Genomic DNA, 247331 nt, shown 5'->3' on the forward strand with positions numbered 1-247331 from the left:
TTGTACCACAGACAGTATGTAAGTAGTAAATAGCCAAGAAGTATTTGTAGGAAGGAAGGAAGAGTGTGGGACAGAGGGAGGGGAGGAAGGAAAGAAGAAAAAAAAACAAGGAAGGAAGGGAGGAGGGACAGAATGAGGAGAAAGAAGGAAACCATCGAGGCGAGATAAACACTTACGCCAGTATTCACAATTGACAGCAAAGGCTGTATAGTGTGAAAAGTGCGGGGAGCGCAGAGGAGTGACTTTCTGTCTATTGCCTCTCAGTTCCCTTCTTTCCTCTCTTATTGCTTCCTGAAAGTTGGATTCCCTTGCCAGCCTCCTAATCCGGTTTTTCTGCCTGCAGCTCCTCTCTCTCCCATCCTTATAGCAAACTGCCACCAAATGAATGTTCTGAAATCACTCTCCTGCACAGTAACCTTCAACAGATCCTCATTGCCTGGAAGATATGGCTTGGAATTCAAAGCTAAAGAATTTGTACTTCACCCGATCTTTATCAGATGTACCTTTTCAACATCCTCCTTCCATTACTGCCTTGTATTACCCCTTACACTCAGCCAAACTGGTGTACTGTGTCTCCCAATATATCTTGTCCATTCCCACCTCTGATCCTGCCTCCTTTGCCATTCTTTTGCTTGGCATTCCTTTCCCTCCCAACAGACTCCAGCCTGCATTTTGAGGGCTGTATAAAAATCCCACATCTCCTTTAGGCCTTCCTTGTCCATTTCTGCCACAATAATTTTTCTCTTGCTTGAGTTTTTCTAACTCCTGCAACCCCCACACCCAATACACACACCAGGTTAAGTGAATTTAATCATGCTCCTGCATCTGATTTGCTGAGCACTGCAAGAGAAAAATCCCACAGTTATTCAGTTTTACAACAAATTATTGGTCTCCAACTCCTGCTAAGCTCTTTTCACTGTTCCACTTTCTTTTACTTGCCAGTCCTAACAGCTGCCTTCTCTTCATTTTTTCATAGCACTATTCCAAATCGCCCACCATTCTTCTCAGGGTCTCTGTTGATACCCTCTTTCTCTGATGATGACCTTGTCAAAGAAATTCCAAATGTACTTGACGTAAGGTATAATTACTTTGACTTTTGTTATATGTACCTAAGACTAATCCTAACTGATATGCTTTTAATGACGGAAAAGGTAAATCTCATGTCTGTGTTCTTGATATTATTCCATGTGGAATCTGATTCCATGACTCAGCTCTCGTCTTGCTTTTCTTGGTAAATGCCTTCCTCAAAGCCTATAGTCAAGCTGAAGTCTCTTAAGCATTAAAAAGAAGATAAAAAGAAAAGAAAGGAAAAGGATAATAAAAGAAGAAAAATATTAAATCCTTTATCCTACTGTAGGTATCACCCTGTCTCTCTCCTTTCTTCAGCCACATTTCTCAGAGAAATAGTGAATGTCTCCTTTTTCCCATTTTTCTCTTCCTTTTCCACTGATAGACTACAGTCTGACCTTGTCTAATGCCACGTCACTGAAGTTGGCCCACTTGATGTCACCAATACTTTACCATTTGCCAAATCAAATCACTTCTTTTCTATATTCATTACACTTGACCATTCTTCACTCTCTGACAAAGATAGTTGTCTAAACCTCCCACAGTGCTGTCCTCTTGATGTTCTCCTTTATCTGACAACCCCTCTCACCACCTTGCAGGTTGATCTTCCTCTATCTATCCCTCAGAGTTGATGTTAACTGGGAATCTTGGTGGAACCCTTGGCTGGGTTCTTTTCTTCCTCTATACACGCTAGTGGGTGGTCATGCCCTCTGCATCTATGTCTTTAACTGCTGATAACTCTCAAACCTCCACCTCCACCCTAGACTGATCTGCTGAGATCCCAACCTATATAGTTAAAGCCTGTGTACAATGTCCCACAGGCACCTTAATCTAAATGCAACAGATACAAAATAACATTCATTATGATTCTCTCAAAAATACAGTTCCATGTATTTTTTGCCTCAGTCAAAATCATGTCAAATTAGAACCTTAACAAGCACCCTAAACCCCTCTCTTTTCCTTACTGCCTATAGCTGATCAGTGAACAAATCCGATGAATTCAAGCTGTTTAATATCTGCTTCCTCTCCACCCTGATGTTGCCTTAACTCAAAACATCTTTGGCTCTTTCCGACTCTTTAACAATCTCCAATCTTCCTTTCACCAGTTCCCTTCTCCCCCAGTCACCCTCCTCTGTAGGCAGAGATCTTACTAGAGGATAAACCTGCTAATACTGCACTCTTAAAAGTGCTTTAATGAAAAGAAGAATGAAGTGGGAGTGATCAGTCTACCTGACAGCCAACACATTACACAGCCGCAGTAATCAAGACTATGTGGTATCATCAGAGAAAAAGACACATAGATCAATAGAAAAGAACAGAGAACCCAGAAAAAGACCTACACAAATATGCCCAAATGATTCTGCACAAAGGTGGAAAAGCAATTTAATTGAGGAAAGAAAGCCTTTTCAACAAATGGTGCTGGAGCGATTGGACAGCCACAAACAGAAAATGAAACTTGACCTAAGTCTCATACCTTATACAAAAATTAATTCACAAGGAATGATCGACTTGAACGTAAAATGCACAACTATAAAACTTTTAGGAAAAAAACGTAAGAGAAAATCTTCAGGATCTAAAGCTAAACAAAGAGTTCTTAGACTTAATACCCAAAGCACCATCCATAAAAGGAAAATTCATAAACTGGACTTTATCAAAATTAAAAATTTTGCTCTGCAAAAGACCCTGTTAAGAGGATGAAAATATAAGCTACATACTGGGAGAAAATATATAAAGTATTTGCAAATCACATATCTGACAAAGGACTAATATATAGAACATCAAAGAACTCTTCAAAGTCAACAGTAATAAAACAAAATATCCAGTTTGAAAATGGCCAAAATATATGAATAGACATTTCACTAAAGAAGATATACAGATGGAAAAATAAGCACAAGAAAAGATGTTCCACATCATTAGCCATCAAGAAAGGCAAAGTAAAACTCTAATGAGATATTACTACACACCTATCAGAATGGCTAAAATAAAAAATAATACAACACCAAATGAGGATGGTAAGGATATGGAGAAACCAGACCACTTATACATTGTTAACGGGAATGTAAAATGGCACCGTCTCTCTGCATAACAATTTGGCAGTTTCTTATGAAAGTAAACCTGAGACTACCATACAAAGCATTTATCCCTGAGAAATGAAAACTTATATTCACACAAACTTATACACAATTGTTTACAGCAACTTTATTCATAGTAGTTCAAAATGGAAACAACCAGATGTCCTTCAAAGGGTGAATGGTTAAACAAACTGTGGTACATACATATCATGGAATACTATTCATCAATTAAATGCACAAACTAATGATATACACAACAATCTGGATAATCTCCAGGAAATCACGTTCATTTAAAAAAGCTGATCCCAATAGATTACTTATTCTATGATTCCATTTACGTAACAACATAACACATCTCGAAATGACAAAATTATAGAAATGGAGATTCCATTAGTGGTTGCCAGAGATTAAGGCAGAAGGAGAGGAGGTGAGAAGGAAGTGGCTGTGACTATAAAAGGACAACATGAGGAATTCCTGTGATGATGGAAATGTTCTGTGTCTAGGCTGTATCTGTGTCAATATCTTGGTTGTATTATACTGTAGTTTTGCAAGATGTCATTATTGAGGGAGGCAGGGTAAACGGTCCATGAGATCTCTCTGTATTATTTCTATCAAATACAAATCTACAATTTTCTCAGAATTAAAAGCTTAATTTTAAAAAATTACCATTCAATGGCTATCATTGCCTTGAGATAAAGGCCATATTTAAGATGGCATGCAATGCCCTTCATCATCTCACTCCTACCTAATTCCAGTCTATTCCACTCTATACCAGTCAGAGTTCTTGCGCAAACTAAGAAACCAACTTTGGCTAACTTTAGCTGAAAAAGAATATATTAAAATAATTCAAGTGGTTCTCAGAATCAACAGGAGAACTAAAGGACAAAACCAGGAAAGCCAGCAAGAATAAAGGGAAGTTGGGTGGCCAGAACCATGAACAGAGTCTTGCCACAAGGACAACAGACTAGTGAGGGACTACCACCATCAAGGGACATTGGGCACTGCCACCGGCTCCACCACTGGCTCTATCACCAGCTCCACCACCACTGGATTCTAGACGACACTGTCCCCTCCCCAGGGTCTCATCCCAACTACAGCTGCCAGGGTTCAGAGAGAGCTTTTGTAATGGAAGATGGGACTCTGCCTCCCCAGTTCACACAGTTGCAGATTCCCCACACACAGAAAAGAAACACCCTAGGAAGCCCTCTGAAATAAAAATAAAAATCTCAACCACATCTAGTTTTCCTCCAAACTCTTGCTCTGGACCCATATAAGTCTTAAGGTCCCCCAATGTGCCTAGCTTCTTCACACATGTTGGCCTTTGATCAAGCCTCTCCTTTTGCCTGGTATGGCTTCCCCCATTTCCTCTCTCTTTTCCTTCCCCTTAGTGTCCTCCAACTTATTTGGCAGTTAAATATAGGGATTCATCTTTTAAGAGTCAGAAAAAGTGTCTCCCTCTTTATTAATTCTTGCCTGACCACTTTACTAAATAGAATTGATGACTTATTCATTCATACCCCCCACCATACCTTACTCCCATTTGTAGCCTTTATCTCATATCTCTCTCACCCAATTGATTTTAACCTCTTTAAACACTTATTGCAGCCTTCTTTTGTTTCCAATACGGACACAAGGCCTAACGTCTAATAAATTCTCAAGAAATACATGTTGAGAGAAAACAAATGGACATGATTCATCTAAGACATGGTTTGTAATATCTTAAATAATTTAATGTGTTTATGCATAATTGTGTTGTTTTCCTCCAGCACATTGCTCTGTCCTTGAAGCTAAGTCTATGTCTCATATTTCTTTGTATCTGAAGGAGAATCTAGAGTGCCGTCCTGTGCATAGGAGATCTCCCTGCTTTCACTCTTGCTCCACCACGATCTATTCTCCAAATGGCAGCCAAAATAACCTTTAAAAATATAAACCGGATCTGTGTTTTTCACTAGCTTCCCACTCACTTAAAATAAATTCCAAACTCCTTATCTTTAGGTACAAAGCTCTGCCAGCCTGTCTCCAGCCTCCCCATTCCCCTTCATCTCACATTTCTCCCCATCTGGCTCTCCATGGTCCAGCCACACTGGCCACATTTCTGTTCACTGAGACAACAGCCAAGGCCTTTTTCTGACCAGTGACTTTTTACTTACCCGTCTTCCAGCCAAGAACATTCTTGTTCAGACCCTTCATGCAGATGGATCCTTCTGTTCTCAGCCTAGATAACATACCCTTAAAGAGGTTATCCCTAACCACTCTGTCAGAGAAACTACGCAAACAAGCTTCTCTCTTTGCATGTGTTGTGGGTTGAACTGTGCCCCCCCGAAAAAAGATTTACCCTAGAATATGACCTTATTTGGAAATAGGATCTTCTTGACAAAATTCAGAGTCTTCCTTTGGCTCTAGTATAGCCTGGTACCTTGGGATCCTTTATCCGTTTCATCCTAGCCTTCATCAATCCCTCATTTAGTTATCTCCAGTGGAACCAAACACTGGCCTGACATTAGAAGAAATGACAAGAATCTGTTAGGTGAACTAAAGGATATGAAATATATTATGGAGAGTTTAAATTATATACAGGGGAAAATGATGATGATAATGGTGATGGTGATGATAGTGAAGTGATAGCCTTAATATTGAAGCAGATGGTAACAACTTAATTCTACATTTGTTCCATTTTTCTTAGCCAGAGAGTATAATGTTTGGAATAGAAAAGAAGACCAGACATATCTGATTGAAACTCAAAATTTAAGGAAAAGCTATGATTATTAGAAGCCAACATGGACTCGAAAAGAAAAAAAACCAAGATGTCAAATTAACCTCAATTTCTCTTTTCACATAGAATTGCTACAATTTTATGGGAAATTAAGGGAAATTTTTTCACTTACAGCAGCACTTAGGAGATATCAAAGCAAATGCTGAGTTTCACCACAACTCACTGTGACTAGCTAAAACTTTGACAGACATGAACTTTGAGAAGCCCTCGCATGCCAGATCCTGGCTGTCCATAACTGAAGCATCTTTCCTGACCAATGACAATGGACTACTTTAAACAGTCAACACTGAACACTGGACTCATTCTGTCCTATCCAGAAGGTGTATTTTCAATACTTAAAGGGAAGAACCAGGAAACGCTATTTGTCACACTTCAGAAACCATGACTTTTCCCTTCCATGAATACTCAGTGAATTTCTTTACTGATACGAGTTCCTTTGTTTGCAAGTAAATCAATTCAGTTTTGGAAAAGAAAACACTCTTTAAAGCTCTTTGTTTCATTGTTTGGCATTATCAAAGACATGAAATAGGCATAATATATCTAGATTTCAGCAAGATACTGAAAAATTATTCTAGAGATATCTGCAAAGGAGATTAGATTAAAAAAATTGCTTTCCAAAAGGGAAATAGGGATCCATGGTTCACCCAGGTGGTTTTTCCTTGCCTGTTAAACAGATACTTTACTAATCAAGGTTTTCATCTATCTAGCAGCAAAATTATTTTAGTTATCCTGAGGAGCTTCTCTAGTCTGTCAGAGACCATCACAATTCCCCAAAATAATAGAAAACCAAAGCATCTAGACATCTCTGTTTGTTTTGGGGTTTTTTTTCTTAAGCCCTCCTTTTTTGATATTTTGACAAGCTTGAGACAGAAAATTTGTGGCTGGGTAGAATGAGCATGAGCATGTATATTATTAAAGTATGCTTCTTACTGTTAATCTTGTAAGTATTTTGACTAATTCCAAACTCCATGTGCAAAGTAAGATTAGCAGAGCCACGACCCTGTTGGGATTTAACTCCTGTCAAAAGAGTAATTCTTACTCAATATTGCCATGGCAAAGATTTTTCAAGTGTACTTTAGATAACAGTAAAGTTAGGTGGCATCACAACTAGCTGAAGAAATGGACCTGAATAGCATTGCTTGTTCATTGGCGTCCTCTGGATAGGGGTCTCTCGTGTATTGCCACAGAAAGGCAACATGGCTTGTGGGTGAGAATTCCTGTTCCACTGGCACTCTTTGGGTCTGTGATCTTGGATAAATTATTGACTGCTTAGCCTCAGCTTCTTTGTCTGTAAAATGCTGACAATTCCTTGATAGTAACATGTACCTCATAAAGATGTTATGAGAATTAAATGAAAAAATGCATTAAAAGATCTATCTCACTGTCCAGGATATAGTAGATGGCCAATAAATATTAGTCGTTATTGTGAAAAGATCTAACTGAGCCACACTGGGTTACCCATGCCTTCTCCGTATACCACTGAGAACAGCTGTAGGAAATTATAACATTCTCAGCTCACTTCCCTCCTCCAAACAAAAGCAAAATGCACACCACATATCCAACTCTAGAAGCATTGCCACACATATGGCTAAAACTATGGTTCTGTGAGCATGTGAAGGAGACAGTTACATTGCACTCTGCACAGGGAAATATCCTTAAAAATCTCTTTTAAACATTCTTGCTTTTCCCTAGAATCTTCCTCCCCATGTGATTACTATCCCATCCATCATTTCTTAGTCCTTAGTTTCCCCAGCTGTAACTCTCTCCCCATCTCTCCTCATTCCTTTATTTGCATATTCCTTTTAGGAAATATCAATTTATTAGTTTGTATGAACTAAAATAGAAATTATACCTGCACTGCCCCCAGTAGATCAATTAAGTATTTTTCAATCCCATATTTTTTTTTTATTAAGATTTCGTGTCAAGGGGCTGACCCAGTGGCATAGTGGTTAAGTTCACGTGCTCCACTTCAGTGGCCCAGGATTTGCAGGTTCAGATCCTGGGTGTGGACATAGCACCTCTCATCAAGCCACACTGTGGCAGCACCTCACAGAAAAAAAGAGGAAGACTGGCATACATGTTAGCTCAGCGGCAATCTTCCTCAAGCAAAAAGAGGAAGATCGGCAACAGATATTAGTTCAGGGACAATCTTCCTCACACACACACACACAAAAAAGATTTGGTGTCAAAAGATTCCAAAATACCAAAATGCATTATATAATTTTAAAGGATAAAATAATTTTATAGAACACTAGAATGCTTTTGTTCATATCTACTAGAATGCCAAAGTATTCAGATGCTGTCTCTGCCTTTTAAGAGTATTACAAGCTCTGGCAGCTCAGGCATTATGCAACTTTCCCTTTTCCTGGAACCCTTTTGGTTCCAAAGCAGTAGATGTGCCCTAGCCCCATGGGGTGGGTGGAGAAGTCTCTTTCTTGTTCTTGCTTTCAATATGGAAGGGCCTCTGAAACATCTGAGAATAGGTCTGTATGAGCCATGTGGGTTGACAGCATCATTAGCAAACAGACTGTGGGTGGGATTCACAACATCTCAGTTAATGAGAGAGGTTAGAACATATAGAACAGAAACCTTCTTCCCCAGACAGGCATGTAGGAAAAGGGGGTAGTTAGAACAAAGAAGTGACATACAAATTGAGTCTTGAAGAAATAATGTTACGCAAGTGAAAAAGGGAGTGAAAGATAGAAAGTGTCCCAGGTAGAAGGAAGGTGAGTGTAAAGACTCAAAGGCAACTGAAATGCTGATATGTTTTAAGAATGAAAGGCCAACCTCATTTGGTATTCCAAGAAGGTCTTATCCAGGTACAAAGCAGGCTCAACTCTGCTTAATTTCTCACACCAAACAAGAAAAGATTCAGGCTGGGAGACCTGCAGATGGTCAGGGAAACTCACTAGGGCTTTGGGCTACTTTCTGCCCCTCTCACCTTTAACGCAAAGCATAGCTGAGTGGCATCGATATCCACAAACCCGATCTAGCCCAGTTGCTTCTCAAACTTTAATGTGCATATTGTTAAAAAACAAAATTCAACCAAATGAATTTGAAGATCTAATTGGCTCCGTTAAATGATTCATGAATTGGGCAACACGCCATGTAGTAACTAACAGGGCACTGGAAAGGTTTTTATAGGCAGAAGGAGGGTGGGAAAAAAGGTATTAGCACAAGAAAAGAAATGATTGTTTCAAGCCAGAACATCATCTTTTGGGGAGAAGAGGTTTTATTATGCAAATTACCTCACTAGTACTAGTCAGGAAATTTCAGACTAACTGTTTGAAGGTCATATACCAAGGAGTGGCTGAAACTGTAATCAAGTCTTTGTTTTGCTCTCCTGGGGGCAAAATGACTCCATTTGGTGCCTATTATTTCCTTTTCCCTTTTTTTTTTTTTTTGGAAGATTAGCCCTAAGCTAACATCTGTAGCCAATTCTCCCCTTTTTGCTGAGGAAGACTGGCCCTGAGTTAACATCCGTGCCCATCTTCCTCTACTTTATAGGTGGGATACCTGCCACAGGATGGCTTGACAAGCAGCGCGTACATCCATACCCAGGATCCACACCAGCAAACCCTAGGCCACCAAAGCAGAACATGCAAACTTAACTGCTGTGCCACTGGCTGGCCCCTCTCTTTTCCTTTTTTTTTTTTTTTTAACAATTATCCCTTCTGATCAAATTCTCAGCCTAACTGAGAGATGTGATGAAAAATCAAGGCCTTAGTGCCACTCAGCACTATAGCTTTGTAGTTCTCCCAGCTTTCATTGCTCTTCTGTGTGGTATTCACAACCCAGGACTTCAAGTTCAGAAATTTTTAGTTGGTTTTTCTCTTCATTCCTTTTCTGATGTTCCAGTCTTAGGGAGATCATTTGCTGGGCAATTTAGTGGCTGCAAACATGCATTTAAAGCTTTTGAGAGAATACAAGGTAACAAGGGGATTTTTATTATAACTATAAGCAGAATAATTCCTAATGTTTGGAGTGCGCTTCAGAGCCATGGTCCCCAAGACCCAAACCCATGAAAATCAAATAAGTCAAAGAAAGACCCCATTAAAGGAGTCACCCCCTTAAGCCAAATGGCTTGCTCTGTGATCTTACAAAACTGAGTTTCAACCTACCCAGAAGTGTTAATCCAGGTGCAGGAGCTGGTATTGGCCACAGCACAGATACCTCCTGGTCAGCTAAACGATAATCAAGTGATATCCTATAATCAAGAACAACCTTGACCAAAATGTCTAAAGATTTTTGCTGGGTGGCTAATGTCTTAGCAACAGAATCTGCAATATCTTCAAGAGATAAGGAGAGGTTTCTTGATTATAGCCTTATTTACATTTACTCCTAACCAGGGAAGTAAGGCCCTGCCAAAGGAAGAAAACCCTGAATCATGAAAATCCTCTGGTACGTCCTTTCTAGAACAGTTAGGAGCGCAGTTAGAAAACCTAAGAGGCATTGCTCAGCTGTGAACCAGCCATCTAGGCATTCATAGACCCAAGAAGAACAATAACCTCCACAGATAAAGATAAATCCTTTGGGACACAAACGATTTCCACAAAGGTGGCACTATTAAAGGATTCATTCACAAGAATTGTTGCATTTACCCCTTCAAGCCAAGGGTCAGTTACATTTTCTCCTAACCTGAAATAAAAGGTTGCCCTAAATTCCAGAGGTTACCTCCCTTAGCAATGGCCTAGGAGATTTGGATGATGGTATTATCTTTGCAGGTCAATGCCAGAGAAAAGGAAAGAAAGAGGGGATAAAAAAGGGTTTCTTGTTTAGTTAAAGCATGAAGTCATGATCCATCATCCTGAGCAGAAACAGTCTATTTGATTCGGAGGTCTCCAGTCTTTGTACAGGACCAGATGTCAGTTGGGGCCTCCTTCAGTCGTGAGATATATATCCAAGGTTCAAGTCCATGAAGCTTGACTGCCATCTGGGTAGTGAGGAGGACGTGACATAGTCCCTTCCAAGAAACTTAGAGATTCCAAGGCAGAATCTAGTTTTTACATTAGTTCTCTCAACCTTGCCTGATGATTGAGAGTATTAGGGACAGTGGTAATTCCAAGAAGTTTGCAAGATTTTCATTAAGGCTTGTATGAACTGCCCAGTGAAATGGGTGCCTGAGAACCAGGAAGAACCAAGTAGCCATCTTGGATTTCCCATAGCCCCAATTGTTTGTTTAATTTACAGTAGTATGAAGAGGTATATTAACACTCCAGACCAGAAGGAAAATGACAAGCATCTAGAAATCAATCCTGAAGGCACAGAAATTCACAATCTTAATAACAAAGAATTCAAAATAGTTATCATAAAAAAATTCAATGAGTTATAAGAAAACTCAGGAAGACAGTTCAATGAAATCAGAAATAAAATTAATGAACAGGGGGACTTCCTCACAAAAGAGATTGAAACTATAAAGAAAAATCAATCAGAAATGTTGGAGATGAAAAACAAGTGAATGAGATAAAGAAAAGCTTAGAGTCCTTAAATAACAGAGCTAATTTATGGAGGACAGAATTAGCAATTTAGAGGACAAAAATATAGAAATGCTTTGGATGGAGGAGGAGAGAGAACTAAGGCTAAAAAGAAATGAAGAAATTCTCTAAGAAATAACTGACTCAATTACAAAATGCAACATAAGGATTATAGGTATTCCAGAGGGAGAAGAGAAGGAGAATGGAGCAGAGCACTTGTTCAAAGAAATAACAGCTGAGAACTTCCCATACTTGGGAAAAGAGCTGGAATTACATGCAAAAGAAGCTACTATAACTCCTAACTACATCAATATAAAAAGACCTTCTCCAAACCATATATTAGTAAAACCAGCAAAAGTCAACAACAAAGAAAAAATATTAAGGGAAGCAAGGCAGAAGAAAATAACCTACAAAGGAACCACTATCAGGCTGTCAGCAGATTTCTCAGCAGAACCTTACAGGTTGAGAGAGAGTGGAATCATATGTTAAAAATTCTGAAAGACAAAAAGTTTCAGCCAAGAATACTCTATCCAGCAAAACTACCCTTCAGATATAATGGAGAAATAAAGACCTTCCCAGATAAACAAAAGCTGAGGGAGCTCATCACCACAAGATCCCCCTACAAGAAATTATCAAGAAGTCCCTCATACCTGAGAGAAAAAAGGGGCTACAAAAACTGGAGCAAGGAGACAAATAGACAAAATTAGAAAATTTCAGCTCTCTATCAGAACAGGCTAGCAAACATTTAATTATAACATTAAAGATAAAGGGAAGGAAAACATCAAAAATAACTATAATCACTTCATTTTAATCACAAATTCACAACACAAAATGGAATAAGTTGTGACAACAATAAATTAGATGGAGAAGAGGAAAGAGATGGAAACCGCTTAGACTAAGGAAATAAGAGGCTATCAGAAAACGGACTATCTCATCCATGCGGTCTTTTATACAAACCTCACAATAACCACTAAATGAAAAATCAGAACAGAGACACGAATGATAAACAAAGAGAAAACCATCACAGAGAACCACCAAACTGAATTGGCAGCCAGAAATACATGGGACGAGAAACAAGGGAAATACCAAACAACTGGAAAATAAGTGATCAAATGGCAATATTTAATGCTTATATATCAATAATCACTCTAAATGTAAATGGATTGAATTCTCCATTCAAAAGACACAGAGTGGCTGGGTGGATTAAAAATCAAGACCCAACAATATGCTGCCTCCAGGAAACACATCTCAGCTCTAAAGACAAACATAGGCTCAAAGAGAATGGATGGAGGATGATACTCCAAGATAATGGTAAACAAAAGAAAGCAGGTGTTTCCAAACTTACATCAAACAAAGTAGACTTCAAGATAAAAAGGCCACGAGAGGCAAAGAGGGGCAGTATATAATGATAAAAGGGACACTCCACAAAAAGGACATAACACATAAATATATATGCACCCTACACAGGAACAGCAAAGTACATAAAGCAACTATTAACAGATCTAAAAGGAGAAATTAACAGTGACTCAATAATAGTAGGGGACCTTAATACCCCACTTACATCAATGAATAGATTATCCAAACAGAAAGCCAACAAGGAAACAATGGAATTGAATGAAAAACTAGAAAAGATGCACTTAATAAATATATATATAACACTCTACCCAAAAATAGCAGAATATCCATTCCTCTCAAGTGCACATGGGAAATTCTCAAAGATAGACCATACGTGGGGAAACAAAGCAAGCCTCAATAAATTTAAGAAGATTGAATCATATCAAGCATCTTTTCTGACCATAATGCTATGAAACTAGAAATCAACTACAAGAAAAAAGCTAAGAAAGTGACAAATATGCGGAGACTAAACAACATGCTACTGAACAACCAATGGATCAATCATGAAATTAAAGGAGAAATCAACAGATATCTTGAGACAAATGAAAATGAAAATACACCATATCAACTCATATGAGATGCAGAAAAGTGGTCATAAAAGGGAAATTCACAGCAATACAAGCCCACCTTGACAAACAAGAAAAATCTCAAGTAAGCAATCTTAAACTACACCTTAAAGAAGTAGAAAAAGTGGAACAAACAAAGCCCAAATTCAGCAGAGGAGGGAAATAATAAAAATTAGAGCAGAAATAAATAGAAACAAAAGAAACAGTAGAAAGGATCAGTGAGACTCAGAGCTGGTTCGTTGAGAAGATAAACATGATTGACAAACCCTTAACCAGACTCACTAAGAAAAAAAAGAGAGAAGCCTCTAATAAGTAAAATTAGAAATGAAAGAAGAGAAATTACAATGGATAGCATGGAAATACAAATGATTATAAGATAATACTATGAAAAACTATATGCCAACAAATTGGACAATCTAGAAGAAATGGATAAATTCTTAGACTCATACAACCTCCCAAAACTGAATCAAGAAGAAATACAGAATCTGAATATACCAATCTCAAGTAAAGAGATTGAAATAGTAATCAAAAACCTCCCAAAAAATAAAAGTCCAGGACCAGATGGCTTCTCTGGAGAATTCTACCAAACATTTAAAGATTTAATACTATCCTTCTCAAACTATTCCAAAAAGTTGGAGAAGACAGAACACTTCCTAACACATCCTAGGAGGCCAGCATCACTGTGATCACAAAGCCAGACAAGGACAACAGAAAGGAAAATTACAGACCAATATCGCTGATGAACATAGATGCAAAACTCCTCAACAAAATAATGGTAAAGAGCATACAGCAATACTTTAAAAGAATCATACACCATGATCAAATGGGATTTAACCAGGGATGTGGTTCAACATCCACAAATTAATCAATGTGATACACCACATTAACAAAACGAGGAATAAAAATCCATATGATCATCTCAATAGATGCAGAGAAAGCATTTGACAAGATCCAACAGCCATTTATGATAAAAACTCTTAAAAAATGGAGTATAGAAGGAAAGAACCTCAACATAATAAAGGCCATATATGACAAATCCACAGCCAACATCATACTCAACAAGGAAAACCTGAGAGCCATCCCTTTGAGAACAGGAACAAGATAAGGGTGCCCACTCTCACCACTCTTATTCAACATAGTACTGAAGATTTTGGCCAGAGCAATCAGGCAAGAAGAAGAAATAAAAAAAATCCAAATAGGCAATGAAGAAGTGAAACTCTCACTGTTTGCAGATGACATGATTTTTATATATAGAAAACACTAAAGAATCCATTGGAAAACTATTAGAAATAATCAACAACTACAGCCAAGTTGCAGGGTACAAAATCAACTTCCAAAAATTAGTTGCATTTCTATTCTATAATATACTATAATTCTATACTATAATTAACAGAAAGAGAACTCAAGAATACAATCCCATTTACAATCGCAACAAAAAGAATAAAATAGCTAGGAATAAATTTAACCAAGGAGGTGAAAGACCTATACAATGAAACTATAAGACATTATTGACAGAAATTAATGATGACATAAAGAAATGCAATGATATTCCATGCACATGGATTGGAAGAATAAACATATTTAAAATGTCCATACTCCCTAAAGCAATCTATAGACTCAGTGCAATCCCAATCAGAATCCCAATGACATTCTTCAAGGAAATGGAACAAACAATCCTAAAATTCATTTGGGGCAACAAAAGATCCCAAATAGCTAAAGTAATCCTGAGAAAAAAGACCAAAGCTGGAGGAATCACAATACCTGACTTCAAAAGATACTACAAAGCTATAGTAATCAAAACAGCATGGTGCCAGTACAAAAACAAACACACATCACTGTAACAGAATTCAAAGCCCAGAAATAAAACCACACATCTATGGACAGCTAGTCTTTGACAAAGGAGCTAAGAACACAAAATGGAGAAAGGAAAGTCTCCTCAATAAATGGTGTTGGGAGAACTGGACAGCCACATACAAAAGAACAAAAGTAGACCATTATCTTTCACCATACACAAAAACTAACCTAAAATGGATTAAAGACCTGAAGGTAAGATGTGAAGCCATAAAACTCCTAAAAGAAATACAGACAGTACACTCTCTGACATTAGTCTTAGAAGGATCTTTTCAAATACCATGTCTACTCAAGCAGCAGAAACAAAAGAAAACATTTAAAAATGGAACTTCATCCGACTAAAGAGCTTCCCCAAGGCAAAGGAAACCAGGAACATAACAAAAAGACAACCCAACAACTGAGAGAAAAAATTTGCAAATCATACATCTGACAAGGGGTTAAACTCCAAAATGTATAAAAAACTCACACAACTCAAAAACAGAAAAACTAACAATCTGATCAAAAAACGGGGAGAGGACATGCACAGACATTTTCCCAAAGAAGATACACAGATGGCCAATAGGCACATGAAAAGATGTTCAACATCACTAATTATCAGGGAATTGCAAATCAATACTACAATGAGACATCACCTTACACCTGTTAGAATGGCTATAGTTACCAAGACAAAAAACAACAAATTTGGGGGAGGATGTAGTGAAAAGGGAACCCTCATACACTCCTACTGGGAATGCAAACTGGTGCAGCCACTATGGAATAATACTATGGAGATTTCTCAAAAAATTAAAAATAGAAACACCATACGACCCAGCTATCCCAATAGTGGGTATTTACCCAAAGAACTTGAACAACAATTCAAAGGGACTTATGCACCCTGTGTTCATTGCAGCATTAGTCACAATAGACAAAATGTAAAAGGAACCCCAGTGCCCAAGAACGGATGAATGGATAAAGAAGATGAGGTATATATACACAATGGGATACTACTCAGTCATAAAAAAAGACAGTATCATCCCATTTGTAACAATATAGATGGACCTTGAGGCTATTAAGCAAAATAAGTCAGACAGAGAAAGACAAATACCATATCATTTCACTCATATGTGGAAGATAAAAAAACACATGGACAAAGAGAGCAGATTAGTGGTTACCAGAGGGCAAGGGAGTTGGGCGGTGGGCGTAAGGGGCAAAGGGGCACACATATATGGTGACTGACAAATTATAATGTACAATTGAAAGCTCACAATGTTATAAGCTATTATGATCTCCAAAAAAATTTTAAAAATTATTAGTCTAATTTTCCTTAACAAAAACACATCATCATTCTTCATATCTCTTCTTACCAAATACAGATTCTACTTTCCTTGCATACAGAGTTGTTTCCTCCCTTATTTCTATAGTAGTCTGAATGACATATATTAATTAGAATTCTTAACTCTTAGAAGCCTTAATTTCCAGGGAAAGTAATAAGTATGTAACTCTGAGCTGTCTTTTACATTAGCACTCTGTGGACTGACAGACTTATAAATTCTTTCTATAATTTCTAGAAACGTGCTTTTTTACAGAAAATTTTTCAGTGTGGCATATAACATGTTTACTACATAGACCTAAATATCTTTAAGTTTCTCTGCAATAGGAAGCCAAAAGTGGATAAACTTATGTTCAGTAATTACTGTTTCACTATTTTATCTTCTTTGGAAATGATCTAGATATTTAATACATTTTTATTATTTAATTTAACTTAACAAAACTCTAAAGTTTTAGGTTAACAACAGTTTTGGCGAAACCATTTAAGAAGTTCACCCAAAAACTTTTATCTCACTTATACGTGTCTAAATCATTTGCTCGCAACAATTATGTTCAGATTACCCATGAAAACTTCATGAGACATTAGAGAAAATCAACCGTCATTCTAGGTTATTTGTTGCTGATAAATTTTCTAATAGAGATAATGTGAATTTCAGTAGTAAACCCAGGTAAAGAAAAAGTTGTTTATCTCCATTCTATTCAATGTTGATAAATTTAAAGACATCTGTTTTAATTAATCCAATGAACTTAAACTAGCCAGATTTACCAAAGACTATCCCAGATCATAAGAATTTTAAAATAATTTGAGTTATTTTCTGTATTTCTGAGAACTTTAGAATGCCCAATCCGTACAAGTGCTTGAACTTTAACCCAAATAAATAGAGCTCTTTTCCAAATTAATTTTAGTAATACTATCCTGAGGTTAAAAAAATTACATATCCACAACATACTCATACAGAGAGACACAAACAGAAACCTTATAGTTACTAATATTCGTGAAGAAGACACTTCAGATTTTTCATTAACTCCATTTCCAAATACCTTCTCTATTTTTCCTTCTGATGAAAACCTTCTTCCTGAAGTTTTCATTTTAAAGAATGGCTCTTAGTTTCTTGAGAAGATGGGGGCAGAAAATCCACAAAAGGCACAGAGAAAGAATCCAAGTTTTCTCCAAGATGGAGTTTTGGGAGCATACTTGTCTATTATCAAAAGTGTTGGGTAATTTAAATTTTAAGTGCAAGACAATTCTGTTTTCCTTGTTCCAAACTGTCCAATATCTACAAATATTTGGAGATGAATAGGGGTAGTTTTGTGATTGGCAAAAAGGACAGGTCAGCTTCAAACCACTTTCTGGAACCACACCTTCAGCCCCATAAAGATTTGATTTGTAAAAAACGACAGCTAGGGTTTTTTGGAATGTTTTCCTTTCTCTCTGAGTACATTTAGCTTAGAGGAGAAGACAAAAATAAAATTACTACAAGGTTCTGAATAATTTTAGTTTCCCCTAGCTGTTTTAGGGAATAACATAGCAATTTGCAAAAAAATCCTTCAGAGTTTAGTGAACTCTGGAAGGGGCCCATACAGGGGTATTTGAGTTGACATTGAAGAATCTGCATAGAGCCTTTGAGGGCAATCTCTTTTCCAGTGTCCCAGCTGATTACAATTAACACATTGAATTCTGGACCAGTGTTTTGGTAATGGACCCCTAGAAGGGTGTAATTTGGGAAGCCCAGTTCAGGTGTTATTTTAAATATCTTTTGTGTCTCTAATTTTTTGTCTTTTGCAACAAATATTTCAATGAAGCTATTTTACAATTTTGAAATTTTTTTGAGTCTTCTGTACACTAATTAAACTAGGCATCCCAAGGCTGGTCCAGTGGTGTAGCGCTTGGGTTCGCATGCTCTGCTTCAGCAACCCAGGGTTCATGGGTTCAGATTGGGAGCGGACCTAGGCACCACTCATCAAGCCACACTGTAGCAGCATCCCACATACAAAATAGAGGAAGACTGCCACAGATCTTAGCTCAGTGACAATCTTCCTCAAGCAAAAAGAGGAAGATTGGCAACAGATGTTAGCTTAGGGCCAGTCTTCCTCACTGAAAAAAAAAAAAGGTATCCCATTTTGTTTGTTGGATTTGGCAGTCCTTCCTTTTAAGTGCACTTTTTAAATGATCTTATCTATTTGGAACATTCCCCATAATGGCCATTTTTGTAAATATCTACAGCTTCTGGGACCACAGTTCGTAGAGAGAAAACAAGCAGGTGTGCCAGACGGTGGTGCACTCAACTCTTTGAATATTAAGAATCCCACTTCTTTTAGCTAGGCATTTGGGTTTCTGAAGCCACACTAATAATCTGGAGAGTGTTAAAATGACTGAACCAGAAGGCCCTGAGGAATGCGAACTGCAGACTGATTACAAACAAATTGAGAATCGCAGCTGACACCAACAGTTCCCAACATGGAATCTGGCAATCTGGAAACAAAACCAAAGGGCTAGGGTTTCTTTTATGCTTTTGAGTCACCCACTTAGCAATGGCCTTTATTTATTCAAAACAAGACAAACAAACATGTGTACCTCAATATATCAGCAGTAACCAAGAGATGTTATTGCATCCTGGCCACAAGAAGGCCCTGTGCACACCATCAATGATTCCAGTGGAACATTGGATTAGAGAAAAGGATTGGACCAGCAAACCCCAAGGAGTGGGCACTGTGGACTGATTCCAAACAAACTGAAGAACTATAGCTGCCACCAGCAGTTCCCAGTGTGAAATCTGGAGAACGATTCCAAACAAACAGGAAGCTGCAGAATCGGTTCCCAATGCAGAATCCAGAGACAGAGCTAAGGGCCAGGGTTTTCTACCAGGGGAATTGAGGTTTGAAAGGCTAGGAATCTGGCTCTGGATAGGGCCATCTGCCAGCTCAATTGGGCTCTAGGCAGAATCCTCTACCAGCTCAAACTGACCTGCCCTGTAAAGGAAAGCCAACTAGATTGGGAGCTCTAATGCAAACAGAGAGGGGAGCTCAAACTGAGAGGAACTCATGAATGGCCCTTTGAAATGGTGAGAAAGACTGAACTCAAAAGTGTTCACAGGGCACCACAGCTGTGTTTCCCCTTGTCCACGAATGCCATCAGAAGTTCACTTTGGATCCTGACACTGCCACCAAATCTGTTAAAAAAACAAAATTCAACCAAGTAAATTTGAAGATCTAATTGGCTTTATTAAACAATTCAGGGGCCTGCCCCGTGGTGCAGCAGTTAAGTTCACATGTTCTACTTCAGCGGCCCGGGGTTCGCCGGTTCGGATCCCAGTGAACCACTTGGCAAGCCATGCTGTGGTAGGTGTCCCACATATAAAGTGGAGGAAGATGGGCACGGAGAGGCTGAAACTGCAATTAAGTCTTGGTTTTGCTGTCATGGAAACAAAATGACTCCATTTTGAGCCTGGTCTGTCTCCCTCCCTCCTTCCCTTCCTTCTTTCCTTCCTTCCTCCCTCCTTCCCTCCCTTTCTTCCTTCCTTTCGTTCTTCCTTTTTTCCTTCCTTCCTTTCTCCCTTCCTTCCTCCCTCCCTCTCTCTCTTTCTTTTTTTCTTTTCTTCCTTCCTCCTTCCTTCCCTCCCTCCCTCCCTTTCTTTCTGCCTGCCTTCCTTTCTTTCTTTCAACAATATGAACATCCGGAGAGCATGTAAAAATCTAGACTGATTCAGTAGATCTAGGATGAGGCCTGGAAGTCTGCATTTCTAACAAGGTTCCAGATGATGCCCATGCTGCTGATTTGAGGACCACAGTTTATGAAAAGTGTGGAATAAAACGAAATCCAAAGACTGCTGAGAATCAGATGGACTGTGTGTGGCTAACCAGGACCTAAAAACAAAATGAAGTCAAGCGGCATGATGGGACAGGGATGCAGCCACATACTCTGTTCCTGGAAAAACCACAGAATGCACTCTTAAGCTTTCACTCTGCCAAAGTTCCTGATTTTACAAAACAAAACTAACAGCCACCTGGACCTAATTAATAAAACTATGACCTGTGCCAAGCAATCAGGACTAACCTGTGTTACATCCTTCATTTACTTAAGTGGACCTGAGTGGGAAGCTGGTCAGGAACATTTTCGATAAAAGCAGTCCCCTTTCTTTGTTCTACTGGAGTATACACTCCGTTCGCCGCCAAAAGCCACATTGCCCCATTTTGCAAACTTTATGAGCAATAAGGCTCTCCTGATTAAATTCTTGTGTTCCAGAGATTTTTGCTGATGGTAGTAAGAGTTTAGTGACTCAAATCAAAGCTTGTTTCTCTGAGTGGAATATCAGCAAATCCTCAACTAACAATCACTTATCTTTGAAGGTAATGTTATTGTCTAGTTTCTTAGACTTTTTTACCCTGGAAGAGATTTTAAAGATCATCTCATCCAATTACCTCATTTTAGAATGAAGGAATCAGCCCAGATATGAGAAGTAACTTGCTTCAGATCACAGAGGTATTGTTGATGATAAAGTCAGGAGTCTCCAGCACTACTGCCGAGGAGGGTCCTTCCTTTCCAACACACAGCTGCTCCTCTTCAAGAAGTCCAGTCAAAAGAAGATGCTGTACAATCCTCAGTTGGCATAGTTGGGAGAAAAGGACTCAGGGAGTGAAAGAAGAAAAAGATGTGGCCAAGGATCCTTTTGATGTGACCCTATCCAAGATCCCAGAAACAGGTTAAGTTGGAATTAGGGTAGGACTCGGCTCTTGATTCTCAGTCTAGGCAATTTATTTTGTATCCTTCTAATTATCACGTCTGAAAGTCATATAAACTGAACCACAGGCTTCCTTCCTTATAATGCTGTTTTCATGATAAAATAAATCTCACAGTATTTTTGTAGCATTTTCAGTATTTGCAAAATTCCAATAGTACTAACAAAATTGTGACCCAAGGGGAAAAAAGAATAGTGCCATATGTCTAATCAGTATTCTCTAATTATAAAAGAGATATATAATATGTGTATTTCTGTTACCCAAGATATAAAAATTGTAGTCATTAGCAACAACAATAAGTGTACTGGTTCTTACTTATATATGCATGATTTTATATAGAAACAAAGAAAAAAATTCTTATACTGAACTCCCCAGATTTAGAATTTTCCAATGTCCATGCCAAATAATTGGGCAGAGCTTCAAGAATTTCTTGTCCAGCGAGGCCTTTTTTTGTCTCTTGATAAATAAGTAGTACACTTGGCATTCTTTATTTTGACATTGGACTATCTCTAAGTAACCACATTCAGATTTCTGCTGTTCACATTAATGGTTATTGTTTAACTGTTCTCATGTTTTTAAGCATTTCTTTTCATTTGTTTCTTGATTTAAAAGAAAAAAAAATCCTAATATTCTCATAAATTTCTACTTTTTGAAGTCAAGGTTAAAGAAATATTTTGGTTAACTTGAAATAAATACCTCTAATAAACTTCCCAAAATAATGAAGATTCTAGTAAAAGAGTACATACGAATTGAGTTACAAATCCATTCTACAAACCTAGCCCCAAATGTATGACAAACCTCCCTCTTATCATTCTTCACTTTGGCCTCCAGCAGAGAGTCTGTCCCTAGCCACTGGAGGTCATCTGCTAAAACTCCATTGCCCAGTTAGTGTCAGATGCACTCAGAATTTAATCCAATTACAAAAACACTCATCTGCTAGTCTATCAGAGGCAATTGTATGTAACACTCATATTTAGAAGATTAAACCATGCTATTAATGGACCAGTTGGAGGAAGCATACTCTAGTGACGGTTATACAACAGTGGCCTGTCTATTGACAATTTTTTTATTTTAGTGGCCCTTGGGGCTTACCTCCTTTGCTTTACTGAGTCAACAAATATTTACTGTGCTCTTACCATGTGTCAGGCACTGAGCTAGTGCTTAGGGATATAAAATTACATAAAACAAGCATAGTCTCTCTTGTCTAAGGACATTACTGCAAACCAAAAATGTGACCAGACAAATACTGTCAGTGGAAAGGGAGATACAGATCTAAATAAGTTATAAATTTGTCTGGAAGTAATGTCTCCCTTTTTGACTTCCACAGTAGTTTTCTTCTTTTATAATTTATTCAACACATAATCATTGAACATCACCTACTAGGTATAAAGCATGAGATTTGCTCTTGAGAATATAGATGTGAAAAGAGATACAGCCTGTATCCTACATAGAATTTATAAACTAGTAGAGGAGACAGCATTACATAAATAGTTACAGAAATAACTGATAACCATTTGCTAAGAGCTGTGAAGCAGAAATACCAAGGGCTATAAGAGAACTATTGTACTCTGTTACACACACGAGTCTTTAGATCTATACTTGTTTCACCTTTGTATCATCCACAGAGCTTGGAAAACTACATTGACAAAATTGACACTTAAATGAATATTTGTTGAATAATTGAGCCCTGAATTTGAGAACTGGGTCACTTTTAAGGTCACTCCTTAAAAATGAAAATATTAATCAAAATGACTAGATATGGTACTTATTATTGCTGTTCAGGATATTTCCAGTTCTCTTCTTCTAAGAATGAGGTAGAGTTGTACTTTCCTATCCCTTTGAAGATAAATATGACCATATGACTTGCTTTGACCAAGGAAATGTTATTAGAACTGATGTGTATCACTTCTAAGTAAAAGCTTTTAGAGGAAGTGTGCAATTAAATGCATTTCCTCCCCCTACCCTGACAACAATATTCCAGATGAGGGGTGATCTACCAGCCTGCTTCCCTGGCTAAGCAAAACATGGAGCAGAGCCTCACTGACCAGACGGGTACATATAACCTAATTGAGAAAGAACCTTGGTTGTTTTAAGCCTCAGAGATTTTAAAGGTTGTTTCTTGTGGTGCTTAACCCAGCCCTAACTGACTGATAACCTTCATAAAGTTAGACATCTGTGGAAAGCGTAACGGGAGTCAGGGAGATTATGTAGGAGAACATAAAATACGTAAACTTCTGATAAAAATAGAGTGCTTCCTAAATTTCAGCAAAAAACTTAAGGTGCTTTCTGAAAAGGGAAGTATCCCTTTGAAATGGATCCTAGAAAAATGTAATACATTTGTTATGAGGAAGTTAGTCATAAGGAAGTTTGTATGGATTTTGTGTGTATGTGACTGATAAATAGTAGTGAAAGAGAAGAGTGGACAAAAAGAATGTATCAATGTGTCTCTACTCTACTGTGATTTTTTTTTTATTTTGAGGAAGATTAGCCCTGAGCTAACATCTGCCACCAATTCTCCTCTTTTTTGCTGAGGAAGATTGGCTCTAAGCTAATATCCATGCCCATTGTCCTCTACTTTATATGTGGGACGCCTGCCACAGCATGGCCTGACAAACTGTGCGTAGGTCCACACCTGGGATCTGCAACCCTGGGCTACCGAAGCAGAGAGCGTGAACTTAACCGCTATGCCACCAGGCTGGACCCTGTACTCTGATTTTTAATTGCCAGCTATTATTACAGAATTTTGGTAAGAATGAGAAAGGCTCCCACTCCAGGACATATTAGAGTGAAGTGTTCGTCTGTTTGGAAATAGTCAATTTCCTTTACTAGATTCTGGATTCACTAAGCAACTTTCTCCATTTTGGATTCCTGAGTGTATTTTACTGGCTTTGCCAAGTATACCTTTTATTAGGAATTCATAATTTGACAAATCATTCTTCTGTGAATTTGATTACCTAGAATGTATTTTATAAATTTGATCTTTTTGGGGTAATTTGATTTTTTAAAAAGTTATGCATTATTGAGAAACAGGCCCTGCGTGAGTGTTGATTCTCCTAAGGTACTGACGCCCCAAGACACTCAGTCTGAAATGGCTGTCAGCCTCATGTGACACATTTGGTGATGGAAGACAACATGGTCAGTGTCCTGACTAAAATAGCAACCATGGCTGGAAAGAGTTATATAGGTTGAAGTTATGAGATATAAGAGAAATATTTACAGTAATAATCTTGAACTTAAAGTTAGACACAATACAGAAGTTAAACTGTTAAATCTTGAATTGTTAAAATGACTTCTACCTTCCTGCTATCACAACATATGAGGCAGAATTTTTAAAAAATAATCTTTCTGAACGGACTTTTAACATTTAATGTCTTTATTTTTTGCCATTTGTAAAACATTATCACTATGAATATTTTGAGAATTGTTACTAATACATTATGTATTTTATGAGAAAGGTGTTATTTCTCCATTTTATGATTCATAAACTTAACCAAATATTTATGTATAATTTTATTATGCTCAAAATCCCATTTTGTTCCAGTTAAATACACTTTTCATTTTATACATAAGAATGTAAGAATAGGGCAAGAATTTATGTAACAGAAATTTGACGTGCAACGAACTTGACTAGAGAAATGACTATTCTCTTAAGTAATGTTTCAATAATTATTCTTTTTTTCTTTAAAGTTTTTGTGTTGTTTGCTTTTCTTTTTTTTTAAAGATTGGCACCTAAGCTAACATTGGTTGCCAATCTTCCTTTTTTTTCTTTTTCTTCTTCTTCTCCCCAAAGCCCCCCAGTACCTAGTTGTATATTCTAGTTGTAGGTCCTCTGGTTGTGCTATGTGGGACGCTGCCTCAGCATGGCTTGATGAGTGGTGCCATGTCCGTGCCCAGGATCCAAACCAGTGAAAACCTGGGCAGCCGAAGTGGAGTGAGCAAACTTAACCACTGTGCCTTGGGGCCAGCCCCCTATAATTATTCTTAAGGAATGACAAGTGTCCCTAGTATACTGGACAAATTTCAACACGGGAAAATCACAATCAACGGTTTATAAATTCTTAACTGGAAACAAAGAGATGTATAGATTAACAGGAAGCAAAATGCATCAATACAATAACAATAAATAAATGATTTTTTATCAGAAATCATGTTGAAAACATTAAATAACAAAAACACTAAACTTATTAAAGATGAAAGGGGAAGTGGCAGATAATCGATCATTACTTTTAAACTGTTCCAAGAGGACACTGCAGTCCATAGCTTATTTTCCTTTGTGCATAATATTATGTAGGAAACAATTTTTCAATTCATGTAATAATATTTATACTGCACTTTTCCATTTAAATGTGTTCATAAATATTAATCAATTCCCACAACAACACTGTGAGAAAGCTAAGAATTATCCAGAGTTGACAGACTGAGAGCTTAAAATGATGTTTGGCTATGATGCCAAGGACTGCTGAGAGAATTTATAAGAGAGCTGACAACGGAGTCCAAAATCCTGGCTCCTGGCTGCTGCTAGGCTGAAGGAAGCTGTCAGAGAGCTTTCTCGTCCTGTCCTGATTCCTGTCCTCCACAGTGACACAGGAGTCAAAAGCATTTGCTCCTCCATGACCCCTGCATGGTCAGCTATTGAAGATGCTTCTTCTAGCCTAGTTCTTGGTGTTTCACTGTTAGGTATCTCACTTCTGCTAGAAAGCATTAAGAAAATTTTCAAATCTATAATTCAAAGATCTGCTTCAAGAAGTCCTCCACGAGTACGAATGACAGAAGTTCACTTAGAGCTTAGGAAGGAATACTGCATTCTGCAAAGCTAAAACCAGTCATACTGGGACTGACTTGTCTGAATTCTTCGTGACTAACACCTTTGTTTGCATGCTTTTAATGTTAGGGAACTTGTGGTTTGTATGTAGCTGCTGGTGACCAACTATCCCGGTTGACCAGGGACCGAAGATCTCCTGGTACAAAGGGCTTTCTTTGTTAAAAATGGGGAAGTCCCAGGAAAATCCAAATGGTTAGCCACCTTACCTCTGGGTAATAAACTATGCCAGTGCTTCTTTGTTTATTTTACGTGACTGATGAAATGAACTTAACCAGTTGACTTACTTTGGCAGGTAATTAGATACATATGGGGCAAAACTAAATTCAAGTAAAAATTTTTTAAATAGTTATTTTTTACAAAACATACCTTGTATCGAGTGATCGCTAAATTTTCTTACATAGTAAAACTTCCTATACCTTATTCAAATTGCCATGTGCAAGGACCATCGGTACACATAAAAATCCATACTGAAAACTTCTCTTGAGATTCTTTCCTCCCATAGGAGTCAGTCTGGAGAGTTCTCACTCCTCTTGTCCCATTCCAAGGCCTCTTTTCATCTGGGGCCCTCAGCCATCCTAGCTTAGAGCCCTACTCAGGGACATAGCAAACTTCCTTATGTTCTCCAGGACCCAGAATCTGAGCAGCTGCCCTGTCTTATCTGCCATGGCTCCTCCCCGTGTCATGCTATGCTAGAAGTGGTCTGCTGTTTGAGATTAGTCTTGCTCTTTACAACTTAGGAAGCAAGGAACACTCCTTGCTCTGGGGTCTCCCTTTTTTCCCCTCCCTCGTGAGTGCTCAGCCCGAGGGAGAGGAGCAGAGATCAGGCTCATTTCAATAACTTGGGGTGGTCTTAGATCTCATAAGGCCCCTCTGATTCTCTTCCTCCCACTCGCTTATTGAACTCTTCTTCCCGTTTGGGAGAGAAACTGGGTCTTACATCGTAACCCATCATTTCTCCACTGTGGATGGAAGAGACCCCAGGTCCCCCAGGTTTTAGTTCTTCTACGGCTACTTACATGAGTAAGCTATTTTTTTTTTTAATCTTGTTATGCCCGTAACAGGACAGAAGAGTGACTGATGAAATGAATTTAACCAGTTGTCTTATTTCTGCAAATAATCAAAATTAAGTCTGAGCAAAAATTTTTAAATTTGTCATGATAAAGTAATGGCATGTGCAAAATTGTGACAAGTAAGGAACTTCACACTTTCTAGATGCTTAAAGAAGGCCATTCTGGCTGGATTGAGCAAAAGGAGGACGGTGGCAAGAGGTGAAAATGCAAAATAAAGGGATGAGATCTGCAGGGCCCTGTAGACTCTAGAATGTGAAAATACAATGAGATAATAAATATAAAATATTGGCCTATAACAACTCTTTACTTAACAGTGATTCCTTAACATTCCTTAACATTGATTCCTTCCTGCAAATTCCTTCTGCAGGGTAGAGCTTCTTACCTTCATTATTGTTTTCTCAGTGCTCTTAATTTTTCAGTATTTTAAATTTAGTTGAGTCACTTCATTTACATATTCCCATTTCCTAAATATCTTGTATAGCTGTTTTGGCTATGAATACCCTCATCAAAAGTTTATATGTCTACTGCCAAATAGGCAAAATTTTTCTGAAATATTAATTTTTTCCTCACAAGATGTTATGATGGATGTCTATATATCTGCATACATGCAGATTTATTTGTGTCCCATTTACATACTCAAATTTATAAATATTAAACAGCAAAGGTAAAAATTTTTAATTATCTTTAAATTATTCTAAAACATTCTGTTCTAGTCTGTTCCAAAGCAATTTGTACTTCATATATTTTAGTTTCAACTGCTGTGTCTTTTTCTGGATTTTAAAAATGATTTCACTACTAGACTTTTGCTATCATCTTTTTTAACAGATGAGAATGTGTTTTTGTTTTTTACCCATTTTAGTCTTTGTACAACTACACAATGATAAAGAAGCAAAGAGTATGAAATAACTCATAAACACCATCCCGAATTGCCTCTGGTTGGCCACTGACATATCTAAAGCCTTCGTTGCATTTATTTTGAGGATGAAAACTAGCATGTGAATTTAACAGCTCAAAGGTCACACATGGCAGGTCAACTCTCATGTGTGTTTTTCTCTGACTAATGTGCGCAGTGAGCTGGCTGCACAAATGGCCTTGCCAACCCAGGCAGTATTTATACTTCTGTTCTTATATAAGTGTCCTGTGCACTGATTCTCTAAATTAAAATAACAATAATAACATTAAATATCTTTCATTTTGCCAGTAATTTGAATCTGAACTTGTCAGAGAAAGAAGGGTGTTGATCAGAGCAAGGAAAGTAGGAAGACAATATTACAAATTATCTTGATTATATTGCATCTGCATTCTCTTAAAAAATTCATCTCCCAATTAATAAACATATTTTCAGATACCCAAGGATAATTTCAAATTTTCCATATATCAGATTTGCTATTTAAAAAATAAAAGGAATGAAAATTCAAAGGTTTAAGTAGTTAACACATTTAGATTAATAAAGCAATTCATGTAGAATAAAGGCGTATTACACATTCTACTTTTTATGCTTTTCCTGTGACATAGACGTTGCATTTACCTTTATCACAAAATAGAAATCTGAGGCTCAGAGGCTTTAAGTAACTCACCTGAGGTCACACAGTATGGGCCAAGCAGGAATTAGTTCCCAAGGCTTCTGATGCCAAATTCCCAGTTCTTTAAATGGCAGTGGGAGGAGCATTTCCCACAGGACTCATCTTTGACTCAGAAAACAAAGTCCTAGGACTCCAGTCCTTTCCCACCTTGGAGTGGCCAGGGCTGCCTGCCTTTCCTTTCACAAAGATTCCTGTTGAGTTCAGCCTGCTCTTCAGGCAAAGTGGTCTTTAAATCTCAGGGCTTCCTCACACACCTCATTCAAATTTGTAATTTGATTCTTATAGGTAGGTTCACAGTGCTGATTCAATTTGATCTCTCTCTAAATTATGGCCTCTCCCCTGATTTAAACTATAATGACTATAATTAACAAGACAAGAAATAACCAGTGTTGGAGAGGGCGTGGAGAAAAGAGAAGTCTCATACACTGTTGGTGGGGATGTACACGGTGCAGCCACTTTAGAAAACAGTATGGAAGTTTCTCACAAAATTAAGAATAGAACTACTGTATGATCCAGCTAGTTCCACTTCTGGGTATTTATCCAAAGAACACAAAAACATGAATGCATAAAGATATATGCACCCCTATGTTCATCACAGTATTATTCACAATAGCCAAGACTTGGAAACAGCCTAAGTGCCCATCAATGGATGAATGGATAAAGAAGATGTGGTATATATATACAATAGAATACTATTCAGCCATAAAAAAAGATGAAATCTTGCCATTTGTGACAACATGGGTGGACTTTGAGGGTATTATGACAAACGAAATAAGTCAGATGGAAAAAGTCAAATACCATATGATTTCATTCATAAATAGAATATAAAAACAACAAAACAAACACATAGAGACAGAGATTAGGTTGGTGGAAACCAGAGGGAAGAAGGGAGGGAGGAGAGTAAAAGACGTGATAGGGCACATGTGTACGGTAATGGATGGTAAGTAGTCTTTGGGTGGTGAACATGATGTAGTCCATACAGAAAGAGAAATAGAATGATGTGCATGCAAAATTTATATAATGTTATAAGCCAATGTTACCTCAATTAAAAAAAAAACACAGGGCCCACCCAGTGGCATAGCAGTTAAGTTCGCACACTCCACTTCAGCTGCCTGCGCTTCACCAGTTTGGATTCCTGGTGTGGACCTACACACTACTTATCAAACCATGCTGTGGCAGGCATCTCACATATAAAGTAGAGGAAGATAGGCACAGATGTTAGCTCAGGGCCAATCTTCCTCAGCAACAAGAGGAGGATCGGCGGTGGATGTTAGCTCAGGGCTAATGTTCCTCAAAAAAAAAAGAGTAAAGTTAAAAAAAAAAACTATAATTACCTTTTAACTTCCTTCCTGATCATTGTATTCATTTAGTCATTCCCTTACTCACTGAACAAACATTTTTGATTACTTCCTATATGCCAGGGACTATACAGGCACTGGAGAAAAAGCCTGTTCTTTCTTTCAGAGAAGATGGAGAATCACTTTTGCTTGGTCATAGATCTTGATGCAAACACTGCCTATGACTAGATGCCTTCATTTTTTCTGACCCTGCCAGACCAACTCATACACAAAGCTGGAGACTGACGTGTCTTACAAGACAGTGTACATTGGAGAATGAAAACTGGAGGAAAATGGCTTTTTGGTCCAAGCCGAAAAACTGTCACATCTTCTGGATACCTTCCATCTCTTCCAGCAATTATGAACATGGCATCCCAGAATTTGTTAGACAGAGGTACTTAACTTGTTGGATAACATTATTGTTTATTCCCAGGGTCAAAGACAATAGAACACTCCCATGGGAACTGTCCTGTTCTACTCCCAAGGCCCCTTGACCGTCTGGAAAAATGAGTGTAACCAGCCTGGAGTCCAGTTATTGGATATAAGAGGACTCCAAAGAGTTTGGGATGGATACACAGACTAGTAATAACTAATGTTAACTGAGGGGTTTTTATGGTGCCCTGCTTGGTATTAGGTGTTTTAATGCTTACAACACCCCATGTGAAATAAATATCTTATTTTGTTAAACTTTCAGAATTGTGAAATAAAGCAAACATACAGAAAAGTGCATAATACTTAAGTTTACAGCTTAACAAATTGTTGTAATGAACACTCATGTAACCTCTACTCAGATAAAGAAACAGATTACCAGCACACTGACTGAATCTCTGCAGGACCCTTCCAGATCATAGCCTCATCCACCCCCCAGAGCCAAACATGTTCCTGACTTTTATGGAATTCAACTTCCTTCCATTTCTTTATAGTCTCACGACCTAATTAACCATCCCCAAAAGCATCATTTAATTTTGCCTATTTTGGGGGTCACACAGTAACTGTTCTGTTGTGCCTGGCCTCTTTTGCTTAACATTATGTCATTAAGAGTCACTGATTTTACAACATATATCAGAAGTCCACTCATTTTCATTGCTGCCTGGTGTAACTGTGTGGATATACTGCAACTGTGTATACTACTGGGATGAAACTTTCGGGTTGTTCCCAGTTTGGGACCATTTTTAACAGTACTATGAACCTATATGTATGTGTTCCCTGGTACACAAATGTACATATTTCTCTCTCTAGCAGTGAAATTCCTGGATTATAGGTTATGGGTATCTTCACCTTCCCTAGATACAACCAAAGAAGTTGCACCAATCTACACTTCCACCAGCAATTCATCAGAGTTATTGCTCTGTATCCTCACCTGGCTTGTATTATCATACTTTTAATTTGTGCCAATCTGATGAAACGTAGCATCTTGCTGAGGTTTTAACCTTCATTTTTTTGGTTTCAAATTTTATTGAGCATCTTTATTTATATTCCATTTATATGCCTTCTTTTATGAAGTGTCTACTCAGGTCTTTCACTCAATGAAGAAGGAATAAATGTTCCCATAAGCCAAGTAATGAAAGTGTTTACCTGAGGAGGGAGTGATCAACTGTGTCAAATGATGCTCCTGGGTAAAATAAAATGAGGACTGAAGATTGACCATTGGATTTAGCAAATGGATATCACTGGTGAATTTAAGTAGTATGGGGTGTTGGAGGAAAAATTTGTTTCTCTGTGCTTAAGAGAGAATGAGAGAAGAAAGGTTGTAGACAGTGAGAAAGACAACTATTTCAATTGGTTTTCATTAAAGGGGAGTAGAGAAACAAATTGGTGGCTAGAAAAAGAAGATTTTTGTTTTAAGATGAGAAAAATAACAGCATGTTTATATGATGATGAAAATGATTTAGTAGGAATGAAAAATGTTACAGGAAAGGAGAGAAAGCACTGTTTTGAGAGGATGATAAATAACGCACAAGTGGAGGGTTGGCCTTACATGCAAGAGCACATAATCAACAGCAGTGATTCTCAAACTTTAGTGTGCATCAGAATCACCTAGACGTTTGGTTAAAATACAGATTGCTAGGCCTTATCCCCAGAGTTTCTGATTCAGTAGTTCTCAAGTAGGGTCCAAAAGTTTTGTTTCTAACAAGTTCCCACGTGCTGCTGCTAATCTGGGGACCACAATATAAGAATAACTGCTCTACAGTAACAGGAGGCGAGGTAGAGTACCTAAGTGTGTATGCTAGTCTGTAGTGGGGATTTTTCCAGAAAAATAGAGGCTTGGTCAACACTTGAGAGTGAAGATGGGGGTGGAGGTGGTAGCAGTCTGACCAGAGGAAAAACACAAAATAATCATCTAGGACAGCGGTAGAGTGAATGCACCAGGACAATAAAGTATGCTTGCCCAGAAGCATTGAATAGTCATTAAAATACACACACAAAGGTTGTGTGTATTTTCTTCAGCCAGGGTCAGCTGCTAAGGAGTAAATACAGAGAACAAAAAGAGTTGAATTTAACCTCTGATTCCATTAGCTATTGCTACCTAACAAGTAACCCCAAAACTCGGTAGCTTAAAACAATATTTATTATTGTTCAGTAATCTATGGTCAGCTAGGTAGTCTTATTGATTTCAACCAGGCTTGGCTGATCATGGCTGGGCTCATACATGGTTTAAGGTCAGCTCATAGGTCACTAAGGACTGACTGGTTTTGGATGCCCTTGCTCACATGTCTGGTAGTTCACTGACTCTACAGGCTGAGATGACTGGACTGACTGAGACAATGTCTCATCATCCAGCAGTGTAGCTCAGCTTTATTCATGGTAGCAGGGTTCCTACAGAGCATGGAATTTTTCAAGGCCTCTTGTGACTCAAGCTCAGAACTGGCAAAACATCTTCTACTACATGTTGTCGGCCAAAGCAATTCACAAGGCTACACCAAATTCAAGGAATACAGAAACAGACTTTCCTTGTGGGAGGATTTTCAGAGTCATATTGCAAGGGGCAAGCATACAGAGAAAGGAATAATTATGGTTGTTTTTGAAATCTACCACTACTAGGGTTGTGATTTTTCATAAGAGTTTGAAGAGGTGAAAAAGAAATATAGGAATTAAGGATGTGTCTATTAAGTCATTATAATGATTCTCCATGTACACTCAGCTGGGGAAAAAGATGTGAGAATATAATGGCAGTGAAGGACAGTGGAAAGGAGGTGGGAGTGACTGGCTTGTAAATATCAGTGGACTCAAAGGATTGTTGGAGTTGGAAACTTGAGGATATGCGCTAGAAAAATAGAAGGGAGTAGTAACAGAGCAGAATGCTTGCTTTTTTGAGATTATGCGGAAGGTGGATGTGGATGGCTGAAGTAGTGTGGGTGACAAGATCATCGTAGAAGAGAAGTTAAAGAAATTGAGAGGCTAGGGTTGAAATCATTAAAAATTAAGAAAGAAGAGGAGATGGAAAACTCACAATGAGCTACAAGCTAAAATCTTCAAGGAAGGGGAAATGTGGAGAGGGGACTACGGTCGATAAATACATATAAAGATGTAAAGATAAATATATATGTGTAAATATAAAATATATCACATATATACATTTTGTATGCTAGGATAGGTCTATAAAAATATTCATTCAACTTACAGCAGTTACTTCTGGGAAGAGAAACGATGATGTGTTGAGTAAGGGAATAAGGAAATTTTCACTTTCATTCTATTTGCTTTTTTTTTTGTTTCACAGCACACATGTATTATGCATATATAACTTCAGTCTAAAAGATATTCAAATAGAAAAGTGAAATAGAGCTTTAAAAAAAAGCAGAAGTGGCTGATTTCTTGTCATATGGATCCAGATTTGAATTTCATCTGTAAAGTGAGTCTGCTCTTACTTACCTCTGTGTTGTGATGATTAAATGAGTTCATTATTTAATATTCTTAACACAATGCCTGGAACATGGAGGAAGCTCAATCATGTTTGCTCTTTCTCTACTCACTGACAAGTCCCCCCACGCACATGCAAATGCATTGTGTGAATGTGTACACACATGTAAGCTACAAAGAGAGACAGGACAGAGAAGGACACATGTGGACCCAGAGATTTTGTAGCATTTGTGTACTCTCCTTGGAGTACTCTCATATTTGGGAGTGAAAAGGAAGAAAGAGAAAAGAAGAAAATGGACATGTTGTTGTTTATATTGCTTACCTGGCTAATTTCCAGAAGAGTCTAATAATAATAAATTACGAATACATTTATACTTCCACTGTAAGCCACAAGCAGCACTTATTCAACCATTCTCATTGAGAACTATTTGCAAGTTCAAATGACATTTTAAAAATATAGCTTTAAGAACAAGGATAAATTGCAGCAGATAAAAAGTACTACTTTCCAAGGGTCAATATTCATAATGAAGAGAGTTTGATAGGCAGTGTTATCTCAATATAGGCAGAATCTATTAACAGAAACTAGGAGAATTCTGTGAAACTCACGATAAAATATATAAACCAAAGTTTCTAAATTAAGTATTTTTCTACATGATGTACTAAGAAAAAGTAAGTATCACTGGGTAAATTAATTCTTTGGTTCCCAAAATATTGGCTTACGCCATTTTTACCCTGTGATTATTTATTCAGGCTGCATGAGGGCTCTCGGTGTGGCTAGCGAAGAGTCTGCTGAAGGTCAAATGAAACATTAGTGCCTGATACACTTATATTAGTATTTAACAGAACTGAAAATTAATGGTTGTCACATGGCCTGAAATTGTGGCTCCAAGTGATTAAAATCTTTATTATAAACCTGTGAAATGTGAATCCAGATGTTCTAGCTAACGAAAAGCAGTTGTATGGATGCCATTAACCAAGGACAAGAAGTCTCTTCCCAGACTCCTTGACAATATGTTAGCCCTTCTGCAATTCAGAAGTCCCAGAGGGACAGCCAAGGCAAAGGGAAGTATTGTGAAGTGACAGTCAATTGAAGAGAAATTGAGTTTAAACTGGAACTAGGGGCCGGCCCGGTGGCACAGAGGTTAAATGTGCATGCTTCAGAGGCTCAGTGTTTGCCGGTTCGGATCCCGGGTGCGGACTTGGCAAGCCATGCTGTGGTAGCGTCCCACATAGAAAGTAGAGGAAGATGGGCATGGATGTTAGCTCAGGGCCAATCTTCCTCAGCAAAAAGAGGAGGATTGGCAGCAGATGTTAGCTCAGGGCTAATCTTCCTCAAAAAAACAAAACAAATAAACTGGAACTAGCTGAGTTCACCTTGAGTTTACCCATATTCTATTTCCAACTTAACTGCTAGTAAATCAAGATTCCCCATAATATAGTGTTAAAGTTGATTACTGGAACGTAACCCCCAAACTTAACATTTGTCCTAATTAAATTTCAATCCATTGCTACATCATTTGAGATTTTTAAAATCACAATTCTGTCATTTAGTATTTTAGCTCTCTCTCCAAGAAGAACTCATTTCGTATTTTAAACATTTGGTTCTTTATTCAGACACAACCTTAATAAGAAGTTTTCTACCAAAGGACTTCGTCCAACCACATTCTCCCTCTCCACCATCAATAATAAATACACTCACTCACAAAAAAAACACAGTAAAATTTCTAGATTGGCTTCTCTTCTTGTGGCAAGAGCAGAAATGAAGAATAGAAAATGACATATTTTTTTAATTAAGAAATTTAAGGGTTTTAAGATTACAAGAGAAAATAAATGAAAAATATTCCTAATGCAGAACTACCGCCATCTTAAGGCCACAGCCCAGTATTACAAATTAACTTTTGGTTTTATTTAGCTAAATGGCTAATATTTAAGTGCTATAGGGATTAATTTCTAGAAAGCATTTGTATATTTTATCACTTATTTCCCAATTACTAAATAAACTTTATTGTTTCCCCTTAAATAAATTATAAGATCCAGAGAAGACGTGTAGATTGGCTTAGATTATACAAAAGGTTGAACATTACAAAGTTTACTTTGGGGTATTTAGAAAAGCACGTTCTATTTGTTTTGTGTGTGTGTGTGAGGAAGATTGGCCCTGAGCTAACACCTGTTGCCAATCTTCCTCTTTTTCTTTGCTGGAGCAAAGTTGTCACCAAGCTAACATCTGTGCCAATCTTCCTCTATTTTGTGTGGGATGCTGCTACAGTGTGTCTAGGTCCGTGCCCAAGATCTGAACCTGTAAACCCCGGGCTGCCGAAATGGAGCATGCAAGTTTTTTAACCACTACACCACTGGGCCGGCCCCCAGAAAAGCACATTTTAAACTAATAAAAGAATAAACAAATAGGCCATTTCCTCCTTCCCCCAAATAATAGTTTGGTAAATAACATTTACAACGTAGACGTTATAAAGACAGTATTATAAATCCACAAAAGATCCTTTTCAGAGTTATTTTAGAGTCTAAAACTTAAGGGAGCTGATCATAAAGTTAATATTTAGGTAAATAAAAACAAATTAAGTAAAAGGTAAATCTAAGGTTAGAGATGCTAAATTATAGTATTACCTTCATTAAAATTTAGGTCAGTTGTAATGATGAAATTCAATTATAGAAAATCAGCAATAAATATTATAACTTTGTATTTCTGAGCATTTCTAAATTATTTCATGAGTTCTTAGTTATAAGAAAAAAACTCAGTACATGGAATACTAAAGAAACACTAAAACTTCACTGCATGGTACTGAAGCCAGGTACCTGAGGGTTACTGTAAATATTCAATAAGAACATGATTACCTTTTGACCTTGTTCCCAACACAGACATAGATGAAAAGAAGATAATCTTGTCAATTTGCTGTTTTCTTGTTTAACCTGAGGGGTGATTCAAGGGTCATAAGGATCTGTGAGCTTGTTTTACAGAAGAAAAAGAATGCCTTCAAGGAAGTTATGATCACCAGATAACCAGCATCCAGCTGCCATTGATGCCCGGAGGTCAGGTTGCCCAAGGACTTATCTGGAGTGAAAGAAATGCGGATTAGCCTTTTGTTTCTCTTAAACTCCTTCTGCCAAGCCCCCTAGCTCTATAAAAGCCCCTGTTTTCTTCTCTTGTTGAGATGGATTTGAGAGAACTTATCTTCCTGCCTTCTTGTTTTGGCCAATTTGAATAAACCTTTCTCCATCTCCAAGCACAGTGTCTCAGTGATTGGTGGACTGTGCATTGGACACACGAATTTGAGATTAACAAGTTCAGTATCAGTATTAACATTACACACAAATAAAAGTGCCAAACTTTTAAAAAGCAACAAATAACTTAAGCAAAATTTAGGGATCTTTGAAATGAAAAATATTATTTGCTACATTTGATACAACATCAATTAGAGTCAACTCCTACTGACTGTAGTAGTCTGCTCAAACTACCATAACAGAATACCACTGACTGAGTGACTTAAAGAACAGAAAATTATTTTCTTACAGTGCTGGAGGCTGGAAGTCCAAGATCAAGGTGCCAGTAGGGCTGGTTTCTGGTGAAGCCATTCTTCTTGACTTGTAGACTGCACCTTCTCTCTGTGTCCTCACATGGCCTTCCCTCTGTGCAGGTGCATCTCTGGTGTCTCTTTCTCTTCTCATAATGACACCAGTCATATTGAATTAGGACCCCACTCATATGACCTCATTTAACTGTAGTGCTTATCTTCTTAAAGTCCCTATCTCCAAATACAGTCACATTGGAGCTTAAGGGTTCAACATATTAATTTTAGGGGGGCATATTTCAGTCCACAACACTGACATATTTAACATGTCACTCAAAGAAACAGAAATTAATTAGTATCTGAGTAGAACATTGACCTTTTCGTTGATAATAGAAGTGCTGTGGTATTTTATCAGTACATGTAATAGAAGTCTAATGTATAGGAGAAAAGTAAATATCTTTATTTGAAAATAAGCCTTAAGAAACAAAGTGAAGGTTTGTAGCTCAGTTCAGTGTCATGTAGGGAGTTGGGGAAGGGACGGGAACCATATCACTTGTTCTTAGAGGCATTAGACTGAGGTGTGAGGAATTGGCCAGGAAAAGTGAGTGGAGCTCAAGGAGGGGTAAGATCCTCCAAGATGACAGGATTGGATTATTTGCTAAATTCTCCCAAAAGTGTGAAATAAAGTGTGAAATTCTAGACTCTAGTACAAGGGCACTTTGAGTGGACATGAGGAATATAAGAAATATAACAGTTGTTATTCAGTAAGTAGATACAACTGTTGACGAACATGTTCAGGTCTAATGGCCAACTCCAGTCTTAGGGCCATTTGAAAGCAATCTTTTGTACTCTTCCCTCTAGCAATGAATGCACTTGTACATTTACATTACTAAGGTAAGTCCCTAAAGTGCCTATTCCCACAAAAAAAAAACACAAGATATCCTCCAAAAAGACTTGTGGCCTTCTATGTGGAGTCTCCCTGGAAGCTTGACCTCAGCAAGCATTCTACTGCAAGAGGCAAAGAGCAACGTGAAGGTTAATGCACCATGGCCAACAGACTCATGCAAGGGAAATAGCGACAAGCTATGAAACAACCCAGCTTTTTCTCTTTTGATTCACAGACATTAAAGACATGGTTGGGCTCTTATAGGTGAACAGCTCAATCTTCTTGAGGATTCTTTCCTGTGCCTATTCCAGAGAGATTTGTTTGGGGCTTTTAAGAGTTATAATGGAACAAGTTATCAATTTATTCAAATGGGTCCACTAGGTATAATAAGTGTCCTACCAGCTTGAACTGTTTATTGCACTAAATTAATCCCTTGGTCTGTTTATTAGCCTCATAAGGGTTAAATGTAATTCTCAATTGTATTTTCATTGTGCCATGACTATTGATTTTTTTCCTTTGGACATAGTGTTCCTTTCAATTTAAAACGGAAGCAGTACAATGATAATAGAATTATATTTTCTCTTTTTAATGAGATTTGTTTCTTCTCTTTTAAATGATTTTAAAGATCTCAAAGTCCTAGCCCTTCATATCCAGGAGTTCTCAGTGAGACTTTAAAGCCAATGTACGCAATGAATTAACTTTTCTCCTATGCATCTAAAATGATAGTAGCTGTGCACAGTCCTTAGAGAACTGAGGAAATTTCCACTCCAATCATTTTGTGTTCTACAAACCTTAAAACCCTCTGTGTGCATAAAGTTCTCTCTTCTGTAGTATGTTCTGTGAAGTTTCTTCTTTTCACAGAAAACTTCATTACAGTAAAAAATAAGATAATCAAATTACAAAACAACGAACACTGTTTTCCTTAATCAGTGTCACTTTCCAAGATGGTCCTTAACGATTTCTAATACATTTTTTTCTAACGCACTTCAGGGAGTGAAATGGTGAAAGGTCTCCTATTTTACCACCTAGGAAACAACGAAATATAAAGTTTTTGATTCAACTTATGGTCAGAGATCACGTGGGAGAAAAGATCTTCCAAATTCTAGGCTAACTGGGTCAGAGAGATATTAGCGGATAAAATTTTCTCCAAACTTACATTATTCGGCACACAAGACTAAAAAGTCAGGTCTAACTTTACATTCTCCTGGGTTCCCTGGCGCCCGGGTTAATTTTGTGGCATGGGCCACGTGCCAACAGGGGCTTGGCTGCGCCCCGCAATTTCCGCAACTGCAGCACCTCTCCCGTCACATCTGGCCCTCGAGACTATGGGCAGAGGCGCGCTCAGCAGCGGTGGGGACGGTGCCGCGCCGGCGGGAGCCTGCGTGCGGGTGTCGGCGGGACGCAGCGCGGCGAGCGGGCGAGGCGGGGCGACGGAAGGCCGGCAGCGAGAGGGGCGGGGAGAAGCGAGGCCAGGGGCGGGGCTCGCCGGCGCGGGAAGCGCGAGAGGCCGGTGCTCCGGGGCCTGGGAGCGGCCGCAGCCCCGCCCCGTCCCGCCCCGTGGCGTCCGGCCGCGTCCCGTCCGGTCCCGTCCCGCAGCGTCCTGCCCGCGCGCTCGCAGCCCGCTCCCGGGGCCGAGGCGTTCGCCGGTGCTCCCTGCACAGCCATGGCTCAGCACTTCTGCCTGGCCAGCTGCGACGTGGTCGGCTTCGACCTGGACCACACTCTCTGTCGCTACAACCTGCCCGAGAGCGCCCTGGTGAGTGGCGCGGGCCTCCCGGGGCGCACGGCGTGCAGCCTCCATGGCCGCTGCGGCTGGAGTTTCCTACCGGCTTCGGCGGCGGCGAGCGCTGCCGGGGCCCTGCTGCCGCCGCGCCTTTGCGCAGAACTCGGCCTCCCGCCGCAAGGCTGGGCGGAAGCCTGCACCCCCGGGCCCCGCCCGTGCCGCGAGCACCGGCTTGTATCCCCCAGCCATTAGCCAAGTTTAAGTAAGAGGAGGGTAGGGAAGAAAAGGGGCGAAGGAGGGGCAAATGTGCAAGATCGGGCTGGGAAAACGGTTCCTAGGGCAGGACAGGGCGGGGCCCGGGGACCTGGAGGTGTCCTCTGCAGATCTCGGGCTTTGGAACTTCTCTGCCAGTCGTTCTGGGCACCAGCAGTGCGCCGGTACAGCCATCTGGTTAGGGGCTTGTATTTTCCTTGGCTGCAGTTTTTCCTTTTGCACGTCCATGCGACAACATGTCAGTTCGTAAATACTGCAGTCCGGGAGAGATAGTGTGTTGTATTGGAAGGAACACTAGCTAAGAAGTCATTAAACTCTTAGTCCTAGTGTTGCCTTCTACCCAGGGAAGGAAATATTTATTGCGCAACTACTGCGTGCTGCATGCACTTTGAGGAAGTTCTGGTTGTAATAGCAGCCTGCGAAGTTTGGGGCCTCGCTGCACTTTGGAAGGGGAGAGTGGAGTTTGTATGATTCCACACTTGTATCCTCAAATGAATTGTTGGTCCTCCCCTATTCCATTAGTTTCACAAGGGAACTAATTGTGAAAAATTAACAGAAATTTTTAGTCAAAGATCTAAACATCCAAGCAGTAAAAGCTGGTTATGAGCATAGTGGTGGAAGTGAGGACTCCACAGATAGACTGCATAGCTTAGGGCACCAGCTCCTCCTTACTAGCTCTGTGACTTTGGTTAAGTTACTTAACCTGTGTCTGTTTTTAGTTTCCCTATCTGTAAAATGGGGCTGCTAATTGCATTAACCTCAAAAGGTGGTTGCTAGGATTAACTGCGTAAGAGATGTATAATGCTTAGAGCAGTGTCTGACACATACATTGTTTGCTCTTGTGGTTCCCACCCAAACCATTTCGAAGCCTCACCATTTATGGGTAGAGCTCTATGCCGCTGGTGCAGACATCAGCCAGGGCAGCTGCTCCTTACAGTGAAGGTAGTGCCCAATCGGCAATCCAGGTACCCTGTCAAAGATCAAAACGGTGTCTGAATTACTCCTCGGCTATGCACGGACACTTGAAAAAAAAGTGTAGCATATACTGTTCCTATTATCCTTCTCTGCTTTCCTGTTAGGCAGGTGTTTCCTTAGTCCTTTTGAGAGTTAAGGCTTTTTCCTTCTTGATCCTTTGGCACCACTTCCTCTAGTCTTTGATTCATACTTTCCTTCCCTCTGTGCCTTTCAAATCCTCTCCTGGTTCACGTTTCCTTGCATCTCCTCTCTGGTCACCTGCATTTGGAGAAATATTATTGAACCACTGTTAAGTTAGAGCCAATTTTGTGCGTGTGAGCATAAAATTTCATAATACAAGATCCTCGAACACAAGGATTCTTTACTACGAGCCTGGAATATAAGTGACGTTTAAAGGTCGAAAGCAGTAATGTAGTGTGTTTCGCATCTTGTTTGGTTCAAAAGTCTTTTATTAGCTATCAGCAGTGTGCTGAGCAGCATCATTGATTGAGTTGGGGATACAGACAGCATCTAGGGGCACAGATGCTGAAAAGTTCGGTCAGCCCCCTGTAGTGAAGGCAGTATTGCCTGGACCTTGCTGCAGGCTGTTCCTTACCTGGCCCGGGGCCCTCCTGCTTTTATCACGCTATCTTCTCATCTGTCAGGTCTCGTGTCTCATCTTAAATAGCATTCCTTTTGGGGAGACTTTCCCAGCCCTCTAGAGTTTATCCTTCCACCCCCATCCCACCTCCAGTTTTCCGTAAAATCCTTAATATCTTATAGCACTTACACACGGTATTAAATTTTCCCGTTTACTTGGCATCTTCTCCTGGAGCCTAGTTCCATGACTCCTTGACATTAGTATCTCTGACAGTTTATTGTGTGTTCTGTGTGCCGAGCTGAGTGTTCGGCATGGATGGGGTTCAATAAATAATCGTGGAATGATTGAATAAATAATAGGTATTTTAATAACTGAATATGGCACTTACAGCCACTATTCTAATAAGCATTCTGCTTTATGAATTAGTCCGATCCTTAGAACCACCCCATGAGGATGTTATCATTATCACAATTGCTATTTAGAGATGAGGACAATGAGGCTCAATAAGGGTAAGTAGCTTATCCAGGGTCACCAGCAAGGTGGTTGGGCTGGTTGGTTTCTGGCCCCCACCACCATGCTTTGTGTGCTGCAAAGCTCAGAGGAGAGGCCTGGAGTGAGTGAGGCTTGAGCTGGGTCCCCCGACAGGAGTTAGAGTTGGCAGGTGAGGAGACAGAGAGGAGCACTTCAGGCAGAGGAAATACAGCCACAGCAAGGACCTGGAGGTGAGAAACAGCACCTCTCCAGCAGAAGGTGGAGAGTTGCAGGAGAATATGCTGGAAAATTCAGTGGCAGCTGTGTCTTGGAAGGCTGTCAGTGCCTCTCACTCAAGTCTCATAGGCATTTAGTAAGTGCAATGTTGTGCAGACATGGAACTGGGCGTCTCACTTCACCTGGGGGCTCGGGAAAGGCAACCTAGAAATGATGACCCTGTGCTCTCCTGGGGTTGCAGGCTGAGAAGTGTACGGGGCTAGGTAGTTGACCTACATGTGTGAGTGGGAGAGTGGGGCCTGTGGCAGCCAGGAGAGGGTGTGCCCTTCCTGAAGGCTCAGCCATGCTCGACTCCTATGAGCATTTGCCATGAAGAGTAGAGGCACAGTCTTGCCAGACCTAATTCTTATAAGACAATTTACAAATCTAAACTTGTATGACAAGTCTCTCAATATTTAAACATTAGCTCATTTTCAAACACAGGATTATAGGGTTGCCAGACTTTTGCAAAGAAAAATACAGGACACCCAATTAAATTTGAATTTCAAATAACGAAAACATTTTTAGTATAGGTATGTTCCAAATATTGCATGTGATATGCTTATACTAAAAAAATTATTTGTTGTTTATCAGAAAAGCAAATTTAGCTAGATATTTCAGATTTTATCTGGCAACCTTAAGTGAGAACCAAATGCAGTCTGTGGTCTGTAGTCTATACCCCCACAGGGCACCAATTTACAGCTGCTGTGGAGTGTGCATTATTATTAGTCATACGAGACAGAGAGTAAGTGTCAGCTACAGCTGCGAGAGGAACGGGCTGGTCATGGAGCCCCTGGCCGTGAAGGCTTCTGGGGTCGCTCAACATTATCTAACGAAAAGCAGCAAGAACCGAGGCCTTGGGACTAGAACAGGGGTTTCAAAGGCACAGACTCCCCTGCTTTTCTCAGCACCGAAGTTCTCTGCCTCTCCTTGCACACTGACCCTGTTCTCTCCTATTACAGAAACGTCTCCCTCACGAGGTCAGAACACAGCTGTGGACGCCCCTGTTGGCAGCCCTAATGGAAAGGGCTCCTTTCTCTCAGGAAAGAATCTGACCTCACTGGAATCACATGCCCATATCTTAATCAGTATTGCCAAGGGGTGAGACATGCCAGTTGCCCAAGGCTGAATAAAGTACCTTGACCAGAGGCAAGTCTAATGGTGTGTAGTAATTACTGGCAGCTTGAAACTGGCCACGGTGGGAGTATTTATACCATGGAAATGTGCAAATGCTACAAATCAGAGCCTGTTTCTTTTTAACCTGCATGTGACTGATAATAATAGCAAATACTTAAATTTACTTGTATGCCAGGCACTGCTCGAAGCACTATACATCTGTTAACCCCACAGCACTGGTTCCTTTCAAGTAGGGTCATGATGTGTATTTCTTATAGTCTGTAGTACTTTCTACCTCAGAGTGAGTCAGCACATTTTTGATTGTTTTTTTTTTATGATTGAATGAAAATCCACATAACATATAAGTCAATGGTTTTGAGCCATCTCTGGGCTTCAGGAATTCTGTAGGGGCCCCACCTGGGCACCACCCTCTTTGGCATTTCTGGGTGGTTTTAAGAACCATTACCTGTGGCTCTGAATCACCACCAGGGTTGCAAACTCGTGATATATAGTGTTGACATAATATGGGTCTGTTAACAATTGACCTTGGTCAAGCATCACATTGCGTTGCATGGGAGTAGACGTACGTAGAGTGACGTTATTTAACTTTATGATAGAGAACAGCTTTATTTGATAAGAAACCTTTGCTTTCTCCACATCCTGACACTCGCACTCGAACCTGCACACAGTCTCTAGAGCTGGGTTCCCCCTGCCTCTGGACTCACCCAGCTACATGCTGCATCTTCCAGGTATCAGTGTAAACATCTCCACTTTAAGGAGGCCTTCTCACACTCCTCTGGCTGTGTCTGTACCTGCTTCCCCCCTGTGCCATCCCGTGCTGTCACAGCCTGTCCTGGAGGAACATCTGGAGAAGGGTCAGGTTGCTCACTATGTCTTCTTGGACACTGCTCAGTCTGACCCCAGACCACCGTACTCCCTCAGTTTCAGGTGCGTCTGATGCTGTCCTAATGAACACTCTTCAGAAGGCGTATGGGGTGCGGCCAGTGTGGACTTTCACTCACCTGTTGCCTACTTTTGGTTTGGAATGCACAGTTCTCTAAAAATTGACCCAGCTCTTAAGAAAAAAGATATTTTACTCAAAAAGCTGGGATTTTGTTGTTGTTGAGAAATCGGAAGATTTGCCAGCAATTAGCAGAGCATTTATTCTGGTGCTTGCTTCCAGAAGCTTCCTTTGTTCTTTTTCCTCAGTTGTTTTTCTTATGGGGAACAGATAAGAGATATTTCCTGTATTGGATGGTGGCTCTGTGATTCCTCCTTTAGGCACTTGCTGGTGCACATGTCTGTTTTCCTTTGAGACTCCCCTGAGATGGGGCCTTTCAAGCAAGAATGGACTGAGGATGGGTGTAATGATAGAGTGGTCAATATGTTTATCATCTTGGTGATATGTTAAATAAGGTTACAAAGCTTTGTCAAGTCTAAATGATCTGCAACCCGTTAGAATTTAGGAGTAAGATTAGTCATTGTCCTTGTTGTGTAATTGTATACCGATGGTGTTACCGAACCAAAGTGGGTTCCCTCCTGGCAACTTAAATCAGACTCTCCACCGGAAGTAGTTGTCTCACAAAGTAAGGTATATTTGTGGCAAACAGGAGACCATGCAGAATCCTTTCCAGAGACATAGTGTCCCTGAACAAAGGAAAGCAGGACATTTATTTTGGATGGGGAGTGAATATTCAAAAGTGAGAGGTGGGTATTCGCTTGTGCAGGCTCAGATGGAAAATGTGCTTCCACATACACTGCAGGTTATGGTAATAAGGCATAAGCTCCTCCTGGAGAGATCTTAGCATTAAAAATAAGGCCAAGGTCATAGGCGTAGCTCTCTGGTGAGGCTTGGTCTGGTTCAGAGTGGTTGGTGATTGCATCTCCTTCACACAATAAAAGGGAAACAAACAATTTGGAAAAACAGTGAAAATATCCAAACCCACCCTTCAGTTCCTTGGGGTAACTAGTGGGTGACAATGGTATAATTTTGGATTATAAGAAAGGCCCAGCAGCTACTTGGGCTCCCAGGGGTGGATAAATGGTTTGTGAAGGGGGATTAAACTGCAGAATTTCCCAATTACAGATATTTCCCTCCAACCTCCCCCATGAGTGATTCCATTAGGTTTTCACAAATGTGAAATTAAAAATGAATGGTGACTTTTATATTTAATCTCTCATTTTTCCTTCGCCTTATTTTCAGCTCATTTATAATAGCTTTGCTCAGTTTCTGGTCAAAGAGAAAGGATATGACAAGGAATTGCTCACTGTGACTCCAGAGGATTGGGATTTCTGGTAAGTTCTTTTTTTATGGTCTGCCCATTCCTTCTGGTGCTTAATTATTTCTGATAAAATTTTAATGTTTCCTCTTCTATGGAGGCAGAAAGTGAAATGTGAAATTGAGTCAAAGGACAAAATGCCTTCTATGCTAAAAGTTTAATGTTTAATGAATTAAAGTCCTTTCTACTTTAAGTTTAGACTTGCTTAATTAAATATGAAAATAAGCTAAGAGCTTATGTGACTGATTTGGGTATTTTTTGTATGGTTGAAGTTTGTCATTATTGAGTTGCAGACGTTATTAAAAACTGTCTCAAAAATTTATATCTTAAAAAAAAGTTTGACGGGCCGGCCCTGTGGCTGACTGGTTAAGTTCTCATGCTCCGCTGAGGTGACCCAGGGTTCTGCTGCTTCTGATCCTGGATGCGGACATGGCACCGCTTATTGAGCCACTCTGGGGTGGCGTCCCACATGTCACAACAAGAAGGACCCACAACTAAAAAAAAAATACACAGCTATGTACCGGAGGGCTTTGGGGAGAAAAAGGAAAAATAAAATCTTAAACAAAAAAAAACGTTTTATTGCTCTTCGAATAAAGAAATATAGAAGAGGGGGAATCATCATGTTTTGAATACGTGTCTAAATTAAGACATTTGGCTTTCCATAATTTGGATAAAAATTCCTATGTCTAAGTCTCTTACTGTTCACTCCCTTCCTGGGTTAGCATTCTCAACTTCCTAAGGCTTCTTTTGTCTGTCTTCCTCATTTAAACAACAAAACAAACAAAACTGCTGTTAAAGCTCTTTAAATTGTTCAGTTGGAAATTAATAATAGTCCTAAAACACATGAAAAATACATGCAGAAGTAATTCTAGAGCAGCGATGGATGTTCCTGTCTTTTACATTCCTCCAATGTTTGGTTAGGCCTCTTTGATTTATGCCTTTTGTAAAAGGAAGAGACAAACATTTCGCTATATGAAACCTCTGACTCTGGAAATTTTACTGTGGACCGAAGTGAATAATGCTTCTAAAGTACCCTGTCATTTTTTCTTTAATTCTCTTGGTATTTGGTGGCCATTATACGTCCTTGCTTTTATTATTCATAATAATGAATCTGTACCCACTTTTCTCCCCAAACCCCACAAGTCTTTTGCAGTGAGAAACCTAGAACTTGGTATTTGACTTTCTTATAATGGTTTTCAATAATATACCTTGCCCAGAGGGCAAGTTCTTAAAGCCTAACGTAAATTGAGGCGAATTCTAAAGAGTACAGAAAAGTCTCTGGCCAAGATCTTAATTTGCAGAATGTGAATGTGTGCATGTGCGTGCACACGTGTGCATGTGTTTTATTTAATGGAAAACATTTACACATTTTAAAGAGACATGCAATGATGTTCATTTTTTGTTCTCGTTGAGTTTTGGATTCCTCTGTTTAAAACCTTAAGGATTTTACAGACTAAACGTGTTGTCCTTCATTTGTCCGCACAACAGTTTTCCTTATATACTTGCTCTGTGGATGATATTTAATTTTAGAATTCTTGGATAGTCTTATTCATTTGATTAACATATCATTCACCTGGGTGGGAGAATCCCTTTGTAGCATTATGATTTTAGAAATATACATCGTTATTTCTTGGGTTAGCTAACTATGTGGATTGATTGGAAATCACACGTTTCTGTTTTAGTTCCAAGGGCTTGGCATTGGATCTGGAAGATGGGCACTTCATTAAACTTGCAGATAATGGCACTGTGCTCAGGTAATGAAATTTGGTCGTGTGTTTAAAACTTAACTCTTTGCAGGACATTTTATTGCTATAGAGCATTTGATCATTAAGGTATGGGTTAAAGAAGATTATTATTTTAGTCAGTCACATGACAGGTTATCTGTGTGCCTGCATGTCTTTGTATGAATCGTTGGAGCTATTTAAATACAAATCTAGGAGCGTTAGGCTTAAAGTTTTAGTTTCTTTAAATTTAGTTCGTCAGAAATATTTGCAGGAAATAAAGTAGAATGTTAATAGTAGACTGCTTCGTCTCAGTGACCACCCCTACTGCAAGAGAGCCTGGGGATTATATTGTGTTAGGTGGCTATCTAGGTTGCTGGAATAAAATTGGAGTTCTTTTTATTAAGGAAGAAGGAGAGAGACTGGATGTTGGGTTGGGGTTGGTGGTCTGTACATGACTTTCTTTCTCCATTTATCCAAACTTGCTCCCATCATGCAGGACTCAAGTCTGTGTGCCACCTCCTTCTGGAAGTTTTTCTAGACTGTTCCAACCTTTATCAGTCTCTTTCCCTCTCCCCTACTCCGTGTTGACTCCCTTTCCTTCTCCTCTCAGGGTGAACCCAACACCGTGAGTGTTGGTAAGAGTAGGGCCAGCAATTGAGAAGCAACTGCTGTCACTGCTTTGAGTCTTACAGAGGGCACCACGGAGTGAGCATTCATTTTTTCCCCCCCAGTCCTGATAGTACAGGCAGGTCAGCATGGCCATGCACTGTGCAATTTATTATTTGTACTCACGAGATCAGAGTCCAAGGAGAGGCCGCTTAGCATGGTTACCCCGTGTACATTGTCTCCCTTTTGATACATCATTCTTTTTGCTAGGTACAAACTCACACTCTCCCCGTCCCTTGCTCTGAGGTGCAGCTAGCTAGAGCAAGTGTGGCCCCACTTTGATTATTTTGTTATTCATTTGCATGTTTTTTCCTTGGGCAACAAGAGATAAGAGTGTGTATATACATTTGTGTGTATGTGTGTATATACTTACACAATGCAGCTTTGACCGTGACCTTTAACTCTACTGTCAGATTCTTACAATGTCCTTCGCTGTCTTCAATCACAGTTGAAAGAATGGAAAGCATTCCACAGTTTTGCTTCTTTCTTTCCTTGTTCTGTCTGTCCCCGATCTGAACATCCCTCCCCCAGGGTCTGACCCTCTCTGTTTCTGTTCCAGCTGAGCTGCAGTTTCTCCTGACTTTACTAGCTTATCTCCTTGATGCCTGCTTTCATCCATTAGGAGGTTCCTTGTCTAACCACATTTCCCATTCAAGATTCCTCTATCTCTACGTATAACATTCTAAAATATTAACTTTATAAAAAAGAGCCTGTTTGTGATTTTTCCTCCATTTGCCCTTCTTTCTTTTTTCTTCATTTTGCTTTGCTACCATGATATAACACCAAGAGAAGAATAATGATACTTCCTAGCATTATAATTTCTCATAATATACTACATAAAATAGCAATTGCTTCTTGACGGGGTAAGAGTTTCCTAACCAGGCCCTAACTGATGTGAAAGCAATATTTTGAGCATAGAAAATAGCTACTTTCTTGTCTTGCTGTTTCCCATTGTGTTTTTAGCTGCATTGTGTCCTTGTGTGAGCAGCTTCCTCCCCAGTCTTCATAGTCCCCTGAGCTCACAGCTGGGCCCTCACCCGGTGCCCGGCACCTCCCATCCCTCCGGCAGGCCTGAGGCGGCTCACAGACCGTGTCTCCTGCCTGCTGCCAGAGCAGCTTCCCACCCAGTCCACACAGTTGTTTTCTAGTTGTTCCAGTTAGGTTAATGTTATCTTCATGGCTAAATGACGACTTCTTAGGAAAGGATGGTGGGTTGTACTTATGCCAGAGAAATTCCAGTTTATAGTTGATATATTGTAGATTCAGAGCAACTGCTACACTGTGGCCCTCAGAGGGAGCTGCTCCTGATCACGTGCTAGTTGGTGGCTGAGGCGGAGGAAGAACTAGAGCTGTCACGGGGAGTGCCTTCTAGCATCCTAAATGAAAAAGTCATCCAGTTGAAAAAAGAAGAAAAAAAAGAAGGAACCTTTTTAGTTTTAGGGGGGTCAACAAGAGCAAGGCTGGAGGCAGGAATGTTCAGGGGAACCACTGATGAGCAGTGTACCTCATCCCCACAACCAGGGCCAGCCACGGGACCAAGATGATGGCACCCGAGGTGCTGGCAGAGCAGTATGGCAGGAAGGAGTGGAAGCACTTCATATCGGACACCGGAATGGCATCCCGATCAGGTATGACTCTCTCCTCTTGTTTTGGAACCGGAACCTGCAACACGAGGACGTGAAGACGCCCCTCCTGCTGAGCAGATGCATAAGGCAGCAGCTGTGGTTTTATAGGAATAGGATGCATTTTTTTCACATGTGTATGGTTCCTTTTTGACACTTGCTTCTGTTTTATTTACTTGCCCTTGTCCTGGAGTAAAGAAGACTAGCACTTAGGAATAATACATTCCTTAGTCATCTATATTTTTATCAAGTTGTTAAATGTTGCATCCTTAGTTTTATTTCTCCATCCCCAATTTCTCCCCACATTCAGATGCCGCACCTTTCCTGTTTTCAGGAATTCTTTTTTACTGCCAATTCTAATATCTTTTGCCTTTTTTTCTAGAATTCACTTTTTTATTGCCAGTTCTAGTATCTTCTGCCTTTGTCTTTTCCTTGCCTTTATTTTAAATGATTTTATACATTTTATTCTCACTGTCTTTAAAGAGCTTCACCATGGGTAAACATGAAAAGATTTCTCAAAAATTATTTATAGACATAGATGTGCAGAAATTAATAAGGAATGATTAAGACGTTATTGTAAACTGGCCTTATTGAAAGTCATAATTGTGTTTTTCATTTGTTCCGATTTTTTTTTTTTTGCCATTTTCTCCCACACCACAGTTTTGAAATGCGCCTGTTCTCCTTTAGAAAATGTCATAACCTGAAAATAGCTGGAGTTATTCCTTGTTGCTGTTGTGTTGTTGCTTGTTACATTTGCTGTCTTTTGAGAATTTGTTGTTTTGTAGTGAGACGAACATGTCAGGAAGTATGAGTGCTCTTATGAAATAAGTTGATAGGCAAAACTGAGATTTCGCTTTGGGGTTAGATCTAGAATGCTTTCACACGTCTCAAGTCAAAATAGTAGTGGAAGTTAAATGGGTGGGTAGCCTTTGACTCAAGGGATGAAAGGGAACTGCCGTCTCTCCAGATGTAGGCACCTGTACAGAAGCTCTTCCTTCTCGGAAAAGCTAGACACGCAACTAAGTGTTTCACTCTGACATCCGTTCAGAAATCAGAGTATTTTAAGGAAGTAAAGTATTTCGCAGCTGTGAAAGGAGCAATCACCCAATATGACCCATCTGTTTACTCACTTCTCCACCACTAGAGAGCGCTGTCTCCTGGAATCAGCAGCTTCCCTCTGGTGCTTAATTTACCGGGGAGCGCTCTGAGGATGGTCTTGGAGTTTATTGACTGCTCACTGGATTGGTTAGGGAAGTGTTTCCCTTCCAGGTGCCCAGTGGTCAGACTGTGACACATAATAGAGGCCTGTTTCTGCAAAATAGTAAGGGAAAGCTCATGCCTTTAAAATATACTACTACTTATTTTTTTAATATAGAGATGTGTAAAAGAAGAAAAAAATTGGCCTGTGATTCCGGTAAAACTTTGTCCACATTAAAAAAACAGTGTGAGCATATGGCTAGGAAATTTAAGTATTATAGAAAGGAATAAAATGAGGAGTAATTATCTCCAACCCCCGTCCCCCAGAATATCCTTTCCCCAAAGCTTATTTTCTAAGTCTACAAAAGGGATCAGACTTTCTCTGTACTGAGCGCTTTTTACTTTACATCTTAGACATCCTGTCACATTAGCACAGACAGATGTACCTCATTCTTTTGAATGTTGGAGTGCTCTGCCGTCCAGTTCCATATCATGATTTATGTCATGAGTCCCCTCACGGTGGACATTTACATTGTGTCTGGTGTTTGGTTGTTACAAACAGGCCTGCGTTGATGTTCTCATACATGCATATTTTGCGCTTTTGTGCATATATCCAGGGTAAACTCCTAGAAGTACAGTTGTTCTCAGGATATGCAGGTTTAAAATTTTGATCATTATGGCCAAATAAATCCTGTATTTTCAGGAATTCCAGTTGATTCTTTATATGCTGTTTCCTTCTACACTGAATGTATTCATTCTTCAGTTAAGTAGAGAGTTGCAATGGGCATTCCCTACTAGTACATTTAGGGCGTTTAAAGCATTGATGGATATAGACATTTTAATGACAGTTTATTTGATAATCCCTTTTTTCAGGTTATTGACCTGGCACAAGTATGGTTTTCCTTAGCAACAGACTTCCAGAAAGCAAGTCCTTTTGATCTTTTTCTCCCCAAACTGGTAGATCATGCAGAAACAGTTTGGTATAGTGGAAATTACAAGGGGCTTGCAGCCAGACAGTCCTGGATCATATTGACTCTGTTACTTGCTGGATAAAGTGAACTGGTCAGTTACTAAGCCACTCTTAGCATCACTTTCCTCATCTTTAAGTGGAGATAATATCACTCATCTGCAGGAGAAGCAAGAACCTATGCTAACGTAGTTTATTCTCTTCCCCTCAGTCATTCACGTGGTTTGCAAAGGGAGTGGTGTTGACAGTGGGTTCTTGAGGACAGGTTTTTTTTTTTTTTTTTTTGAAGAAGAGTAACCCTGAGCTAACTACCGCTAGTCCTCCTCTTTTTGCTGAGGAAGACTGGCCCTGAGCTAACATCCATGCCCATCTTCCTCCACTTTATACATGGGATGCCTACCACAGCATGGCTATTGCCAAGCGGTGCCACATCCACACCCGGTATCTTAACCGGTGGAACCCCAGCCGCTGAGAAGTGGAACGTGCGCACTTAACCGCTGTGCCACCAGGCCGGCCCCAGAGGACAGGTTTTCTGTGTGCAAAGCTTAATGACTATAGGACTTGATCTTAATTCAGAGGTTTGTTTTATTGAACTGAGCTCACTCGTCACTTCATTCCCAGTGAACTGTCTGCTCTCAATGGAGGTGGAGGGTCGAAGCTTTCATGCGGTCCAGTCTCGGAGTTTTGGTGTTGGGAGAGGCATTGAGAGCAGCCTGGCCCAGTTAACAGATCAAGGCTGAGTAAGCCTCATTGTGTCCACACAGAGGTCATTCAGCCCATGTTTGATGGTCAGGTTACATCAACCGCTCGCCTTGTGGGTGGGAGTCAATGAGCCCTTTTCATTAAACCCCTGAGTTATTTGATTAGACCCCAACCAAGTTTCATAATCAATATTTCAAGTCTTAAACTGAGTTTCATCTGTTAATGCCCCAAAACAGAGAGAAAGAGGAGGGAAAAAGCAGGGGTATATAACTGGCAATGAAGAGAGATCTCCTCCCGCAGCACCCAGGAGGGCTGGTCATCAGGTTCAGGCAGGTCACTGGTGTCACAGACCAAGAGATAAGATAGAGTTCATGTTAATGAACCTTGGGAAGCTGTGCCCCCTGTCCTGGGAGCCCTGGAGCATTGTATGGTCTTAGAGCCCAGCAGAGCGTGGGCAGAAGTGTACGTGGGATGTCCCCTCCCTTTTCCTCCACATCCTTGTTCCTCACAATGACAAGCCATCCTAACCTTTCTAAGGGATGAAAAATAGTCTGATATGTTCCCCCAACAATTTCAGCTGTGAAAAACAGGAAGACTATGCCAACCAAAATATTTTTAACCGAGGAAAAGGACACACAAAGCCATGTAGCATTTTGTGAATTAACAGATGGAGAACTTTGACTTTACTTTTTATACGTTCATAATAGTTTGACATGAAGAAGAGGGACATTAAATGACATTTAAAGGGATGGACATTTGGCCCCTGCAGAGAATTCTCCTAATTTGTCTGTGACACTCCTTCATTCCAAAATAAATCCATTCTGTTACTAGATCACTCATTCATTCAACAAACATTCATTGAGTGCCTATAGTATGCTGGATGTTGTGCTTTGTGGAGGGAACAGACAGCTGTGTTCCATGACCTCATACACAGCTTACAAATGGAAGGCAGGAGAACTCAAAATCAGGCAGGGTAATACTGTGTGCAAGAGGAATTATGACTATTTGAAATGTATTTTTGTATTAAACTAAAGTCTGGCTCAGTATTGGTTCTGTTTGATTCCTCTTTGTACTGAGTTCTCTAGAAGACTCTATGAGGTTGTGTTTCCTCCGGAGCAGAGTGGCTGCTCCTGATCCCAGTAAGCGAGGGTGAGGTGGTAGAGAGAGTGACGTGGAAGGAAGGAACAGTGGGGGCGGGATTCCACTGGGACTTCTGAGGAGAAGAGCAGGGAATACCTCCCAGAGTCATCATTCCAGGGGACAGGAGGCTGGGGCATTCGTTCACTGGCTTCTGATCCTGTTGGTTGAAGTTGCCACGTGGGCCTCATGGGCTCCAGAGGCTTCCAGAGAGAGCGAGTGGCACAGTTGTGCTTGAGGTGGGATGATGCTGTTCAGCACAGCGGTGGCTGGAATGAGATGTGGTTCAAGGAGATGTGACGTGGGCCATCGAAAGTGTCTGCCCAGGCACAGAAGATTCACAGGAGGGCTCTAGTTTAATTCTACCCTAGGGCCATCAGGATAAGTCAAATCCCTTCCCCCCGAGATCCTGGAGTGTACCTGTCCTGTGCTCCTGAGTTTCTCTAAGATAAGCACAGCGTGTCCTCACATAGTGTGGTTTTTTTATTCCTCTCATCTCCCTGGTAGTTCTCACATCGTACTGAAATTTGTCTGAAATTGCATAAAAATTGAATGCAATACTCCTCGTGGACCAACCTGCACGGATAGGAGAAAGCACTATTGTGTGGAATGCTTCATGCTACTCGGTGTTAGGTTGATTGTTTTCAAATTCAGTGACATTAGTAACATAAATTGTGGCTTTTTTGAAATCCATTTTATATTTGGGGTATAAGCCGCTTTTAGTTTCTACATTTAAAAAAAATATTTTTACATAAATGCTTAACTTAGGGGTGTCATGTTTTCACTTTCTTGTAGTACCCTTGTAACTTAAACCTTCTTTAAAAGACAATGGTAGCCTGTAATAGAGCCATTTTGAGTTGAAATAGAGACTTCTTTAAGTAACTAAACCAAAATCTAGCCTCTCTTCAGCCAAGATTCTGTATATATCACATAAATGAGGCATTAATTGTTTTCAGTTTCAAATTTTCTTCTTTTTTAGGAAAATATTATTTTTACGATAACTACTTTGACTTGCCAGGAGCTCTTCTATGTGCCAGAGTGGTGGACTCTTTAACAAAGGTAAGTGGGGACTCATTTTTTAGAAACTAAGATATGTGTTTAATCACAAATCAGAGGATTTCTTTTGAATTGAGATTTTACTCTATTTCTTCTTTGTTGTTTCAGAGGTGACAGGAAGAAAAATGTAGAGAATTGGGTCAAAATATTTTTGGAAAGTTAAATAGCAGTGACCATTTTTTCCCCCAAGCACAGTAAACCTGTTCTCCAACAGGGGGTGCAAAAGTCTAGAAAAAGAAAATATGGAGTTGCATTTGGAAAAAATATTTTTGGCAGGGCCGACCTGGTGGTGTAGTGATTGAGTTTGTGTGCTCTGCTTTGGCGGCCCAGGGTTCACCGATTTGGATCCTGGGCATGGATCTGCACACCAGTTCTCGGGCCATGCTGTGACAGCATCCCACGTAGAAGCACTTAGAACTAGCATATATAACAATGTACTGGGGCTTTGGGGAGGAAAAGAAAAGAGGAAGATTGGCAACAGATCTTAGCTCAGGGCCAATCTTCCTCAAAAAAAACATTTTCTTTGGTTTCATTAGCAGAATAAAAAAAAGTGAAGGTAATTAGGAAAATTCCTGGTGTCTTTAAGCATTCTAAATAATGTAAAAGCAGAAAACTGAGATGAAACTTTTATTCACCATTTTGAGCATAATTTAATACATATAACTTTTTCTTTGTGCTGTGTGTGTATCAAGACTAAAAGGATCTCTGGTTATATCAGTTTATACTGAAAACTTAAGACCTGTGAACATAAACCAGTTTCATTTCAGAATCGCTTTCATTTTTGCATATGTTGTCTTAAAATTACAATGATTGTGTTTACAATGGAACATAGGTAATGGTTTATTTTTGAATCAGAATTAACAGTCATGTGTTTGTGAAAGTTTCTGTTGAGCAATAGTTCTGGTATGTTTATGGAAGTTGTTCTTAACATGCGATGAAGTCAGTTTCTCATTTCATGGTGACTACACGCAAATGTATCAGTCTTTAAATATTTCAGAGTTTGTGTCATTGGATACAGATACCTAGAAGTTGGTGTTTGTTTAGATAGACACTGGTTAATGTTTCCAAGGAAGCAAAGGGTTGTAGGGTTGTGTGTTTTAGTGTAATGTTTATTTGCTTTCTGGTTAAAAAATATATGTCAATAAAAATGATTTACATTTTGGATTTGGAACCTCATTCATCTCTCCTTTAGACACTTGCTGCTCTTTTTTATTGAAATCCAGGTAAACGTGCGGTGAATTCTAAAGTAATCAGCTTTGGGGGCTTTAAGGCTTCAGGCTTCTTAACCCCAATGAGGCCATAGTACAGGAGGTAACACATTCTGACATCGCAGAAGCTCTAACACTGTAAACTTAGTCATGTGTTTAAAATATTCTGTAATGTTTAGACTTTATAATGAGTGGAAATTTTTATTTTGTTTGGGCTATATGAGCTATATTAATATTTAGTCTCATATATACATCTCTGTACCAGTGATTTTCATGGAAGATTTCTCTTTTAAAATCACATTTAGAAGACTGAGAAGTTGATTAGTCTACTGTCTTTTCTAAAACACCAGTCCCTATTTTACAATACAGTAATATCATCATTATTTGCCAGGTATTTTCTGCTGTGCTTAGGAACAGAATTACTGCGTGTGTTACATTTGGAAATTTTTTTTTTTTTAGCAGAACAATGGTCAAAAAACATTTGATTTTTGGAAGGATGTAGTTGCTGCTATACAACACAATTATAAAGTGTCAGCTTTTAAGGGTGAGTAATGTGAACAGAGACTTTCTAAGAGATGTTTGTTAAATGCTGTGTGTCTAGTAAATTACTTAGAAGTTACCTATTTTGCTATGTTTCTTAATTAGGATTTACTTTGATCTTAAATTTTGCTATAAAGTTGGTACTGCTTAATTTTAATAGGTTCTTTTATTCGTGTCTGTTTCGTGGCCATAAATTCCAATATTCTGAGCTGCGTTGTCTTTTACATGCCTGCCAATAGGGTTGTTCTGTTGGTCCCCCACAATTGAAGTTCCAGCTGTGCTGTTTCCTGGCTTGGGAATGAGGGTTGGTGACACCTGTAACCATTAGTGTAGTAGTTATAGATAGGTGGGGAAAGTGAAAATTCCATTGTTCTTGCATAAAAACAGGACTGGCTGACTCAGAATGGGGGCAGAGATCTCGCCAACCTGAGCCTGGCGTTTCATGGTTCCATACATAGGTTTGCTGGGTCACATGGTGGTTAACTGGAAGGAATAAAGAGATGGCTTTATAGTATGTCACCCCAGTGACTTGAACCAGGCTGTCCTCATTCAACCAGTAGGCTGATGGATACTCAGGAGCAGTAGTTTTCAGCTTAGAAAAATGTTGCCTTTTGATTGACATAAAAATTGCTTGCCTTCCTTTTAATGTAATTTAAGCCATCAAAATAATCCTAAATATTATGACTAAAAACGTGTCAAGGCAATAAATAGTAACTGAAGAATATTTGTTGAAATTACATATTTCTCTGCCACCTGCGTCTTTCCTTCCCAGAAGAAAATTACTGCTTTTGGGTGTCTCGCTTTTGTATACTCAGTCACCAACCCTTCACCCTGGCTATTAGCTGGTGTGTGGTTTTTTGGGTGCCTTTTCACGGTCCACACTGAGTGCTGGGGTGTGCAGGAATGCCCATCTCCAATAGAAGGGTGTCTCCATGATAACTGTGAAACCCACCCACCACTTTATTGTTTTACTCTTTATTAACTTGAAAAGCCTTATAAGAAGCCTATAAAATGAAAAGCCTTAAAAGAATGGTTGAGAATAGCAAATTGCTGCCGTGAAATAAATTCAACATAAAAATCTATTGATGTTATTTTATTGCATTGTAAATAAGGAGTAGGTAACACATTTCGTGCATTAATAAATGAGGCACAGCTTATAAGTTTGAAACAGCAACATAAAAATACAGTACAGAGCATAAATAAATAATGTCTTTTCATTTCTAGTCAGATTTTGAAACCCTTGACATTAGTTATGATTCACTGGAATGAGGTGCACAAGGTAAATACCCAAATATTCTGTAAACCCACAAAGTCACATGACATAAGACTCAATAAGGAATTAAATCAAAGTAATCGTACTTGTGTTAAATCAGTAAAATAGGTCAGACGTCTATTTCCAAGTTGTGAAGGGTATATAGAAAACTTTTCTGCAATCACAGGAAAGTTTGAAAAAGTTCACGACTAAAGCACTTTGCATTTCAGATTAATTTTAACATATTTTGTTTTTTTGTAAGAGCTAGAAAAAAGTCAGTCTGCACCTATATATTTGAATAGATCTTGATGAAGGGAGCCATGTAAACCTGTGAGTAATGCACCATCAGAAATATCATAGGGTATACAGTATCTTTTAAATTTCAATATTCAAGTATTTAAGTCCTCTAAAGACATGATTCCTCCTGAATGTTCCCTGGAAGGTCTCCTGTTAATGGTTAAAAACAGGCTTATTTTACAAGGAAATGCTGAGTTTCTGAAATCTAATTTAGTGTCATATTTCAAATTTTTTTCCGATCATTTTATTTTTTAGCCTAACAGGACTTTTATAGTGAAACTTAAATACTGAAGAAGTTCACGGAAAACTTTCAGGGGTCCTAGGATTACTGACTAGAAATCGAGAGGATCTTCATGTATTGTTTAATTAACATTGCTGTTCACTTTTTCAGGGGGAATTGTGTTGGTCTGAAAGCTCACATCTGTATTTTGGAGAATTAAAATGAGTCGCTTTTTTTTCAGCCTACCTCCATATGCGTTTTGTGGGGCGGGGTGGGTTGGGAAGCGCCTTTTCGAGCAGATTTGTATTAGCTCAGTGGGAACGGGCTCACATGGGAGCCACTAAGAATCCTGAGAAAGAGGAGTGGACGTACTCTGAGGAGTACAGGCCATTCGACTCGGCATTGGGCAGCTGGAGCCACACCTGGTCATTTTCTGTGAGATCGAGGACGGCACTCCCTGAAGCCTGATCCAGGTAGCCTTTGATATATTCATCATAGGTGTACATTACTGGGGTGCCGTTCTTATACAGGCCCACCCAAACATGGGTCCCTTTCGCATGCACGTGGTAGGAGAAATAGTATATTCCTGGTATCCTGCAGGTAAAGATTCCAGTTCTTGGGTCGTAATGCTGTTGCCTGTTATACACAATCTTATCAAAGGGGATAGGAGCACCTATTGCTGGGTAAGCTTTGGAGAGAATAACAGTGAAAGCAGACACAGGCATTCCTGTTACACCCTGGTTGGCACTAACAAGAGGCCTTTGGCCTGCCTTTATAAAGCCCTCAGGCACAACTGCTTGGCCTGGGGGGCCTGGGGGGCCTGGGGGACCTGGGAGGCCAGGTTCTCCAGCATGGCCTTTTGGACCTGGAGGCCCTGGTGGCCCAGTGGGTCCATTGAGTCCCTTAGTTGCTATGCCAGCTGGACCAGGAAGACCTGGAGTTCCTCGATCACCTTTAGGTCCAGGGAATCCTGGAATGCCTGGTGGCCCAATGGGACCTCTGGTACCTGGTATTCCAGGGGCACCTCTTGGACCAGCCTCACCATTGTTTCCAGGCACTCCCTTAGCTCCTACTGGGCCCGCAGGGCCTGGGAGACCAGGAGGTCCTCCAATTCCAGGCTCACCTTTTGGGCCTGGCAACCCTGGGTTACCCTTAGGACCATTGAGACCTGGTTCTCCTGGGTACCCTGGTTTTCCATCTAACCCAGAGAAACCCCTTTCTCCCTTAGCCCCAGGCTGTCCTGCAGGCCCCACTGGCCCTGTCTCACCTTTAGGGCCTGGGATCCCATGGTTGCCTGGGATGCCTTTTGGTCCTTGGGGTCCCATATTTCCAGGGGGTCCAGTCAGACCTGGCTCCCCAGGATGACCTGCTGGGCCTTGCTCCCCTTTGGCACCTGGACTTCCTGGAAGGCCAATAGGTCCTCTTTGCCCCTTCAGGCCTGGCAAGCCTGGTTTCCCAAAGCCAGGAGCCCCTGGTGGCCCAGCTATTCCTGGAGCCCCAGGGTGTCCTTTTGTTCCTGGAATCCCTGCCTGGCCTGGAGCTCCAGGGGCGCCTGGCTTTCCAATGCCTTCTGGTCCTTGTTCCCCAGGAGGACCTTGGGGACCTGGTGGGCCAATTGGTCCCCTTTCTCCCGGAATGCCCTGATCACCTTTGGTGCCTGGCTGTCCTGGAAACCCATTTTCACCTCTTTTTCCCACTCCAGGAGAGCCGGGTGGTCCCATGGGACCCTGTGGGCCTGGAAGGCCTCTCTCACCTGGGCGACCAGGAGCACCATATCCCGTTTCCCCTTTCTGTCCGTTCATACCAGGGACACCTGGTGCACCCTTTTCTCCAGGAAGGCCTCTGGGTCCTGGGGCTCCTGTAGGTCCCTGTTGTCCAGGTTTTCCTGGAACAGAAATTCCAGCCGGGCCGGGGATTCCAGGTGGCCCGGGTGGGCCCCGTGGTCCTGGTAAACCAGCTGGTCCAATGTCTCCTTTTGGTCCATATGGTCCTCTCTCCCCTTGTTTTCCTGGGAGTCCTGGCACACCTGGCTTCCCAGTGGCTGATGGTCCTGGTGGTCCTGGCAACCCTGGCTCTCCTTGGGGTCCAGGGCTTCCATAACCTGGTTTTCCTGGTGGTCCAGATGGTCCTGGGTGCCCTCGAGGTCCACTGGGGCCTGGTGGACCAGGAACACCTTGTTCTCCTCTCACTGATACACCTAAAAGACATGCCCAGAGAAGGGGATGGTTAATAATATCAAGGATAATTATTGCTTCTTAAAATATGAATTGGGATGGAACATTGCAGTGTCAATCAATCCATTTTGGCAGACCAGTCTTAAATGGTTTCAGACAATACATTTTATATTGTTTTAAAAAATACTGCTAGAGAAGATGGTTTCACAAGACCATGGGTAACATAGTACTTTCATCACATCTTAATGATCCATGAAAATAAGTTGGGATTGAAGAATTCATCTAGAATAAGAGTGCAGTGGGGGTAAGTTTATCACATTTATTTTGGGAAAATCATCTACCTAGAAAGGAAACTTTAAAAAAAGGCATTTGACAGAAAAGGAAGAAAAAGACAAGTACAGAATAAATGGGAAAATGTTTGAGAACTGTAACAGTTTTCCCTTACAAAAGCTATCCTATAAGGCATAAATGAGAAATACAGTTAATTATAATTTATATCAGCCGTGGCTCTGCTAAACACAGTTTAGATTTAGGTTGATTTTTTTTTTTTAAATCTTAGTGCATACTGTGAGCTCTTACGTTCTCCATAATTGACTTAAAATTGAAACAAAGAATTAGAGAATTAGACCTAATGTGTGAGATAGTATTAAAGTGCTTATCTAAAGTATTCTTTGATTAATGCAAATAAATTGTTGATTTCATAGCTCTCTAGATTCATTTGAGCTAAATACTTCTACTAATATAATAAACTCCAAAACCACTTACTCACTGCCTCTGACCTGAAAAGTGCTGTTGGGCCGCAAGTGTGGGAAAGCATAGGATGCATCCCGTAAGAGCTTCAGTTACAGAGAATAAAACAAGAGTGGACTTTTATTTACCCAGGGATTTTCAGAAAATGACATCAGGAAAAAGACTGTGAGAAAAATTAATTTGTGGAAAAGATTTCTGTATATTAACACATATCTTGTTGGTTGGCTTTAGTGTACGTATATACCTGTATGAATAAATGGGTATTGATACATTACAAATAGAACAGATGGATAAATAAAGGATTTCTTAACGGTTTGGAGTAAACTAGCACATTTTTAAAAATGCAAACTATTAAATTGGGATTCACTTCAGAATCTTATTATAAAGATCATGTCCATACTAAAAATAATTGTCTTAGTCTGGTTGGAAATCTGTTTAACTATTAAAGTAGGGGAAACAGTCTTATTGAAAATAACTGCATCGAGCACCATTTGAGACTAGAACTCCAACAACCGAGTGATCTCTGTCACTTGGAATGTTGCCCTAATGGGTCCTCCACCTCTCAGTGGAAGAAAGAATGTGACTTCTGTTGTATCCTTGGGGGACAGCCCCTGTTTGTAGCTTGATAGGGTGGCACCATCTTCAAGGAAAAAGGATTACCCAGTAGAGAAGTTTCTTTTTTTGTTTGTTTTTGGGGGGAAGATTAGCTCTGAGCTAACATCTGCTGCCAATCCTCCTCTTTTTTGCTGAGGAGCCCTGTCCCTGAGCTAACATCCATGCCCATCTTCCTCTACTTTATACGTGGGATGTCTCCCACAGCATGGCTTAGCAAGTAGTGCGTAGGTCCATACCCTGGATCTGAACCGGCAAACCCCGGGTCACCGAAGCAGAACACGTGAACTTAACCTCTGTGCCACCAGGCCAGGTCCTAGAGAAGTTTCTTAAATGCCCACAAACTGAAATAACGGTTGGTTGTATCAGAATATGGCACTCTCATGCCCACCAGCAGTGGAATGCTTTGCAGGATAATTTAGTGTATTTTGGCTGAGCTCTTTTTTAGCCTGTATTGAACAGATATATGTAGGAATTACATAGGACCTCTTTGTATTTCTATTATCAGCTCAGTGTTTTACTTGTATAAATTGTGGGGTTTTGTCTTCGTTTGACTGCCAGTGGATAATAATGTATTTGAGTTTCCACCTTGTATTATCAACTAGAGACTAAGGTGGATTTGATAGTTAAAATACAGCTTCCAAACTTTTCATTTGTTAACAAGATATATGTTTTTATTTATTTTGTAAAAATAACTGAGATGATGCAGTACATTAAGGTGGGAAGATGGAAAAGTTTTTCACCTTCTAAAAGTGCTGCATTTTCTTTTTAGTTCATAACTGTTCTTATGATCTTGGTAAGCTACAGAAATTCTGAATTCGTGATCATAGAGGGTATAACCCAGTGCTGCTTGTGATAGCATTTCAAATTGCATTTGTTGCTTCAAGTAAAGTAGTCTTTTATTCGTTTTTTCCTAACTTTTCTTTCTCATATTTTATTTCTATTTTGAGACAGTCAAAAATATCTCTTGTGTACCTGTGCGTTTATTTTTAAACATTAAGTTCCCTTTCATGAAATATTTTAGATTTCATCTTCTTAAAAAGACAATCCTATAATCTAATTTGGTCAAAACAGTTGTCTCCAAAAGCATAGTTTTTCAAGTTGATGGCAATTGTCCTTAGCTTTATTTACAGAAAAAAATAAATAATTTGAAAAAATACTGTGGAAAGGAAACTTGAATCCTGCAGTCAGTTCAGATTATTCATTCAGTTTAATTCAGATGTTTAACAGGCAGTTTGTGTCAGATGCTATTAAATGGAATTAGCGAATATGAAACCTGAAAGTTGCCTTTCTTTGAGGCTCTGTTAGTACTTTACAAACATTGTCTCAGTACCCTTCACAGTCGTGGAGAAAGGTGAACAAATGAGGAGCAGATTCAAGAAGAAAGTTAAAAAGTAGTACGTCACCAGTACTGCTACAGTAGGAGGAGGAGGAGGAGAAATGGAGGCAGAAGTGATAGAAGTCGGAGGCGAAGTAGAAGTAGCAGTAGTAATAGCCAGCGCTTAAGCGTTTTACGGATACCAGCTCACGTAAGCTTCCTAGCGCTCCTTTGAGACAGCTGCTCCTTGTTTTACAAATGAGGAAACTAAAACGCAAGAGGATAAATAACTTACATACTACGAGGCAGTAAAGTCTGTATGAAAACTATGAGAATTACTACTTCATTTGCCTATTAAACTTCTTTGGAAGGCATCCAGATTTTATTGATAATTAGGACGATTTTATATATATATATATGTGGGCTAGCTGAATAGTTTGTGAAAGTAAATATACGGAAGTAGTTAGATATCTAAACCTGCTCCTCTCTTTGCACAATTCACAATTATTTTTAGTGAAAACATTTTAAACTTGATTAATTTTGATCGGATTAATATTTCTAGATTATAGAAATGTGTGAAAGCATCATTTGAGGGAAAAAATTTCTACACATCAAAGTTCTTAACATTCAAGTGTATTTTTCTATTATATGTTATATTATATGTGTTGTGTAGAGGATGTTAATGTTCTTGACTAGACCTGCATTTTCCGTAAATCATTTGGTGGTTAAATTTTGGGCTAATTCAGGAATTTTAAAATAATTTAAGACCAAACAGTTAAAAGCATTTCATTAAAGAGATCATTAAGATTGTAGAAAGTGTCAACCAACTAGTTACTAGAGCAGAATAAGCAGTTCAGTTTACCTTTACTCTTTATGGCATAGGGAATGAAGAACCGGGTCTTGATGTTGGGTGGTGGCCCTTTTATGCCTGTAGGTGTTTGATACCTCTCAGCATAAAACTCGCCATGAACCAAGTTCAAGGTCAGTAGCAGCACAAGGGCTGTTTGTGGCAGCATGTTCTCAGATGGATCCTAAAAAACAGAAGAGAATCATTTCATAGAGCTTTGTTATTGACCTGTTTTATTTGTCTGATGTTGCACAGATGAATTCATTATGCATTTATCTACTTTTTTTACCTTATCATTTATATTTTTAATATATTCCAGAAATTAATAACAGCTATAACTTTTTAGTTACATGAATGTATGTCTTAGTTGTTTTTGGAAACCACATTAAAGTAAGCAAGTAAAAATGAAGTAATTTTAAAAAAAGAAACAGAAACCATAATTGGATGTCTCTATTAAATAATTCAAATCTTTGACATGGACTGAAATGTCCAATAGTTTCAAAATACAGTGAAATTCAGATTAGGGCATATTTTCACAAATATAGTTTTTGTTAGGACTATCTTTTATATAGGCTGATACAAATTTAACTTGCTGAGTGCATATTAGTGAAAAGCAACCGTTTTAAATCACAAAAAGCAAATAGTTAATTTATTGAAGCTTGTTTCCAAATAAGCGAACATGGAAGTCCACCAGTGAGCGTCAAGTCATAGACTTACCTGGGGGCTAGGAGTTCCTGGGGATGGTTTCTTCACAGCTTCCTGAGCCTTCCTGCCCAGGTGAGCAGTGCAGAAGATGCCTTCCACAGAGCTGTCCTGCAGTATTTATACTGTGTTCCCCTGACTACATGAGGTTACCCTGAATGTAAGCCCCTCCCTCCAGAGGTGGGAAGCACTAATTATGGTGGAAAGTTCTGTTGGGCAGGCATACAAGATCATGTTGGGCTTTTTCCTTGTTTTCTTATTGAAAAATAAACTCTTTGTCTTAAATATATATTAATAGTCATAACCAGGTACCATCTTTTTCTGTGATTTTATTTATAACTTATTACTCAAATGTTTATGATGGAATGATAATACCCCCTTTGTATTTTTGAAAAGCACATTCTTGTGTTATTTGTTTGAAAATATTTGGTAGTATATAAAATTAGGAGAAGAAATCTTTGGTGGGGAGTGGATTTAAATCATCATCTAAATTCTCCAGTTATTACATAAAGCCGTCAATGTGTTCATTAATGTTCCTAAATTTTTATGAAAATAGCTTACTCTAGTTCTTACTTATTTTTAGGCTTGGGGGAAACAAAATGGTGAAAAAGTAGTTATACTCTCTTGTATTTCAGGATTTTTGTATAAGTCCTAAGAAGTTAAGAGAAATTTTAAATGTTATATAAATATGATATTTTTTATTATTGAAATATAAACATTTCAAATTTTTGCATATCAAATATTTTAAATTTTTTGGAAGCAAGATGTCCATGAATTTGATAGTAGAGTTAGCAATGTAATTACTCAGAAAGATTTAGATTCTTTATTGACAACACTATACCATGTTCAGTAAAAGGCTTCAGGTTTTATTGCTTAATTTTGGATTTTACTTTAGAGTTGCAGTAGAGATTGTAAAAACCCTTAACTTGATGATATCATATCATGTCTATTTCAATAAGGTTGCTTTGTTCATTTCAGAAGAAAAAGAATTCTTCAAACTTTGCTCTCAGCTTTTTAAAAATATCATTGGTTTACCTTGCAATTTCCTTGAAGAATCTTGAATCAGCCCAATTAGAAACATTTTTTTTCCCAAAGATGAAAGTAAACATTATCATTGTCATTTTTAATGGTTAGTGTTCTCTTTGACAATATTAGGAGATTCTTAGAATCGTTTTCAAGATCCCAAAGAATCTAATAAAAACAGGAAGTTGAGAGGCCAAATTTTGTACCTTATTTGGTTGCATCAATTTGGAGCTAAATCAAATCAATTGTTGTACAAGCGAAGTAAGTGAGAAGGAAAAAATTCCCTAACAGGCATAGATATATCATTTTTTTAATCTGCAGAATTAAAGTCGTATGGATTCAGGATTGATCAGTAATTGAAATAATTAAATGTTTGATGAGTAGATGAAATAAAGGTTTGTTCTTTAACTTTTTTCTTCTTCCTCCCCTGCATACAATTTTGTATATGTATTTTAAATTAAGCCTTGTATAGAACCTTGTAGAAAGGTAAATGGGTAACATCTCACTGCCTCTCTTTCTCTTAGCTCTCACTTTTAAAGCTTTTACTTGCCATACTTAAAAATCTGCAATGTCCTATATATCTCTTTATAACACTCATAGATACAGGTGAAATATGGCTTTTGTATCCGTTCAGATTAACATGAGAATTGGGAAGTTTATATTCTTGTCATTCTTTCATCACTGGGAAATTATAGAATAGTTTCTGTAATTATAATATGTGCTCTACTACATCTGTAAGAGGCCACAAAGATAAGTGAGAGAAATGGCTGCCTTCCATCTACTTAATGGTTCATTTGAACAAGACTTTGAAACAGTGGGTCAGGTAACATTATGGATGCTCTTGAATGCTAGGCTGTAGAATTTGTTTTAAAAGGAGATATTAGAAGTACATATTCTAGTATTTTTGTGCATATATATGGTTACACACATTTATTTACAGTTGAGACTGATACCGTTAGATATCATTCATGTGAAAGTTCAGAAGATTAATTCTCATCTCTTCATACTGTACACCTGTGTCGGTAGACCGTTTGTGGCTCCTGTAGACATCTGTGGCTACTCCAGCTATTTTCAGAGCTTTTCACCTTAACCTCTCTAGGCGCATTTTTTTTCATCAACACAATGAAGAGGTTGGACTAGGTCTCTAAGTTCTTCCCAGCTTTAAAATTAGATTATTCTTGTGCTTGAGGTATTTTGCTGTTCCCCGTGGTGAGACGATGGTCTTGGCTCCATTTAATACTTACTAGAAACAAAATCCATACCAGGTGGTCGTATGCCTTCTTTTTGGGATATGTAAATATATGTGGGTATTTGTTATTCTATATTCTTCTTTAACTTTGGAAAATGTGGTGTCTTTATTGAATAAACCTTGGACATTCAACCCCTTTTGCAAATAGAGTACTTATTTCAGCACAGAGAATCTGACTGCTGTTTGCTTTGTTAGTCACATAAGAAGCACTGTGTTGTCCAAAACAGATTGTAGAATCAGAATATTTGCTAGCCACACCCCACCCAATTGTGTATTTAAAACTATTTTTATTCTGGAAGTTTACTTGTAGCTGTTTGAAGTGACTAATCTGTGGCTTTAAGATGAAAACCTATTCCACTTAAGCCAGAAAGCCACAATTTTTAAACTCAGTAATCTGTGATTTTTTAAATATCAAATATGTATGATTTTTTTGCTCATCTAGCGTTTAACTGCTGTTAAGCTCACCTGTTCATTTTCATTTCCTGAGATCATTCATTAATTCACCAAGTATTTGTTGAGTACCTCTTATGTGTCAAGCATGGATATAAAAACTGGGAGAAAAATGTACAGCCCCCACCCTTATGGTGTTTAAACAGTGGTTCTCAGTCTTTTTTCCATGCTCCCACCGTTCTGAGGGATGAGACACAATTGCTTGAATCTTTGATGTTCGTTGAGATATTGGTGATTCAGAGACTGTATTTTGAAACAGCTCCTCAGGTGATCATGGTGAGTGGACCCTTAAGTTGGAATGTCTCCGTCTGGTGTCAGTCTTCTGTTACCAGCTTGTTAATGTTAAGTATGTAATTTTTTGTTGTTTTTGTTCAGAGAGTTTTTAACTTTATTACAGAAAATTTTAGTTTTATCTGTGGAAGTAGGGAGAATAGTTACAATGATTGCCTGGGTGTCTACTACCCAACTTAAACTAATCTCAAGTCACTGCCACTCAATCCTTCTTCCATTTACCACCCCCCAGTATTTTGAACAAATCTCATATATTGTACCAATTCACCTGTAAATATTTCAGTATATTTCTCCAGAAGACAAGGCAGCCTTTTTCTTTAAATCAATATTTTCATCCTACCTAAAAAATTAACCATTTCTTTTAATATTATCAAATGCTTTAGTCCATGTTCAAATTTCCCCAGTTATCTTATTGGGTGTATACACACACACATATTCATATATCTAAGTAGACATATTTACACACAAACATATAGATATACACACACATATATAGTATACATGTATACAAATATGCACATAGTCATATTTATTTTTATTGATTGATTGTTTGTTCCAATTAGGTTCATGAATTGCCCCTAATTGATATGTCCCTGTTCATGTAGGTTTCTTATCCATGTCCCTTTTTTCCCCTTGCAGTTTATTTGTTGGAAAACTGGGTCATTTGTTCTGTACAGTTTTCTGCAGTTTGGATTTTGTTGTCACTTAAAACCTGTACCCCATATTTCCTGTAAATTGGTAGTAGTTAGATCTAGAGGTTTGATCTGATTCATGGTTGAGATACACACACACACACACAAAGAAACACACAAATATTTTTTAGCAATAACAGTATAGACAGTGGTGTGGTGAATTTCAATCAGGAGGCCCTTCGTTGCTGGTTGTCTCTCTTTTTGTCATGTTGCTAAGTAATGATCATTACCTAGATATTCTTTTTTTTTTTTTTTTGAGGAAGATTAGCCCTGAGCTAACTGCTGCCAATCCTCCTCTTTTTGTTGAGGAAGACTGGCCCTCAGCTAACATCTGTGCCTGTCTTCCTCTACTTTATATGTGGGACGCCTACCACAGCATGGCTTGCCAAGCGGTGCCGTGTCTGCACCTGGGATCTGAACCAGCAAACCCTGGGTCGCGGAAGTGGAAGGTGCGAACTTAACCACTGCGCCTCTGGCTTAGCCCCTGCCTAGATATTCTAATTCTATCATTCCTCCTTTGTTTATTAGCTTGAATACTTCTATAAAGAAAAATACTCCTTCATCAGCTATTTGGTTACCCTGAAGTACAGTTTGTATAGAAAAAGCAGGATAAATGCCTTTACCAACGTTTAAAACAGTGAACTTGTTTCCTGGCATCCTCCAGAGGTGATCCCCTGAGGTGTTTGAGGGTCATAAACTCATGGATTTAACCATATTGCGTTTGTTTCAATCCATGACAGTTATTATGCTTCTTATTGCTTACAGTTTTCTCCTGTCTTTGGTCAGCAGGAACCTTTTCATGTTGTCTCTGAGTCCTTTTGACTTGATCCCTGTAGTCTTTCATATCTTCTTTCCTTCCAGTATTTTATACTTTCCCTTACCCAGATCTGTAATCAGGGAGTCTTGGTTCCTTTTGTGGGAAATAGAAGTTAGAGACCACAACCTGGCTGTCTGGGTCCTGGGGGTGTTGGGTCATTGTTTCCAGGTTTTTTCAGTGGACAGCGCCAGGAAATTCATTCAGGTAATGTTAATTAAATAGGAAAGACATCATAACTTCATACTGATACATCCGGTTCACATCCAGGGCCACAGGGTGTTTACTTAATGACCTCAGACTTGTATCTGTAGCTTCTTAGTCCCACACTAATTATGTTGTTACCCATTTGCTGTGTTCCATAATACTCACAGTTTCTCAGGATAACAATACCAACTCTCACACCACAATACTGAAAACAGTTTCGGATTATTTTTGCCAGTCTTTTGTTGTTACCAGTAGATCTATATAGTCAAATTACCGTGCTTTAGAGCCACTTGAAACGGCTCATTGCAATGTAGTAGTGCTACCCACTCAATTCGCTGTTAGGTTTATTTGTTTCATTTTGCTTTCAATTTTTAGGAATGCTGTTTTTAAATTTTATTTTGTTTAATACTTTCCTAAAATATTTACGTTCCCTGTGGTGTGCTGATAAATGTTTAACAACTGGCTGAAGGGTAGAGAAATGTGTTTGCAAATATCTATGATGTAAATACTCCCACCGTAGCCAATTTCAAGCTACCAAGGTAAAGACAATGGACTCGCAAAATTCTGAACATTTACCAAGAGCCAGTACAAGCCAGCTCTAGTACACGTTGCTTATTTCCCAAGTCAAATTTACAAACCAAGGAATATTCAGAGAAGTCTGGTTTCTATTACTCACCTATCCACCCTGTGTTTCCCTTTCCTTCCATAAGTAGCCTTTTTAAAAAAAAATTTTTTTTGGTTTATCCTTCTATTCTTTTTAAAAATAGATATCCATTCGTATCCCCTTCCAATTTCTTTAATCATTGGCATCATAAAAGACATACGTTTTTCCACCTCTTTTTATGTAGCAGTTTATCTTTGAGATCGTTACACAGCATTATGTAAAGATGGTCCACTTCCTTTTTACAGCTGCATGGTACTCTATTGTATAGAATGTACTGTAGTTTTTTCAGCCGTTTCCCTATTGATAGACATTTGTGTTATTTCCTCTCTTTTACTAATACAGATATTTCTACAGTGAATAAGTTTGTGTGTATAAATATTTTTGCCTGAATATTTTTGGGAGAGATTCTTAGAACTGGGATTCATGAGTCAGAAGGAAAATGCATACCTAATTTTGTTATGTATCATTAAATTCCCCTTCATAGGTGTTGTATCATTTTGCATTTCCATCAGCAATGTGTGGGAATGCCTGTTGCCCCACAGCCTCATCAACAGGATATGTTGTTTAGATTTGGTTGAACTTTTAGATTTTTGCTCATTTTGGAGGTGAAAATTGGAATCTTGGTCTAGTTGTAATTTCCATTCTTCTTATTAAGCATGTGGTTAAGCAGCCTTTCATATAGTTAAGACCATATTTCTAGCCCATTTTTCCTAGAAGTGTTCTAATCTTATAAACCTATTTCCTGTGATATTGTTGGCACGTATTCTTCCCACTTTGTCATTTTTCTTTTTAGTTTGCTTATGAGGGTTTTTTTTTTACATGCAAAATTTTCTTTTAAGATACATAAGTTTTTGATTCAGAATATTACTGTCCTTTCATAGACTCAGAGCTGTTTGGGACATTAAAGGTCATCTGGATCAGTCATTTCATTCTTCGGATGAGGAAACTAGCTTCTGTGTTATGAATGTCTTCTTCCCTAATGTTTAATTGAGTTAAATTTCTGAAGTGAAACATTGTTGGCGAGAGAGCCTGTTGAGGGAAAACACCACGACCAAGCTAATGTGTTCATCTCCTTACCCAAGCAGGATACTGACTTTCCTATTTCTCTAATCCTTCATTCTTTTAGCAGTGGACATAGGAAAAGTGCCCAGAAGTTTAGTTAGGGTGCTTGGAGACCCACAGCTTCCACCACCACCCAGCTGTACCTCATTCCTCTTGAAAAAAGTTTTAAAAGAACATTTGTATGTGCTATTACAGAGCCTAGGAGCTAAAATTGACCTATTTGTGTAAATAGTCTAGTGTGGTTTAGTTGTTAGATACCTGCTAAGGGCTTGAAAGGTGAAATTCATGCATAAAAACAGGTGTTTATGAAAACCCCTGAAACTTAAGGTCAGGTCAAGAAAAACTGAGAGTCATTTAAAAAGTTTAAATTAAACAAGGGCTTCATATTCTATTTTCTATTACACATAAATTGCTACATTACTTAAAGAATTCAGTTTTGTGTCTCAGGTGCTTAATGACATCACCGTCTTTCCATAGTAACCTGCTTAGTTAAAAATATAGAGCTTCTTGGGGCTGGCCCGGTGGCCAAGTGGTTAAGTTTGCACGCTCCGCTGCAGGCGGCCCAGTGTTTCGTTGGTTCGAATCCTGGGCGCGGACATGGCACTGCTCATCAAACCATGCTGAGGCAGCGTCCCACATGCCACAACTAGAAGGAGCCACAATGAAGAATATACAACTATGTACTGGGGGGCTTTGGGGAGAAAAAGGAAAAAAAATAAAATCTTTAAAAAAAAATATAGAGCTTCTTGGCTCCTTGACCTCAGATCTTCAAAGATCTTGGCCACCCAACAGGTTGTCAGTCATTCAAAGACGTTCCTACTCTATTTACAAGTTCAGCTTTCACATGCAGACTCTGATAAGTTGGAAGGAGAAATTAGAGAGTTAAAGTGTTAATTGGGGAAGTCACAGGGTGACACTTTTCATTTGAATCTCTTTGCCCCCTCCTTATCACATTTAGAACAATTCCACAGTTGCCACCTACCAAGAGAGTACGAAGGTACCTAGAGGAGGGAGCGACGCGCGGTGTTTGCGGATGGCAACTCAGACCACCAAGAAACCTACCTTGGAGACTGATGCTCATGCACTGTGTAACTTACTCATATTAGCAATTAAAGTATGTCCCAGAGTTTTCAGTTTAAGTAATGCTAGGCCTTAGTCTACATAGCCTTTGATCAGTCAACTTTGTTATCTGGCCAACGGACCTCTACTCCTAACTGTGGACTGATGCTAAAGTTCTACTCTTCCTGCCATCTCCGGCTCCTTCCTCTTGCCCATCAAGTTACCCCAAGCAGGTCACCTGTTCTTCTTGCACTCTGGTTTTCTCACCGGTAAAATCCTTGAAGTCTGCTTACTTGCTTGGAGATTTTAAAGGTAATTGCTATTTAGAGAAAATGTAGAAAATAGAAAATAAAATTTAATAGAGACAGAATGACTATTAATAGTGGTGTTTCCCCCCAATGACCTTTTTAGTGCTAAACTTCTATCAATTATCTTTAATCACTTATGTTAAAATAAATCTTGCTACTTCTGATGTCACTAAGGCTGAAATCTAGACAGGCTATGGTCTTACATTGTTTTCTCTTAGTTTTATTTGTTAGGAACCTTGGAAGGTAGAATAAGATATATGTAAGGTGGTAGAACAGTGCCTGGGAATGCTCAGTAAATGTGAATGATCACGATGACCATGCTGATGTCGGAGTAAATATCTCTGACGTTATACTTGGATGTCTCTATAGTGCCAGACTTCTTGAATGTTTGCTGAACTTTGGATATCTGCTGTGTGCCAGTTGCTAGGTTAGGTGCTGCTAACCTCCTACTTATTACCTTAGTCTGGAGGAGACGGATACCAAACACAGCCTCTTTCGGCCTCTGTTCTGGCTTCTTTAGAATCCAGAATTCATGGATTCTGGCATGAAATTTGTCCTCTAAATCATCAAATGGCATTCTCTCATCACACTTCATACTTGTTCTTGAATGTAACTCAAGGACTGTTGATTATTTATCATTGAAACTCTGCTCTGCACAGGTGGTGCCTGGTACAAAGCATGGTCCTCATGAATATTTGCTGAATGAAGGCACTAAGAGCTTTAGGAGACCAGATTTCAATATTTATTGAGTGTGGGCATTTTGCCGCACACTTGTGGGCACCCAGCAGTGGGGCCTTTGGCACAGTGCTGGCTTGGAGCTGGGTCTTTTCAGCCTGGGTCTTACCTTACCTTAAAATAACTCTGAATTCTTGCAGAGGTCCCAGCATCAACAACTGCTTCCCAAACTAATTTTCACAAAAGATGAGAACTGTGGCTGCTCTTCTACTGACTGGACCTTAAGCTCTGCTACTGGCAAATAAGTTAGAATTTCAGAGTTAGATTTTTCCAAGGACAGTGTTTCTCAAGGTAGCCATGGTAGGGGGTTTAAAGTTAAAGGAGTGGGTACCTAGGGGCTGAGATGGAGGGAGAAAGAAAAAGGAGAGGAGCCCAGACTCTTGGGAATTTAAAGGAATTTCTTTAAACGTCTCAGAAACCTAAACTGTGCAGTTTCAGAGCAATGAATAACTGTTTAGACCTGCCTGTGCTTCATTTTCCAGATTTTCTCAGCCATCCATACCTCATTTACTTGTTCATATGTCAATTCATTCAACTCTTTAGTGTATTAAACAGATATGCTGGGAAATAAAAACGGGCTCGTAGACTGCTGAAAGCATTTATTGATTCTTTCCCTGCTCAAACACTTATTAGGCTGTTCTCTCCTGAATGGAAGTGTATGACCTGTAAAGGAGGGGAAATATTATTTGGAAAGTGAGTCCTGGATAGAAATCTTAGAACATTAGAGTTTGTGAGATGAAAAAGTTGAGATTCACACTCAGTATCACTAAAAAATGAATTTTAGAGCTGGGAGAGATCCTCATCTCTCCTAATCAGTAAGTACCAGAAACTGATATTTAAATTTTGTCCTTGGCAACCATAAACCCATTTTTTAAGACTCCATGTAAGTCTTCTAGATAATAATAACAAAGCTGTGGGTTATCCCTGTTACTTAGCAAACGTGTGTTTGAGCAGACTTAACTTTTTCCCATTGAAATCTTAGGTAATATGCCATTCCATTACTTAATGAACAGTGTAACTTATATTCCTGAAATGTTTTCCACAAGTTATACTGAATATTTACTATGGATTATATTTGAATTCAATTGAAAAATATTTTTTTTAGCTATGCTTTGAGTGCTGCTGTAGCCCGTGGATCAACATATCCATCCCTGGTCATGTTTTTACAAATATTCTTATTTGCTGAACCAAAATACCTTTTATAAAAATGCACATATGTAACACGTACAAATTTGTATGAAAAAATAGGTGTCTTTTTTTTTCCAAGTAATTTTATTGGGATTATAATCGTTTATAACATTGTGTAATTTGGGGTGTACATTATTGTGTATCAATTTCTGAATACACTTCATTGTGCTCACCTCCAGAAGTCTAATTTTTATCCATCACCATACATATGTGCCCCTTTATCCCTTCCGCCTACCCTCCAACCCCACTTCCCCTCTGGTAACCGCTAATCTGTTCTCTTTATCCATGTGTTAGTTATCTTCCACATATGAGAGAAATCACGCAGTGTTTTATGTTTCTCTGTCTGGCTTATTTGGCTTAGCATAATACCCTCAAGGTCCATCTATGTTGTTGCAAATGGGACGATTTTGTCTTTTTTTATGACTGAGTGGTATTCAATTGTATATATATACCACATCTTCTGTGTCCATTCATCTGTAGAAGGCCACTTGGGTTGCTTCCATGTCTTGGCTATTGTGAATAATGCTGCAGTGAACATAGGGGTACGTAAATCTCTTTGGATCATTGATTTCAAGTTCTTTGGATAAATACCCAGTAGTGGGATAGCTGGATTGTATGGTATTTCTATTTTTAATTTTTTGAGAAATGTAGAAATAGATGTCTTTTAAAGCTGTGAAATCTGTTAGAAAAATGTCCAACTGAATAGCAAACATATTTTAAGCTCTTATCATATGCTAGGTACAATCCTAAGAACTTCGCATCTATTATTTCATTTACTCCTTGTAGCAGCCACATGTAGAAATGTTGTCATCTCTATCTTTAGACATGAAGAATTGAGGCCCAGAGATGTTAAGCATACTGGCCAAGATCACACAGTAGGTGGTGGTAAAGTTGCTGCTTTCCATGGATATGTTTCTTGAGATTTACTAGGAACCCAGTATAATTCTGAGTATATTTAATTCAGAACTACTGTGTTGGCAATTCTTTGTTAGGAATTTGTGTGAAAGTGTAATCCCACTACATTTGCTCCAGATCATCATCTCAAATTAGTGGAAACTGTTTTCATTCTTTACCATTGCAAGAGCCATGTTGTTTCAGTTCTAAGTTAATTCAGAATTTGCTAATTAAAAAAGAAGCTAGTTGAAACGCAAATAGTGCTAATATTGGTATGTTTGTTTTTATTCTGAGAAAGTATCTAATATGCTGCTTTTATAGCACATCATGACCTTTTATAATGGTTGAAAGGCAAGGTGGAATAATCAAAAAATTCTCAATGTTTTGGGAAATGTGTGAATTATTACTAATATTTTAATGCTAATAATGGATAAACCATAGTAAAAGTTGAGGGTATTTTTTCTGAAAAACAGAGATCCCTAAATGGAGATGCTTAATGTGGGATTCTCAACTTCAGAGATTTTGATGGTTTTTAAAAAAAGACAGTTTTTTATGAATTGATTTTATAATTCAAGTTCTCTTGCTAATATCTCCTAGGTGACCTTTGACCTTCTTCTTTAAATGCTGATATTTCCTCAGATTTAATGAGATCAGAATAATTCAACTTTGAGCTAATGGTTAATATAATTTCCATCTTTAGTTTACTCCTGCCCTTCAAATGGAAAAAGCATAATCTTTTTTCCTCCAAATTTACAGTAGTTGAGTATTGTGTATGTAGGAAGTTGTGTTCCAACATAAAGCTTGATGTTGAGTTCATAGCAGTTTCATTGTTTGTGTTTAGTATTTAGACATAACTTCTGAGTGGAGCTGATGGAGTAGCATTAGAATCTGTGCTTGATTTTGCAAAGAGCAGCACTAATTTACATATAGAATACATTTAGAATTTCATTTCTGGGTGTTCATATTTTTATAGAAGTTTATGTTTAGTAGGAGTTAAAAATGACAGGCGATTGCCCTTGATTGCAACTATGATGTTAAGAGAATAAGAACAGATATTTGGATGTTTCCCGTTTTGCCTCTGGTACTGCGTTTGGTTTGTTTTCCCCATAAACTTTGACTTCTCACGTTGGTAAATGTTAGTTTATGATTGCTTTTTAATTTTGCAACCAGTAGGATTTGTATAATTACAGCCAAGAAAAGCTTTTAAAGATTAATTTAGTAAAAGGCATTTTGATCATATATGACTGATAAAATAGTACAGTTACAAAAAATAAATGTATGCTCATAATATATAGCACAACTATAAAAAATACAGATATAATGAGAGAAGAGAATTGTTTGGCAAGAAATCTAGTAGGAGAATTTAGGGGGGAAATGTTAAGTTTTGCAGCCTGTGGGAAACAATTGACCTTACCTAGTATGTATTTTTCTGGATTCGAGGGGGGAAGCTCTCAGTCTACTAGGAGCAATTTGTGGATGATTCACTTAAAGGATCAAAATTCTGTGTTATTTGGTACAAATATTGATTAAACTCATGTAGGCTTTGGATAATACAAATATGTTTTGAAATAATACCACTTAAAAGGTGACTCCACGATAATATTGAGAAATAATTGTATTTGAATACTATTTATTCTTCGACTTCGTTTCAGGTTCAGTACTGATACAATAAAATTCTTGTGCATTTTAATGCGTATTGCATGCTACAATGTAACCATACTGAACTGCTCAAATGCACTTGCAGTGTTGATAAATTTGTCAGAATTTTTAAAAACGTTTCGTGTGACAGTAAAGAAGACTTCTGTCTTTTTAGTGTAACTTTATAGCACTTTAGGATCTATTTTTCAATTGAAAAGTGCACATGGACCATGTTTATGAGTTATGGTTCTTTAGATATTTCTTATCATGAGAGAACAGAAGGAAATAGGAATTTAACTTTGTTTAGCTTAAGAAACATTATGAATATTAAGTCATCGTCTTCAAGGTAAGGGCCCTTTGTGTAAAAGTTGTCTGTCTTTGAGACCCTAGTAAGGTGCTTGAGTCTTCTCTTGTTATCCTTTAAATAGCATTCTGTGATTAGCACTCTGATTAGATCTGATTCAGCTTTGTCTTCAGATTGGACTTGTGTATCTCGTGCATCTTCTGTGTGTCTGGTACTTTGCTCTTCTCATTTGACCCACAGAACGTTATGTGATAGGTATTACCACTCATATTTTGTATGTAAGGAAACTGAAACCCAAGAGGTTAAGGAATTACATGGGTTCAGTGAGCCAGTAGGTGGCGGAGGGGAGAGTTTGGACACCAGCTTCAAAGGCCGCATTGGCATTTTCCACAAGAGCATGCTTTCAGGTATTTTTAAATACTCCTCTTTTGTTTAATTTCCTCTGATTATTACTTAAATCAATTAACTTATGCTCAGTTTCCATCCCTTATAAACTGTAGCTGAAACGCTAATGTAGCAGTTCTATATCATGTGACTAGTATACTTTCTCAGAGGAGTAGTGACTCCTTTGCTCTTCTGGCCACCTCGTGCAAATCTCCCTTTTGTGCCTTACATCGTTGTTTCCTACAATTTTCAAGAACAAGGACCGCTTTTTTCAATATTTAAAAGTGGGAAAATTTTGATACATATATAGTATATGTAATTATTTTATACAAAAAGTAAAGAAGAATAGTAGTACAGTGAACATATGTGTATCTGCTGCCCAGCTGAAGAAACCTATAGTCTCACTGCCTTTAAAGCCCCTCTGCAGTCTCCCTGACTTCCTCATTTAGGTGACTGCTGAATTTTGTGTCTATTATTCCTTCTGTCTTCATGGAAAGTATATACTCCCACATCCCACCCCCCCAAAACACACACATACATATCCCACAATGACTTTTTTGTTGTATCTTTTAAAATTCTACTTAAAAAGGATTATGCTGCGTGTATGCTTCCACAACTTGCTTTTTTGATGCGACATTATGTTTTTCAGATTTATCCATCTTGATGTGTTGCTGCTGTTGATTCATTTTTCACTGCTATATCATTTCCCATGGTATGAGTATGTCAGAATTTATTTATTCATCTGCTGATGGATATTTAGCTTAGTTTTATTTGTTTGCTGTTAAAATATACTACTACTTTAAACACGGTTCCTGGCTACCTGCAAAAGAATTTTTCTAAAGAGTATACCTTAGAATGGAATGATGAATATAAGTGTTTTCTTTTTACTGGCTAGTGCCAGATTTTACCAGCAGGACATAAGAGTTACAGCCACTTGATATCATCCAAATTTTGAAGTTTCCCAATCAGTAGTTGTAAAATGCTCTCTGATTACATTTTTATTCGTAAGTCCTGATTTCTGATGAGGGTGAGCATATTTTCATGTGTTTATTGGCCATTTGTGTGTACTCTTCTCTCAAATGCCTGTTTGAATCTCTGCCCATTTTTTACTGGATTGTCTTTTATGGTTGTTGATTTTTTAGCATTCCTTATTGGGTGTTTTGGATATTGGTTTTCCTTAATTATATTTGTTGCAGATATTTGGCGTCTTATGTATTGTCTACAGCTATCATCTAGCCAGGAAAGACTATTTTTAAAAATAACTCATTGAGAAACGATAGGTTATTTATGTTATTCCTTTCCTAACTTTGCAGTGGGACTCCAAACCAGTGTACATTCAAGAAAAAACCTGACTTCTCTCTGAAAGATGGTAGAGAATGTTTCACTAAATTTTTCTTTTGATGACTTTCCTTTCTCTAATAGAGATAAGTGATCATTCTTTTTATAGAATTTGCAATTTCATGGTTTACATACAAAGGTTCTACATAAATCATTAATGGAAGTTTATATTCAACATTTGAGTTTAAGTGAAAGTTATTTTTCTTCTCATACAATAATAACTAGCATCACTTATTGTTTTTGGAGTTTCCGATAGGAGAATGTTTCTGGTTGAGGATTATGATCAGCATTTAATTACTGAAAATCCTCGTGCAGGGTCCTAATTATTTCAGTAAGTGATTTTCTGAGAAAGACACTGTAAATGTAAGATGTTTCTAGTCCAAAAAATATATAAGAATTCCTTTTTCAGGAAAATTTTGAAGTTACTTAGATGAAAATCCAAAACACATCGGGTACTTGTTATTTTCGTTTGGTAGCTGATTTGTAGTACGTGATACAAATGGAATTGATGCTAGGATATCATTCCTTACTGCTTTGATATTTATAAAACTTTTTCGGGGGGCAAAATGGATACCCTTTCTAAATATGAAACTAATATTAGTATAGTTCACAATTGTGCCCTTTTATTTTTCCAAATTTGACCTATTTTAGTAATTTACTTTTAAAAGACAAGAATACCACAAACTCTGTTTTATTAAATACCATTTTTCCTTTTTTTTAAAGCTAAAAAAAGTTGTTACCTGGCATATTCTAAGGAAAAAGTAGTAGAGGCTGCCTTGAGTTGAAAAAAATTTTTTTTAATAATGTAAAAACTCAAACCACATACCTACTTTGGCTGCTAAAAAAGCATCTGCTGCTTACTTTCAAGTTTCACATTTTATATTTAATTGTTTTATATATCATCAATGCCAGTTCTACTCTTAAACTTACTTTTCACCCTTAAAACCTATTAAATAAGCTTGTAACTTGTCTCTAATAAGTTTATTGAAATTTGTTGGAATCTGAAAATAAACATGTAGAGGAAAATGAGATCTTTTGTTTATAGTGTATATTGTTTATAGTGTGTGGTGAAAACACAAGTTTTGTGTTTGTAGTAAGGAATGTCTTTAGCAACCTCAGCTTCTTGGTAGAACAATAACCTGCTGAGCGGTGGCTCAGAGGTAAGCAGGAAGGAATATAATATTCTTCCAAACTTGAAAAATATAGTTTGGCGTTAGTTATCTTGTTTCTTTTCATTTCTTGTTAACTGTCTTCTTCAGGCTGCTGAAGATGTAAACTTTTGCATTTACCAGCTCTAAGAGATACTTTTTTGTTCTAAAGGCCTTTGTTCCATTTGTCCTAGTTTCTTCACACGTGTGTCTGAATATGTGGAAATCAAGCAAATGTCCCCAAATCCCTGCATGAACTATTCTCTTTATGTTTTATGATGGGAAAAGTTGGTGGATAAAAACATGGACGTTACGGTTTATATATTATTTGGAAAAGGCTGTGTTTCTGTCATACATATTTTGCCATTACTATGAAATTTCTAGAGACAGGATTTTGTTATTTTGAGTAATATTTAGAGGCAATATCAAAATGCCTGATACTTTACTTGTGTTAAATTTGCCTCTGGTATAGGTAATAATTGAAAGAATTTCCACCAATATAGATAACATTATAAGGAATGGTGCTACACTTTCCCACCTTTTTATTCTAATTTTTTTTTCTCAGAATGACTTCATGCTACTATTTGTAGATTTTTTTTTCCCTGTGAAAACTGCCAACAAGTCATACTATCCTTGTTAGCCATAGTTAAGGAATGGGAGTGTGCCATTTTTTATTGCCGATTCAGCATTTTGCTGTGCTATGTGTGTGGGTGTTTGTTATATAATTTTTTTAAGACAAGTGATCATTTTATGGATAAGCCTATCAAATAAATCATTTACTCAAAAAATTAACAGTAATTCCTTTTCTTATAATCAAATCAAGAAAGATTATTACTGTGTCATTAATTGCAACATGACTGAACTTGTAGTAGTGTTCAGTTGTGATGTGTTTCTCTGTTAGATTTTAATCTATAACAATTAGTAAGACATTTGTAACCTTTTATAAAAATGCAGATGTGAATGGAATGTCTTAAACCTTTTCACAACTTGAGAAAAAATTTAGAGAGATTAGGAGCTTTTTCGTTATGATTTTTCACACAAATAAATATGATCATTTGATTTTTTTATGAGGATATCCACAGCTCTTTTGTTACTGATATTAGCCATTCTGCATTTGGATATTTGTTCTAGGGCTTTATATAATTAGAATCCTTTTTGTGACAGAAATTATGACAACACACATTTATTCTTGTTACAACGTTAAAATGTAAGCTTAGAGGAGAACACCAGCTTCCACTCACATGCACTGAGCTACTAAATATTGGACTTGTTTCTCTTAGTTTTCTATATTACTTCTTCTTCTGCTCTTAATGTTTCAGAACTTTCTCAAAGGTATTCCCAGTGAGCTAAAAATCGAATTTACATCTTTCATCTAATAAAACATGAAAATGGTTTGTTTCATTTTTTTCTTAACTTATTGTTTATTTTTAGGTTTTAGCGGTTCACCCTGTTAGAATATGATTTCACTGTTAACAGTAGTTGTTGCGTGGCTGAGTTGAAAATTCTGTTTGTAAACTAATAAAATAGAATTTTTAGTACCTTCCCACCTTCTTTTAACATTTATGCAACCGTATTTAAGAACAGTGAACACTTGCCCAGAATTTTGTGTTTGGTAATTATTTTAATTTAGTACACAATGTGGCTTTTTTACAGAGCACTGGACAGGCAAAAGTCTTCCCTTTCTTATTTCTGGAGAGCAGCACAGAAGTGGAGGGAAGTCCTCCTTCTTCTCCGAACTCTCCACAGGTACCAGCCACGTGTCGCACAGCCCAACTTGTTGGTTATGGTTACAGTTGGTACTAGTTAGAAAAAACTTTCATACTTTGTGGTGGACAGAATTTGAGGCAGGCAGAGTCCCTTGAGTATGAGTAAGAAATGTAGATATCTTGAGATTTGAGTTCAGTATATGATTAAGAAGGCATCAAGCAAATAAAAAGTTAGCCAAGCTGCAGAAAAACATTGCCTGTGACCTTTTTGAGTATGTGGCATCACCCTCTGATTCTAGATGGTTCAAATAAAAGGAGGAAGAAAGAATTTCTTAGGAGCTACATGACATAATTAAATAATGGAGTTGCCGCACTCAAGATGAGAGAAAGAAATCCCTTTGAGTTAAAGCTAGGAAAATTCTCAGCTGTCCACTTGAAAATTTTTTCCTTAGAGAAAGTATGTGTGAAGCTCGGAGAGGAGAAGGATAAGTGAATTCATAAGTAAGAGTTAAGATTAGGAAAAATGTTTGTTTTATCCGTATCTTATAGGTTCCTATAGTTATGACGCAGCCTATTTCTTAAGCTCAGTGTATTATATATTCTTTGTAATCTACATCGTATAAGAATTATTAATTAAATAATTCAGTATTAAAACTGAATAAAAATCCAAAAATAGGCCCAAAAGCACTGGGAAATTTAGTATATTGTAAAAGCATTTCAAGTCGGTAGAAGATGGATTACTCAATAAATGGTGTTTGACCCACGGTTAGTCATTTGAAAAAATAAAATTATTCTCTACCTCACACTTAAGTCCAAAATAAATTCCACAGAGATCAATGGTCTGAGCATTAAAAAGAAATTATAAAATTGCCTTTAGAATATGTGAGAAAAATATGTATTTTTTTAATCCTGGAAGCAGAAAACCTTTCCTAATATGACCTCAAACCCAGAAACCATAAAAAAAAAATATATGAATCTGGCAACATTAAAAAATCCTCTGCTTATGAAGAAAAATATGAGCAAAATTAAAGACAAATGACAGAATGAGAGAAAAATTTCCAACTCATGTTATGGACAAGGGGCTAATAGTTAATTTCTTTAAAAAACATATTAAAAATAAAACAGTGACCCAGTTGAATAATGGAAAAGGATATAAACAGTTGACAGAGAAGGAAATATAAATGGGCTTTGTATTTACTCAAAGCTATCTAGTCCCATTCATAAAAAGAAATTGCAAACAGAAACTGCTGCAGAAAGTGTAAATTAATACAAGCAAAGATTTTTAATGCTCATAACTTCTACCCAAGAATTCCATCTCTAAGAATTTATCCTACAGATATAGTTACATGTGTGCAGGTGATGTATAAACAGGGTTACTTATTACACAATTGTTTGTAATAGCAAAAGAAGGAAACGGCTTAAATGTTCATTAAGGACTAGCTGTGTTTTTGTGCAATTATACAGTAGAACATCAAGTAGTCATTAAAAAGATGGAGACACCTTTTTATGGACTGATACAGAATCATGTCCACAATATGTTTAGTAGGAAAAAATGTGTATAGACTAGAGGATATGGCAAACAGCCCTTGTATAAAATACGCATAATTGTTGTATGTGTAACACAGAGTATTTCATACCTTTTATGTAAGATAGGCAAGAAACTGGGTAGAGTGGTTGGTTGCCCTTTGAGAGGGGGATTGAATGAGCGGGGGATGGAGTGAGAGCGAGACTGACTTTTCATTGTATGCCCATCTTTACCTTTTGAATGTTGTTACATGTACAAGTATAATCTATTCCAAAATATATCTTATAAAAAGACAAAAAGCAAAAGAGAAAAAAATGTAGCATTTGTTTTCATTGCAGTTTACCATACTTGCCATCCAAAGATTGCCTGCTTTTCTGAACATTTGAATATAGAGGTAGACAAATATAATCCTAAAGTTTAGTTAATATTTTCTTTTGCCAATACTACTGAATCTTACATTGCCTTAGGACACCAATTTTCATTATAAACCTTGAAATGCAGACATGTTAATTAATGGAAGTATTAATGATAACAGAATTTATTATATGTATTTTTTCAGTACATCCATTTTTTTATTAAGGAGGAAATGGTTAAAAGTCAAATGGTTCATATAATGAAGTCATTATTAACTAAAACTCGAGATTTTTTTGTTTTTCTCTGTGGGAAAGGAGCAAATGAGCAAAAAATATTTAATATTCAGATGTATCTAAGCAAACTGACCTTTTTTTTTTTTTATCCTGTTTCGAATGGTTAACTTTACACGTAGTCATTTCTATAAGTAAATCATGTTGAAAGCAGAACAGGAAAAATAAGGATCTAGCCATAGAAATATCTTCAATAAATATATATCATGACACTTACTTATAAGTTACATCTTATTCAAAGGAGCTAGTCCTTTGTTTTTATCACTAGACCATACTAAAAATTTAAGTGATGGAAATTGACCATTCTTCTCAGACTTCCCTAGACATTTGGATTTTTAGCCTATTTCACGAGTTTCTTAAATTTTTCTTCCTGTATTATCAGACAGGTACATAATCCACAGATAAACACAAGTGGACAGTAAACCAACAAAGTTCTCAAAATACATTTTGCCTGACAGGACATTTTGGGGTAATTAGGCATTTTGTTCAGAATTTGAAGATGTAGATGATATTATTAGCAAATTCAACACAAAGTGACTTCTAATATATTAAATTAAGAACTTTTTCATAATTAATACGTTAAATAGTTGTTTTCATCACTGCAAAATTTCTGAGCATTATAAGCCATTTCTATCTACTAACTTAGGCTTCTTCCCACTGTATGACAGGAAATTGAATGGACAGTGTGTTTCTATACTAGACTAACTTTGCATTTTTAGGATTATAGTCTTCTAGTCCCTTGCCAATATTAATAGAAAGTGACCTAGCCAAAGTCTACTCTAGTAGGGTAAATAAGTTGAGTCTGAGATGGAGCTTTACAAACAGAGTGGTATTTGAATAGTGAAATATGTAGCACTGTTAATTTTAACAAGGGTGAACCAAAGGACAGCTCTCGAAAAGAGTAGCTAGATTTGAAAGTAAAGAAATAGTTATTTTACAAAAGAGCCCCAATGCTTAGTGCAGACACTGAATTAAAAAGGAAGTGGTTGAGCTTAATATTGACGCACTGAATCAGTGTAGAGATTGAGGTGGAACCTTTGAATCTGTAATTTCTCTGTAAAATAAGGGGTGAAAGATTTGTAGAATTAGAGAGCTTGAAGATTCTTAGAGATCTTTTTGACCAAACTCCTTTCTTTACAGACAAGGAAATTGAGAAGAAATTTGATTTACACCAAGAATAAGATTAGGAGTCATGGCGTTTTATCTAGAGTCCAGTATTCCCCCTCGCAGGTAGTACAGTTGAACCTGTTGATAATGTATTTTACCTTTATTCCCTGTGATAGTTTCCTTTGAGGATTGCCCCCAAACTGTTGTTGAGGACCTGAAAGAAGGGTTGTGGGCCATGAACAATGAGACTTAAAGTGCAGGAGCTGTGTCGTGTAGTTTTGTAGGCCCTGTGAAGGAGTCTGGTCTTTGACAAGGGCAATGAGAGGCCAATGCTTGAAAGATTTTTACAGAAGAGTGGCCTAATTAGATGTGTGTTTTAAAAAGATTACTCTGGCTGAAATGTGCAGAACTTTGGGCAGTCAGTGGTCACTGAGAGATCAGTTAAGAACATGGTGCCAGCTGTGATGGACTACACTGGTGCAGTATGGCTGGGATGAAGTAGCTGGATAAGAGTGATATTTAAATACTTTACTAAATTTTAGGGATTGAGGCATTAACCTAGCAATATTTGGAAAGCTTATTTATATTTGATGTTGCTTTCTATTATAACTCTCTCACATATTCTTGTCATTTAATACAATATTTGAATGCAGGGAAACTGGAGAGTCTTGAAATAGTATATATAATAAACATCAAATGTGAGTTTGAGAATATCACTTAAAATTATATGCGATGTATACAAGGTTGATATTTAAATATTACATAGATGGATATAGGTACTATGATTGGGATTTAAATTTTATAAATAGAAATAATTTCAGATTATATATGATTTTTGATAAATGAGTGAATAAGATGACATTTAACAACTTTTTCTGGCATTTAAAAATGTTCTCTTTTGTCGATTGAAATCTTGACATCTCTGGATTGTCTCATTTGCAACAACATGGATGGACCTTGAGAGTATTACGTTTAGAGAAATAAACCAGAGAGAGAAAAACAAACACTGTATGGTTTCTCTCATGTGTAGAAAATAAACAGACACATGGACAAAGAGAACAGATTAGTGGTTAGCAGAGTGGAAGGGGCTTGGGGAGTGGGCATAAGGGGTAAAGGGGCACTTGTATATGGTGATGGACAAATAATAATGTACAACTGAAATTTCACAATGTTGTAAACTATTATGACCTCAATAAAAAAAAAACAGCAACAAAATACTTCAGTATAGCCTGTGAATAGTAACAGCTTTCTTCTTGATTATTGAGACATTTATAAACTGGTAATTTTTTCATCAACTATTCTTTTGTTTCTGAAACACTAAGGTGTTTATTTTGGCTTTTGAAGCTTTATGAAAAGGATATGTTATTTGGGGAGTAATTGATGCCAACTTTATTGAAAACACCTATTTTATTTTACTAAGCTACTTGTTTGATTAAGATGTGGGATTACAGTGACCTCGTTTATTCCACTATTCCTTACAAAGGAGAAGGAGAAATGGAAATTTTGGAGTAGATGGAGTTTGTATTTCACAGTCTACTTTAAAAGGAAGCAGTGTCTTCATTTTGATTATACTTTCAGTACAGTTGACACCTGAAATGCAAATGTTAAACTAGTTTAAAGATTCAGAGTTTGAAATGGGAATACATGATTGAACAATAAAGGAGCTCTTTATTCTTTTCCATCTATTAATGATTAGGGTTTTAACACCTTACAGATGTACACAACAGTTGACTATTCAACTTCTTATGCTACTTAAATTCCATTCCTTTAATCCAGGCCCCTGCTTCTTCACTGTGAGATAGATCCTTTCACCTCTTGTTTTGAGAGTAAGAGAAAACATTAGATAACAACTTTTTCAGCTCTTCTTGCCTGTAAAGTATTATCATTACCATGGCAGAGAATGAGGTGTCTTGCTCTTTCTCCAACACAGTCCAGCTCCTGTATACTGGACTCCATCTCACATTGGGATTTTCATTCTGTTATTTATTCTCCATCCTATCTTCTCCATATCTTTATTTTTTTAATGTTTTTTTGTTTTTTCCTCCATATCTTTATGTAAGCCTCTTAACAGATTCAAGACTTTGAGTGCTATGAAATAAAGAGAAGCCTTCCCGCACTCCTACAGCTCTTTCTCTTCTCTTTCCTTCTCTCCCTTCACAGCCATACTTCTTAGATAGCTGTTCCATTCTTTCCTATTTTCTTTTACAACTCTCATACAGTTCTTAGCACCTTTCTGTTGTTTCTGATAAAGTCAACCAGAAACTTCAACTTGCTAAGTCCAGTGACCTATTTTCAGTAGTCATATTATCATTATCATTCTTGTAAACATCTTTTTCTAAATCACTATTCTCAAAACTCTCTCCTCCTTTTGCTTTCTTATGTCTCTCTCCCTCTCTGGTTTCCCCATCACCTCTGACTATTTTCTTTGTCTTGTTCCTTGACTTCTTTCTTCTGCTTTTCTCATTCCACGAATGTTGTGACTCCTAAAGGTTCTTTGTTTGGTCCTCTTCTTTCTTCTTCAGGAGTACCTGGATGATCACACTCATTGTTGCACTTCACCATTCATTTACGTGCTGATTTCTCCCTTTTCTGGTCTATACCTAATCTCTTGCCTCTTCTCCAAACCCATATTTCCAACACCCTATTGGAAACTTACTAGATACAGGGAGTTAAGAATCAGGAGATTGTTGTAATCATCCTGATAAAAGATGATATGAAACTATACTCAGCCATCTCAGAGGGGATACGGAAGTTAGGTGTTCACAAAATATAGTAAGGAGCTGGAATCGACAGAATCTTATGTTCCATTTGATTGGGGGAGTGGGAGTGAAGGAATGACTTTGAGGTTTTAGGGTTGGTCACTTGAAGATGTGTGGCTCCATTTATTATGATTTGGAATATGAGACAAAGCAGGACTTTCAAAGATGAAGGTAGTATCTTTGTAGAGTTGAAAGTATCTGTGGGACTTCAATTATTTTTTTGACTTGTATGAATGAAGAGTTCCAGAGAGAGATTTGGTCCAGAGATAATGGACTTGGATGGAACCCCTCTATATGTGGGCATTAAAGACAATAGGAGAGGAGACGGAACATAGAAGGTGAAGAGAAGGGCTAATGACACAGCTTGTCATAAACGCTTTACTCACACTTCATACCTCTTCTCCGACTGTCTCCACATCTACACGTGTGAACTTTGTTGTAACCGTGGCACATTACTTGGCGTTCTCTTAATGTGCCATCTGCTTTTTTCTTTGTGTTCATAGACATTGATCAGTGTCTGAAACCCCCCTGCCTGTCTGGTGAATTCCCTTTTTTATCCTTTAAAATTTAGCTCAAATAACATCTCCTCAAAGAAACCATAGTCAGATTTACGCCTTCCCCTGGCTCTGCTCCCACAGGGCGTTATAATAGCACTTACTCCCTCTTTCTGTGACCTACATGATAGCCCATTCTTTTTTTATTTGAGGAAGATTAGCCCTAAGCTGACATCTGCTGCCAATCCTCCTGTTTTTGCTGAAGGAGATTGGCCCTGAGCTAACATTCATGCCCATCTTCCTCTACTTTATATGTGGGATGCCTGCCACAGTGTGGCTTGCTAAGCAGTGCCATGTCCGCACCTGGGATCCGAACTGATGAACCCCAGGCCACCAAAGGGGAACATGCGAACTTAACCACTGAGCCACTGGGCGGCCCCAAGCCCATTCTCACTAGACTGTATCTCCTATGGTCTTAAAACTGTGTTGGGAAGTTTAGTGCCAAATCTACTTATTTGTCAAGGTAATAGAATTTTTGGTGGAATGTTTTATAATTATATGGCTCATTAAAGTACAATGAAAAAGTAACTTAAAAATCAATACTTGGCCATGTTAATATTTAAACATGACTTTTTAAATATCCACAAAGAAAGTGCTTCTGAGTTCTTGATTACGCTTGTGACCTTACTGGAGGAAAGAAACAGCAAATTTAAACAACCTGTAATCCCCCTCCATACTGCTAGTCTTATTTTTATAGCATAATACAGAGAAATGATCGCTTTATACTTTACCACTAGATGGCTGAATGACATTGCTTCTGGAAAAGAAGTAAAATCTTAATCACTTAAAGTAGCCGAATATGTAACATTTAACAAAATGTGTCTGATAAATAAACGTATATATGTGCACTTAAACACGTGCATACATACATATCTACACACAAATAATTTAATCTTTAAATTGTCAACTTAATGGGAATTAAGAATTGTTTCTTAAAAACTTGTAAAAATTATAACCTTGTATTATTTTAGCTTTAATTTGTAAGATATGTTACATTTTGATGAGACATGTGAAAGGTCAGTATATTTTAAAATCATATTCCTGCACAGAATATTCACAAATGTCTACTCTAAAAGTTTCACAAACACTGTGAGGGTGAACTTACCTCCGTTAGAGAAATAGTATCTGTTGTCATATGAGTACATTCACTTTATCTTTAAATACAGTATTTTATAAAATCTTTGTTTAACTAGAGTTCAAAACGAAACAAAAAGGTAATGCTCTATTTCTCATTTAAATTTTAAATTGTGAAACGTGTTGTTCCAATTTTTAAGCCTCCTTGAATCAACTTTTGGTCGGTCTTCAGTATAAAGTTTAGCCACATGAAACTGCCATTTTCATATTAGATGTCAGAAGTTTCATGTAGTTCAACCTAATAACTGTCTTACTGTTTCATTAATTTTCATTTTTTACCTTTCATGCAATGACCTGAATAGTTCCTGTCATTTGGGGCTGTTGAGCCCTGGTAAGGTAAAGGTGTGACCTTAACAGGAGCATCTCTTTACCTTTTCTGTGGGATTTTGTGAAAGATACATGCATAGAAATGCAGTTTGGAAAAATAACCTTCAGGGTAACAGTGGATCTTATGAAATTCCGAGAGAGTTTCCAGTATCATTTCTGGGTAAAGTTACGTATGCTGCACTTACAAAATGCAGGGTGCGTCTTTGGAACTAGGATGTACAATACATCTCTAAAGGGAGTATTTCTAGGCTTATTTTGCTTACATGCTAGGCAAAGTGATCGACCAAAAACATATTAAAATGTGGATCTCAGATCAACATTATTTGTAATGTATTTTTCCCCCTTGGAATAGCATTAATATAATACTCTAGTAATTTATTTTTGGTTACTTAGAGGTAGTGTTAACACTTCAAATATGTGGAATTTTAAAATAGTTGATAAATATATTTAATATTTTAACAAGACAGAAAAATATCTGAAGTGTTGTTTTTGGCTAGATTAAAAGTTGATATCACTGAGACCTTGATCTCTTCCCGTTCCTGTATCCTAACAGCGTCCATAGTAATCCAGTTTCCTGTGTGGGGCAAGGGACATGCTTTTACCTTTTCCCTTCTGAACTCTAACAACAGGTTTACCCAAGCCTGTTGTACTCCTTGCTGCAGATGATCTTAACCGGTGTGTTGGAATTTTTATATCAAGCTTATTTTAAGTCTTCCGGTAAAATGTTGATTAAAAAAATACACAAAACTTTGTATTTGCTTTTTAAAAAAATGCTAGGACAGTAAGGTAGTGTTACAACAGTTTGAAAGTACACTGTTCCTGTTGTTTATTTGGTCAACTTACAGGTTAATTTAATTATGAAAAGGAGGAGTCCTCCCTGAGAAATCTTTGAGTGTTCCTAATGATGGAATTAAAGAATTCCTTATTTGTTCTGTTTTATTTCACCCATCAAACTAAAAATAAAGCACTGCCTGTTTATGCCTCAAGATTATTAATTAGGAGATACTTCTTAACAGAGGCATCTTATTACATTTCTTGACTTGACCATAATGTCCTGTAGATGAGGAAAAAGAATGAATTGTTTTGAGAAGAAAATGTATTTCTTTATGAAATAAAAATAGAAAATATTGTTCCAGATTAAACAAAACAAAACCTTACAACCACATTGTTCTTTATCTGTTTTGTTTTTACTTCCTGTGAAGATTTGAAATGAGGCTCTTAGAATAGAACTTCATTTTGACCAGGAGAATATAGGCTTTCTGTGTGCCCAACTGAATATAATATGGCTTTGAAATATTTCTCCATTTGGATTCGTTAAGGGTACAAATACTTAACATGGCTTTAGTGCTTATAGGCATTGGTAGAAAATGCCTGGTCATGATGGTTATACATTATGCAGTTTCCTAACTTCCCCAGACTGCCCCAAGGATCAAGGATAATCTGAGAAAGATAACAGTCTTTCTTATTATGAATGATCCATTCATTTAGCACTTTATAGTAGTAGTTTTCATTTTCTAGGTCTTGTCACTCTCCAGCACAAGCACCTCTTCTAGAAATCGCTGTCACTTGCTAGGTCACCTAAAGGACCAGTGTTAATCAGCATTTGCCCAAGACCATATTTTGAGATTAAATAATATAAGACATTAAATCCAGTTTAAGAAGTTTGAACATGTCCTTTACAAGGTTGAAGCGAACAATTTAAAATGACTTTGAACCCATCAAAAATCACAAATGTATTTGTCTATCAGTATTCTACACATTGGTGAAAGGAGATGCACATGAGATTATCCGTTATAATGTTGGTCATAACAGCAAAAGATTGGAAGCAAGGCATATATCCCTCTAAAAGGGACTGGTTGAATAAACTGCATTACATGCACACAAAGAAATAATATGCTTCTCCTTGGGAGAGAGACAGAAGGAAGAAAGGAAGGAAGGGAGGGAGGGAGGAAGGAAGGACGCTCTGCATATACTGAAGTGGAAAGATTCCTGGGATATATAAATTTTTAAAAACAGGATGCAGAGCTGTATATGTTTCTGCTATCTTTTGTATAAAGGGGAGTGGAGGTGGATAAGTAAGTATTTATACCAAGAAACGCTGGAAGGATATACAAGAAACTAATATAAGCAGTTACCTAAAGGCATTTGGGATTGGGAATAGGATAGAAAAATTAATGAGCTTTGATTTTAGCATTTTTATTTTAGGTTTCAGGTCTCATTCAACAAGGTGTTTTGTCTGTTTTTACTACTTTAGAATTGAAAAGCTGTATTATGTGATCTCTGTTTTTCAGTCACAAAGTATTAAAATTAGCTTATTATGGTCTGTTAAAGGGTTACCATACTAGGTATAATATGAAGTAGGAAGGAGTGTGTTATAAAGAAGATATGGATAAAGTAAGGGAAGAAAGATTACATTTGCTACTTGGGGATGGAGAGGGGCATAAGGAAGCCTTCCTGGAGGCAGTGATAATTTCACATTGCCTTGAAAGGTGAATTTGATCAAGTAGAGGCAGGGGAGAGAAGTCGGGTGAGATGACACTGAACTTATCACACTTTTATAATATTTGTTTTTAAAATTCAGTATATCTTGAATAAGAATTACATTTGAAAATTTTATCAAAGATATCTATGGATATGAAGATGATAAAGATTGAATGACAATAGCTTTGTGCTTCAAGTCCTCTCCTCACCCCTACCCCATTCTCCCATCACAACACAGCTGGTCACAAGCCTTGTGTCCTCAGGGCTCCAGTTTATGCAACTAGACCCTGGTCTGTGGAGGAGCCATTTACTCCCCAGGAAGAAGGCTTCCTGCCTCTTTCCTCATTACAGTTTGTTCATTCTGTTTTGTTTTCTTTTATTTTTTTCACTTTGTCTAAGAGAAAAAATGAACTCACTGCATAACACCACTTCTCCTCTAACCAAGTAGGACAAAGAACGGAGGACATTAGCTGTGAGCTACAGTTCCCTGGATTATTTGAGGTGGGAATGGGGAAAACAGAATGAAACTGTACTTATATGTATCCCAGTTATTTTGCCCCTTTTCCCTCTGTCTCGTGTTTTCTGGAATAGTTTGGTCTAAGAATGAGAACTCCCCCTGCCCTCTCTTAAATTAATTGCAGTGCTCTAAGTTTCTGTAAAAATGTCAGATTGTGTGGGACCCATCAGTTGTTAGTATAACTTGTTTAGTGGAACCCTAGACATATAACTTCTGTGGGCTTCCACACTCATTTCAGTCCTTTGGCCACTGCTGTCTTGGAACCTCAGACATTGGACTGAACTGTGGGGATGCATTCAAAGACTGGAAGCTGTGTTGAGAAAGCTATCTGCCAAAAACCAGTGTTGAAGTCTTAGAACTGAATAGTTTTTTAATTTGAAAAATATTAAAATGAATTATTGAAGAGATTTGAGTCTAAAGGGAGGTCAAGAGTATGTGAAATGGCATTTTTTTTAAGTTAATCTTTTTTCAGTTGTCCGTAACAAGAAAGCATATGAAGCCACAAGAGGAGGGTATCTCCCTGTCCTCCGCAAATTGGGGCCCATTTTTGACAAAACAGAAGAAAAAGTCAAACTGAATTAGAATGGTGAAATGGTGAAAATGGGTAGAGAGATGAAAGGCAGGCTTCAGTTCAGAGGTTTTAAGAGGGAAATCAGAAACTGATAAAGCCCAGAGGCGGACCTGACCTATCTGTTGAGGCTCCTTCTGAAATCCCTGGGCTCTTGAGCTGTACGTATTTTAGACTACCAGCAGCATTCTGAAAGTACTACAGCAGAATGCCTTCCAAGTGTTACAACAGCATTCAGAATTCAATTAAATCTTTTTGCACTTTTCTTTCTAGTCTTTCCTTCCTGTCTTCTTTTTGACATTTTCCATTTTTAGAGAGAAAAGGCATCATATGTTGACAGCTTGAGCTCAAAAGAAGGCAAATTTCCTCTGAGCTCCCAAGAACTCTCTAGTTTCCATAGCTATAATAAGTGCAAATTGCTCTATTGCAGTTATTATTACATAATAACTCTAATTAACAGTACCGATTGTCTCGTACTTTTGGGAGATGTTTAGTATTACAAAAGTGAGTGCACATCTGGGAGTACTTTCAAAATGATACTTCAGTTGAAGATACATGAAATTTCAAACACTGGCTTTCGTGTTAGTTCTGTACACCTACATGAATGCTTTCCTCCTGTTTAAATTGCCAATTCTAATGGCTCTTCAAATACAGGAAAAAAAAAATACTGACTTTGTAAATGGTTTGAAGACAAAGTTACAAACATAATCTTAAGAGAGACACAAAGAAGTATCATATTTTCTGTAAATACATATTATCTCTTCTGAGAAATTATTTAAATAGTCACAGCCAATGTTCATGCCGTTTTTCATTTACTCACATTATTGGCCATATTAACCTATTGTCATACATTTGCATTTCTCCTACCTGTGTTTGCTGAGAGGGTCCCTAAGTGCTTGTGGTTGGCTGCTCTTTAATAGTCACTGCTTTGTCATCCTGGTGTGTTCTTCAGTTACACAGTCAGAAGTTCATAGATGCGGCCGGTACTGACTGATTCCAGGAAGAGTAAAAACAGTCCACTATGTCCAGAGCCCTTTTGGGGTCATTTTTGAACTTTATACTTTTTATACAAAGCTCTGCTGAATCATGTGCTGGCTACAGAATGATGGTCTGCCTTCTGATTCATTTCCAGGAAAGAATAAATTTCTGTTTTTCAGCAGTCGATGACTTTTTGAGACGAGGATGGGGTTTGGGGAATTTCATGTATTTGATCCCACGTGTTAATGCAAGATGGAATGACATCTTGGCACCAATGCTTGCATTGGGATGGCTCAAAAAATAAATCCTTCAGGAGTTTTAATTATTAAATTTAAATGATGTGTGCACTTTAGAAGCAAAATTACTTTGTATCTACCAACTAACCAGTAATGTTAGAGTTACATGGAAGACTGGCTTCTTATGTCATTCTTTTGAGATCAGCAATATTGTTTAAAATACACAATTATATGTGACTTTTGTAGCTATATTGATTTTTATTGTCTTACTGCTTTTTAAAATTGACTCAGCTGTGTATTTATTCTTATTAAAAGTCAGAGAAACATAGCCTTTTTCTATAAAGAAAAAGGAGACTTGGTACCAAATTATAAGTCCTTTTCCTTTTTTTTTACTCACATGCTCTTTCTTAACTACCCAGATTTGACAATTTACACATATATGATTATTCATTTTTTTTGTCCATTCTTTTGTTATTTATTTCCTCCAAGTCAAAATGTTCTGTGAATTATAGAATGTCCTAATTGTTGGAGACTCTCTTTCATCATCATGACTGTCATATTTTTCTTGACATCACGTAAATAGTTAATTTACCAACTTGCAGAATCTTGGTGCTGTAACTATGGCCTGGATTTTCTTTATGCTCCCTGGACTGCACACAACACTGGTGGCCTTTTCTACATGCTGGTAAACAGAAAACATTCTTAAAACCAGGTCAATAATATATTTGGAAAGTAATTCACTTATAGTCTAAATTCATGAGAAACTTCTAAATTTTCAAAGGGACCTTCTTTTATCTTATATCTGGTAGTTCCTTAAATATATATAAAAGATGGAAATGATTCCTTGCAGTCAATTTCATCAGAGTGGTTTCTATTTAAAGACAAAAGGATTGAAATTCTTAAATATGCTACTTCTAATCTTGAAATGAGAAATTTTTTTTCTCATTCGGAATTGAGTTAAATATCTTGTGTTTCTTGTCTTTCTGAATTTTAAGTCACATTTTAAGTAATATTAATAGTAAGTAAATTATTTGGAGGAGCCTAGTCTGCAAAGTTGTATGCTAGGCATGCTGTTTCTGTCAAGTTAGTTAAGAAATATTTCTTGCCCTCAAGAAAATTAATTCATGCTCAGATTATTCAGAGCATTCAACTGCTTAAGAATCATCTTTTATAGGCTTTTATCAACCATGATTTGTGTATGTGTAATAAGATGCATCAGATGTAAAACTGATATACTTTGTACTTTAAAAGCCTTTATAAAGTTAGTTCAAATAGAACAATTTTATAGTAAAAATAAATAATTTTGACTTTTAATTGTACTGATTTCATTGATGAAAATCTAACATTTTAAAAGTTAGTAAGCATTGCTCTTTCCTTTTTTTCTTAAGCTCTCTACCTTCCCATTGGTCTCTAAATTGATTTGAATCGTTTAGAAACAATATTTATCCTCAGTATCTTGGTACATAGGGCTTTCTTAGGAAAGACAAGGCCATTGTTGAGTAATTACCTTGCATAGCCCACAAGCTGTGAAGAGTGAATATGATTAATTAGCTCAACTGAAATGTAAAATAATTACTCTGTATTTGGTGTTTGTTTTCTGAAAACGTTTTCTCTCACATCATTCTTGAGGGATACTTTCTCCAGGGATAGAAGTCTAGGTTAGTGGTTCTTTTTCTTTATCCCCCTTGGGATTTGCAGGGCTTCTCAAATGTGTGCCTAACACCATTGGCTGATTTTAGAAAATTCTGAGACATTATCTCTGAAAATATTGCTTCTGCCCTTTTTCTTTCTTCTTTCTGGAATTTTAGTTACACATACTTTAGAAGATATTTTTATTGATTGTTTATGTCTCTTACCCTCTTTTCAATATTTTCTCTTCTGTCATCTGTCAGTTTTCTTCTGATCTGACTTCTAATGAACTCTTCTAATTCTCTTGCTAGCTGTGTCTAATCTGCTTTTCAGCCTGTACATTTAAACTCTTAATTTTGGTTATTATATTTTTCAGATCTAGAATTCCATTTCATTCCTTTTATGTTTTCCAATTCACTGACAAAATCTTGATTTTTATCTTGTAGCTTCTTGCATTTATCATGCATAGTTTTTTAAAATTCTGTCTCATCATAGTTTAGGAGGCCCTGTGGATCTGTTTCTCTCATCTATTTTTCCCCCTAATTTTTTTTTGTTTTATTTGGTTTTCATGTCAGATTGTCTCTGTATAGCTTCTAATTTTCTTATTGATATCTGCTATTGTATTTTTTAATAGTTATAGACAAATTTTGAGGCCTAGGATGATGATGTTAACTTTTGGAGAGAACTTACCTTTGCTTCTGGCAAGCAGCTGGGGTACTGGCAATCCTGGATCACCTTTACTTCATATTTCAAAGGTTGAGATGATTTGAAGTTGTACTTCAGGACGTTGAGAACTGTGTTATGTCTGGTTCACACTTACTCCTGTAGTGTAGCCCTTTGGGTAGCCACACGAATCATGGAGGGTTTATTAGCCTCCGACCTACCTTGGCAGACACTGGACTCTATTTTTTTTTTTTGGTGCCCCAAGCTTCTTGAGGTTTCTTAGGTTCTCTGTTACCTTTTCTGGAGTTACTGTTGCCCCTAATTCCAGGAAGAGGCTCCAGATTTCAGGTTTACCTCTCTGTGTTTCTGTCTTTCTCATCTTGTCTCCCGAAGTCTTCATTGACTTTTTGGGTCTTCACTTTTAAGCATCTGTTTTTAAAACTTTGTCCAATTTTTCTAGTTATCGTATTAGTTCAAATTGCATAGTCCTCCACTATCAGCAGCAGGTGACCAATTTCTTCAACATTTTAAAAAATGAAAATGTGCTCCAATTTCCGGTTTATGATTATTTTAACATTTGTATATATCCATTACTTGCTAAATTTCCACTCCTGTAAGTCCAGTAAGTGAAGTGATTACCCAGAATATCCTAGGATAGGCACCTTAAGTCCTCTATGAAAGAATATATGGTAGGAAAAGATATATCGATACAAGGCCTTTGGAGGTTTTAGCTATTCATATTGCATACTAATCAAATACATGAGCACTGCATGTGGGGAAGCCTGTTATACCTTCTCTGTGCTAAGCTTTATGTTTTTCTTTGGGAAATTTTTTTAAATGGATAAAACATGAGGAATGAAGAGTTCTGTTAAGTTTGAGATACTTATTTGGTGTCCTTGAGGAGATGTTCAGTAGACAGTTGGACAGATTGTTGGATTAGAGAGAAGAATTTCTTGATTATCAGCATATAGATAGTACTTCACTCCATGAAGGGAAGAAAGACCCAGAGCTGAGAGAGGGACAGTCCAACATGTAGAGTTTCTTCAGGCAGAAGAGGAGCTGAGAAGGTGGTCAGATAAAGTGGGGAAAATAATGAAAATAAGAGAGAATGGTGTCCTGGGGTTAAGAGGAAAAAGTAATGACCTATTGAGTTGTCAGGTAATATGAGGACAGTTAATTGGCCATTGCATTTGTACTGTGGAGACCATAGGTGACTTTATCCGTAGCAGATTCCTCTTCTCTTCAGTAAGAAGAACAGTTTGAAAGGAGAATGGGAAGTGAGGAAGTGGGTATGACTAGTGTATCCAACTCTGTATTGATTTTGCTGTGAAGTGGAGAGATAAGGGGAGTGGTAGCTAGAGGAAGATGTGGAATCAAAGATTATCTCACACACACCTGTGAGTGGGGCTGTGATCTGAATGAGAAGAAGAAAATAATGGTATGTATGTATGTACTTTTTTTTTTTAATTCAAAGAAAGGGTCCCGAGAGCACAGGCTTAAGTTAAACTGAGTTTGAAGTCCATCCTGCTTAATTGGTGTGCTTATCTGCCATTTTCTGATATTCCTATTCCTATTCCTATGGTGGTTGTGAATATAAAATTAAGTAAGAAATATATATAAAGTGCCTGATTCATAGTAAGTAATCAATACACTGTAGTTATTGGTTTTGTTGTGGTTGTTACCTTTAATTCTGAGAAGGGTCTGTGTTCAGAAACAAATCATTCCCATTTCTAGGGTTGCTGAGAATATAATATTAAATAAGAAATGTATGTAAAGTGCCTGACTTCTTATAGTAAGTGTTCAGTATGCTTTAGCTATTGGGGTTTTGTTTTTTTTTTTTTTGAAGTTACCTTTACATTCTGAAAAGAGTCTGTGTTCAGAAACAATTAAGGACAATTTGTAAATAGAATCATATTTCTTAGCAATAGCTGAGTCATGGCTATTGCTGGATCCCACTCCACCAAAATCCAGCCTTACCAAACTGCGTGCTTGCTGTTTTCCAGTGGCCGTCATAGTATATTGTACTTCAGTTGATCAGCTTAGAAGATCTTACACTCCCCCCACCCATATATCCCATCCTCATACCTACTGTGGCCAACTTATCTTTCCACTCCAGCTCAGGGGTCACCCCCTCCCTGAGGCTTCTCCTGACACCTATCCTGTCGCACATAATTCTGTGATTGACCCCCACCCTTCCTCCTCTGTGGACTCGTTTTAGCCTGGCATTACCCTACCCCTCTCCTTGGACATGCTGGTTCACAGATCTGTCTCGCTTTACTGGCTATAAATCCTTAAAAGTAGTGAAGATTCATCTTTTTCTTTTATCCTCAGCACAATGCTTGATCCATAGTGTGTGTTCAGTAAGTGTTGAATAAATTAATAAGTGCGTGAATGAACTGTTAATATAATTGTCACCACGGTTATGGTTTTGCGTATTTTAGTCACTTGATTTATTAATTACTTGCCAAGATTATTATTTGACAAAGAATACAAGTCATAAAATCAAGTAAATATGTGTTTTTTGCTCTGACTTCGAAGAACAGTATTTTGTGAAAGGGGTGTGAGACCAGGAATTACAAATAGACAGTGTTCCAGAAGGCCATTTATACTCAGGTTATGAAAAATTTGCAGTATACTTTCTAAAGCAGGTCACGCTGTGCAAGTGTTAGTGGTGGTGAAGCTGATGATTATCATCATCATAATCAGATTTCAGACTTGTACTTACAAAATAAGTGGCTTAAATCTTACTGTCATCTAACTTGAGAACTAGCTTTTAGGGGGGACCTGGAATAGGGCATTGACATGGCAGGAGGGAAGAGCAGAAGGACGGCTGATTCCACGTTTGATTTGGCTGAATTTTCCCTTTGAGATCCTCTGCACCCCTCTGCTTTTATTTGCCGTTTTTCTCTGTACTTTTGATTTTAAAGATTATTTCAGAACTTTACATTTTTAGCTTTCCTCCCATAGTAGGAACAGTGGGGCTGTGTTGGGGAGTTGGGGCTACACTGCGAAGTCCTGGGACAACCGTTTGTACAAATGTGCAGTTTCTGAGCCTCCTGTTTTGATGTTGAAGATGTACTTGAAGAGTTAATTTTAAATCCAGTTCCTACACACAGGGGAGTCCAAGGATGAGAGAGTTTTCAGACTGACATTGCTTGTGGCGAGGATTTTGTTGACGGATAGCTAGCCAGATGAAGGCTGCTCTGTCTTACAAGAGAAGCTGTGTTGTGGAAAGATTGTGAAGAAGAAAGAGTACTAGGTTCCTGCCCCCCAAACTCTGTGTGAATTTAAACAAATGTTGGGCTTCAGTTTTTTTCCATCTGTAAAACAAGGTGGTTAAACTAGTTGAGCATTTCCTAACCTTTTTTAAATTTGTGAACCCTTTTCTAAGTAATATGATTTCATGATTCCCTCATAGAAATTTTGAAAATTATTTTGTCATTTTTATATGGTATATAATGTGATTTTCTTTTTGTGTGTGTGTGTGTGAGGAAGATTGGCCCTGAGCTAACATCTGTGCCAGTCTTCCTCTATTTTATGTGGGATGCCGCCACAGCATGGCTTGGCGAGTGGTGCTAGGTCCACACTTGGGATCCAAACCTGTGAACCCTGGGCCAGCGAAGCGGTGCACTCGAACTTAACCACTACACCACTGGGCTGGCCCCATATGATGTGATTTTAAGTTAAAAAATTATATTAGATCAGTATGTTATTAAAGATTATATTATGAAGTTCATTTTAGTATAATCCTTAGTATTTATACTTTGTAAAGAAGATGTTTCCATTTTCTTTATATAACAGGTAACATATTCTGTTTAGTTACATAAGAAAAAATTATTTGTTGAGAAATTTTTAGGTGTATTATATTTGATTATGTGTTGCATTAAAAATAGTCCAAAACTGTTTTTATGTCTGGATGTTTGAAATGCTTGAATTTTGACCTTTAAGAAAAATCTCTTTGTTCCTGTTTGGTTTCTAAATGATGAGATAAGAAAGAATGTTTCAGGATTCTATTTGCAAGCACTTTTGTACAATTTCTCATTGCAGGTGCAGATAACCAATTAGGATAAAATCATCTTTGTATCGTTTCTCTTAACATTTTATTTTTCTGAAGTCCCAGAAATCTCTTGATTTGTTAGAGAAGAAATTTGATCAGATGAATGCAATTCGTAGATATAACTATTTTGGGGTGACCTTGTAGAATTAGTCATTTTTATACTCTTTTACAATTTTTTCAAGTTCAAAGTTTGCAGTCCTTTTGCTTCCTTTCTTTTTTTCAGTGGTTTGTTATATGAATAAGTTAAACACAATCTACTAAAAATAACTAAAAACACTTAAGAGTGTCAAAACCACAGCCCCTAGCAGTATCCATCTAGGTGATAAACTGATTACGTAACTGTGTTGGTGTCTGTTCATTACCACTCATTTGAAATGCACATGGAAGCTCTCAAAATTTTGTTTCGAAGGGCTACAAAATTGAAACTTGAAAAAATATGATTGAAAAATAGGAAGAAATTGATCTATTTGCCTTTAACAGCCTGAAATTAAAATACCCGCACCCACCCGGCAGGGGCATGGCAGGGGGTCGGATTTTGTCGAGTATCAATGAAAACGCTGAAGGTGTCTTCCAGCTGCTGCTTTTTGGACAACAGGAAAGAATATTCTAGTGCTGTGCTATGAGGGGATGGACAGTCGTGAGTGCAGTTTAGAGCAGTGAGCTTTGTTCACGTGGGCTGTTCCAGTGACAGGAAAGATGTATGAGAACACATGTGCTCCTCAAAACTAGACACAGGTCAGAGGACCCCCTTGGTCTCCTGTTTTCCTAGACGTATTACTTTTGTGAGTTTTTTTAGGTTATATTTTGTTAAGTAAACTCTTTTGGGAATAATCCCTAGACTTACAGAAAAGTGGCGAAGATAATATGGAGAGATACTGTATACCCTTCCTCCAGTTTCCTCTGATGTTCACATCACAGTGCCGTGATGCGTTTGTCAAAACTAAGAAACTACCATTGGTACGTAACTATGAACACAACTCCGGATTTCTTCTGGATTCCAGCAGTGTTTCCACTAATATCCTTTTTCTCTTCCAGAATCACATCCAGGATACCAGATTGCATTTAGTCGTCATGTCTTATTAGTCTCTTATGGTCTGTGACATTTTCTTGGTCTTTCCTTATTTCCTGTGACCTTGACAGTCTTAAGGAGGACTAGCCAAGTATTTTGTAAAATGTCCCTCCATTTGGGTTTGTCTGACTTATTTCCCGTGACTAGATTGGGGTTGCACATTTGGAGGGAGACGCCCACAAAGGTGAAAAGTATTCTCATCACATCCTATCTGGGATAGATGCCATCAATGTCATATCACTGGTGATGTTAACCTTGAATTCCTAGCCAACATAGCATTTGCCAGGTTTCTCTTCTGTACAGTTACTGTTTTTCCCCATTTTGTACTCTGTTCTTTGGAAGCAAGTCACTAAGTTCAGCCCACACTCGAGGTGAGAGATGGGAATTAAACTCCCCTGCTGGAATAGGGGAAAATATACTTATTTGGAATTCTTCTGTAAGAACCATTAGAAACAGACTGTTTTGACCCTACTGATAAGGACTCTTCTCCAGTGTTAATTTTTTCCCTCCCTCTGTTCAATGAACAGGATGCATGTTCAATGAAATATCCAACTTGAATTATGCCCATGACTAGATTGAATATATTTTTCACCATTAATTATAAAATTTGGAGTGCAAATATTAAGTGAGTAAAATATTCCTTACTCTGGCTTGGTTTCATCATAAAAGTGATGAAAAACAAGAATTTCTATGAAGAATAGCAGACTAGAGAACTCTGGCTTCTTCCCTTGACAATTTTCAATAAAATTTTTTTGTTTTTCCTTCTATTTTTAATGAAAGCCATCTGGAATTTTTATTCAGATAAAATTTGGACTGCTTCTAGCTCCCATAACTTTTTTTATTTATATTTGACTTTTGTTTTCTCCATTTTGAAGGATTCAGTCACCAATTCTCCCACCTTCTTTGCAACCTGCTAGTAATACAAAGCATGGTTAATTCAGTCTAACTGGATTATTAATATTGCCTATAACCTCTACATAGGTCATGTTAGAATAGCATAGGTTTCTGTGGTTTTAAAGATACTTCTAACAAAGTTGTGTTTTGTAATTGATGGTCATCTCTTCTTAATGGTCAGACTATTGAGTGACCACCATAATCATTTATAAAGGATACAGAATATTTCCATGAGCAGGGTTATCTATTCATTGTTTGAAAAACTAATGAATCAGTTTAGTTTATAGACTTCAGAAATTTAACTTTGTTGAGGTATAATTTATACACCGTAAGATGTACATATTTTGTATACAGTTTGATGAATTCTGAAACTTCTATAACTGCTGCCCCAATCAGGGTATAGAACATTTCCAGAAAGTCTCTTCATTTTCCTTTGGAGTCAGTCCTCCCTACCTCCACCTTCTCACCCCAGGACACCAATGATGTTATTTCTGACAGTATAGGTTAGTTTTAGAAAAGCATTTGTTTTATATTGCTCATATATTTTTTCTCTGGCTGCCTTCACGATTGTCTCTTCATATTTGCTTTTTAACAGTTTGACTATAATGTTCTAGATATTGAGTATTGATCTTGCTTTGGGTTCTCTGAGTTTCTTAGATTTGTGTTTGATATCTTTTGTTATTTTTTCTTAAATTCTTGGTTATTGTGTCTTCCAATATTTCTTCTGCCCCATTATCTCTCTCTCCTTTTTTGAGGACTCCAAATTACATGTATGTTAGACCATTTGACAATTTCCTACAGCCTTTGGAGGCTCTGTTTCCCTTCCTGCCACAGTATTTTTTTCTCTTTGTTTTCAGTTTGCGTAAATTTTATTGACCTTTCTTCAGTTCATTGGTATTTCCTTAGCTGTATGAGAAGCCACTGAGCCCACCAAAGGAATTCTTCATCTCTGATATCGTCTTTTTTAGTTTCTAGCATTTCTATAGTTTCCATTTCTCTACTGAAATTTCCCATCTGCTCATCTTGTTGTTCACCTTTTAACACTTTGATCCTAGTTATTTTTAAGTCCATATCCGATAGTTTCACCATCTGGATCATCTCTGAATCTGATTCTGTTTATTTATTTGTCTCTTAACAGTGAGTTGCCTGGGGCCTTTTTGTGCTTTTGTAATTTTTGATTGAATGCTGAATGTTCTGTGAACATTACAGTCAGAAGTAAACAGTATTTACACCTCAAAATGGGCTTGCCTCTTCTTCTGTTGGGTTATTAGCATGTGGGGTTGAATCTGTCTAGTCAGGAGCTGAGCTGAATCTGGGTTATGCTACCTTCAGTGAACCACAGGCTTCCGATTCCTCCAGCACTGGGCTGCCATGGCCTGGTACTTAGGGCAGCTGTACTTGAGGGGTTTCATCAGTATCACTGCTCCCCCCTCGGTTTTCAGTTGGTCCTGCAGGCCTGCCCCACAGAGAGGCTGTATCTCCACACTCTTGCTCTTTCCCCAGCAGAAGACTACTGTTGCTTAGCACACTGTGCTGGGCTTATGTTGGGAATGGAGGCAGGCAGAGTGTAGTTCTCTGTTGTTCTGGCTTGGCTTCAGTCTCAGGAGGCCAGATACATCTGGATCTTAGGTATTTTTCAGCATTCCTGCCTCTCCTCCTTGTGACAGCCAAACCCTACCATTTACTTGGACAGGAGTTTCCCGCCACTCTCCCAGCAGTAGGAGACCTCTGCTTGGCAGTGGTAAACGATCTGAGGCATAAAGCTGTTTTGTCCTTCCCCAGGGTAGAGAGTCTCCCCCAACCATAGTTTGTCCTTTCTGGTGCCCCATGGACACTTGCTGCCCTTCCTCTAGCTGCTTAGTCCTTTGAAGAGTCTGAGGAAGCAGGTGGGGCTTTGTGTGTGTCTCCTGTAGATACCTCCCCGCTTCCTACAACTGTGGATCTCCTTGGAGCCCTGCGGCCTAGTGGCTTTGTTGTTCCTCCCCCAGTGGCTTGCTACCATGCTACGTCTCACAGTATGCTGTCCAGATTTACCTTTCATAAAGAACCTAAAGTCTTTGGAGCTCTTCTGAGATCTCCTCTGGATAGAAAGTTTCATCTTCTTTTCAAAATAACTGTACATTGCATTCAAGCCCATGCTTTCTTGTGTCCTTAGACTTTTTAATTAAAGAAATTTATCCAAAAATTTACAGGAATAAGAGATACAATATATCAAAATACAGTCAACTCTTTTAAAGTTTATTATTAAATAATCTGTGTAATTAAATAATAAAGTTCTGAAAGTTTTCTGATGTTTTCGAACATAACCATGACAAAGGACATTAAAATTCCATTTGTATATTTTTTACTGCTGTACTTCAGGTTATTTCACTGAAGCCCTAATGGAGGGCAGGAATGTGAGAAAGAAGATGAGCTTTTTTTCCTAGAATAGATTAACTCTTTAGAAATTGAAGATTGGTTTTATAGTCAGTATAAAAACATTACTACCTTTTCATGCTAGTATCAGTGAGTTTACTTAGTAGAACTTTTTTATCCTAAATATCTAGTTTCTGTTAATTGTTTCGTAGATACTGAAAGTGTGTGTGTGTGTGTGTAGAATTGGGACCTGTCCTAAATTTATGTGATCCAAATGAAAGTGAATTTGCTTGAAACTTCTCGTTTTATAACAAACTAATGATAGGCCCAGGACACCTTCCTTTTTAACATGAAGTCGACCTTTCTTGATTCATGAAGGGGACAGAAGGAATCCACAGACGTCTCTATGTTTTATATCCAGGCATAGGAATTCTGAAATTGGATTGTCAAAACCTTAACCAGTTTCATTAAAAGAGGTTACTGCACAGAAAACTAACCTACTTTCAGTCTTTTGTTGTTAAAGCAGGTCTTACTAGGGAGAGCTGCTATGTGAAAGTCAAATTACCACGTGCTCCCACCTTCTCCTCCAAGGACTGAACTTTTCAAACCCAGTGCGAAGAACCATGGTTTGGTGAAGGTGATTTCAATGAACAGTCTAAAACGTTTTCTCAGTTCTGGAAAAACAGAACAGATTCCTTTTAACAATGAAAGTCCTTGATTGATTCTCCCCTCAACCCCCCCAAAAATGTGAGCATCCCAGAATGGCAAAAGCAAAAACTCATGGATTGGTTTAGGTGAAGACCAGAAAAGGCCTCCAGCTCTCAACAGATTTGCTGTTTGAGTGTTCACATTATAAATCATCATGCCTTAAGCAACGGTTCCTTGACTCGATATGCATTTCCAGCTCTTTAGTTCTTTCTTTTATAGGTCTGGGGACATAATGCTAATCAGGAGTAGGAAAAAAAGATTTTCATAATTCTCATTTTTATGCTTACGCAAATGATTAATTCTTGGCCCTAAAACAGTCAAGAGAAGTTGAAAAATTGCAAAATAAAATATTAATCCGTTTTTTTCTTTTCTTTTTATTTATTTAGCATAAGTGGAGACACTTAGCTTGAGGTAGTATGGATGAGAATAGGGATAGCAATTTATTTCAGAAATAATATATAAGTATTCTCCAAGTGTTGTGTGTTTCACTATTATTGTCAAAATACTCCTCATCTTATGGTATTAAAATGGAGAATTCTGAACACTGCATCATAGCAGGATAGCATTCTTTTTTTGATCAGGCATTAATTCTTTCATTCAGAGAATTATGGTTTTAGCATTTGCTCTTTTTCCTTGAATGTCAGCAACCACAAAGGCCTTTTAAAAAATTAACATACTTATAAATTGTTTTAATCATGTACATACCAAACTATTTATGGATGAAATGATATGGTGCTTTGAATTTAAGATAATCCAACAGAGGTGTCGGAGAGATGTATAGATGAAAAGATTGGTAAAGTAGTTTATTATACTGTCCTCCCTACTTTGATATATATGTCTGCAAATTTACATAATAATTTAAAAGTAGTAGTAACTTTAGGAATATCAGATAAATAAATATCATAAACATTAGATACTTAACTATTAAAAAGAGTATAATAGAGTATAGTTACAAAAGAATCTTATAAAAATATTAGCAAACTCAGAATATGTGAAAAGTTACTCCCCCGTCCCCTCACCAGAGTAACTCAACTTTAGAAGATCAGGTTAATTTGTGACTTTAGCGGGTAGGGAGAAGAGTCATGATTATGTCAATGATTTAGAAAAACCAAGTTAATAAAACTCAGTGTCTCTTAATAATTTTTAAAAATCTGAGGAAATTAGGACTAGAAGAGAAATTCTTTACCCTCATTCCAGGATGCGTATCTCCAGAACTTCATGCTCTTGGTGAAAATGTTCTCTTTGAGACTGGAAGAAGTCTTGCTATCACTGCTCTTATTTATTATATGAAAATCAGTGGTCCAGATCTCAGCACAATCAGTTAGAAGCTAAGTTTTTTAAAACACCATTTGCAGTAGCATCACAAAATATCAAATGCCTAGGGATAGATTAACAGAACGTATTGCAAGCTCCTTATGCAGTAAACTATAAAATATTGTTGAGAGAAAATAAAAGAGGACCTGAATAAATGGAGAGCTATATCATATTCACAGATTGGAAGACTTGATATTTTACAGATGTCATCTCTTCAAACTAATTATATAAATTCAGGGCCATTCCAATCACAATTTTAATAGATTTCTTTATGGAACTAAAGCTGATATTAAAATTTATACAGAAATGCAAAAGGCCTTGAAGAACCAAGACACCCTTGAAGAAGAACAAGGTAAGAGGGCCTGCTCTACAAGACATCAAGACTTATTGTAAAGTTACGGCAATTAAGACAGTATGATTTGGGTGCAAGAACAAATGGATCAGTGCACCAGAGATCCCAGAAACAGATTCTTGCCTATATACATAAATACTTGAAGACAGAGGAGGGACAGCAAAGCAACGGGGAAAGGACTGTCTTTCACGAGTGGTGCCCTGACAGGTATCCATATAGAAAATCGTAATACTTGATCCCCACTCCACATCATTCACAAAAATCGATTCCACCTGGATTATAGACATTAATGTAGAAGACAAAGCAACAAAGCTTTCAGAAGAAACATGTATGAGAGAATATCTTCATGCCCTTAAGATAGTGCAAGACTTTTTCAGATAGAATATGGAGTACTAATCTTAAAAAACTTGATAAGTTTGATAAACATTAAAATTAAATATCTCTGTTCATCAAAAAATATCGTTAAGAGGTAATAAAAGGCAAGCTATGGAATGGGAGAAGATATTTGAAATACATTTAATCGCAGAAAGACTTATATCCAAAAGTAAAAAGAAGTTCTGTAAGTCAGTAACAAAAAGACACCACCTCAGTAGAAAAATGAGCAAAAGACTTGACAGGCGGTTGACAAACAAGGAAATGTAAATATCCAATAAACATAAAAAATGTGCTTATGCTCATTAATAATCAGGAAAATGCTAATTAGAACCTCAGTGAGACACCACTAGATACCCATAGGAGTGGTTGGTGAGGATGTGGAACAACATGAACCCTCAAACTGCTGGTGGGAGTATAAATTGGGTGAGCAAGTTTTGAAAATTGTTGGGTACAGTTGAAGGTGAGCATTTTCCGTGACTCAGCTGTTCCAAGCCGCAATATACACCATACAGAACATTCTTAACTGGCATTCATGATAGCCCTCAATTAGAGACAACCCAAATGTCCATCAGCAGTGCAGTTGATAAATTATGTATCATACAATGGAATTATATTCACCAAGGAAAATGAACAAATTATAGCTATACCAACAATATGAATGAATCTTAAAAACATAATGAGAGGAAAAAAGCCAGATACAAGAAATACATGTTCTCTGATTCAATTTATATAATAAATTTTAGAGTGGGATGAACCAAAGCATAATTAAGTGGTGAAACCAGAAAAGCAAGGATGTGAGTACCGTAAAGATCAGGACAGCAGTTACCTTTGGGGAATGGTGTTGGAGATCCTCTGTGATCCTGGAAAAGTTCTGTTTCTTGACCTGTTCAGTGATTACGTGAATGTTTGCTTTATAATATTTCACTGAAGGATAGACTTATGGTTTTTGTGCTTTTCTGTATCTGTATATTTTTTTATAATAATTTCTTTAAAGACTCATATATACTTCTAATTTAAGGGCGTAAGGTCCATTTCATAGCCAATACCTTGTTTTTCATTTTGTTTTATTTTTATTTGTTTAAAATTAATTAAGCATCTCTGTCGTTTTAAAATATGAAGTCTAAGTTTGTAATTGCAATGGATAAATAACATTAACATTAGATTTATACGGTAGATCTTTATTTAAAACAGACCTTATAAATCCTAGAAGTTGTAGCTTTGTATATGCTCAACTTATAGCAGAGTCTTTTCCTATCAATTTACTCATTACGAATGATTTTTCCAACGATTCATTGAATCTGGTTGATATGGAATACTTAGGAATACCTTTTCTACTTGAACTGTGCTCTTTTTTGGTTTCATGCTTGAGAAATTTCTTTTGGATATAAATTGTGATAAAAACTTTACCTTGATTGATTATGTAGAACCTTTTTCTCTCATAAATCATTAGAATTGTGTGATTGAGTGTGTGTATCTGTTTTTCCCCGTTTTGAGCGCCACTAAGCTCAGAGTCCAATTTGTGATTTACATGTAGTCCTAGTATTGCTCTCTTTGCATTTTGCTTTTTGTCGTCCTGGTATTGACATTTTACTCTGATTTTCTCTGGTTGTGATGTTTACTATTTATATATAATCTCTCTTATTTCTAAGCATTGTGTGCAAGTAAGTTCAACTCCGTTTTACAGTGAGGAGAATGCATGAATGAACATACGAACAAACAAGTGAGCGAATGTTGGATGACACTGAGTTGTGCGTATGAGACTGCTGGTTCTCTGTAGTTCTTGTGGATGAAGTAAAGTTCAAAAGTTTAACCCAGCTATGCAGACTGTTTTTCTCCCCTGAAAAAGGCTCTTGCTTGTCAAGTGAGAGTAAATATTTAGAATTGGCTATAGTAAAATATTCTGAGGGTGAAGAAAGTGATTTTAATAGAACTGTATCCTTAGTAGGAGATGGATACAAAAATCCATTCATATGCAGAAGGTAGGGCAAATGAAGTAATGGTAGGCAGCAGTTACTCAGCTAGATGCTAAGTGCTTGCCCGCATCTCTTCAAAGGAGGTACGGACTTACCGTAGTGTATACTATGTTATGTGTACACGTTTGCCTTTCAAGAAGAATTTTTTTTTTCCCTGTTGAATTGCTACAGCACTTTTGTTGGAACAAGAAAATTTTTAAACTGATTTCAGTGGGGAAATGAAATTTTGTCGTTTTCATAGTTTTTCAGATAGTGGCAGAGTAATGTGAACAGCATGATATAATGGAAACTGCATGGGCTCTGTTTCAATATAGGCAAATTATTTCATCCCTTTGAATCAACCTCAGGGCTTGTTTCAGCTGTAACGTGGGTATAGCGATATCTCTCACAGAGGTTGTAGTGGATGTTAAATGTGATTAGGTATATAAAGACCTTAGCGTGTAGTAGCTAGTCAGTATATGTTTATTTTCTTCTCTTCCTATCACCACATTTTCAACAAGGGAAAGCCAGAATTCCTTGAGCCAAAACAGTATTTTTTAAAATTGTCTCCCTATTTTTTCTTTTTATTATTATGTGAAATACTGGTTATTTCCTTGAAAAGTCAGGTTATTGCCACATGATGAAAGAAATAAATCCTGATGGTTATTTTGAAATGGAAGATAAATTGTTTTGTCAGTGGATTTAGAAAGAAAGAGGGAAATATGGATAGTTATTTGGATGAGGGATGAGAGCTGAGAGAGACTGTAGGTGGGATGAAGGAGTTAGTGGCATTGTAGCTTGAGAAAACAAGACAAACCAACCCCCCCATCTCATTAGTTGCTCTTTTTACACAGCTAAATTTAAGTCAAGAGGAATAAAAATGACAGTGGTTGTGGGGTAAACACCCAATGCAGAAAGCCTCTACTTTTGCACAACTCTTTGCTTTATTGGGTCTTGAATAAAATCAAACAGGAAAGACTTCAGACCTGTGAAGTTGCCAAAAATGTCGTGGTCTCTGGATTCTTAACAGCTGAACTACCAGAAGCATGTGGTATATAAAATGGCTGGAAAGAACGCTTCTGCTGAGGAGCAAGTGACAGGTCTGCTGAATTTCAGTAATTCAAGAAGGTACCAGAGACACGCTCTTACAGTTTCACTGGGATGGGTTCTGTATGGGGCTTCTACGTGGTCTTCATCGGTAGTGTGGGGGAAAAAGAAATTTTCCTCTGCCCTTCTAGGTTCTTATGGGTGGTCTAAGAATTCAATTGACATGAGACCGATTAATAGGAGAAAAGCAGATGTAATTGTGTACATACAGGAACCCCACATACACAAGAGGTTCCTCTATATAAATGAGAGGTTTAGAGACAAAAAGGTAAAATGAGGCATATATGCCATCTTGAGCTAAGGAATGGGATAGGGAGGGGCCTGAGGCTTCAGAGGGCAGGAGGGTATTTCACAGGACAATAAGAAGAGCAGATGTTCAGTAATTGGAGATTTGCCCTGCCAGATAGGTCATAAAAATTTATTTCTGGTAATAACTCTTATTATGGGCAAGGCCCCCAATTTAAATTCTTTAAGGGAAAGGTAAAAGTTTCTCTAGCCCGCAGGGTCCTTGATTGCCTTTAGCTCAAAATATTCCACATTCCCAAGTGGCACATCTTGGGGAGGCCCGTTCTGAACCCCTCCAGTAGCTCTTCCTATTTATAAAGACCAATACAAGGAAATCCTACAATTCCAGAGTTGGAAGGGACTTGAGAAATTATCCAACTCCAGCTCTTTATTTCAAGAGGAAACTGAGGCTCGGAGGCCTGAAGTGACTTCCCCAAAGTTACATAGCAAGTTAGTGTTAGAACTAGGGCCGGGACCTGGGTGTCTGAACTCTGGAGCTAAATGCTAATAGCAGGAGAAACCACTCTTTAAAAATGTTTCGTGTGTTTTTACCCACTTAACATTATTCAGCCCTGAAAGTCAATATCTTAAAGGAAAAAAAGAAAGAAAATAAACAACTCCTACCCTTCCTTGTATAGTTTAACAAGAATTTATGCCTCTGACCCAAACTCCAGGACCAGTTGCTTCAAGATACAAAACAAGGAAGAGCATCTGAGGTCTTCAAAAACTGTTAAGCATAAGGAAACAGAAAACCCTGCTGTACTTACTGTTACCGCTCCCATTTCTCTGTGGAAGGGGTAGGTGAGAGGAGATTCAGAGGAAAGAAGGTGGTTTTATAGTGCAAGTGGTTTCTGCTTAGTAGGCGCTTCATAAGTATTTACTGATAGATTTATAGTTTATTGTAAGATGAAATAGCCTTCAGCAATCACTGTCTAACTCAAAAAGAATCTTATCTATTTGATTAATTATACATAAAAATAGCCACATCTTGGTTATTCAGTGTACATGGTACCACCCAGGATATGGAATGAAGAGCAGTAGGAATGTAGTCTGTTTCAACTACCTATAAAGAAAATCTTCCTTTTGCTAAAAATAATCTACAAAATTGCCTAAACATTTTATGCGATAATATAGGTTATATGTGTTTCTGGAATCAACATCTGAAATTTGTGATGTTTCTCCTAATACTTAACCCCTAAAATGTGTATATTGATCTGGGATATTTGTGCATTTGTATTCCCTGAATCTTCAGGCTGCCAGATTCTCATTGTTTTTTAATGTCATCACCAGCAAGGGAGCAGGAAACATTACTGGAGATGAATTCAGATCAGTTTTGCTACCTGTGAGCAATGTTGATTACCCCCTTTTTTGGACAGAATTAGGATGAGGTAGAAGTTATCAGTAAACATGAGAATGAGCATTTGGGCTTATGAAATGCATCTAAGTAATCTCCCTTTGCCCATTACTCAGATGAAAATTGATAATCATTAATATTGTGATAAGAATGTGTCACGTGGACTAACATTCCACTCCCTTAGGTAGGTGGTTGTAGTGTGTGTGATGTTTAAGAGATGGATGTGAGTTTGAACTTAACTATGACTTTGGCAAGTTAACCTCTGTAAATCTTCATTTGCTCATATTTAAAATTCAGATAAATCGTATTATTGTTAATGAGATGATGCATCTCATTAAGCACAATGCCTAACCTAGTGAGCTCTCAATAAATATCAGCTGATATTATTACTGATGAAAAGGCATGACTCCCTCTTTTGTATGTAGTCAAATACTTTTATGAAATGCATTCCTGCTTTAGAGAGTTATACTCATTTCCCCACATCATTTTAAAAAGAGAAAATTGGCACAAGAGTTTAAGCATATACAAACGAAAGACTTGAAATAGACAGTTCTTCTTGCTCAAATTGGATTCTCTGTTTCTGTTAATATTTAAGTTAAGCAGGTTCTTGTTTTAAAAAAAAAAAAAAAAAAACCTTTTTTTCCTGAACCGTTTCCCTTTCATGGAAAGTCAAAAGTCAAATCTTAAAGAACATTAAAGAATATTTGCATATTATAAAAGGTAAAGATGAAATTCAAAATGTTGAAGTTGAATTTTCTGGTTTTGCCTTATACTTGTGTTGAAAATATAAAGCTTCAACTAACCAGAATCCATCTGGTCCAAACACTAATATTTTGTGTCTGTTTCTGAGGGCATGTTAGCTCTGTTAGCAATTCCTCTCAGTTGTAAGCGGAAACCTACTCCTTTTGCTCATACTCCTGTGAGGTGAGCCTACTTCTCTGGGCTCAGCTTCACCTGGTTCCTCACGCTGCATCTTCTCCACACTCCTGTTGTCCTTCTGCATGCATGGTCTCTGGTTGCCCTTGGCCTTTCTGAGTCAATACTCAGCGTTGTCCCTAAGAAGCTATTTATGTGAGGTATACTTGGTTTGTAGGAGTATAATTGGGGTCACTGCCCCCTTTTGTTTGAATGCTACCGTGCTAAAGCTGTCCATAATAATGCCAGTGCCTTACAGACTCTCATGTATTGGGAAAGCTAGTGCTTATGAATCTTGCCTTCCTTGACTATTCAATTTGTTACTGTAGCGGCTCTTTGTGTAATGGCCTTTTGGTTTATTTGTGTTTTTCTCCTCGTTTTGCCACCTTTTCCATTGTTTATTTACAAAAACCCTTCCCCATACCATCTAGGTAGTAAATAAGGAGTGAAAGTACTGTATTGCCTTCTGGAGGAGTGCTATAATTGATAACAAAACCTCTAAATCAAAAAATCATGATGTTTTACTTCTAAACAAAAGGCAGAAAGAGCTCATATGTAAGGCAGCTGTGGTGGAAGCAAAGAACATCGGCCTTTTGCAAGAGGAAAACTTGGTTTCAAATCTGGAACTTGCAAATTACTTGCTGTCTGATTTTGGCCAAATCTGTCAGTCTCTCTAATCTTAAATTGCCGTGTTTGTGAAATGAAGAAGATATTGCATCCTTCATGGATTGAGAGCATAAAATAATATGTGGAAGCAGTGTTTTGTAGACTGAAAGTACCAGATAAATGGAGCTTATTCACATGCATGGAATGCACATCCCGTCTCTGTACTAAAGGACACATAAGCAAAAGATTGTCTTTAAGTCTTTAAAAAAATAGTATTTTCAACAGTTTATTTTAACTTTAAGTTTACTATAATAAACCTTGACTTTTTCATCTTTATGTGTTGGACTCAAACACATAATTTTGCTGTAAAAGTTTGATGATTTGATGAACAATAAAAAATAAAGGCAATTAGAGATTAGAAATTTAGTTAATTAGCAGTTATAAACTAGGCAATTAGATAAAAAGTTGTGCAATGATGTCATAGTCCAATCACAATGCAGCAAAAATATGGCATGATTTTGAGCAATTTCTAAAACTAAGAAAAGGAAATCCGTTTGACCTTTATTCTAGTAACATGGTCCTTTGAATGACAGTTCGTAAAAATGGACGTCTGGATATGGAAATGCAATTCTAACACATTACTTGTTTCTGTATATTGTGAACAATATTTATACATCGTAGTAAACACAGATTATTTTCCTTTAATTTTTAGAAGCAACTTATAAACAAAGCATAGAAAGGTTAGCTGATCGTTTAAAAAAAATAAGATGTGGTTAGAAGTTAAGATGTATAAGGAGGTTGGAGAATTGGTGGGAAGGAGAGAGTCACTAAAGCCCATTTTGTCGTGTGGGGAGTTAAAAATTCCTGGAACAACAAATAGAGCTTGAGTGCATCATTTAAAGTTAAAAGTGACCAGTAAAAGAGTAAAACTAAATGTAACTATACAAATTATAAAGAGGAGGAAGGAGAAGGGTGGTAAAGGATAGTAAGAGTCAAGTAAATTCTCATTTCTTAGTGGGAAGTCTATAGATGTTGTCTAAAGCTTATGAACTAAGAACTATTCGTATAATTATATTATTTAGAGTTTTGAATGTCAATTATCAGGAGAGTTAAAAACAAATGGCTGGAGATGGTGGCCTTTGAGAGCAGTACTAATGAGGGGCAGGTATGGAGCTAAAACCTGTTGTTTTCAGTTATAAGGCACTCTGTTATTGTTGTAAGATTTTTTACCATGTACATAGATTGAAGCATTTTTTTTTAAATGTACTGATAGCAAAAAGCCTTGGATGGCTACTGTGGCATATCTCACACCCACCCCCAAATCTAGAAGATACACTCGAGTTCTCCAAGCTTGAAGTCATCTCACTTCCCTGTCATTCCTGCTCACCACTCCTTCTGAACTTTCTGTGTCCTGCTCTTAGACCTGGCTAGCATGGGGTGTTTTTTTTTTTTCCAGCCTAGCGTCAGCCTATGTCCCGCTATGTTTTATAACACCAGTGCAGATTCTTGGTTATCTTGTTTACTGAAATGTCAAGATGGTAAATTTCAATAAAACAAAACAGACTCAATGTATGAACAGGTGTACATTAGTAAGTGAAACAGTACATCTGCTGCTTAGAGAATGGCTTGCCTTATACCAGGATTTGATACTAAGATTTTACCATCAGAATCATGCAGAAGAGGAGACGATTGATTGCCCAAAACATTGGAAATTTTATGGATGCACTATTTTATTTCCTGTATATTTCTATTAAGTTTACCTTGAATTTTTATTAAATGAACATTTTTATCTATTAAAGAGGTAGTGGTGGTTTACTAGATTAGCTTGGATGTGGTGAGATTGTGACCAAATCATTCCTAAAATACTCATTTTTAAGAATAGTTCATTACAAGGATGCCAACAATAATCCAAATTTGGCTTTAGATATGGCCACATTTGAAATTATTACTTTTCATATTTCCCTGTCCCCTCCCCCAAATGTACATAAGCAGGGCTTGGAGAAATGGCTACCAGAAAATCTTCCAAATTTCTGGTTGAAGAATGCACATCTTTAGAAGACAGACCCTTGTTAATCAGCCAAATGTATTCATTGACTAAGATTGAAAGTCTAGGCAGATTTAGATCAACAATAGCAGCTAATAGTGATTAAGCAAATTTGATGTGCACAGAGCAGACTCTGGCGTCATGGATGGGTATTGAAGGCCAAGGAGAAGTTCTTTTCTAGAACTAACTTTAGGAGCAACTGGGAAGAGTTGTTTTGAACAGTAATTTGGAAAGGAGGAAGGTGGAGATGAGGAGAGATTCCCTACTTTCTAACCATATTTGATAACAACCATTTTGGTCACTTGTTCATTCATCTTCCATCCATCTGCCCAGTAGTTGAACACTTACTATAAGATTGTGATTGGTAGTGTGAGGATATTAAGGGGCTGAAGTTGACATTTATTTATCCCTGTGGTCTCCTGACCTCACGCCATCTGCAGGAGTCAGATTGTATTGCAAAAAGGCAGTTTTCCTTGCCTTGCCAATCATTTATTCCATAAATATCTGACTTCTTGATGGCTTAGACCTCTGATCACCCAGCAACAACTTTCAGGAGTTACGTTTTTTGACTGTTAGCTTATTTGTGTTTTCCAAATCACATTTGTACTTCCTAAATGTAAGTCGAATTCTTTAATTTCCTTGATATTTTTGCATTGCTCTAACAACAACAACAAAAACCAATGGGAAAGAGTCCAGTTAATGAAAATTTATGCCTGTTATACTTAATAGTACTTAAATATTTCCTGATATACTTAATATTTTCTTATGTTAACTGTTTAAATATTTTTCTAATGTTAAGTGTTTTCCCTAAACTGTGAATCAAGCCATTCTTGGCAGTTAGTCTGATTTATAAAAGTTTTCTATTTTCGGGGCTGGCCCTGTGGCCGAGTGGTTGAGTTCGCGTGCTCTGCTGCAGGCGGTCCAGTGTTTCGTTGGTTCGAATCCTGGGCGCGGACATGGCACTGCTCATCAAGCCACACTGAGGCAGTGTCCCACATGCCACAACTAGAAGGACCCACAACGAAGAACATACAACTATGTACCGGGGGACTTTGGGGAGAAAAAGGAAAAAAATTAAATCTTTAAAAAAAAAAAAAAATTTTTCTATTTTCAATTAGGTGTTTATTTTACTAGCACAAATAAGTGATACCAACTAGCAAAACATTCAAAATATTTGGATGTTATTTTCTCAAATTATATAAAACTATATTTATATTTAGTATATGGAAGCTTCAGATCAGAGGGACAGGAGGAGTAGCTTTATTACACCAAACAAAAATAGCATTTTTATTCCTGTCTGCTGTGACATTTTATGAGGATTTTGCCAGTGTTCCTGATTTTCTGGATAGGACGTGTTTGTTGCCTCTTAATTGTGCAGTGTCAGGAGCGCTGGCTCAGTCTCTCCTTTCCCTCGTCCGCTTGTGCGGAAGTGAATGCTGGTTCTAAGACACACTCACACAGTGCTTACCGTGAGGCTGGGGGAGAGCGTTCCTTTTCTACTCTCCTACCCTGGTGTTGGAGGTATCCTCAAATGGTGTAGCTGTATTTTTCCCAGAGTTCTGTCTAGTATCACCTGATCGGCTCTTTTTCCTTTCATTTCTGAAAGGCAGACCTTGTCTCTCGGGGGTCCTCACTCTCTCATAGCCGTCTGTATTTGTTGGAGCCACAGCCTCAGAGCCAGGGGGTTGTAGGAAACAAGTCCCTTCTACTTCCTGTAGGACAGGGCATCTTCTGGTGTCCTGTCCACCCCTGCCTCCTTTCTCCATTTTCTGCATGTTGTCCTCCTCACCTCTCTTGTCTTGTATTTCCTATCTAGGGCCTGAATTGGCATGAACCTTCAGGGGCATCTGGGCACTGGTCTGCTTTGCCTGGTTAATGATGTAGATGTCAAGTTTGTCCTAAACCATGGTTTGTAGACACCACTCCACTTACTGGAGTCCATATAAGATTTATAACTGAACTTTTTAAAAGGCCACAAAAATGCTTTGACTTCCTTCTAGCTCTCTACTTACCATCTTGTCTGATTTGAAAAGCTAACCAGAATTGAGTTCTTGGAAAATACTGGGTAGAATAACTCTCAACATTCTTAACGTCCACCACCTCTTACCTCTGCCAACCCAGTCTTAAGAACAAACAGCTAAGTGTAATGGTTACTAATAATTTTAGTGGCTGTGATGGGGATAAAAGACAATATAATACAGTGATAAAGTTACCCAGTTTTGAAGGTAAAATATTAGAGATTCAAATATCAGCCCTACTACTTTCCAGTTATTTAGCTTTGGCCAGTTGACACAATTATTTTTAAATTCCACGTATGAAAATAAACCTGATCACAGTACTTATCTCATAGGCTAGATATGAGGATTCAATGAGATAGTATGTAAAGCTCTTCACACAGGGCCTGACACTCAGAAAACACTGAATAAGCATTTATTCTTTATCGTAGCTACCATTGACAAGCAGTTGCCTTGTACTAGACAGTATAGTGTTTTGAGTGTTTTTACATACACATGTCTGTGTCATCCGGAGCTGCCCCAATAGAATCACCCCAAATCATACTGACGCTGTAAGATCTCTGCATTTTTTCATAGAGGTCACTGGCAGTTTATGACCCCAGGGCACACTTAGCTTTGCTTGGGAAATATCCGTCGTCGACTTGTTAGTACCAAGAGCGAGCAAGCTTTTTCTAAAGCTTCCAAGAGAGATCCTGGTAAACAAAAGAGTTCCTTCTTCTGTCAAACTGCTGGGTGGTCACTGACTACATCAGTAAACAGGATTTCAGTCACTTACTTCCTCACCAAATTGAGGTCACTGAGCAGTGAACAACTCTTTCTGGGTAACAGCCATCTGCTTAGTAAGCTTCACCAATTCATTGCCAGACTTTCCAAGCCACCTTACTGTTCTGCACAACTTGTTCCTGAACCAGAAGATGGCAGACGGCATGGCCAGTAAATGATGGCGTACGTGGAGATATGCCTTTCCTTTTCAGGCTGATTACATGTAACTACGCTCATCCTTGGGGGAAATTATTGTTCTGTTCATGCCCTGCTGACTCAGGCAACTCATTTTAAAGAGCACCCCTTCTTCTATTTGTCCCATACGTAAGAACCGGGGAAGTCTCTTTTATCTGATTGTAAGCTACATTCCTTAACTGAAATGGGGGGCTTTTCTAGTAGGCTAACTCAAGAGGTCACAGAATCATACAGAATTTCCTGTGATCGTCCTTCATAGCCACCAACAGGATAGTTATTCGGCATGAGTAGAAACAGCATAAAATTAGATGAAATTCTTTGGTCTCTGGCTATAGGGTCTTTCAATGTGAGCACTACTGTCATTGTGAACTTGAATAATTCTTTGTTGTGGGAGCTGTTGTGTGCATTATAGGATGTTGGGCAACATCCTTGGCCTCTATCCACTAGATACCAGGGGCAGCACCCTCCCTCCCCAACAAAAATGTCTCCAGACATTGCCATAGGCCCTGGGAGGAGGAAGGGGGAACACAATTGCTCCCCATTGAGAACCACTGCTATGATATAATTGAAGACCTCTTTCCATAGGAGACAAAATCTCCAGTTGTTTCTTCCAGATAGATGGGAAGGTCTGTCAGATCCCTGTTGAGTCTTCCCTTCTGAAGGAATTATCTTCTGGAAATGCTGTTTCCTTTTTCCTTTTTCCTATAAGTTGTTAACCTTGTCTTTGATGCTATGTCCTCATCCAAAAGACACCAGGTAGTGGAAAGGACACTGAACTATTGTCAGAAGACTGAATTTTACCCAACACTGCCATTATTAACCTTGATCTTGAGCAAAGAACTACTCTGAACCTTGGTGCACCCATCTGTCAGGGAGGTTGTGGATATGAGAGAAGTCTTTGTGTGTGAAAGCACCTTTGAAAACCAGAAAGGCACTCAGATCTTGGCACCCAAATCATTTTCCAGTAAAATGAACCAGAGCTCTTTGGAGAAATGTCTGCCTCTAGACTAGAGCAGGCAATATACAAGACAAAGCATCTTGTAAGCCCAGAAAGTAGGGACGTGCTCAAAAAAAAAGAAGCAAAAACAGATAATGTTGGGTATATCAAAGGGACACAGGAATCAAATAATAGAGCTCCCAATGGCTGAAGCTGGGACAATTTAAGAACAAAATAAGTAAAGTAGTATTGGATTATAACCCAAAGACCCAAAGTATAAAATAAATATCGAGTCATTATTGATATTAACAAATGTTTGAACAGATAAATAAACAGGGAGAAGAGACTACTTTCCTATGCAAAAGAATTCCAGACAATTTTTGCAGATACTTCACCCTCAGGGAGATGGAGCATAACTCCCCATTCCTGAATTGTGGGCTGTGTAGTGACTTCCTTCCAAAGAGGACTATGGAAAGAGGAAAGAGAGTAGTTTTGCAGTGGAGTAACCTGACAGGTACTGCCTCAGCCAGGTGATCAAGGTCAACATCAACCGTGGTAAGTCACGTTGGTAGTATGTACCCTTGATACGATGGGTGAGAATTCTCTTCCTCCTAAAATCCCATAACCCCAGTCTTACCATGTAACAAACATCAGACAAATCCCAGATGAGGGACATTCTACAAAATACCTGACTAGTATTCCACAAAACTATCAAGGTCATCAAAAACAAGGAAAGTCTGAGAAACTGTAAAACCAAAAGGAGCCTTAAGGAGATAGGACCAATAAATGTAATATGGTACCTGGAAGGGATTCTGGAATAGAAAAGGGATATTAGGTAAAAACTATGGAAATATGAAGAAAGTGTGGACTTTAGTTAATAATAACGTATCGATATTGATTCATTAATTGTGACAAATGTATCATAATATTATAAGGTGTTAATAATAAGGGAAACTGAGCTTGAGGTATATGGGAATTCTCTGTACTATCTTTGCAATTTTTCTGTAAATCTAAAATTATTCTAAGGTTAAAAGTTTATATTTAGGGGCCGGCCTGGTGGCATGGTGGTTAAGTTCGCGTGCTCCGCTTTAGTGGCCTGGGGTTTGTGGGTTTGGATCCCAGTCATGGACCTAGCACCTCTCATCAAATCACTCCATGGCGGCATCCCACATAAAATAGAGGAAGATTGGCACAGATGTTAGCTGAGCAGCAATCTTCCTCAAGCAAAAAGAGGAAGATTGGCAACAGATGTTAGCTCAGGGCCAATCTTCCTCACCACAAAAAAAAAAAATTTTTTTAATGTATATTTAAAAAACATAGCTAAATAAAGTTAAGGCACTGTTATAAGTAATGGCTGTTTTATCCAGAAGGATATCATCAAGCTCTAGTATATGATTTCCTTAGTTTTAAAAATCTCTTCAACCCCAACTTAGTTCTCACAGTCATGTTTAGTGTCCTTATCAGTCATACTTCATCTCTCCTCCTACTAGCTTGGAGCTATAAGTTTAGGTTTCCAACCAAAGAGGCCTAAGGGTATCACATAACAGTCTTCACCTTGTTTGCATAAATCCTGTGGCAGACCAGGTTTGCATTCACTTATGGGAAAATCCACATGTGTTCCCTTCTTCCCCTACCTGGTCAGAGGTACAACTGCCTTTACAATTCACAGGTGCTTTCTTCTAACTAAGGTCTAGAAGGTTCCGTATTTGGTTTCTACCAAATAGAAACCAAAGGGGTACTATGACAGCACTCCTTTACAGTTGTGGGGTGAAGCACACACGTGCCCAGCAGGTAATGTAACTGGATGTGTGCAGAAGAGAAATGAAAGATGGGGAGATCCTTGAGAATGGTAAAACCTTGGAGGGACAACATATTACAGGATAAAATAGTTTAACTGGATACCTAGTTCTTTTATGATACTCTCACCTTTCTGGCTTTAGCCATGATACTTAATTGTATAATTGAAAGTTATTCCATCATCTTTATCTCAGTAAACAGCATTGTTTATTCATTTTGGGTACATAGCACTATAAAAGTATGTATTTGAACATAGTACATTATAGAAACTGAATTCAGAACCACTCCATTTTATAGAGAACAGCATTCTATAATCTCTTAGTGATAATAAATTAAACAACCAAGTTTCCCTAATATGACCAATCACTGATCGAATCACCTCAATAATGCTTTTCAGTTCTGAGCACTTAAATGAACCAAGCAAGCATTTGCCATAGTCAAGTTTACTGATGATACCAAAAGTGTTGTTTAACATAAAAATAATAACATATGCTTAACCCCTCTCATGATTTAGGCTTATTTCTTATGCATCCCACCCACGAAGTAGGGAAGGGAACAGGGCCACTATCTGACCAGTAAGGACAAGGACACACAGCTGAAATACAGGTGTACAGCTGGAGCCACCTGACTCTGGGCAGTGTTTCCCCTGCTGGCCCACACTGCAGCCTTGGCATGGTGTCATGATTATAATTACTTCTACTATTTAAAATGCTCTATTTCTGGACCAAATCATGTTTGCTTGTTATTTCGATCCAAATGCCACACTGTAGCTTTATGCAGCCACGGCTGGTAATTTTAGGAATCGTGGACTGAAGTTAACCCAGACAAGCGCTGACCCATAGAACTTCCTCAGTGATGAAATGTTCTCTTTCTGTGCTGTCCACTGTGGTGGTCCCTAGCCACATGTGGCTGTAGAGCACTTGGAATGTGGCTAGGGTGTTGCAGCAACTGAGTTTTAAATTTTAGTTAATTTAACCTGAAATAGCCACATGTGGCTAATGGCCACCATATTAGACAGCACGGGTCTGGATGCTGCATTATGGAGCAGGTTCCTCTTCTGTGTTAGCTCTCAGCCCTGCTTGTGCGCACTTGGCCCTTCTTTTAGAGAAAAATTATTTTTTGAGCACCTTTTTTCCTTAGGGTATGTGGAATATGTAAATATTGGCAAAACAAAGTTCCTTCTAAATTTTGACCCACTTAAATTTAAAGCAGTGAGATCTTAAATCAACACTAAAAAATAAAATTAACTGAGTTTAGTTTTATTCTTTTTGGGGAAATGAGGAGAGGGTGATCCCATATGTTTTTGATTCTACCTTTAAGAGTCTGAACCTTTAGAAAATTATTATTGGCAAGAGGTTTATTTCTTTAATTCTGAAAACAAAGGACTGTTTTTCTTTGACAGATACAAATCTGTTATTTGATGCCTGCAAAGTTCAATGACACTTTAAATCAGGATCGAGTGATATTTACAGAGACAAAAATCTAGTCACATGGTATTTCCATTAGGCTAAGAGTGGAATTCTGAGATTATAGTCTAGAGAAAGGGGGACTGCAGTTTATAAATTCATAATGCATTGAGATAAACATTAGAATATTTTTCAAATGACAGCTGTTTTCATTACTACAGTTTTTAAATTGGACAAATAAACTCAAGCTCTATGGAAAAAATCAGAAAGAGTGACAGTTCTTAATTATCTAACAGTTCCTTGACTGGAAAATCTCAAGGAGTGAGGAAATTATAAAGGTAACTAATGTTATTGGGGGTCATACAGAAATGCAAAAAGAAATAAAATAAAATCAGGAGTACTATCTCATAAGAAACTTTTTCTTCTTCTATGGCTTTTGACTTTTTAATGCAAATCCTTTTTAATTAAGTTTAATAGACAGTTTTCTCCCGATTATGCTTTTAGAAAAACACTTCTTATGCTGGGACACAGGAAATAGTGAAGTTAATCTAAAATGTTATTTTATGCAAAGTTGAACAAACTAAATTACCAAATGCTTGCTTTTCTGTACTGAAAAGTCTTATAATGTTGTTTTACATGAATTCTCTTTTGATGTGACTCTCTGATTTCTGATTTAGCACTTGTTTCTACTCAGTTTCTTGGATTCGTTTTTATGGTCATGAAAATATTGTGTCAGTTCTTTATAATTACTTTTGTTAAATATTATTAAATATGAACATATTTTCAGCCAGTAGAGCATTGCCAGTCCCCCAGAAGCCCTCCTTGTGCTCCCTAACACCATAGATTAGTTTTGTCTGATTTTTAACTTTATATAAGTGAAATTAGATGGTATGTATTTTCTTATGTCTGGCTTCTTGTCCTCAACATTGTATTTCTATAATTCATTCGATAGTTGAACGTAATCATATTCATTCATTTTCATTACGTATAGTATACCATTATATTGCTCTGTCACAGTTTATCCATTCTATGTTTGATAGACATTTGAGTTAATTTAACTTGGAGACTATTACAAATAATGCTTCATGAACGTCACTTACGTGTGTTCTGTCTACCTATTTACATGTTCCTCTTCGATCTGTACTTAAAAGTGGAGTTGCTGCATTATAGGGTGTGTGTGTGTGTTCAGTTTTAGTAGAGACTGCCAAACAATTTTCCAAAGTCCTGGTACAGCGTAGGAGAGTTCCTGATACTTTCTATTCTCAATATCCTCACCAGTACTTGATTCTGTCAGGTTTTTTGTGGGTTTTTTAGCCATTCAGTGTCTGTAATGATAGTCATAATTTAGCTTTTAGAGAAAGCCTGTAGGAACTATCTAGCTTAACAGTTTTAGGCCAGAGACATCCCTACACATAGACACACACACACACACACACACACACACACACACACACACATACACATACACACACACAGTGGTCATCCAATGTCCCCACTCCCAACTTTCCGTAGAGCATCCAAAAAACCCCTCGAGGACTCTGGCCTTTTACTCAGTTCACTTTGGGCAATAGTCTTTGCAGTTGGGTCCTGCAGTGAAGCAGCTGGGTAAGGGGAGAACAATGCACTGCTGTGAGCCTGAGGGCTTTTGGCAGAGTAAGAAATACTTGAGGAGTTAATAATATTGGAATTTGCCAAGGCTCTCAAACTGTGTTTTGTGAATTTTTATAATAAAGTAGTTTGACATAAATAGCCCCCAATTGACCCAGTTGAATTCATCAAACATTTTTTTTGATGAGCACTTCATTCCCAACCTTGTATGTTGTGGAAATATAGAAGGAATGAAAGATGGTGACTAATAAATATACAAAAAGATGCTCTACTTTAATAGTCAGAGAAATGCAAGGTAGAATATCGAGATGCCCATTTTTCACCTAGCGGATTGGCAAAAATTAAGTGATAATGTATTCTAATGAGGGTGTGGGATAAGGGTACACACATACATGCTGCTAAAATGTTACAGCCATTCTGGAGGGAAACCCAGTGTATCTTTTAAAGTTAGAGATATGCAATGACTCAGCTGTCTCATTGTAGGTGTAAGCCCTAGAGAAATACTCACGTGTTCACAAGGAATTATACACACTGATGTTTATCCCAGAATTTGTAATAATCAAAGAACTCATCAATGAAGGACTGGTATAGTCGTCTGTGGTATATTCATACACTGAATTATATGCCCTGGTTAAATAGAATGAAGCATCTCCAGAATGTAAATTCTCTGAGGGCAGGAACTTTCCTTTTGTTTGTTCCTATGTCTCCAGCAACCAGAATGATTCATGGCACGTAGTAAATGCTCAGCGATTATTAGTCGAGCGCATCTGTAAGTACATGGCTAGATCTCCAAATCATGTTGAGTAAACAAAGCAAATTTTAGAAAATGTGTAGTGTAAATTACACATGCATATGTGTAAGTCCATAAAAAGTTATTGGAAAGATAGACAGCAAAATGTGAAATACAGATATGTGTCTGTACATCTACAAAATCTCATCTGGAAAGATATACACCAAAATGACAACAATGATACCATTAGGGATAGACAATGGGAAGGGACCAGAATTTGGGAATAGTATTTAGAGAAGACTTCAGACTTTTCTGCAGTGTTTCAAATTTGGAAAAGGATAATGTCTTCTTGTATTACTTGGGTAATTACAAGATAATTTGAAAATGACATTTTACTGTGGGAAGATAATTTCCTTGCTCTCTGGCAGGGTGAAATGTACTGGGTAAGGAGCTTTTCTCTCTGGAGCCCCACAGCTTCCACACAGCTGTGCAGTGTCCGGGCTTGCTGGATTTACTATCCCAGTGGGAATTCCTTGGAGATGTGGCGTAAACTGAAAAGAACTGTCCAGTGATTCTCCATATTTCTTTAGGAATAAACCAGCTATTTGTGTGTTTCCATCTTTGTTCTGATTTTGTATTTGCAGGATACATAAAAAGTGTTTATTTTCACTAATTGCATTCACATCTTTACACAAAGGCTTTAAAATACTTTAATAAAGGCGATAAAACAATAAGATTAAAGAAATACACAGTAAGGAATATAGAATGAATCAGGAGATGAGGATTTTTATTCCGTCATGCTTTTCTCCTCTTTGTGTGATGATAAGCGAGTCCTCCTCTCTGGCCTCATTTTCATCTCTGCACAGTGAGGAGATGGGGGTGCTGTGGTCCCCAAGGTTCTCTGCTCAGTGCTCTGTGAGAAACGATGCATAATGGAGCATTGGGCCATCCAGCCCTGCTTTCCCCCAGAAGTGCTGCCCTGCCTTCCCCTCAGTAGAACTTTTTGGGTGTTTTCTAAATATGTTTTAAAGTAAGTGCCTTTTAAATAAGGGAAACCTTGCAGTTTGGACCCATGCAGGGCGATTCCATGATGCAGTGTGGCCCACAGCATTTCACAGTGATTAACTGCCTGTCGTTAAGCCAGGGTAACTAACACAGTGTTTACCATGTGCCAAGCTCCATGCTAAGTGTTTCACATACATTATTGCATTTAATCCACGCAAAACCTGATGGGGAGTAGGTTCTCTTATAATCATCATTTCTCAGATAAGCCAACAAAGTGTGTGAATTAGGACTGTCTGATTTGGATCCATGCCATCCAGGAGCACCCAGGACTGTATCCTAACGTGCTTACGGATCTGTGTCTGCTGCACGTAGAACTGCTGTATCCTTTGAAGCTTTTTCAGTAGGAGTGGCATCGCCGCTCTCCTTTACATCAATAGCAACAGCCATTATTTAATGAAGTCAGTTGCAAATCATGAATTTCCTTTCTCTCTTCCCTTATAGTCGGCTCTATAATGATTTTAATTTGCTGGCATGAGACATTTAGATTAAAATCCTTTTAAGTTTTAAATAGAGTTCTTATCTGGAATGAAAAACATTTTCTTTGCCATAGTTTTCAGATAAATTAAACTGTTACTGGTCATCTATGAGGTCTAGTGCAATTTCTTTTTCATTCACATTTTTCTTCATTGAGTACACATAGCTCGTTTAGTGTTTATTGCTAACATTTGCCAAAAACTGTGAGTAAAATATTTGCCTCGTTTAAATTGAATTTTGAATGTTTCCTTCTTGGTTATTGAGTAATTCTAGGCTTTCGGGTTCTCTAGATTTATGTTGACAGCTCCTTTCCTTTCAAAAAGAAATAGCCTGATTACTTATGTCATATGCTTTCTTAACAAATTTTTTCCTAGGTCAAAAGACAGAATATAATTTTCCATCCGTAAATAGTTTAATTATTACAATATTTTTTGTTTACATAATTTTTTTGAGATCATAATGGTTCATAACATGTAATTTTGGGTGTACATTATTATTTATCAGTTTCTAAATACGCTTCATCATGCTCATTACACCCAGTAGTCTAAATTTTATCCATCACCATATGTATGTGCCTCTTTATCCCATTTTCATCCACCTCCCAACCCTCTTTCCCTCTGCTAACCACTAATCTGTTCTATTTATCCATGTATTTGTTATCTTCCACAATGAGTGAAATCATGCAGTATTTGTCTTTCTCTGTCTGGCTTATTTCACTTAACGTCATACCCTCAAGGTCCATCCATGTTGTTGCAAATGGGACGATTTTGGGTTTTTTTATGGCTGAGTAGTATTCCATTGTGTATGTATGCCACATCTTCTTTATCCATTCACCTGTAGAAGGGCACTTGGGTTGCTTCCACATCTTGGCTATTGTGAATAATGCTGCAGTAAACATAGGGGTGCATAAATCTCCTTGGATCATTGATTTCAAGTTCGTTGGATAAATACCCAGTAGTAGGATAGCTGGATCATATGGTATTTCTATTTTTAATTTTTTGAGAAATCTGCATTCTGTTTTCCATGGTGGCTGCACCAGTTTGCATTCCTGCCGACAGTGTATGAGCATTCCCTTTTCTCTACATCCTCTCCAGCATTGGTTGTTTTTTGTCTTGGTAATTATAGCCATTCTGTCTGGTGTAAGGTGATATCTCATTGTAGTTTTGATTTACATTTCCCTAATAATTAGTGATGTTGAACATCATTTCATGTGTCTCTTGGCCATCTCTCTATCTTCTTTGGAAAAATATCTGTTCATATCCTCTGCCCATTTGTTGATCAGGTTGTTTGGGTTTTTTTTGTTGTTGAATTGTAGGACTTCCTTATATATTTTGGAGATCAACCCCTTGTCGAATAAATGATTTGCAACAATATTTTCTACAATGTTGTTTTATTCGAGTCCTCTTGGAACTTGTAGGGTTGCTGCCTTAGTAACTAGAAGTGTTTTTTGCTTATAGAAGATTTGTTGTGCTTTATTCTAAAAGACTGAAGATATACACTAAATACACACAAACGTTCAAATTTGCATGACTGCCCCTGAGACCTTTAGCCTTGAGATTCCACTTAATTAAAATTCACAATAAGTAGGCCTGATTTAGATTGAGCAGAAATGAAATTTATGTTTGACTACAGACGAAATGGTTTATTAAGCCACATGATACTATATACTCACTCAGATTTCAAGTGAGTATATTTACTCTCCTTAAGAGAAGTTTTAATTACATTACCTTTATTGAATGTGTTTTGTGTCCAGAATCTAGTCACTGTAATGATAATCACTATAGTGTCACAAAGGAAATTGCTTTTATGAAGTTTAAGTGGAAGGTAAAAGTATTTTGCAATTAATGAACTGTATAGAAAAATACATGAACAAGAGTCGGAGTATGTGAACTGCGACATATAGTATATGCACGGTGTTTATGCTGTGTATACTATGAATAGTATTAGGCATATTTAAAGAGAGAGAAAACTAGAAAAACTGGGAATTAAGCTGACTTCTAAAAAACGGAGTGGAATTTAGAAAAGCAGAAAAGAAATTAGTTTAGGGTAATGGCTTAAAGTTGGTAGTGGGCTGAGCTGAACAGCAAACGTTCTGAGCAAAAACACTGCGGCAGGAACAGATATGTCCCGTTGTGTAGTAACTAAGAACAAGCTTCACTTCCCATTCCCGCTTCTCGTGGCCCCTCAGCCCCAGACCTCCCCCGAAGTTCATGCTCTCTACCTTTTCTTCTGCTGTTCTCTCGGCTGGGCTGCCCTTCCTCCCTTTCCCAACCTGCTGAAATACCTCTCATGACCAAGGCCCGGTCCACATCTTACCTTTGCTTGAATCCTCCCTTACCTGCCTGAGAACAAGTAGTCATTTTCCTTCCCAGCAGCCCTGGCTGATGGTCGTGCCCAGCCCAGCATTCTTCAAACTGCATTTCAGTTACAGTTGTTTCCTCAGCAGTGAGGCCTTCTTGCAGGTAAGAACCACGTGCCATCTTGCTATCCTCAGTTCTGACAAAAGAGATAGCGCCTGACCCCAAGTAGGTGCTCCAGAAGTGGACCCTGTGCTATAGGGACTAGTGGGCAAAAAAATATTTCCCTATCTGCATTTCCTGTTAACTTCAGTAGATTCTACAGTTATGGAAGTAAAAGTTTTGTTTTGTTTTTTTTGTAGAGTTAATATGTCCTAAAGAGAGAAATCAGAAAAATACCATTTTTTTCCAAACTTTAATAATAAATATATATGTAAATATGTAAAGACTGAGTGAGTTCTTAACTTTATTTTTTAGATTTTTCTTATTAACCCAGCAGAGTTGTTTTTTTGGTTTTAGAGGTCTTTCATATTCAAGTGTTTAAAAAATCCATCTGATTGTCATCTTAATATGACTATATGTTTGTTAGTTCAGAAAAATACCCAAGAGATATATATATATGTATATATAAACTTGTATTAGTTAACTTAGAAGGAGGCAGAGTGAAGGTGAAAGGAATTAGGCCAGCGAAGGAAAGAGAGAGCCTGAGAGGTTAACAGTCCTGCCTAGAGTAGAATCTTCCCTGGAAGCCAGCCAGACACAGCATCATTCACCGTGGAACCCTGCCCACCAGGTCCCACTGTTTTCTACCTGCGACCCTGCCCACTCCTTACAGAGGCTGCAGGCTCTATTAGGTACTAAGACTGGACAGCCATGTCCCTAGGCTTTCTCTGCTCTATCTCATGACGGATTATTGTAGAATGAAAACTGGGTTCCCATACTGGATCGATGTTAGTTATTTATCATTTGGGAGCTGAATTTAGCATAGTGTTTATATACTAAAATGCCGTCTTGGCGTTCTGTTAGGCTACATACTCCAGAAGAAAAACCAGGTGAGAAGAAACACAGGGAAAGCTGGTTCCAAGTTTTTTGTTTGTTAAATTCTTGAGTACCCTAGTCTTCAGTGAGAGGCAGATATCCTTAAGACATTTATAGTAAATAAACCCTAATGTCTAGCTTATGCCTCCTTTGTTCCTGTTATTGTTTCTGACTTCTGTGTGCCTCACAGGTAGAGAATTCAGCTATACCTTTTTTAAAAAAGGAAAAAGCCACATCTCCGAGCCTGCTTTGCCCCAAACTATCCCATTTTGGTTCTCCTAATTTTTTCCAGCGTCTTTCTTCTGAAGGAGGTGGGAGGTTTCAAGTCGGGATAATCAGTGAGCTGACTTCCTCTGGTGAAAACAAAACCCTGCAAGATGGTTTTGTGCCTGGCAAATCCATTTTAAAACTATTTGAGACAAAACTTAGAATGCATCCCTTTGAAGCTAGCTGCTGAAACTTGTCCCAGGTTTTACCTGCAGGCGTCTTTAATTTGCTGTACCAAGAAAAACATTCTTGTGTTGTGTGCAGCTAATTTGTAAGACTGCGTTTAGACCATAGCCCCTTTATTCATCCCAAGCTACAAGCTCTTTAGATCCTTCTGATGATGTCATCATGTGCATTTCTTGGCTCTTTCTACTTCCTCTGACATTAGCAAGGGAGAATATCACCAACTGTTGGCTGTCAGCCCTGGCCTTGCAGTGTCTTGCTGTGGCCGCTGCTACTGTTCTGTCAACAAGCAGACCAGATGAGCCTGAAAACATTTTATTCAGAGATGAGAAACAAAGTGGACCAGAATCATAAAGGCAGTGGCAAAGGCAGATTTAGAGTTCTTTGAACAAGATGGCAGAGTGAAGAGAACCCTCTTCTGTCTCAGTAAACAGTCTGTTGGAGGAGCCAGGCCAGAGGATAATTCAGAGGCAGGTGGCTCATGCTGGGGCTCCACTGTGATGAAAAAATACGGAAAGGGATTTATATTGTCTTTCAGAAATCAGTTTTATCTCAAATGATTTTCTAATATTCATTCTGCTGAGAAACAGTTGTAGGAGAGGAAGACAATTCCTCTCCCTTCTAGGTCCCTCTGGCTGGCCTAAGAATTAAGTTGACATGAGACAGAGTAACAGGAGAAAATCAAATTTTAATAATGTGTATAATATACATGGGAGAAACCCATGAAAACTGAGTTACATGCCAAAATGAGAGAGAGAGAACTTTGATAAAAATGGGCTTAGCCGGGACCCTCCCAATCTATCATACTCAGAGTTATCTATGGTGATGGCTCCTTCCTAGGGACAGGCTTTCTAAAATTCTTTTAGCCATTTAGGCGGAAGGTCAAAGTTTCTTTCAGAGACTTTTGTCCTTAAAAATAATCAAGCCAAGGAGACAGTTTTGGAAGTTGGCCAATTTTGAACCCCTACTCTACATAGCCCTTTAAACAGAGTCTTTCAAATTAACCATTTCATTAATTATTGTTAGTGCTTTCTAAGATTGAGCTATAACTATTTGTTGTTTATTGTTACTGTCCTGTAATTATGAAACACTATGTTTATATCAGGACTCAGCAAACATTTTCTTAAAGGATCAGATGATGCAGATTAGAGCTCTATGTAGATACTTACATAACCATTTTAAGACGTGAAAACCTTCTTAGCTTGCGGGCTGTGTTGGCCAACCTCTCTGGTCTTTGTGATCACCTGGTAAGTCTTGTCTGGTAGCTCTCCCCTCACACACACTTAGCTCTACGATTATTAATCCTCCGTGCTGTTTGCCTGACATCAAGAATGTAAAGACAGTTCCTTTCCTAAAAGATCTCACAGTCTCAAGAGAAGGAAACAGAAAACATATTTATTCCAGGTGTTTATTGTAGAGTAGTGTGATGAATGTTGTCATTGATGTCCAGAGACTGTGTGACGGGGTGAGAGCGCTCCACAGAGGATATAATCTTGTGACGAGCTGCAAACACTCCTAGGCAGCAGAGGGTGGACAGTGCGTTCCAGGAAGGGAGAGAGTATTTATTAATGTAAGACATTTATTTTGGTTTTTTCATCTCAATATAAGATCTCAGTTTCCAGATTAGTATAGATAACATCAGCTCAGTGACTACAGAGAACTTATAGACATTCTGAGGAAAGGCACGTGGTTTCAACAGTTAAAGAGGACAATAGGTATACCGTTTAAATATTTGACTTCTGCTTCTTCTGAACACGTCATTTTTCTTTAGTAGACACTCATTGCCAGATAAGTTAGACCTGAAACACACAGATTTAGACATGTCACTGAAGAGGTTATATACCTCACGTACGTGATGAGCTTATGTAAGGTTTACCGGACCAGGATTCTTGAGCACACTACTCCATTCCAAGTTTGTTACTAACTGTAGTTTTGAGCAAAATCGGTGCTCTCTGCTAATTTGTCTTTAATAGGATAGAGTTGAAGTAGATGATTTCTAAGGCCCCTTCCGGTTCTAGATGCTGTGACTATAATTAGACAGAATGCATATTGATAGATATTTTTTTTCTCTGCAGAAATCTAATTTCTTTGTCCAAATTTCAAATTCTCACTTACTCGAACTCCAATCAACCCCAAAATGAACTATGATACTATGTAATAGTGCGCCATATGCAAAAAAAAAAGTCAGGATTTATGGTGTCCCTGCAGTTATCATGTGGAACACAAATGCTGTGTCACTGGAGAGGCAATATTGCACAGCCTCTGAAAGCAGACTGGCCACATTCAAATCCTGCCTCTAGCTCTGTGACTTTGGATAAGTTCCTTAGCCTCTCTGTATCTGTTTCCTAACTGCCAAATGGGAATAATACAGGACCCATTTCACAAGGTTGTTACAAGGATTAAATGCATTAATAGTTGTAGAAGTCTTGGGGCTGGCCCGGTGGCACAGGGGTTAAGTGCGCATGTTCCGCTTTGGTGGCCCAGGGTTCACTGGTTCAGATCCCAGGTGCAGACATGGCAGCGCTTGGCATGCTGTGCTGTGGCAGGCGTCCCACATATAAAGTAGAGAAAGATGGGCATGGATGTTAGCTCACGGCCAGTCTTCCTCAGCAAAAAGAGGAGGATTGGCAGCAGTTAGCACAGGGCTAATCTTCCTCAAAAAAAAAAAAATACTTGTAAAAGTCTTAGAATTGTGTTTGGCAAAAATAAGTGCTCAGAGTATGTCAGTTATGATTATAAGTAAAGATTATTATAAATAATCCATTTATAAAATTTGACATTCAAACCATTAAAATGTTTTAAATTAAAGGTTAATGCCCTTGGAAATTGCTCAAATATGATGCTGAACAAAAAACACAGGTAAAAATCTATATGTGGTATGCTTAAAATTCCCATATAGTTACATATGAATGGAAAACATACTGGCAAAAATCACACCAAAATATTGGTATTTTTGGTAGCTAGTCTGAAAAGATAGCCCATAAAGAATTATGCCTCCCAGAATTTACACCCTTCTGTTGTCTTCTTGAAAATGAAGTGGCCCCATATAATCAGTAAAATGCAGCAGAAGTGACATGGTGAGACTTTTAAGGCTAGGTCATCAGAATCCTGCAGCTTTTGCCTTAGTGTCTTGGAACACTTGCCCTGGGGGGAAGCCCACTGTCATTTAAGAGGTCCAGCTACCCTGAGGCTGGCATGCCATGGGGACGCCCAGGCTAACTACATGGAGCGATGTTTCACCAGCCCCCAGTGTTCCAGCCATCCCAGTCCAGGTGCCCGACAGTGAGTGAAGAAAGCTGTAGATGATTCCAGACCCAGTGACGTCTGACTGACATACCCAAGTGAGAACTGCCCAGCTGGACTCAGTCAGCCCTCAGAACCCTGAGATGTTCTGAGAGCCTTCCATATACAGGGAGGCAGACAGAATATACGGAGAGCAAGAGTTCTAGTTCTTATATCTTGGAGCAATAATTATTAATCCTAGCTGGAGATTAAAATTACTTGGGGAGCTTTAGAAAATACCAATGTCGTCACCCTAGCCCAGATCAATTAAATCAGGATCTTTGGGGGTCAGACGCAGATACAGAGACAGAAGTCAAATACTGTTAAAATGTAAATTTTATAAATTATATTTTTCAATACATTATATACTTCATTTACTTCATTTCCCAATTCTTATGTGTTGTCCTTTTCCAAGATTATATATAGCATATATATATATATATATATATAGCATATGGACTTTCATGTTACTCGATGTAGATATTCTAGATTTCTTTACTTATAAATACAGTTATATTAGATAGAAACAAACCACGTAGGGACCAAAAACAAGAAATCTGAGTATTAAATTTCAATATCATCTTTTGCCCTCTAAAATTAGACAAAAGAAATTTAGAACATACTTAATCTATTATCTCTTTCATCCTTAAAAAATATTTCAGTATCTCTTGGCCAAAAAATATATATATATTTATATATATAAAATAACATATAAATTAGTTACATGATCTCTTACATCAAGTACATTTAAACAATTCATAGCTGAACATTTTAGCCGTTCACTAGCATGCTCTTCTATAACTTGTGAAGGTTGTAAGTGTTTCAGTCTCTCCTAAATTATGTTCTGCAGTGGAAACAACAGCAGACCGTAAGTGGGCGCTGATGGTGGAGATGTTAGCATCGCAGCGTCTCTAATTTCCTGGGACAACAGTTTTGAAAATAGCCACAGATCACACAAATAGAGATACAGTTAACAAGAAAAAGGCTTACTTATCCTGTGATGATAGAAATAGTGCTATGGCACAAATGTCTGTTAAACTAAAAAGTATTTTTAATATTGAAGTTGTACCTTTTTTTTTTTTTTTTTACCGCAAGAGGTCCCTGATTCCTGAATCATGTTTGATGCATGCAGGCTATTTTATATACATGTCAGACCATTGCAACAATTTCCTATGATTTCCATGACTCTGTATTAACCAATCTCGTAATACAGGAGAGATAAACTTTTATTCTTTAGAACTAAGTTTTTTGAAAATTTCCTTTAATCTCATCTGGATGCAGAAAATACCAGCATCTAATGATATAAGAGGGGTGGAAAGGCAACCAGGAGAATGGTTGCTATAAAGTGGCAGTGAGGTAGAATCCCTTTGAGGTAAAGTGGAGACGCAGACTACTCTCAGTTGAGAACAAACAAGACCATCCCTTTCTTTCCATGTTAGGTCTAAATTCCCTGTCTTGTCCAGTCAATGTTAATCTATCTAGAATCATAATATAATTAAACATGATCATTTTTTTCATTTGGGGTAAAAAAATGGAAGATACTTTAAATAGGATGACTTGGATAGGAGAGTTTTTTGTCACTCATGGTTAGGTTATACCTTACAAATCATATTATTAGTTTGAGTATAAGTAAATATAAATATCCCTGCCCCTGCCCCTTCCCCTGCACTGACCTAGGTGTTCATTCATTGAACGCCTGCTCCATGCCAAGCAAAAAGTTTTACTCCTTATCTTTAGGAGTTTATAGTCTCTTTGGGGAGATAATTGGCAATTATAATTTAGTATATTATGTTTAACATAACTCTTCCTTTGGTTCAATAGCTTGATTTATTTCAATAAAAAGATAAGTGTATATTATAGGCAACAATACTATATTATAAACTTAAAAAACCGCTAAAAGACTAGATCTTAATTGTTCCCACCACAAAAAGAAATAATAATTGTGTGGCACAATAGAGGTGTTAGCTAACGCTACAGTGGTGATCATATTGCAGTATATAAATGTAGCAAATCACCATGTTATACACCTTAAACTTGAACATTATGTGTCAGTTATCTCTCAATAAAAATATATTTAAAAAAAGATGAGTGTGCATTTGTGTAATTGTATCTCCTATTGTTTTAATGATTTAAGGTTAAAAGGGGACAAAAATATTTTACCTGACAACAGGCAATGACCTTTTATAGTAAGAGCAACCCATAATCTACCATTAGGTATCTGTTTGTACAGGTTTGCCTTTTCAGTTTGTTGATTTCAGTTTGCCTTGTGAACCAAACAAGGACACCCCCATCAGTACCCCGGCGAGTAATTTTTGCCAACTAATATATAATGTTTGCACTCTTTTTGCATTAGGCTTATTAAAGGATACTAATAAAATGAATATAGGCAAGAATCTTAACGCTTAATCTTAATGCTTTGTTTTTTTAAATTCATTTGGAAATGAAACAGTAGCTTTTGAATGGTAGTTTATGTTTTGATCACTAGATGGCACTAAGCACATATAGCTAAGGACAAAACAGCATTTTTCTTAACAGTTGTTTCTAGATACAGAAGCTTAAGTATATAAATGTTTTCAGCATGGTATACTATAAATCTTTGTTATCCAGCCCACAAAATTTCTATTGCTACAACAGCTTTGTTTTTCTGGGCAAATTAATTTCACGTATGACTCCTTCAGATAGAATAAATTCTGAGAGAGTCAGCCTCTGACGTTACTTTGATAGTCATTCATCAAACTATTCTGTTCTAACCAATTGTGTTACTTTTTCTTTCTTAAATTAGCCTTATCTTACTAGTACCCTCTTTTCTCTGAAAAACAGAGATATGTTAATTCTTTTAAGGGCCATTACTTGGCTTCTGGGATATTGAGAGATCCTAGAGATTTACACACAAATGTCCCCATGGGGCAAAATACAAGAAGAGTTCTTGGTCCCCTGATGTCTGCACATTATTCTTAAAGTGTAACATATTCTTTCTTTTGTTAAATTACTTTTTGGTCTGGTTATAATTAATTCTTGCAATGTATTGTTTTCTGAATAGAGATGTTCTAGGTTGCAAATAATTGATATCCTTAATGTTTCAGCTGTTATTAAATTGAGTTATTTTACATGGCCAGAAGAAGTCCAGAGTTTGGGTGGTCCTTCCAGCGGTGTTTAATTCAGTGTCTTAATCAGAGACCCAGGTTCCTTTCAAACTTCCACTTGGCCGTCCCTGTGATGTCAGACCTGTGCTTTGTGTTCATTGAAGACAGCTGCTGCAATTCCAGATGGAACACACAGTCATGGCAAAGTCCAGAATAGAAGAGGGATGTGTCCTCCTATGTGGATTCCTTCTTATCAGGTTATATAACTCCAGAGACCCCCAGCTGAGTTCCCCTCATGTCTCAGTGGCCGTGCATGGGTCTCCTGCACCTTCCTAAACAATCACTGGCTGGGAGAAGGAATTAGCAAGATAGGTTAGACTGATAGACTCCCACGCCCTCCGTGAGCACCCAGACCTTCAGGGGAAGATAAAACCTCAGCCAAAACCAGTGTACTCTCCCACAGAGAAGAGGCGGAATCCAGAGTACATTTGGGCAGGCAGACAATAGACAAATGTTTCATTTTGGTTTTTGGCTTAGAGACTTCTTTCCTGTCCTGACATTCTTGAAATGTAACTTTCATTTCTGTTATTTCAAGTGCGTGACTCTGTACAGAGTTAGAGGTGTGGCCCATCTCTGTTGCAGAGTTGATCACTCAGCACAACCTCTTTCACCTCTTGTTTTGTTTGTGCGTGGGTCCTTTTCTCAGCAGTTAAATAAGGTGAGAACTGGAGGTCTCTTTATCTGCTTAGTAGTGCTATCTTGCCCAGAGAACAGTATCTCTAAAATGCTTTATGAATCTAGTAGCATTTCAACCAAGTCTGCAATTGTCTGCTGAAGATTCACAGCTTTCAAGGCACCACGTCAAGCACTGTGGTGCATTTGAGCAAGAATTCTGGAGATGTTGCTGCTGTCTGCCTTGGAGCTCAGCCTGACCCCTTGAACTGTAATGACCCAAAGGAACAGAGCCAGCAGTCCCAGCTGAGTGATTCAAGTCCTTCGGCTTTCACTGTCATCTGCAGTGCCTTCTGGCTTTTTCTGGCTTGTTTTTCCATTTGGCATCTCAGCACCTCTCAGAGGCTGAAATAGAGAGGCTCTTGTAGTCTGAGTTCCACTTGAAACAACACTACTGGGACTCTGAGGACCCCGGCTCCCTTCTTGGCTGCTTCATGCCGAAGATGTGTTTCTGGTGCATTATCTGAATATTTGTTTGTTATCTGTATTCAGCAAATATTTGTTGAATGATTGAAAGGATATTTATTAATTGACATTTCAGTTACAGTAAGGTTTTCTCTGATTTGAAAATGCCACTTATATTGTATATTATATTATCTGTTTTAACAGTTTATCAGTTCTTGTCAAGTAGCCAACAGATATTCTCAACTGACATTTTCAATCATGTTTGTAAGTAAAGAACAGGAAGTATTCTTAAGCAGCAGTTAGTAATGACGATATTGCTAGATTGTTCAAACCTCGTTTTTATCCTTTTACCTATAGCTTTGAGAGAGAGAAAGTTTTTTGAAAAGACACTGAGTCGAAATATTTTAAAAAGAAAAATCACCTTGGTATTTTTATTTTTCAGAAAACTGTGGAATATATTTTCCAGAAGTGAAAAGAGATCCAGGCAGATATTTATACAGTTGTCCGGAATCTGTAAAAAAGTGGCTTCAACAGCTAAAGAATGCTGGGAAAATTCTTTTGTTAATTACCAGTTCTCACAGCGATTACTGTAGACTTCTCTGCGAACACATCCTTGGGTAAGTGATGAGTTATTCCATCTTCATGGTCTTACAAAATACTGCTAGCAGATTAGACCAGTGTTTTTTCAAGAGTGCTCAACTGTGACCATATCGTTACTTTAAACAATGCTGAGTGACAACTGGCTGTTTCTCATAACATCCCTCAACATCTGCTGACCACAACACACCCCCCAAGAGTGTTTTAGTGAAACTATATCACAGGGGGCCAGGATGCTCATAGCAGGTTGATGGTTTGAGCTTTAGATTTTATGGAAGGTGGATGGACTGACTGCATGTCCTTCAGGTAATCTTCCATGAATTTGGTTTCTCAGCTTTGGATGATTTTTGAAGGACACTGAATTGTAGATTACACTCCCTGATACATACTTGGGGTACAATCTGTCTGTGGCCATTTCAGTGTGGAGCCATGTACTTAACCATGTAGCACAGCCAGGGGTGGGATTGACATCCATGAAAATCGAGGCAGTGTAAATGCATGGACTTAAAGTTAGACCGACAGATGTGGGTTCAAGCCCTGCCTTGCAACTTACTCAGTGACTTAGGGTAGGTTCTGTAACCTCTCTCAGTCTCAATTTCATCGTCTTTAAAATGGAACAATGATACTTCACGGGTGTGAGGGGAAGTTTAAATAGCCTAATACAGGGAAAGCATTAGGCAGAGTGGTTCTAAGTTTCAGTAGGCGTTAATACTCACTTATGTCATTCTTGTGGGCAATACTGGGGAGTACCCCTGGTCAGAGGCAGGTTGTAAAATGGGCTGTTAGATCTCGCCTAGTGTTTCCTCACATTTCAGCAAATACTGAATTGCTGTGAGTATGAAGCAAATTTTAGCCTCAAAACTGACCTCTGGTCAACTTCTGTAGCCTCCTGATTTCTCTGTTCGTCAGCACATGTGACTTTACATTAGTCTGTGGTGTACTTACAGTCTATTGGTGGATTTTCTGCTTTCATAATAATATATAGGCTTGGGATCCTTGGAGTGAATTAAGGCTGAAGTCCTGGATACCTTGGGAGGTGCCTCTTGTAGAGACATTTGCTGTCCCAGGAGTGGAACCATGCTTCAGAATAGACACTCGAGTCTTAATTTCTTTTTCATTAGCATAGATAACCAAAGTTTTTCTTCTCTTACTTGCTCATCAGTGTAGCTTGTGGTTTGTAAAAGTATTCTGGAATGTTGGGTACGTATTTTCTTTGCAATGCCACAGTGAGTCCCTCAGGAACAACGACTGTCTTTCCTTTGCCATCCTCAATAAGCCTTAATATGTTATTAAATACAGACCAAAAAACAATTATTGTTGTTAGCTAACAATTGCCACATTATAACACTACATTGATTTTCAGAATAAGGTGTCTCCTTCAGTTTTGAACTCTCTGAAATATGTCATCTGACGTGATACAATGCTAGCTTTCTGTTGGACCTATGTAACAAAAAATTATTAATAATTCTTTATGCTAATAAACCCAGACAAATTTCAGGCCCCAAATTTGAAGGCATAGGTCGTGACTATTTTAGCTGTTAGAAACTATTGAATTCACCCCCTGTATTACCATCATGAGAAAGCCAGCTTAGCACCTAGAGTTAATGAGTTAATGAGCTTTTCCCCACTTATGTTCATACCTGGAGGTGCTGTCAGGAAGACTAGTGCTCGACCACCTTCTATTTGCAGTGTGATCCACTTTAAAATGTATAGAAAGCATGTAAAAGTTAACAAAAGATAAGAAATGATGCTGTGGTCTAACAGACGAAGATTAAGTGCTATTTTATATGGACCTTTTCTAATTCCTTAAAATCAATTTATGAAAAATATTGTTGGTTTTTTAGGAATGATTTTGCAGATCTTTTTGACATTGTGATTACAAATGCCTTGAAGCCTGGTTTCTTTTCCCATTCGCCAAGTCAGAGGCCTTTCCGAACACTTGGTAAGTTAACGTTTTGTTTCTTCCTTCTAGTTAAAATTTGTTCACTCAGTTACTCAATAAATACCTGTTGGCTGACAGCCATGTGCAAAGTGCTGTGTTGGATACAGCAGGGGCTATAAAAGAAATACCAAGTCGTCTTTGGCCTCATGGGGATGCAGAAACAAACACACAAACAAATCAGTAAATGCATGGGATGGTCACAGGTCATGTTACCTGTCATGAAGGAAATGATTGCCTGATGAGGTGGAGTAATCCGGTAGGCCAGCTCAGAGTGGCTGGCCAGGGAAGGCCTGCGCGAAAAAGTCGGGTAAGGTAACTTGCAGGTGGGACCTGAGGGATGAGTAATAAGAGCAGAGGAAAAATGTCCCGGGCAGTGACAAACAAATGCAAAGGCCCAGTGGGAGAGTAGTTTGGGGAGTTCCAGTGACAGGGAAGAGGCCTGTGATTCTGGCACACAGTCGTGGGGAGAGAGGGCATGAAGCTAGAGAGGCAGCGAGCCTCATATGCCGTGCTCATGGGTTTAAGTCTATTCCGTGAACAATCTGAAGCTATTCTATTGAGGTATAAGAGTTGACATAGAGACCTCTTTGGCTAGTGGGTAGGGAATGGATTGGATGTGGAGAAGATAGAGAGAAAGAGGAAGACCAGGCAATTGAGTGTCCCAAGTGGGGATTGTGTTTGTTTGGTCTGAGGAAGCAGTACTGGTGATGGAGAGATGGAGATATATTTAAGATACATTATGGAGATGGAAAACATAGGACTTGGTGATGCTTTAGAAGCAGCAGATGAAAAGACAGGGAGAATCAAAAATGACTTCCAGGTGGTTGATTTTTCTTTTTTCTCAATTGAACAAATACGTGAATGGTGGGACCATTTACAGCCATGAGCAAGAATGCAGAGGAGAACTTTGTGAGAGGTAGGGGTTATAACTATTAGGAACTCATTTTTCAGCATATTAATTTTGAAATACCTGTGAGTTCTCTGACTGGAGCTATCATTTAGGAAATTGTCTAAATGAGCCTGGAGTCCAAGGGAACAGGTGTAGGCTTAGGATATAAATTTGAGAGTCATCAGCTCATAGAGGGATATTCAAAGCCATGGACTTATATGAGGTCAAATACAGAGACAGTGTAGATAGGCAAACGGCCCTGACCAAGCTCTGACACAGTCTGACATTGAGGGTGGAGAAGAAAGAGTGCAGTGTAGGACAGATGATAATGGGGGAAACAGGAGTTCAGAAGACAGAGAGGAGAAGAGAGAGTGTCACCTAGGGCAAATGCTCGTGAAAAGTCAATTGAAAAAGGAAAGAGAAATATCCATTGGAATGAGCAAGATGGAGATCATACCCGTGTCTTGATGAGCGTGGTTGGAGAGAGAAACCAGATTGCAGTGTCTTGAAGAGCTCCTTGGAGGTAGTGGAACCAGTGAGTGTAGGCAATTCTTTTTTAGAATTTTAGCAGTGAAGATAGTCGAAGAATTGAAGTTTTACCCGGAAGACAATGTAGGATCAAGGGCATATTTTTTTTTTTTTTAAACTGAAGAGACTAGAATGTGCATATGTGCTAATAAGAATGGTCTAGTATAGTGTTTTCAACTATGGCAGTTTTGCTCCTCAGAACAGATTTGGCATGTCTGGAGATGTTTTTGTTTGTCACAACTTGGGAGGTAGGATGCTACTGGCACCTAGTGGTTAGAGGCCAGGGATGCTGCTAAGCAGCCTACAACACACAGGACAACACCCACATTACCACCAACAAAGAATTATCTGGCCCCAAATCTCAGTAGTGCCAAGGTTAAGAAAACCTGGTCTAGTTAGAAAGGGAGAGATTGATGGTGTTTTTTATATATTGGTTTAATGTGTTACATGAATCCTTGATGTTAAGAAATAATCTGTTATCAGGGATTCAAATAATACTCTTTGCATTAAACCAGAAAAAAAATGTTAATGTTTTTCCACTCTTCACAAACATATTTAACTACACAACTAAGTACTCAATAACTAATAACTCAATTTTTATCTGCAAGATTTCATATTTTGTTCCAAGAAAATCTATACCTGTTCTACACCTACGGTAGTACTTATGCCATTCCACAAAGATTTTTATTAAAATTTCACACATAAGCACACATTCACACCAGTAACGGAAAACAATGCATATTAAAAATAAACCACATTTTTTAATTGCAGACCACAAATGCTTTAACTTATACTGATAAGTTACCACATTTTAGGCAGTATTTCTCTATTTAATTGAAGAGTATCCAGAGATGGATGAACTGGTTAAAAACTATTACCATGTAGAAGTACCTATCTTATGACTTCTGTGTAGTATTTTCTTTTGGTAATACAGCATCAAATTGGATTCGAGGTCTAATATGATAATGATGGTTATCTAAACTATATTTTCAAATGTATTCATTAAAAGACTTGATGTCATCTTGACTGAATTTATAGTATGAAATGTTATAAATCTTAGCTTAAAAATATGCAGATAATAAATATACCATTCTGAAAAATTGTTTTACATTTAGGTTTCACAAAAACTTGTTTTAAAAGGCAGTCTACTGCTTTTCATTCTCTTTCATAGTTTCAGAGATGAGAAGTCTGCGTTGGTGAGGTAGGACCAAAGTCCTACCATCATTGTCTATAATGTGATTAGAATAAAATGCCCAGGGACCTCAGAATATATGCCATTTCGTGCTTTCCTATAATATATGGAAAAGCTTACCTCAGTTTTTTCACATCCAGAAGGGATCAGACTAGAAGATCGCTAAGTTCTTTCCAGCTTTAGTTTTCCACGTCTCTGATTTAAAATTTTCAGTGAAGATACAATGAATCCTACAGCTTTTGTAGTTAACACACAATAGTTTATTCCCATTTAGAGAGCAAAAAGATTGCCAGAACTCTTAATAAGAGGATCATACTGCTCATATCAATCAATCTCTAATTCATCATGTTCTGTCACAGTGTTTATTTTTGCTGCTGATTCCGATTCTTCACCTCCCTCTCACTGCTCTGTCTCCGTTTCCTCCCCTTTCTCTTTAAATATCTCTGTTCCCTAGTGTTCTCTGTTGTCCTCCTCTCTTCCTGCTGCCTTGGGGTGTCTGCCACTCTGATGGTTTTAGCTGTCATCTGTACACTGACTCCCAATTCCTTATCTCCCAGCTTCGCTTTTCTCTGACTTACAGAGGTCTGTTTCTGTCTTCTGAACTCTCCACACCCCATAGCCCTAGTGTCTCATGAAACTCGACATGCCTGTAACAACTTACTAATTTCCCCTCCCATCTTAGCATGCTCCTCTGCCTGTATTCCATAATTTCATCATAGTTTTTCCAAGCATGCATCTTGTCCAAACTACGAAAATCAGTCACCTTCGGTTCCTCTGTTCCCATCACGTCTAACCTATCCTCCACTTTCCTGTGGTTTGTCACCTACCACATCCCTGCCACTGCCCTTACCATCCCTTATATGAATTGGTACACTATTACATCATGTCTGGGTTATTACAATGCTTAATAACTGATCTCTCAGCCTTGGAACCCGCAAACCATCCTCCATATGGCAGTTAAGTTATTGTACAACGCAAGTCCTGTCAGTGTGTGATTATAACTTCAGTGTCATGTAAATCAAGTCACTGCTCGAAACAGTCAAAGTCTCAAGTAAAATTAAGTCAAAGGAGCTTGCTGGGACAGAAGGCGTGGCGGCCATTCCCTGCCCCGAGTGCAGGGTGTCCTCAGCGCAGTCCCACAGGCCTGAGGTGAGCTGTTGTCATGGAGACAAGAAGGAGAGGGTGGTGCCAGGGCCGAGGGGCTGAGCTCCTCCTGCCAGACTTCGCCAGTGTGTAGGGACTGTTTGGGGGCGAGGAGCCTCTTCTAGGCAAAATCTGTGTCTCCATGGTTCCCCATCACTTGAGTTGCGTGCCGGGCCTCCTCCTGAGTGCCAAGGCTCGGTGTGTGTGGGGAGGGGCCTCTCTGCCCTGCAGGATTGTAAATTCACTGGGAAGAGGACTGTGTCTGTCTTTTTCACTGCTCTGTCCCCAGTGCTGCCAAATGGCCCCTCCTGCCACTCCCAATTTGGGAATTGTGGCCCAAAAAGCTATCTTTGGTCTCTTGGCCTCAGCTGTCACCAGTACACTGACTCCCACATCTTTCCCTGGCTGAGACCTCTTTTTCAGACCCTCATACTGCTTTTCCTCCTGCACACCAAAGCTCCGCTCTGTATTCTGAAATCAAACTTGATACTCTCCTTCCACCTGGAAACCAAACACAACCAAACTGCTGGTCGCCTGTGCGCCTTATCTTCTTCCTTCACCATGCACTGAATTCCCCCAGCTAGGAACCTCCTCCTCACCCTGTCACATCCAGTGCGCAGTGCATCAAGTCTTATTTAAGTCGACCTTGGAAGTTTCTCTTCTCTGCCTCCCCAACCTTCACAGGAGGCCTTCATCACTCTCTTCCCTATGAGGCTTCTAACTCCTCCCTCTGCCCTGACTTTATACCTTCCTTCCATCTCTTGCCCACTACCTTCAAATACTTTTCATTAACACAGATTTCCATTTATCCTTGCTTTAAAATTTCCAGTTTATTTGACACTACGCATTACTGTTAGGCACACAATATATTTAATCACACGCACACACAATCTCATTGGCTCCCCACTCCATATAGCATCCTAAGGCTAATTCCAAATCTGGTTGCTAAATTGCATTTTCTTCCCCACTCTCTCTGCTCCCTACGAGTGCCCATTATTCTATCTTTGCTGAAATGAATGCGTTTTATTTTTCTATCAGGTTTTTCTTCCTGCTGGTCTCTCTACATGAGTGTTTCTCAGACTTTAATGTACGCTCAGACCACCTAGGGATCATATAAGATGGAGATTCCGGTTCAGTAGGGTTTGATGAAGATTTAGATTCTGCATTTCTAAATATTCTGGTCAAGCAGGTACTACGGTCAGAAGACCACCAATGACAGATTTTAGTCAGCCCAAGAGAATGTCTTAATGTCTTTAATTGAAGATTGTTATTCTGCAAAGAAACAAACTTCCTAGGTGTGGAAATGAGCTAGGTAGTTAAGCGTATTGAAACCAAAGGAAATGACTTTGAAAGAATTGTTATTAAAGAACTCTGAATTCTGAATGAATAGTAAATCCCCAAAACCAAAGTACATAAGTGTTTTGCTTTCTAGTCTATTAAATTTGCTCCAGCTCACTGGCAAGGTATTTATTTCCTTAATAGTATAATTTTCCTTTTATGGCTCCCAACACAGGCATTTTAGCAGATATTTTACTTGAAAAATCTCTTACTGATCATGCCAAAAAAATGAAGTAAGAGTGTATGGAACTGCACAATTGGGGGAAAAAATTTCTAGCTCAAAATTGACGAAGAGAAGTATAAAAGTAAATATGAACTGTTCAATCAAGATATAGGAAGCAAAGAGTAAAGGAAGAAAAGAAAGAAAATTAGTTGTGCTTCTAGCTCAGATTCTGTTTGATCCCACCAGGGGGCAGATTCTCTCATGTTTGTAACTCTTTCCCTGTAACAGTAAAAGATTGGCAATATTCCACATATCTGTCAGTAGATACTGGGTCACGCTTCAACATGCGAATTTGAAGAGAACGCAGCTCAGCCCATAGCAAGTATATACATATGCCAAAGTTCATCAAACTGGATGCTTGAAATATATGTAGTTTACTGTATGTCAGTTAAACCTCAATACGTGTATTTTTTAAAAGTGGAGGAAAAGAATATATATTTGTTTTTATATGTATAAAAGTGTGGTTACCATTTGTGGAAGAGGTGAGCACGTAGCAGATAGAGTTCAAAAATGAAACTTTTAAAAATATAAATGTATTACTGATTCACAAAAAATCACATAAATACATATTTTTAAAACATTGGTAAGATAGCAACACCAAACGCTTTGGGAGTTGGGAGAGTCAGCTGTGAGCTGCCACATGAGCACATTCAGACAGCTGTGGACTGAGGTCAGGAGTCGGCATAGGCACACACAACTCTTCTCACAACTTCTGCCCCTGTGGCAAGTTTATCTTACCTTTGTTCAAGGCTCTCAGCCATGGCCTTGACTGTTTCACTTCCCCGCATGATTTTGTCACTATCATACTGACTAAAATCTTGCTGTTTTTTTCAGTTTTCTTGTCTAATGCTCTTATAATAAGTAAATTAAAAGATTGCTGTTATTATAGAAACAGCTGTATCCAGAAGCAAATTACAGTTTTTAAAGAGTTTTTGTTTGATTTACTCTTCACTTTAATTGATTGTTCCTCCGTGTCTTTATCTAGCCCTCCTTTGCTCCCTAACTTCATTCAGTCACTTTTGGGGGAGTTTGCAGGTCATAGGAACAAGGGTGACCTTTGGTCTCCTATGAGTTTTTCTCCTTCGTCGTTATCTTATAACCCAAACATCTATGAGTCATTAGGTTGAAGGATTTGAGGAAGAATTTGGACAGCGTCTAGAACTTTGGAAGAGAAAATTGTTCTGAACATATATTTTAATAGGAAGATTTCTTCAATTAATGCATTCTACCTCTTAAGAATGCTTTAAATTAAAGCTGTGCATCTTAGAAAAATAATACTGGTTTGCATGTTTCGTAAGATAATGCTGTTTCATGAGTGAATTTGAGGAGGATGGTAAAGATAACAATAAACTTCATAAAATGAAATTCAAAATACAGTCTAAAGTCCCCCTTCTTTTCTTTATCCATTGCCAACCTGTTCTTGATATAAATGGAGGACAGTAACCAGGACTGAATTTGAGTATTATCTAAAGGTGTCACAGGGAATTTGCTGGGCCCCATTCAGTGGAGCTAGCAGGTTATGGACGCCTTCGGGATGCCAGATAAAAATTTCTTTTGTGCTGTAGTTGTTTTTCGTTTGTGGCGATTCCATGAGCCACATTCAAGTCCAGAAATCCAAATTCAGCGATGGTCTGTGGGGCCGTTACCTTAACCCTGTGTCTCCCAGCCCCATTTGAAGTCCTTTGAGGAGTAATTATAACAACCAGGTAACTTGAGGCAGTTTCCTTAACTTCTCCCGATATCAGTTTCTTCACCTGTAAATTGAAGAGATAACAGCTAAGATTTCTTAAATACTTGCCGTGTGGCAGACACTGTTCCCTGTGCTTCATCTGCATTAATGTATTTACATAACCACTCTGTGAGGGAAATACTCTTATTATTCCCATTTTAAAACTGAGGAAACGAGTCACAGTCACTCTCTCTCCTTTGTCCTCCTTTATTTTTTTCTAATATACTTGTTATCATAAAACTTTTTTAATTAAACTTTTTAAGTAAAATCAGTGTCATCATTGTACTCCTTGTAGGTCACATTTGTTTATATTATGTGAAAATAGAGGTTCGTATAACTGTTTCCCATAGTTCATGAAAAGAAGTGTGAAGGTGTTTGGGTTTATAAACATTGTGCTTGAGACTTCCATGAATTTGTTCCTTTGGATTGTCTGGCTTCCACGTCAGTTCTGTTGCTGTCACAGTCCATGTGGCTCTACTGCTGGAATTAATAGTTTCCTGAGTCCTACAGCTTCCTAGCTGTGGACCTTCTGCCAGAACTCTTGAAGCTGCCCTGCATGGATTAATTACCCTGCAGGGCAGCTTCCAGTGTAGGGGCTGGAAACGGAGGGGAGGGAGATGTATGTATAAAGTGGGGTTTTTTGTTTTGTTTGACTTGGGTTTTTTTCCTTCTTCATTCTTCCTCTTTTCTTATTTTTTTTTGGTGAGGAAGACTGACCCTGAGCTAACATCTGTTGCCAACCTTCCTCTTTTTGCTTGAGGAAGACTGTCCCTGAGCTAAGATCTGTGCCAATCTTCTTCTACTTTGTATGTGGGACACCACCACAGCATGGCTTGATGAGCAGTGTGTAGGTCTGTGCCCAGGATCTGAACCAGTGAACCCTGGGCCGCTGAAGTGGAGCTCGCGAACTTAACCACTGCACCACTGAGCCGACCCCTTTTTCCTTCCTATTAGATTACTCAGTCCCAACGTTTGAGAAATTAGAATTCTATAGATGTTTTGTGTGTTTAATAAGCAGCAAAAAGATTCCCTTCCCACTGTTCCTGCAAAGTGGGCATTTACATATCAAATGTAAATCTGTTTTCAAAAATATTTCTTTAAATTATTCATTTTCCAACTGCCGTCAAACCCACATTACTTATATAGTAAGACAATCTGTGCTAAATAAAGACAGAGGACCCAAGAAGTAATCACTTTTCACTGTGTTTCTCCAGAAATGCCCTGCATCTTCTTAGACTCTTAATGTTAGGCTAATACATGGTTGGTTTATGGCCTATTGTTTAGAAAATAGTTGGATTTCCCTTTGATTGTGCAGAAGAATTTAAAAAATAGCTGCTGGAACAGCAGCAAAAGAGGCATAAATATTTCTTGACAATAATCTGCCCGTTGCTATGATGTGGCTTTACTTATCTATAAATGTGTTCTTAGAATTCCTTGTTCAAAATATCTGAGGTTATGCAGAAATTCACCTCATATTATTGTGGTGGGTTGGACCTATTTTTGTCATATTATTATTAGCATTAATAAATTACATTTCATTTCAGTTATAGTGACCAACGTTTAATTTGTAAATCTTGAAATTCTCCAGCACCATATTTAAGGTAGTTTATGTTGTAAACCGAGCAGAGGTTTAGGATGGTTGCCTATAACTTTTACATGTAATTTCTTTGGGAGGAATTAAGTTTTAGTTAAATGTACTAATAGTGCCAGAAATGTGTTTTTTAATTTATTTTTTATTGAACATATTTGACATTTAACATTGTGTAAATTTAAGGAATACAGCATGTTGATTTGATACATTTATATATTGTAATATGACTGTCATTGTAATGCTGTTTGGCAGCTCTATCACATTACATAATTATCCTTTCCTTTTAGTGGTTGGAATTAAATTCTGGCCCCATGAACTCTTTGATGACTAGTACGATATTGTTATCTGTATTCATTATCCTGTGCATTAGATCTCTGTGGCTTATTTACTACTCATTGCAAGTTTGTGTCTTTAAACAACATCTATCTTATGCTCCCACCCCCATCCCCTGGTACCTACCATTTTACCCTCTGTTTTTATGAGTTTGGCTCTCCTAGATTCCACATATATCATACAGTACTTGTCTTTTTCTGTCTGATTTATCTCACTTAGCATAATGTGCTCAGTGTCCATCCATGTTGTGGCAAGTGGCAGGATGTCCTCCTTTCTCAGGGCTGAGTAATATTCCAGTGTGTGTGTGTATGTGCGTCACATCTTCTTTATCCATTCATCCGTTGATGGGCATTCAGACTGTTTCCATATCTTGGCTATTGTGAATAATGCTGCAATAAGCCTGGAGTGCAGATACAGAGATGTATTTTTAATGACTAATTTACCAGCTTTACCTCCTTCTTTCTAGACCCTTTGTTTTCTCCCTGTCCTACTCCAGGGTTGGTTTAACCTTCAGGACCCCTCATTTCTCCCTTCCAAGTCCTGGCAAGGCCAATGGGAATTTTGTGTTGTTAATTTTGTATTCATTCTCTTAAAGAGGGCCCTCCAATTATGTAAGCTTCTAGCCCGACAAAACCTGGATCCACCTCTGCTTATAACATATGAATTATTAGGATCCTTCTTAGAGGCATAGCAGAGAAAACCAAAAAACAACCACCACCACCTTGTTGCAATCTGAAATCATGAAATTAATGTGGAAAAAAAAGAGACGGTTTTTTTCCATACAGTTTCCAAAGCTGTGCCTGAACAGCTACCAGTGCGTCTGCTGGTGTATCATCTTTTCACAAAACCTTTCTTCATCATCTTGCTGGTGGGCAGATGTGTCTATAAGGCATGAGACAGCTGGCAAGATGCAGGGCGGCAGAGACAGTTTACCTCTTCCCCAGCCCCGCTTTAACAGAGGTGGCCGGCAGTGTGCTGGGAGAGGACAGCTTGGAAGAGCCCCCAGATGGGGGCTTTGCCATCAGATACTCCTCTTACTACCCTCTAGGGCTGGGACTAGGGTAAAGCAGTTGTGACATTTAGGGGGCAAAATTTATGGGGGTGCTCACTCTCAGGGTCATGCAAATGCCTCCTAATCGCTAGTCCAACTTCAGCAAACTATGTAAACCTCTCTGAGCGCTAGTTTCCTCATTAGTCAGAAACTGAGCAAGGCAGGGAAATGAAGGTGGAATTAGAAGAACAAAACTGTGACAATCAATAGCAGCAGCTGTAGCTATGGACCCTAAATCAGATCGTGAGGGTTATATAGAGTAAAATATATAAAACATACTCTACACAGCCTGAGTTTAATAGACTACTGATAAAAATCTACCTCCCCCACCCCCAGTTCCAAAAAGATAGGACCTAATGGCTTCCATTATGTAGTTTATTTAATAAAGCGTTTTGCAAAGCAGGGCCATGATGTCAAGCAGGCATCTCTCTAATCATTGAATAAATCACTTAGCAGCTTTGAGACCTTAGGCAAAATGACTTCCCTGAGACTTATTTTCCCTGATTAAGAGTGCTGTTGTGTCAAATAATATATACCTCTTCATTGTCAACATCCTCCACCAGAGTAGTACCTTTGATACAATTGATGAACCTGCATTGACACATCATTATCACCAGTAAGGGGTGGCAGGGGGTATATCAGAAATCTCTGTACCTTCCTCTCAATTTTGCTGTGAACCTAAAACTGCTTTTAAAAAATAAATTCTTCATATGTATATATATCTATCTTTATTCTTTATATGTATATCCATGAAGTGCGTGTAATACATAGATGCTCCCTGAATGGTAGCCCGCATCCCCACATGGTTCCTTCTTGTACAAGTCCTGCAGCCATGCCAGAGTGAGGCCTGCCCAACAGCGTGCTCTCACTTGACTAAAACGTATATGATTGTCAAACTGTGTTTTCAGAGAATGACGAGGAGCAGGAGGCACTGCCGTCTCTGGATAAACCTGGCTGGTACTCCCAAGGGAACGCTGCCCACCTTTATGAACTCCTGAAGAAAATGACTGGCAAACCTGAACCCAAGGTATTTTCTGATTCAGGCCAAGCCCTTGCTGCCCACTTGCAGACAGAAACCATTGTAAACTAAAACCATAATTCTAATGCGTTCAGCTTAGTTCTCTGTGAGGGAATCATCTGCCTATCTGCCAATCTCTTCTCTTACCTCTTCCACTTAAATAAGCCTCTTCTTTGTTGATGTAGACTGCATCTTTATCAGTAACAGAGAAGAGCAAAGATTCCAGGCAGGAGACCACACATCTAGAGAATACAATGGATTGGTGTGTGGGATGCCTGAGAAATTATATCCTAATAACAGTCCATCAGAAAAGTTTTTATATGTAAAACAAACAATAACTGAAATTACACTACAGACTAGCCAAAAGACACACTTACTTTTGACATCCTGACCACATGGCTGATGTTGGGCATTGTTGCATTTTTAACAGAAGAACCTTTCTTCTAAAAAATGTTTGCCAGGAGCCCCCAAGCAGGAGAGATGAGCGGGTAACTGAGCCCCGCTCCGTTGGCTCCCACGTTGCCACAGCCCCTGGGGACTCCTGAGGGGTTTAGTGGACTGACCTTCCTCACTTGGAAGTTCTGGTTCACATGCCCTTACCCTCGTTTACTCATCTGTAAATTGAGAGGTGCAGACTAGATCAGTGGGGCTTTGCCTCAGAGTTCCTGGGGCGCTTCCCAGAGTCCGCTTGCCCAACCCCACCCTCAGAGGTTCTGTGTCAGCACGTCTGAGTGGGGTGGAGAAACTCTGGAAAAGCAGTTGTGATGTGCACTCCTGCTAATCTATCCCACAGTAACAAATCGTCTCTAATATCTGACCAGTTCTTCAGTTCTAGGGGCAGGTTTCACTGTAAGCATATGGACTTTTACTTTTTCAGAAAATTGAAGAAAATCGCTTACCTTCTGCCTTCTAGCTGCAGGTGCGTTGTATAACTTCTTGGCACCCTGAGAATCAAATGGGGCAAGTTGATGATCCCCTGTGAAGTTATTTAAGGAAGTTTAAGATGTTTATGCAACTTTTATTTGTCTCACTCTGATACCTGTGGAGGAGTTTTTTTCTGCTTTCCATAAAATGAACACCCTTCTCTCTCACAGTTCTCATGTCTCAAACAGAATTTGCTGTCTGGCTTACAGGTGGTTTATTTTGGTGACAGCATGCACTCAGATATTTTCCCAGCCCGGCATTATAGTAATTGGGAGACAGTCCTTATTCTGGAAGAGCTCAGAGGGGACAGAGACGGGAAGCCTGAGGAATCAGAGCCTCTAGAGAAGAAAGGAAAATATGAGGTAAGGGTTCCCTTCAGCTCTTTCCTTGAAAGAAAAGCCCTTTATGTTTGACCTATCTTAGAATGTGCTTGTTTGTGCCAAGAGTGATGCTCTTGGCACTCATAATGATCTTTACACCATCTCAGCTCTACAGTTGATCTTGTTAAAAAGATTTTTTTGGGGGGTGGGGGTGAAAAAGATTGTCCTTGAGCTAACATCTGTGCCAGTCTTACTTTATTTTGTATGTGGGACATCGCCACAGCATGGCCTGATGAGCAGTGTGTAGGTCCACGCCCAGGATCTAAACGCACAAACCCCAGGCTGCCAAAGCAGAGCTCACGAGCTGAGCCACTGTGCCACTGGGCCAACCCCAATAATTTTTAAACAATGTCAGGATAATGCTGTTGGCCATCTGTGTGCCTTCCCTGCCCTCTGCTTTCATCCATTGCTGTGGCACCGGATGTTTTTTGGCTGACGCTAAGATGGCCAGATCCTTCACTGCAGTCATACTCCGTGTCTCTTTTGCTCGGCCATGAAGGCCCTTGTGCTCTCTCTTCATGGGTCTAACTTAACTAAATTGGAGGCTCTTTTAGACTTACTCCTGAGCTGGCCACACCACAAGAAAAAGAAAGGTGGAATAAAGATTCGAAGAGAAGACATTAAACTATTATTATTTCAGAATTATATGGTCATTAACATAGAAGACCATAGCGAATCAACAGGCTGTTATAACTGATAAGAGAGTTGTCAGAATGCAGGATCCATGTCAGCATTCAAAAATCACTCGCTTTTCTCTATACCAGCAGTAACCACTTGCAAAATGTAATGAGAAATAAATCATTTACAAAGCAACAAAAATGAATCACTGTATAGGAATTAACTTAATAAATACATAAGACTTAAATGGAGAAATTTTTAAGGCTCTATTAATTCTGAATACAATGAATAAATGAAGAGATATACCATATTTATGAATGCATGGTTTAAGTTTATATTGGTACCTGTTTTCCTCAAATTTATTTACAAAGTCAGTGTAGTGTGCAAAATCTCAGGGGGATTTTGGGTGGACCTTCACAAACTGATTCTGCATTTAGACAGAAAACTTGAAGGCCCACAAATAGTTAAGACAATTTTGTAAGAAAGGATAATGAAGGGAGGGAATCTCACCCTATCAGATACTAACCATTTTAGAAAGCTACAGTAATTTTTTAACTATAGTACTGGTGACGAAATACATAAAAAGGTCAGTGAGCAAAGAAAAAAGAACCCAGGCACCAACCCCTTTATCACATTCCGAGTTTCCACGTATGGTAGAGCGTTATCAATCAGCAGGAAAGGATAGCCAGTTCAGTAAATAGCACTGAGTAGGTGGTCTCAGTATGTGGAGAAAAATAAGATGAGTCTCTTTCTCACCCTACATGTATAAAAATAAATTATAAATGGATTATAGACCTGAAACTAGAAAATATATCTGTAAAATTAATTGAAGAAAATCTATGAAAATATTCTTGTGACCTCAGGATGGGAAGGATTTCTCAAGTTAGAACCCAAAAGAGCAACAATAAGTAGAAAAATAGATGACACTGCATCAATATTAAATATTTTTGTTCAAGATACCTGGAATACTGTTAACCAATGGGTGAAAGTCAGGGGAAAAGGTCCTTGCAGTGTCTGTTTAGATGGGACCTTATGAAATTGCCATTTTTTTTGTATGTCAAAACAGTTGAGCATCAGTACTTTCATATGGTTCAACCTAATAAAACCGACAGTGAATTTATATCTAGCCTGTAAGAAATAGAACATTCAGTAGGAAATTAGGCAAAAGGTATCAGGCACTTGACTGAAGGGGAAGGCTTGCATATGAGGGAGATGCCCATCCTCACTGGTAATCCGTGAAGTGCAAATTAAAACCATGGTGATATCGATACCACTTTAAAACCATCAGACTGATAAAACTGAGTCTGGCTTTTTAAAGTGATTTACTAATAAAATAGTCTGAGATGCATTTCTATGAGTTAACTTAGAAAAACATGAACTAGAACCAATATTGTTCACTAAAGTTTCTCTCCGTTGTGTTTGACAACTCCGTACTATAATGAAAATAAATTTTTACCTTTATTTTAGTGAACAGCTATTTGGCTTTTCAGTCAGAAACCAATACTATTTTATTTAAAATTATACCTGGAATATAATCACTACCCTTTTAGAATCCCCAAAATGAAGAATATATCTGTGACAGGGACTGTGGTTAGCCCTAAAAGAAGTGGACATACTTATCTCATTACTCCAAGGGGGTAACTAAAAAATGAAAGGTACTTGAAGAAAAAACTTTAATTTGAAAATTAGGACATAAATAGATATCTAAGGGAGAGAAAGAGTAAAGAGAGGATAGAAACTTGGTGGGAACACTTACCATTAAAGGATGATATCCATGAGATGTAGAGCCCTAAGCAAAAGAGGAGTATTCCTTGTTGATGTATTCAAGAAATGGCATGATTCTTTTGATTAGTGATATGTGTATATATTTTTTATATTTGAGAAAATGAGTCATTAAAAACCTCAGTATCAGAATGAACAAAGATTGGCATCTGTCTCAGTCCATTTGGGCTGCTCTAACAAAACACCATAGACTGGGTGGCTTATGAGCAACATTTATCTCTCATGGTTCTAGAGGCTCGTGAGTCCAAGATCATGTTTGCTGGCTGATTCAGTGTCTGGTGAGGACCTGCTTCCTCGCAGATCACCATCCTCTCCCTGCATCCTCAGAACAGGGAAGCTAGCTCTCTGGGGTCTCTTGTATAAGGGCACTAACCTCATTCAGGAAGGCGCCACCCTCATGACCTAAGCACCTCCCAAAAGCTCCACTTCCTAATACCATCACCTTGGGAGTTGGGATTTCAACATAGGAATTTTGGAGGGACGCCAACATTTAGAGTACAGCAGCAACCATGTTACATTGAACCAGAAGGGGCAGACAGGTTTGTTTTCCTCTTCATAGGAATAGGGAGCAGCCTAGATTCTGCCCCTGCAGTGTTTGCAGAACCATTGTCTACACATAGTACATGTGATGTGAGTCATTTCTTCTTAGACTCATTATTTTAGAAAAGATAATGAACTAAGTAAAGAAAAGTTACCCTTAAAATTGCTCTTTAAACTTTGAGAAATTATATTTGAATAAACCTTAAATGTACACACAGAGGCATAGATACCTGTATTCCTTACTGCTCTTAAATATCTTCGCTGAAATCCGAATAGGTTCTTGCTGATTTCCACTATCATCTGAAAAAATATATTTGCATCTTGCTTCACAAAATGAGTTCCAGCACAGATAGTCTTGAATCTAGAGGAATATTTGGGACTTGCTGCTGCTCCAAAATGAAATTTTCATCAGAAAAGGATGACAGATTTTATAATCCAGATTATGTGGATGTGGTAGGATTTTTTTCAATTTTTAATTTTATACCATATCCATAGAACACTGAGAAGTATTTTTAAATAAGTCTTTTACTTGGTCTATAATTTTTATGTGCCTGCTCTGTCCTAGGCACTAAGCCTTAAAAATACAGTAATACGTAAGAAAGTTCCTAACCTTATATAGTTCATAATCTATCAAGGGTGAAAAGTAAATAGTATGATAATTGCAAGATAGCATGAGAAGTAGGATATTAGGGATAAACTCAGAGAGTGGGAGGATGAAGGAAGAGACCTAATCCAACCTGACTGTGGGAGCTCAAGGAAAAAACCCTGGATGGTGTCCAGGCCAGATCACAAAGGATGAGAAGGGGTTCCCAAACAAAACCAAGGAGGATACTTTAAAGGACTTCTAAGCATTGTTTTACTTTTTATATAGCATACAGGCTAGTTAAAGGTAAACAACTGAAATTCTACAGTTTTTCTGTTTTGATTTACTTAGTGGGGGAAAAAAATCTTAGAATGAGAATGAACACCAGTTAATCAGTTTTCATTATTCTGTCTCTTGTTTCAGGGACCAAAGGCAAAGCCTCTCTATACATTATCTAAAACATGGGGCTCTTTTTTTATTGATTCAGTTTCCGGACTGGAAAATACAGAAGACTCCTTGGTTTATACTTGGTCTTGTAAGAGAATCAGCACTTACAGCACTATTGCAATTCCAAGTATTGAAGCAATAGCAGGTAAGTGGGAAAATACTTACAAAGGTTTACCTGAGGAGCTGGCCCCATGGCTGAGAGGTTAAGTTCGCGCTCTCCACTGTGGCGGCCCAGGGTTTCACTGGTTCGAATCCTGGGCATGGATATGGCACTGCTCGTCAAGCCATGCTGAGGCAGCATCCCACATGCCACAACTAGAAGGACTCACAACGAAGAATATACAACTACGTACTGGGGGGCTTTGCAGAGAAAAAGGAAAAAAATTAAAAAACTTAAAAAAAAAAAAGGTTTACCTGATACTGGACAGTAAAGAACTCAAGTACTAGAATTCTTTCTTTTAAAAGAAGAAAATCTTCCCATGATATTTATCTGTTTTTCTTGGAAAGCATCTAGGTATGGCAACCTGGGTAATTAGGATCTTCTGTCTGCTGGAGTCAACTACAAATGCTGGACAGTTATTCTTTTTTAAGTCTGCTTGGTGTCATAGGATGAAGGTAGAGAAAAATTAACAGAACAAGATGTTAAGGAGGCTAAGAAAAGTGAACCTGATTTTAGGGGCTGCTTTTCCCCCTGTGTGTTTGCTAATTCAAGAACGGGCACCAACAAAAGTGAGTGGGCCTTTCAGTAGCTTCATGAACCCACAGGGGTAGAAAGTGGAGGGAAGGGCCTGCCAAAGGAGGGGTGAGCCTTATGGACTCTCTCAGTCTGTGTTGAGATCCTGATGGAGTTTACCTTTGAGTAAGGATGAATTGGAAGTAGGCATACACAGGGAATGAAGCTCAGCTTTAAATAGGCTGAATCCCTAAAATTGGATTGAGAAGATTTCTAGATTGGTAGTGCCCCAAGGCACCTGTTAGAAACCACTGAATATTCTCCTTTGAGGAAGATACCATTCTAGGACTCAAATTATTACTAAAAACAATTAATATAAGGTTTGGCACATAATAAAAAATATACAGGCACACAAGGATTTGAGACTACACTAACAGAAATAACCAAGTTTACTATGGTCAAGTACAGAAAGGAAAAGAACAAGAAATTTGGTAGAGACATAAAAACTATACAAAGAATGGAAATTCTAAAATCAAAATATTGAAAAGTCAAAATTAAGAACTTAATGGATCATTTTAAAAGTAGATTAAACACAGTTGAAAAGTGAATTAGTGCACTGGAAAATAGGCCAAAAGAAAATATGCAGAATGAAGCATGAAGAGAAAAAAGCATACAGAAGATACAGAAGAGGAACTAAAAGAAATAGGAGATACATTGAGAAGAAATAAGATTTCTATCATTGGACTCCCAGGGGATGAGAGAATAAGCCAAAAGCAACAGCTACAAACTTTCCAAAAATGATGAAAGAAAATAAGCCAAAGATTTAAGAAGCCCAAAGAACTGAACCAAAATAAATAAAAAGAAATCCTAAGTTAACTCCTAAAAATCAAAGACAATTAAGAAATATTAAAAGCAGGGGGCCAGCCTGGTGGCGCAGCAGTTAAGTGCACACGTTCAGCTTTGGCAGCCCAGGGTTCGCCTGTTCGGATCCTGGGTGCGAACTTGGCACCACTTGGCACGCCATGCTGTGGTAGGCATCCCATGTGTAAAGTAGAGGAAGATGGGCGTGCATGTTAGCTCAGGGCCAGGCTTCCTCAGCAAAAAGAGGAGGATTGGCAGTAGTTAGCTCAGGGCTAATCTTCCTCAAAAAAGAAAAGAAAAAAAGAAATATTAAAAGCAGCCAGAGATTAGAGACAGACTGATTTCAAAGGAATAAGAGTTAGACTGACATCTGACTTCTCCCAGAAACAAAAGAAGCCAAAAGATAATTGCTGGAAGAAAATGGCTCCCTATCTTGATGGGATTCTATGCCCGGTAAAGATAACATTAAAAAATAAAGAAAAATATTTTTAGACAGAAAAAAATGGAGGAAATATATCCCTAGAAGATCTGCACTGAAGCAAATACTAAAGGGTATTGTTCCTCAGGCCAAAGTAAGAATGATCCCTGTTGGAAGACTGGAGACGCAAGAAGGAATATACAGCAGCCAGAGATAGATATGTGAATATATTAAAGTGAAGTTTGCTGTTAGAAACAATAAAGAAAAAAGTTCCATGGAGTTGACATAAAGATAAAATTTTAAAACATGACGCCAACAGCATATAAATCCCAAAGGGGGACAGCTGGAGTTAACGTGTTCTAACATCCTTGTCCTATATGGTAAAGGATAAGAGTATGTTAGATATTGATAAGTCAGAAATGCACGTTGTCATCTCTAAGATGACTACTAAAAGAACTGTAATAATATGCATACCGAGCTAATTATGTAAAGTAATTTTAAAATCCAAAAGGAAACAAAAATGGGGGAGAAAAGAGAATATTAAGAATAAGCAGGACCAATGGAGAGCATTTAGTAAAATGATAGATTTAAATCTGAGTAAATACATTAAATATAGGTGGCTAAATACTTCAATTAAAAGCCTGAATGAGGGGCTGGCCCCGTGGCGCAGCGGTTAAGTGCGCACGTTCTGCTTTGGCGGCCCGGGGTTCACCGGTTCGGATCCCTGGTGCGGACATGGCACCACTTGGCAAGCCATGCTGTAGCAGGCGTCCCACGTATAAAGTAGAGGAAGATGGGCGTGGATCTTAGCTCAGGGCCAGTCTTCCTCAGCGAAAAGAGGAGGATTGGCAGCACTTAGCTCAGGGTTAATCTTCCTCAAAAAAAAAAAAGCCTGAATGAAATAACAAAAGCCAACCATGGGCTCTTCATAAGAGAGACATCTGAAACATAAGGACATGGAAAGTTTGAGTATTAAAACATGGAAAGAGATACTACTCTGATAACAGTAACCAAAAGAAAGTTAGAGTTAGCTATATTAATGTGAAACAAAGTAGACATTAAGGAAAAAATCCATTATAACATGAAAGAGAATCACTTCATAATAACAAATTGTTTTCAGAAATTGCAAACTGAAAGTCTCGGGTATTCACCAGGCCCTCTCCTCTCTCAGGTCAAAATTTAATCCCTCCCTGTTTTCCCAGTACCAAGAAACTGCTGAAAGATCCACTCTGCTTTCAAGAGGCCTGTGCTTCTGCTTGCTTCTTAGTTCCCCGAAGTTCCTTTCAGGATTTGGCAAAGGGCTTGAGGAGAAAACCAGCAGAGTCCGGTTCTCCACCCCTTCCTTTCTAGCAGATTCCCTGCCCCTCCATTTTTGTTTCTGCCGTCCTTCAAGACTGCCCAAAGCTCTGCTACTGGTTTTTCTGCTGCTGTAACTACCCCACCTTCAGCCAGAGTCCCGGTGCCTAAGGGGAAAGCTGTGGCAGAATGTGGGCTCACTGCTCTGCTTGTAATTCCGGGCCAGGAATTGTGTGTCCTCAGGCCTTAGTTGGCTCTTCAGCTCTCCAATGACTTGACTCTGATGTTTGTATTTTATTCAGCTCTTCTAGGTGTCTCAGCTCCAATTTAAAAGTGGTAGTCTACTTAAGTTTTTTGAACCTCAGATTCTTCTTTCCTAAATTGGGGATATTTCCAGGCTGCATTTCTCCCCTCATAAGATGGATGTAAGAGAAAGTAAAGCAAGATATTTATCTGAATTATTGATAGGATGATGATGATGATGACCCCAAGATATGTTTGACCTTCCAAAAGGTCCTTCCTCTGTGCCAGTATACAAATCCAATGTCAGTATATCCACGCATTGAAATCATCTCTCGTTCTCATTGGTTTCAAAAAGAATGGTTTTTCAATTTGTTCCATGCTTGCACACATAAAATTAAAGAAAAATAATCTAAAGATATTTCTTCCTTTTACTATTTTTCCTTTTAAAGAAATGGACCTTGTAACTTAGAGGGGTCAGCCCACAATTAAACTATTATTTTCATTTTTTATATTTCACTCTTCCTTTCTTTCAAAGTGTTTCAAATTTACAGTAAGAGAATAGGGTAGTATGATAATGGAAGTCACTGAGTTATTCTAAAGTAGCTGAATAAAAACTGTTTAATGGGATATGGTTGTGAAATAGTAAAAAAGTCAAAGAAAGTGAATCTCCATTGTTCCACGATTTAAATATTTCTCCAAAGAATTGGAAAATAACCCCCTCTCTATCTTCTGGGGTAAGAACTCTCCTTCAAGAAGCAATAACATCAGTGTACCTCCCATTTTCGTTTTCCAAAAGCTTTCTTCCACAGCAACTTGGAAAAGAACTTGGCAGGTCATTTTTCTTCTGTTTAACTTTTCTCAGGAGAAAATATTAAGTGGGACTTACCAGTAGTCAAACAAAGCCAAGCAAGTACCAGTTTCTTTGTGGGGAAAGAATGAGAGTGGGTGTGTCATATTCACTTGTTGATTTTGATGTCCAAGACAGTTCCTCAAAAAGCAAAGTATTAGTCTCCCTCTAAGTTAGCATTCATTGCTATGATCACATTCTTATAAAGAAGTTATATCTCACACAGAACTTTAAATTGATGATTTCAGTAACATATTCAGTAAAGTTGGATAGTCCTATATAATTTACCTCCAAGGAAGAAAAACGACTGGAAGAAAAGTGATGTGATGGCCATGGCTTTGGACATACTGAAGATAGACTAGACTCTTTATATAAATGTTATCCTGCTAATATCTTAAAAAAAAAAGTCCCAAAGTTGTTCTGTTTCTATCTGTTATATTATTTTACATTGAACTTACTGTTTAAGAATATTTGTTCCTTTTGGTTCACTTCATTGAATTGTTAGATAATATGGTTGATATTACAGTATATTTAGTACATGGAGTTTAATAGAACATTGTTGTAGTAAACAAGAATTTGGTTGTCTACCTTTCTCTTTTCTTCTGAATATATAGTCAGCACCCAACAGTGACTTTCCTGTAACAGAGATGGAATGTTTCCCTCTTGCTGAGGCCCAGTCTGGAGATCCTTGTTTTACCAGAATCGTCATCTAATCTCAGTCTGGCTGTTCCATGCCCAAATTTCTTAACCGTAGTAGACCTTTTTGGCTACCTGAGAGAGAGAATAAAATTTTTGTTTTAAGTGAGATGGGAGGTGAAAAACAAACACGATCGTCTCCCTTTGCCTCTTAAAACCTTTTTGTATTCATTTAATGTTTCTTTATTCCTGGATATTCTGTTAGACTTGGTTATCTCATTGAAATCTAAATGCATATAAGCCATTGTTATGGATGTTATAAGTCTGCACTTATTAGCCATATACATTAAAATAGTGGTTGGTTTATAAGCATTTTGATACCGTAATCATTTTTAACCCTATAATAATGGCTACACAGAGAACTAAACACTTGCTTTAGGAAATGTATAGGAAAGTCAGAGAAACAGGTGGCTGGCTTAACTCTTAGCCTGTATCATTTTGGTGGCTTATGAGAAATCCAGGACTTCAGATACATAATTTTAATAACTCAGTTTACTCTCCAATGCCTTTAAGGCACAGCTCAAAATACGCTCCAGCTCACTGAGCACTGAAGACCGATGTAATTCACTGATACTGGATGTTTTGCTGTTTACGGTAATCTTCACTTTCTGTGGCATCAGAAAGGCAGTGTTCCTTCACAATCTCTAGTACTAGTTGTCTACTCATAAGGATTAACTGCTTGGGCCTTGATGATTCTCAGTGGCATTTAATAGAAAGTATAGTGTTTCTGCTAGTGTCATTTTCAAAATACTCAGTACTACCAAATGATGTTTTATTTGTGAAATAAGGATTACTGCCCAGTATCTATACATGTGGCATGAATGTCATAACATGACATATATCATAGTGTTTTGCTTGTAATATTTCTGGTAACATTTCCTTGAAGAAATTTGGGAAGAAAATATCTGAAGGCTAGCTTTTGAGACATGTGAAGATGTCGCAATGTCCTACCATCAATAAAGTATGCATTTTATGTTCTCTCCCTATTCCCCTTGTTACTGTGTGTGGGTGTAATGTTTACAATATGGAAAGTTATCACATTGTGCTTATTAAATCCTTATTTAGCTAAGCATTCAAAGATGATTCATAGCAACACGTTATTACCAAGGGCTATGAAGATTACTACTTCTCATTTACCAGTTACATGATCCCCTGAGGTAGGGCCTGAGAGATATTTTAATTTAAAAAAAAATCAGATGAGCATCCCTATTTTATGTGTTAACTTTTGTGTGGAGAGTATTAAAATTAAACTCACTAGTTAGAGCTCTAAGAGGATTTGTAATTTCTCTAGATGTAGTCTGACTTAAATTATGATTGTAAACTTTATAGGGAAAGACATCTACACTCTTCATCCTAGGTGCAACCTATCCAGGCGAGAAAAGAATATTAAAATTAGGAAACTCTAAAAAATAAGTTTTTTATCAATGACTATCAAATTTTGATTTGTTTATACTTATAGAAGGCCTTTTGAGATCTTCAGAATAATCAAATCTTTTTTTTTTTTTTTCACTTTTTTTTCAGAATTACCCCTGGACTACAAATTTACCAGGTTCTCTTCAAATAGTTCAAAAACGGCTGGCTACTATCCATACCCTCCATTGGTCTTATCAAATAATGAGAAACTGACAACCAAATAAATTATCTTTACTAAAAAGTGAAGTGAAGAACCATATATGCAGCAAATGTCCTATAAAGATGTTAATTTTCAAGAAACACTGTAAAATGCCTTAGAGGAACAAATTCATATTGAAAATTGACCAAGACATTGATATGTTTTTCCATAGGACTGCTTTCCATATGGATCATCTTCACGCCCAGGAACTCTCAGCTTATTAAAATTTCAGTATCTTAGAACTGAAAAGAACCTTATTCATATTTTCTATACCAATAGTTCTGAGATGAGAATTCGTCTGGGGAGTTATACGTATATACATACACACACATATTTACACATATGCCTAGACAGTGGTTCTCGAAGTGTGGTCCCGAAACCACCACCATAGCATCACCTGAGAACTTGATAGAAATGCATATTTGCAGACTCTACCCCAGACCTACAGAATCAGAAACTCTGGGAATGGGCCCCACGCAATCTGTGTTAAATTACAGTGTGATTCACCCTAAATTTGAGAACCACTGGCTAGACTGTCACCTCCAGAGATTCGTTTAATTGGTCTGGGAATATAGATGAGCATTGGCTTCTCTTCCAGGCCCCAGAAAATGCAGCCAGAATTGAGAAGAACTGATTTACACCTGTTCCTTCAATTTATAGCCAAGAACACTGGGTCCAGTGACATTAAACTATTTTTCCAAGCTGTCAGGTTTTATGCTATTGTTGTGTTTTCCCAAAAAAAAGGAAATAAAGAGACATGATTTCTTCTGAGACCACACAGCCAGTATGGGCAGAGATGATATGAGAAGCCAATTATTTCAACTTCCGATGTTACCCATTAGGGTTTTCTCCTTCCTAATAATGTTAAAGGCTGTTTCATTCATTTTCCTTCACTTTAAGGCATGTATTCTCAATGGGACAAAAATTGGTTCGTAAGGGGAAAAAAACTCTTAGATGATGCAATGGATTGTGGCCTTCCAAAGCTCAACCCTACCCAATAAAGTCTTATTCCTTAGTATTAATTTCTCACATTAGGGAGAAATGTAATTTAAAGTTAAATTTATTAATTTAATTTAAATTTAATTTTTCTCCTTGGAATGGGGGATGATAATGAAAAAAAGGTTGAGAAAAGTTGCTTTAAGGGATTTATAGTTATATTACAATCTGGGATTATTGTGTTCTGTGTGCTATGTATACCACGTATGTATAGTCATATTAGTAGCTATTTGTTGCAAGATGTTTGGAGCCAGATAATGTTTACAATATAAATTCCTGGCTACTCTTATGCTGTAATTTCACTGTGTGCATCATGGACAGTATCAGAAAACATGCTGGTAACTATCATTATTTTACTTGGATTGCAGCAGAGAATTTAGCATACTGATGCATGTAGTGAAAAGATAAATATTTTGTTAAATTTTTAAATGCTCAAATAACCTCCAATATATTGTGAGGATAAGTATCTCAGGGTAGATAAACAGTTACTGAAATTTTTTCCTCAAAGTCAGTAGCTTTGTTTGCTCTCTACTACTAAGTATACAACAATGTATTTGAAATTGACTTCCAAAATCTCATTGGAATATGATAATGAGCATACGCAATCAAGCTTAGAGCTAAATGAAAGATGCTGTCTCATGTATACTGTCAATAGACATTTGATTTCTTTTAAAAATAAAGCTATTTTTCCTTATTCATGTTTATTTTGTCAATGGCAAAGAATAATACATCTTTAAGTGCCTATAAACTGCTGTTGTTAATATGAAAAATGAGAACTCCAAAATAAGAAGTTAATTGCACTTTTTTGGCCACTAAAGAGTGGAAAAAAAATTCAAGTCAGAAGTTCTAGTCCTGCTTTTACCAGTACCTACCCAAGGAATCTGAACAAGTCACCACATAATCTGACCTCAGTTTTTTCCATCTTGTCAAAAAAGGGTAAAGTTTATTTCCAAATTTCCTTTCCCCTTTCTAACAAAGTTGGTCACTGCTTCTAATGAATGTTGTTTTTTTTGTTGGACTGTAATTAGACTTTTAAATTTTTTCATTGTCTCTAAAAAGTGCCAGTGTCTCTACTTGGCTATGAAGAGTAAAAATAATCATCCAAAAATGGCACTATAAAAATTAAAAAGCATATTTGAGAAGAAAAGCTGGATATCCTATGATAAAGTTATATCAAGTAAGAAAGCAGGAAAATTGTATCAACAGGCAGTTAAATATTAGCATCCAGGCAAACATTCATCATCTAAAAGATACCTACAAATATGCAAGAGAAGCGAGGTTTTCTTTGCTGGCCAGTTGATCTCATCAGCAGAGAAAAGATCTGAATGGCACAGCGGGCAAACAGTTTGTCAGGTTTTGGTATTTGGAATATTGAGGTAGCAAAAGCTTCGGCTGAACCAACTGCAATCTAAAGTCAGCTACTTCTGAGTTTGTTAAACTCTAAATTGAATCAAGTATGACTTTTCCACCAAAGATCATACCCAACAATAACTTTAAATATATATATATATATTTAAAGCATATATATATACATATGTACATCCATATGCATATACACACATATATGAGTACACACACTTTTAGTGAGCTGGTTTGAATGAAAATCAAATCTATATGATTATTTCATATAACAAACCAACATAAAATGGAATGTCAGTCTATCTCTTTGGATATAATAACCCTGACTGTATGCTGGAATCACATGGATAGCCTTTTTTAAATGTGTGATATTGCAGGAACGTTCCTTACCTCTTCTCAGGCTCTTGAGCACAAGATATCACAAGAGTTAGCTTCCAAGTTAGTGCAAGACTGGGATATATTCAAGAGTGGACTCACCCAGTGTGGTCTGGTTGCTGCCATTGAAAATCCTTGGGCATTGTCCAGTCCACACAGGGTGAATTCAAAAAGGTGTCTCTTGTTGTTGGTCTCTCAAATCATCCTCAGAAGTAATGGTAAAAAAAAAATAATGATAATGAGTGCTGACTCCTCACCAGGCTACTTCATCTACCTTATTTACTCCCTATAGTCATCATATGAGGTGTATACAGTTATTAAAATTTTACAGATGAGGAAATTGAAATTCACAGAGGTTAAATATGCTTGCTCAATGTTGCACTAAGGAACAGAGCCTGTACACGAGCCCAAGTTTGACCCCCAAAGCATGCTCTTAGTTGATTGACACATAAAAGTCTTCCAATGTTAGATCTAGAATGGGGCAAATTCTGTCTAAAACTACACTTGCTTTTAACAATCACGCCATACCACGACACATGAGGGATTAAAAATGAAGACATGGGCTCTCTCCTAAAGTAACTTATGATTTAGTAAAAAGTATTAAAACAGATATAACATAGAACTTACCTGGAAGAGTAAAATAGAGAACCAAGAATCATGGGAGTCCTAAAATGTGTAACGAAGTGTGCTCTTCGTGGAAGCCACATATGCTAAAGTCATCAATGAGCAGGTCTACACTTTCTTCATATTCAGGTTCAAATGTCCACCTTGAACACTTAGTAAACTTCCTTCTTTGGCGCTGAGGAAACCAAAATGGAGAAGGAATAATGAAAACTGGTCCGAGTAAACTTCGTGGAAGATGGGATGTCTGGGCCTATAGAGAAGTTGGGTCATTACTTAGAATGAGAACTACAATAGCACATAGACTGCTTGTCAGTTTCTTGTCCCATGCACCTGTTCTCGGACTCTTAAAAAAAAAAACACCTCATTTTACTTTCTTGGTAGAGATCAAAGCTTAATAAAGTTTAATAAAGAAGAGAAGGAATAAATTTACTAAATGCTTGTTAAAAGCCATCACCAACTTGAATCAATTAAAAAATAAATATTCTCTAAACATAATAGAGATGTCAACATTTCTTTACAGTTCTTAGCATCTAAATTTCGTAATAATATTTAAAGTCCTTTTGGTGCATTTACTCCCTTTGATAAAGGGAACAAACTAATTTTATTTATTTAGACAGCAAACATTAAGATTACATATGTAAATTCAGAAGTGTTTTAATCTCTATGGAATCCTGTAAAAGTACCCCTTTCAAAGACCAGTCCATGAATGGGTTAAAAATAACCTTCAACTGAGTCCAGAATACTCACGTAAATAGGGTTTTTGTTTTATACCAAATTTAGTTCAGATCACTGTGTTATAGTGATAGGTACCCTAGCATGAAATTTAAAAAATACGTCTGTTACTTGCATTTTAGGCAATTTACTTCAACTTTCTGATCCTGTTTTCTCAACTATTTCGATGGAGATAGTAAAACTTGTGTCAAGATTATGAAGGTAACGTGAGAACACATGTGGAACTGCGTGACGTAGCCCAAATCTCTTGAGATTGTCAAGCCAAGAATGTGCATCTGATGCAAACTCAGATATCCATAGGGCAGGGACCTCAATAATTAAGAATACAGGTAATGTTTTTGGTTTGTTTTTAGTGATGAAAATTGATTTAAGGAAACTTGAATCAACTGGAGATAAAGTAGAAGCAGCAGCAGAAGTAACGGGGAGAAGGGGCTCTGAGTAAGGAAGGTCTGTGGTGGGTGTCTGGCCTGAGCTGAATATCCAGAAATAGGAAAGCATTCCCAAGGAGATTCTGTTATGTGGGGACCAGGGAAATTATGAAGTATGTCACTAGTACTCACAGGACATTATGGCCTGAGCAGACCAAAATGATACTTCTCTGGTGAACAGAGAATGAGAGAATCTCTTAACTAGTTTGGAGGTCTGCATAAAGAATAATTCAGTTCTAGAACTGAGTAAGAAAGACAAAAAGGCAATGCAAAGAAATGGAGTAGGACTATACGAGTGAACCAATTGGTTGTGGTTGGTAAGTGAAACCTAGAGAATGCTTAATTGAGTCTAACTGTATTAGACTAAACAGAACAGAAACCCCGTGTTAATCTGTAACAAATGAGTGGCACTAGCTTACTAGAAAAATGAATACTATTGGTTAGACTAAAGCTGATAAAAAACCGAGGGCAACAAAAAGGTATTTTCTGACTATGTCCAGAATGGGCTAAAAGAGATAATGCTTGAAACAGGTGGTTGAGAATGCAGAAATCAATCACTGAATTGCAAATGTAAAATGAAGACTCTAAGGGAAAATTGGGATTATGATGGGTCTAGAGCTTGCAAAAGAAAGCCTAGCTAATACTTAAAGTTCTCCAGGCCTTGAAAAATTATACTTCAGCAAGTAAAACGCGCAGGTAAGAATTGCACCAAGAGTCAGCAAGTCCAACTGTATATTTAACAATCTCTAGCTCAAATCAGTAATTTGGGGCCATTTATGTCACATTTTTGTTAAATGGCTAAAAATACTTGGTGATTCATTTTCACAGCTCTTGCAGCATCCATAGCCCTCTCTACTACAGAGAATGCCTAAGTATTTATCTGCCAACCTTCGTGTAACAGCTGCTGAACAGCAAAACATCACTGGTAATTGAAGTTGTGATGTCTGCTATCATTTGTTTCTAGACATTTCAGTCATAATTTTTTTGTAGTTCTTTATTTTTAAAAAAGCACCACATTGTTGTAGGAAAAGAATTTAAGTAGCACTTACAGAATGCACAATGATTAATTCTTCCTAAAGTCTATCTTAAGCTCATTAAGAAAACACTGAGACTGGGGGGGACGTAGCTAACATAAATGTAGTAAACAAAGATGGTGCATGAAGAGTTTTCCACTGAAAATGGTATTTTAAGTAAGTGGCAAAAATCAATATGTGGTGCTTTAATTAAAAATTATGTTCTTGAGTACGCAATTTTAGTTGTGCTTATTTACCATTTTTCAAGCAAAAGATTTTGGAGGTTTTTTCCTAAACTTCAGGATGATGCTTATTGTGACGATTTGATAACTTTAATGATTTTTCAACCTTTTATTAGCCTAGGCAACATAGACAGAACTTTATTTTTATTTTTTGGTGAAAACAAGAAATACAGCAGATTGACAGATTTTATTTTTCCTCCAAGCACAGAGAAGACTAAAGTACTAACAATCCTTGTTTAGATTGACAGAGCAATTCTACAAGTACTTATACTGGTTAGGAACATAAAATGTCAAGTATAACATTACTACTAGGGCAAGAAATACCAAGTAAAACAACAGAGTTACGTTTTTCTTTTTGAGATTTCTTTCACAAGACAGCAACAATTTGTAAAATTTCAAAGATCACATTCAAATTATATTTCTAAGAATAGAGCTATATATGAAGAGAGACCAGAACAATCTTGTACATTCTTGAATGTTCACAGAAGTCTTCATACTGCACAGGAAACAAGTTTGCTATTTTTGCACACATTCTCAATTACAAGCAAAAAGCAGGCCTGTAAATGTCCTGCTTTGTAAATGGAAATTTTGCTAGTAAGCAAAGGAGAAAGGAATTAAAAGGATTTTACTCAAACACAGTGAAATAAGGACATATACCATTAATCTTCACATATAAAATGTCACGCCTAGAATAACAGAAAGAAAACATCCAGACCTGCCCTTTCGTTTACAAAAACCTACTGGTGAACGCAAGGAGTTAGGGAAAAACTGGAGGAAAACCTAACTCCTCCAAGCACCCTCTTTAACCATCAAGCACTTTGATTCTCTCACCTCTCCTGGGAAAAGCCTCCGGGGCCTCCCCTCCCACCCACGACCCTGCAGGGTTCCAGTCTTTCCTGCCTGCCTTTCCAGGCCCACTCCACAGGGGGCTCATTTCCCTTTCTGGGCTCTCAGTTTCCCCAGCCTAGGGCACCCTCTCCACTGCTCTGTGTTCAGACCTCCCAAGCCCTCGGGGAGCTTAGGCCTTCAAAAAGGAAGGAGAAAGGATAAGGGCAGATAGTCACAACTACCATACACCTCCATAAGTAAGAGCTCTGACAGCACCGCTGTCCCACCTACTGGCACTCGTCCTGGAAATCCAGACAGACTCTACACACGCCCTTACCTCCTAAGAGGGAGGCTCTGTCTCCCACAATGCAGACTGCAGCCTGCTCCCTCATTTGTTAGGACACAAGCAGGGAAGGAAATGGGGAAGGTGAAGACTGAGAGCCAAGAAGGCCAGGCAGGAGGATGGAAGCCCCTGGGACATCAGGGCAGTAAGAGAATGGTACAAAGGTCAGGGGTGACCCTCAAAATGCTGCTTTGGGGTTATTTCTAAGGGATCCAAGGCCCAAAAAAGAATCTCCATGTTTAGAAAAGTAGAGTGAAACTAAGTTTTGGTTGCTTTAGATCACAGCTTGCTCTGGGTCTATCTTGAATCCATCACTGTGAGGTCCTTCTGCCTCTACTTCCAGCTTCTCAAACTAAAGCTCAAGAAACACAGAGAAAGTTTTGGTGAATGGATAGGGGAAAAGCGCGGAGCTGTCAAAGTTGGCCCCAAAAAACCAGTGCCCATAACTAAGCAATTAACCTATACATCTCCCTCCGAAATGTTCAGACCTTGCTAAAGGAAGTGGGGTGGAGGCAGGAGGGCAGTAAGAGATCTGGACTCTATCGTACAGTGGCTTTCTCCCTCTGGACACAATCAAGGAGAGAACAAATTAAATAAAAAGCCTGCTTTGCCAGCTTTGTTTTCTGTTTCTGAGCTGTAACTGCTTCAGAGAGGAGGAGGGAGGGAAAGAGAAGTGGGGGAGGATTGAGGGAGGGGGAGGGGAGAGAAACAGACATAGACAGACACCGTAACAGGCCCCAAAGACCAGAAATACCTCTTCCTTGGTGCCCCCACCCTGGCAACTTTGTCATGCTCAGAATGGAAGCAGGAGGGGGCTGCCCAACAAAGTTGCCTAGATGAAGGGAGGTTTGCTGGCTAGGACTCAGAAAGGCCAACTGCTAGAAGGGACCCCCACACCAGCTTTGTTGTGAGCACTGTCACATATGACTGTCCAACCTGCCTGACAGTCAACTGGGTTTATGGGTAACCATTTGAAGGGTGGGGAGTGGGGTTGGTTCCTGTGTGCTGCCTGGGAACTTAAGTCTGCAGATATTGCCTGAGGAGGCAGGCAGGGTACCTGGGCAAAGCTCATCCAGAAGGCTGACAGCAGGTGTGGGTGGGCCATAGCACAGGCCTTCATACTCACCAGTACCTTGTCACAATGCAGTGACCAAAGACATACGAAGACCAATGTGATAACATAGAACACCTCTCATCTGTTACCTCATTCATGCCTAGTAGCCACCCACCAGCCACCCGCTTATTCTGCCAGATAACCAGCAGGGTAGATGGCACCAGCCCAGGAAGGCAGCTGAGAACCAGTGGTAGCCTGGAATGTCCAGTTTGGATTGATGGCTGGCATCATTTATATCAGCTTCATCTTGTAGCAGTGAAACTCAAAAGAGCTTGCCACAGAGTACATTGGTATGAGGACAGCCAGCATAAAGTATGAAGCCCAACTAGTTATTTGCAAAGATATATCAAGCTTCTTTGTGGTAGATAATCACTTAAATAACTGGGAGAAGACCATGGTCACAGACAGGGCCCAAGGCATGCAAAGGAAGGCAGTGCATATCTACAGCATCATGTGCTTGGCATAGAAGCAGTGGAAGGCCATGCACTTGGAACATGTAACACGATGCAGAACAGCATGAATGTCCAGAGGAAGAAGAAAAGAGGCATATAAGCGACACTCCTGCAAGTGGTTGTTGAAGACTTAGAAGAACCAAAGAACAAAGTAATCCAGTGTGGAGAGAAAGCAGACAGACGACTGCATGCTGCTGGCTAAGCATAGGTCCAAGAGGAGGTGGTAAGGAAACTTGTGTGAAAGATTCTCCCACGGGCAGAAGTTAGCCAGACTGGAACCTGAAAGACCTGGGGCTCTCTACTGGCTGCCTTGCTGGGTCTCGAATTCCTCTGCGGGGCCCTTCACCCATCAGGTAGTACTGTAGGGGATTGGGCCACAGTTCTGCTTTGATAATCTCAGCAATCCTGTCGAATTCTAGGAGGCTGTGGTCTGAGAACCAATTGAAGAAACTGGGGATAGTGTTCCCCTCCCGGTTCCTGTGGATGTGGGACTGGGGATCCTGGCCCCGGTGCCAGCGGATTGGAGTGGAGAGAGACACCACCCGGCCAGAGGATCTGCGCTCATATTCCTTAACCAGCCCCTCATTTCGGAAGTAGGGGTTGCTCTGAAAGATGAACTTGAATTTGCAGCCTGCTCTGGGGTGTTTAAGCTCCTCCACCTCCAAATTGATCATGTACCTCATCATGTCTTCATCTTGGCCACTGATCATAGGCGACAGCTGGGGGTGGTTCCGAAAGGCAGTGACCCAGAAACCTGGGATATTTTGGATAATGAAACTTCTGCGCTGCATATGGAGCCTTCGCATGCGGCCAAACTTGCGCTCCAGCTGAAGGAAGGCCCTGTCAGCCTGGGCATTTACGTTTGACAGCTCCTGATCGATGGCCTCCAGCGAGTCCATGCAGTTACTGATCTTCGGGGCCCTGGCCCGGGTCTCCTCTTTCACTCCTCCTACCACCTTTTTTTCCTTCTGTATCACCTTCTTTTCCTCCACCACTTCCTCTGCTCCTCCTTCCTTTTCCGTTGCTGCTGAAACGGCGTACTTTTTCGTCGTCATTTCCTTGGCCTTCGCCCCGAACATCATCTGAGACCCCGAACCCCCCGCGCCACAGGTTTCTAGCGCTTTCTCCCCAGCGGGGCTGCGTGGCTCTCTACGCTGACAGCCATTTTCCTGGCTATTGTCGATTGCTACCGAGGCAGAGGCTCCTTCCAGGCTCTCTGTGGCAGGCGGGGTCTCTTTCTGGCCCACTTGGGTCGCTGCACGGCCGCGACTCCCGGCCACTCGAATGCGGAGCGGGGGGCCGTAGCCCACGGAGTCCTGGAGTGCGCCTCCCTCCGCGGCGGGCTCCAAGCCGCCCTCACCTGTGTCCGCCATCACCTGTGTTGCCTCGGTTTCCTCGCCTTGGCACTGGTTTCGGTCCGGATGTCCCGGGGCATGGTTGGGAGTACCAAGGTCGCAGGTTTTAGCGACAGGGAGGTTGTTGCCCTCATCCAGCCCGCTCATTTTGGGAGCAGTCAGTCCTATGGCAGGAGAGCGTCCCTTGTCCTCCGCAGAAGCCGCGCTCCGCCCCTCGCACCACCTCTCTTTTCCTCTTGGGAGGCTGCTACCATGGCAACCGGTGACGTCAGGGCGGTAGCATCTTAACATCGCGCGAGAACTCGCTGCCTTGCGATCACAGTGGTCAGTCAAGGGTGCTTCTTTATCTTTCTGTTAGAGAATGTTACGATTTTCGTCTGTCTGGAAGAGGTTTGGCTTAAAAAAATAGTTGCAGACTAGACTCAAGCATGTGAGAACTGTGTTAATATGGGTTTCTAAGGCACTGAAAGAATTTCTAAGGCACCTATGCTATTGTCTCTTAAAATATTTACTTAAGAAAGGTTATTGTCTATTCTAGTCTGTTAGGTCATTGGGCTTCTCGGTATAGTAAAGTAGATTCAGCAATTCAAATGCCTTCCTTCTTTAATGTACAGATTCATGGCTACTATCCAAGAATTGAGATGAGCGGAGTTTGATTTTTAAGAAAGGTGAAAAGTTGCTGTGCTAAGTATGATTTAAAAAGTTAGGAGCAGCCGAGAGGGAAACTTCTCTCATCCTAACAAGGCATAATACAGGATTATTTCAATTTGTCTTGGAGATTTTAAAGTTTATATACTTTGGGCAACACCTACGAAGCAATGGGACAATATTTCCCCTTCACTTTTGACTAATGTAAGTAGCAAAGTATTGTATGTTCCTTACTTAGAGATGAGGTGACCCCCCACACACGGGAGCGTGCAAATATAGCCCTTAAGCACTACTGGAAGAAATGTAATCTCAGGAGATTTTAATTTCTAAAATTATGCATATTATATATTGTCTAACCTCAGGTTATAATCTTAATCTAAAAAGAGTTCCTGCTTCATAATGCCCATGGGCATGAAGCTAGCAAATATTGGCCAAAATTTGCTCCTGTGATAATTCACTGCAGGGCAGAAACAATAATTGTTTGCAGGCACTGAAGCTATTGTCTTAATTAAAATATTTTAAACTAACATATTAAACATTTAAAATGTTAGTTTAAAATATTTACTTAAAAAGTAAGAAAAAGTTATTTTCTACTCAAGTCTGTTAGCTCATACAATTCATTTGATAGTAATTATCTATTATCGTTTTGTTTGTTGGAGTGTGAAAATAATAGTGTTAATCCTTAGAAAAATGCAAGAATGAAGGAAAACTTAAATTTTGTGTATTATTAATGTCTTAAATTCTTATTAGAAAATGACTGATTACAACTCTTTGTAATAGAAACTCCAATACAGAGCACCCCAGATATATGGTTTGCAAATATTTTCTCCTGTCCCATAGATTGCCTTTCACTGTGTTGTTGATAAAACAGTGCAAAAAGATTTGTTTTCATATATAAATAGTGCTAGGTTCTAGGTTTTAATAATAGATTTTTCATCTACATGAAGGTTTAGCACTAGATAATTGTTTTATGTGGGGCACTGTCCCTCACATTGCAGGATGTCTAGCATTCCTAATGCCCCTAAGGAATGCCAGTAGCACCCACATTCGTTATAATAACCAAAATAACTCTGGCAAATTTCCCAAACACTCTGTTAGAGGGAGGTACACAATACACAGTGAGAAAGTTTTTTAAATGCTTGGGAATATGGTATTCCCATTTCTAGTCACTAGAGGGAGGAAGTGGTCTTTAAGAAGATAATCTGACTCTAGTTTGTCTGCCTTTGGTGTTCAAGTTTAAAGTGCTCCGAAGAGAGTATTTATAGCAAGTTTATTGACTATACATTCATTAAAAGAACTATGACATGAGTTTTCAATATATGTTTGATGCTCTATATATTATTAAAATTGAATCATCTTTTATACTTAGGCTATCACTGTTAACAAAATTAAAATTTTCTCAGACAAGCTTGTTTGGTTATGATGGCTCCCTGTGATAATGTTTAGCCAAGAAAATGTCATATATCCTTACTTTCTCCATTCATAAGGGAAATCAGGGACAAGTTCCCTGACCTGAATGACCTCATATCTTTGTATGCTGGATGTGATGGTTAATTTTATGTGTCTGTTTGGGCCAAAGGGTGCCCAGATTAAATACTATTTCTAAGTGCCTGTGAGGGTGTTTTTGGAATTAGCATTTGAATTCATGGACTCAGGAAAGTAGATTGCCCTCTGAAATGTGAGTGAGCATCATCCAATCCATGAGGGCCTGAATAGAACAAAAAGGTGAAGGAGGAAGGAATTTACCCCTTTTGCTTCCTGCCTGGGTACTTGAACTTGGGTATCAGCCTTCTCCTGCCCTTGGACTGGTCATAGCCCTTTATTCTCAGGCCTTGGGACTCAGACTGGAATTATACCATCACCAGCTTTCCTGGGTCTCCAACTTAAAGACATCAGATCATGGGACTTCTCAGCCTCCATAATCACCCAAACTGATTCCTCATAATAAATCTCTTCCTATTGGCTCTATTTCTCTGGAGAACCCTGACTAATACACTGGGTAAAGACACATACACTGGAATCAGACATATCTGGCTTCAGGTCTCAATTGTGCCACTTACTGGCTGTTCAATTTGAGCAAGTCACTAGACTTCTCTGAGCCACAATTTCCTCATATATAAAAAGAATATAATGAAATTTAACTCACAGGACTGTTGAGATGATGAAATAAGATATGTGTAAAGTATTTATCCCCATAGACTTTCAATAAATAAAAGCTGACTTGGTAATTTTTATGCTAAGATTTACCTACATTAAATAGATAGTGCAGGCAGTATAAAATTAATGGCAAATTCTATTATGAAACTATAAGTGTATAGAATTTCAAAGACGAAAGACTTCCATAAAGAACGAAGCAGTTATCAGCCAAAGCAACTAAAAGCATGATTCATACACATAAGCCCGTGAATGTCTTCTGAGGTAGTGACTTCATTTCTAAGTTTTCATTTCTTCAAGCTTCAAACTCTGGTTCCAGAGTTCAGAGCAGTTTAGTACTGGAAAATGAGTGCTTTCTCCACTTGCTTTCTAGTCAGTATATATATACAGTTTGAGTCCATTTGCATTTTCTTGATTGCATTAATAGTGCCCATTTTAAATAGCTGGGGAGCTTTGAAAAAATCCTGATGTCAAAGCTCTATCACAAACCAATTAAATTAGACCCTAAGGTGCAGACAGATTGGGAAATCACAGATAACCTTTCCTTGAACTCAAGTGAGGGAATATCCACTCCCTTCCCAGTTTTGTTAAATTTACTCAGAAATCTACCACCTTATAACATCCAGCTATTGCAAAGGGCCTGGCATGTAGTACAGGCTCCCAGCACATCTGCTCCACATTTTGACTCTGTAGTCTTGCAGAATGGAATTAGCCTGATTCCACAAAAGAGCTCTTTAAGTACTGGAAGATCATCATTATATCCTTCCCCTCAACTCTCCTACCACCCTAGCAAGAGATCAATTCCATGTTCCTCATCCATTCTGTATGCTAATTAAACAAGATTCATTATGCCAGCATTCTTCCTAAAGTCTGAACAAAATAACATCCAAATGACAGAATAGAAAGGTATTTTTACTGTCTTTATTATAAATAGTATACTACTTTAGATGGATCCTGGGAGAACGTTAGCTTTTGGGGCAGCAATATTGCTCTTTCACTCCTAATAATTTGCCAAACCCTTAAAGTATTAATGTGCTACTAAGTTAGGCTTCTCCATCTTACAGTTTACTGAAGTTTGTGTCCAACACTTTACAAGTATCTCTATTAATTTTTATTCTGTTCAGTTAGGCTAATTCTTTTAACCTATTCCCATTTGGAGGACCATTATTATTATTATTATCTTTGAGGAAGATTAGCCCTGAGCTAACTACTGCCAGTCCTCCTCTTTTTGCTGAGGAAGCCTGGCCCTGAGCTAACATCCATGCCCATCTTCCTCTACTTTCTATGTGGGACGCCTGCCACAGCATGGCGTGCCAAGCAGTGCCATGTCCACACCCGAGATCCGAACCGGCGAACCCCGGGCCGCAAAGAAGCGGATCGTGCACACTTAACCGCTGCGCCACCCGGCCGGCCCCAGGACCATTATTTCTAATGAGTAATTTTACTCCCTAGTTTCAAGTAATTTGCAAATCTGGTCTGCAGCCAGCCCATTGTTGAAGTTCGCACTCCCAGGAAACTTCCTTTCAGAATGACCCAGCATGTTATAATATGATCTTTCCATCAAGTATGGATCCACCTATTATTTAGTGTACGTGAATATATATATATATATATATATATATATTAATATATATTTTAACTTTGTCCCAGGGCATCAGCAAGCACACTTGGCACCTCTTTAGGGAAAGATGGCCCCTCCAGGCTGAGGGGTTAGAAAAGTGTGCCAGTTCCTCCTAGATGCAACCCATGATAGCAGATGTACTTTGTCTTTCAAATTCCCTTGTAAGAAAGGGCAATGACTTACTAGCGACTTTTGTTTACCTCTACTGATTACTCTTTGTTTTTTTTTTGGAAGGCAATATTAATATTTTAATATTATGATTTCAACTTCTGTGGGTTTGAAATTTTCAAAATAAAAAGTTGGAAAAATATTAAAAATGTTATATAGATTTTTTTTTGGTGAGGAAAATTGGCCCTGAGCTAACATGTATTGCCAATCTTCCTCTTTTTGCTTCAGGAAGATTGTCCCTGAGCTAACATCTGTGCCAAATCTTCCTCTATTTTATACATGGGATGCCATCAGAGCATGACTTGATGAGTAGTGTGCAGGTCCATGCTGGGCATCTGAACCTGCGAACCTTAGGCCACTGAAGCAAAGTGCACAAACTTAACCACTACACTACCGGGCCAGCCCTATGGCTTATTTTTATCAGTCATCAAAAATAGAAAAAATATTTAAACTACAAAAGTGCATAGTTAAAGACCTAATTGATCAATTTCCATCAAGGTAATAAAAATACTCAAATTTAAAAGATCATTCTATAATTAGAGACTATAGGAGGTAAGTGGGAAGCACACATTGTGAATAGTTATCAGTGCTAGTGGGTTATTTCATACAGTTCTAGATAGACCCAACACTGCCCCAAATTGACTACATATCTAGAAACTTAAATTTACTTGAGATTCATGTACTGCTCTACAAAATTCAGTAAATATAGGTCTTCTTATTGAGGGCTTGGTTTCAGCACACATTTGTTGAGGATGTGGTCCACTGATGAAGCAGAGGCCCTTCGGAGCTGAAACAAAGCACTTCAAGCAAACAGATAAGAACTGCTCACAAGTCCAACACCTCCCACACTAAAGAACGGATAAAGTTTACATCTGTCACTTCTACACAGTCTACATCTTCAACTAACACTGAGGGAGAGGAAGTTGGCCCTGAGGGGATGGTCCTGACCATCTCTGACAACTCCTCTTGCCCACATTAATCTCCTGAGTTTTCTTGTGTGTGTGACTGGTTTTAAGTACATGGATTTGCTGAAGAGGAAATACTCAAGGAATGGCATCCCCTCAGGAGATAGAGTTCCTCAAGTGCAAGGACAACCTTTACTTCACTGTCTCATATAATCCTTAATATAGTATCCAATACAAAATAATTTTTTTTGCTGAATCTTGCAGCAAAAACTACACTAATTTTCAAAAATAAAATATGCTTCTTCAAGTGGTAAGCATTGAATTGACTTGATGCAATGGTAGATTCAAGGTTTCTTTTCCTGTTGCTGGCCAACTGTTAAAATTTGGAGCCCAAGGGGCTGGCCCCGTGGCCGAGTGGTTGAGTTCTCGCACTCCGCCGCGGGCGGCCCAGTGTTTCGTTGGTTCGACTCCTGGGCGCGGACATGGCACTGCTCATCAAGCCACGCTGAGGCGGCATCCCACATGCCACAACCAGAAGGACCCACAATAAAGAATATACAACTATGTACTGGGGGGCTTTGAGGAGAAAAAGACAATAAATAAAATCTTTAAAAAAAAATAATTTGGAGCCCAAGTAACATACACAAAATGGTATATTTAATAACTGAAATTATTTTACTTTTTGAGGTTCATGTACGTCTGTAAACCAAAAAATACAGAACATTTGAGAAAAATATGAAGCTATAGGTCCTAAATGTTAGAGACTACTTTAAATAATCAATTTAACTAGGAGTGCCAACTTGGCACCCAGATCTAACCTACTTCTTTCTGGAAACATAGTTTTTACACAGTACGTTTTGCAAAGTACTGAGTATATCTTGGGTACTTGAGAACAAGTTGATTGAAGACATTACATTTTACCCTTTTACCCATTGGCCTCTAGCTATACTTTAGCCATCTTGAATTTTAGCTAAATAACCCAAGTCCTAAAGTCACAACAAATTTCATGGGGAGAAAGTAATAACATGCTTAATTTTTACAGGTATTCTATATGCTTGGAGATATTCATCAAGTCTAGAACCGTGCTGTCCTATGTAATTTAAAATTTACCAGTAGCCACATTAAAATAATGGATAAATAGGGGAAATTAATTTTATTACATTTTATTTAACTCAATATATGAAAAATGTTATTTCAATATGCAATCAATACAAAAAATTGATATTTTACATTCTTTTTTCCATACAAAGTCTTTGAAATCCAGGGTTTATTTTATACTTACAGCAGATCTCAGTTTGGACTAGCTACATTTCAAGTGGCTCAATAGCCACTGGTGGCTAGTGGCCTACTGTATTGGACAGCACATGTCTAGAGTCCAACCCTCTTCTACCTCTAGTGTAATAGTCACCTTAAAATGTACAAAAGCAAAGCAAATAAAAGTTGATCCAAAGTAATGTTCTGTTAAAATGGCAAATGAAAGGTTAAATGATATAGTGTTTGAACCTTTTCTAATTACTTAAATAAGAAATTTGCTTTTAAGAAAGGCTTTGCAAATTTTTGACATCAGTTTTACAAATGCCTTGAAAACCATTTTCTTCCTTCCACTACTTCATCAAAAGTCTTTCTGGGTACTAGATTATTTTGTTCTTTTTCTCCATTTGAGCCATTCATTTTGCCATTCAATAAATATTTATCTGGTGACAATTTTGCGCAAAACATTATGCTAGATCCAGTGAGGGATATAAGACACCCCATCTCTGTTTTCACAAAACTTCCAAACTAGAAAGGAAAGAGTGAAAAATGTGAAAATTTATCTTTGTATTTTATTTTACTGTATCACTCTGTTAATTACTTGTTTGCATATCAGTCTTTCCCCAAATCTTTAACAATAAAGGACTTTATCTTCTTATACTTATCTTCCCAGGGCCTGACAAAATGCCTTAATAAATATTTGTGGAATTCACTATAATGAATTATGTATTCTTTTCTAGAACATAGGTCCCTACAAAGTACACCAAGTACCTGAAGAAACATTTTATCTTCCCAAAGGAGAAGAGAAAAACTATATGGCAGAAGAGTTATCTATGAAAGGCCTTGAAAGATTTGACACAGAAAGTGGTGGGGTTTGAAGAAAAGAACGAACAAGTTTTTACACCTGAGAAAGTATGGGGATGGGTGAGGTTATCACTTATGATAGGAACCCTCTGAATGTTTGGTTATTAAATGGACAAGTGAATAAAAAGAAGAGATTGAATGACCTGAGAATATCATTTACAGAGACAGAAATGGAGGCTTTCAGAAAGTGAAAGGAGGTGGTGCTGCAGGAACTGTATGGAGAAAAGTGACATCATGAGTAAGCAGCTGCAACTGTTAACATTTTAAAGCAAAACAACCACCACTCTCCTGACCTTGGAAGGTACAGTGGTGTGCCTATTTTCTTACTTTTGGAATAAAGCCTGTTGCATCCATTTAAGAACTTTAATAATTCCATAATCTGTTATCTTGAACCATTTTGTCAAGCTTGTTTATGGGCAGAGTGAAAAATAAGAAATCTAGCAGAGTAACATGCTTTTATTGTACTATCATGCATATAAAGAAAGACAAATATGCCAATGGTACACTTTCAATTTGACAGAGCAATCTCCGAAGTATTAATGCTATTTAGGAAAAGAGACACATCAATTACTAAAGTGTTACCGGGGCAAATTATCAAGTTAAGACAAAGCCACACATTTTTTGTAGGTTATTTTTCTATGAAGACAACAATTTCCACAGTCTTCAGAATCTAACAAGACCAAGTTATTCAAATTATATTTCTAAGATATAGTTTTAACAGAAAGGAGAACAAGTTGAAAACCATTATGAATATTCAAGTCTTTATATCATACAAGAAAATAAACTTGCTATTTTTCCAAATGTTCCCAATTGAAAGCAAAAGAAAGCCTGTACAGCTGAATTTTCCCAGTAAGCAGAAACAGAGAAAATAAAAGGATTTTATAAATACTAGTGAAATAAAGGACACAGTACTGATCTTCTGCATAAATTAAATAAAAACAAGAGAGAAAGCAACCAAAGTTGCATTGTGTTTCTTTAAAGAACTCTTCTCTAGGCAACCTATTTAATACTCCAATCTCTTTCGATTCTCCCATAGAAATCCTGAGGTAAAGTATTTCTTGTGCTATCACCACTGACACAGAAAGAACCTCTTCCTTGAAGGCTCCCAGTCAGCCAGTCTTAATTTTAGGCCCAATTTTTACCTGGCTCATTTTTGCCTGCGGTCTTTAGTTCAGATTCCCCTGCCTAGAGCAACCATAACAATCTCTTCAGTTCCTCCATCCACTATCAACTAGGCAACACTTTTCATTCCATCTAGACTGCCTCCCTTTAAACCCTCTAGGTATTACTAAGGTGGAGGAGAGGGTGGGGAAGAGAACAGAGGGAATTAAGAGCTCTGGCAGTCTACTTTCCTGTCCCTGGAAATAATGAGGAGAGCCAAATTAAACTAAAAGGTCTGCTTTTGCAGATGCTTCTGAGCTATCACTTTTTTTTTTTTAAGAGACAGGCGAGAGAGAGAGAGACAGGAAGTGTACTGCCACCTTGGCACTTACTCATGTTCAGGATGAAGAAAGGAGACGCAAAGAGCTACCTAGGTTTTGTGTAAATTCACTAGTTGAGACTGAGAAGCCTGGTACTTGGAATAGACACCATCCTAACTCTTGCCATGAAGACAAGGTCCAACTTGTCACCTCAACCACTCGCCTAACAGTCAGTAGGGTTCCTGGATGATGCTTTTGGAGGGAAGAGCAGGTAAGGAATCGAAGTCTTTTGAGTGCTGGCAGGAACCTGGGTCCACTGCCAGTTCTGGAGATTCTTGTTTACCAGAAACCAGACACTGGGGCTGACAATGGTCTGGAAGATGTTCATCCAGTAGGTTGCAGACAAAGGCGGGTAGAGGGGTGTCAGGCATAGTTGGTAGCAGGCAACAAGAAGAGCAGACCAGAGGTGCAAGAGGAGCACTAGAGTTACATAAATCACAAAGACACAAAGACCAAATGGCCCACTGCGGCTCTCCCTTGCTGTCATTAATGCCCCGCAATTGTCCACAGGCTATATGCCTGAGCAAAGTGGGTAGAATGGGCTCCTAGACAAAGCGAGAACTACAGGTGGTAAGAGCCAAACCAAAAGCCCTGAGAACAAACAGGGTCCAACCAGTGCAGACAAAGGCGTGCAATCAACAGCATCATTTGGTTGCCTCAGGAGTGGCGTGAATCATGGCCATGCAGCATGTGACAGTCATACAGAACAGCATGAGGGCCATGTGGACGTGGAGGAGCGTGGCCATGAAGGTCTCGATCTGGAGGCTGAAAGAACCAAATGTCCAGAGGAAAAAATTTGCAGAAATGTCAGGAAAAAAAAAAAGTAGAAGGCATACCCATTTCTGCTGCCCAAGCACACGTCCAGCAAGAGGCGGCAGGGGACCTTGTGCAGGAGTATTCCCAAGGGCGAAGTTTAACCAGACTGGAACCCAAAGGGCCTGGGGATCTCCACGGGCTCCCTTATTGGGCGACGTCTGGGTCGACGGGCTCCTTCACGCATCAGGTAGTACTGCAGTGGATTTGGCCACAAGTCCTCTTTGATAATCTCCGCAATCCTGTCAGACTCCGGAAGGCTGTGGTCTGAAAACCACGTGAAGAAACTGCAGACGACGTCTTGGTTCCTGCGAATGAAGGACTGGGGTTCGTGGCCCCGACGCCATATGATTGGAGTGGAGAGAGACACCACCCGGCCAGAGGCTCTGACCTCATACTCCTTGACAATCAGCTTGTTCCTGAAGTAGGGGTTTCTTCGAAAGAAGAACTTGAACTTGCAGCCAGTTCTAGGGTGTCTGAGCTCCTTCACCTCCAAATTGGTTATGTATCTTAACATCTCTGCATCCTGGCCCCTAATCATGGGCGACAGCTGGGGGTGGTTCCGAAAGGCAGTGACCCAGAAGCCCGGGATATTCTGAATGATGTAGTTCCTCCGCTCCAGGTAGTGTCGGCGCATGCGCCCGAACTTCTGCTCCAGCTGCTGGAAGGCCCGGTCAGCCTGAGCGTTCACAGTGTCCAGCTCCAGCTGGATGGCCTCCAGGGGGTTCATGCGGAGCTCCACGTCCAGGGCGCGCGGCCCCGCCTCCTCCCGCACCTGCCCGGCCGCTCCACGTCCTTCCACCGTTTCTGGCTCTTCAATCCCGGGATTCTCCCCCACCTCCATCGCCTGCCCCACTCCCTCCTCCTCCGCCACTGCTACGGAGAAGACCGGGAGCTTCTCGGGCTTCACTTCCTCGGCCCTCGCCTCCGCCATCACCTCAGACCCCGCGCTCTCTGCGCCACAGGCTTCCAGGGCCTTCTCCCCGCCCGGGCCGCGCGGCTCTCCACGCCCACAGCCGTTTTCCAGGCTGCAGTCCGTTGCTACGGACGCCGCCGCCGCCGCCGCCAGGCCCTCTGTGGGAGGCGGGGCCTCTTCCCGCCCCGCTTCGGTCGCCACGCAACTGCCGTCCCCACCTCCTCGGAGCCGGCGAGTCTGGCCGCAGCCGGCGCGGTCGGGGGGCGCTCCCAGCTCCTCTGGAAGCTGGGGCGGTGAGAGCGCGGCGGCCTTCACGCTTCCCTCACCCGTCTCCGCCATCACCTGGGACGCCTCGGTTTCCCCTCGGAGCTTCGGGCACAGGGCTGGCTCCGGGTCTCCCGGGGCGTCGTCAGGAGCAGAGAGCCTGCGGGGCTCGGGGAGAGGCTGCCTCTCGGCCCCATCCAGGCCGCTCATGTCGGGAGCAGCCAGGCCAGCAGGAGGTTAACGTCGGCTTTCCTCACAGAAGCCGCCCTCGGCGCCAACCGGCGGCTCGCCCCACCTACCCTCTAGTCTCGCGAGCGTCTCCGTGACGGTGACGTCAGGGTTGTAGATCTCACCGTAACGCGAGAATTTGCTGTTCCCGGGATTGGCTGCGTGGTCGCCCGCGGTCCGAGGGTGTTGTCTTGATTTTCCTTCTATGAATTTAATCTGGTGGAGCCATCGTTTGACTCAGTAAATAAATGTAGTTGGGACTCGGAGACTGAAGGCAGTGAGGACCTTCCCTGCGATGCATCTGGAAACTGCCTCCAGCATGTAAACTGGGGTAATTAATTGTAGGCATCACTACTACGCTGCCTGCTGTCTTTGTCTGAAAAGATGTTTTTCTGGGTTTCAGCATTTTTTTAGGCAGGAAGGTAAATCTGTTCCCTGTTACTCCATAATGGCCAGGAGCAAAATCTTCTCTTTATTTTTAATTAAGATGAATAGCAAATTGTTTCCTTTGTCTCAAGTAGAAGTGACATGAAAATACCAATTCTTGCCACTAACGTGACTTGGAGAAAGCGCTACTCAACGGCTCTTTACCACAACAGTGATGCGTGTATTCCTTGATAGACCTAAAATTTTAATCTGCGTCAAAGAGAAGCTTCTGCTACATGATGTCTGCAGGAATTAAGCCAGGGTTGATTTGCTAAATCTTGCTCCATAGCCTCTCACTGCAGGAAAAAGAAAAGCTATATCCAGCCACATAAACTATTAATCTTTTAACGAATTTAGCTCTGCAAGGAGGTAGGAAAGGTTGGCTCGAATCTGTTCATCACATTCAGCTCACAGAGTTCATTTAAAAGGGATGCTAGTGTCTGGTTGGTTTAGTTTGTTGACTTGCGAGGAAAACTCTTGTTAGAGAGTTCCAAGGCTTCAGAGAAATACCAGTAGGGGGCACCTCCCCACACACATTTCTATGAAGAAGAGCCAGTTTACAATAGATAGCCAAGATGGTCTTGTAGAAAACAAACTTGCAGAATGCCAACGTGCAATTAGGTGACTCAAGGTGTAAAGGAGGCAAAAATTTTCTTCTCTTTGCTTTGTTTTGTGTGGTGGGCTGAATAGTGGCCCCAAAGATGTTTGCATTCTAAGCTTCAGAACCTGTGAATGTTATTTACATGGCAAAAAGGAGACTGCGCATATGCTTAGGTTAAGGATCTGGAGATGGGAAGATTATCCTGGATTATCGGGGTGGACCCTGTGTAATTACAATGGTTTTTATAAGAAGGAGGCAGGAGTATCAGTCTGAGAAGATGTGATGACCAAAGTAGAGGTGAGAAAGAGAGAGAAAAAGAGAGATGTGAAGATGGTATGCTGCTGGCTTTGAAGATGGAGGAAGGACCCAAGATCCAAGGACTAAAGGCAGCCTCTAGAAGCTGGAAAGGTAAGGAAACGGGTTCTCCCACAGAGCCTCCAAAGGAATGCAGCCCTGCCAACGCCTTGATTTTATGATGTCTAACCTCCAGAACTGTAAGGTCCTTTGTGTAGTTTTAAGCTATTAAAGTAGTGGTAATTTGTTGCAGAAGTAGTAGAAAAGAGTACTCCTTGGGTTGTGGTTTGGTTACATCTGTGTGCCTCAGGTTTATCCTAGCAGCAGCCCCGTCAATCTTGCCAAATGCTTTCTCTGAAGTCCTGCCCCAGCTGTGAATTATCATACCTTGAATCTCTTTTTGGTTATCAAGACCGGAAATATACTTAGGCAATACACTGAAAGACAAAATGAAAGCCAAAACCTACCACACAATAGATCTGAGAAGACTGAAGTCTAGGAGGACGAGGTCGTGGTCTTGTTTACCACCCTTTACCTAGTGCCTTGCACACTGCCTTGCACAGTGTTGCATAGATTGTTGGAATGTCAAAGGAACAAATGAACAGAATAGTTCTCCTGCCAGCAAGGTGGTGCTTGCAGAAGTAAGGGGCACATGGATTGTCACCCTGCTCTCCTCCCTATCTGCCACCAGCAAACCAGAGGACCGCACGACTGTCTGCAGAAATGAAGTCCTAGTCAGAATGAATTTCTACATCTGCATCAAAGCCTCTAAAAGCATAGAAAACCACAGGAAAAACAATTATGTTTTACAAGTAATTTACATTTGTCACAGTGTGTGACAAACTCTGAAAGACCTACATATCTAGGTGAGTTTACATAGCAAAGCCTCAGACTACCAACGCTATATTTCCAATTCTGTCCTTTCTGAACAAGCCAAGGTAATGATTCCAGGCCTTACTTCATTTCTCTCTGCAAGAAATGGATATAGGTCCTGTGATGCATGGCTGAAATTACTTCTATATAGATAAAAGAATAAATAATGGAATTTTCCACAAGGTCTACTTCTTCCTAATTGCCATGAAATCATCCTCTATCTTGGAACTGGAATAATTTAATTTGACCTGAAGTGGAAACTTTTATTACTCTAATATGCCTTGTATTTTTATGCAGAAGACAGTGCCAGCTTTTGACCATTCCTAGAATATGTGCCAAAGTCACCACTGTGATGTCCGCAAGTGTAATTAATTAGTGCTCTAACTGAGAAAGTTAGGAAAGACTCCAATGATAGATGGTGAGTGTAATTTCCCAGATAGTGTTGAGAAGCTTTGGAGGAACACTTCCTTCCTAGAAAAGCTAGGATGTGGAATATTTGGTTAAATATATACAGAAAAATGAGGAAAAACTTGACTCTGGCATAAAAGAGAAAAGTAATTTATAATAGTGTCTGTTTCAATATGTAAAGGCATTAATTTGCCGACACTATAACAAACGACAGAGTAGTTGGAAAGTTACGCCTGTTTGTACAATCACCGTTGGATGGAGACTGATAGGTTTTACTTTTACTGCTCAAATACCTTGAGCAGCATTACTCTTGCTGATGACCAAATTTTGGTTAAGTTCTAGAAAAGAAAAAGGAAAAGTTCCCCTTGATTGCCACGGCTCTATGTTTCTTCCATTGTAGGAAGTACATTTTCGCTTTTCTGAAATCAGGATGTGTCCTTTAAGCACTGTCAGCCAGGCGTCAGTCACGACATCATTGTTATTGTCATTGCCTGAGCATGTGTGAACTTGGTTATTGTTACTGATTTCATTTCTGGACAAACTATTTAAAGACTATCTGAATAAGGGATATAACCACTGGTTGTTGTCTGAAAACTTTACATCAATATCTTTGGAAGGCTCAAAAAACTGCTAGCATCAAAAGTTACATAATGATGTCAGTGTCTTTGAAGAAAATCCTAGACATAAGAGTTGAGCACTGTTTTAAGAAATACAGCATCATCAAAATACTTGATAGCAGGGAGGATAATATTGTTTCAAAAAACATGGATATTGACAACTCTGAGTCAAAAACTGTTGCAGAAAATGTTCTGAACATGAAGAAGTTTTAGAACTACCTTAACAACTTATTTTGCTTTTGTTTTTCCTTTTATATATGTCCAAATGTGTTATTTGATTTATGTCTAAATAAGTCTAAAAGAGCTCTTTAAATAAAGATAAAATAAAAATTCTATGTAAGAAGGCATTGTGTCATAGTTTAAATGGCAATGTTTTTCTTTCCTTTTTTCTGTCTTTCTTGGTGACATTTAAATAATGTTTATGGGGGCTGGCCCAGTGGTGCAGTGGTCAAGTTCACACGTTCTGCTTCGGTGCCCCAGAGTTCACAGGTTCGGATCCTGGGTGCAGACGTGGCACTGCTTGGCAAGCCATGCTGTGGTAGGCGTCCCACATATAAAGTAGAGGAAGATGGGCACGGATGTTAGCTCAGGGCCAGTCTTCTTCTGCAAAACGAGGAAGATTGGCAGTAGATGTTAGCTCAGGGCTAATCTTCCTCAAAAACAAAAACACAAAAATAAATAAATAATGTTTATGTTTGACAGCTGATAATGTCTTAAATTAGATGAAATGCCGTAGTTTTCTTCCTGGAAAATTAATTGCATAGTAAAACAGTGGGAACATATCTTGTTTTTATATGTAAAATAATGTTAAATTCCGGGCACAGATGAATAAATGTGAGTTTTCCCTCTCGGAAGTGGGGCAATTTTTTGTTGATAAGGACTTCCTGCTTGATATCTAGCATTCCTGATCCCACCTAATGAAAGCCAGTAACTACCTGCATTCTTTGTTATAACCAAAACACACCTCCACAAATTCCCAAGAGATCCCTAAGGGAGGCACAGCTCCTGCTGGGAAGCTCTCCTTTAAATACTTAATGGGTATAGTATTCCCATTGCTTCTCACTAGAGGGAGCAACTGGTCTTCGAGAAAGTAATATGTCTAGTCTACGATGGAAGAACTTTGGAATGGTCTTTGACTATAAATGAAATACTCTTGTAATTTAAATTGAATTCCCATCTTTTATTCCCACTAAGCTGTAAGTAATTTTCTCAGACAGGCTTAGGTTTGTTATGATGGCTTTCAATAATCCCACCAGACCAAAGTACCTTATATGACCCTACATCCTCTAACAAAGTCCTACCTGTGTAGACTGGAGTCATAGACCTGGTTTCAAGTTTGAGTTCTGCCACTTACTGCCTGTTTGATCTGAGCAAGTTGCATCATCTCTTTGAGCCTACATAGGTAATATAATACATACTTTAAAGGCCTATTATGAAAATGAAATAAAATATGTGTAAAGTGTTTAACGCTTTAGTATTTTTAGTATTTTTATATTTAGTATTATTATATTTTTAGTATTATTTGTATTGTTTTATGCTAAAACTTACATACGTTAAAATTAAACTTTTGTACAAGGTATAATCAGGCACTAAATTCCATTACAACAGTTAAGTGTCTAGGAGTTCACAGAAGAAAGACATCCACGTGGGTTAGAGTGGTCAGGGAAATCTTCATGGAGGAAATGAGACTTGACTTGTATCCTACTGTGAGTAAGAGTTGAATAGCTTGAGGAAGAGGTGGGGCATGAGGACATAGTAATCATACTTGTCCACTGCTCCAGTTATTTCAACATGCATTCTAGACCTGCAGTATCCCATATGGTAGCCAGTAGCACATGTGACTATTTAATTGAAATTTATAATTCAATTCTTCAGTCATAATCACCACATTTCAAGTGCTCAGTAGCAACATCTGGCTATGACTACTGTACTGGACAATGTGCAGTATTTCATCATGGCAGAAGAGTTGTATTGGACAATGGTATTCCTGACATGTAGTATCTTCAGGTGGTGAACAGAAAGGGGGACTTGCTATAACTAAAATGCCATACCATGAAGATAGCAGACCTATACCTTATAAAGATCTTAAGGAAAAAATTATGCATTAAAATTCATGCTTTCAGTTAGCTTTTTTTTCTGAGCAAAAATTGTGTGTGTTTATGTTGGGAGTAAGTAGTCTTACTAGAAGTACTTATCTACTGGCTCACATAATATCAATAAGATAATCCAAATATGTTGCTTCACTATAAAACATAGATTTAAGATAATTTACAAAAGTACGCCCTTAAGAGAGAGGAATGAAGCTAAATGAATCAAATTCAGGAAGTATTAGTTAAAAAATTTGTGTCATTATATGAGTCATTTAAATAACCAATAAAATGTATGCTTGGTGGGACTACCCCCTACTGTATTTTTAGTAAGATAAATAAAGTGAAAAAAAAACTAATGTATGTGAAACAATGAAAATAATTACATATATTTTTAAAAGTCACTGTGAATCAGTGATTTGTTTGGTACAATAGCATAAACTGACAGTCAAGTCATTTAATAAACTTGCCTTTATATTTGAAAACATCTCAAAATCCTAAGGTTAAGAAATTTCATAGAAGGGAAAATATTTCTTTGCATTTTCTAGATAAATCCTTTAAACATTGTTCCTATGAATTTGTGTTGTTGCTGTTCATTAGAACTCCGGAGCTCATATATAATCTTACCAAAATATCAGAAATTTTTTTTTTAGTACAGTCCCAAGGTCAAAGAATCTTTTTAGAACAACCAGACATTCATGATAAAAAAGGCCTACTTCTTTTAAAGCAAGTTTCATCAAAGTCATTTACTACTTTCCACATAAAAATTAATTTAATATGAAAAGTTCATATTATAGTATCTAACTTGATACTTTGGCTGTCATAACTCTTTATTCGTTAGCTGAGAACTCTGCCTTGTGAATTCTTTGGCTCTAAGACTATATTACAACTTCCTTCGGTTTGTGAGCAAGCCATTCTATGCACATATGTTTTAAAAATGTGAAAAGTTGATTTGGAAAGAGACCACCATTCGTTCATTTGATGGAAATTATCTCATCCCCTCTATGACATAGGTCACCTTGTTGTAAAGATTAGGAGATCTCAGAGAGGTCGAGTGACTTAGCTAAAGTTTCTTGGTGAGCAGTGGAGTGTGGACTTTGCCTGACTTCAAAGCTCTTTCTACTATGCCGTATTGCTTTTCTGATTTCTTGAAATCTTTGACAAAAACCAGGAAATTCAAGGACTGTTGCCTGTTTCCTGATAAGTTCTTTTTCCAGTGTTTGCATCTTCAGTGCCTAGCACCCAGAGGATCTTCATGCAGTGTTGTCTACATTGAATGATTCCACACTGAAGGCTAACTTAAACAGCCATGGGAACTGTTATACATTAATCTAAACAGAACATATGGCTTTTAGAAGACAGTTGCCCTCAGTGGAAGCATTTATTAAATGTGGGACAGATTTAAGAAACAATTCATCCTGCTACTGCTGGTATTTCTAACTTAACAGCATTTCCAGATTCTCGGACTTGGGGTTCAGAGATTTCATTTGCTGATGAATGAACTCAAGGATAAAAGAGCTCTAGCCAGTAAATATTTCATTAGTTTTTACTGTTTTATGCTCAGAAGGAAGTTTTGAAAATAAAGGTTTGTTATCAGGAAATACATAAAGTCCAATTTGGAAATAACTTTTTCTAACTCATCCTGAGAAGAGAGAGACAAACTGCATTCTTCCCACTTAGCATATCATCTATGCATATGTAGCCTCTCAGTTGGAAACATTTCCCTGATTCCAAAAACTGAGAGGGTTCATCTTAACTTCTCTCCCAAAGGAGAAAGTTTTCCCAGTTCAACTCCTGTGAAAACGATAAACGCTGGTCCTAGAACTGAGTTACTAATACAAAAAAGTAAACAGAGCCCCCAGTCTAAATTTGCTTGATTTTCTAGCCACCATTCTGCTCTGCAATGTCATCTGTAGCACAGTAAGTGGAGGCACACACTGGAGACCTGGCCACTCTATTTGTTCTTTCCAAAGTCTATAAAATCAAAACATATTTGTTATTGTTTACTACATGCAGGACACAGAGCTGGAATTCAAAGATCTGAAAAGCACGAGGGGCCATCCCAGTGGCGCAGTGGTTAAGTTCACACGTTCTGCTTCAGGGGCCCTGGGTTCGCCAGTTCGGATCCCAGCTGCAGACCTATGCATGGCTTGTCAAGCCATGCTGGGGCAGGTGTCCCACATATAAAGAGCAGAGGAAGATGGGCACAGATGTTAGCTCAGGGCCATTCTTCCTCAGCAAAAAAAGAGGAGGATTGGCAGCAGATGTTAGCTCAGGGCTAACCTACCTCCCCCCCAAAAAAATCTGAAAGACGTAAATTCTGTTCATTTATGACATTGTGGAGAAGATAGAGAAACAAATAATTATAATACCAGATGATAAATGCAGCAAGAGAGATGTGAGCAAAGGGCTGTGAATTCACGGAACAGGAAGTTTGTATTCCTATAATTGAAAAGAGAGCTGGGTGAGAATTCACAAAGAGATAATTTTGAGATGATTTCTAACAGAAAAATAGGATTATAACAGGAACAGGGAGAGAGAGAGAATTTCAGGCTGATGAAACAACTTGAGCAAAGACCCAGACACAAGTAGGAGCCCAGACAGCTTGAGGAATGTCTGAAAGATAGGGCAATTACTGGGAGGTGATGGTTAGGTAGAATGGAGTCTGATGGCTAAGGGCCTTTTACATATGTGTGTGTGTGTGTGTGTGTGTGTAAGTGTAATATATATTATTTACATAATTGTATACACATTTTAAAATCCTATGAGTATTAGAGGATATTGAAAGTTTTTAAACGGGAGTGACATGGATTGTGTCAGAAAATAACATTAATTGTCATATGGAAAATGGCTTGAAGTTTGTACGATTAAAGGCTGGGAGATCAGTTGTGAAGTGTAATAATTCAGACAGGGATTGATGAAGATATCTTTAGAAATGTGGTAGTGACAGAACTGAACATTTCAGAGAAATAATAAAAGAATTGACTGAAAAACTAGATATGAAGGTGAGTGAGGAGTTAAAAAAGAGTGATTTGTTTTAGTTTGGACAACAGGGATGGGTGGAAATGTGAGTGAGTTATGGAGTATAGGAAGAGGATCTGGTTATGCCAGGAGGGGAGAAGTCACAAGTTCAGTTGTAGACAAGGAGAGTTCTGTTGTGAATCTGGAGCAGCCCACTGGAGATACTGGAAGATGGATTCGAGCGTTTGTAGATCAGAAGAGTGCGGTCTACAGATAGATTTGAAAGTCATTAGCGTATAGGTGATAGTGGAAACTCTCAGTGGATGAGAATGCCAGAAAGACATGTAAAAGGAGAAAAAAGGAGAGCAAAGAATAGAACTCTATGAAACGCCAACATAAAAGAGACAGGTGAGGTGAGACAAGCAGAGGAAATTGAAAAATATTCTTTAGAGGTAGGAGAAGAAGCACAAGAGAATGTTGTCCCAGAAGGCAAGGGAGGAACGGGCTTGAGGAAGCTAGGGTTCAGGGAACGCAGCCATGTTGAGTGAGGTGAAGACTGGGAAGAGAAGTTCCTGAGTTGGGCTGTGTGGGCATGGGCCTCTTTAGTGAAAGCAGTTTCAGAAGAGTGGAGGGACAGAAGGGTTACAAGGTCGAGGAATGAATGAGAAACCAAGAAAGTATAGACGGCATGTGAGGTCAGTGCTTTCAAAACTGGCAGTTCAGAAAAGGAGAAAGACTAGGTGATAGATTCAGGGAGACATTGGTCTGAAGGAAGAGAGTTTGTAAGAAGTGGGGTATAGAGAAGTCCTAATTGTATATGTAAATTCAAGTAAAGATAGTTCGGATGTCTTAAAAAGTTTTGTCTAACGTAACAATATACCATAGACTGGGTGGCTTATAAACAACAGAAATTTATTTCTCACAGTTCTAGAGGCTGGAAGTCTGAGATCAGGTTCCTAGGGTGGTTGAGTTCGGTGAAAGCCCTCTTCCCATTTGGAGACTGCTGACTTCTCATATCCTCATATGGCAGAAGGAGGGCAAGAGAATTCTCTGGAGTCCATTTAATAAGGGCACTAATCCCATTCATGAAGGCTCCACTCTCATGACCTAATCATCTCCCAAGGGCCCCACCCTCTAAAACCATCACATTGGGGGTTAGGATTTCAGCATATGAATTTTAGGGGGACACAAATATTCGGTACATTGCACCAGGCAAAAAAAACTAAATGTCAGTAGATGAAAGGTTAGATAAATTATGTCATGTTCAAACAATTTAATATTACATAACCTTTCAAAAAAGAATAAAATGGATCCAAAGTAGTGACTTGGAAAAGTATCCATGTTACATTAAAAGATAAAAGAACATTGCAGATCAATAAGTATATCACAATTTTATTTTAATAACTAATATAAATTGATTCCTGTATATCTGTATAAACATGGAAAATGTTTGGCAGGTGGTTTCCATGGAAATGGGGATCAGAAAAGGGAAGAGGGCTTTAACTCCTTGCTTCCTACCGTTTTAAAGAGAGGTGGTGACATTAAAATAACTTTTATACTTTGTTTGAATTTAGAATATTTTTCCAACAAACATTAAAAAAAACTCTCTTATACAATGATGAAATTTAACCTTATATGATCAAATACAGAATTTAGTATTCATTCAAAAGAAGAAAACAACATGAACTAACACATTTGCTTTGATAACTTTTTGGACTGGATAACTTTTTGGCTGAAGCCAAAACACTTGCTCAAAATGTGATATTGAGTTCAAGGTTAATTAAGGATTTTTTTTTTTTTGCTTAAACCTGGAAGGTGAGGCCAATATTAGGTTAAAAAGTAATTTAAAACAGCTGAAACTCAGTCAGAAACTTAATTTATTGAGGTGAACCTGTGTATTATGGAGTATTGGTTGCTTTAAAATGAGCCAGAAGTGACCTTGGTGATTTGGTAGTATTTCTTTTATTTAAAGTATATTTTAAAATTTATGTATGTATATTGTCAGTGTTCTACAGACAAACAGAACCAATCGGAGGTAGATATAGATATAGAAATAGAGGTAGTGATAGAGATAGAGATTTATCATGAGGAATTGGCTCATGAGATTATGGAGGCTGAGAAGTCCCATGATCTGCCATCTGCAAACTGGAAACCCAGGAAGGTCAGCGATGTAAGTCAGTCTGAGTCCAAAGGCCTGAGAACCAGGGGAGCTGATATAAATCCCAGTCCAAGGATAGGACATTAGATGAGATGTCCCTGCTCCACCATGATGAAGGGAAAAAGATGCAAATTCCTCCTTCCTCCACATTTTGTTCTAGTTAGACCCTCAACAGATTGGATGGTGCCCACCTACATTGGGGAGGGTAGTCTACTTTACTGAGTCTAGGAATTCAAACGCTAGTCTCACCCAGAAACACCCTTACAGACACACCCAGATATAATGTTTAATCTGGGCACACCAGTCAAGTTGACACAAAATTAACCATCACAATCTACAAGTTAGTAATTAGTGAATAGTCAATAATTATGTCTATTTTTTATAAAAACTTATTTTGTATGAAAGGTTTAAAAGCAGGGTGCTGGAGTTAGCAAAAGCACACCTGGCTTCGAAGTTAAAAATAGTTTATTTGTTAGAATTTCATTGAAGATAACCGATTCTTTTTAAATTAAAAGGCTCCTATAGTCATACGTAAGTTTAAGTAACTTAAATAATCTAAACCAACCTTCTTAGACTGAACTTTGGGGTCTAGATGTATTAATAGAAGTGTCAAGGAAGATGGGAAAGTCGTGAATAGGGGACTTGAAAACTCAAGGCCACAAGGACTCTTGGAATGGAGAGAAGATGGGAGAAGCATTTGTGAAGGGAGGAAGACGGTGTCAGAGAAAAGCCCTGTGAGCCGATACCGGGGTCCATGGCATCAGAGGTAGTTCAGCAAGTCAGAACCTCAGGCCAGAGTCTCTTCATCCAGTCTTTGGCCCCTTTTTGAAGCCAAAAGGGAGAATATAACAAAAAAGAGGAGACGTAAGTATAAGTCCCTCTCCCAATCTCCTCTCGCTGATCTTTATCACCAATTCCAATGCAGAACATAACCTCTCAGAACCCTGAGATATATTGAAATGAAGAGAACATCCACCAACCACCTATTGGGCACGTCCTGTTGTAAGCATGATAAGTGTTGAGGATTCCAGGATAAAGATACTGGTTTTGCCCTGAGAAATAGTCTAGAGGGATGGAAGGTGAGTTGGAAATAAATCATTACACTGCAGTTTGAAAAGGGGAATGTTAGGCATATTTTGCCAAGTACAATCTGAACACTTAGCACAGAAAAAAGACCTAGTGAGTGTCTGGGTAGTTTGCAGAGAGCTTCATAGAAAGGGTACACTTGAGCTGGAACATGAAGGAAGAAGAAAGATGTGAGAGGAAAGGATGGGAGACAGCCTCAGGGAACAGCCTAGGCAAAGGTAGAGAGGAGGGAGAAAGCTGGCTTGTGTGACAAGTATAGACAAAATAGGGGGGCAAGAGTGGGTAGGGGAGGAAAGCGGAGGGAAGAAGGCTGGAATGTGGATGGACTGGGCCGTATTTGAAGGGCTTTGAGGTTCTTTGTGGAGTACTGTGTTCTGCCATCAGTGTCCTACTGAACTCTGACAGCATGCATTTATTTTTTCCTATTTAAAATTTGCTGACTTTATCCCGAACATTTTAAAATTTCAGGGTCTTTATATAAGATGAGATGTGATCTAACAGCTAAATTCGCCAAGATGTGGATTAGGAAGGCAGGAACCACTATACAGAAAATAAAATATAACAGCTTTAATTTAAATGTTTAAACAAAGTAGAGCTGTCTAGGTTTTCAGAAAGTGATAATGTACCTCCTGAAAATTCATTATGTTTTTTGATACTGTTGGTTTCAGTTATTTTTCAATACATGACTAAACCCTGGAAGAGAATAATTTTAATTCAAAGCTTAAATAGGTTTACTAAAGGGGAAAAAGAAAATTGCTAGTTGTCATTTTATTTCCATCCTAAAAATAGCTGGAACATTATCATTAGAAGTCTTTTTGAAAGTAGAACTTCATAAATTGGGACTCTGATGAAAATTTTTCTATAATCTCATGAGATTTGCCTTTGCTTAGCAAACCATCTCTTCATGATTATCGCAAACAAATAATAAACAACGTATATTAGAGTTATGTTTACAATATAAAAAATAGATAAGTCCTTTCATTCAACCTCATCAGTCTTGGAAACTTTTTTTTCAGTACAGAGATATTTCTGAAATCCCTACTGTGTACTAGGAGCCATTCTAGATACTGGGAATATAGCTTTGAACAAGACGTGCCCAATCCCTGCCCATAAAATGACAATAAATATGAAAATGTATAAAAAGATAATTTAGGGGACTAATAAATTCTTTTAAGAAAGTCACTTAAAAGAGTGACAGGGGCTAAATAGTAAGAGGAGGCATTTGTGTGGAGGTGATATTTGAGTTAGACCAGAATGGTGAGAAGGGGATCCACTGGGAAGAGTATTATGAACAGAAGAAACAAAAGAGCCAAGACTCTGAGGCAAGTCTAGTCGACAACAAGAAGAGTATGAGGCTGAGTAGTAAACAAGCTTCATTTAGGAGGTGAGGTCAGAGAGATGGGGTAGTCAGATCACGTAAGGCTTTGAAGGCTGTAAGGAAACTGGATTCTATTCTAGTAATGAGAACCTGTGAGTGTTTGGTAGCGTGAGGGTGACGTAACCGGATTCATGCTTTGGAAAAGTCATTTGGGCTGTTTTGTGGAGATTTCGTGGGGAGGAAAAGTGGAGGCATGGAAGCCAATGAATCCTTCAGCGGTCCAGGGGAGAGTCGCTATTGGCTTGGGCTAGGGTTGTCACTGTAGAAATTACGAGAAGCGGTAAGACTCAGGATATAATTTAGATAGGCAAACTGCCAGGCCAGAATACTAGAGATTTGAAGGATAAACATCCTAGCTCCTCACCTTTCTGGTGGAGAACAACTCTGATGCATGTTCCACACAGTCTCTCAAAGGTCCCAGTGACCTCTGGTCCCAGCTGCTCTCATCAATAACCTGCTCATCATCACCCCTGTAGTGGCTCCCTTCCTTCCTTCTCTTTCCCCAGTTCTCCAACTAGTGTCTCTTGGGATCACCTCCTAAATAAACTACTTGTACTCCAGCCCCTGACCAAGGGTCAGCTCCCAGGGGAACTCCGTTTAAGATGCTACTTTTAGTAAATTCTGAATAGTTAATTAATGGGGACTACAATGAGGACCTTTAATAGGTGATATTTTTAGGATTATTGATTTGTTGCATATGCTTCAAGATAACAAAACTTCATTTTCACCTCAAGTTTATTCTCCCCTCTACTTTCAAGGTCCTCTTTATGAATTTTCTTAGGGTAAATTATCTGGACCATTTTTTGTCAAACCAGGGAAAGGTTAAGTTAGAGGAAGAGGTGGAGTTGCTCCAGCACCTCTTTGCCTCATAAGGCACCGTCTACCACCACAATGGAGCTCTCTGGAATTTAGTCGTGATCTGTGATCACCAGGCTCTTAATGAATTCTTGCTAAACTGTCGTCACGGGAATTGGATTGAGGATTCAGACATGGTGATTAACCATCCTGGTTTGCCTGGGACTAAGGGGTTTTCCTGGCCTGAGAAATTCAGTGTTAAAACTGGTCAGTCCCAGGTAAATCTGAATTACTGGTGACTTTTTCAAAGTTTAAGCCCTGGATAAGAAATATTTGTGTTCTAATTCCTGATTTGCCATTTATTGGCTTAGTGATCGTGGACAATTTGCTTAACCTTACTGTTCCTTCATTTCTTATCTGTAGGGTAGAGTTAACGCTAATACCAAATTCATAAATCTGTTGTGAAGAATAAATGAGGTTATACATATGTGGTAGGTAGAATAATGGCCCCCCCAAGATGTCCATGTCCTAACCCTTGGAACTGATGGATATATTATGTTATATGGCAAAAAGAAATTAAGGTTACCAATGAAATAATGGTTGCTAATCAGCTGACCTTGAGATAGGGAGATTTTCCTGGATTTTATCTGTGTAGACCCAATGTAATCACAATGGTCATTTAAAGCAGAAGAAGGAGGCAGAAGAGGATGTCAGAGTGATGCAGTGTGAAAAGAACTTCACCAGCACTGCAGGCTTTGAAAAAGGAGGAAAGGGCCCCTAGACAAGGAATGTGGAAGCTGGAAAGGGCAGGGAAATGGATTGTCCCCTAACGGCTCCAGAAAGGAATACAGCCCTGCCGATACCTTTAGTTCAGCTTAGTAAAACCCATTTTGGGCTTCTGATCTCCAGAACTGTAAGGTATTAAATTTGTGGTGTTATAAATTACTAAGTTTGTGGCCATTTGTTACAGCAGCTATAGAAAGCTAAACATGTAAAGCATAGAACACATTTTCTGACATACAGTGTTCACATAATACCCTTAGCTAACTTAGTTCCAGTGTTAATACTCAACAGGAAACATTTGACTTTTCTGCATTTTGAGAGCCGGCCAGGGTGAAGAGAAGCCAGATTCTTCTGCTCTATCTATTTATGAACACCTTTCTCAATCATTAACCCCTGAATAAAAAAATTTTTTTCTATACCTCAGGCTAGATAAATTATATTTTTCCTTTGAACCCTTACGCATTGTTTGTACATCTATTAGGATTATTTGATTTCTCTTGTTTTGAATTATTTGTGAATTTATTTTACTTATCCCTCTTTGGAAACAAGTTGAACATGAGGACAATTTTAACTAGCTTTTCTATTCCCAGGATGGTATCAATTTGCATAGAGTAGGTACTAAGTACTAAGTATTTTAAGTAATAAATATGGGAATAGAGGAAGTGAAGGCAAGCAGTTTTAATGTGATCTAAAAATTCCACAGTCACGTCCGCTCACATGGCAATGCCCAATCCTGGTTTGCAAGGGAGGCAGAGAGAAGTTAGTCTCCAGCTAATGTGGTTTTGTGCTCACCTAAAATTCCTGGAGGAAGAAAGAGGACTGAATATCGAGGAACAATTAGCAGTTTCTCCCTCTACTGGTTTTAAGAATAATTTGAGCCAATTAAAAGTTATCTATAATTAGGGGTTTAGAAGCTATGAGGGAGCAAAATGTCCCAAAGGCATGGTAAACTAGAAGTGTAGGTAAACTCTCTCATCCTGAAAGCCTGCTTGAATTGAAAAATTATTCCTTGACTTTGAGTGTCATAGAATTTGAGCTCATAAGTCTTACATCTATTATAACTGAAATATATTTGCCTTATCCTGGGCCAAAATTTTCAAGAGTATAAGCCAAGTTAGGTCAGTTTTCTGGAGTCTGCCCTTCAGAACTTCCTCATTTTTTAATTTCCTGGCTTTAATGGCAAACAGAATGAGGAAGAAAAAGGGCAAAAGAAATGTATGCCACATTTGTGGGTAGTGGAAAGAGGTGGCAGAGGCAAGCACAGAATTCTGAGTATAGTTACAAATATATATTAGCTAAGCTCTGGATGAACTTTTGATATATAATTGGTTGGACCATTAAGGATTTTTAGGAAGAAGAAACAAAATCCTAAACTGATTTAATCTTCTGGGGATGTTATTGTTTTTACTCGGGGCTTTTCTCTGGTGTTCTTAAGTCCTATAGCTAATGCAGCAGCCAGCATGTGTTAAAGTTACTTTAAAATGTGGGTGGGTTACTTCCTTTTTCCTAAACGAGTCAGAACACATTATAGGCAGAGAGGACACATTTTAAAAATACCTAGATCTAAATAGATATAGATTAGGTATAGGCATGAGAATAGGTATAGAAACAGAGAGACGGAGATTGAGACAGAGAGAGAAATAAAGATGAGAGAGGTTCTTCTCACTCAACTTGTACCAAATAGGGTCTCCAAAACTTGAACAAAACTCTTCACAACTTTTTTTTCTCACCTCAGAGGTCCAAGATAATCTTTTAGTGCACATCTTTCACAGTTATTAATCTTCAAATGGATAATTCCACAGTATACTGAGAATTGAAGCTGAGAAAGTAAAATTAACATGGCCTGAAAAAAAGTTACTTAACACATTTTTCTGTTTTCTGAGATTGCCAGGGTTTTGGCGATGGTTGGCTGTGGCAAGGATAATGTGGAACATTAGATAGAAATATAGTTGTGGAATTTTAATAAACTGCCAGTCTGCTAATAATTTGCTTTGGTTCAAACCATTTTTTTTGCTTGGCAGTTATTCAGAAGTCTTAGTCCAGAAAAAAAGTATAAAATTTTCATAGAAGGATGTGCATAGTGTTAAGAGAGCAAGAGAAAGACAGACCTTCACACTTTCTGGAAAGAGACTATTCAATGCTACACTATTAAATTTGTATTTTTGGTGGTTCCTCCAGTCCTTTGGGATCCAAAATCACAATTAGAGAAACAATAAGTAAAAGAGTCACGTTTGAAAAGTAAGTTTCAAGTAGTACATTTTTGGTGGCTGTTACTATTTTCAGAATACTAAAATTTCAGAATACTAAATATTCCTTAATAGCAGAGGACTCATTTCCTGCCATATTTGAATATTATTTTCATACAGATGCAAAAATGAAACAAAAAAAACCCCAATTTCAAAAGTACAAGTTCCTTTAACTTCTGAATATTTAGTGTTATCATTCTGTTTGATAAAATTTCAAGTAGTGAAGAGCTGAGAATTTTTAGAATTCAGAGGGACCATGTCTAATATTTGGCAATTTCTTAATATGCTTCATGACTTATATTTATCTTATCTTTCCCGTCCTGCTAAAGATCTACTTTGCATAATTGTTTTCCTGACTATTCTGCCTCAGGCTATAAAGTCTAATGAAGGGATTTTTGGCCTTCTACTAACTTACTAGTGCTAGTGTCAAAGAACTATTGTCCTTCACCCACTCCTCCCCCACTTTGAATCTAAGTCCAAAATAAACGAAGGGTAACAAGTTTTCTTCACTGCTTTTTAGCATAGAGTTTCAGTTCAGGAAAAGTTCTGTTCAAGAATGAATTCCAGCAGTGTTCCTCATGCCGGCAGGCAGCATAAAAGACTTGGACTAATGGAAGTAAGCCAGAGTAAATTCCACTCTATTTGAGTGAAGTCATTTCTATATGATAACATGTGATTATGATTCTTAATGCAAACTTCATGGCCATCTTTTCTTAAGAGTTTACATGATAAGCATTTATGGACAAAAACTTAAAATTATCCCAACTGTGGTTTGTATTCAGATACTATTCAAACACAAAGTTTGGAGTAAGGTCCTAAGAGATAGCACATTCTATGGTTGGTCTACTGAGGTAGTCGGGCTGAAATGTTTTGGATGGGTGTTCGTGTGAACATGAAGAAAGAGACAGCAGACAACTTCCGGTGTAGGCTTCCCCCTGGGAAGTGAAAGGCGGTCCTGAAGACCCACCTGGAGAGGGAGTCTTGTACCTCTTCCTCCTTGGATGGTCAGGACTTCCTGGATGCCCTGGCCTTACCCATGTGGAGTAAGGCTGTGCAACCCTGTTTCAGGAGAAGTCGAGTCCTGCTCGTGATCGTGCTCTTTTGTTGTGTGTTACCTCTTCTTTTAGATGTCTATATGTCTTAAGAGGGAAGAACTATTTTATTCCTTCTTCATATATTTACTCTTGATCCTTCAATCCCTTCTCTATACCACAGCCAGAGTGATCTGATAAGTAGTATCAGATTAGCTCACATCCTTACTTTAAACCCCTCAGTGGCTGTTTATCTCTTAGGATAAAGACCAAACTACTTTTACCTCACCCTAAGTTCTCTCTCTTTCTCCCTTCTAGCCATAGTTAATGGCTTTCATGTCCACATTTAGGCCAAGCTCCTTCCCGACTTGAGTCATTTTTATGCAGTTTGCTTTGCCTGGAATTCTCTCCACTTCCATCTTTCCCACCTCCCTCACCCTTTTCACCGCTACCTCTTATTCATCTTTCTCAACTCAAAAGTCGCTTCCTCTGAGAAGCCTTCCTTGAGCCCGTGTAGAGGCTCTTCTGCGTAGGGCCTGTGTGGAGATACCAGGTTAAACTCCTTCCCCCTCATACACTTTCACCACACTCTGCTTCCCCATTTGTAGCACTTACTACAATTGTAGTTAATTATTTATTTAATGCCTGTTTCCCTTGCTAGATTGTAAACTCAACAATGATATCAAATATGCAATTAACAGCTGCTGTATTACAAATATCTAGCACAACATCTGGCACATTTTAGACATTCAATATATATTTGTTGAATAAATGCATAAAGGGTGAGCCAACAAATGACCAAATGGATGGTTGAATGGATGGCTAGTCTGATTCTTTTTTGCACACTACCCCACCTCCACCACCCAGGATGCATGCGGGGCAAGACAGCAAGAGATATGTGCATGTAATAGGTCCCATAGGGCACAGCACAATGAGGGCAAGGGAGGGCTGGGGGGTGGGGACGGGAGCTGATAAGCCCTTTCCTTAGAGGCAGCTACGTACAGTTCAGGAGGGCCAGAGATCAAATTTCCTGAAGAAGAGTGAGGGCTTTGGGTGGAATGGTGAGCCAGGCCTGTAATGGCTGCTGAGGGACAGAATGAAGCCAAAAGCCAAAGATGCTGAAATAAGGAGCAGTGAGCCAGAAGTGGAGAAATGAAGGCCTTCTCAGTAGTTCTAGAAATAACATGCCAAAGCCTGGGGAGCCTTCTGTGAGCTCCACTCACATTGTCACGGGTGAAATGTTCATTTAAAGGCAACAGTCCAGGTCGCAAGGTATTTACCCCCACTTTTCAAATACACTTCCACCTTTCCTTACCTGAAATCTTTATAGTTCCATGAGTTTGAAATTCAGATATTTTTGGATGTTAGAAAAGAGATAGATAGGGTGCACATACCATGAGTTAAGCATCATCCCCAGTGAGTTCTGAGGCAACCCTTGTTATCAAACACACCAATAGTCATGCAGTGAAATGTATGAATATTCACAGTGAGTGGGATAAAGAAGCACCATCAAGAGCCTCAGGTCAATTCAGGTCTAGTTTTGCTGCCAAATGAAATACAAAAGTACTTTCAGAGTTTTTGTATTTGAAAATTCTGGATGAGAGATTGTGGGCCTGGTACAAAGCCTTGTGTGCTTCCGGTGCCCTGTTAATTCCTGTTTGATTCTCAGCAGCAAGGGAGGAAATGCCCTGGTCGTCTGATTCAGGGAAATCCTGACTCAGGGAAATTCCCAGAGTTCTCCCTGGCCTCATCTGCCCAGAAGGAAACTTGGCCACTGCCTGTCTTTTTCTTAGGCTGCTGTGAGATTGCTGTCAGTCTAAAATCCTTATTAAGTATCTGGTGTATTCAGGGCTCAGTCAGGAGATAGAAAGATAAGCAGAAGATGCGCTATTTAGATTTATCCTTCTTTAGGTAATCCTTCTCCATCCTAGACATTTTACCTGAACTCCATGTCTGATTTCCAACGGCGTAATATACAGATCCACTCAGCATTTGAAAACAAAACAGGTTATCCTCCTTCAACCTGGAATCAAACAAAAACCAAAATCTACTACTTATCTTATAATCCTTATCACCACCTGTTGAATTGCCCAAGCTAGAATCAAACTTTCCTTTTCTTTACTTTTCACACATGACTGGCACTAAATGCTGTTGAATCACCCACACGGCTGCCTTCCTCTCACACGCAACGAGGCCTCCATCACCTCCGTTTATTCAGCCTCCCAAGTCTCTTCTCTGCCCCTTATTTTATGTTCTCTCATATCCGTCCATCTCTTCCTCGCTGACTTTAGCCATTTTTCTATAATAAATTATTTTTTAACGTACCATTTGCTTTAAAAATTTTTATTTTCTTAAAAATGTCAATGTCATAAAAAAATAAAGACGGAGGAACTTTCCAGATTAAAAGACACTAAAGAGACAAGAAAATGAAATACAGCAATTCATGATCCTGGATTTGGTGCTATACAAGATAAAAAAATGCCATAGTATCAAGGTCATTATTAGGACAATTGACAAAATTGAAATAGATAAAAGTATTATATCACCGTTAAAATTTCCTGAATTTGACAACTGTAATATGATTATAAGAAAGGATGTTTTCAGTCTTACAAAATACACACCGACCTATTTAAAGATTTTATTTTTCCTTTTTCTTCCAAAGTCCCCCTGGTATGGTACATAGTTGTGTATTTTTAGTTGTGGGTCCTTCTAGTTGTGGCATGTGGGACGCCACCTCAGCATGGCTTGACGAGCGGTACCATGTCCGCACCCAGGATTCGAACTGGTGAAACCCTGGGCCGTGAAGCAGAGTGTGCAAACTTAACCACTCGGCCACTGGGCCGGCCCCAACACACTGAACTATTTAGAGGTAAAGGAATTATGTATGAACCTACTCTCAGCTAGTTCAGAAAAAACATAATATGTGTGTATATACCTATCAGTATATGTGCGTGTATTTATACGTGTATGTGTGTACATGTATACGTGCATATCTATGTCTATTTCTATATGTCCTTATAAATAATATTTATATTATACAGTGAGAGAGAGAGTAATAAAGCAAATGTGACAAAATAGTAACAACTGGTAAATCTGGGTAAAGCATATATATAGTTCTTTGCACAATTCTTGCACCCTTCCTGTAAGTTTGAAATTATTTCAACATAAAAACTTCTAAAAATTCAGTTTTTAAATACTAAACTTGTATTACTTTTATCCAAACAACAAACTTTATTAGAACATAAACACACACACATATACACAAATACACGATTTCATCAGCTTCCCACTGCCCATACAGAGTGTAAGCTCCTCAGCGTCATACTGAGGAACTTTCTATAATCTGGTCCCAACTCAGTTTTTTTACCTCACTCTTTGCTTTTCCTCCAGGTACTCCTTACTCTATCCATGCTGAAATGATCAGCATTCTTTCCTCCTCCTGTGTTTCTGTTCCTGCTGTTCTCTCTGAATGGCATGCCCTGCTTGTTCCTCTGCTGGTGACTTCCTGTGCCTGCTTTGAGACCAAGCTCACGAGTCAGCTCCTCTGCGATACCCTCCTCTACAGCCCTTGGCAAAGTTAGCACTTCCCTCCTGTTATGGACTGAAGGTTTGCGTTCACTGAAGTTCATATGTTGAAGCCCGAACCCCCAGTGTGATTGTTTTAGGAGATGGGGCCTTTGGGAGGTCATTAGGGTAAGATAAGGGATTAGTGCCCTTATAAGAAGAGACACCAGAGAGCTTGCTCTCTCTCTTTGTCATGTGAGGATACAATGAGAAGGTGGCTATCTGGGCTATCTGTAAGCCCTGTAAAGAGTTTGCACCAGGAACCCAATCTGCTGACACTTTAATCTTGGACTTCCCATGTACCAGAGCTGTGAGACAAATACTTTTCTGTTTTTTAAGTCATGCTGTCTGGGGTATTTTGTTATGGCAGCCTGAGCAGACTAATGCACCCATCTCTGTATTCATAACACTTTGCATAGAGGTAAAATATAACAGTTAGGACTCTGTCTTATACTGAGTCGCGGTGGATCTTTCTCTCCCACTGCAGGGTGAATCCTGAGGGCAGCAGTTGTGTGCTTTATCTTTCTGTCCTCAACACAGTGCCTGACCCTCTGGAGTCCAGGCTTGCTGAACGAATGAAGCAGAATCCGAACCTGACCACTTCATCATTCACTAACCCTACTGTTTGAGTGTGGATTCATTACTAGTTTGCTTGAATTTGTGACAAGTTGCTTTTAGTATTTGACAGAGAGAGCCACAGTTTCTAATCCAGCAGGAGACACGGTACATAGCCTTGCCTGCCTGTTGCTGGATCATCTGTGATGCATTTCAGCGACCTCAAGAGAATATCTTAATAAAGAATGTTGAATGCTTTTAATTGAAAACTGTTACACTGAAAAGAAATAAAATTTCCATCATACACTTTATATGGACATGAACTAGATATAAAGCATACTTACATTAATGGGGAAAGATTTTTTTTAAATGAAGTATTATTAGTATGTTTTTTTAAAGATTGGCACCTGAGCTAACAGCTGTTGCCAATCTTTTTTTTTTTCTGCTTTATCTCCCCAAATCCCACCTGGTACATAGTTGTATATCTTAGTTGCAGGTCCTTCTAGTTGTGGCATGTGGGATGCCACCTCAACGTGGCCTGACAAGTGGTGCCATGTCTGTGCCCACGATCCGAACCAGCGAAATCCTGAGCCACTGCAGCAGAGTGTGCGAACTTAACCACTTGGCCACGGGGCCGGCCCCCTGAAGTATTATTATTAATAAATTATGAATAATTCCTTTTCTTTAGGTAGTACAAAATTAAACAACAGTGGGAATCTTGGTCTTTTTTTGTTACCTTTCCTCCAGCTCATCTTTTATCAAAAATATTTTTCCTGTATAGGCCCTTTTTTGTTTTGTTTTGAAGCTTAGCTTAAATCTTTTAAGGGATTTCTAAGTCTTATAAATGTATAAGCTAACACAGAATTTGATGTGTCCTTCTTTGCTCTCATTTTTTTTTTTTTTTGAGGAAGATTAGCCCTGAGCTAACATCTGCCACCAATCCTTCTCTTTTTGCTGAGGAAGACTGGCCCTGAGCTAACATCCATGCCCATCTTCCTCTACTTTATATGTGGGATGCTTGCCACAGCATGGCTTGACAAGTGGTGCGTAGGTCCACACCCAAGATCTGAACCAGCAAACCCCGGGCCACCGAAGCAGAACATGCGCCACTGGGCTGGCCCAGCCCTCATATATTTTGAAATGAGATGCTAGACAGAAAATGTTTGTTTACAAATATAAATGAAAACATATGGAATGTTGAACACGAAGATTAAATGTCAAAATATTATGATGAGGACCTGGTGTAGTGGATAGAGTGAGGGCTTTTTGATCAGAAAGACCAGAGTTCATATTCTCGTTTTGGGACTTACTAACTATATTTTTGAAGCAATTTCCATAAACCCATTGGGCCTCAAGTACATCTTCTATAAAATGGTGATGATGATACCTATCTTTCTGTGGGGTTGTTTTAAAAATGAAAAAATATATGTAAATTATGAGTTCTAGTTCCTTGAGTAGAATAAATACTCAACAAATAGTAGCTCTTATGATTAATAATTTTTAAGTCAAGAGAACAAAATAAGAAATGGATAGATAATTAAAATCTCTGATTATTGCTTTTACCAAAATATTTAACCCTTTAGGAAATTGAACATATTCATATTAACTCATAATGTCTTTATGAAGACTAAATTAAGTAAAATTAGAATCATCTATTATAGTACATGACACATAGCACTCAATAAATACTCATTTTATTCTCTCCTTCCCAACCTCTACACACACAACTCTCTTTTTTAGGAAACTTTCTTCTAAGATGGCCTAGAAAATAACTTTTTATATGTTTAATCATTATATATGTCATTTGAAGTACACATACACACGTAACACTCTAAAATGATAAGCAGTTACCTAATGATAATCATTTTATGTGAATCCTTTTATTGCCATTCTATGTGGTTTCAGATAATATTTATGTATGAACACATTCACTTTTGCTTATCTTAACTCAAAATTGAAAATAGCCCAATAGTCATACATGTAAGGAACATTTTGAATTTTGACAGCTATCAGAGTTTATTGAGTATTACAGCTGGGTTTTCTGGTAGGTACTTTACGTGTATAATTGTATTCAATCCTCACAAATTCTTACAGGTAAGTACTATTTTGCAGGTGAGGAAACCAAAGCTTAAAGTCTGGATCATTTTTGTTTAGTTCTTCTTTTCTTCCCAGCTTCTAAATATGGAAGGATGCTAGACTTGGTCTTGGCCCTCTCTTCTCTGTGTATGCTCCCTCCCTAGGTTACTTCATCTACTCAAATGGCTTTAAATATGCTGGTAAATCATCTATAGGCTGAAAAATACTTTTTTTGTTTTTTCAGTTGCTATTGAGGTCCTCTTCTTGTATCTGACCATTCCAGAAAGTCTTCATCTGGATGCCTAATAGGTTTCTAGCTCTTAACTGTAATATCCCTCTTGGTCTTCCCACCCACACCCTCCAACTGTGCTCCTACCACAGCTCTCCTCATCTCACTCCATGGCTCCGCCATTCACCCAGTTGTTTGTGACAAAAACCTAAGACTCATCCTTCATTCTCCCCCCCCCCCCCCCCTTTTTTGGTTAGTACCATTCAGTCCACCAGCAACTCCTTTTGGCTTTGTCTTCAAAATGTATGCAAAATCTGCACACCTCTCACCATATTTATCACCCCCACTGTATCGATATTGGTATAGATATAGATGTAGATGTAGATATGCCCCCATCAACTCTTGCCTGGATGACACAGAGGTTCATATCTCTGCTTCCACTCATCCCCCTCATAGTCTCCTCTTTGCACACAGCCAGAGTGGACTTTCCAAAATGTGAATCAGAACATGTAATTTTCCTTTTCAAAGGGCCTCCACAATTGCTTCTCATTACACTTAGAATAAGTCCAAATGTCTTCGATGGCCGCATGGCCTCTGTGCCCCACCCTGCCTGTGCCTGCAGCCTCAGCTCCAGTTTCCCTCCCTAATGCTGAGTGTGCCCCAACCATTCTGCCTTATTGCTGTTCCTCCAGTGTGCCAAGCTCTTTCCTGCCTCAGGTCTGCACGCACTGCTCCTTCTGTCTGGAATGCTCTTCCCCACATTTTTATATGGCTGGCCCTCCACATTATTCACTTCTTGCCAAAGATCACCTCCTGAAGGACTGTCCTGACCAACATGTCTAAAAGAGCACCCACAGCCCTGCCCTTTACTTTTCCTTTGTCCTGCTTTTTATTTTTTTTTACAGCATTTGCAATCCAAAACTATATCCTTTTTACATATATGTTCATTTTCATATCGTCTCTCCCTCCCACCAGAATATAAGCATCCTGAGGGCAGGGACTTGGGCCTGTTGTTCACTGCTATATCCCTAGTGCCTAAAACAGTCAGTGAAATGTAGCAGAAATAAAGAGTGAGACAAGAAAAGAAAGAGAAAGGCAGAGCTGTGTTTCCAGCTCAGATTCTGTTTGATTCCAGCAGGCTGTGCTGACACTGTCCTGTTTGTAACTTTCTGCTTGTAACAACAAAAGATGGACAATAACCCACAGGTCTATCAATAGAGACTGTTAAATCAATCATGAAACATGCATATAACAGAATAAAATGCACCTATAAAAAAGAATGAAGAAGATCACAGTGTACTATCTCTAAAATAAAGGGAAAAAAGCAAGTTGCAGAATGTGTGCTCTGACCCTCTGCCTTCTCGTCTCTGGCCCTTTACACATCCTGCTCCTTACTCTTGGAAAGCTTTTCTCTAGACTTTTCTGGTCTCTCTCAAATAGCACTTTGCAGAGAACATCCCCCAACACACTATTTAAAATATCTTCTACACGCCCTTCACTTGCTAATCTCTTGCATTGCTTTATTTTTCCACATGGTAGCTATCACCATCCCAAATTATATTATTTACTCACATGTTTATGTATTTTTTTCTTGCCTATCCTTTCCATGAGAATGTAAACACTGTGAAAGCAGGGACCTTGACAGTCTTATTTGCTGTGCATTCCCAGGGCCTAGAAGAGTGGCTGGAGTGAAGTAGGAATAAGAAATGAGAGACAGAAAGAAACAGATAGAACTGAGTTTCCAAGTCAGGTTCTGTTGGATTCTAGAGTATATTAACCACCACTATGTGCTACCCCTCATTCTTAAATTCTTCTGTGTTAGGACCTTAGTGCTTTTAGGCTGAAATGACCTTAGAGATCATCTAGTCTAAGTCTTGATTCTGCAGAAAAAATGACTGAGCTGAGCGTTAGGTGATGTGTGGAGGTCCAGGGAATATGGGGGTCAGGGATGAGAGTGCAACATTTTATAATTTTTTCAGCTTTGAAGTATGTAATGTGTTACTTATTATTTTTTTAACTACATAAATACATTTTGAAAAACATCAGTAAGATGCTAACTAGTTAAATAATTCAGGCATGAGCACTGTGAGGCTTTGGAGGAAGGTAAGTCACTGTGGGCACAGTCACTGGTCAGGGCAGGCTTCCTGAAGGAAGACATATACTGGCCCTTAAAGGAGGGAAGGGATTTGAAGAGGAGGAAGGAGCATTTCAGGAAAGCACTGCAGGACTGAGGAGTGGTTGGTGGGAGGGATCCAGATATAGGAGGGAGGCTCTGAGAAGAGAAACCTATAAGGGCTTAACAGGACATCAACTGTCACTATAACATGGTTTACTCTGGAAATGGGAACTGGAACATCAATCCTTAGAGCCTGTAGATATGTTGATGTCCTGACCTCTTGTACCTCCTAATGTGACCTCATTTGGAGGTGGGTTTGTTGCAGATGTAATTAGTTAAGATGAGGTCGTATTGGTGTAGGGTAGGCCCCTAAGCCAACACGACTCATGTCATTATAAAAAAATAGCCACATGAAGACAGAGGCAGAGATTGGAGTTATGTGCTAAGGAATGTCTGGGACTATCAGAAGCTGGAACAGGTAAGAAAGGATTCTCCCTGGAGGCTCTGGAGAGAACAGAGCCTTGCCAACACTTTGATTTCCAACTCCTAGCCTCCAGAATCGTGATATAATAAATCTCTATTGTTTTAAGCCGCCAGTTAATGGCAGCCCAAGGAAACTAACACACAGACTGTACTTTTACAACCTAATTTTGAAATGAAGCCAAACAGAAGTAAACCATCACCTTGCTTTGTAAATGTGTTCATGGAGCACTTGATAAATTTGATCAGAACTGTCTTTATGTTTTTGTTGATTAGTAATAATAATTGGTTACATAACACCCATAAATGTTAGCATCTTTAAATGCTTTGCACATAAATGCTTTACGAATTAATTGCAAGCAGAGTTGGAGTAATTCAAGCCACAAACTTAGTGAATCACCAGCAGAATCAGACATAGAACCTTTGTTTTTCTTTTCCAATCTAAAAGCTCAACCTTCAATAAGTTTTCTTTTACTTTTCTCTTAGTTGAAGCATTAATTCCTGTGTATACTTAATCAAATGATTTAGTCATTGTTTTCTTTTCTTTTTTTTTGGTGAGGAAAGTTGACCCTGAAGAAACATCTGCTGCCAATCTTCCTCTTTTTGCTTGAGGAAGATTGTTGCTGAGCTAACATCTATGCCAATCTTCCTCTGTTTTGTATGTGGGATGCTGCCACAGCATGGCTTGATGAGCAGTGTGTAGGTCCACACTGGGATCGCAACCTGCGAACTTCTGGCTGCCAAAGCAGAGAGCGCGAACTTAACCACTCTGCCACTGGGCCAGCCCCTTAGTCATCGTTTTCTCATAAAGTACAGATTTTAACTTTTTTGGCTTTAAATTCATGAACATATCTGTAGTCTAGTCATTAATTATGCTTACTATCGTGACTGTAATAAGAGATTTAGGACTCACTATCCCAATAATCTTGCTAACTTATATCCTGAATCAGAGAGAAAATTCACAGAGAAATGAATTATACATAAACTTAAACCCTCCCAGGCACAGAGCAATTTTCTCTGCTGTTCACATCAAGTTTCACTTGACTATCTTAGTTTTCAAGGCTCTCAGCCTCTGCCTTGATAATTTTCCTTTCCCTCATTTTTTCTCTGTCAATTTTATCTCTTGTACTAAACAAGATTTACGGTTTTGTCTTTCTCTTTTCCGGTCTGTGTGCTTTCACAATACGGGTAAAAGGAGATTTTGCTGTGTTGTCATCAGGCAAGACTCTAACAAAGCAAATTACATTTTTCAAAGAGGTTCTAGTGTAGATTGCAACATGTTTAAATTGACTGCTCCTCCTTCCTTTACTCAGCCTCAAATTGAATTCTTAGTTAAATTTGAGTTCAGTTTTTCTTTTTTTTTTAAACTTGAGGGTCATGGGAACAAGTTTGAGCTTAGTCACATCCTATGGGTTTTAACCTTCAGAGTTATCTTCTAACCCCCCAAAATATTAGTCATTCTAATAACGGGTTAGGAGAATTGTATGGACATTCATAGGAGTTTGGCTCAGATAAGTTATTTCAATAACAGATTTTCTCAAGAAAATCTCTTCAATTATCGCTTTCCTGACTTCTGGTCTCCTGTAAGATTTCTAAGTTCCATCTGACTCTACAAAAATGTTTTAAAATAATGCTCTGACTTCAATATATTTGGGGAAATTATCAGATTTGCTTTATTCATAAGATAGTCCTATTTTATTTGAGGGAAATTTTAATAATTATTATATTCAACTAAATCAAAAATGCATTTTATACTTTCCTTTTACATTTTTCTTTAGCCATTGCTTACCTATTTGTGATATAAATGGAGACCAGTAGATATTCCCTCATATGTCTATTATAATATCAGATGCTTAACGAGTTGGCTGGAGCTACAGGCAAGGTGAGTTCCTTTGGCCCTTTGTCTCATCAGTGTCCTTAGAGATGCAAATAAAACTTGCATTTAGCAATATTTGCTTCTGATGTATGGCATCAGCAAGAGTTACATTCAGGTACAGGAATCTGCGTGGAGAGGCAGGCCTGGCCCCATTGTTTTAGCATCTATTGTCCCGTCCCAGACAGAAATTCTTCTAGGAGTCAGTTGAGGGGGGATAGAGTAGGGGTAGCTCCCAGCCTCATTTGCATCCTCTCTTAGAGTGACTTGGGCAGATTCCTCCACTTCTCTGGATTTCAGTTTCCTCATTAGTAAAATAAGGGAATGGTAGATAACATTTATTTGAACATTATGTGCCAGGCACTGTTCCAAGCACCTTATATGCATAATCTGTTCAATCTTCACACTCTATGAGGGTGAAAGATCCAACACACACACACTCTTTCAAATCCTTCTTATCTTACCACCTTCTAATATATATAACAGTTTATTATGCTGTTGTTGTCTTGTCGACTTCCTTGCTCTAGAATGTGAATGTCACAAGGCACAAGGGCAGGAATTTCCATTTGTTTTGTCCACTCGCATACACCTAGAACAGAACCTGGCACTCAAGAAACATACATTGGATGTTGAATAAATGAGGAACAGAGAGACTCAGTAATTTACTGATGCTCATGAAGCTAGTAAAAGGGCAGAGTGGGGAGTGTATCCCAGATTGTTCATCTCCAGAACCCAGCCTCTAAAGCACTATATTGTGTAAAATTAGGCAATTGGTGGCTTCCAAAGCCATGGCTCATAATGCTGGTTTGCCTCAGAATTATATCTGATGCTTTAAAAAATATCCCTCCGGCCCCCATTAAGTACTTTAATTCTCCTTTATTGGGTCTGGAGTCACTACATTTTTGTCCTAAAATTCTTAAGTTAGCTTAATTTGCATCTAAAGTAGAGACTAAATGCTTAAAGTTTATCTCAATAAATGCCTTAATTTTATAAATCTTTGAAATTTATCCTGAAAGAGTTCAGACTGAGGCTGGAAAACAGACAGACAAATGGAAGACAGTAGGACCAAAGCCTGCTTCTGAGTTAGATTCATGATCTGGCTCATGGTTGGGTTCATGGTTGGGTTCATGGATCTTTCTATAAAGACTTTCCAACTAATCCTAATGACGTAGGATTGATCCGTAACTCATAACTAGAGAGTTTACTCTAGTCTGATAATGAAGTATAAAATAATCTACATGGTGTAAAATCAGTTTAACCATTTAATGATTTAACCATCTGCCTAAATACTCTATTCTCTAGCATGTATTATATATCTTATCTACAAGAAATACCATAATGTGTATGAGCAAAGAAATGGAATACTACTCTAATATCCCAGTAAGAAAAGTAACTAATAATGAACGTTCTGATAGAAAGTGTTATCACTATTTATATTAAAATAGTAATTAATAATTTCAAGATTATACTTCCCTTTCAGATATATGTGTCTAACAATAAACGGACAGTCTAAACCTCCCCAGGGAATGGACTTTAGGAAATTGTTTCTTTCACAGCTATTAATTAATGAACCATGCTCTACTAGATAAGTAGGATTTTAAAGAAAATACTTTCTGGTGAAGCATTATCCCTTCAAGTTGAGAGATAATCTTCACCACAACAGTGCAATGGAACGTGGTGCTGAGTGGCCTGAAGTAATAGCCAGCCCAGGAAGATTGGTATTTGGTTTTGCTATAGGTGACTTCCTGATCCTACAACTAATTACAGAAAAGAAAGTCTTTAACAGATTCCTGTGAAGTTGATTGAGCATCGCTTTTTTTTTTGTTTGTTTAATGTGCTGTGCAGATACCTTAACTCATTTGCTTCTTTTAAAAGTTGTTGAGCTTTTGTTAGTGTAGATTCTCCAAGACGCAGACACCAATTCAGGGTTAACTGTGCAAGAAATTTATTAGAGTAAACACCTATGAGAAAAAATGGGGAGAGAAAATGGGAAAGAGGAAATGTGAATCTGATTGTATCCTGGTCTTACTTAAAACCCTACAATGCCTTCTTATGGCCTTAGGGTACAGACAGCATCTTCAATATGGCCTATAAGGCTCTGTCTGATTTGGTGCTTACTCACCTTCACAGCCTCAACTTTTGATGGCTTTCCCCTTTACTCTCTTCACTCCAGACACGTTGGTGAACTCTTAGCTTCTTGCATATGTCCTTCTCTCTTCTGTTCACAGGTCTTCGCAGTTCGTCTTCAGTCCTCACCTTTCCACATAGCTAAATCCTACTCCACCTTCACATCTCAGTTTAATCATGACTTATTCTGGGTGGGTGTCCCTGACTTTCCAGTAAAAGCTCGCCTATGTCTGAACTCAGCAGTCAATAGATCCCCCTCCCACTCCTCACCTCCATCCTTCAAAGGGATTGTCTTTATTCTCATACACAGGAAATACAGGTCCCAAAGCCGTGTCTGCTGTTGGCCTCTCCTACCCACTCCACCATCATTTTGATGTGACTTTATTGATATCTTATTTAATCATCTTGCCAATGGTGGGTGGGCAGATTTTCCTTAGTTTTTGGCCTGCCTCCAAGATGCACACAACAGCAGGCACGATTAGGAAAATAAGAATATTTTGCCTATTTTCCCTAGTCTGCCTTAATAGCTGGGAACGAGTAACTTGCTGGGAGTTGGTGGTTTGGATTCATGACAAGAATATGAATTTGGGAGTCAAACTCACATTGTAATCCCAACTCCACCTCTGACAGCTGTTTGAATCCACCTGTGAGTCTCAGGTCTTCATCAGCCTTCATCAGCAGGGAAGCCGTGGTTGACTTAGAAGTTGTTGCAGGTGATGTAGCTTTGGAACCTTCACAAGGTTGTTCTGAGGACTGAGGATTATGTGCAGTGATATATATATAAAGCACAAAAAGAGTCTGGCTTTGTTGGACACCAACAGTAGACAAATCCAGGTGGCTTGGAGGCCCATTATATCCCCCCCACCCCGGCTCCCCCAAACGCCCATGGTCAATTTGTAGCTCAACCAGCTTGAGCTAGCTCAAGGAAAGAACAAGCTAATAATTTGACCATGTCCTTCCATTGCATAGATGTTCACTGTGCTCCCCTACTCATCCCTATCAATAGCTAGAGCATTACAGGGACAGAGTGTCATTCTTCTGAGGGTGCGTGCAGTCTTTGTCTGCCTGGCCTGAACTGTGGGTAATGAAGTCTCAGGACGTGGTGTGTGCTCTCCTACTCGTCTGCTTCTAAGTTTTCTCTCAGTTTATCCCATTTCATATTTGCACCCTGAGGCTCTAATAACAAGTGCCCATGATCCCTTTGCATGACAGTTGGAGGCCAAGTGGGGACACACACCACCCATTTCAGTGTTAGGTGGTTTGGGATGCAGCAGAGTTTACTGGTCCACCCAGGATGGGAAATAACCCTTCTGGGGTGGCCAGTCACCTGAAAGCCTAGGGCCAGGTGTTTGCATCCCAGGATCATGGTTGGTAGTATAAGAGGAGTCCTTCAGATACCAAAGCTCCCAAAGTACTGGAAAGAGATGGATTTTTTACAAAAGGAAATCCCAGAAGAGTGAGACTACTGGTTGCCTGAATTTTGCAAAGTCCCAAGGCCTCACTCTCAGACACTGTTTTAGCAGGTCTGGGTCAGGCCAAGCATATTTGTGAAAATGTCCATCACAAGTTGTCATGTGTACTCCTAGATAAGGACTGGTGTAAAACACTATCTCCAAAGTTCTAGGGGTGGGCTTAATTATAAACATACAGGTTCTCTCCCTTGTTTTATTAGAGAAATTGTATAGAATAATTTGTTTGTACCTTCTGCCTTGCCTTTATCCCCAAATTTCTTGTACCTTTCATCATTTTTCATAGAAACTAGTGTTCTGTGCTACAACCAGGGTAGGTAGATGGTCTCCTAAGAAGTTAAGATGTTTATACAGCTTCTGTTTCTCACACTGTGATGTTCTGAATCATGTTGTGTGATTTTCTTCTGCCCTCCATGTAAAGACAACTACTCTCTGATTTATAATTCTGCCTTCTCAAATGCATAGCCCATTTATAATTTGCTGTCTGACTTACAGCATGCATGCAGATATTTTCCTGGCCCATCACTATAGCAGCTGAGAGAGAGCCCGCAACCTGGAGGAGCTCAGAGGAGAGGAAGGCGAGAAGCTGGAGGAGTGAGAACCTCTAGAGAAGAAAGGAAAATCTGAGGTAAGGGTTCCCTTCAGCTCTTTCCTTGAAAGAAAGACTTTTATGTTTGAAATACCCTACAGGCTGCTGGTGCCAAGAGTGATGAAATCTTTTGGCAGTTACTATGATCTTCACGTCAGTTCACCTCTTTAGATTTTACTGATAATATTTAAATGATGCCAACATTATGCTGTTTGACCATCTGTCTCTCTTCATTGCCATGTACTTCCATCCAGTGCTGTGGCACTCTGCGTATCTTTTGGCTGATGCTAAGGCAGCCAAATCCTGACTCACCACACTCATACTTGGTGTCTCTTTTGCTTAGCCAAGAAAACCGTTCGGTTCTCTCTTCATTTGTCCAATGTAAAGATATTGGGTGCTCCCTGAAATTTACTACGGAGCTACAAACCATGAATGAGGTTGAAGACTTAACAGAATGAAAGTAGAATGTATCAAAACCTACACGGGGGAAATAGTGTGTAAGAGCAAAACGAAGCAGAAAAACTGCTAGAGAGATGAGAAAATAAATATATTTTCCTAAAGCCATTCCAGTGGAACAGTCTATAAAGAGGGATAGCCCTAGTCAAAATCTAACCCAAAATAGACTCTTCAAAATGATTAGTCAGGCCGCTAGATTTTCATGACATTTCACATTTACTAAACTGTAGCCTAGAGGCTGATTTTGGGGGTCATTTGTGTGATCTTCAAATATGGAGGCCTTCTAACTCTGGGGAAAATAGATAGGTTTCCGCTAAAGGGAAGTTGGTGGAGATAGTACGGAAAGTGCAGTGCAGACAGTATGGAAAGGAAAGAACAAGGAATAGCAGGGTGAGGTATCTCCAGCTGGTATAGTGCCACTCTTTTCCAGAACAGACCCTGTTTTTCTCAGTTACTTAGTTACACAGTGCATCACAAAGAGTAAGCTATTGGCCCTTAAGTACAGAAAGAGGCGAGTCAAAGACTTTATGGGATTATTTCCTAGTAGAAAATTAAAATAAATGTTTCATGGATTTCTCCCTGTCTTCCATCACAAGGTGAAGTAACAAGGGAAGAGGAGGGTGTGGCTAAGGGGAAGGGTTCGAATAAAGTCTTGAGCTCCCAACTGTGACCTGGGGAGGTCGTAACTGATCCTGAACTGTCTCTCATGATGTTGGGATTCCAGAAAGGCTACAGTTGGAAGAGAAGGATGGATTTTCTTGTCAGGACCTCAGGCAAATATTTTGCTGGAAGAACTATAGTTGATGTCCAAAGGATTGAAATCACTGGGATTTCAGGGTATTTAGAGTTCAAATTTTAAAGCATTCTCGTAATAGTTGACTCTGAAATGCTCCTGGTAAATATTTCTATTTGTTATTGATGGATCCATTATTGGTGTATGCTTCCTACCTCATTAACCACGTTATATCTATTTTTTAGAAAATGCCTTGTTGTATATTTTACCTGCCTAATTTTGAGGGCAATTGAAACTATTACGTGTGTTACTACAGAAATTATGTTCTTACACAAGTAGACTAAGAGACACAACTGCTAAATGTCAGACTCTTGATTGGCGTTTTCATTACCGTTAGTACAAGTTCAAGTCTGTTCCTCTGCACAGTGCACTTCGACCACAGAGGCCAGAGCAGCACATCAAAGCCAGAAGTACAAGTCATCAAAGTTCAGATTCTTTCCTGCTTCTCTGTGGTGGAGTCGAGAATACAAACATCCTCAATTGCTGTAGCAAGAGGAACATGAGTCCATCAACAGAACCAAACAGGAAGTACCAAATGGGTATTTCTTCTATTTATTTTGTGACCATTAAGAAAGACAGAGTAGTTCTTTCAACCAAATTTGTCCATGAAGCACAGAACACATATAAGATGTAATCATTTTAGTTAGTGGAAAATTTGATTGCAAAAAGATTTAATGCTGTTTTCGCAGTTATTTTACTTACTACAATTTAGGCAATACTACATTCTTAGGATGTTAGAATTGTACCATATCTTAAGTTATTATTTCCTTTCTTTAAACTATGAACCAGAAACTTATCATTTGCTACAGCCTACTGAGATTTGCATTATGATTCACTTACACTTTAATTAAATTTCTCAAATATTTCCTTTCCAGATCCAAGAGGATGTGCATATATTGAGCAGAATACTTTCACCTCCCTTTAGTATGTGATAGAGTGCTAAAGTGTCAGATAAGGCCAGGAAATACCACAAATGGTACTTCAGAGATTTGTTTGCTTTGCCAAAATTTTTAATCTTGGTGTAACAGTTGGTTATCTGCTCCATTGCATCAGAGTAAGTTCTACTACTCCACTGCCAGTGACAGCAGATAAGCAAAAATAAGGCACACTGTAATGATTTAAACAAGCCTAGGGAAGAAGCAAAAGGGAATGTAATTTGTATTTTTTATGAATATTTCCAGAAATGAATCAACAAGCCACTTCATTATTCTTATAATTACTTGGAATCTCTTAATTCCAGAAGATTTTTTAGCCTGCTAGTTAAAAGGAAATGAATGCTCCTCTTCAGCTTCCCTCATTCTTTTTCGCATCCAGCCGGTGGTGTACCAAGGACGGGATGGTGGGAGTGGTCTACCCCTAGGATAGGCAATAAGGGAGTGCTTTGAGTGTAGAAAATTTGAAAGAAATAAAATAAAATAATAGTAAATACCAGTCTGCTTTTTATTATAACTATGCCCTGACAATTCTAAACAATGGCAATGATACGACTCCTCTCTGAAAAAAAAATTTTCGTTGTTGGTCTAAGTTCTAAACAACTGCTACAGTTACTGACATTTAACAATATATATGTAAGCTGAAAATTACCATGTTTTTTATTACTTGTTCTTTAGTAAACATAATATTTGACATGGAAGTAATTCTAACTTCCCTGCACGTGAACTCAGCTGCACATGTTTATTTCAAGAAAAAGCAGCCAAGTTCTGTTTTTGCTTTTTCATAACACTGTGCTATAGCTGTTTATTTTGAATCTATGTTTAAACACAGGGTTACATAGTACCACAGAGGTTAGAGATACGAACTGAGCCTGAAGTGAGCTCAAATAATCCTCAATCCATTACAAACTCTGGAGAATTTTACCAAATATAATAGAAATTTATGATGAATTTTCTGGTGAAGGTATTTTAGTGGAAAATTTTCAACTGCAGAAATATTTGAAAGGTGTTAGAACTGATTCCAAAGAACAAAGACACAGATGCTTATTGTAATTTCTGGAATTTACTGTGAAATGGGACTTTTTTGAATCTCTGGTAAACTCATCCTTATTTTAAAGCTTTCCTAACCAATTGTATATCTTTCTTCACGTAAAAGAAACATTTCAAATTAAAATAAATGAAAAGTGTCCTTCAATCAACTATGAATGAAGATAGATCGACAAACCTGGCTGAACTGATTCTGTTGACCACGAATATGTGAATATCAATTTGATAAAGCCGTTGACAAATTTATGGAAGTGAACGCTCAAAGCCAGAAACCGCATGTCAACTCCTTTGGTATCCAGGAAGAATTTTATTTTGGCTATACATAATAATAAATATATCTCTGTTTTATAGAAGAAAAATCTAAAAATGAGTATCTTGCAGTATATTAGCAGAACGTACATTCCTGTTGAAAAGGTTCATGATGACCTAGACAGAATCTAAACAGTTGAATGAGAGAATGATACGCAGGCCTGCAAGATGTTAAATAATGTGATAGAGCTAATTTTAGCCTAAATCCTGCTCATCTCAAGGTAATGGTAAGCTATAATTTCTGCAATTTGTGTTAATAATGAAGACGCATTATTTTTAAACTAATATATAATCCATTTTATCTGGGTGACATGTGACCTGCTATATTTGTTTCTAAGTTTTAAAGAAAAAAACAACATCAAATTTTATTGGGATAATTATATGGTGCTCAAAATATCTGACTATGTACTTTAGGCTAAGTTCATAGCCTTTGTTGCAAAAAAGTATTAATGACTATATGATACAGATATATTCATATTTATGACACTAATGAGAAGAGCTAATGCTCATGATTTACTGCTAACACCCATGTTTACATTTTACCTTGTTAAATGCAATATCCCTATGAGCTGTAAATGCTATCATTACACCTATTTTACAGATAAGGAAGCTGAGGCACAGACAATAAATATTTGCTCAATGTCACACAGCTGATAAATAGTAGAGGCAGTATATAAATCTAAATAATCTGACTCCAGAACCCCTGCTCCTCACTGCCATGCCACAGTACCTCACATATATGAGGAAAACGTATATAAGAAAAGTTGCTTTGTGCAGGATTTATATTAGCTAAATTTTGCAATAGGGTCATTATTCATCGTTTAGAATTAGAAATGCTCTAATTGCAGAATTATTCTGGATAAATTGAAAAACATTGATAATACTGATGATTACAGAGAGTCTTGAGGTCAAATAAAGGTTGAAGATTTAGAAAAACTATGTTTCGATCAAGTCTGAGATTTCAGATATATATAGTAAAATGGTTTTACATACTTAATGACTGTTAGTAAGCAAAAATGTCTTGTGTGATTTGGTTTTTTGAGAAATGGTTCTGAGGGCATTGAATATAAGTCTGTTTTGATTTCTTTAGACATTTTGCTCCTGCATTTAATAATACCCTTGGCAGTTTTTGGGGACATTATAGAATTTTGTATAACTCTGAAGATTACATCTTTAGCAACTGAAGCAGAAATTTTGCAATTACCTTGATTGTCTCAGATAAGAGAAACAACAATAGCCACAGAGAATAAACTTCATCAGTTCTTTCCTGTAACGAGACGTTTGTTATTTTTCACGTCTGTTTGATGCCCTGATTAATCTTTCTTTTCTGGCTTCATCTATCTTTAATGAATATGCATCTGTTCACAGTGAAACATTTTAAATTTGGATCTTATGAATTTAGAATTCATTATAATTCATAGACTGAACCAAAGATTACCTTTGGCATAAGTACAGAGAGAGTAGAAGTCTTTGCTAAACAATTTGACCCACACCCAACCAGCATCTGTAGAGTTTTGTTACCTAATTTGCAAAATCCACGTAGCTTATTCCATTTACAAAGCTGTAGAATAATAGAAAGCTCGTTCCATTTTCCAGCAAAGCACTGTAGAGGCAGCAGTGTGTTATAAAAACAAAGCAGTTTCAAACTAGCTAAGATTCTCTAGCTTCCCATTGTCAAGGGTCTCTGGACCTCTGAGGGCTGCCCAGACATCTTTGGCCAGGTCCATCTTCGAGCTACAAGTTTCTCTATGGCTCCAAATAGCAAAACTGAGTATTCTAGAAATGTTTGCTCTAATTTTTGTGTTATCTATCTCACATGCCCTGTGCTAGAAGCTCTGTTCATCTGTATCTACTTATTAGCAACATACTCCTGTTCAGTAGATAAATTAATTTGTCTTCCTGTTTGTAACTGGCTGGAAAAGTCCAGGGTGGGATCTCCTCCACCCAAACCCTGTCCATCTGCTCACCATATTCCATGGCCACATGTCCCAAACTTTTCATCTTTCATAGCTGATGTGGCCACTCTACGCTTCCAAGAACTTACATAATATTAAATCTTAGAACGTTTACAAGTTGTCAGGGAACATGTACCCACCCACAAGTAATAACCTTTTCCTCCATTTTTTTCTTTCTTTCTCTCTTTTGAAACCTCTTGAATTATTTCAGTTGAGTTGAGAAAAGTCTACAAATTTTTTTCTCAAATGGAATTTGGGGTTGGTGAAGGGAAGTGGTAAATACAGTTTAGAAAGGAATGTTCTGCTCACAAACTCAGATTTCATTTTTTGAGCCATGGGAAACTATTATTTTGTTGTTGTTTTAACAGGGAGTGAAATGATCAGAGCTATGCTTTAGGAATATTAATCTGACTACTATGGTTTGGATAGATTAAAAAGAGAAAAGAACAGGGTCATGAAAGCCAGTTATTGCAGTTGAATTAATCTGGGTGAGAAAGTAATGAAATCCTGAACTAGGAAAGTAGCAGTGGGAATGAATAAGAAGGAAAAAATTGTCAGTAGGATTGGCAAGACTTAGCAACTCAGTTGCCTCTTGCCCACACATAGCTAATGCTACTATAGAAATATGGAATAACAGAAGAAGAATCTCCGTTCTGCAGTTAGGAGGCTAGTGAAATACCCAAGAAAAGATATTTAACCAGGCAATGGAAATACAGAAGCCATGTTATAAGATTTGAAAGTCTCTTTACTGATAGTCTAGGAAAATGGGTGGAATTTCTATGTGAGAGTATGTAGTATAGAAAGATAAGAGTTTCATGGCATTTTAAAATACACTCACTGAGCAAAAAAGGAGTGAAGAAGAAAAATATACAAAGGAGGAACAGTCATGGAGGTGTGAGGGGACCCAAGAGAGTACACAATCACAGAAAGCCAGGGAGGAGAGTTTCATGTAGAAAGTTTATCTACTTGGGGTTCATCAGGCCTGTTGGATATACAGATTAATGTTTTTTAATCAAATTTGGTAAGTTTTCAGTCATTATTTTTTCAAATATTTTTTCTCCCCCTTCTCATTTTCCTATTCTTGTTGATCTCACATTACATGGATATTGGTACGCTTGATGTTGTCCCACAGGTCTGGTTCCTCAGCTTGGATAATTTCTACTGATTTGTCTTCAAGTTCACTGACTCTTTTTTATGCCATCTTGAATCTGCTATTGAGAGCTTCTAGTGAAGTTTTCATTTAATTTTCACATCAAGAATATGCATTTGGTTCTTCTTTCTAATTTCTATCACTTTACTGAAAATTTCTATTTGTTGATTCATTGCTGTCATACTTTCCTTTAATTCTTCAATATGGTTTACTTTAGTTCTTTGAGCTACATTGATGCTTTTTATAAGTGTTTTGTATTTTTTGTGTGCAAAATCTAACATTTAGGGACAACCAGAGACTGTTTCTATTGACTGCTTTATTTCCTGAATATAGGTCATGTATTCTTGTTTTGTTGCTCATCTCATAATTTATTTTGTTGAAAATTGGATATATTAGACAATATATTTTAATGATTCTCGATTCTGATTTATTTTTACGTCAGAAGATTATTGCTGTTGCTGATTTTTCTAACTTGCCCAGTCTAAACTTGTGAAATTTTTCTCCCTAGCCATTTGATGTGCTGGTGTCTCTGCTCCATTTAAAAAAATATATAGATGTAGACATATGTATACATATATAGAGATACACTTATATCTATATATATTTATATATTATATACCATATATCTATATATTTATCTCTATATCCATATATCTCTATATTTTTTAACTGAGCAGAGTAAATATATATACATATATGTGTATATATAGTATATCTACTCACACATATGGTTGTTTTCATTTCTAAGCCTAGTTTCAAAGGGTTTCCCCATGTCTGCCTGGCTTAGTAACTGGACAGAAGTTGTATTTAACACCTTAAGCCAGTAAGGCTTCTGTCCTCTGCCAATGAATCTCTGTGTGGCTGGGAGTGGTTGTCTCCCACCACTCTAAATTGAGTGAGCTTACACTTACCATGACAGAAAAGCTGCCAGTCCCCATGGCCTGCTCTGCCTCTACAAAACCTCTGTCCTTACTGAGAGGGGAGCAGAAGGGGGCAGCTTCAGGCCAGAATGCCACAAATTCTCATTATTTTTACTCAAAGTTCAGCAGTTTTTCAATCCTAAACACTTCCTCAGATTGTTGTATGCCTTTGGTCGATTTTCAGAGTGCTAAAATGGTTGTTTTTGTCAGTTTATCTTTTTTTTTTTTTTGAGGAAGATTAGCCCTGACCTAACTGCTGCCAATCCTCCTAACATCCGTGCCCATCTTCTTCTACTTTATATGTGGGATGCCCACCACAGCATGGCTTGCCAAGTGGTACTATGTCCGCACCCGGGATCCAAACCAGTGAACCCCGGGCCGCCAAAGCAGAACGTGTGCACTTGACCACTGCGCCACTGGACTGGCCCCTATCATTATTTTTTGGAGAAGGGATTTCCAGTCTCCTTATGTGGACATAAGCAGAAGTTCCTCACCTATTTATTGTCTTAAGAAGAATGGATTACGTATTAATTGTGTTTCATGTTTACATGCATAAAATTTTTTAAAAGATTATCTAAATATACTTCTCCTTTTTACAATGTTTAGGAATCTGAGCCTAGAACTTTAAGAGACTAGGTAGCCCAAATCTAAGTTGCACTTTCAAATTTTATCCTTTACTTTTTCTCTCTTTCAAAGAGATTTGTGTGTCATAAAGGAATAGCATAATAAGAAAATTGAAAAGTGATCAGGCCATTTCAACAGCCTTAATAAAAACTATTCAAGAGGATATGGTTGAGGAATCATATGAAGGTCAAGGTAGAATCAATGTACATTACTCCAGGACTTACTTACTTCCTCACAGAGTGGAAACCTTCTACTGTCTAACTTCTGTGGCAATAAACTTCTTTTAAAGAAGCATAATTATTTTAGAATTCATTCTTCAAAGAAAGGAACTTGCATCTCTCCTTTTCATGTCACAAAAGCTTACTCCAGAGAACCCTGGGTAAGCCAATCTGAAAATCACATTTAGAACTTGCAAAGTGTTGAACTTCTATCCAAATTTTCTCAGGGGTAAGTATTAAACTGGACCATCTTTAGCCCATTAATCATATAAAAATCCACTGACACAATTGTCTGATCTTTGAGGGAGCAAGGACCTAGTCAGGCATTATGTTCTATTCAATTGGTGATTATGATATTTAAGACTATTCCTTAAACAACAAAGTGTATGGCTCTCTAAATATCATGTAAGTCTTCACTGTTGTGATGGTGTTCTCAAGAGGTGTTATGTTCCACACATATATTTTCACTAAACATGTGCACTACTATATAATCTACCTCCAAGTAAGCAAAAAAAAAGCTAGAGCAACTTTCTGGTGTTTTCCATGACAGGATGAAGATAGATTATTTCATCATGTAATGATTTTCCTGGCGTATGTTTCTCTCAGGACAAAAAGTTTTGAAAGTCCTTCTGTTTCATGGAACATTCCAGTCTCTGTCCTGCATTGTATTATTTTACATAAAATTTACAGTCTTAGAGAAGAATGTTTGTTCATTTGCTAAAAGCTATTTAAATTGGCTTATATTATTGATATTATAGTTTGTTTTATACATAGTGTTTAATAGAACATTTGTTGTAATTAAGCACTAATTTGGTTCTTCATCTACCTTTCTTTTTTCTTCTAAATAGCCAACACCATTAATAACTTTCCTATAAGAGAGATGTGAATGTTTTCCTCTTGCTGAATCCCCAGTCTCAGAACTCTTATTTTACCAGAACAGTCATCTGATCTTAATTTGGCCATCCCGTACCCAGATCTCCTGGCAGCAACAGAATAACCCTTGCTAGTACCTGTGAGAGAAAACAAAGGGTCTGTTTTGAGTATGGTAGATGATAAAAAATAAACCTAATACTTTATTTCACATCTTAAAACTTTTGTTTTTTATTTAAGGAACTTGTCAATAAGTTGGAACCTTACTAACGTTTAAATTCCTAGGAACTATTTTTATAGCTGATTATAATATTATATTCTAATTGATTAAATATATCACAGCTTCATTCTATTGCAATATATTATAGTGGTGTTTGTTATTTATTAATAACTTCGTTATTTTTACCTCATTATAAGATAGCTACCTATGTACTGAATTTTTTAATAATGTTCCACAAAGAAAGAATAAGAATAAGGGTTATTTTCTATCTTAGATTACTTTTCATGACTCTGGAGTCCTCAGTACGTAATTCTAGAAACTCAAGTTTGTCAATTAAATTCAAATGATCAGTCTTTGCTGATTAGAATAGTCTTCTCTGCCCTCCAGTGTACTCCAGTTCTAATCTCAGGGCATTTAGGAGTTTTGAGTTTGCAATCAGAAAGCTCCCCTGTGAGCTATGAATGAGACACAGGTCTCGAGGAATCTTCAGCCTAACTCTGGAAGAACCTGGAGAGTTGTCTCTTCGATTTTATCATACACCTTTCTAGTGACTGCAGTTCTCCTGTCCCAGAGTGCTACTTTCAAGTTTATGAGAACTTAAAGTCCCATCATTAAACCTTTACTAATTGTGTGTAACCTCTTTGGTTACATTTAGTTTCCACTGGACTGTAACCAAAGCTCGTTCCAGTCTCTGCCCATCAGCTGGGAAAAGTTAAAATCTCCAGACCTCAATTCTGTCGGTAAATATGTAAAATGAAAGGATCAAACTAGATGTCTAGCTATAAAATTTCAAGATTTTGGATGGTTATACATTCTTGGAATCAAGTGAATCAACTATTATCTAGCTACATATGGCTTCCTTGGCACAACCAACACTTTCAGACCTTAGCTTGTCCTGTTACTGTGCCTAAGGATCAGTGGAACTGAAATGACCAATCAGAACCATTTCTTCTCTTAATCCCAAAGGTTGCCCAAACATAGGGCAGCCTCAAATGATGAAGTACCTGCCCCAGACAAATCTCTCAATAAGGTGCTGAATTGTCGTGGGTCATTAATCTTAATATCTAGACTCTGCATGGATGTAGCTGTGCATGGAATGGTGGTTCTGAAAGGCAAAAGGACTTATGATACACAGGGCTAGTGCCGGGTAGGGCAGAGGTCAGCAGCTCTTAAACTGGGTAGTAAACATCAAGGAATTGAGAAACAAAAAGCAGGAAATTTGGGATGTTTGAGGAGCACACTTCTAACCACCACAGCCTCAGATGTTTGTGCTAATGAAGTAAGAGGGCCAACAAGAAAACATTAGTCAGGTCTGGGACTCCACTCATTCCAATAATATGCTTGGCAGAGAAATCACTACCCGATTTGCAATGCAGCCTTAGGACAAGCCTGGACAAGCTCTGGGTAGGCAAAAAATTGGCTTCCCAAAACTTACTTGGCTTGCCAACCCAACCCACACTCATGCCCCACACATGGAATCTTTCTTTCTTTCCTCCTTCTTTTTTCTTTCCTCCCTTCCTCCCTGCTGCTTTCTCTTTCACTCTCTCTTGCTTCTCCAGAACGATTTGTGGGAATATGGAATGTGTTTGCCAGACAAATCCATCAGGGACGGTTAAAATTAAGACAGAGGCATGAGTCTTGTGGTCATTATAAGTGATTGAGCTACCCTACCACCTCATTCATTTATGTTAGCTAAGTACTAAAATCAAGGTCTTTATTAATTTATAGTTTAAATATACATATGAGCAAATATTTTGTATGTGTGCACGTGGAAGTGAATACGTGTGTAGGTCTGTGTGTATATAAACACTGACGGATATTTTTCCAGATGAACTGAGGATGACCTCCAATTTGTGGTTTAGAAGAAGGAACTTTATGTTCTACTTTTCCTCTGGAGAAATAAAAAGACTACTAAGGGTCGTGGTGGGCAGCATTGTGCGTGTATGTGAGTATGAGTGTTAGGTAATATTGGGTGGAAAATTTAGGAATTTTCTTTTGTAGTATTCCAAATAAATCTGTTTATGCCATGGATAGTTACAGGGAATAAATACCTTTCTTCGTGAGGGCCTTCTTAATTTCCAGAAAATTTTGTGTGTTTTTCAGTAAGGTCTTTGAATAGACTTTGTTTCAATAATAATAACAGCTACCTTTGAGCATTTACTCTCTCTGACATTGTGTCCAACACTTTATATTCTTTATGTTTCATCCTCATCACCTTGTAACATGGGCACTAACATCCCAGAAAACTGAGATTTGGGGAGGCTAAGCAGTTTGCCTGATGTCATAGAGCACATAAAGTGTATGGCTTCTCTTTGAACATAGATATGACTGTCTCTAGCCACTGGACACTTGCCGTTGTGACACGAAGGAACTCAAATAGATATGGAGCTTATTTTATAATTTTTATCCTTTGATGAGAGCTTGTCTATAAAGATGTTTGCTCTTTTGTGAGTGCTAATGGCCAATATAAAATAATTTGATAATTTTTATTGTAAGTTAAAAAAAATCTTAGAGCTAATCTAAACATACTCATATGCCATGTACTGAGATTCTTAGAAAAGGTTTTAGAGTAGATGTAAGCAGCCTTCAGATACTGAATCATAATAGTTATCTGCTTTTAAAAAGTGATGCAGCATCATTTTCTAGAATCTAGACTTCAGATAGCCTCCAAATATACACTTCCAAATATACACTAAATATGCACAATATTTAGAGGTAGTATTTCCTGAAATATAGTCCCCTCGAAGAGAATGAAGATAATATTTACTGCAGGCTACACAGGAACAGTCTCTTTCCTCATGTTTGTCCTTCACATATGAGGCAAAGATCGGGGATTGTTAAGTAAATGTTGACCCAGACTATATAAATTTAATGATCTAAAGCCTTCTTTAAAAATATTTAAGGAGGTTAGGAAAAGGTAAGTAATATTTACTGAAAGGCTGTTGTATGCTGCATGCTACTTGGGTCTTAGACAGCATAACCTCATGTAGACTTTCCAGCTGCTCTAGTGGTCTGCTGTTGTTCTCAAGTCAGGCTCCTTGTGTCACAAGAAACAGAGGTACCCCCCCACCTCACCCAAGCTATCTCAAAAGGGATGAGTTGTTTTAAGAGAGAGTGGATGGAGGGTTTGTACAATAAAGGAACCAGGAAGCTCAAGGAATTGATGTACAATAAAGCCTTACAAGAACTCCAGTTGTTGGCATATAATTGTCCATAGCAGTCTCTTATGATCCTTTGTATTTCTATGGTATCAGTTGTAATGTCTCCTCTTTTGTTTCTGATTTTATTTATTTGAATATTCTCTCTCTCTTTTTTTTTTTTAAAGATTGCACCTGAGCTAGCATCTGTTGCCAATCTTCTTTTTTTCTTCTTCTTCTTCTCCCCAAAGTCGCTCAGTACATAGCTGTATACTCTAGTCGTAGGTCGTTCTGGTTGTGCCATGTGGGATGCCGCCTCACATGGCTTGATGAGTGGTGCCATGTCCATGTCCAGGATCCGAACTGGTGAAATCCTGGGCCACCAAAGCAGAGTGTGCAAACTTGACCACTCAGCCACGGGACCAGCCCATTTTCTCTTTTTTTAAAAAAATTAATCTAGCTTGTTAGACTAGTTTCTTAGTCTAGTTTGGCAATTTTATCTTTTCAAAAAACCAGTCTTAGTTTCACTGATCTTTTCTATTGTTTTTCTGGTCTCTACTTCATTTATTTCTGCTCTGATCTTTGTTATTTCCTTCCTTCTGCTAACTTTGGGCTTAGTTTGTTCTTATTTTCTAGTTCCTGGAGGTGTAAAGTTAGCTTGTTTATTTGAGATCTTTTTTCTTAATGTAGTGTAGAACTGCTTTTGCAGAATCTCATAAATTTTCATAGATTTTGATATGTCGTGTTTCCATTTTTATTTGTTTCAAGATTATTTTTTGATTTCTTCTTTGACCCATCCATTGTTCAGGAATGTGTTGTTTAATTTCCACATATTTGTGAATTTTCCAGCTTTTCTCCTGTTATTCGTTTCTAGTTTCATATCATTGTAGTTGCAAAAGATACTTGGTATGATTTCAATCTTCTTAGATTTCTAAGACTTGTTTTGCGACCTATCATATAATCTATTCTGGAAAATGTTCTGTGTGCAGTTGAGAAGGATGTGAATTCTGGTGCTGTTGGATGGAATGTTCTGTATATATCTATTAGGTCCATTTGCTCTAAAGTATGATTCAAGTCCAATGTTTCCTTGTTGGTTTTCTACCTGGGTGATCTATCCACTGTTGAAACTAGGGTATTAAATTTCCTTACTATTATTATATTATTGTCTATTTCTCTAACTTCAGAGTTGTTAATATTTGCTTAATATATTTAGATGCTCCAATGTTGGCTGCATATGTATTTACAATTGTTATATCTTATTGATAAGTTGACCCCTTTATCCTTGTATAATGACCTTCTTTGTCTCTTGTTATCATTTTTGGTTTAAAGTTAATTTGTCTAATATAAATATAGTTACCACTGCTCTCTTTTGGTTTCCACTTGCATGGGACATCTTTTCACATCCCTTCTCTTTGAACCTACATGTGTTCTTAAAGCTGAAGTGCATCTCTTGCAGACAACATATAGTTGGGTCTTGTTATTTTATCCATCCAACCTCTGTATGTCTTTTGATTGGATAATTCAATCCATTTACACTTAGAGTAATTATTGATAGGTAAGGAATTACTAATGCCATCTTATTAACTGTTTTCTGGTGTTTCATAGTTCCCTTATTTCTTCCTTCCTCTCTTGCTGCCTTCTTTTTTGAATTGATGATTTTCCATAGTGATATGCTTTGATTCTCTTCTCTTTATCTTTTTTGAATCTACTATAAGTTTTTGCTTTGTGGTTACCATAAGGCTTGCATAAAACATCTTATAGATATAATAGTCTATTTTATGCTGATAGCTATTTAACTTTGCACACAACTCTACTCTTTTATGTTCCTTCTTTTATTTTTCTGATGTTACAATTTACCTCTTTTTATATTGTGTATCTACTCCTTCCAGCATTTCTTGTTAGTGGTAATGAACTCCCTTGGCTTTTGTTTTTTAGGGAAATTCTCTGTCTCACCTTACTTTCTGAAGGACAACTTTGCTGGGTAAAATATTCTTGGTTGGCAGTTTCTTTCTTTCAGCACTTTGAATATATTGTCCCTTTCTCTCGTGGCCTGCAATATCTTTGCTGAAAAATCTGCTGACAGCCTTATATGTGAGAAATTGTTTTTCTCTTGCTGCTTTTAAAATTCTCTCATCGTCTTTGATTTTAGGTCATTTTATTATAGTGTCCTTGGAGAAAATTATTTTAGATTAAAATTTTGGTATGACCTTGATCTTGAACTTGGATGTCCAAATCTCTCCCCAGGTTTGGGAGGTTCTCAGCCATTATTTCTCTAAATAAGCTTTCTACCCCTTTCTCTCTCTCTTTTTCTTCTGGGACTCCAATTATGTAAATATTATTTCTTATAATAGTGTCCCATAAACTTTCTTCATTCCTTTTTATTCTTTTTCTTCCCTGATTGGATAATTTCCATTAACCTGTATTCTAGATCATTGATTCCCTCTTCTTCTTGGTCAAGTTTGCTTTTGAAGCTCTCTATTCACTTCTTTAGTTCAGTCACAGTATTCTTCATCTCCAAAATTTCTGTTTGGTTCTTTTTTATGTTTTCTATCTCTTTGTTGAACTTCTCACTTTGTTCTTATATTTTTTTCCTGATATCATTAAGTTGTTTATCTGTGTTCTCTTGTAGCTCTCTGAGCATTTTTAGAGCAATTATTTTGAATTATTTTTCAGGCAATCCCTGGATCTCCATTTCTTTGGGGCCAGTTACTGGAGGATTACTATCTTCCTTTGGTGGAGTCCTGTTTCTCTGATTCTTCATTATCCTTGTAGCTTTGTGTAGGTGTCCACACATTTGAAGGAGCAGTCACCTCTTCCAGATTTTATAGACTGACTTCATTAAGGGAAGACTTTGACTGTGGGTGAGGGCACAATGGAACATGCTGTGACCCTAGTCCTATTGGTGTGGGGTGCCAAATATGAGGGTGTATGGCAGACTGGGTTCAGGATGGGCATGATATCTCTTTAGCTCAGCCTGCTGGGGTAAACAGCATCAACAACTGTGTGGTGCTTGGTGAGCACTGCAGGGGGCCCACAGTGACTACAAGGACTGATGGGGTCCTCAGCTGCACTTCCAGATCCAGTGGCTAAGGACCAGGGCAGGCAGAGGTGGTGGCTAGAGCCAGAGGTGTGCACACACCTGGCTGTAGGGACCAGCTGCAGGTGCCTGTGTAGTGGTAGGGGCTGGTTGCAGACATGCACATAATGGTGGAGACCAGGGCAGGCAGCATTGGCCAGAGTCAATGATGGGCTCACTGGCATCTGCAGGGGCCCTGGCTGTTAGTATGCTCTCCTGTGACTGTGGAGTCTCCCCCTCCTCCCCCCAAGTGTGCACATGCAGGGAAGCCTAGTGATGGGGATTGGGCTGGGGCATGCAGGTGCACAGCTAGAGAGGCTAGCTTCAGGTGAGCACAGTAGTGCAGGCTGGTAACGGAAGACAGGGTCTGATCTGGGCCCACAAGCAGGTGCAGAGGCCCTGGCTGTCAGTTGTTCTCCTGTGGCTCTACAGTCTCCCCCTGGGTATGTACAATGCAGTGGAGGACAGTGACAGGCATCAGGCCAGTGGGTGCAAATGCACAGCTGGATGGCCTAGCCTTGAATGTGCACACAACAGTGGGGGTCAGCTGTGGGGGTCTATGCTGACGTTTTGCACTTATGCAGCTGCAGAGGCCTAAGCTATTGCTGGTGCTGTTAGGGCTCTGGTGGGGTGGGGCAGGGGAGGGAGTGGGGAGGGATTCAGGTGGCTGGCATCAATGAATGAGAATACCTGTGGGGTGAGAGCTGGTGAAATCTGCAGGGGGTCCATTGAGGCTATGTGGGCCTTTAGTTTCTTCAGTGGCAAAATCTGCTGTGTTTGTGTGCAGATCAAGTCACTGTGGACTGAGATTGCTCCTGCTGCATGGCTGCTATTGGTAGCCTTTGCTTTTCTTCCTTATTTCCAGCTGTCTCTGTATGTCTCAGCTTTGCTGGTCTGAATAGGGTAAAACAAAAGCAGCACCTTCACGCAGTGTCCAAAAGGCTGGGGAAGCTGATCGCTCACCCCACTCTTCCTTTCCTGGCAAGGAGAACTCTTTCTAGCTGAGAAGGTCCCTCTTGGTGCTGAGCAATGCCGTCTGGGGGATGGGATGATGTACACAAAATGAAGCTGTCTTCATCTCTTCTTGTGTGATTATTCTCAGGTTTTTTGTTCCACTGTGTCCCAAAATTTCTTGAGTGGACTCCAGAGCTCTCCCAGAGCTGTTTTTGTTCATAGATACCTAATTGTTGATCTTCTTGGTAGGGCAGAGGCTGGGCACTCCGTCACCATGTTGGTCTCACCTATCGTTTTCTGCTCCAGTTAGGCCACAGATACCCTCATCTTTTTCTGAGACCCCACTCCTTTCTCTTCAGGACAATGTGGACTAGGGCTCACTCAACCTAATTTCAACTGTTTTCTGAAGGTTCCCTAGTAGTTTCCTTTGTTCATGTTTAAATGATTTTGGAAGTCTGGAAGGGAGACTTCTAATAAATACAACCATTTATTTTCATCTCAGTAAAATGAAAGTATTGTGAGACTCCACTTTGATGAGTTCTCTCAACTACTCTGTTTCCACTCAGTTGAAGACATCTGAAGGTGAGAATCAGTCCTAGACTGAGGGCAACCAGTCTACACACAACGTTAAACAGGCTCAAAAATAGGGCTGTAACTACAGCTGCAGCTCCATCAAGTCGCCAGCTGGCACGTCCTGGCACAGTGAAATCTAGCCTCCTCTGTTTTGCAACAACAGCTCATTGTTCTTTAATACATTTTAACTTGAATAAGTTAAATTGCCTTCAATATCTGAAAGCACCCTCTGCTGTCAGGATTGGTGTTGAAATCTTCCAGACCACATAGTGGATGGAAGATAGTTCTCTTGATAACTATCTGGAGAGTCTCCGGAGAGGATTCTAACCCCATGACCACTGCTTCCCTTATTCCACCCACCTCTGAACAGCAAGAGGTTCAATTAGGTCAGTGAAACACTGCCCTGCAGACTGGAATGAACTGAAGGCACATCCGATTTATCTACTGGAGTTTTCTAAGATATGACACACGCCCAAGGAATGGGGTGGGCTCAGAAATGTTTTTTTTAAGTTCTTCCAGTGATTTTGGTGAATATCCAGGCTTTGGAACCATGGCTCAGAGCAGTCAAGAGAAGTGTAGTTTCTTCTCCCATCCTGGGAACGTTACGCTATGTCTAGAGCTGTGCCGTCCAATGTGGTAGACGGTAGCCACTAGCTAAATGTGGCTATTGAGCACTTGAGGTGTGTATGGCTACTCAAGATTCCAAAGATGTGTTGAAATAATATTTTGGACATACTGGGTTAAATAAAGATATTATAAAATCTTATTTCACCTGTTTCTTTTTACATATTTAACGTATCTACTAAACATTTCAAATTACATATGTGGCTTGCGTTATATTTCTATGGGACAGTTCTGATCTAGAAGGCATCTGTTCCACAGCTCGCAAACTTTGAATCATAAAATTCTAAAGTTCAAGGAATCTCGTAGATGATACAATCCTTTCGTTTCATAAATGAGGAAATTGGCATCCAGTTGGGTGAAGTGACTTTTTCATGTCACCCAAGTTGGTGGCAGAGCCAGGATGTCTCTGAATCCCACATCTCTGGATCCTCATCCAGAGCTAGCTTCTCCCTCCCATGCCGCCTGTGTTTGGCTGCAGTAGCCACATTGAGTGTTTCAGGGTTCCCACAATTCTGGGGCATGGAAAGGCTCACCACTCGCAGGCCTTGCTGTGGTCTCTGCTCACCAGATCCTGTGATTCATTACTAAAGAGCCATGTTTGGGCCTTAAGTCGATGTCTCCCCTTTTCACCATCTCATATTAATTACTAGTTTTGACTCCACACGGAGCTGTGGTTTTAGTGAGGTCTTAGTATCTTTCCAAAGTGGGGCTCAAAAAAAACACAAAAACCTTCCAGCTAATTGAGAAGTGTGAACCTTTGAAATTCGTTAATAACTTTTCTCCCCAATGTTTACTACATCCTGGTTTTCTCTGGCTCCACAAAACAATGTTTCTTCTCCTCTACTAGTTTGCTCTTCCGAAGGATCAAGTCCTGATGGTTGGTGAGCCACTCCCTGGCTCCTGCCCTTTAGCCATAAAAACGAGTAATTTTCTTTTTTACATGGCATCAGCAGAACCTTGCTTTTTTAAGACATTTTTTAAAGCCCAAAAATATTTTTCCTTCTTGCTCATCCTTTAATAAATGATTTGAGAATTTTAAGAAAATAGTGTTATTTGTAGCACCCAAAATATTTCTAGAATCCCTCCCCATGAATAGAAATATTTGCTGCTCCAAATGGTGCATTCCAGCGACCTGCTTTCCTGGATGATTGCAAGCCTGTTGAGATCCATGTATGTACATGTCCCAAAACGTTTGAAAATCTGTCTGTGTCTGTGTGTCAAAGTCAGTAAAGACACAGAGAAATGCCTGGCTGATGTCTTTGCATTTTGATGTATATCCTTTTGGATTCCTTAGGTTTAAGCTGAGCTGTCAAGTATAGAATTTATAGAGAGTAATTAACCCAAGTCACGGATAAATTAAAATGCCCCAGGCACATAAGAGTGTGAATAAATCTGGTTTTAGGGTTTCTTAGGACTAGGTCACAAAATGCTTTCCAATTTCAGTCCTTTATTGTCTAGTGGAATCTTCACTGCTGGCAGAAGACAAGCAGGTCCTCTTTGCCTAGCTCCAAAACGCTGTACCTAATGCTGCAAAAATTTCTAATCATGGCCCTCTTTCCCTCATCACTTATGGGTGTCTTTTACTGCTGCTGATTCTTTCTGACCATGGAGAAATTCACTCTGTGAAAAGAAATAAAAATAATAATCAATAGAGGACATGTTTAGAGATCAGAGTACCAACACCATTTACGATAGCAGACTGCAGCCTTTCTGGTGTGTGCACACTACCATACAATTGTTTATATATGGAGGAGGAGAGGATAGTTTATAAAAGTCTCTAGCTTTGTTGAGGGGGGCAGTTATTCTTTAGTTATTAAAAACCTGAGATGAGGTAGTGAGAGAATATGGTGGGTGTGGTCTGGGATGTGCTGTCTTTGGAAGGATCCTCCCCAGTGACAGGAACTGATGACTGACGGTCATCCAGGTGGACCTTCTCATGGATGAGCTGATGGCTTCCAGGCTGTGGGGAACCTCTGGTGCCTTACAGGTCTAACAATTGTGAAATTTCTTGGTGTGCCTCATAAACACATGATCTTCCTGTCAGAAGATCTCTGTGACCCTTGAGGAAATCTTAAAGATAGTGTGTGGCTTTAAACCTTATCTATTTACTACTGTTTCCTTCTTCTCCTGCCAGTATCAGTGGGCTTCTAAATGCCACAAAGTGTTCGTTTTTAAGCAAAGTTATCTCTACTTCTTGTTTGGCTAAAGCATCAAGGCATCTTCTTATGCGTTTTAACAGTCAGATTTATGCAGATTACAAAGAGTTCAGAAGCCACTGTTTCAGTTTCCTATTTCTTAGAAGTCTATGCCCTTAAACTTTGAAAGTAAACATGAACAATACTTTTCTGTACATACATGATAACTCCAGTGCAATGTTTATAAACTGCAAGTTGCAATCTATTAGTGGGTTTTGAAATCTATCTAGTCAATCAAAATCTTTCTTTTTTAATGAAATAGACTAAAATGAAAAATATAAACATTGATTTCTGAAACTTTGTTTTATACGTATCTATCTTTATCATCTATCAATCATCTATTGTCTATTATCTATCAATATAAATTTTTAGTTAAAAAAAAAGGTTTGAAGAAAATTTGCCTTAAAGTAACTGTCAGAAATAGATTATTAGACTTTGTAACAATTCTTATGAGTTTTTGGTGGACTAAATAGGGAACACTTCCTATAAGTTTGCATATGGGATGACGTCCTTCTTTCACAACTTCCTTCTCCCACAATTCCCGTATTGTTTGTATGTGTGTGTGTGTTTTGCTTTTCAAAACCATAGAGACATTAAAAAAGAGACAATACTGTCTTAAAGACATCTAGATAAATTATCAGACATCTTCGCCTGAATGGATCCAAGCTCCCTCGGCCAGACTTGGCTCATGTTCCTCCTCACAGATGCCATCCAGCAGAAGAAGCAGGTAGAATGTCAGCTCCTCCAAGGCTTTGCCTTGCTGGGCACTGACTGTCATGGTGCATTAAATGAAGGGGTTTGTGGAAGAATTTGGGCACTTGTTCAAACTCTGTCTTCATGAGTCTCATCTCAAGCATGTACTTCGAGATCAGTAGCCAATGAGACTTATTTATACTTCTGAGCGGTACGAACAGCAAACCAGAAACTGAAATTTAAAGTGAAAACTTTATAATTATATATAAAGCAGAGCATAATTTCTAAAGGAGAAGTTATCATGAGAAATATTGCTTCCCGATACAATTCTGACCCGTCAATCACTGACTCCGGATGTAGAATCTGTCACTTCTTTGCCGACCCACTAATTAAACTGTCATTCATCATCTCGGTGTTGAAGCAACAAAAGTCACCTATAAAGATGGAGGCCAAAAATAATTTATATTTTCTGATTTGTCCTTCATTAGAACTATTCTGCTCATTGGGGAAAGGAAGACACGGACACATTCTGCTATCAGTTCCTGGTAAAGCTGGCAAATAAGACTTTCTTATATATTGCTGAACTAAGAAAATACTTACAGTTCTAACTGACAATGTTTCTTTCAATAAAAACAAAAAAAATTATATTTAGAATGGTATTTCAGCAATTTCTTCACTGAAAGTGAACAGTATATTTTACCCAGTTTCTCAGTAATAAAACACAATTTAACAATAACCATTTTTATCAGAATTTTATGGATTTCAGTAGTTGTTGTCAACCATCATGATCAAATTTGAAAGTATTTTTCTTCCTATTTGTAATTTCAGCTCAGCTACTATAGTTTTATGTCTTATTTCCTACAGATAGCAAATACCATTTTAATATTAGTGACGTTCAGAAGCTTCTTGTCTTTCAGAGAATGACATCTGACAGATTGGGGACATATGAAGGTTAGTACTATTCTGTCACACTCAGAATAGAAACTCTGTAATACAAATCTTTCATTTCAATACAGCATATATAACAGGTGATGTGGTTAAGTGGTAACAGCTGGGAGTTTCACAATATTATTACAAATCAGAATTCCATAATACTTCCTTTTCTCTTCCAGCATTTGTTAATCTCAGCTCACCTATGGTTCGAAGTGTTATGTAGCTCACTTTTCTTGTCAAATGAGATCCGTTGACTTCTGAGGCAACATCTCTTAGGTTAACTTGCTAGGCCGTGGTCATTCTTAGTGGCATCCAAGAAAAGCAAAATTCATATGGGAGCATTGTTTTGAAACAATTCCCCAGCAAATTATGTTTTACTTATTAACTTGCTTACAGAGAAAGAATGTTGATCAGAGAAGGAAGTCAGATCTTGACATGTGTTCTAATGTTTCATTTGTAATTTGCCTGGTAATGGTTACTTGCTGAAAATGTGGAAAATATCTGAAAGCTAGTTTTTGGACTTGTTAATAAAGGTGACATCATTATCCCCCTTTTTAATAGAGCATAGATTTTTTGAGTGGATGTACCAATTTGATGTTAACTCCTCAGTCACTTTGCGACCGTTAGTATAGATATTTAACAAGTCCACATGTTTGAAAACGTTGCCACCTTGGCCTCATCAGAACAGTTCTAATTAAACCAAGTGCTCGAATACCATTCTTAAGAACTCTCCCAGGACTATTAAGAAGATTGTTAGTTTTGATTCATTAGTTACTTGTTCCTCTCTGACAAGTTTGAAGTTTTTAAATGTTCATGTGCCTAGAGAAAAAAGAAAAAATATCAGGGGATTGTGTTTTCCACTTTCATGTGCTAACTTCTGTGCTGATAGTATTACAATTAAATTTGCTTGTCAGAGCTCTGATAATTTATTTTAAAAATGCCATTTTTCTACAATTATTATTGTAAATTTTGGGGAAAATGGCCTCTACAATTTTTATCCTAGAGTCATTTACACGCTGGTATCGAAAGAGATTTTAAAGTTACATAATTCTGAATGTAAGTTTTAATACTGAGAAATACTCATGATTCCTTTATTTATTTGGAAGAATGAACATTTTTGGGATTTACAAAATAATCACATTATGTTTGTTTTTTAAGAATTATCCCTGGACTCCACATTTGCTCAATTCTTTTAAAATATCTTGTAAGCCTCTGGCTACTATCCAAACACTCGTTCAGATTTATATGGTGGAAAGACATTAACGATCAAATAAATCATTGATTTTTATGAAGAATAAAGCACCATATATCTAGCAAATGTACCATCAAAATTGTAGTTCTCAAAAAAATTCTGTTTAATGTATTGTACCATCTAGTGATTAATGAAAAGGGACTAACAAATGTGTTTGTATCTGAAACTACAAACTAGAAAGAGCTATCTTATCACTTTCCTTTTGATATATATCTAGATTATGTATATTATATTACATACATTACATATATGCCATTATATTAAAATATATACCATATTAGGACTGAAAAAACTCTTAGAGATCTTCTACCCCGGTGGTTCTCAGATCGGATGCCCTTGCAGAGCTTTAAAACTTGTTTAGAGTGAGCATCTTGTAACAAATAGAAATCTCTGGGATTGGGCCTTAGCCATCCAAGGTTTGAAAATCCCCCAGTGATGCAGTGTGTGACCTAGCATAAGCAGAAGTGCCTAGGCCAGTGATCTTCAAACTTGACTATGCATAAGAACCACGTGTAGAGTTTGTTAAAACATAGATTCCTGGTCCTTACTGCCAGAGAATCTAATTCAATAGATCTGGGCTTGGGTCTGAAATTTTTCAGAATACCAAGTGCTGTGGACTTAATTGTGTCCCCCACTGACAACGCTCCCACCCCACAAATTCATATGTGAAGCTTTAACCCGCAGTGTGACTATATTTGGAAATGGGGCTTTTAGGAGGGAAAGTTACATGAGGTCATAAGGTGGGTTCATAATTCGATAGGACTGGTGGCCTTATAAGAAGAGGAAGAGAGAGAGAGGGAGAGATTTATTTCTTTACGTGTTCATGCACCAAGGAAAGGCCATGTGAGGATGCAATGAGAAAACAGGAAGAGAGCTCTCACCAGAAACTGAATCAGCCAGCACCATGATCTTGGACTTTCCAGCCTCTAGAACCATGAGAAATAAATTTCTGTTGTTTAAACCTCCCAGTCTATGGTATTTTGTTGTGGCAGTCCGAGCTGACTAATATACCAAGTAATGCTGATGCTGGTGGTCCATGAACCGCATTTTGAGTACCACTAGTCTAGGCCACATCCTCCAGAAACTCTGTTTTAATTTGTCTGAGGGTAGTGCAGAGCATTATTATTTCTTCATGTTTCCTGGGTGATTCTAATGTATAACCAGGATTGAGAACCACAGATCAAGGCCAGTTTCTTCAACTTATATCCAAGAACGCTGAGATTCAAAGAGGGTAAGTGGTTTGCCCTAGTTATCACGTATGCTATTGTTGAATTTTCCAAATTCATAGGAGAAAAAAGGAAACAATTTCTTCTGGGGTCACACTGCTGGTATGAAAGCCTTAGTCCTAGAACCCAGCACTCTGTATTTCTGGTACTAACTCATCCATTTCCTCCCAAACAACATTAAAATTTGTTTAATTCGGACAGATGCATTTTAAGTGACTTTTCTATTATGCTGCAATCCAAGAATGTTGATTCCGTGTTCTGTCTGCTTCATAATGGTTGCTATTTGTTGCAACATGCTTAATGACTGATCAGAAAGTGAGCTTTTATCTATATATGTGGCTGATCTTCACATTGTAATATTAATCTGCCTACAATGAACACAAGCACTGCTATCCAGCATTATCCTTCTTGTTTAACAGCAGAAAACTTAGGAAATTGATTCATGCAATAAAAAGATGAGAATTTGTTAAGACTTTTGAATGCCTTAAAAATCCCAGCTATAGTAAGGATAAATGACTCAAGATGGATAAAAGTTTATGAAGATTTCACCTCAAGGACAGGAGATTGGTTAGGTAGCACTTGTAAGTACATGGTGATGAGCTTTCTTTGCTCATAGGCCATTTGAAAATTATAGGTAACACACACTATCAAGTTTAACCGTGCTAAACAAAAGCTGCCATCCCATTTACATTTTGAGTAGATAGTTGATTTCCTCCAAAAATAAAGTTTGTTTCTTCTATGCATTGATGTTTTGTTAATGAAAAGAACACATCTTTATATTTTTTTATGAATTGCCACCACAGTTCACGTAAAAGATGTAAACCTCAAAAGGAGAAGTTAGCGGCACATCCTTGGCCAATGATGCAGCATGGGGAAGTGGGAAAAAGGAAGTTTGGCTAGGAACTGGGAAGCTTGACTTCTCTTACCTCTACCAGTAATTAGCAGCAGGAACGGAAACAATCACCACCTATGTTAAACTTGGTTTCTTTGTAAAAAGAAAGGGTTGGCAAATAATTATTCTAAATTTCCGTCTACCTTTCTTGCACAGATGATAGGTGCTTCTAAGGAGTGTTGTTTTTCTGTTAGACTGTAGCTGGGCTTTTAAATTGTTATTTTAGCATTTTTTAAAAACAACAGTGTTTTCCATTTGGCCACAAAGAGTAAAAATGGCCACCAAAAATGGCATTATTTTAAAAAAATCATAAAAATTAAAACACTGAAGACGAAACAGTATGTATTCTTTGGAATTAGGTTAGAAAAAGATATAGAACAATGTCATTGGATTACGTACTTAGGTTAACACCCCAGCAAACTGTCAATCATTTCTCATATAAAAGACACTGTAAATGCAAAACAGCGAAGATTTTCTCTGCTTGATACAGTTAATCTCATCAGCAGCAGAAGAAATGTGAATAGCCTGGTTGTTAAATGTTTTATGGGAATTCATTATTTATAATACTTAGGCAGAAGAAATTTGAAGTGAAATATTAGCTACAGTCTAAAAGCAACTTTTGAGCTCAGCTCATACCGAAATCAAGTATTACCTCCCCAAACTGCATATTCAACAAAAATACTTATAAGTAAATATATTAGTGAACTGGTGTAAATGAAAACCAATCTTCACAATATTTTATATAATATTAAACAAGTACAAACGTGGCAAATAAACATATTGTCTAAGTCAAATGCTTCATTTGGTTCCAGTGCCGGTTTAGTAAGATTCCTGTAGAACGCTGGTTCCCAAACAGTCTGTGTATTGGCATCACAGGGATTTAAACACCCTCATCATTATGCTTTGTTTGGTGCAGGCTACAACCTGGGCATCAGAAGTTTTAAAGGCTCTTCAGATTGTTTGAGTGTGTGGGAAAGTTTGGGAACCACTGCAACGGAGCATTGGTTCTAACTCAGGCTGCAGCCTGGAACCATCTGGTAACTCTAAAAGCATATGGAGCACCTGGGCTTCATCCTAGAAAGAACTGAATGAGAATTTCTGAGAGTGGGCCTGAGCACTGGTGTGTTTTAGGTCTCCCCCAGCTAATGCTAACATGCAGCCAGGGGTCAGCATTACCGCTACAGAACATTGCCGGAGCAGCTCCTTATCGCTTCCTGAATGTGCTACCATAACATCCCATAAGGCTAGGCTTCCAAACTAGTGCACACTTGGTGTAATCTCAACTACTTTTAGCGGGGTTGTGAGTGAGCGGGGTGCATGAAGAAAGAGGTTGGGCTATCTCTCGGAATAACAGAGCATTACAGCACATCGACATTGGGTGGATAACTGGGCCATGAACCGGTCCTCAGAACCTTCTTAACACAATTCTTCCTTAACTGCACTTTTATGGAAAAAGCCAGAATTTGGTAAAGAGAGGAGGATTAAGTACTATCCAAGCACCTGTTACAAGGACTCACCAAATTAAAACAAGCTTCAACAAACATTCATTTTCTGAACTCCTCAGTGATGTCCACAGTTTCTTACAGTTCTCAAAAGCCATGTTTAAGAAAAATATTAAACGCTTAAACTCCTTTTGGTCCATTTTGTAACTCTGAGAAAAAGAGCAAACTCCTAATTTCATTCATTTATGTGGCAAATATCAATAATCATTTTTGTAATTTCACAGAATAGTGCTGTAATTTGGTAGGTGTATGGGACATCTTGGAGGGTTTAAAATAAATCAGGAGGTGATATAAAAATCAGCCACTTCAAAAGTCAATCGAGAGTGAATGGAGAATAACTTTTGTCTGAGGCCAGGACACTCAGCCTATAAGTGGGGCTAAATTTAAATATGAAAAGGCTGAGTGGTTCAGTGCAAAGGGCCTAGATTTGATATCAGAAAACTTAATCATATGTAGTCTGAGCCATGTGTATCTTGGGGAAATTCACTTCAACTTTCTGAGCCTGTTTCCTCCTGAGTCAAATGAGCATGCTAATGCCGACATGAGTGCCTGTGAGATAAAATGAGACATATGGAAGCGCCTGGCCTACTTAATGGTCTGCTGGAAGACTGAGAGGCCAGGAAATATGTACCTCAAGAAGAATTACGTATAAAAGCCTCCAGCGGTGACGGAGGGCAGAGGGAGTGCAATTCAGTTACGAAGAAGGTAGGTGAGTGTTTCTTTTTGTTTTAATAATGAAAACTACGTTCAGGAAGCTTGAGTCATCTGGAGATGAAGCAGTAGCAGCAGAACAGTCTAGATAATGGGGGGGAGGAGCAGGCTGGTGCTTGAAAAGCCAGGGAGGTGGCGGGCCTGGGTAAGGGAGGTTGGAGAAACATGCGGTGGATGTGTGGTCAGGACTGAATGCTCAGGAGTGGAGGAGGAGGCTGAAGGAGTTTATCACTGAATAAGTAAGTACAAGTCTAGGGCATCGGGCTTGAGCAAGCCCAAATGATCATACTTCTTCAGTGACTCAAGGATGAATCTTTTCGGTGTAGGATAAGGCAGTTTTACAAACAGACTAATTTGGCCTGAGAGAGAAAAAGAAAAAAAGCACTTGATCGAATTAAATTGTACAATTGTACAATTAAATTGCACAATTGGATTGAAGCAATTGTACAGTCATGGACCCACTGGCTGGGTAGTAAAATCTAAAAGGGAAATTTGAGTTTAATTTAATGAATTAAACTAAACAAGAGAATAGAAACCATGAACATATAACAGCCCTATGAGATTGGGGTCTGTTAAGCTAGAGCCAAGGATAAACTAAAGACAGCAAAAAACCTATACATTTTTGTTTTGTTTTGTTCACACAAGAAGAACACAAAAGGGATGCTCCTACTTGAGACAAACCAGAACTAATTCTCTTTTATTCTTCTCTATCATGAAAAAATATCCATTCAACTGAAAGAGTAAAACGAACTTTGCAAGAGTTCATTGAAAACTAAGATAGGTGAAGCGCTTGTGTAAGAAAATACCCTAGCTCTCTAAGACTTAACGTCTCTTGCCTAGAAAAATTACATCTCAGCAAGGAAAATTTACACATAAGGACTTTCATCTGAAATCAGCACACAGGGAGAGGAACACTAAGGGGCTGGAGATGGACAAAGGGAGTTCCAGTTTTCAAAAAAGAATCAGCTGGATTCCTGAAACCAAGACAAGGGGATTTTCACAGATCCTGAGCAAAATTAATAAACCTATTGTTAAAGTACTATCTGTGTACTTAGAAAAGGAAGAAATTCAGAAGTTAAGAATCCATAAAGTAGTCATTTACACTTTTTGGACAATGTTGCTACACCGGTAGGGCAAGGATATCAAACAGACAAGGCACATCTGGTGTTTAGGGCTGTATCTGGGAGGAGGGGGTCACCTTTTCCTAAGCCCTCAGACTGGGTTAGGGTGGTGTACCTTTTTCCAATTTCTACAAAGATGCCTGCATCCAGGCATATTAGCTGTTGCTCTGGGACAAGGAAAGAAAATATGACTAAGTGACATGTGGGTCCTCAAGTGATGAGAATATTCATCAACAGTGTGCTAATTCAGTGTCAGTTGGCAGTGGAAGGCGCCTGAGAACGAGAACTTGAACGACGACACGGCATACAGACCAAATTAGCAGAAGACATGAACTTGGGAGGTAGAACTACTCAGTTACATCAATGATATCCAACATGTCGACAAGCTAAAAGAAGAGGCCTAACTTAGCACAATAAAATTCAATAGAGGGGCCGACCCAGTGGCACAGCAGTTAAGTGTGCACATTCCATTTCAGCGGCCTGGGGTTCGCCAGTTCAGATCCTGGGTGCA

At 38.5% G+C, this 247331-nt stretch overlaps 4 protein-coding genes and 2 long non-coding RNA genes across 9 annotated transcripts; 2 read left to right on the forward strand and 4 right to left on the reverse strand.

Moving 5' to 3' along the window:
• The first annotated feature begins 39795 nt into the window (after positions 1-39795).
• Positions 39796-166131, forward strand: NT5DC1 (5'-nucleotidase domain containing 1). 4 transcript variants are annotated; one of them, XM_070556862.1, is made up of 13 exons: positions 39796-40080; positions 43585-43783; positions 45942-46033; positions 47700-47771; positions 49929-50035; positions 55012-55091; positions 56756-56840; positions 139390-139564; positions 141389-141486; positions 152412-152530; positions 153655-153807; positions 157772-157940; positions 164351-166131. In XM_070556862.1, the coding sequence occupies exons 2-13, from the start codon at positions 43781-43783 to the stop codon at positions 164464-164466; spliced, it is 1269 nt and encodes a 422-aa protein (XP_070412963.1). In that variant the 5' UTR covers positions 39796-40080; positions 43585-43780; the 3' UTR covers positions 164467-166131. The 4 variants fall into 4 exon arrangements, with proteins under 4 accessions (XP_070412963.1, XP_070412961.1, XP_070412962.1 ...); XM_070556863.1 differs by having other exon boundaries at positions 39910-40080; positions 56759-56840; XM_070556860.1 differs by lacking the exon at positions 43585-43783.
• Positions 58801-65111, reverse strand: COL10A1 (collagen type X alpha 1 chain). Its single transcript, XM_008518232.2, has 3 exons — positions 65024-65111; positions 64322-64490; positions 58801-60802 (listed from the first exon to the last, which is right to left on the reverse strand). The coding sequence occupies exons 2-3, from the start codon at positions 64473-64475 to the stop codon at positions 58932-58934; spliced, it is 2025 nt and encodes a 674-aa protein (XP_008516454.2). The 5' UTR covers positions 64476-64490; positions 65024-65111; the 3' UTR covers positions 58801-58931.
• Positions 166132-170317: 4186 nt separating the features above from the next.
• Positions 170318-177155, reverse strand: TSPYL4 (TSPY like 4). The gene has a single exon (XM_008518206.2). The coding sequence runs from the start codon at positions 174591-174593 to the stop codon at positions 173211-173213; it is 1383 nt and encodes a 460-aa protein (XP_008516428.2). The 5' UTR covers positions 174594-177155; the 3' UTR covers positions 170318-173210.
• Positions 177156-182351: 5196 nt separating this feature from the next.
• On the reverse strand, positions 182352-185723 carry TSPYL1 (TSPY like 1). The gene has a single exon (XM_008518218.2). The coding sequence runs from the start codon at positions 185595-185597 to the stop codon at positions 184308-184310; it is 1290 nt and encodes a 429-aa protein (XP_008516440.1). The 5' UTR covers positions 185598-185723; the 3' UTR covers positions 182352-184307.
• Positions 185724-186603: 880 nt separating this feature from the next.
• On the forward strand, positions 186604-223244 carry LOC139073384 (uncharacterized). The gene is made up of 3 exons (XR_011522042.1): positions 186604-187050; positions 218344-218476; positions 220053-223244. It is a non-coding gene; the product is annotated as an uncharacterized lncRNA (long non-coding RNA).
• LOC139073385 (uncharacterized) lies at positions 188803-206858 on the reverse strand. The gene is made up of 3 exons (XR_011522043.1): positions 206727-206858; positions 205300-205382; positions 188803-189437 (listed from the first exon to the last, which is right to left on the reverse strand). It is a non-coding gene; the product is annotated as an uncharacterized lncRNA (long non-coding RNA).
• Positions 223245-247331: the final 24087 nt, after the last annotated feature.

Source organism: Equus przewalskii, chromosome 9 (assembly GCF_037783145.1).
Source record: "Equus przewalskii isolate Varuska chromosome 9, EquPr2, whole genome shotgun sequence".
NCBI classification, from domain to species: Eukaryota; Metazoa; Chordata; class Mammalia; order Perissodactyla; family Equidae; genus Equus; species Equus przewalskii.

Coding starts and splice junctions, on each gene's coding strand:
- COL10A1 (XM_008518232.2), bottom strand. CDS start 64,475: ATGCTGCCACAAACAGCCCTTGTGCTGCTACTGACCTTGAACTTGGTT. Junction 60,803..64,321: donor CTATGCCATAAAGAGTAAAG/GTAAACTGAACT, acceptor CATGTCTTTTAG/GTGTATCAGTGAGAGGAGAA.
- NT5DC1 (XM_070556860.1), top strand. CDS start 39,988: ATGGCTCAGCACTTCTGCCTGGCCAGCTGCGACGTGGTCGGCTTCGAC. Junction 47,772..49,928: donor GATAATGGCACTGTGCTCAG/GTAATGAAATTT, acceptor CCCCACAACCAG/GGCCAGCCACGGGACCAAGA. Junction 152,531..153,654: donor CTGGCAAACCTGAACCCAAG/GTATTTTCTGAT, acceptor TCTGGCTTACAG/GTGGTTTATTTTGGTGACAG.
- TSPYL4 (XM_008518206.2), bottom strand. CDS start 174,593: ATGTTAAGATGCTACCGCCCTGACGTCACCGGTTGCCATGGTAGCAGC.
- TSPYL1 (XM_008518218.2), bottom strand. CDS start 185,597: ATGAGCGGCCTGGATGGGGCCGAGAGGCAGCCTCTCCCCGAGCCCCGC.